General features: G+C 43.0%; 4 protein-coding genes and 1 long non-coding RNA gene across 7 annotated transcripts; 2 read left to right on the forward strand and 3 right to left on the reverse strand.

Moving 5' to 3' along the window:
* The first annotated feature begins 49,074 nt into the window (after window positions 1–49,074).
* Window positions 49,075–51,128, forward strand: mrps17 (mitochondrial ribosomal protein S17). Of its 2 annotated transcripts, none has more exons than XM_035748404.2 (3): window positions 49,075–49,196; window positions 49,883–50,026; window positions 50,450–51,128. In XM_035748404.2, exons 2-3 carry the CDS (start codon window positions 49,904–49,906, stop codon window positions 50,777–50,779), a joined length of 453 nt encoding a protein of 150 aa, XP_035604297.1. In that variant the 5' UTR covers window positions 49,075–49,196; window positions 49,883–49,903; the 3' UTR covers window positions 50,780–51,128. The 2 variants fall into 2 exon arrangements, with proteins under 2 accessions (XP_035604297.1, XP_035604298.1); XM_035748405.1 differs by having other exon boundaries at window positions 49,112–49,196; window positions 49,919–50,026.
* A 27,099-nt stretch (window positions 51,129–78,227) lies between these two features.
* LOC118366063 (protein NipSnap homolog 2-like) lies at window positions 78,228–90,311 on the forward strand. Its single transcript, XM_035748407.2, has 10 exons — window positions 78,228–78,396; window positions 85,956–86,095; window positions 86,287–86,332; window positions 86,490–86,584; window positions 86,908–86,978; window positions 87,203–87,343; window positions 87,415–87,446; window positions 88,032–88,126; window positions 89,625–89,708; window positions 89,836–90,311. Exons 1-10 carry the CDS (start codon window positions 78,305–78,307, stop codon window positions 89,898–89,900), a joined length of 861 nt encoding a protein of 286 aa, XP_035604300.1. The 5' UTR covers window positions 78,228–78,304; the 3' UTR covers window positions 89,901–90,311.
* Window positions 90,312–105,162: 14,851 nt separating this feature from the next.
* LOC118366064 (cilia- and flagella-associated protein 54) lies at window positions 105,163–177,656 on the reverse strand. Of its 2 annotated transcripts, XM_052491704.1 has the most exons (33): window positions 177,452–177,656; window positions 173,429–173,622; window positions 172,826–172,961; window positions 172,463–172,586; window positions 168,557–168,712; window positions 156,965–157,171; window positions 155,726–155,813; window positions 155,415–155,591; window positions 153,486–153,552; window positions 153,116–153,301; window positions 152,828–152,914; window positions 152,617–152,736; window positions 152,472–152,525; window positions 140,242–140,386; window positions 138,548–138,744; window positions 138,039–138,196; window positions 137,807–137,936; window positions 137,239–137,404; window positions 134,197–134,357; window positions 122,053–122,199; window positions 121,652–121,778; window positions 121,355–121,531; window positions 121,125–121,233; window positions 120,892–121,018; window positions 120,674–120,775; window positions 120,483–120,609; window positions 120,071–120,223; window positions 119,793–119,962; window positions 119,551–119,676; window positions 119,244–119,350; window positions 118,771–118,933; window positions 106,294–106,377; window positions 105,163–105,744 (listed from the first exon to the last, which is right to left on the reverse strand). In XM_052491704.1, exons 1-33 carry the CDS (start codon window positions 177,554–177,556, stop codon window positions 105,625–105,627), a joined length of 4,497 nt encoding a protein of 1,498 aa, XP_052347664.1. In that variant the 5' UTR covers window positions 177,557–177,656; the 3' UTR covers window positions 105,163–105,624. The 2 variants fall into 2 exon arrangements, with proteins under 2 accessions (XP_052347664.1, XP_052347665.1); XM_052491705.1 differs by lacking the exon at window positions 168,557–168,712.
* Window positions 171,279–172,453, reverse strand: LOC127914584 (uncharacterized). The gene is made up of 2 exons (XR_008088927.1): window positions 171,859–172,453; window positions 171,279–171,782 (listed from the first exon to the last, which is right to left on the reverse strand). It is a non-coding gene; the product is annotated as an uncharacterized LOC127914584 (long non-coding RNA).
* A 176-nt stretch (window positions 177,657–177,832) lies between the features above and the next one.
* On the reverse strand, window positions 177,833–241,952 carry LOC118366065 (cilia- and flagella-associated protein 54). Its single transcript, XM_052491605.1, has 33 exons — window positions 241,729–241,952; window positions 241,251–241,356; window positions 240,862–241,005; window positions 240,529–240,697; window positions 240,204–240,262; window positions 239,862–240,119; window positions 237,471–237,572; window positions 234,947–235,139; window positions 233,336–233,434; window positions 225,592–225,707; window positions 225,203–225,320; window positions 225,001–225,089; window positions 224,763–224,900; window positions 222,126–222,276; window positions 218,953–219,152; window positions 204,561–204,726; window positions 204,200–204,295; window positions 203,857–203,978; window positions 203,346–203,537; window positions 202,878–202,970; window positions 201,299–201,484; window positions 200,927–201,051; window positions 200,623–200,770; window positions 200,206–200,361; window positions 199,832–199,954; window positions 197,184–197,313; window positions 184,867–184,962; window positions 183,969–184,095; window positions 179,775–179,874; window positions 179,576–179,670; window positions 178,871–179,071; window positions 178,336–178,508; window positions 177,833–178,122 (listed from the first exon to the last, which is right to left on the reverse strand). The coding sequence occupies exons 1-33, from the start codon at window positions 241,875–241,877 to the stop codon at window positions 177,833–177,835; spliced, it is 4,710 nt and encodes a 1,569-aa protein (XP_052347565.1). The 5' UTR covers window positions 241,878–241,952.
* Window positions 241,953–252,843: the final 10,891 nt, after the last annotated feature.

Raw genomic sequence — 252,843 nt, forward strand, 5'->3', positions numbered from 1 at the left:
CTCTGGTCTCATGAAACAAAAATAGAACTGTTTGGCCATAATGACCATCGTTATGTTTGGAGGAAAAAGGGGGAGGCTTGCAAGCCGACGAACACTATCCCAAATGTGAAGCACGGGGGTGGCAGCATCATGTTGTTGGGTGCTTTGCTGCAGGAGGGACTGGTGCATGAGGCAGGAAAATGATGTGGATATATTGAAGCAACATCTCAAGACATCAGTCAGGAAGTTAAAGATTGGTCCAAATGGATCTTCCAAATGGACAATGACCCCAAGCATACTTCCAAAGTTAATGCAAAATGGCTTAAGGACAACAAAGGCAAGGTATTGAAGTGGCCATCACAAAGCCCTTTCCTCAATCCTATAGAAAATTTGTGGGCAGAACTAAAAAAGCGTGTGAGTGCAAGGAAGACTACAAATCTGACCCAGTTACACCAGCTCTGTCGGGAAATTCACCCAACTTATTGTGGGAAGCTTGTGGAAGACTAACCAAAATGTTTGACCCAAGTTAAACAAGTTAAAGGAAATTCTACTGTCGTGTCTATGGCATCATTACACTGAAGATTGTGATTTTAGCAAATCAATTCCCTGTAATTATTATAACGTGATTAAACTAATCATGTAAATGTAATTAACTAGGAAGTCAAGGAAAATCTTCAGATTACAAAATTATTTTCGAAAAATACCCTAAATGATGTTTATGGGACATCTAATATAACTTTTTCAGATATTTTAATATCTGATCAATTAGTCTTCTTATTAATGAATTATTCTTTACCTCACGTTATTCTCATTCCAAACGTCGTAAATGGTTGGTTATCTGCACGAACCCAGTCTTCACTATGAATCATCCATACATCAATCAATCTCAATCATTTCTTTATTAACAAACAAAATAGTCACAGAAATGCACAAACAAACAAACAAAGTAGATATGGTTACAAGGAAATGATAGGGAATGAGCCCTAGTGGGCTAAATGGTTGGTTACCGGTATGAATCATCCATACATCAATCAATCTCAATCATTTCTTTATTAACAAACAAAATAGTCACAGAAATGCACAAACAAACAAACAAAGTAGATATGGACAAAGGGACTGAGCGGATTGGGCAAAGGGACTGAGAAAGACAGAAGACACTACACAGTTGATGATTATAACAATTGAAATGCTAATCCTTTGCACATGAACGCACACTCATTCAGGAATAATTGCAATAAATATATGTATTTGCGTTCAGTGTGTCGTCGTGATCGCTGTTGGAATCATCCTTCTTTCTGTTGGAAGTTCATCCACTCGTCTTTCGTGGTTAGAAAGGATTCTTCAGAGTCACATTCCGAAATGTTCTTACAGAATAGATGTTTCAGTGGTTGTCAGCCTTCGCATTCAATGGTACACAATTCCTAGCTGCAGACTAGTAATTACAATCGAAGATTTGCTCTTATTCTGTCGGTATTGATAGTCTCAACAACCATTACAACCTTAGGGTTTATGGTGTCTACTCAAACCTTAGCCCTCTCGGTAATCGAGGTAAGCTTGGTCTCCTGGGAAATTCCCAAGGTGGGGGTAATATCCAGAACGGTAGGAAAGGGCTGTCCCATGACACCAGACCAATGTCGGTGCTCATGGGGCGGGCCTATGACTTAGTTAACCTCTCTGGGATTAGTGGGACGCTAGCGTCGACCTCAATAACAGCCAGTGAAATTGCAGGGCGCCAAATTCAAACAACAGAAATCTCATAATTAGAATTCCTCAAACATCCAAGTATTATACATCATTTTAAAGATAAACTTCTTGTTAATCCAACCACAATGTCCGATTTCAAACATTTACGGCGAAAGCACACCATGCGATTATGTTAGGACAGCACCTAGCCACAAAAACATACAGACATTTTCCAGCCAAGGAGAGGGCTCACAAAAGTCAGAAATAGTGATTAAATTAATCACTAACCTTTGATGATCTTCCTCTGGTGGTACTCCCAGGACTTCATGTTACACAATAAATGTTTGTTTTGTTCAATAAAGTCCCTCTTTATGTCCAAAACCCCCAGTTTAAATTGCCTCGTTATGTTCAATAATGCATTGTCTCAAATAACATCTGGTGAAATTGCATAGAGCCAAATCAAAATACAGAAATATTCATCATAAACATTGTTGAAAGATACAGGTGTTATACATAGGCTTAAATATATACTTCTCGTTAATCCAGCCGCTGTGTCAGATTTCAAAAAGGTTTTAAGGCGAAAGTAAACCATGCTATTATCTGAGGATAGCACTCCATCAAACAAACACATAACATTCATATTTCAATCCGCCAGGCACGACACTAAATGCAGAAATAACAATATAATTCATGTCTTAACTTTGAAAATCTTCTTTTCTTGGCACTCCAATATGTCTATAAACATGACAAATGGTCCTTTTGTTCGATTAATTCTGTCGTTATATATCTCGAAAATGTCCATTTATTTGGCGTGTTTGATCCAGATAAACACTGGTTCCAACACGCGCAACATGACTACAAAATATCTAATAAGTTACCTGTAATCTTTGTCCAAACATTTCAAACAACCTTTCTAATACAACTTTAGGTATTTTTTAAGGTAAATAATCGATCAAATTTAAGAATGCGTTGAAAACTGCGTTCAATAGCGGATAAAAACAAATTGGAGCGAGCCCCAACCACAACAGGACACTTCACTCAACCCTCATTCTGAACTGCCCTACTTCTTAATTTCTCAAAGGAAAAACATCAACCAATTTCTAAAGAATGTTGACATCCAGTGGAAGCAATAGAAACTGCAAGCAAGTGCCTTATAAATGTAGATCCCCACAGAATAACATTGCAAAAAAGAATTTCCTGGTTGGTTTGTCCTTGTGGTTTCGCCTGTCAAATACGTTCTGTTATACTCACAGACATCATTCAAACAGTTTTAGAAACTTCAGAGTGTTTCCTAACCAAATCTACTAATAACATGCTTATCCCAGCTTCTGGGCCTGAGTAGCAGGCAGTTTATTTTTGTAACGCTTTTCATCCGAAAGTGAAAATACCGCCCCCTAGTCTAGAGAGGTTTTAAACTCCAAAAGGAATTGGAGTTGCCTTCATTAAACAGTTTATTTACATTACATAATTTCACAAATTGTTTAATCTTTCATTCATTTTATACAACAATTGGATGCAAGCCTCACAACTGAGACCCTTGTATAAACAGAGTTATGGTACTGTGGCTGTATTGTCTCTCATGAGTTTCACAAACATTAAATGAAATGGACCGGTCATTGTAGGATTCTTCCCCGACCGTGTACACATTCTCCAAAACATGGACATTGTTCAGTTCTCAAGTTCTGTGATGGAGAAGAGTTTTGTTTGTTCTCCTGTGAAACCTTCTACCTCTATTCTGCCTGGCCATGAGGAGAGAGACTCCTCTAGGAATTTATGACCTGCGAAAACAGAGCCTGGGTGTAGGGGGAAGAGAGAGATGGTGAGAGATGGTGAGAGATGGTGAGAGAGAGAGAGAGAGAGAGAGAGAGAGAGAGAGAGAGAGAGAGAGAGAGAGAGAGAGAGAGAGAGAGAGAGAGAGAGAGAGAGAGAGAGAGAGAGAGAGAGAGAGAGAGAGATGGGGATGGTGCTTGCTATACCCAAAGAGAGCCACGTCATGACACTACCAAATACTAATTGAGTGTATGTAAACTTCTGACCCACTGGGAATGTGATGAAGGAAATCAAAGCTGACATTAATCAATATCTCTACTATTATTCTGACATTTCACTTTCTTAACATAAAGTGGTGATCCTAACTGACCTAAGACAGAGAATTCTTACTAGGATTAAATGTTAGGAATTGTGAAAAACGGAGTTTACCTGGTATTAAAAAATATTTTGGAGGAGTTTGTATCATTTGATTTACACAACATCTTTGAATATGTTATTTCTTGTTTGTTTCATAATAAAAAATATTTAAGACAAAAAAACTGAATTTGAGTGTGCATAACTATTTACCCCTCCTAAGTCAATAATTTATAGAGCCACTTTATAATACTTTATAGAGCCACAATTACAGCTGCATGTCTCTTTGGGCATGTCTCTATAACCTTGACATATCTAGCCACTGGGATTTCTGCCCATTCTTCAAGGCAAAACTGCTTCAGGTCGGATGAGTTCAGCTGGTGTACAGCAATCTTTAAAACTTCTTCGGGATCAGTGTCCCTTCCACAGGACGGTTGAGCTAACGTAGGTTAATGCGATTAGCATGAGGGTATAAGTAACAAGAACATTTCCTAAGACATAGACATATCTGATATTGGCAGAAAGCTTAAATTCTTGTTAATCTAACTGCACTGTCCAATTTACAGTAGCTATTACAGTGAAATAATAACATGCTATTGTTTAAGGATAGTGCACAATTTTGAACATTAATTTAGTTTAGTTAATAAACAAACTAGTTATTAAGTGATTAATAAACAACATCAGGCACATTTGGGCAGCCTTGATTCAACAATTTGAACAGAAATGCAATGGTTCATTGGATCAGTCAAACACTTTACACATACACTGACAGCCATCTAGTGGCCAAACTCTACATTTCACCTGGACTGGAATAATACATTATGGCCTTTCTCTTGCATTTCAAAGAAAACAAAATAACGGTTGGTTCATTCTTTGTATGATCATTTACCAGATCTATTGTGTTATATTCTCCTACATTCCATTCACATTTCCACAAACGTCAAAGTGTTTCCTTTCAAATGGTACCAAGAATATGCATATCCTTGCTTCAGAGCCTGAGCTACAGGCAGTTAGATTTGGGTATGTCATTATAGGCGAAAATTGAAAAAAGGGAGGATCCTTAAGAGGTTTTGAAGTCATACAACAGGTTCTCAATTGGATTGAGGTCTGGGCTTTGACTAAGCCATTCCACAACATTTGTTGTGGAATGGTGTTGCTTTACCAGTATGCGTAGGGTCATTGTCCTGCTGGAAGGTGAACATCCGTCCCAGTCTCAAATCTCTGGAAGACTAAAGCAGGTTTCCCTCAAGAATTTCCCGGTATTTAGCTCCATCCATCATTCCTTCAATTCTGACCAGTTTCCCAGTCCTGCCGATGAAAAACATCGGCATGGTGTTCTCAGGGGGATGAGAGGTGTTGGGTTTGCGCCAGACATAGTGTTTTCCTTGATGGACAAAAAGTTACATTTTAGTCTCATCTGACCAGAGCACCTGCTTCCATATGTTTGGGGAGTCTCCCACATGCCTTTTGGTGAACACCAAATGTGTTTGCTTATTTTTTTCTCTGGCAACTCTTCCGTAAAGACCAGTTCTGTGGAGTGTACGGCTTAAAGTGGTCCTATGGACAAATACTCCCATCTCCACTGTGGAGCTTTGCAGCTACTTCAGGGTTATCTTTGATCGCTTTGTTGCCTCTCTGATTAATGCCCTGCTTGCCTAGTCTGTGAGCTTTGGTGGGTGGCCTTATCTTGGCAGGTTTGTTGAGGTGCCATATTCTTTCCATTTTTTAAATAATGGATTTCATGGTGCTCTGTGGGATGTTCAAGAAATTACCAAGAAACTGAAGATCTCGTACAACGCTGTGTTTACACCCTTCACAGAACAGTGCAAACTCTCCCTAACCAGAATAGAAAGGGGAGTGGGAGGCCCCGGTGCACAACTGAGCAAGAGGACAAGTACATTAGAGTGTCTAGTTTGAGAAAGAGACGCCTCACAAGTCATCAACTGGCATTTTCATTAAATAGTACCCTTAAAACAAACACTAGTCTCAACGTCAACAGTGAAGAGGCGACTCTGGAATGTTGGCCGCGTGTTCTGGTAATATTGCTAGCAAGAAACGGCAATTGGGTTGAACGTGAGATGTCTTTAGTAAACCCCCGTTCCCGAATTGAAGGGGACCTTTTTGTGCTTGAAGTGAATGTTTTTTTACAAGAACGGCTAGCTTGGCATTAGTTATGCTAGAAAACAGAGAAAAGCCGTTCTCCTTTGTTTACAGAAGAAATCCCGCGCTTTGCGTGACAGAAGTTCCGACCTTTGCTGGAATCCCGTGTGATTTCAGCTTTCAGGGGTAAGTGACCCCTTGTGGTGAAGAATCGGCAGCAATTTCTTGTGATTTTTTAAAATCTTCCATTGTGATGGAAAAACATTTTCTCACATCTGTAACAACTGGTTACACTTCATAATATACAACCAACCTCAACTGATTGGATATTGTTGTCTCATTCAATTTAACTTTGGGACTGGGGGCAGTATTGAATAGCTTGGATAAAAAGGTGCCCGTAGTAAACTGCCTGCTACTCAGGCCTAAAAACTAGAATATGCATATAATTAGTAGATTTGGATAGAAAACACTGAAGTTTCTGAAACTGTTTGAATTATGTCTGTGAGTATAACAGAACTCATATGGCAGGCAAAAACCTGAGAAAAAATCCAACCAGAAAGTGGAAAATCTGAGGTTTGTAGTTTTTCAAGTCATTGCCTATCGAATATACAGTATCTATTATTATATCTATGGGATCATATTGCACTTCCTAAGGCTTCCACTAGATGTCAACAGTCTTTAGAACCTTGTTTGAGGCTTCTACTATGAGGTGGGAGAGAAAGAGAGCTCTTTCAATCAGGTGTCTGGCATGAGCTGATCACGTGAACACCCGTGAGAGCGACCTGCGTTCCACGAAGACAAAGGAATTCTCCGGTTGGAACATTATTGAAGATTTCTGTTAAAAACATCCTAAAGATTGATTCTATACATCGTTTGACATGTTTCTACAGATTGTTTCTACAGATTTTGACTTTTCGTCTGGACCTAGTGATCGTGCCTCATGAATTTGGATTACTGGGCTGAATGCGCAAACAAAAAGGAGGTATTTGGACATAAATGATGGACTTTATCGAACAAAACAAACATTTATTGTGGAACTGGGATTCCTGGGAGTGCATTCTGATGAAGATCATTAAGGGTAGGTGAATATTTATAATGCTATTTCTGACTTCTGTTGACTCCACAACATGGCGGATATCTGTAACAGTAATTAAAGAGCAGCAGTAAAATAATAATAGCGAGACTATATACACGGGGGTATCGGTACCCCCTGGAGAGCGTGACTCCGGTTGCAACCAAGCTCGTAACCGGAGCTTGGTACACAAAAGAGTGAAGATGACAGAAGGTTTCAGACTTCACCTCTCTCAGGTATCCCTACGTCTCTTCCACTTGGCCATTCGGCCCAGAGAAGAATAGTGCATCCTCGCCAACATAGCCAAAGCTCGGCTTCTCCTCTTTGCCTTTCGGCCCATACTTCCTCACAGAATGAGGCAAACCCTTAGGTTTGTGTTGTGGTCTATATTCAGAACCACATTCCTGTAAACCTAAGAGACGATCTAATGTTAAATACTGTTGAAGTAATGTGGCTACAGGTTCATCTGCCTCACCTAAAGCCCATTCTTGTGGGAAGCTGCAATAGACCACCAAATGCTAGCAGTCAGTATCTGGATAATATGTGTGAAATGCTTGACAATGTATGTGATATCAACAGAGAAGTTTATTTTCTGGGTGATTTAAATATTGACTTGCTATCATCAAGCTGTCCACTCAAGAAAAAACTTCAAACTGTAACCAGTGCCTGCAACCTGGTTCATGTTGACAGTCAGCCTACCAGGGTAGTTACAGCATAGGAATTAAATCATTAAATCATCAATATCTGTTGTCACATCTTCACTAATGCTGCAGAAATTGACTTTAAAGCAGTATCCAGATCCATAGGATGTAGTAATCACAATATAGTAGCCATATCTAGGAAAATCAAAGTTCCAAAGGCTGGGCCTATTATAGTGTATAAGAGGTCATACAAGAAGTTTTGTAGTGATTCATATGTTGATGATATAAAGAACGTTTGCTGGTCTGTGGTGTGTAATGAGGACCAACCAGAAGCTGCACTTGACACATTTATGAAACTACTTATTCCAGTTACTAATAAGCATACACCCATTAAGAAAATTACTGTAAAAACTGTGAAATCCTCTTGGATTGATGAGGAATTGAAAAATTGTATGGTGGAGATGGATGAGGCAAAAGGTATGGCAAATAAATGTGGCAGCACAACTGATTGGCAAACATAATACAAAATAAGAAATCAAGTGACTAAACTAAATGAAAATAAACTATATTATGAAACAAAGATCAAATACACTGCTCAAAAAAATAAAGGGAACACTAAAATAACACATCCTAGATCTGAATGAATGAAATATTCTTATTAACTACTTTTTACTTTACATAGTTGAATGTGCTGACAACAAAATCACACAAATATTATCAATGGAAATCAAATTTATCAACCCATGGAGGTCTGGATTTAGAGTCACACTCAAATTAAAGTGGAAAACCACACTACAGGCTGATCCAACTTTGATGTAATGTCCTTAAAACAAGTCAAAATGAGGCTCAGTAGTGTGTGTGGCCTCCACGTGCCTGTATGACCTCCCTACAACGCCTGGGCATGCTCCTGATGAGGTGGCGGGTGGTCTCCTGAGGGATCTCCTCCCAGACCTGGACTAAAGCATCCGCCAACTCCTGGACAGTCTGTGGTGCAACGTGGCGTTGGTGGATGGAGCGAGACATGATGTCCCAGATGTGCTCAATTGGATTCAGGTCTGGGGAACGGGCGGGCCAGTCCATAGCATCAATGCCTTCCTCTTGCAAGAACTGCTGACACACTCCACCCACATGAGGTCTAGCATTGTCTTGCATTAGGAGGAACCCAGGGTCAACCGCACCAGCATTTGGTCTCACAAGGGGTCTGAGGATCTCATCTCGGTACCTAATGGCAGTCAGGCTACCTCTGGCGAGCACATGGAGGGCTGTGCGGCCCCCCAAAGAAATGCCACCTCACACCATGACTGACCCACCGCCAAACCGGTCATGCTGGAGGATGTTGCAGGCAGCAGAACGTTCTCCACGGCGTCTCCAGATTGTCACGTCTGTCACATGTGCTCAGTGTAAAGCTGATTTCAAATGTGAAGAGCACAGGGCGCCAGTGGCACCAATCTTGGTGTTCTCTGGCAAATGCCAAATGTCCTGCACGGTGTTGGGCTGTAAGCACAACCCCCACCTGTGGACGTCGGGCCCTCATACCACCCTCGTGGAGTCTGTTTCTGACCATTTGAGCAGACACATGCACATTTGTGGCCTGCTGGAGGTCATTTTGCAGGGCTCTGGCAGTGGTCCTCCTGCTCCTCCTTGCTCAGAGGCGGGGGTAGCGGTCCTGCTGCTGAGTTGTTGCCCTCCTACGGCCTCCTCCACGTCTCCTGATGTACTGGCCTGTCTCCTGGTAGCGCCTCCATGTTCTGGACACTACGCTGACAGACACAGCAAATCCTCTTGTCACAACTCGCATTGATGTGCCATCCTGGATGAGCTGCACTACCTGAGCCACTTGTGTGGGTTGTAGACTCCGTATCATGCTACCACTAGAGTGAAAGCACCACCAGCATTCAAAAGTGACCAAAACATCAGCCAGGAAGCATAGGAACTGAGAAGTGGTCTGTCGTCACCACATGCAGAACCACTCCTTTATTGGGGGTGTCTTGCTAATTGCCTATAATTTCCACCTGTTGTCTATTCCATTTGCACAACAGCATGTGAAATGTATTGTCAATCAGTGTTGCTTCCTAAGTGGACAGTTTGATTTCATAGATGTGTGATTGACTTGGAGTTACATTGTGTTGTTTAAATAAGTGTTCCCTTTATTTTTTTGAGCAGTGTATTTAAAGATGATGGTAAAAAGCTTTGGGGCACCTTAAATTATATTTTGGGGGAAAAAAGTAAACACAGCTCCATCATTCATTGAATCAGATGGCTAGTTCACCAGAAAGCCCAGTGATTTCTGGGGGTCAAACTACCTGCCCTCCAGGACACCTACACCACCCGATGTCACAGGAAGGCCATAAAGATCACCAAGGACAACAACCACCCGAGCCACTGCCTGTTCACCCCGCTATCATCCAGAAGGCGAGGTCAGTACAGGTGCATAAAAGCAGGGACCGAGAGACTGAAAAACAGCTTCTATGTCAAGGCCATCAGAATGTTCAACAGCCACCACTAACATTGAGTGGCTGCTGCCAACATACTGACTCAACTCCAGCCACTTTAATAATGGAAATTCATGTAAAAAATCATGTATCACTAGCCACTTTAAACAATGCCACTTAATATAATATAATGTTTACAAACCCTACATTACTCATCTCATATGTATATGTACAGTATATACTGTACTCGATACCATCTACTGCATTTTGCCTATGCCGTTGTGTACCATCACTCATTCATATATCTTTATGTACATATTCTTTATCCCCTTACACTTGTGTGTATAAGGTAGTAGTTGTGGAATTGTTAGGTTAGATTACTCGTTGGTTATTACTGCATTGTCAGAACTAGAAGCACAAGCATTTTGCTACACTCCCATTAACATCTGTTAACCATGTGTATGTGACAAATAACATTTGATTTGATATTTCCAACTCCTTCAATTACTTTTTCATTGGCAAGATAAGCAAACTTAGGGATGACGTGCCAGCAACAAACGCTGACACTATACATCCAAGTATGTCGGACCAAATAATGAAAGATGTTGCATTTTACTTTTGAATTCCGTAAAGTCAGTGTGGAAAAGGTGAAAAAAAAAATGTTTCTTTCGACAATGACAAGCCACCGGGGTCTGACAATCTGGATGGAGAATTACTGAGGATAATAGCAGATGACATTGCCACTCCTATTTGCCACGTCTTCAATTTAAGGCTACTAGAAAGTTTGTGCCCTCAGGCCTGGAGGGAAGCTAAAGTCATTCCGCTACCCAAGAATAGTAAAGCCCCCTTTCCTGGCTCAAATAGCCGACCAATCAGCCTATTACCAACCCTTAGTAAACTTCTGGAAAAAAATGTGTTTGACCAGATACAATGCCATTTCACAGTAAACAAATTAACAGACTTTCAGCACGCTTATAGGGAAGGACACTCAACAAGCACAGCACTTACACAAATGATTGATGAGAGAAATGACTGATAAAATGATTGTGGGGGCTGTCTTGTTAGACTTCAGTGCCGCTTTTGACATCATCGATCATAGTCTGCTGCTGGAAAAACGTATGTGTTATGGCTTTACACCCCCTGCTATAATGTGGATAAAGAGTTACTTGTCTAACAGAACACAGAGGGTGTTTTTTAATGGCATCCTCTCAAACATAATCCAGGTAGAATCAGGAATTCCCCAGGGTAGCCATTTAGGCCCCTTGCTTTTTTCAATTTTTACTAACAACATGCCACTGACTTTGACTAAAGCCAGAGTGTCTATGTATGTGGATGACTCAACACTATACACGTCAGCTACTACAGCAACTGCAATGACTGAAACACTTAACAAAGAGCTGCAGTTAGTTTCAGAGTGGGTGGCAAATAATACATTTGCCCTAAATATTTTTAAAACTAAAATAATTTTATCTGGGACAAAACATTCACTAAACCCTAAACCTCAACTAAATATTGTCATAAATAATGTGGAAATTGATCAAGTTGAGATGAGTAAACTGCTTGTTGTAATTTTAGATTGTAAACTGTCGTGGTCAAAACATATTGATGCAGTAGTAGCTGAGATGGGGAGAAGTTTGTCCATAATAAAGTGATGCTCTGCCTTCTTAACAACACTATCAACAAGGCAGGCCCTACAGGCCCTAGTTTTGTTGCACCTGGACTACTGTTCAGTCGTGTGGTCACATGCCACAAAAAATAGGTAGGGGCCTGAGGGGCCTGAGGGCACACAGTGTGTTGTGAAATCTGTGAATGTAATGTTTTTTAAATTGTATAAACTGCCTTAATTTTGCTGGACACCAGGAAGAGCAGCTCCGGCCTTGGCAGCAGCTAATGGGGATCCATAATAAATGCAAAAAAAAATACTAAACCCTCCACCTGCACTTGGCGTGGAACGCCTTGACAAAATTGTCAAGAACTTCTGCAACTTTGACCCCGTTCCAAGGGAAGCCAAACGACACAGAGACGTTCTTACCAGACATAAAGGTCGCCTTGGATGGCTACCCGGATGCTAGGGATACCAACATGCTTTATCTGTTGAAGCGAACATTGAATAGACACACGTGACAAGGTTCGTCCGTCTACAATAGCAACACGTGCAAAACGACTTCACAAAACTGGCCACGGCTTTGAAAATAGAATTCAGTGTTTCTGCGACTCACAAACATGACAGCTCGCTGGCTAACACTGCCATCAGGGATACGATCGGTGAGAGATGACGCATAAGAACGGTATCTACCACAAAACTACGATACCAATAACCACCACGGTGGTCGCCAGTGAAACGAATACCGCAAAAATCAACCCGATTGCTACGTTCCTGCTCCCAACCCACACAAAAGGTCAGGGCTCAAGGGTAACAAGGGTGACTGTCAAGTCCTGACCTTAGTTCCTTTGTTTTGTCTTTTGTTTTAGTATGGTCAGGGCGTGAGTTGGGTGGGTAGTCTATGCTAGTTTTCTATGATTTTCTATTTCTGTGTTTGGCCTGGTATGGTTCTCAATCAGAGGCAGCCGTCAATCGTTGTCCCTGATTGAGAACCATATTTAGGTAGCCTGTTGTCCATTGTGTTTTGTGGGTGGTTATTTTCCGTGTTTGTGTTTGTGCCACACGGGACTGTTTTGTTTGTTTCATTGTTATTGTTACGTTGTTATTTTGTAGTGTTCAGTTTTTTTCATGTTAAAATGTACACATACCAAGCTGCAAATTGGTTCGACCTCTCTTACTCTTCATCAGAGGAGGACGAATGCTGTTACAGAACCACCCACCAAGAAAGGACCAAGCAGCGTGGTAACGCACAGCTGCAGCAGCGGCCGGAATCGCAAGACTCCTGGAAATGGGAGGAGATTCTGGATGGCAAGGGACCCTGGGCACAGGCTGGAGAATATCGCCGCCCCAAGGCTGAGCTGGAGGCAGCGAAAGCCAAGAGGCGGTGGTATGAGGATGCAGCGCGGCGGCGCGGCTGGAAGCCCGAGAGGCAGACCCAAGAATTTATTGAGGGGGGCACACGAGGAGTAAGGCTAAGTCAGGTAGGAGACCTGAGCCAACTCCCTGTGCTTACCGGAGAGCGAGAGGGACCGTTATGCCGTGAGGCACACGGTGTCCCCGGTGCGTGTGCATAGCCCGGTGTGGTACATTGCAGTGCTTCGTATCGGCCGGACATGAGTGGGCATCGAGCGAGGTGCCATGAAGCCGGCTCAGCGCGTCTGGTCTCCAGTGCGTCTACACGGGCCGGTGTACATGGCACCAGCCCTACACATGGTGTCCCCGGTTCGCCAGCACAGCCCAGTGCGGGCTATTCCACCTCGCCGCACTGGCCTGGCTACGGGGAGCATTCAGCCAGGTAGGGTTGGGCAGGCTTGGTGCTCGAGACCTCCAGTGCGCCTCCACGGTCCGGTCTATCCGGTGCCACCTCCACGCACCAGCCCTCTGGTGGCAGCCCCCCGCACCAGGCTGTCTCTCTCTCTCCTTCCTACAGGTGCTCCCGCCTGTCCAGCGCTGCCAGAACCTTCCTCCTCTCCAGCGCTGCCAGTGTCTCCCGTCTGTCCTGAGCTGCCAGAGTCTCCCGTCTGTCCTGAGCTGCCAGAGTCTCCCGTCTGTCCTGAGCTGCCAGAGTCTCCCGCCTGTCCTGAGCTGCCAGTCTCCCGTCTGTCCTGAGCTGCCAGAGTCTCCCGTCTTTCCTGAGCTGCCAGAGTCTCCCGTCTGTCCTGAGCTGCCAGAGTCTCCCGTCTGTCCTGAGCTGCCAGAGCCGCCAGTCTGTCCAGCGCTGCCAGTCTGTCCTGAGCCGCCAGAGCCGTCTGTCAGCCAGGAGCCGCCAGAGCCGTCTGTCAGCCAGGAGCCGCCAGAGCCGTCAGTCAGCCAGGAGCTGCCAGAGTCAGTCGCCTGTCACGCCGGCGATGCCAGAATCTCCCTTCACTCCGGAGCTGCCGGAGTCTCCCGCCTGTCCGGCGCTGCCGGGGTCTCCCGCCTGTCTGGCACTGCCGGAGTCGTCCTTCACTCCGGCGCTGCCGGAATCTCCTGCCCATTCGGGACCCGTGGCTCAGGTCCCCAGTCCGAGGTCGGCAGCGAGGGTCGCCGCTCTTAAGAGGCCACGGAGGCGGTTAAGGAGGCGGAGAAAGACTATGATGGAGTGGGGTCCACGTCCCGTGCCATAGCCGCCACCGTGGACAGACACCCACCCAGACCCTCCCCTATTAGGTTCTGGTTTTGCGGCCAGAGTCCGCACCTTTGGGGGTGCTGTCATGTTCTGACCTTAGTTCCTTTGTTTTATTATGGTCAGGGCGTGAGTTGGGTGGGTAGTCTGTTAGTTTTTCTATGATTTTCTATTTCTGTGTTTGGCCTGGTATGGTTCTCAATCAGAGTCAGCTGTCAATCGTTGTCCCTGATTGAGAACCATATTTAGGTAGCCTGTTTTGTGGGTGGTTATTTTCCGTGTTCGTGTTTGTGCCACACGGGACTGTTTCGTTTGTTTCACGTTGTTATTTTGTATTTTGTAGTGTTCACTTTTGTCATATTAAAATGTACACATACGACGCTGCAAATTGGTCCGACCTCTCTTACTCTTCATCAGAGGAGGACGAATGCTGTTACAGTGACAAAGGGTTCAATGACGACCGAAGCACTCCACTTTGTGGGGAATATGATTATAAAATGCAACTCTGAAAGTCGCTACCCGGAAACAGACCTAAAGGACTGAGCTAATTTATTCAGGCTCGACAATATCACTCCTCTCTCAAACGTTGTTTAATGATCTCAAAGGGCCTGTGGACCCACCTAAATGTTGGTAAACGCTGAAAGATCTGACACTAAACTTCAAGGTTTCACTCAGTCTACCTCGCCTCTCACAATCTGACTCATGCTGAAACTACACTTCCAGAACGTATTGCTTGTTCACCCTGTGTATGTTTACCAGCCTCGACACTGAACACCTGCTACTCGGAGCAGACTTGATGGATTGTTTGGTCCCACTGATGGATTGTTAAAACAACAAATTGGGGTCATAAGTCAAACCCTACCACCCCTCCCCCGATTGGAGTAAACTAATAAACAATAACACTATGCTTCTATGTACTATACACATTTTACAGACAATCTATTTTACAATAGTTATATTGTGTTTGTTTTTAGTCCTTCCTCTATTTCTGATGTCCATTCGGTTTGATTTCTATTTGTAACTGTGCTATTTCACAAAATTTCCGAACCTATAAACATTTTACAGACACGTATGTTTTACATTGGTTATCAGTCCCACACTTTAACTCCTCCCATTGATCTCTTAACACCATCCATTTTGTATTTCTATTTGCCACATATTTTTCAACCGTGCTGTGATGCTTCATAAAAGTACTGAACCTTTCTATTCTCATAGCTTCTACAGATTGTCAATTAAAGATACACATTTTTGCTAAAATAATGATTATATTATTAATTGATTGACTATGACTTTTCAGAATACCCAGTATTGCTATTTGCATAGTTCTAAGTAAATGTTGCAATTCTGCAGCCATTCCTGGACCTGTGACCAAAAACGAGCTGTGACCAAAAGCTACTGCACTGTCAGCCCTTTCACTTGCATCACAGAACACGTGTAGTTTCAGGGTGTGGTTATTCTGTGGCCGCATGTCTGTTCTGTACCACCTTGAGAAGGTGATGCATTCTGGAGCAAGAGACACTCTAGTACAAATCAGAGATCGATACTGGATCTTGAGTGCTAGGCAGCTAGTCAAGAGCACAGTGGCAAGATGTATAGTGTGCAAGAGATTCAAGGCAAGGGCCGGACAGCAGGTCACTGCGCCTTTACCAAAAGACAGAATAACAGAATCCCCACCATTCGAATTTTGCAGGACCGCTCTGTGTGAAAGAAAATGGTTCTGTGAAGAAGTCCTACATTGCACTGTTCACTTGTTCTGTAACCAGAGCAGTGCATTTGGAACTGGTCTCAGATCAGTCAACAGACATTCCTGTTAGCTCTAAAAAGATTAATCTCAAGGAGAGGATTATGCAAGGTAATCTACTCAGACAATGCAAAAACGTTCAAGAGAGCTGATCAGGACTTGAAAGAGCTGTGAAACGCAATCGAAGAGCCCCAACTCTTGGCGTTCTTCTCAGAAAGGGGCATCACCTGGAGGTTCATCGCAGAGCGACCAGCCTGGTGGGTCAGGTCAGTAAAAACATTCCTGCGAAAGGTTCTTGGGAGAGCTTCACTTAATTTTGAAGAGATGTGCACAGTCCTGACAGAGGTTGAAGCTATCCTAAATTCTAGGCCGCTGACCTTCGTGCACAATGAGGTGGATGAACCACAACCCCTGACCCCAGCACACTTCCTGGTGGGTAAAATACTAACCTCTTTGCCTCCAAAGCAATTTCCAGCTGACACTCAGCACCCAATGTTAAACAAGGGGAAACTTGTGACCAGTTTCTGGAACAGTTGGCGAAGAGACTACTTGCTGAATCTAAAGTCAGCACACCGCTGTGACACACCACAGCCCACCCCACTGAAGGTGGGTGATGTTGTACTCATTGGAGAAGATAACACACCCAGACAAACCTGGAAACTAGGAAAGATTGAGGAACTGTTTCCAGGCCGAGATGGCCGAGTTAGATCATGTTCAGTTCGTACTGCTTCAGAGACTTTGTTGAGGAGACCTATTCAGTTGATATACTGCCTAGAGATCTCGATGAACAGTTGTTCATCGGGGGGGGGTGTTGTAACTTTAATGTGCTACAGAGTTAATGTTTAAGTTAATTAATTGAGCTGTATCTGAAGATATTTCTTTACCGTTATTTACATATGTAATTGTATTGGTTTGTATTGAATACACTTTTTGACTGCAAGTTCCAGAATGCCTTGCGACAGGAATGAGAGAGATAACGTGGCAGTTATGTGCAGGTGCAAGGTGATTAAGCTGACTTTCCGCTAGCATCTTACCTGCATTGCTCTGTAGAATCTAAAGTTGTTAAATGTAACGTGAACAAGTATTTTTACTAAAAGAAGCTTTCATATCAAACCCGACGTCCCGAGTCATTACTTTGAAGTTAGTTAAAATTTGGTGCAGAAACCCGACAGTACCAAAATAAATGATCTAATGACTTTACATCCTCGCAGCAAAATCTGCAGAGCTGGGAAGATTGTATCCCCATAAACATTCTATTGGTTGCAAGAATTTTGTATAATAATTTAAATTTAAAAGTTTTAAAAGTTTTGAATCCAGCGTTGTTTTTTTATATCAATTCATTAACCATGTGACATGGATCAGTACATCAAAAATCTCTGTCAATTTTTTGGTCCTTAATTAAATGAAATTGGTATTTGTTTTTATTTATCCCAATTTTCTTGAACCATTTACTTACTTTTTCCCCCTTCTACTACATGCCTCTTCCTTTTTTGTGGTAACGCTGCAGTTGGTTAATTGGTTGTAATTTTGGGAAGAGCAGACATTTCCATATGTCTGTGTTAGCTGCATGTGTGACTCCACCAGTTCTATTTATGATATAATTTACAAAAATTATACTTTTTTTTTAAATACGTTTTTTTTTTAATCAATTAGTATATTTGAGTTAAACCACAATATTGGTTGTATTAATTGTCTTTTCAGGTGGATTAAACGGAAATTGCAACCAACTTTCTAAGGCTTGTTTAAAAAATAACGACATTTTGGAGATGCTTTCATTTTCAAATAACCGAAAGTGAGTGGTTGTAATCTGAATAAAGGGTAAAAGGCCATTCTTGAACATGGGGTGAGACATTTTTACGAGAGAACCATTTCGGATTAAAGTATAACTTTTGTATGACTGATGCCTATATAAATAAGCCCTTTTAATTTTGTCTGGCTTGCCATTCCAAATAAAATATAATCTTTTTTTGTTCATATAATTTAAAAAGCAGGTCACTAGGTGTCAGCCAAACCATAAACAAATAGGTAAACTGTGATATGACTAAAGACTTAATCAGGGTGATTTTTCCACAAATTGACAGGTATTTCCTTTCCATGGTAGCAAGATCTTATTTATTTTTGTTAACTTTCTATAAAAATGTATTGGAGTGTGTAATGAAAAAGGAAAGGGTGTAGATTTACACGCAGAGCGTGGCAGATGTTCATTCAGCCTTTATAGAAGGTCAAACACAGGTAGACAGTCAAAAACAAACAATACCTCACAACCATACAAACTGAAAGAACTTAACTAAATTAGGAGCTGATGAGACCAGGTGAGAAATGAACACAGGTGGAATCAATGAACAAAAATGAAAGACAGGGCTACGTTCCAGAAAACAAAGAAAAAGAACACAAGGTTGACTAAGAAATGAAAAGCCGAATCTTAGATTGAAATAATTTCTTTCTTTCAGGATTTGTATACCGAGTATGTCCACATCCCCATCAGACCATTTAATTGGTAAACTACACGATAATGTAAAAGTTGCATTTTTTTGTGATCCAATACATAATATAGTACACTTATCAATTTGGTTTTCATCCTGAGAGGTTAGCAAAAGTATCTAGATCTTCTATGAGGCTGTAAAAGAAAACATTAATCATCAGCGAACAATGACACCTTTGTTTTTACACCACGGATTTCTAATCCCTTAATATTATTGTTGGATCTAATTTTAACAGCTAACATTTCGATGGCAATAATAAATAGATATGCCGATGGTGGACAACCTTGTTTTACTCCTCTTGACAGTTTTAAACTTTCTGAGATGAAGCCATTATTTACTATTTTACACCTAGGGTTACTATATGTCACGATCGTCGTATGGAATTGACCAATGTACAGCGTGGTGAGTGTTCATTTATTTTTATTTTGATTGTCGCCAACAAGAAATAACAAAACGAACGTGATGCTTACTAGGGCTATACAGGCCACTAACAAAGCCACAACTACCAAAAGGAAAAAAGGCTGCCTAAGTATGATTCCCAATCAGATACAATGATAGACAGCTGTTCCTGATTGAGAACCATACCTGGTCAACACATAGAAACAAACAACATAGAATGCTCTCCCCAAATCACACCCTGACCTAACCAAATAGAGAAATAAAACGGCTCTCTAAGGTCAGGGCGTGACACTACACATAACTTTAACCCATTTTATCAGAGATTCTCCAAAATGGAAATATTCCAGGCATTTATATATAAACTCCAGTCGTACTTTATCAAAAGCATTTTCAAAATCAGCTATGAAAATCACGCCTGGTTTCCCCAATATTTCCAGGACATGTCTTATATTATCTCCAATGTTTCGCCCATGTAAAAAACCTGCCTGATAAGGATGAATCATATCCGATGATACCTTTTTAATTCTATGCGCCAAGCATTTAGCTAGAAATTTTGCATCACAACACGGAAGTGTAAGAGGCTTCCATTTTTTAAAATGGACTGGGTCTTTATATTCAACTTGGATCCTGTTTCAGTAATAATGAAATCAGACCTTCTTGTTGCGTGTCCTATAATCTACTGTTTATATAGGAGTGGTTAAAACATGCCAATAATGGTCCTCTGAGTATATAAATAAAGTTTGGTATACTTCCACTGGTATGCCATCCAGCCCTGGAGTTTTCCCAGCCGTAAAGGCTTTAATTGCATCAAGAAGTTCCTCCCCTGTAATTTGGCCTTCACATGAGTCTTTCTGTTCAGATGTTGATTTTACATTCTTAAAAGGAAAAATATATATCCAATTGGCTTTGGTTAGCGGAGATGGTGAAGACTGAAATAAAAACATATTCTTAAAGTACTTTACTTCCTCTTTCAAAATATCATCCGGTGAATCATGCGTGACTCCATAATTTGTAAGAAGTTTCAATAAAAATGATTTTGGTAGCATTTTTATGTTGAAGATTGAAAGATAATTTGGTGCATTTATCCCAATATTCCATCCAGTTCGCTTTATTTTTATAATATATTACACTGGATTTTTATTGAATAAGTTCCTCCATTTCTTTTTGTTTTTCCTCTAACTTTTTCAGTGCCTCGATGGTACAGTTTTTTATTGCTATCTAACTGTACTATTCGTACTTCAATTTCCTTTGTTAATATGGACTCTTTTGACCGAAATCGCTTTTGTTTTAGATGTGAGTACTGAATTGCATGGCCTCTAATGGCACATTTAAAGGTGTCCCATACAATAAGGGGATCTGCTGTACCTATGTTATGTCAGGAAAAGTCTGTTATAAATGATTCTGTCCTAGTTATAATAAAGTTATCATCCAGTAGGATTTGATTAAATTGCCAATGTCCTCGCCCACGTGGAAATTCTGTAAGAGTAATATATATGCCAATTATGGGATGATCCGACCGCATTCTGTCCCCTATTAACACTTTTTAACTTTTGCTGACAGAAAGAGATGACGAGCTTGATTAAGCCTCCGCCATGTATATCTCACTAGGTCAGGGAATTTAAGCCTCCATATATCCACTAATTCCAATATATCCATGACATTCATTATTTCCTTAAGTGCCTGAGGGTGATAGTTTGTAGTGGGATTTCCTTTACAATCCATAGAGGTATTTAAAACCGTATTAAAATCCCGCACCATAATAATAGAGTCTTGTGTTGCTTGTAGAATTGATCAATTCTTATATTTTCAAAGAAGCTTGGATCTTCATTATTTGGACCTTATAGGTTAATAATCTATATCTGTTTATTGTCCAATAACATATTTAAAATAATCCATCTACCTTGATGATCTGTTTGAACAATTGGCACACAGAATTACTGTTAATGAATATCATCTCCCCTTCTGAATTTCTTTGCCCATGGGAGAAATATATTTCGCCCCCCCAGTCCTTTTTCCACAAAACTTAATCTAAAATTGTTGAATGAGTTTCCTGTAAACAACAGATATTATATTCCTTATCGTTTAGCCAGTTAAATACTGATCATATTTTCTTATTATCTGCTAAGCCATTACAATTATAACTGGCTATACTTATTTTACCACTTACCATAATGAGACAAGTTTAACTTCTATTTATCAAAATATAAACTCAGCAAAAAAAGAAACGTCCCTTTTACAGGACCCTGTCTGTCAAAGGTCATTCGTAAAAATCCAAATAACTTCACATATCTTCATTGTAAAGGGTTTAAACACTGTTTCCCATGCTTGTTCAATGAACCATAAACAATTAATGAAGATGCACCTGTAGTCGTTAAATTAAGACCCGAACAGCTTACAGACAGTAGGCAATTAAGGTCACAGTTATGAAAACTTAGGACACTAAAGAGGCCTTTCTACTGACTCTGAAAAACACCAAAAGAAAGATGCCCAGGGTTCCTGCTAATCTGTGTGAATGTGCCTTAGGCATGCTCCTTCCAGTTCTCTGCTGCCAATGACTGGAACGAACTACAAAAATCTCTGAAATTGGAAACACTTATCTCCCTCACTAGCTTTAAGCACCAGATGTCATAGCAGCTCACAGATCACAGATTAATTTAGCCCAAACAACTACCTCTTTTCCAACTGTATTTAATTAATTAATTAATTTTCCTCCTTTGCACCCCATTATTTCTATCTCTACTTTGCACATTCTTCCATTGCAAATCTACCATTCCAGTGTTTTACTTGCTATATTGTATTTACTTTGCCACCATGGCCTTTTTTGCCTTTACCTCCCTTCTCATCTCATTTGCTCACATTGTATATAGACTTGTTTATACTGTATTATTGACTGTATGTTTGTTTTACTCCATGTGTAACTCTGTATTGTTGTATCTGTCGAACTGCTTTGCTTTATCTTGGCCAGGTCGCAATTGTAAATGAGAACTTGTTCTCAACTTGCTTACCTGGTTAAATAAAGGTGAAATAAATCAAAATAAAAGTGAAGTGTACCTATGATAAAAACAATTACAGACCTCTACGTGCTTTGTAAGTAGGGAAAACCTGCAAAATTGGCAGTGTATCAAATAATTGTTCTCCCCACTGTATATAGAATAGTCCAATTAGATGACTACGGTGTGGTAACTATGTATATCTTTTTGTTTCTTTAATTTTAAATTTTTATTTTCATTTTCTTTGACACTTAGGAAGTTATACTGCAACAAACAAGTTCCCCTTTCGACCACCAGTTAGTGTCACAGAAATGTCAGAGGCGATCTAAAGAACACTAACGTCATTTTGTTTGTTATTTTGTGATTTCATTAAAAATGTTATAAAGGAAATACTGTAACTTGGAAAGTATACACACTACGTGTATGAAGTTTCCATTTGATGCGTTCTGCATGAAATATGAAAAATTCTTAAATTGTTTTTGTAAAGAGAGTGCTGCAGCTCAACTTTAAACTCGGAATATCAACACGAGGTAGAGACGATAAACTTACCTCCCAGACAATCATTGGTATGGCTGATTAGCTGTCCTAAGTAAAGTATCTAGAAAAGTCAATAAATGTGGGACCATCGTATTGCGCTACTCTCATCACCCCACTGGGAACTATCGACACAGATGGGTAGCCTATCTTCAAAGAAGCATCTTCCAGAGTGAATGGAAGGAGAATCAACTCTGTAGTTCTGTTCAGGACTACATGACAAGTCACCGGATATCGGACAACTTCAGAGGAGAACAACAGTAGAAGAAGACTTGTAGGAACCCTTTTGGACAACCAGAGCCTTACAAGCGTGCTGCGAAAAGGCCCAACCTCTTCCAAGGCAGCCCAGTTCTGAGGGATATACACAGTGAACCAAGGCATTTCGCATCAATACATTCATGATTTCTTACTCCAAGCGAGCGGCAGTTCATGTGCAAAGTATAGGAGTACTATAAGCGTCATGGTTCCACCTGTCGCCAGAGGGCGGCAGAGACCGTCATCGAGGCATTAACTACACTCAGGTGTGTCCAATTTACTCATAATGATTTCCCTGTTAAAAGAGATTTGTTTTTTTTGTTGTTGTCCTTTGCAGAAGCTAATTGTTTACCGTGTGCGACCTAGTGTTTGTTGTTTTTTCAAATGTACTGTGATCCTGCGGCTACAGTTTCTCAGTAAAGTATTATGTTTATCCTTAACCACTGATTCCTCACCTGGTCTCTTCTCTTTACCTGGGTCCAACCTCACCACGTCACAATAAGTGAGAGTAGTTTCAAAATGAACCAACACTAAGATTCTCTCTCTCGCTCTCTCCATGTCTTTTGTAACGAGCAGTCCGCTATGGAACTGTTAACGTATTAAATGTGCATGTTTATCCTGTGTTACCATTTAATTAGCTAGTAAATAAAGAATTACATTAATTTGTGTAGTACTGAATCATAAGTAAACCTCAGGTTTTTGCAGACGCAAATGATGATATTTAAATGTTTTAAATTTTACCTGGCAAGTCAGTTAAGAACTAATTCTTATTTTCAATGACAGCCTAGGAACAGTGGGTTAACTGCCTGTTGAGGGTCAGAACGACAGATTTGTACCTTGTCAGCTCGAGGGTTTGAACTTGCAACCTTCCGGCTACTAGTCCAACGCTCTAACCACTAGGCTTCCCTGCCGCCCCTTATGATACAAGGTTATGATTAATAATTTGACTGTTTATTGCTGTGATAGGTAAAGACTTAATTTGGGAACCGATCTCATGGTACCCCAAATCATAATGAGTTAATTGTTCCATGATTAATTTAATCGGGTAATAATTAAACATAGTCATGTTATTACTTAGTAGATAAATAACAGTCTTCAGATTGATGTTAAAGTCAAGTCCCAACATTGTAATTACATGACAATGGATCAAGAGCTATTGCTGCTACAGCTACATTATCCTATTTGACTGTTTATGCTTTCATATCTGCTGTTACATTTATTTTGGACTTTTTTTCTTCTTCATTATCCACCCTAACTCATCCAAATCTGCTAGCTTAACTGTAAAGGTCTGAAAATAACATTTTGGAAATACCATATTCTCACAAGTCGATGTAATACTATTATCTACAACTCTATTTTCTTTCAACAAAGAACATCAAATCTTAGAATCAACTAAAAGAGCCACAATTTGGCATTAAAACATTTAATTACAACAAAATCATAAATTCTGTGATCAATTTGAAATTTAACTAAATTAATTAATAATGATCAATAGAATTCAGTTGATACTCGGATTCTATGGGATGACACCAAAGGTTTTATAAAAAATATTACAACTGCATTTTCATCTGGGTTGAATAAATCACAATTAAAGAAGATGTTTCCGACCAGGTAGCTATTACTCTTTACAAGGTCAAGATAGAACTTAATTTATTGATAAGACGTAGAGCTGATATAGCAACTATTGAATCTGAATCAGGGGAAATACTATCAGATCCCAAATGAATCAATCAAAGTTTCTCCTGCTTTTATAAAGAACTGTACACCTCCAATTTTAAATCTACCTCAAGCCAGACTAAGTAATTTCTACAATAATTAAGAACTCCTCTTATCTCAAGAGAAGAAGCCACCCACTGGGGGTCCAAATCAAATAAAATTGTATTAGTCACATGCGCTGAAAACAACAGGTGTAGACTTTACAGTGAAATGCTCCCTTACGAGCCCCTAACCAACAATGCAGTTTAAAAAAATACAGATAAGAATAAGAGATAAAAGTAACAAGTAATTAAAGAGCAGCAGTGAAATAACAACAGCAAGACTATAATACAGGGAGGTACCGGTACAGATTGTCCTCTTTTTCCTGTAGTCCACAATCATCTTCTTTGTCTTGATCACGCTGAGGGAGAGGTTGTTGTCCTGGCACCACACGGCCAGGTCTCCGACCTCCTCCCTATAGGCTGTCTCGTCATAGTCGTTGATCAGGCATACCTCTGTTGTGTTATCGGCAAATTTAATGATGGTGTTGGAGTTGTGCCTGGCCGTGCAGTCATGAGTGAACAGGGATTACAGTAGGGGACTGAGCACGCAATTTGATTGTCTGTGTTTGTTTGCTGTCCTCAGATAATAGCATGGTTTGCTTTCGCCGTGAAGCCTTTTTGAAATCTGACATGGTGGCTGGATTGACCAAAAGTAAAGCTTTAATTTGGTGTATTGCACTTGTGATTGTATGAAAGTTAAATATTTCTAATAATTTAATTTGAATTTGGTGCTCTGCCATTTCACCGGATGTTGTCAAATCGATCCCGTTAACGGGATTTGATCCCTAAGAAGTTTAAATGTCCCATTGGTAGTTTAATCATCTGCGTAACTTATCGATTTTATTGTCCAATAATTGCACATTGCTAGCAGTATGGAAGGAAGTGGGGGTTTATTCGATCGCCTGTTCCCGAGGAAGCAGTGTATCCTTTGCGTCGGGCTCAACAGAGTCCTGAAAGGAAAAAGAGGATTCTGATTGTCCGTGGTGAGTAATCGCAGTCCTGATGTCTAGAAGTCTCTCTCAATGAACTCAAAATGGCATCCTGTTTGCACTAAAGTAAAACTGCACTGTTGCAAAGACATGTATTTTACATCTTGAATACAAAAGCGTTGTGTTTGGGGCAAATCCAACACATCACTGAGTACCACTCTTCATATTTTCAAGCCTGGTGGTGGCTGCATCATGTTATGGGTATGCTTGTCATCGGCACAAGGCCAAATATGCAATTATTATAATAATTATTATAATTATTATAATTTAATTTAAATCGGCTTGAAAATCTATGGCAACACTTGAAAATGTCTGTTTAGCAATGATCAACAATCATCTTGACAGAGCTTGAAGAATTTTGTACAATCCAGGTGTTCAACGCTCTTAAAGACTGTGAACCCTTACAGCTGTAATCGCTGCCAAAGGTGATTCTAACGTGTATTGACTCAGAGGTGTGAATACTTATGCAGGTAGCCTCGTGGTTAGAGTGTTGGGACAGTATCCGAAAGGTAGCTAGATTGAATCCCTTAGCTAACAAGGTAAAAAATCTGTTTTTCTGCACCTGAACAAAACAGTTAACCCACTTCTTCCTAGGCCGTCATTGTAAATAAGAATGTGTTCTTTAACTGACTTGCCTAGTTAATTAAAAATATGTTTAAATAATGAGATATTTCTGTATTTCATTTTCAATACATTTGCAAACATCTCTAAAAACATGTTTTCACTTTTTCATTTTGGGGTATTGTGTGTAGATGGTTGAAAGCAACATAAATGTAATACATTTTGAATTCTGTAACATAACAAAATGTGAAATAAGTCAAGGGGTGTGAATACTTTCTGATGGGATTAAGGCACTGTGTCTCTGGTCTGTCTGGGAATATATGGGGATTAGCTACAATGTAATTAATATGATTCAAATGAATCAGATGATATTTCACTATTTCTAGACAACGGACCTCAATCGCTCCAAACGCATTGAAGATCATAGACAAATTCTCAAGTTATAAAATTAATCTAAACAAATCAGCCCTACTAATGGAATCCCAATCATTTCCCATTTTAAATACCTAAGAGTTTATATATTTGATTCCTTTATATAAAACCATAAGCAGACATTTTTACTGAACGCTCAAATCAATTCGATCGGACCTCATTAGATGGAATAATACCACAGTTGCTTTAACAGGCAGAATAACTATTGTCAAATTGAATATATTGCCATGGCTGAATTTCCGTAGTTCAATGCTTTCATTGTGCTGTTTTAAAATGTATATGGCAAGGTAAACGGTCCCAGATTAAATTAACACATTTACAAAGAGGCAAATATGTAGGAGGACTATCCGTACCAAACTTTAAATTGTATTTCCAGGCACTAGCCTATTACCCCATCCTTAATTGGTTTAGAAATTATTATTATGTCCCCTGGCTGAGTATAGAGAGAAATATGGTGTCTCCTACTACCTTGGAAAAGGTAGTATTCACTGATATATCCCTTAAACTTTGGCAACTACGTTTTGGTCCTATTATTGCTTACACAATTTCTATTTGGTGCAAAATTGAAAAACATTGTAAATGGGAATCCATACTTTAATATTTCACAATAATGCCTGGAGGGCGGCCTTTTGAATCCCCCTAATGGTCCAAATGTGTCATCTGTATGCTAGCCAATATCATGGACATTATTTGGTTTGAGGTACTTTTCTGCATGGCAATCTTTCTGTCTACACCAAACCCACCTCTGGTTGTTTCCAAAAAGCTCTATTTTGGTCTCATCTGACCATAGAACTCGGTCCCATTGAATGTTCCAGTAGTGTTTGGCAAACTGTAGGCGCTTGAGTTTGTTGTTTGATGACAGCAAAGGATTTTTTATGGCAACCCTCCCAAACAACTTGTGGTTATGTAGGTTGCGTCTGATCGTAGTTTTGGAGACTTTCTGACCCCAATACCCAACTAACATCTGCAATCCTCCAGCTGTGATCCTTGGAGATTTTTTTAGCCACTCGTACCTTCCTCCTCACTGTCCGTGGGGTCAATATAGACACACGTCCTCTTCCACGTTTCAAATAATAATAATTTTATTTTTCTATAATTTCACTTCAATTAAAAGGTTCGATTTTTGTGAATGTTTTGAATGAAAAACCAAGAGGATAAACAGCAAAGAAATGTTTTTCACTGCCATTTTGCTCATATTTAGCATGGGTACCAATATTAGTGGATAGCACTTTCAGCTCCACCATAGTCTAGACCTTCACTGATCACTGGCCACACCAAGTTTTCCCTCAACTGAGGATTCAGGCCCCATCAAGCAGAGCTTCAGAAATACCAGAGTGAACACTTTGTCAGAGATTATTGGTGTGGTAAAGGGCAGCACTGTGACAGGGATCAACATCCCACAGCTGGTCGGACTGGAGGATGATACTGTTCTGGTGGAAAGCTATGGCTGGCAACTACACCTGACTCCGAACTTCAGGCCGCTGCCAGAGATCAAGCAGACCAGCACTTCAGGTGAATATAATTTTCACTGCATTGTATGAGGTTATTCATATTATCTAAACTTGGGAGGTGAATTTATGTTATGGAAGATTGTAACACCTTCTCAATTCTTTTGTCTATTTTTCTGTTTTACAGCTTCAATGCTCTGGAGCCTGGTGTTGTTGTCACCAAGGAGCGTTTGGACTCAGACGGGACCAGGTTTCAGCTGCTGCGCAAAGCTGACATCCTTGCTCCCATAGACGGTCTGCATGTACAAGCACAACCTGGACTGGAAATAACTAGACAAAGGTATCTTTTTGAGAAGATCTGGGAGTTTTGTGATGAAGAGGGCATGGAAATCACATGTCCAGCACCTAAGTCAAGGGAAAGGACAGAAACAAGCTCTCCAAATATAGATTCCCATGTTCAGGCGTGGTACGGACGGACCAGTTAATCAGTGGTGGCGAGTTCCCAGTCACCAGCAATATCTGCAGTGCTTCTATGCACATTCACATGACTCTCTCCTAAGACACACACACACCATACATTTCTGCTACAATTTTTTTTTATCCTCCTGCTCAGCCACTATACCCCTGATTGTATGCATGTAACTGCCTTGTCTATCAACAGTATGACTAACATCGTTATTGATATTGTTCTTGTATATACTGTATTATTATTTTTCTACTAGCATTGACATTTTTGTTCTTGTTTTTTTATATTGACACTCTGTTTTTGATATTGCTACTATGCAAGTACCCATTTCACTGTACTGTTTACACCTTCTGTACCCTGTGCATGTGACAAATAAACATAGATTTCATTGTATATAGTGTGTGTTTACCAGAGACGGTAATGTGAAGAACAACATGACCTGCACCACAGTCAGATTAGGATATAGGCCAAGGACTAGATAAAGTGTATTTTTCCTAATTGTAGCCTACTATTTTCACCACTTTTAGTCTTAAAATGTTTGGTTGTTTACTACACTACCTTACTCACTCTGTTTAGCACATGGCCTCACATGTGAATCCTTAAAGAGATGGGTGGGGCTAAGGCTTAAGTGGGTGTGAACGATTCTGAATGGGTGTTGACTCGGAAGAGCTCTCCAGTAGGTGAACCAAAACATTTTCTCATAAGTGGGGTTACAAGTTTATCAATTTTCTAAGCAGAATTACTTTCCGATTGTTCCTCAAATGCAGTGTATGATATACCATTTTTTTTAGTTCTGAATCTCTACTTTTATCCAATGTAAAAAACACAGTTACATAAGACTCTTGAAATATCAAGTGTAATGTATTACAAAAATATAGCGAACCAGATGGAATATGGGGAAATTGCACCAAATAATTTTTTAATATTCAACGTACCAAAAATAATTAAACAAACCTTGTTACAAATGACGGTGTCACCCATGATTCACCAAACTACATTTTGAAAGAGGAAGTAAAGTACTTTTAAGCATACATTATTTTCAGTGTCCTCCATCCACTAACCGAAGCTAATTGTATGGATTTTTTCGATTAATAATGTAAAATTAACAGCTGTACAGAAAGTCTCATGAGAAGGGCAAATTAAATAGGAGGAACTTCTTGACGCAATTAAAGCCTTTGTCCGGGAAAACTCCAGCGGGAGTAGACGTGACAATAAGACAAGTATTGGAAACAATAGAACACTATGAACAATCTGGGAAACCAGGCCTTTGATAAAGTACGACTGGAGTTTATATACAGTATAAATGCCTATTTTGGAGAATCTCTTATAGAATTGGTTGAAGTTATGTTTTGTAATCTTATGTGTAAAATAGTAAACAATGGCTACTTCTTCGAAGGTTTTACACTGTAAAGAGGAGTAAAACAAGGTTGTCCACTATCGGCATATCTATTTATTATTGCCATCGAAATGTCATCTATTAAAATCAGATCCAACAATAATATCAAGGGGTTAGAAATACAGAGCTTAAAAACAAAGGTGTCATTGTACGCTGATGATTCATGTTTTACTTTAAATCCACAATTTGGATCCCTCCATAGCCTCATAGAGGATATAGATACTTTTTTTAACCTCCTGGATTAAAACCAATTTATGATGTACTATATTACGTATTGATAAAAAAATACAACTTTTACATTATCGTGTAGTTTACCAAATAAATGGTCTGACAGAGATGTGGACATACTTGGTATACAAATCCCGAAAGAAAGAAATGATTTTACATGTTCAAGAATGGCGTTTCTTTTTTCAGATTACAACCCCTCACTTTTGTTAATTTGAAAAGAAAATAATCTCCAAAATATAGTTATTTAAAAAAAAGTAATACAAAGTTGGTTGCATTTTCAGTTTAATCCACCAGAAAGGACAAAACAAATCATTCAACAAATACTGTGGTAATACTCAAATTTTCCAATTGACAAAAAAACATTATTTTTCACTAAAATATGTATAATCTTTGTAAATAATATCCTTTATAGGACTGGTAGAGTTATGTCACAAATGCAGCTAACAAAGGTATGTGGAAATGTGTGCTCTTATCCAAAATTACAGCAAACTAATTACAGTTTAACCGCAAAAATGGAAGAGGCAAGTGGAATGAGCTAACTGAGCTAAACTACTACGCCCAAATGGGTCCACAGATGATGCAATCTCAACCACACTGCATACTGCCCTAACCCATCTGGACAAGAGGAATACCTATGTGAGAATGCTGTTCATCGACTACAGCTCAGCATTTAACACCATAGTACCCTCCAAACTCGTCATCAAGCTCGAGACCCTGGGTCTCGACCCCGCCCTGTGCAATTATGTACTGGACTTCCTGACAGGCCACCCCAGGTGGTGAGGGTAGGTAACAACATCTCCACCCCGCTGATCCTCAACACAAGGGTGCGTTCTGAGCCCTCTCCTGTACTCCCTGTTCACCCACGACTGCGTGGCCCTGCACGCCTCCAACACAATCATCAAGTTTGCAGACGACACTACAGTGGTAGGCTTGATTAGCAACAACGACGAGACGGCCTACAGGGGGGAGGTGAGGGCCCTCGGAGTGTGATGTCAGGAAAATAACCTCACACTCAACGTCAACAAAACTAAGGAGATGATTGTGAACTTCAGGAAACAGCAGAGGGAACACCCCCCTATCCACATCGATGGGACAGTAGTGGAGAGGGCAGTAAGTTTTTAGTTCCTCTGCGTACACATCACAGACAAACTGAATTGGTCCACCCACACAAACAGCATCGTGAAGAAGGCGTAGCAGCACCTCTTCAACCTCAGGAGGCTGAAGAAATTTGGCTTGCCACCAAAAGCACTCACAAACTTCTACAGATGCACAATCGAGAGCATCCTGTCGGGCTGTATCACCGCCTGGTACGGCAACTGCTCCGCCCACAACCGTAAGGCTCTCCAGAGGGTAGTGAGGTCTGCACAACGCATCACCGGGGGCAAACTACCTGCCCTCCAGGACACCTACACCACCCGATGTCACAGGAAGGCCATAAAGATCATCAAGGACAACAACCACCCGAGCCACTGCCTGTTCACCCCACCATCATCCAGAAGGCAAGGTCAGTACAGGTGCATCAAAGCTGGGACAGAGAGACTGAAAAACAGCTTCTATCTCAAGGCCATCAGACTGTTAAACAGCCACCACTAAAATTGAGTGGCTGCTGCCAACACACTGACTCAACTCCAGCCACTTTAAAAATGGGAATTGATGGGAATTGATGTAAAATGTATCACTAGCCACTTTAAACAATGCTACTTAATATAATGTTTACATACCCCACATTATTCATCTCATATGTATACATACATACTGTACTCTATATCATCTACTGCATCTTTATGTAATACATGTATCACTAGCCACTTTACTATGCCACTTTGTTTACATACTCATCTCATATGTATATACTGTACTCGATACCATCTACTGCATCTTGCCTATGCCGCTCTGTACCATTACTCATTCATATATCTTTATGTACATATTCTTTATCCCTTTACACTTGTGTGTATAAGGTAGTAGTTTTGGAATTGTTAGTTAGATTACTCGTTGGTTATTACTGCATTGTCGGAACTAGAAGCACAAGCATTTCGCTACACTCGCATTAACATCTGCTAACCATGTGTATGTGACAAATAAATGTGATTTTTTAAATTTGATTTGATTTACTAGACAAATAGTAATTAAAAGCACCACAAATGTAAATTTTTGCTTCAGCTGGCCACTTGTTTGAAATGATAGTCTCTGAAAATTAATCTCATTCTACTAGAGTACTCTAGCCACCTTAGAACAGATTGTAGTGAATGAGGAAGTCATATTTTATTTTTATTTGGACTATTTCATGTCTACGATGTTGTAAGTGCTTTTCTAGAAATTGATGTTAAAAAAATCCATAGGGGCTGATTCACTTAATCCGTTCTTACTGCAGCTCTCTGCCCCACTTATTGCAGAACCGTTGACCTATATCTTTCATTTGACAATTGTTTTTGGTGTTATCCCTAAAATCTGGATAGCGGCACATGTCCTCCCCCTACATAAAGGTAGAGATCCTTCTGACTTATACAACTACTGTTCATCTACAAATTATTTTGCCTTTACAACGTTTTTGAAACCCTGGCAAATTATCAGCTAAGAACCTTTCTGACTTATTATTATACCAATCTGGTTTTAGACAGTGTAAATTGCTTAGATCATAAAAGGCATTGTGCTGCCTTATTTATAGAACTTTCCAAGGCCTTTGACACTGTTAAAGATCACACTCTCATTCAAAGGTTGACTGAAATAGGTCTGGATCAGGCTTCTTGCAAGTGGTATGAGAATTATCTGTCAGACAAGACACAATGTGTGATTTCTGATGGTGTTAAGTCTAGGTTAGTGGATATTACGAAAAGGTGTGTCACAGGGGTCAGGATTTTTGCCTGTTCTCTTTATTCATATAAATAATATTGGTCTGTTTAAAACGTATCGTATTAATCTGTATGCAGATGATACTGTTATGTATGCCATTGTCTAAACTGTAGACCAGGCGTTGTTAGAGCTGCGATCTGACTTTGTTGCCTTACAAAATGCCCTGGTTGGGTTAAAACTTAATGTGGGCAAGATTAAATATACAGTGCATTCAGAAAGTATTCAGACCCTTTGACTTTTTCCACATTTTGTTACGTTAGAGCCTTACTCTAAAATGTACTAAATCGTTTTTTCCACTCATCAATTTACACACAGTACCCCATAATGACAAAGCAAAAACAGGTTTTAAAAATATTTGCAAATGTATTAAAAATGAAAAACTGAAATATCAGATTTACACAAGTATTCAGACCCTTTACTCACTACTTTGTTGAAGCACCTTTGGCAGCGATTACAGACACGAGTCTTCTTGGGTATGACGCTAAAAGCTTGGCACCCCTGTATTTGTGGAGTTTCTCCCATTCTTCTCTGCACATCCTCTCAAGCTCTGTCAGGTAGAACCTGACAGCTGTACAGGTGTGGAACCTTTTGAGGATCTGAGGACCCATCAGGGTCCTTTAGGTGCTTTTTGAAAAATTCCAAGCGGGCTGTCATGTTCCTTTTACTGAAGAGTGGCTTCCATCTGGCCACTATACCACAAAGGCCTGATTGGTGGAGTGCTGTTGTCCCTTTGGAAGTTCTCCCATCTCCACAGAGGTACTCTGGAGCTCTGTCAGAGTGACCATTGGGTTCTTGGTCACCTCCCTGACCAAGGCCCTTCTCCAAATCATGTCCAATCAATTGAATTTACCACAAGTGGACTCCAATGAACTTGTAGAAACATCTCAAGATTACTAATGGAAACAGGATGCACCTGAGCTCAATTTTGAGTTTCATAGCAAAGGGTCTGAGTACTTATGTAAGTAAATAAGTTATTTCTGTTTTGTTTTTTTTATAAATTTGCAAGCATTTCTAAAAACCTGTTTTCGCTTTGTCATTGTGGGGTTAGGACGAGTTTGATAAAATATATATATTTAATCCATTTTATAATATGTATTTTATAATACTGAATGCACTGTAACTGTGTCCCAACATGGGTAAATGTCGTTTCCAAAATCTATTTACTGTCATCTACTTCACAGCCATCCTCGTCGAGATCACACGTGACCATATTGTTTTATTTATGATGTAGTCTATTGTTTTGTTATGATGTGTTCTTTTGTTCTTGTTTGGACACCAGGAAGAGTAGCGGCTACCTTGGCAGCAGCTAATGGGATCCTAATAAAATACAAAAATACTAATACAATGTATTTTCATTTTATATAGTTTTTATCTTGAAATATAATTTTATTCCTGAAGAACACCAGATATGAGCACCAACCACTCCCCATAAAACATGTATTTTTCAACAAAACCCACTGTAGCCCTCATAGCTGTCAGGGATGATGAGTTTAGAGAGGGATGTAGGTACAGGAGCTGTCGCATTGTTCCTTTAGTGACTCTGTACCAACTTCTTGATGTTCTTCAGAGAGGGCATTTCTTCCCAAATCGACACAGGCAAGCCGTGTGTACTACGATACAAAAGTTGGTTGGTTTCTTCCTGGGTCTCCAGCCTTCTCCTTCAGGCCATTCATCACCTTTTGGATCCGAATCCGAGCCATTTGTGGGATATAGTTGTGTTCTCCAGATAACCTAAGTTATGCTGTAACAGCAGTCCACCCCACCCCTGCGGCCAAGGTCCGCAACTCCAGCGCAAAGTCATGCGCGCTCCTCATCTCCTGTCGCAGGTGAAACAGCCGTTCACCCGCAACTCGGCCCTACGGTGGGTGGTCGAACACGGCCCGGAACCGGCGGGTGAACTCGGGGTAGTGATCCCTCGCCGAGTCTGGGCCATTCCACACTACGTTGCCCCACTCCAGGGCTCGACCCGTCAGACCGGAGACGAGGGCGCTCACGCTCTCCTCCCCCGAGGGAGTCGGACGAACGGTAGCCAGGTACAACTCCAACTGTAGCAGGAACCCCTGGCACCCAGCCGCCGTTCCATCGTACTTGCTGGGGAGCGCCAGACGCAGGGCACCGGATCCGGACGCCGGAGGAGGGGTAGGTGGTGCTGGTAGAAGAGGAGCTGGAGGTGAGGTAGGGAGGCCACTCCTCTCCCATCAGTCCATCCTCTCCATCATCTGGTCCGACCCAATCCGGTGGAGAATGGCCGTATGATGTGAAGGGTTCGCTCCTCCATCGATGGGAGAGGAGGTGTGGCTGCTCCTGTTGACTCCATTCAAAAAGGTGCGGGATTCTGTCAGAGTTTACTAGGAGTAGTGGGTTGGAGTTTATTCTCCGGCACAAAAAGGTCACGCCAAAATACAGGGCGCATAAAACAGACCAGCCCAAACACAGGACCAAACAGTCCGGAGAAAACGAACACAAAAACACATCCACAACCGACAGAGTAACAATCCCGCACAAACCTAGGCGGACCTAACAGGCTTAAATAGACATAAATCAAGAAACGAAACAGGGACCAGGTGCAACCAATAAGACAAAATGAAAAGGAAAGGGATTGGTGGCGGCTAGTAGACCGGCAACGATGACCCCCGAGGGCCGCCCGAACAGGCAGGGGAGCCACCTATCGGTGGGAGTCGTGACACAGTAGCCTAACAGATGGACTGCAAACCCTTAAATCATATCCTATTGTTACTTTCTGTCTCTAAAAGCACAATGTTTACTGTTCTATAATCATGTGACAGTCTTTTTTTATTGAAACTAATCAAAAGCCTACACCCAACTACCTCGTTCCCATATTGTTATTTATTTTGCTCCTTTTGCACCCCAGTATCTCTACGTGCACATCCTCTGCACATCTAATCACTCCAGTGTTAATTGCTCAATTGTAATTATTTCGCCATTATGGCCTATTTATTGCCTTACATCCCTAATCTTACTACATTTGCTGACACTTTATATAAATTGTTCTATTGTGTTATTGACTGTACGTTTGTTTATCCCATATGTAACTCTGTGTTGTTTGTGTTGCACTGCTTTGCTTTATCTTGGCCAGGTAGCAGTTGTAAATGAGAATTTGTTCTCAACTGGCCTAGGTGAAATAAATAAAATAAAATAAAAAATAATATTCTGCCCATATGAACACATGTATTTTAGGCCATAGCCTAAAGAACAGCTATACATGATTTAATAAAAAGTAGCAAACAGACACAACGTTGAACAGAAATAGACATCTCACTTCACAGTTTCCCGCCCAAATACAGGGAAACTTGACATATTTTGATGTATTCTGCAAACCATGTTCGTCAAGTGCGCAGGGAGGTCTGTACATAGTGTAATAGCTAGGGTAAACATTGTCATTTAGGATAGCTCGATTTATTAATTTCACAACATGCTCTTTTCCACAGCAACGTATTCACTGAGTGCAGTCAGTCATTTTATGATAAGGTTAAAAGCTTATAGTGACAGATTAGCGAAACAGAGGCAGCGTCTAGCGGTTAGCGGGCCTGAGGAAGAGAAGAATGAGGCTGGTGGGACAGGAAGTGTCTCGGCCGTGCCTATGCAGTACTAGTCAGCTAACATACATGACTTGTAACGTGTTTGTTTTCACAATGCATTGATTTACTGAGGGGTTAACGAATGCGCTCCCCAGGGGCTAACAGACCCTGTTTAAGCACAGCCAGTGATGATTAGAGCAGTGTGTGTGTGTGTGTGTGTGTGTGTGTGTGTGTGTGTGTGTGTGTGTGTGTGTGTGTGTGTGTGTGTGTGTGTGTGTGTGTGTGTGTGTGTGTGTGTGTGTCAGAGAGATGGCTGTGTGTGTGAGAGATGGCTATCTAACCGACCCACCCTACATTAAGACCAGGGACCTGTCTGTCTCATGTTTCTCCTTCCCTCCAGTCAGTGTTGATGTGGAGGTGGTGCTGGTTTAACAGCTCAGCCCTGCAGACGCTGGGCCACCATGGCACATGGCTAAACAGATGAGCAGTGAGAGAGATCACAGCAGGGCTGCGGTCAATTCTAATAGAAGTAAACTTACATAACAATTCAAAATGTTTAATAAACTGCATCTATTTGCAATAAACTGAGTAGTAGAAGCTATTTCTTTCAAAAGTAAAAAAAAAAAAAGTTAAATGTAAAAAATAAAAATAAATCTAATTGACCCCAGCCCTGGTTCAAAGGGTCAAACAACTGGCTAATCTAACATTTGAATGAGTTTAAATTAATTATTGTTATTGTCACGTTCTGTCCATCGTTCGTATGTGTTTTCCTTGTTTTAGTGTTGGTCAGGACGTGAGCTGGGTGGGCATTCTATGTTGTGTGTCTGGTTTGTCTATTTCTATGTTTGGCCTGATATGGTTCTCAATCAGAGGCAGGTGTTAGTCATTGTCTCTGATTGGGAACCACATTTAGGTAGCCTGTTTTGTGTTGGGTTTTGTGGGTGATTGTTCCTGTCTCTGTGTTTGCACCAGATAGGACTGTTTAGGTTTTCACTTTTCTTGTTTTGTATAGTCTGTTCATGTATAGTCGTCTTTATTAAAAACATGAGTAACCACCACGCTTCATTTTGGTCCGCCTCTCTTTCACCAGAAGAAAACCCTTACAGTTATTCACTGCACATACAGTGTGTGTGGATGCCTGAGGTCCATTGCATACCATTAGTGATTCTGTATTTTAATCTCTTATAGTATGCAAAATAAATTCTGTTGAAGTGCTTGACTTTTGACTCAGCCTTCGTGCATGACTTAGCAGAAAGAAAATATCATAACTATTTACTCATAACTGTATAATTGTAACCTTGTTCCACAGTCTCACTTGCTCGCTGTGACCTCATCTGAAGAACTCTCACATAGCGTCTCATTGGCCGGAGGTGAGTTTGTTCAACAACCACCATGTCCCATTAGTCAACGATGACATCGGCACAAACATGAGATCCTGGCTTTTCCTTGGCCTTCAAGCATCACTTCCTTCATATGGGGCATTTCAAAGTACTATTGGAGTGTGTACTTACTCCAAAACTTCAAATGCTGTTGCTACAGCTAATACTAATAATGAATGGTGTCTGTTTAAACCTTTATTTATCTGTGAATGTGTCACTGTGTCCTGTTTGTGTCCGTAGTGTACACAGGTGCTGTTTGACACAGGCTGGGGTCTGTGTTGTCTGTCTGGCTCATACTTATGACATTACCTGTTGGAGAGAAGGCTGTAAATCATCTAATAATTACCACAATAATGTTCCACTCGTATAGGTCATATACATACTGTAAGTAGAATCACAAAACACACACACACGGAATCCCAGAGCTCCATGGGATGTCATGTCAGTGATGCATGCAGGTTTACGTTCCCCTCCATGTGTCCTTCCCATGCAGTCCTTCTTTATTCATCCCTCCTTCTATCCCTGACCCCCTTTCCTTTTCTCTGACTCCCATTTCTGTGTTTGTTTGGTCTGAGAAGTACAGACCTGTCCTGTTCATGATGATTACGCAGACACAGCCATATAGACAAAAAAAACATTTAAAATACCTTTTTTAGGATATATGTCAAATATAAAACTTGGCCAAATAATGTATGTTAAAAAAAAAGTAAATAATACTTTATAAATACATTCAAACAAACATATATAAAGGATTTTTTAAAGTGTGTATATATATCACAGGAGGTTGGTGGCACCTTAATTGGGGAGGATGGGCTCGTGGTAATGGCTGGAGCAGAAGAGATGGAATGGCATTAAATACATCAAACAAATGGTTTGATGCCATTCCATTCCGCTGTTCCAGCCATCATTATGAGCTGTCCTCCCCTCAGCAGCCTCCACTGATATAAATGTATGTCAAACGTACATCACAATATACACTCAACGGCCAGTTTATTAGCTACACCCATCTAGTATCGGGTCGAATCCCCCTTTGCCTCCAGAACAGCCTGAATTCATCAGGGATTGTAAAAGATGTTAAACTTTCCACAGGGATGTTGGTCAATGCTGACTGGATGGCATCAGGCAGATGCTGCAGTTTGGATGCCGGTCGGTACATTCATGCTGGGAACAGCCCATTCCATCTCATCCCAAAACGATCTAATGGATAGAGGTCTGGGGACTGAGCAGGCCACTCAAGTAAAATTAAATCACTGTCATGTTCCAGGCAATGTTTTTCCACTCCTCAATTGTCCAGTGTTGGTGATCGCGTGCCCAATGAAGCTTCTTCTTCTTGTTTTTAACCGATAGGAGTTGAACCCGGGGTGGTCGTCTGATGCAATAGCCCATCCCTGACAATGATCGGTGAGTTGTACGTTCCGCAATGCCATTAACACCACTGTTGTACTGCGCCATTATTCGTCTGTTTGTGGCCCGCCTGTTAGGACTGCTGTTTTTACAGCTGTTTGAAACTGGTGGACCAAAACTAAAGTTCTTTCGGTTATACTTTTGTTTTGTTCCACCAGTTTCAAACAGCTGTAAAAACGGCAGTCCTTCGGTTTTGGTCCACCAGTTTCAAACAGCTGTAAAAACGGCAGTCCTAACAGGCGGGCCACAAACGGACAAATAATGGCGGCGTTATAATGCCACATACAAAAGTAGGTGGATACCCCTTCAAATGAGTGGATTCTGCTATTTCAGCCACAACCGTTGCTGACAGGTATATCAAATCGAGCACACAGCTTCACCATCTGGCAGTCTGACAGACGAATCTCGGTTTGGTGAGCTACCTGATTGATGGTTTGGTGGAGGAGGAATAATGGTCTGAGGCAGTTTTTCATTGTTCAGGCTAGGCCCCTTAGCTCCAGTGAAGGGAAATATTAATGCTACAACATACAATGACATCCTATACGACTCTAGCCTTTCCAGAAGAGTGGATGTTGTTATAGCAGCAAAGGGGGGACCAAGTCCATATTAATGCCCATGATATTGGAATGAAATGTTCGATGAGCAGGTGTCCACATACTTTTGGTCATGTAGTGTTTATTTCACATCAATTTAAATGGTTCAATGATTCCCTATACTACAATGAACGGAACTTGTAAAGTGTTGGTCTCATGTTTCATGAGCTGAAAAACAATTACTCACAGAAAGCTTATTTTTCTCAAATGATGTGCTGAAATGTGTTTACATACCTGTTAGTGAGCATTTCTCCTCTGTCAAGATAATCCATCCACCTGACAAGTGTGATATATCAAGAAGCTGATTAAACAGCATAATCATTACACAGGTGCATCTTGTGCTAAGGACAATAAAGGTCCATTTAAAATGTGCAGCTTTGTCACACAACACAATGCCACAGATGCCTCAAGTTTTGAGGGAGCGTGCAATTGGCATGCTGACTGCAGGAATGTCCACCAGAATGTCCATTTCTCTACCATAAGCCGCCTCCAAGGTCTTTTTAGAGTATTTGGCAGCATGTCCAACCGGCCTCAGTGGCTGAAGCTACTAACCTGGAAGCTGAGCTCTCTCACTCCTGCCGGTCTTTTGGGAGGGAGGGTGGACAATGAGCCTGTTGTAGCGGATGTAAGCAATGTACCCATGCTCTCTGGCAGTTTTCATGGCCGGGATAAGTTCTTCCCATCTCTGGCGCACAGCTTCCGAGTAGTTAAGGAAGATGTTGGTTCGTCTCAAGTTCTTGGCTCTCTCCAGAGCAGCCATCTTGTCCTTAAACTTGAGGAACTTGACTACTATCAGTAGTCTGTCACCTTGGCTGGTTACAGGTTTTCTAGACCTGTGGGGGCACGCTCCACCCATCTTCCTACGATCCATCTGCAGCTTTTCAGTGATCATTTTCCCTCCTTTCTCCTCTGACTCGGCCCAGTTCTCATGTGAAGACTCTGGTATGCCACCGACAACAATGTTATTCCTCCTGGATTGTCCCTATAGATAAGTCTGTTTTCCCAGTCATTGTTAATAATGATTCACAGACAGTGAAGTCACGTGGACTTACAGTTTGTGGTCATATTGCTGCAAGTCTCTTTGAGGACATCCACCTAACCTTGAGAGAACTGAAAACTGTTCTTAAGGTGCTGGACCACTCTGGTCAGTACTCTCTGGTCAGATTTTGTTAGTTGAGTCTTGTATTTGTATTTATTAAGGATCCACATTAGCTGCTGCCAAGGCAACAGTTACTTTTCCTGGGGTCCAGCAACATTAAGGCAGGTATAAACACAATTTAAAATAGTACATGACATTATATTTCATAACACTTTACCCAATACATTTAGTGTCTTCCCCAGGCCAATACTCCACTATCACACATGTGACCGACCGGCTCGATTCCATCCACCTGACAGGTGTGGCATATCAAGAAGCTGATTAAACAGCATGATAATTACACAGGTGCACCTTGTGCTTGGAACAAAAGGCCACTCTAAAATGTGCATTTTCGTCACACAACACAATGCCACAGGTGTGTCAAGTTTTGAGGCAGTGTGCAATCGGCATGCAGACTGCTGGAATGTCCACCAGAGCTGTTGCCAGACAATTAATTAGAATTGTTTTGTTTGGCGTCTTTTTCTAATAAAAAGAGATCGTACGCTCACAACGCTGCGCCTTGGTCCTCTTCTTTCAACGGCCGTGACAAAGCGACATGCCGACGACATGCCAAGCAGTCAAATCCACTTGGTATTGACCCCACAACTAGTGTCTTGTTCAATAAGGGCAGGCTTCCAGGACACAGATTAAGCCTTTAAAATTGCCATAGTAGAAATCACCCACAATAACCCATGTGTAGACAACAATATGTATTCAATTGTAGTCACATTTAATAGACAATCAACAAAATGAATTTATTTTGTGACAACAATATTACAGACAAAACTAATTGTAGGCTTTAACATGGGCTGCAACATTACAGTAACAACTAGATAAATACATGAGCTATATTGTTGCAAGTAGGATATTTCATTTATTTATGTTATCAATTTGGATCACGTAGGCCTATGTAATTAGATTGTAAGGATAAAGATGTATTTAATATCTAAATAGTCATCCACCCAAAACAGTAATAATAATAATATATAATAACCAATAACCAATGATAGGATAAGAGCGTCTGCTAAATGACTTAAATGTAAATGTAGGTAGAAACATCAACCATTTATCAGCATTTAGTGTCACACCCTGATCTGTTTCACCTGTCCTTGTCTCCACTCCCCTCCAGGTGTCATCCATCTTCCTCATTATCCCCTGTGTATTCATATCTGTGTTCTCTGTTTGTCTGTTGCCAGTTCGTCTTGTTTGTCAAGTCAACCAGCATTTTTGTATCAGCTCCTGCTTTTCCCCAGCCTCTCTTTTTTCGTCCTCCTGGTTTTGACACTTGCCTGTCCTGACCTTGAGCCCACCTTCTGACCACTCTGCCTGAGACTGCCTGCTGTCCTGTACCTTTGCCCCTGTTGCTGTAATAAACATTGTTACTTCCACACGGTCTGCATCTCGATCTTACCTTTATCCTGAAAGTAGTGCCTTCTGCTTCCAAAAAAAACAGAACGTTGTCTCCCACAATTCTTTGGTTCCAACTTCATGTTGCAGTTGGTGAGAAGCAACTGCAGAAATGTCCAGTCAAGTGCAGTTGAAAGTTCATGACCTTTGATCACGTGGTTGTTGTAAAGGTCATGCAGTCGACATGTAGTCGCAAGTCTGACAATTGTTATACCCATAATGCAATAAAAACATGAGCTGGCGCACACCCAGAGAAAATGGTTTTATGTAGAGGTGCTGACTAATGACAAATAAACTATAAGCTATGAAAATAGAGTCGCACTCTCCATATATAACTCCCAGTAATTGATTGGATAAATTACCCAATCAACCCAATCAATTACTGGGAGTTTATATATGGAGTGTGCGACTCTGTTATTTTTCTATACCAAAAATGCAACATGCCAAAAGTGATCTGCTGGAATGCGCCTAATGTTACTAAGAAAAGACTATAAGTTAATTACCTGCCTGACCATACCGAGGGCCGAAATGATGATAGTCTGGAGAAGGAAAGGCTAATCATTGTGGAGGAAATTAAAAAGAGAAGGAGAGATTCAACATTCATCAGTCAGAAGATGCACCTGACCTTTTCTCAGTGAAGGAAAGAGATTGTCAACATGGCTCCAATGGTATCTGAGGTCCAGGACCGATGGCCCGTCCTATTTTGTCCAGATGAGGTAAATTGAGTAGATTTTTTTATTCTTTGATAGTTGCTGCAGACTGAGCATGTGTTTTTCATAGCTTGGCCGTAGGCTTAACTGTACTTTCATTGTCAAGATAGACTAGACATGTTCACAATCTGGTGGTACTACTTTAACCGTGTGTGTTTTTCTCTGTCTAATGTTGTACTTTCAATGCCTATCAAGTAGCAGGCAGTATGAGCTTTCAGCAAAGGCCTTTGATCTGTTTCCTTTTTGTTGCCATCAACAGATCCTTGATGTGTTTCATTTAAATGTGAGGGTGACGTATGTTAGCTCAAGGGAGCGCCACAAAATGTTTAATCTTTCAGCTATTTAACACGTTTTAGCACTATCGGCATTTAAAGATGCACTATGCAGAAATCACTCCACTATTTCCTGGTTGGTAAAATTAGAACAGTATGCCTAATTTCAGTTTGTGACAAAACATCACTGTATCATCTAAACTGCTGTGAAATATATATATTTTCCATAACCGAAAATATTGTATTTTCAGTTGTTTGATCCTGGTGTACAAACCCGAAAGAAAAAGCTATACTTAAGCATGGGAAGCATAGAAATAGGACACATAGAACATATCTACCGCTTCTTAGACTTGCGTTCAATGCGAATGGCAGATCTATAACTCACATTTCTATGTGCATTATGTTGGGTAGCCCAGATATTTACAAATTGCTTTAAGGTATCATAAATGCCACAAAGTACTCACAAATATGTAAAGTAAATCCTATTGTTTTCTTGTATGTATTGTTTTTCAGAACTCCAACACTGTGGCACACCGGAAAACAACAGTCCTGGAAGGTCTACCCTTGTTTGTTTGCGAAAATCCAGCAAGGCTACTGAAGACGTGTGTTAATGAAAGCACCTCTGCAGATTTGAAAAAGAACTACCATACAAAGTACAATTCATTCGTGGGGAGGTATAGATTTGAACCCTAAACCCAAACCCTAACCCTAACCCTCCAGCAAGGTTACTGAAGACGTGCGTGGAGTATGTTTAATGAAAGCACCTCTTCAGATTTGAAACAGAACTTCAATTTAAAGTACAATTCATTAGTTGGGATGTATAGATTTTTGACTCATCATGTATGTTTCACACCCATTGTCTTTGTTTAACAAGGACACCACTCCAGACCTCCTCATCACGGTTGACAACTCCATGGTGTCCCCCTCCCAGAGTGCAAAGAACCTTGGCATGACCCTGGACAACACCCTATCGTTCTCTGCAAACATCAAAGTAGTGACTCACTCCTTCAGGTTCATGCTCTACAACACCCGTAGAGTACGACCCTACCTCATACAGGAAGCGGCACAGGTCCTAATTCAGGCGCTTGTCATCTCTCGTCTGGATTTATGCAACTCGCTGTTGGCTGGGCTCCCTGTTTGTGCCATGAATCTCCTGCAACTCACCCAGAGCCTAGATAGACCCTTTTTGTTTCCTAGGAGTGTACCTCAGATATCTAGTCAGATATACAGTATAGTCTGTAAAGAGTTGTCTCTCACACTCTGCTATCATAGAAACCATGAGGAAGATAGTTTCTGGTATCTCATATAGTATTTTATGTTTGAATGTAACTATGTATTTTTTACTATTCGTATTTATTAGCATCCACAACTCGCTGCTGCCGAGGCAGCGGCAACTCTTCCTGGGGTCTAAACAGGAAACAACACAACAAATAACATACATAATATACACAAACATACATATGACAACATTTACATTACAATTTAGCCATTCAAAGCGACCCACAGCTACGACCCACAGCTAGTGCATTCATCTTAAGATAGCCAGGCGAGACTACAGAATATCAAAGTCATATCCCAAACACAAACCACATACACGATACAGTGCAATCGGAAAGTATTCAGACCAATTGACTTTTTCCACATTTTGTTACGTACTGTCTTATTCTAAAATTGATTAAATACATTTTTTTCCCTCTTCAATCTACACAAAATACCTCATAACGACAAAGCAAAAACAGGCTTTTAGACATTTTCGCAGATATATTAACAATAAAAAAACATAGATACCTCATTTACATAAGTATTCAAACCCTTTGCTTATGAGACTCGATATTGAGCTCAGGTGCATCCTGCTTCCATTGATCATCCTTGAGATATTCCTCAAACTTCTTTGGAGTCCATCTGAGGAAGTGGGGGAGAAGGGCCTTGGTCGGGAGGTGACCAAGAACCTGATGGTTACTGACAGAGCTCCAGAGTTCCTCTGTAGAGATACGAGAACCTTCCAGAAGGACAACTATCTCTGCAGCACTTCACCAATCAGACCTTTATGGTAGAGTGACCAGACGGAAGCCACTCCTCAGTAAAAGGCACATGACAGCCCGCTTGCAGTTTGAGACCTAAAGGACTCTCAGAACATGATTAACAAGATTCTCTGGTCTGATGAAACCCATATGTAATTATTTGGCCTGAATGCCAAGTGTAACGTCTGGAGGAAAACTGGCACCATCCCTATGGTGAAGCATGGTGGTGGCAGCATCATGCTGTGGGGATGTTTTTCAATGGCAGGGAATGGAGGACTAGTCAGGATCGAGGGAAAGATGAACAGAGCAAAGTACAGAGAGAGCATTGATGAAAACCTTCTCCAGAGCGCTCAGGGCCTCAGACTGGAGCGAAGGTTCACCTTCCAACAGGACAATGAGCCTAAGCACACAGCCAAGACAACGTAGAAGTGGCTTTGGGAAAAGTCTCTGAATGTCCTTGAGTGGCCCAGCCAGAGCCCGGACTTGAACCCTCTGGAGAGACCTAAAAAGAGTTGTGCAGCAACACTCCCCATCCAACCTGACAGAGCTTGAGCGGATCTGCAGAGAGGAATGGGAGAAACTCCACAAACACAGGTGTGCCAAGCTTTTTAACGTCATACTCAAGAAGACTAGAAGCTGTAAACACTGCCAAAAGTGCTTCAGCAAAGTACTGAGTAAAGGGTCTGAATACTTACGTAAATGTAATATTTCAGTTTAGTTTTTTTATCAAATTTTTAAAAAAAAACTGTTTTTGCTTAGTGATTATGGGTTATTGTGCATAGATTGATGAGAATAAAAAATATTTAATCCATTTGGCTGTCCGACGGACAAATCTGGATTTGGCATATACCAGGAGAACGCTCCCTGCCCCAATGCATAGAGCCCACTGTAAAGTTTGGTGGAGGAGGAATAATGGTCTGGAGCTGTTTTTCATGGTTCAGGCTAGGGCCCTTAGTTCAAGTGAAGGGAAATCTTATTGCTACAGCATACAAGGACATTCTAGACAATTCTGTGCTTCCAACTTAGTGGCAACAGTTTGGGGAGGGCCCTTTCCTGTTTCAGCATGACAATGCCCATGTGCACAAAGTGAGATCCATACAGAAATGGTTTGTGGAAAAACTTGACTGGCCTGCACAGAGCCCTTACCTGAACCCCATAGAACACCTTTGGGATGAATTTGAACGCCGACTGCGAGCCAAGCCTTATTGCCCAACATCAGTACTCGACTTCACTAATGCATTTAGGGCTGTTTGGCAGAAAGTAGCAACGTTCCAACTTCTAGTGGAAAGCCTTCCCAGAAGAGTGGAGGCTGTTTTGGCAGCAAAGGGGGACCAACTCCATGTTATTGCCCATGAGACGTTCGAGCAGGTGTCCAGGTGTCCACATACTTTTAGTCATGTAGTGTACATAATACAATACATACTGTACATAATTAAATGCAAAATACTGAAGATGCAAAATGCTGAATACAAAATGCATTCAAATGTCTGTGTGTCTCTTCACAGTCCCTGTCATGCCATAAGGTGTTCTTTTATGTGGTTTTTAATCTGGTTTTATTGATAGCTTGAGTTACCTGGGTGGCAGAATGTTCCATTTAGTCATGACTTTATTTAATACTTTGTTTCGCAGCCTCTGTTCTGGAACTGGGGACTGTGAAGATACCTCTGGTTGCATGGCTTGTGTGACTAGACATCCAGTTATTATGTCACAGCCCATGAGGGTCTTTCATGACACCACATGATACAGAGCTGACTAACCATGCCAGTAATCTTGTGAAAACATACACGTGCATGTACTTTTAAGGATGTTTTTATCCCATATGCAAATATAAAACGTTATAACAGCATGTTATAAGCATGTCAAGTTTGAGTTGATATCCTCAAGTTACATTCATACATCGATACCTCATTCACAACACTTAGAATATGTATAACACAAAGATGATCTAAATTACATCTAGTCATTTGACCTCCCTGGCTACAGTAAATGTACACTATGTGATGCTAATATATTAGTGAGCGTTATGAGTGGTCCTGTTCTACAGGGTAGTCTATGTTCTGTTGGCTGTTATCTGTAAGTCAGTGCAGAGGCAGCGGTAGACCTGGGCTAGATATCCACAGTGTTTCCCTTAAATGGGAAACTAACACGAGGAGAACCAGACCTATTGTGTTCTCTCCTCAGCATGTGCCTGATTAAGACCAGATTGGCCTGTGGTTGGTTGGTTCTGACACGCATCCAGTTCCCACTCAGGGACGGAGCGAACTGTTTACTCTCTGCTATGCATACATTTGCTATGATTTCTGACTTCACTTTCTTTTTTCTCTCTTCTCCAGTGGAAAACAAAGAGGGATGTGTTCCAATGCCAAACGATTGGTCTGATTAGAAGCTGCAGGCTGGGGGGTTATTGCTGTGTTAAAATGACCAGACATGCAGATAAGAAAACTTAAAAGTGAAGAGCCTGACAAAATCAATTTGTTCTGTTCTAATCTGACTAAGTTAAGACATTATGAAAAAAAACAAGAGTTATGTTTTTTAACAGATCGAGTGGTAACACTGGAGGGTGGCTGACAAAGTACATTTTCCTAGCTTCTATTCCACTATTGAACTAGGCTATACCAGCTCTCAAGAACCCAAGGGGGGTATATCCAGCCCTTGAATTCTTAAACTGAAGGTATGGACCATATCTGGATCAATGAACTACTATCCAGACACTCTGTTTTAACATTTATGAACTGTATTAATCCTCGCCAGTGATAAGGTTTTGGAAATCTTTGGAACTTGAATTGAATTCATTTTTTTGGGTAACAGACATATACAACAAACTGTACAATGTGGACCCAGAGGATATCCCTTGAAAGTATTCATTAAAACGCTTGTTTCCGAAGTGGTCCTCGATGGTAAAAATGTTCACATAAGCGAGAAAGAATCTTTCAAATACAAAAGATACACTTACTGTGTACGCTGTTTAGCAAGGTTGAACCCAGCTGTTTTCACACACTGCTTCAACTACAACACATCCTTTCACCTCGCCGCTAGCTTTTCCATTGGACCATTCCATTCCAAATTTCCGGTTGGATTGTATGTGGTTCTGGAAATATAGCCGGGTACACCTTTACTAAACTGCGTACAGTATGTGTATCTGTTGTCAATTATATCTCGCTGGTATGAAAGTTAAGTTCCAAATGTTTCCAAAAAAACGAGGAATATTCACATTAAGATGGAGCATTTGGACAGCATCCGACAGCTTTGGAGTGTTAGTGCATTTTCCTCACATGGCAAAATGTGACGTGGAATATCTCCACTGTCATGGAATGGAATTAGAGTCATGAGAAGGGTTAGGCTATATTGAACTCTTGGACCTAAACATCTCTTGTCTGTCACAAATGTTGAATAGAATTACATTTTCACTTACTCTACCAATTGTCCATGGGGTTGGTTCTCATATAGGGTGGAATTTGAGACTACGAGTCCCCCAGACTACAAGTCCCCCACGAGAGTTATTGCTTGTTTGTGCACATTTGGCACAAGTCCAGGACTTTTATTTTGACAGGAGGAAAGCTGAGAAGAAGTGGGTCTACAACAGACCCACGTTTGGAAAGTCTGTTTAATAATATGTTCCTTTGGATATTTTGTCTCAAATTCCACCTATAGAAAAACCAACCCCACAGACAATTGGTAGAGTAAGTTCAAATATGTGGATAAACAATAAGAAAGTACGAAATGTGATTGATTGATGTAAAAATATTACTGTGTATATCACTAAGTATTTACTGTGGAAAGGAATGCCCATGCGATTTGAGGAAGGTAATCAACCAAGAACCAAACGGCAATGTATTGTTGTTCCTTTTTATACTCCGTAGTTACGTCATCATTATTCCGTGGGTACGTCATCAAAACAAGCCAGAATCGGTCGGATCGCGTTGACACAATTCTGACCTTCACTTGAACAGTTACCCAATAAAGTAAGTCGATTTGCCTATTTATATCTTGACATTAAAATATCATTACTGTTAAGTTCAATGTTGAGGTTGCTGTTTTGCTTGTGTGCTTTTTTTAAATTCATGCCAGTGCGAAGTCAGATGATCAAGAAATGCTAACGTTAACTGGCAAGCTAACGTTAGTTTGCCGTCCGTCCAATCTATCTGGTGGTGTCATATCACAGTTTGTATATAACTAGGCAAGTCAGTTAAGAAGAAATTATTATTTACAATGACGGCTTAACCCGGCGACGCTGGTCCAATTGTGCGCCGCCCTATGGGACTCCCAATAACGGTTGTGATACAGCCTGGAAGCAGGGTCTGTAGTGACGCCTCTAGCACTGAGATGCAGTTCCTTGGACCACTTCGCCACCCAGCAGCCAAAGTCTGTGGTCAAATACTTTAAATAGTAGTCCTTAGTGTAGCTAAGTGGTCCTTCTGTAGCTCAGTTGGTAGAGCATGGCGCTTGTAACGCCAGGGTAGTGGGTTCGATTCCCGGGACCACCCATACGTAGAATGTATGCACACATGACTGTAAGTCGCTTTGGATAAAAGCGTCTGCTAAATGGCATATTATTATATTATATAAATAGGTACAAGGCTTATCAGTTAAACAACCCTCGTGCAACTTTGTCATCCTATTTAGCCTGTCTGTGTGTAATGTGTTCTAGGAATTTGTAAGCTTTAGCAGGATGTCTGTAAAACAGGCTTCAGTCCATGCTAAATGGATCATCGGCAGAGTGATCGGGACCAAGATGCAGAAGACAGCAAAAGTTAGAGTCACCAGACTGGTTCTGGACCCGTACCTGCTCAAGGTAAACACAGACTGGGTCAGCCCAGTGTCACAGGTGGGATCTCCCACGGGAGAAAAAACGTCTTGACCATTAGACCGAGAGGGACACTGATTTTGAAGTTGCTGGCAGGGCTACCTCATCACTAGACAATGAGCCTGACTCATGCCCACTACATTAGTACTCTAGGCCAGTCCAGCACATTCACTTAATAGGTGCATATCTATGGAGGCAACCTCTCCTCGTCTGCTTTTCGTCATCTGCACTGATGTAAAAAAAAAAAAAAAACTAGACAGATACCGGCAAATTTGTATAGAAAATTCTCTATTGCTTTGGTTATTTCTCACTCAATGTTATAGCTTATTTTTTATTCAGGGTACTGTAACATCTACCATCCCTAGTTGTCCAACAACTGTACCAGTCCTCACTCTCACCTCTCTCTTACAGTACTACAACAAGAGAAAGACCTACTTCGCCCACGATGCCTTGCAGCAGTGCACTGTGGGAGATATAGTCCTTCTGAAGGCCCTTGCTGAGCGCAGGTCGAGACATGTGAAACATGAACTGGCGGAGATCGTCTACAAGGTGGGCAACGTGGTGGACCCCCTGACAGGGAAGAGGGTGGCGGGGAGCGAGTTTCTAGAGTGCCTCACTGACCCCCCACACAGTCTGGAGCAGGAGTGTCCGACGCTAACAGAGAAATTACAGGAACTCAACATCTCTGCTGCTACCTCTTCAGGTGCAACCTTGGTCTCGTCATCCACAACCACACCTTGACTTTGCATCATTATTTGATTGGGGTGATTTGTATTTTGTATATCTATGTTGGGGTTTTTTTCTAACTCAAAGTGCTTGATGTTGTATGGGGGTGTAACTAATCACCAATTCCACCTGCTGTTATTTGATGTTTTTGTTTGTCATTGATTATGTTGTCTTGGTTTATATGCAATTCTGCAATCAAGTCTAAAATGTTTCCATCTTTAAATTCAAGGTGAATTCAATAGATTTCAGGTGTTGCATAGTTCAGCTGTTTTGAATTCAGGTTGTGTAAATCTATCAACCACATCCAATGCCATGCAATTATATTTTATCATCAAATAAAAAGACCCCAATGGGAAAACAGTCATTTCCCCCTGCATTTGTTCCCCCACATAAGCCTACATGAAGTTGTTGATACAAACTTTTGCTTCATTCATTTGGATTTATGTTGATCAGAGGCATGCATTTAATTCTCATTTTGATAAAAGATCATTCAGATGACTTCACGTTGACACATGCAATAATTTTTGGTCATAGCATCCTGTGGTCACTTTTTCAGATTTGTCGGTATTGGTGAATGTGGCTTTACCGCCATCTAGTGGAAACAGTTGATATTATATTTTGTATGACCTGGAACGTTATAGCAGAGTTTCTATACCCAGATACGAAACTTCCGCGAACGCTTGCGACCAAACTGACCGTGGTTTGGAGTTCGAGAAGTCAATGAGAAAAGTAACATTCTTCCAAGAGTCGAGGCAATATCTTAAGCAGTTGAAGTTATTCCTCCAACCTCGTGAAACAAACCGTTTTCATTTGCGTCGAAAACAACTCTATGTCGGAGTCCCGTTGACGGACTGCACATGCGCAGTTATGCGTAAAACGACGCGATTAGGTGCTTCTACGCATGAGTTTAGCTGGCCGACGTCGCCTACAAGCAGTGGCGACGCATCATTCAGAGCCCCACCTGTTTTGAGCCCCACATTTTTAGCAAAAAAAGAAATACATATTTTTGGGAGGGGTTTCCTGTTTTCCATTTTATTTTGGCAATTAACATGTGTCACATCTCAGATTACACTATCAAAATAAAGTCGCACACTCCATGTATAATCTCCCAGCAATTTAATGGGTATTTACCAATGTTTCGGCATCACTGTGCCTTCATATAGAAACATAATGGAATATTTTACATCATATTAGCGTCAACATACATTGTTTCATTCAATTTCACATAATTTCATATTTCATTTTTGTTACATGTAATCTTTTGGTTCAACCTTAATATATAATGAGCATCAACAGGGGGAACATATTACCTAAAACGCTGTAAAAATATTTTTTACATTTATAAGACTTGTTCATAAAGGAAAATGTGTTCATAAGAAGGGCCTGAGATCAAAGTCAATATTCAGACCACTAGGGGTCAATGTTTTTAGGCAGGATATCCATTAAGCCTCTCTTTGTAGTAGTAGGATCTCAATGTTACCTCTCCTTGGTAGAGCAACAAGCTCAATGTCTGTATATTTGAGGGAGGAGATGGGATGGTTAGCTTCAACAAAGTGAGCTGCTACTAGATAGTCAATGTTCTTACACCTGATTGAGCTGCGATGTTCAGCTATGTGTTGTTTTAATTGTCTTTTCGTTTGTTCTATGTCGGCTTTTCCACATGACAGGTGATGAGATAGATTACTCTCTTGGTCTTTTATGAGATGATACCCCTCACAGGGATCTTTCGACCTGTATGTGGGTGTCTGAAGAAAGACATTTTTATGGTGCTATTGCACTGTGCGCATGAGCCACATTTGTAGTTCCCATTTGGGATAGGTGTCAAGAGTGTCTGTCTGAGTGGGCTCAGGGGGCAGGTCAGATCTCACCAAACTATCTCCAATATTGTGACCACACTTATAGACCACCAGTGGGGTTTCCCTGAAGAGGTGTGCAATTTTTTTGTTGTCTGCAGAATATGCCAGTGCTTTTTCAGAATTGCTTTCATTTTCTCCGAACCCTTGGTGTACTTAGTACAAAAGACGGTTGCCCTGTTTTTCTTCTTTGGTTAATTTTTAGTAATTCCGCTCTTGGTTTTTAGTTTGACGTTAGTCAGCACCTCCACACAAGCTATTTTTCTGGATGTGTGCCAGCTCATGTTTTTTTATCTGTTGTTTTTTTACATATCAGATTACAAACAATATTTTTAAAAACCATATGATTCAGTTAATAAAGCTGCATACAAACATGGTCTCTTTTTTTGGTTTCTAGAATAAGGAAGCTCCAAAATGCAGGTGTTTCAGCCTAGCTCAGTGCTTTCTGTGGTGGGGCAAGCTAGCAGAAAATACGGAGCGTTGCGCCGTGATTGGCTCAGTGTTCTGTCACTCATGGGGACACTATGTCACGTCCAAGTCTAAGGGTAGAGCTAGACAATTCAAGCCCTAGAGTTACATTACCTGCCATAGAGTTACATTAGAAGTGCCCATCCAAGATGGCTCAAGGTGATTGGCCACAGATAAAATGACATCAAATCACGTATCTACAGTAGCATTATATCTACATACTTTCAAAATCTTAGCTAGCAGTCATCATCATGAGTCAAGTCGACAATCTACTGGCAAATCCTTTTTAATCCCTGTCATATGAAGAGAAATAATGAAGAGAAATTATAAACAAAACTTATCGGTGCTCATTGGCCATTGGACATAAACATTACATAACAAGTTGGAAATCGCAAATTCAACAATGAGTGGTTTGGAAGGAATCAGTGGCTAACTGCAAGCATTGCAAAGCAATCATTAGCCTGCTATTCAGTGGAGTGGCTGTGTGTTACCACGTCTAAGATTAAGGGTCCCTTTTCCTAGTTTAAAATGATAAACATTCAACATTGTCAAGACTAAGCATCTCTTTTCCTAGTTTAAAATTATAACCATTCAACATTGTCAATGAAGCATGATTTGTGCCACGCTCCAAAAAAGTGTTAACTCTGAACTTCAAAATCGGACTTTAGTGAGTTAAAGACAACTGGGAACTCAGGAAAAATGAGCTACGACTGAGAAAATTCGTTTTGAACTGTCATCCAACTTGGAATTGTAAATTCAGAACTCAGACCTCTTTCTAGAGCTACGACCTGAAGATCACTAACGTCATCATGATTCAACCTTTTTTCTTCGAGTTCCCAGTTGTCTTGAAAGCACCATACATCCAGAGAATGACAGACTTTGATGATAAGGTTTGATGACAAAATTTGCCCACGAAGGACCGCCGCGCCATCTTCCTGTTCAAGTGAGCACAGCACAACAAAGTAAGTCCAAAAATGTCTTGCATGCTGCTGCATAAATTAAATGCCAGGAAGATATGTATACTGTAGCTAAAACAATAATACTGAGTGTATGTTGTGTAGTAAGCTGTTAGTAACCCATGTGCCTCACCCTAATAATTTGGTCTATTTTCACCTCTTAATTTCGCCTACTTTTCTGACTTTGTGGTGCACATGTAGCCTATAACCTGTTTTTGACAAATGTAATCATTGAATATTGTAAGAGCTTTCATTGTCTGCTTACGGTGCCTTGCAAAAGTATTCATCTCCCTTGGCATTTTTCCTATTTTGTTTTGTTTTGGTTTCCTATGAACTTACAGTTCATATAAAGAAATCATTCAATTGAAATAAATGCATTAGGCCCAGTCCATGGATTTCACATGACTGGGAATACAATTATGCATCTGTTGGTCACAGATACCTTTAGAAAAAGTTAGGGACATGGATCAGAGAAAACCAGTCAGTATCTGGTGTGACCTCAATTTGCCTCATGCAGCGTGATACATCTTGGCATAGAGTTGATCAGGCTGTTGATCGTGGCCTGTGGAATGTTGTCCCACTCCTCTTCAATGCATAGCCACCGGAAGTAGCAGTGCTGAGGGTGCTGCAGCATCCCCTGAAAAATCAGAATTAGAAATATCTGAATAAAAAAATACAAATGTGTGTCAACATTTTTTTCTCTCACAAAAGTAATGCACTGGGCCTTTAATAGTCCTTTATTAGTGGACCGATATATCCATCTGCAGCGGCAGAAAAAAATATTTCTACAGCACCTCCACCTCCAAACTACTTTCCGCGGCTATGCTTCAATGACTGTGCAAAGTCGCTGGATATTGGCGGGAACTGGAACATGCTTTCGTACATGCCGATCCAGAGCATCCCAAAAATGCTCAGTGTGTGACATATCTAGTGGCTATGCAGGCCATGGAAGACCTAGGACATTTTCAGCTTCCAGGAATTGTATACAGATCCCTGCTACATGGGGCTCTGCATTATCATTCTGAAACATGAGGTGATGGCGGTGGATGAATGGCACGACAACGGGCTAAAAATACAATTGTGTTCGTTGTCCATAGCTTATGCCTGCCCATACCATAACCCCACTGCCACCATGGGTTACTCTGTTCACAATGTTGACATCAGAAAACCACTCGCCCACACAATGCCATACCACATGGTCTGCGGTTGTACGGCCGGTTGGACATGTTAGGGAAGCTGTCGATCAAATCAAATAAAAAATTTAATTGTATTAGTCACATGCGCCAAATACCACAAGTGCAGACCTTACAGTAAAATGCTTACTTATAAAGCCCTTAACCAACAATGCAGTTTTGAGAAAAATAAGTGTTAAGAAATAACAAATAATTAAAGAGCAACAATAAAATAACAGTAGCGAGGCTACATACAGGGGGTACCGGTACAGAGTCAATGTGCGGGGGAACAGGTTAGCCGAGGTAATTGAGGTAATACGTTCATGTAGGTAAAGGTAAAGTGAGTATGCACAGATAATAAACAGAGAGTAGCAGTAGCGTAAAAATGGGGGTGGGTGGGGTGAGTCAATGCAAATAGTCCAGGTAGACATTTAATTAGCTTATGGCTTGGGGGTAGAAGCTACGGTAGCATAGAGAACAGTCTCTGACTAGGGTGGGTGGAGTCTTTGGCAATTTTTAGGGCCTCTGACACCGCCTGGTATAGAAGTTCTGGATGGAAGGAAGCTTGGTCCCAGTAATGTAATGGGCTATATGCCCTACCCTCTGTAGTGCCTTGCGGTCGGAGGCTGGGCAGTTGCCATACCAGGCGGTGATGCAACCATTCAGGATGCTCTCGATGGTGCAGCTGTATAACTTTTTGAGAATCTGAGGACCCATACCTCTCCTGAGGGGGAATAGCTGTTGTCGTGCCCTCTTTGGACCATGATAGTTCGTTGGTGATGTGTACACCAAGGAACTTGAAGCTCTCAAACCGCCCCCGTGTTGAGGATCAGCGTGGCAGATGTGTTGTTACCTACCCTTACTACCTGGGGGCGGATCGTCTGGAAGTCCAGGATCCAGTTGCAGAGGGAGTTGTTTAGTCTCAGGGTTCTTAGCTTAATGATGAGCACAATGGTGTTTAATGCTGAGCTGTAGTCCATGAATAGCATTCTCACGTAGGTGTTCCTTTTGTCCAGGTGGGAAAAGGCAGTGTGGAGTGCAATAGAGATTGTGTCATCTGTGGATCTGTTGGGGCAGTATGCAAATTGGAGTGGTATATGGTTTCTGGGATAATGGTGTTGATGTGAGCCATGACCAGCCTTTCAAAGCACTTCATGGCTACAGACGTGAGAGCTACAGGTCGGTAGTCATTTCAAATCAAATCATATTTTATTAGTCATATGCGCCGAATACAACAGGTGTAGAACTTACAGTGAAATGCTTACTTATGAGCCCCTAACCAACAATGCAGTGCAAATAAGAATAAGAAATTAAAGTAACAAGTAATTAAAGATCAGCAGTAAAATAAACAATAGCAAGACTATACACGGGATATCGGTACAGAGTCAATGTGCGGGGGCACCGGTGAGTCAAGGTAATTGAGGTAAATATGTACATGTAGGTAGAGTTATTAAAGTCACTATGCATAGACGATAACAACAGAGAGTAGCAGCAATGTAAAAGGGGGGGCGCAATGTAAATAGTCTGGGTAGCCCTTCAACTAGATGTTCAGGAGTCTTATGGCTTGGGGTAGAAGCTGTTTAGAAGCCTCTTGGACCTAGAGTTGTTGCTCTGGTACTGCTTGCAGTGCGGTAGCAGAGAGAACAGTCTATGACTAGGGTGACTGGAGTCGTTGACAATTTGTAGGGTCTTCCTCTGACATCGCCTGGTATAGAGATCCTGGATGGCAGGAAGCTTTGCCCCAGTGATGTACTGGGCTGTACGCACTACCCTCTGTAGTGCCTTGCGGTCAGAGGCCGAACAGTTGCTATACCAGGCAGTGATGCAACCAGGAGGCTCTCGATGGTGCAGCTGTAGAACCTTTTGAGGATCTGAGGACTCCTGGGGGGGTAGGTTTTGTCTTGCCCTCTCCACAACAGGCAGGTTACTTTGGTTTTCTTATGCACAGGGACTATGGTGGTCTGTTTGAAACATGTTGGTACTACAGACTCGGTCAGGGACAGGTTGAAAATGTCAGTGAAGACCCTTGCCACTTGGTCAGTGTATGCTCGGACAACACGTCCTGGTAATCCGTCTGGCCCTGTGGCCTTGTGAATGTTGACCTGTTTAAAGGTCTTACTCACATTGGCTGTGGAGAGCGTGATCACACAGTTGTCCAGAACAGCTGGTGCGCTCATGCATGCTTCACTGTTGCTTGCCTCAAAGCGAGCAAAGAAGGCAAGAGAGCCGGTGTAGTACGATTCAATCTTAGTCCTGTATTTACGCTTTGCCTGTTTGATGGCTCGTCAGAGGGCATAGCGGGATTTCTTAGAAGCATCTGGGTTAGAGTCCCGTTCCTTGAAAGCGGCAGCTCTACCACTTAGCTCAGTGCGGATGTTGCGTGTAATCCATGGCTTCTGGTTGGGATATGCATGTACGGTTACTGTGGGGACGACGTCATCTATGCACTTTTTGATGAAGCTGATGTGATGTTGTCGTCAATGCAATCGGAAGAATCCGGGAACATATTCCAGTCTATGCTAGCAAAACAGTCCTGTAGCTTAGCATCTGCATCATCTGACCACTTCCGTATTGAGCGAGTCACGGGTACTTCCTGCTTTAGTTTTTGCTTTTAAGCAAAAATCAGGAGGATAGAGTTATGGTCAGATTTGACAAATGGAGGGCGAGTGAGAGATTTGTACGCGTCTCTGTGTGTGGAGTAAAGGCGGTCTAGAGTTTTTTCCCTCTTGTTGCACATGTAACATGCTGGTAGAAATGAGTGAAAACGGATGAAAGTTTTCCTGCATTAAAGTCACCGTCCACTAGGAGCTCCGCCTTTGGATGAGCATTTTCTTGTTTGCTTATGGCTTTAAACAGCTCGTTGAGTGCGGTCTTAGTGCCAGCATAGGATTGTGGTGGTAAATAGACAGCCATGAAAAATATAGATGTTAATAGTGTGGTCTACAGCTTATCAAGAGATTTGTATTTGTATTTATTATGGATCCCCATTAGCTGCTACCAAGGCAGCAGCTTCTCTTCCTGGGTTCCTGCTAAATTAAGGCAGTTATACCATTTTAAAAACATTACAATACATTCATTACAGAATTCACAACACACTAAGTGTGCCCCCAGGCCCATACTCCACTACCACATATCTACAAAGCAAAATCCATGTGTACATGTGTGTATAGTGCATATGTATGCATGTGTCTGTGCCTATGTTTGTGTTCACAGTCCCCGCTGTTCCATAAGGTGTATTTTTACCTGCTTTTTAAATCTGATTCTACTGCTTACATCAGTTACCTGATGTGGAATAGAGTTCTGTGAAGTACTGTGCGCCTCCCATAGTCTGTTCTGGACTTGGGGACTGTGAAGAGACCTCTGGTGGCATGTCTTGTGGGGTATGCATGGGTGCCAGTATTTTAAACAGACAGCTCAGGACCTCTTACAAAAACAAGTTATGAGGAAGTCAATCTCTCTTCCACTTTGAGCCATGAGTGATTGACATGCATGTCATTCATGTTAGCTCGCCGTGTACTTTTAAGGGCCAGCAGTGCTGCCCTGTTCTGAGTCAATTGCAATTTTCCCAAGTCCCTCTGTGTGGCACCTGTCCACACGACTGAACAGTAGTCCAGGTGTGACAAAACCATGGCCTGTTGGTCCTGCCTTGTTGATAGGGCTGTTAAGAAGGCAGAGCAGCGCTTTATTATGGACAGACTTATCCCCATTTTAGCTACTGTTGTATCAATATGTTTTGACTATGACAGTTTACAATCCAGGGTTACTCCAAGCAGTTTAGTCACCTCAACTTGCTCAATTCCCACAATATTGATTACAAGATGTGGCTGAGGTTTGTCCTAAATACAATGGTTTTAGTTTTGGAAATATTTAGGACTAACCTATTCCTTGCTACCCATTCCAAAACTAACTGTAGCTCTTTGTTAAGTGTTTCAGTCATTTCAGTTGCTGTAGTAGCTGACGTGTATAGTGTTGAGTCATCCGCATACATAGACACTCTGGCCTTACTGAAAGTCAGTGGCATGTTGTTGGAAAGATTGAAAAAAGTAAGGGGCCTAAACAGCCACCCTGGGGAATTCCTGCCTCTACCTGGATTATCTTTGAGCGGCTTCCATTAAAGAACACCCTCTGTGTTGTGTTAGACAAGTAACTCTTTATCCACAATATAGCAGGGGGTGTAAAGCCATAACACATACGTTTTTTTCCAGCAGGGGGTGTAAAGCCATAACACATACGTTTTTTTCCAGCAGCAGACATAAGGGCACAGGGAGAGATCCAGATGCAGACACGGGAGTCAGATGGTTCAAGTCTCTGATAATTATTAGTATCCAAGCGGCAGGCAAAATAATGGTCAAGGACAGGCAAAAAAAAAAAGACAGTGCTTTTTCAGAATTGCTTTCATTTTCTCCGAACCCTTGGTGTACTTAGTACAAAAGACGGTTGCCCTGTTTTTCTTCTTTGGTTAATTTTTAGTAATTCCGCTCTTGGTTTTTAGTTTGACGTTAGTCAGCACCTCCACACAAGCTATTTTTCTGGATGTGTGCCAGCTCATGTTTTTTTATCTGTTTTTTCTTTACATATCAGATTACAAACAATATTTTTAAAAACCATATGATTCAGTTAATAAAGCTGCATACAAACATGGTCTCTTTTTGGTTTCTAGAATAAGGCAGCTCCAAAATGCAGGTGTTTCAGCCTAGCTCAGTGCTTTCTGTGGTGGGGCAAGCCAGCAGAAAATACGGAGCGTTGCGCCGTGATTGGCTCAGTGTTCTGTCACTCATGGGGACACTATGTCACGTCCAAGTCTAAGGGTAGAGCTAGACAATTCAAGCCCTAGAGTTACATTACCCGCCATAGAGTTACATTCGAAGTGCCCATCCAAGAAGGCTCAAGGTGATTGGCCACAGATAAAATGACATCAAATCACGTATCTACAGTAGCATTATATCTACATACTTTCAAAATCTTAGCTAGCAGTCATCATCATGGGTCAAGTCGACAATCTACTAGCAAATCCTTTTTAATCCCTGTCATATGAAGAGAAATTATAAACAAAACTTATCGGTGCTCATTGGCCATAAACATTACATAACAAGTTGGAAATCGCAAATTCAACAATGAGTGGTTTGGAAGGAATCAGTGGCTAACTGCAAGCATTGCAAAGCAATCATTAGCCTGCTATTCAGTGGAGTGGCTGTGTGGTACCACGTGTAAGGGATTTCCTCCTCTTCTTCCGAAGAGGAGAGGCGAAAAGGATCAGAGGACCAATATGCGGCGTGGTAAGTGTCCATGGTTCTTTTAATACGTAAAGGTACACATGAACAACTGACTACAAAAACAATAAATGTGTAAAACCAAAAACAGTCCTATTTGGTACAGAGACAGGAATAATCACCCACAAATACACAGTGAACCCAGGCTACCTAAATATGATTCTCAATCAGAGACAACTAATGACACCTGCCTCTGATTGAGAACCATACTAGGCCGAAACATAGAAATACCCCAAAACATAGAAAAACAAACATAGACTGCCCACCCAACTCACGCCCTGACCATACTAAAATAAATACAAAACAAAGGAAATAAAGGTCAGAATGTGACACCACGTCTAAGATTAAGGGTCCCTTTTCCTAGTTTAAAATGATAAACATTCAACATTGTCAAGACTAAGCATCTCTTTTCCTAGTTTAAAATTATAACCATTCAACTTTGTCAATGAAGCATGATTTGTGCCACGCTCAAAAAAGTGTTAACTCTGAACTTCAAAATCTGACTTTAGTGAGTTCAAGACAACTGGGAACTCAGGAAAAATGAGCTACGACTGAGAAAATTCGTTTTGAACTGTCATCCAACTTGGAATTGTAAATTCAGAACTCAGACCTCTTTCTAGAGCTACGACCTGAAGATCACTAACGTATGCAAATTGGAGTGGTATATGGTTTTTGGGATAATGGTGTTGATGTGAGCCATGACCAGCCTTTCAAAGCACTTCATGGCTACAGACGTGAGAGCTACAGGTCGGTAGTCATTTTAAATCAAATCATATTTTATTAGTCATATGCGCCGAATACAACAGGTGTAGAACTTACAGTGAAATGCTTACTTACGAGCCCCTAACCAACAATGCAGTGCAAATAAGAATAAGAAATTAAAGTAACAAGTAATTAAAGATCAGCAGTAAAATAAACAATAGCAAGACTATACACAGGGGGATATCGGTACAGAGTCAATGTGCGGGGGCACCGGTGAGTCAAGGTAATTGAGGTCATATATACATGTAGGTAGAGTTATTAAAGTGACTATGCATAGACAATAACAACAGAGAGTAGCAGCAGTGTAAAAGGGGGGGGGGCGCAATGTAAATAGTCTGGGTAGCCTTTCGACAAGATGTTCAGGAGTCTTATGGCTTGGGGTAGAAGCTGTTTAGAAGCCTCTTGGACCTAGAGTTGTTGCTCTGGTACCGCTTGCAGTGCGGTAGCAGAGAGAACAGTCTATGACTAGGGTGACTGGAGTCATTGACAATTTGTAGGGTCTTCCTCTGACATCGCCTGGTATAGAGATCCTGGATGGCAGGAAGCTTTGCCCCAGTGATGTACTGGGCTGTACGCACTACCCTCTGTAGTGCCTTGCGGTCAGAGGCCGAACAGTTGCTATACCAGGCAGTGATGCAACCAGGAGGCTCTCGATGGTGCAGCTGTAGAACCTTTTGAGGATCTGAGGACTCCTGGGGGGGGATAGGTTTTGTCTTGCCCTCTCCACAACAGGCAGGTTACCTTGGTTTTCTTAGGCACAGGGACTATGGTGGTCTGTTTGAAACATGTTGGTATTACAGACTCGGTCAGGGACAGGTTGAAAATGTCAGTGAAGACCCTTGCCACTTGGTCAGTGTATGCTCGGACAACACGTCCTGGTAATCCGTCTGGCCCTGTGGCCTTGTGAATGTTGACCTGTTTAAAGGTCTTACTCACATTGGCTGTGGAGAGTGTGATCACACAGTTGTCCAGAACAACTGGTGCGCTCATGCATGCTTCACTGTGTAAAGCAGGGGTGTAAAGCCATAACACATACGTTTTTTCCAGCAGCAGACATAAGGGCACAGGGAGAGATCCAGATGCAGACACAGGAGTCAGATGGTTCAAGTCTCTGATATTTATTAGTATCCAAGCGGCAGGCAAAATAATGGTCACGGACAGGCAAAAAGGTCAGAGTCCAGGAGGTACAGAGAGGCAGGCAAGCTCGAGGTCATGGCAGGCAGAATGGTCAGATAGGCGGGTTCAGAGTCAGGACAGGCAAGGGTCAAAACCGGGAGGAGTAGAAAAAGAGAGATATGAAAAAGCAGGAAAACCATGCTGTTTGACTTGACAAGACGAACTGGCACAGAGAGACAGGAAACACAGGGATAAATACACAGAGGAAAATAAGTGATACCTGGAGGGGGTGGAGACAATCACAAGGACAGGTGAAACAGATCAGGGTGTTACAAGACTATGATCAACAGAGGTGTGACTTGGACTCAATCCACAAATATGATGACTTGCATCTCGACTTTGACTTTAACACCAATGACTCGTAACTTGACTTGGACTTGAGCCTTTTGACTCAACCTGAGTTGATACCCTAGCCAAGCCCAAATATGAAAAATTATGCTATTAAAAAAAGTGTGCAGCGCATCAACTATTCATTTAACGGATTACATTTTGAATTGGACAGCAGCCAATCAAATTGTGCCAGCTGACAAAAAGTTGTGCATGGCAGTGCAGAGGAACGTCGGTGAATTCCGATGGAGCCCTTGGAAAGATGATACCCAAAATTGTGATTTTTGGATATAAAGACGACGCTGTATCAACAAAAAACGGATTGCAACTTGCAAAACATGCGGGAAGAAAATGACAACGGAGGGCATCTATTTCCAACTTTGTTCGACATTTGAAGCTTCACAAAGAACGGTAAGTTGTGGCTAATATAGCCGACAGCCATATAGTTTATAATTTTACTAGTGTAGCATGTAGGCTAACGTAACGTTAAATCAATGAGCCTCCACACAGTCAGTCAGTCAGTACAGGAACGTGATCATTGCACCCAAGATTGAGCTACATCTGGCTGTTCCTAAAACCATTGACATACTTTAGCCTACTGTAACCACACAGAGAGTGTGTGTGTGTGTGTGTTAAGGTTGGGCGATTGTGTACAAGCCTACATCAGCGATTGCGCCCCATAGCGATCCTCGATAGTCGATGACTATTGGGGGGGGGGGGTCTTTCTCATGGCTACACATGTATTTCCATGGAAATATAACGTTTATTTGGAAAGTAATACATATATATATCTTTTTAAAAGCATTCATGATTTGCGTAAATGTAATATATGAACTATTACTCTTGTTAAAAATATGAAATGGTATTACATTTGGTGAAGAGCACATTAGGGACTTGAAACTCAAGGTTTAGAACTTGAGACTTGACTTGAACCTTGACGGTCTTGACTTGAGACTTGACTCGGACTTGCCTGTCTTGACTTGGGACTTGACTGCTAAGACTTGAGACTTACTTGTGACTTGCAAAACAATGACTTGGTCCCACCTCTGATGATCGATCATCTCAAAAGCTGCACTGAAGTCTAACAAGATAGCCCCCACAATCATCAGTCATTTGTGTACAGTGGCTTGCGAAAGTGTTCACCCCCTTGGCATTTTTTCTATTTTGTCACCTTACAACTTGGAATTAAAATATATTTTTTTTGGGGGGGTTGTATCATTTGATTTACACAACATGTCTACCACTTTGAAGATGAAAAATATTTTTTCTTGTGAAACAAACAAGAAAGACAAAAAAAAACAGAAAACTTGAGTGTGCAAAACTATTCAAAAGTCAATATTTTTTAGAGCCACCTTTTGCAGCAATTACAGCTGCAAGTCTCTTGGGGTCTCTATAAGCTTGGCACATCTAGCCACTGGGATTTTTACCCATTCTTCAAGGCAAAACTGCTCCAGCTCCTTCAAGTTAGATGGGTTCTGCTGGTGTACAGAAATATTTGTCATACCACAGATTCTCAATTGGATTGAGGTCTGGGCTTTGACTAGGCCATTCCAATACTTTTAAATGTTTCCCTTGAAACCACTCAAGTGTTGCTTTAGCAGTATGCTTAGGGTCATTGTTCTGCTGGAAGGTGAACCTCCGTCCCAGTCTCAAATCTCTGGAAGACAAACAGATTTCTCTCAAGAATTTCCCTGTATTTAGTGCCATCCATCATTCCTTTAACTTCTTGACGCACCCATCCCGTTAGCGGGATCATTTTCATCAACACTCGCTGAATTGCAGCGCGCCAAATTCAAATTAAATCACAAGTGCAATATAGCAAAACACAGCTTAGCTTGTTGTTAATGCACCTGGCGTGTCAGATTTCAATACAGCTTTTCGGCGAAAGCATAACAAGCGTTTATGTAAGAACATCTCTCTCAGTAGACACAATATTACAAACACCTAGCAGCCAAGTAGATTGGTCACGAAAGTCAGAAAAGCAATCGATTAAATCGCTTACCTTTGATGATCTTCGGATTTTTGCACTCACGAGACTCCCAGTTACACAATAAATGTTCCTTTTGTTCCATAAAGATTATTTTTATTTCCAAAATACCTACATTTGTTTGGCGCGTTATGTTCAGAAATCTACGGGCTCGAGCGGTCACGACATCGCAGACGAAAATTCCAAATAGTATCCGTAATGTCCACAGAAACATGTCAAACATTTTTTATAATCAATCCTCAGGTTGTTTTTAAAATATATAATTGATAATATATCAACCGGGACTGTCTCTTTTTCAATCGGAGAGGGAAAGACAATGGCTGCCCCACTCTGTTGCACAAGCAAAACTCTGCGAACACCCAGCTATCCACTGACACGATGTTATCTTTCTCACTAATCTTTCGAAATAAAAGCCTGAAACTATGTCTAAAGACTGTTGACACCTTGAGGAAGCCATAGGAAAAGGAATCTGGTTGATATCCCTTTAAATGGAGGCAAGGCATCCAATGGAACAGAGAGCTTTCAGGAAAAACAGCACTTCCTGGTTCTGTTATACTCACAGACAATATTTTGACAGTTTAGGAAACTTTAGGGTGTTTCTATCCTAATCTGACAATTATATGCATATTCTAGTTTCTGGGCCTGAGAAATAGGCAGTTTCAAATGGGTACGTTTTTTTGTTGTTGCCAAAAATGAAAATCCTGCCCCCTACACTCAAGAAGTTAATTCTGACCAGTTTCCCAGTCCCTGACGATGAAAAACATCCCCACAGCATGATGCTGCCACCCCGCTTCACTTTGGGGATGTTGTTCTCGGGGTGATGAGAGGTGTTGGGTTTGCACATCGGGCTTTCCTTGATGGCCCAAAAGTTCAATTTTAGTCTCATTTAACCAGTACCTTCTTCCATATGTTTGGGGAGTCTCCCACATGCCTTTTGGTGAACACCAAACGTGTTTGCTTATTTTTTTCTTTAAGCAATAGCTTTTTTTCAGTCCACTCTTCCGTAAAGCCCAGTTCTATGGAGTGTATGGCTTAAAATGGTCCCTTGGACAGATACTCCAATCTCTTTTGTGGAGCTTTGCAGCTCCTTCAGGGTTATCTTTAGTCTCTTTGTTGCCTCTCTGATTAATGCCCTCCTTGTCTTGCAGGCTTGTTGTGGTGCCATATTCTTTCCATTTTTTAATAATGGATTTCATGGTGCTCCGTGGGATGTTCAAAGTGTATGATATTTTTTTAGAACTCAACCCTGATCGGTACTTCTCCACAACTTTGTCCCTGACCTGTTTGGAGAGCTCCTTGGTCTTCATGGTGCCGCTTGCTTAGTGGTGTTGCAGACTCTGGGGCCTTTCAGAACAGGTGTATATATACTGAGATCATGGGACACTTAGATTACACACAAGTGGGCTTTATTTAACTAATTATGTGACTTCTGAAGGTAATTGGTTGCACCAGATCTTATTTAGGGGCTTCATTGCAAAAGGGGTGAATACATATGCACGAACCAATTTTCATTTTTTATTTTTTTGAGTAATTTTTTTCATTTCACTTCCAATTTGGAATATTTTGTGTATGTCTATTACATGAAATCCAAATAAAAATCTGTTTAAATTACAGGTTGTAATGCAACAAAATAGGAAAAACACCAAGGGGATGAATACTGCATTGTCGGAACTAGAAGCACAAGCATTTCGCTACACTCGCATTAACATCTGCTAACCATGTGTATGTGACAAATAACATTTTATTTGATTTGATTTACTTTTGCAAGGCACTGTAAGTGCCATGCTTGTGGAGTGTCCTTCCCTATAATGAATGTCTGGTGTCAATTTGGCTACTGTGGAATAGTAAACTTCTGGAAAAAAATTGTACAATGCTAAGGGTTAATAACAGGCTGATTGGTCAGCTATTTGAGCCAGTAAAAGGGGCTTTACTATTCTTGGGAATGACTTTAGCTTCCCTCCAGGTCTGAGGGCACACACCTTCTAGAAGGCAAATAGGAGTGGCAATATCGTCCGCTATTAACCTCAGTAATTTTCCATCCAAATTGTCAGACCCCGGTGGCTTGTCATTGTTGATGGACAACAATACTTTCTTCCCCTCTTCCACACTGACTTTACATAATTCAAAAGTACAATTCTTGTCTGTCTGTCATGCCCTGATCTGTTTCACCTGTGTTGTGATTGTCTCCACCCCCTCCAGGTGCGCTTATTTTGCCTGGTGTATTTCACCCTGTGTTTTCTTTCTCTCTGTGCCAGTTCGTCTTGTATGTTGTCAAGTCAACCAGTTGGATTTTCTGTAATCCTGCTTCTCTTCTCTTTTGCCAGTCCTCCACAACCATCCCACAATAAGTTGGGTGAATTTTGTCTCATTCCTCCTGACAGAGCTGGTGTAACTGAGTCAGGATCGTAGGCCTTCTTGCTCGCACAAGCTTTTTCAGTTCTGCCCAGGTCAGGGCTTTGTGATGGCCACTCTAATACCTTGACTTTGTTGCCCTTAAGCCATTTTGCCACAACTCTGGCAGTATGCTTGGGGTAATTGTCCATTTGGAAGACCCATTTGCGACCAAGCTTTAACTTCCTTACTGATATCTTGAGATGTTGCTTCAATATATCCACATAATTTTCCTACCTCATGATGCCATCTATTTTGTGAAGTGCACCAGGCCCTACTGCAGCAAAGCACCCCCACAACATGATGCTGCCACCCCCGTGCTTCACGGTTGGGCTTGGCCAATAAACTGAAACGGTCCATTGCTAGGTCCTTTGCGGTTGAAGACTTCAACCGGAACCTGGCTGAACTGGGAAACAGCAGACCGTGGATTGAGAACCCAAAGCTGAGGGGTTGGTTCTCTCACAAATGGCTGCCACTGTCACGGGAAACTTCGTGCGTGAGGGAAGAATCAGGCGCAGAGAGCATATAGTTCCACAGGAAGACGTGCACTTTAATATCGCACTGAGAATAATGCCCAACAACACAGGGCGCGGAAAATGTGGACGAACCCAACACACAGGGTACCAGGTCCAGAGCACGAACACCAAAAAACATACACACGTAATATATAAGTAATCCCGCACGAAACAAGGGCGGGTAAACGTACTTTAAATAAGGAAGCCCATCAAGCACACAAATAGACACAGGTGAAACTAATAAGACAAAACAAACAGACAACGAAAAAGGGATCAGTGGCGGATAGTAGGCCGGTGACGACGACCGCCGAGCACCGCCCGAACAGGCAGGGGAGCCAACTTCGGAGGAAGTCGTGACAGCCACAAGCTCAGGTTTCACATTGATTTTAAGTATAACTTTTTAGTGTAACAGGCTGATAAATTATTGATTGTTAAAACCTGTCTAGGACACAGGTTCCGCTAACGGAACCTAATGCAACCGCTGTGCACTAAGAAGTAAATATATTTCTCCGCCATGTTGGAGTCAACAGAAATACAAAATTACATCATAAATATTCCCTTACCTTTGATGATCTTTCATCAGAATGCAGTGCAAGGAATCCTAGTTCCGCAATAAATAGTTGATTGGTTCCATAATGTCCATTACTAGTGTCCAATTAGCTACTTTTGCTCACAAGTTTAGTTCACATGTCCAAAAGCTGGCGCTGGTCCAGGCGAACTCGGACGAAAACTTTAAAAAGTTATAGTCCAGGTCGAATAAACTGGTCAAACTAAGTAGAGAATCAGATGGGTAGAGATGTAGAGATGGGTGCATGTGTTTCATGATGAGGTGATGAAGGTCACCATTTACACACATAATGGGGTTGAGCTGCAGAATTAAGCTCTCAAGTATGGTCATCTGGAAGGCTACAAAGTGATCTGTTGACAGTCTTGGTGACCAACAGCCATTCGAAAGTCAGTACAATTGTTTATTCTTGTATTTGTTTTATTTTGTTTCAGTGTATTTAGTCTATTCTCATGAATATGCTCAGTGCTTTAAAATGTGGATTTGAATGATGTAATTAGTCACTTCAATTTAATCTTTGCACCAAGATTCACCGAGCTGAATGTGAAGTGCTCGTCAACTTACAAAAAATACAATCAATCCACCAAACCGTTCCTGCGAGACTGATCCCGCAGGATGGGATAGCATGTCACCAACTAAATTAAGAAGGCCAGCACAATCAGGGCAGAGGAAGACACCAAAGTTGGTGAAGGGGTGTTCATAGTGAGGAGCCAGACTGACCCTATAGGCTGGTACTCTGGGAACTTTGGGAATGATTGTACGATTCCCTCTTGCACATGCAGAGTGGGGGAGATACACACGCTCCCTTGTAAGCCCTTCTGTGCTGTTTTTAGTTTAGTTGAAAGGTGGGGTTGGGATCAGCTCGGGAACGTCAACAAGGACAATCCCCTGCTGAATCTCCATTATGCCACTTTCAGCCAACAACCCAACTCCACATCTGAGCAGGATGGTGATTTTGATGAAGAAGATTTCCGTCCATACGGAGGTCCACCTGGAAGAGGACCTTTAAGATGTTGCACGACCAATGTGCAGGCTATCTTAAAGAGATCACAGACCTCACTTACCTCCAAGATGAAGAGATCATGACTGACCTGTGTCACACCCTGATCTGGTCCACTTGTCCTTGTGATTGTCTCCATCCCCTCCAGGTGTCGCTTATTATCCCCGGTGTATATATCCCTGTGTTTCCTGTCTCTCTGTGCCAGTTTGTCTTGTTTGCCAAGTCAACCAGCGTTTTTCCTTGTTCCTATTTTTCCCAGTCTCTGTTTGTTTCTAGTCCTCCTGGTTTCGACCCTTGCCTGTCCTGACTCCAAACCTGCCTGCCTGTCTGTTCTGACTACCAGCCTGCCTATCCCCTTGTACTGTTTTGGACTCGGATCTGGTTTCTGGACCCTGCCTGGCCTGACCTCGAGACTGCCTACTGTCTGGTACTGTTTGGACTCTGACCTGGTTTATGAACTCTCGACTGTCCCCGACCTGCCTTTGCCTACTCCCTTTGTTATAACAAATATAAGAGCTCTACCATCTGCCTCCTGTGTCTGCATTTGGGTCTCGCCTTGTGGCCCTATAATAAGAGTGATCATTGTTTATGAGGAGGGACTGATGTATATTGAGTAATTGATTTGAGAATGTTTTAGTATGTTTATAACTGTAGAAGTGCATTAGGAGTAGTAACTAGTGTGTTATGGGTTAGATGGAATGATATATGTGAAAATGTATCTGTAGCAGGGGGAGGTCCACACACAGTACTCCTTACAGTACCTCTGATTCCAAGATGGCGTAGCAGTCAGACGTCTTTGTCTTTGTCCTGTCGTGTCCCTTGTATATATATTTTTATATATTTTCCTTCGCATATCTTTTAAAAATATTTTCCTAAACCTCAACTTCTAAATACTCTCCTGCAACCCGCCTCACCAAATGTGGCGTGGATGTGTTTTTTTCTAAAGTATTTCTATTTACTTTAGCTCTGGAATCCCTCAACTGAAGCTAGCCAACTAACTAGCTACCAGCTATCAGTCAGCAAACCACTGCTAGCAATCATCAGCTAACCTTTAGCTTGGAAAGCTCTTGCCAGTTCGTACAACGTGACTCAAACCAGAGCATAATGGACCTATTTTTCTCTCCATGTCCCCGGATTCCTACCGCAAACTCTGAACCTTTTCAACTGGATCTTCGCAACTAGCTAACCGCAATCCCGGGTGACTACTCCTGGCTAGCATTTCCATCTCGGAGCAAGCACAAATTAGCCTCCCACCGAAGCCCACTCCTGGGCTACAATATCCGGACCCCTTCTACTGCCAGTTCGGGGCACGGAACCCCGCCGATCCTCTAAGACTGGAATACCGACATAATCTGCCCGAGGATTCGAACAGGCCCCTCAAGCGCGACATCCACTGAAGTCCCATTCTGCTAACCGTGGCCTGCTAGCTATCTAGAGCTACTTGGAACCCTACTTATCCACGACTGGTCTATTGACGTCACCGCACGAGGAGGCAAAAACAGACTTTTCTCCATCGCGACATCCCCCAAAGGCCCTTCTGCTAACTTGCTAGCCCCGGTCTGCTAACTGCTAGCTTGCTAGCCCCAGTTTGCTAACTGCTAGCTTGCTAGCCCCAGTATTCAAACTGCTTGCTTGCTAACTCCAGTCTGCTAACTGCTAGCTTGCTAGCCCCGGTCTGCTAACTGCTAGCTTGTTAGCCCAGCCTACTAACTGCTAGCTTGTTAGCCCCGGCCTGCTAACTGTCTGAATCACCATGTCCCCAGTCAGCCCAACCACTCACTGGACCCATATGATCACTTGGCTACACATGCCTTTCTCTAATATCAATATGCCTCGTCCATTACTCTCCTGGTTAGTGATTTCACTGTGATTTCATAGCCCTGCTTAATATGCCTTAACCAACCATGTTGTTCCACCTCCTACATATGCGATGACATCATCTGGTTTAAATGTCTCTTGAGACTATATCTCTCTCATCATTAGTCAATGCCTAGGTTTACCTCCAATGTACTCACATCATACCATACCTTTGTCTGTACATTATACCTTGAAGCTATTTTATCACCCCCAGAAACCTCCTTTTACTCTCTGTTCCAGACGTTCTAGACGTCCAATTCTCATAGCTTTTAGCCGTACCCTTATCCTACTCCTCTGTTCCTCTGGTGATGTAGAGGTGAATCCAGGTCCTGCAGTGCCTAGCTCCACTCCCGCTCCCCAGGTGCTCTCATTTGTTGACTTCTGTAACCGTAAAAGTCTTGGATTCATGCATGTTAACATTGGAAGCCTACTCCCTAAGTTTGTTTTACTCACTGCTTTAGTACACTCTGCCAACCCGGATGTCTTAGCCATGTCTGAATCCTGGATTAGGAAAACTACCAAAAACCCTGAAATCTCCATTCCTAACTATAACATTTTCCGCCAAGATAGAACTACCAAAGGGGGCGGTGTTGCAATCTACTGCAAAGATAGCCTGCAGAGTTCAGTCTTACTATCCAGGTCTGTACCCAAACAATTCAAGCTTCTACTTCTAAAAATTCACCTTTCCAGAAACAAGTCTCTCACTGTTGCCGCTTGCTATAGACCACCCTCTGCCCCCAGCTGTGCCCTCGACACCATATGTGAATCGATTGCCCCCGTATATCTTCTGAGCTTGTGCTACTAGGTGACCTAAACTGGGACATGCTTAACACCCCGGCCATCCTACAATCTAAGCTTGATACCCTCAATCTCACACAAATTATCAATGAACCTACCATGTACAACCCCAAACCTGTAAACATGGGCACCCTCATAGATATCATCCTTACTAACTCGCCCTCCAAATCGCCCTCCAAATCCTTGGTTCACTCCAGACCTGTCTGCCCTTGACCAGCACAAAAACATCCTGTGGTGTAATGCATTAGCATCGAATAGCCCCTGCGATATGCAACTTTTCAGGCAAGTTAGGAACAAATATACACAGGCAGTTAGGAAAGCTAAGGCTAGTTCTTTCAAACAGAAATTTGCATCCTGTAATACAAACTCAAATAATCGTGTCTGGGACACTGTAAAGTCCATGGAGAATAAGAGCACCTACTCCCAGCTGCCCACTGCTCTGAGGCTAGGAAACACTGTTACCACCGATAAATCCACTATAATTGAGAATTTCAATAACCATTTCTCTACGACTGGCCATGCTTTCCACCTGGCTACCCCTACCCCGATCAACAGCCCTCCACTTCTCCTTCACCCAAATCCAGATAGCTGGTGTTCTGAAAGAGCTGCAAAATCTGGTCCCTACAAATCAGTCGGGCTAGACAATCTGGACCCTCTCTTTCTAAAATTATCTGCCGAAATTACTAGCTTGTTCAACCTCTCTTTCGTATCGTATGAGATTCCCATAGATTGGAAAGCTGCTGCAGTCATCCCCCTCTTCAAAGGGGGAGACACTCTAGACCCAAACTACTACAGACCTATATCTATTCTACCCCGTCTTTCTAAGGTCTTCGAAAGCCAAGTTAACAAACAGAACATTTCGAATCCCACCGTACCTTCTCCGCTATGCAATCTGGCTTCAGAGCTGGTCATGGATGCACCTCAGCTACGCTCAAGGTCCTAAATGATATCATAACCTACATCGATAAGAGAGAGACATTACTGTGTAGCCGTATTCATCAACCTGGCTAAGGCTTTCGACTCTGTCAATCACAACATTCTTATTGGCACACTCAACAGCCTTGGTTTCTCAAATGATTGCCTCGCCAGGTTCACTAACTACTTTTCTGATAGAGTTCAGTGTGCCAAATCGGAGGGCCTGTTGTCCGGACCTCTGGCAGTCTCTATGAGGGTGCCACAGGGTTCAATTCTCAGGGTCACTCTCTTCTCTGTATACATCAATGATGTCGCTCTTGCTGCTGGTGATTCTCTGATCCACCTCTAAGCAGACGACACCATTCTGTATACTTCTGGCCCCTCTTTGGACACTGTGTTAACTATCCTCCAGACGAGCTTCAATGCCATACAACTTTCCTTCCGTAGCCAACGCTCTTAAATGCAAGTAAAACTAAATGCATGCTCTTCAACCGGTCGCTGCCTGCACCTGCCCGCCCATCCAACATCACTACTCTGGACCGTTCTGACTTAGAATATGTGTACAACTACAAATACCTAGGTGTCTGGTTAGACTGTAAACTCTCCTTCCAGACTCTCCAATCCAAAGTTAAATCTAGAATTGGCTTCCTATTTCACAACAAAGCATCCTTCACTCATGCTGCCAAACATACCCTTGTAAAATTGACCATCCTACCGATGCTCGACGATGTAATTTACAAAATAGCCTCCAATACCCTACTCAATAAATTGGAGGCAGTCTATCTGTAACAATCGTCGTTGGAATGAGAACAAAGCGCAGCGTGGAAATGGTTCATACTTAATGTTCACAAAAAAACACTCAAACAAAATGACAAAACGGAGAAAACGAAAGCGAACAGTTCTGTCAGAGAAACAACCTAAAAAGAAAACAATCACCCACACCAGACCAACTAAAACAAAGACATAACAAAGGAACTAAGGCCAGAACGTGACACTATTACAATGCCATCCGTTTTGTCACCAAAGCCCCGTATACTACCCACCACTGCGATCTGTACGCTCTCGTTGGCTGGCCCTCGCTTCATACTCGTCGCCAAACCCACTGGCTCCAGGTCATCTACAAGACCCTGCTAGGTAAAGTCCCCCCTTATCTCAGCTCGCTGGTCACCATAGCAGCACCCACCTGTAGCACGCGCTCCAGCAGGTATATCTCTCTGGTCATCCCCAAAATCAATTCTTCCTTTGGTCGCCTCTCCTTCCAGTTCTCTGCTGCCAATGACTGGAACGAACTACAAAAATCTCTGAAACTGGAAATACTTATCTCCCTCACTAGCTTTAAGCACCAGCTGTCAGAGCAGCTCACAGATCACTGCGCCTGTACATAGCCCATCTATAATTTAGCCCAAACAACTACCTCTCCTCCTACTGTATTTGTGTATTTTCCTCCTTTGCATCCCATTATTTCATTATCTATACTTTCCACTTTCTTCCACTGCAAATCTACATTTCCAGTGTTTTACTTGCTATATTGTATTTACTTCGCCACCATGGCCTTTTTTTTGCCTTTACCTCCCTTATCTCACCTCATTTGCTCACGTTGTACTGTATATAGACTTATTTTTCTACTGTATTATTGACTGTATGTTTGTTTTACTCCATGTGTAACTCTGTGTTGTTGTATGTGTCGAAATGCTTTGCTTTATCTTGGCCAGGTCGCAATTGTAAATGAGAAGTTGTTCTCAACTTTGCCTACCTGGTAAAATAAAGGTGAAATAAAATAAAACATAAAAAATACCCTGAATACTCCGACAGGTTTAACACTTATGTTAAAATGGTTGTTGGAGAAGTGTCATTGAGGGAGGGCCACATGTTTAGGTGTCATATTGAGAATGATGTTATAATGATTTATGAGGTGGAGTTGATTGTTTTTATTGTATTCTACATAACTGAGAAAACCTCGGGCAAGGTAAAGCAATGCATGCACATGCTTATACAGTATGTTAAAAAACAATTGGCTAGAGGATGGATCTTTCACTTCTTTCTAGCTATATGTGAAAGCAGATGTTTGGTCCTGATTCCACAGTATGGTTGAGGAAGCGGAGAGACGGTTGATAAGTAGAAAGGGAGGCAGATTGCCTCCATAGCAATACATACAGAAGGTGCTTCTCCTTCTCACTTGTACTGGATCAAATTTAAGGGTTGTGACTTAGTAAGTCCCAAAGGGGGGAATATATGGGTGCTTTCTGTTAAGAGAATGTGTTTCTTGTTAAAAGGCTGAACAGCTCTAAAGGGAGGCACTATGTGGCACTATGTGTAATCCTGGGATGTATTTATTGGTATAATTCTATAACGGCCTATAGTTATCTGTACTTAATCCTACAATGGCCAGTCGTAATACTATAGTCCGATAATGGCATGTCACAATCTTATAATTGCCTAGAGTAATGAAACTGTATAAAAGCAGTTGGTCTATGGGCCAGCTTGGCTTGTTACTTTGTAATAAAGTCTATTCACAATTTCCAGTATCTGCGAAATATGATTGAGCGAATATTTACACGACATTACCTGTGGTTGGAAACCACTGTTGCAGCTAATAAACCTGGGTTGTTTATAAACAACCAAGTCTTGTTTTTCTACATCAACAGTATCCTCTCTTGAAATCGGGGTCCTTGAGTTTTCCAGCCATAGCCTGCCTACGCTATATGCCAGTGATCGAAATCAACACAGGTCGGCTGCAATTGTTTTCATACATCATCGGATTGGTCGTTGCCTGAGAACTGTAAACCAGCATAGGTGTCATCACACTCTCTCATCTGATTGGTCGAGTAGGCGGGCCTTATGGCTTTGTGGCTGTGGTAATTCGTGACTAATTAACAACCTTAGCATTACGAAACTTCTATTCGATCAAATAAGCCACCTGTAGAAAATAAACCATTACATTTTTGTTAACCTAATTCGACACTCATTGACCTCCATACAAAAACAAATCTATGAAAAACCCAACCTGCTGGAGAAGATTTTGGCCCCAGTTATCCCCGCTGAGGTATAATAATGGCACTTTCACATGCTAGTCAGAATTAGGAAACTCGGAAATGTCCGACTTGCTGATTCGTTGAACACGGCACGTGTATACCACTTAGTAACTTGAACATTTCAGAGTTTCCTAGTTCCGACTACCACATGAATGCAGCATAAGAACGGGTTGTCCCTCTCGCTTCACCTCTCCCTCTTCTTGGGTGGATATGAGAGGGGATGTGGATAGTATTAATAACTGGGTGAGAACATTGTTAGTGGGGGCAGCTACTGAGGCTATACCTAAGACTTCAGGGAGGAGAAGGAGGAAAGCAGTCCCATGTTGGACGCAGGAATGTGGGGAAATGGCGAGGATTAGGAACAGGGCATTTAAAGTACTGACTGAAAAGGATGCATGACTTCCAACATCTGAAGAGGAGGGGCAGAGGGGTAGAGAGAGGACAAGAGAGGAGCATCCTGGAGTGCTGGATAGGAGGAAGATGTCAATTATGTGCTGAATTCACCATTTACCATGACAGAGGTAAAAAGGGTAAAGATGCAGTGTGCTATGTTATGTTGGCCCATCTAGGTAATAAGGCACTGGATAAGGTTTTGGTGTTGTGCAACAGCGTGTGGGAGGAGGAGAAACTACCTGGCAGTTGAAAGGAGGCAGTAGTGGTACCAATCCAGAAGCCAGGGAAGGACCCAACGAGGCCAACAAGCTATTGGCCAATAGCTTTAACATCACATGCATGTAAGATTATGGAACGTATGATTACAGAGAGGCTAACTTACTTCCTGGCGAGCAGGGGGATAGTATCGCCACATCAGAGTGGAGTCAGGAAGGGAAAGGGAACAATGGACCCAGTGCTCTGCTTAGAAGCAGAGGTCGGGAAGGCTCAGGTGAACAAGGAGACTGTTGTAGCTGTATTTTTTGATGTGGAGAAGGCATATGATATGATGTGGAAGCAGGGATTGTTAATCAAACTTGATATTGTGGAGGTAGGAGGAAGAACGTACAACTGGATAAAGGATTTCCTGTTTGGAAGGCCTATCTAGGTGAGGGTGGGAAAGTCACTAACAGGCAGGTGCCTGGTGGATAATGGTATACCACAGGGGAGTTTGATTAGTCCTATGTTGTTCTCAATCGGGATTAATGATGTGGACTCTTAGGTAGAGCCGGATATTGGGAGGTCATTATTTGCAGATGGGGCCTTATGGACGAGGGGAAGAAATGTGCCATACATAGTCAGGAAGGTACAGTAAGCAATTGACGAGGTAGACCGGTGGGCATTAATGTGGGGTTTCAGGTTCTCTGTAGAGATAACTCAGACAGTGTTCTTTACCAGGAGGAAGGTGGGAGACAAGGTTTGCTTGAGGTTATATGGGAGAAACTATGAGATGGCGGGGGCCATCAGGTTCCTTGGGGTATACTTTGACACTGGACTGACCTGGGCAGAACACATCAAGAGAGCAGTGGGATGTAAGAAGTGTAAGAAGGTGCTAAATGTGATATGCTGTCTGACGGGGAAGGAGTGGGGGGCTGGGCGTGCCTCACTGAGGACCATGTATGTTGCATTGATCCAATCTGTAATAGACTATGGCAGTATAGTTTATGATTCGTCAGCCCGGACCTCATTGGAAAGGCTAGATGTCATACAGGGGCAAGGACTCAGAATATGTAGTGGGGCGTTTCGGACCTCCCCAGTGGCTGCACTACAGGTGGAGATGGGGGATATGCCATTGCAGATTAGGAGACATCATCTGGCAACACATTTTTGGGTCAACCTACAGGGACATGGGGTGTCTCATTTACAGGCATGCTGGAAACATGAGCGAAGACACAACACGAGCTTTGGGTGGGTGGGTGGGTAATACCAACGGTAGCTATTCCTGTAAATCCACCATGGCTACTCCTGCCTCCAATTGTTGGTCCAGAAGTTTTTGAGAGACTAGAGAAAGATAGGGTGTTGATCCATTTTGATTAGTTCAAGAGATGTCTGGATTACTGTGCATCAGGATTTTGTGGTCATTTTTTAAATCCTTTATTTAACTAGGCAAGTCAGTCAAGAACAAATTCTTATTTACAATGACGGCCTAGGAACAGTGAGTTAACTGCCTTGTTCAGGGGCAGAACGACAGATTTTTACCTTGTCAGCTCTGGGATCCGATCATAGCAACCTTTCGGTTATTGGCCCAACACACTAACCACTAGGCTACCTGCCACCCCATTTACATTATTTACAATTAGTTGAAAGAGTATATTGAGTAGAACGTTATTAGATATAGTCTCAAATATTGTGTTGTATTTTTTAAGAGCAACAGGGCTGGCAGGTAGGATTTAGTTTCTCCCTGTCGCTGGACCAAACTCCAGTACAGTAGGTGACGGTAAAGCACCATATAACGTTGGATGCCACCGCCGATAAACACCACCGAAGAAGAACAATAAGAACAAGAAGAACAACTCCTCCTCCTCCTCTCTGGCTATAGCAAGTATTCAATCAAGCCAGGGAAAGATGGCGAACCGAGTCCTTCAGAAGGTGGGCAACGGTCTAAAACAGACGAGAAACGTAGTCCAGATGAACGGACAAGTCATACTTACAATCAGGTTAGTTGGATATTTGTATGAGAAAGTAAGTTTGAAAGTAAATATGCATTTGATCGTTAACAACTCTTTACACTTCCCACTAAGCCAGTGCTAGCTATCTAACTTTAACGGAAACTGTTTACATTTTAAGAAGCAAACGGAACGAAACAAAACAGGGAGGGACCTACCTTAATTTACCCAATAGAAACTCTCGTTTTCGTTGCAAAACATTTTCCGTTTGGAGGAAGCAGTTTCTGTTGCAAAATGTTTTGCAACAGAATTGGCGTAATGAATACACCTGAATGACCCTGGAATGCGAAGGAAAGCCAGCTAACTAAAAGCCTAAGCTAGGAGCTTAACACTTAAAGGTTATTCATGACTTGGTTGGACATTTCTACTAAACTGTTGCAACGTATCGACACTTTTAAATGTGTTTTGCGCAGTTTATATATAATACTTGTCCTATCGTTGCAAATCAGTGCACATGACAACTATTTGCAGAACATTTGCCGGTGGAATTGCACTGCAGGTTAGTTGGCTGCGTAATAGTACATTTGTAGGATACAAGGGAAGTTCAATTAACATCTCTTTCAAGGTCATAGACAGTGTTGGGGAATGTTAATTTTAAAAGCAACTCATTAGTTTACGTTACTGGCATTGAAAGTAACGTTAGTCGTCATTACTTTAGCGTTTCCAAAACCAGAAAACCCTCATGCCTTGCGTGTGAAGGTCTTTTTATGCCAAGTAGAGGGCGCACACTACCTTAGAATGACTTGTGTGGACTCGAGTCACATGACTTACACTCACACGTTTGATGACTTGAGGCTCCGGTCCAAACACTTCAGACGCACCTTATCCCCTCAACCCTCAAATTAAGTGGACACTTCTGATGACCTCTCATGACATCTGAGGATTATACATAACAAGCAAAATAGTAATAGTCACATGCATACATGCAAACTCCTAAACCTAAACAAACAAATCATATTAATTAATAATACACGTTTTAATTGCCTTTTTGTTTTTAATTTTAGTGGTGCCATATTGTTTATTTATAAAGTGAAAAAGTTAGACCCTTTGTGAATGTGAAATGTACCTAATAATAGCAGTTGAATTAAATATACTGATCTCTATCTATCTCAGAATTTCTGAAAAATAATTATATCAAACTACTAAATAGTACAACTGGTCCTATTTTTATTTATTTTTTGTAACAAAATTCTCTGTCAATCCAAAAAAATTGTACTATAAATACAGGCAAAAAACAAATGCAAAATTGTCTCCTCCATTCCACAGAAATCGCATTTATAGTCAATATTCAGCTTGAATCTTTCCAAAACATTTTATTCTCAAACCAGTTACAGAAAAGAGACTTATTTTTAAGTCATATCTTTGTTGTTCCATAGAATGTATCTGTGAGGGGAAACATTGTTTATACGCTAACATCCAAGCTAAAATTGCCTGCTTATGGAATTTGACCATTCAGATTTATATATCTAGTGAAACATCTGGCTCCTTGTTCGATCTGTGATATTGTCTGCTGTACTTCCTCTTTGAAGTTGTCAGACAGTCAGCTCTGTGGATATGAGCTAACGTTACTGTAGTGGCTTTAAACAATGTCCCAACGCTAACTAGGCCACTTCTATAGATGCCATAACAGTATGTTCCAATGCGTTTTCCATCTATCCAAGAAAAGGCAAACCACTTTTGGTGATTTCTGGTATATCTTTTAAAAAATCTATCGCAGCATATTTTTGCCCTCATTTAGCAGATTTAAGTAGAAACCCATTGGAAATTAATGTTAAGTTCAATTTTATATTCCCAAAATTGTTATTGCTGCTTCCTGTTGACAAGACCTTTTTGATAAATAGCTGAATGTCAAAACAGTTTTGTATCCAAACCAATATGCAGAAACAGTTTGCGATTATTGAAAACATACTATCTACACATACAGTGGGGTAAAAAAGTATTTAGTCAGCCACCAATTGTGCAAGTTCTCCCACTTAAAAAGATGAGGCCTGTAATTTTCATCATAGGTACACTTCAACTATGACAGACAATGATAAAACAAAATCCAGAAAATCACATTGTAGGATTTTTAATGAATTTATTTGCAAATATGGTGGAAAATAAGTATTTGGTCACCTCCAAACAAGCAAGATTTCTGGCTCTCACAGACCTGTAACTTCTTCTTTAAGAGGCTCCTCTGTCCTCCACTCGTTACCTGTATTAATGGCACCTGTTTGAACTTGTTATCAGTATAAAAGACACCTGTCCACAACCTCAAACAGTCACACTCCAAACTCCACTATGGCCAAGACCAAAGAGCTGTCAAAGGACACCAGAAAGAAAATTGTACACCTGCACCAGGCTGGGAAGACTGAATCTGCAATAGGTAAGCAGCTTGGATTGAAGAAATCAACTTTGGGAGCAATTATTAGGAAATGGAAGACATACAAAACCAGTGATAATCTCCCTCCATCTGGGGCTCCATGCAAGATCTCACCCCGTGGGGTCAAAATGATCACAAGAACGGTGAGCAAAAATCCCAGGACCACACGGGCGGACCTAGTGAATGACCTGCAGAGAGCTGGGACCAAAGTAACAAAGCCTACCATCAGCAAGGGCATTGAAGATGAAACGTGGCTGGGTCTTTCAGCATGACAATGAAGGAGTGGCTTCGTAAGAAGCATTTCAAGGTCCTGGAGTGGCCTAGCCAGTCTCCAAATCTCAACCCCATAGACAATCTTTGGAGGGAGTTGGAAGTCCGTGTTGCCCAGCAACAGCCCCAAAACATCACTGCCCTAGAGGAGATCTTCATGGAGGAATGGGACAAAATACCAGCAACAGTGTGTGAAAACCTTGTGAAGACTTACAGAAAACGTTTGACCTATGTCATTGCCAACAAAGGGTATATATTCGTCGCCAGACCCACTGGCTCCAGGTCATCTATAAGTCTTTGGTAGGTAAAGCCGCGCCTTATCTCAGCTCACTGGTCACCATAACAACACCCACCCGTAGCACGCGCTCCAGCAGGTATATCTCACTGGTCATCCCCAAAGCCAACACCGCCTTTCCTTCCAGTTCTCTGCTGCCAATGACTGGAACTAATTGCAAAAATTGCTGAAGTTTGATACTTATTTCTCCCTCACTAACTTTAAACACCAGCAATCTGAGCAGCTTACCGATCGCTGCAGCTGTACACAGCTCATCTGTAAATAGATTGGATGGGCTATATACCTCATCCCCATATTGTTTTTATTTACTTTTTTGCACACCAGTATTTCTACTTGCACATCATCATCTGCACTTCTATCACTCCAGTGTTAATTTGCTAAATTGTAATTACTTTTCTACTATGGCCTATTTAAAATGGAGTATTGCCTTACTCCATTTGCACACACTGTATATAGATTTTTTAAAATGTTATTATTGACTGTACACTTGTTTATTCCATGTGTAACTCTGTTGTTTTTGTCGCACTGCTTTGCTTTATCTTGGCCAGGTCTCAGTTGTAAATTAGAACTTGTTCTCAACTGGCCTACCTGGTAAAATACAAGTAAAATAAAATATTTGATTAATCCCTCAGGAGCCAGATTGTTTCACAGTTCATGGTGTGCAACATTCTGGCCCCTGTTTGTCAGACTGATGGATAATCAGACAGGATAGAGGACACAGAAATACGTTCATAGATGACCAGCAGGGTTAGATTTGAACCGTAAAGGCTATATATGATACACACACTGCACGACCCATGTTCAGATGACTTAGCTGGTTGTCTTTTGTAGGGGAGGTGGGGATTTAGATACTGTTAGCTGACTAGGGGTGATTAGGGGAGGGAGGGAGATTTCAGTCACTAAGCTTCTCGTGACAGTCTTAACATAAGTTGGAGAACTATTAATTATTTTCTGATTGTGGTTTTCTATTAATAATCAGGTAGCAGCTTAACAGTGCAACACGGATGCAGATAGCTCTTTAATGTAATGTCAACAAACTCCTTGGCTTTCCGTGTGTCTTTTTTTTGTTGTTGCTTTTTGTCATAATCATTTTAAATACTCCAGTAATTGTTTTATATAGTCAACAAGTTACCTGGCCATAGAGGATCTTTTCGCAGAAAGCAAACCTCAATCGTTTCGGTGCCAATGCTGAAAGCTCCTCAAACTTTCTGGTTGAAAGCCTCCCCTCTTACCCAGGCCTGCATCCCACCTGTCTGGTATAGGTATCCCTGCCACTTACCTCCTACTCCCCTGAGTTTCGCTCACCTCCAGCACACATTTCACGCACACACCGTGGTCTCTGATCCTAATTTTACCTTTAGCCTGTGGACATCTGGACTTTTACACAGGAATTTGTATTAATTGGCTTTATTGGTATTTTATTGTAGATTATTTATTGTAGCTTAGGCCCATCTGTTATTAGTGCAACCTCCATAGACCTAATATTTTAGTGGAGTCTTAAACGGAGTTTCTTTTTTTCTCACATTGATAGGCTACAAATTAATATGTTGCTATTGTCTATCTTTGACTTTTAAAATGAGGATCATGCATTTTCATCCTGGGAGAGACCATATGCTTTCCCTCTATTGAACTGGAGAACTATTGCGCTTACATGTCTGGACTGTTTTGGTACTTAACCATGTCTCTGGACTGTACGCACCTTTTGAAATATGTTGTGTTAAAGACGGGTTCCTTTTGGACTATAGTCCTAGTGCTGTCTGTGAATCCAAATGCAGTAAAATCCTATCTAGATTTTCCATTATTTTGCTGCTTTTACTGTCAGGAAATATGCAATCCAACCCAGGTCCTGACATTTCTAACCCCCCAAAGATAGAAGGGTCGGAAGTTTCTGCAAATAAATGTAAAGTCTTCTTCCAAAACTAGATTTAAAAAAAAAAATGTAAACAGCCGACCCAGATGTATTTATGCATACTGAAATCTACCTAAAAAAAAATCTAGCAACCGCAAAAACTCATGCTGGTAAACTCAGTCTTTTAATCTTTTTTTTTTGTGATGCCGGTTCCCTTCCAATTAGTTACCTTAATTCATCAATCAAGTACAAGGGTGGATCGAAAACCTGCAGACACTCGGCCCTCCATGGAATAAGTTTGACATGTGATCTAGACCCCTGCCTACTACTATTTTTAGCTGCAGATACCATTGCTCTACCTTCTTTAACATGCACCTTCAACCTCACCCTAGAATGTAATGAAATCTCCAAGTTGTGGAAGGCAGCAAATGTCCTACCTATTTTGAAAGGTGATCCCACTCTCTAGTGAATAACTATAGGCCCATATCTCATTTCTGTTTTGGCAAATTTATTGGAGTCCCTAGTCAAGCAGCTTAAAGCCTACCTACAGGAAAACAATATGTTGTGTGGCATGCAATCAGGTTTCAGGCCAAGCCACAAGCACTGTTACAGCAACTTTTAAGGTTTTGGATGACATTTACTATGCCCTGGATAAGAAGTGGCATTGTGTATCTGTGTTCATAGATATGTCAAAGGCGTTTCACACTGGACCATACTAAAGTTTGTTGGGATTACTGTTCACGTTCTGGAGTGGTTGTGAACTACATGTCAAATAGAACCCAGTGTGTGAAGGCAGATGGTTTTAAGTCTGACACCATAGAGCTGCACCCAGGTGTGCCTCAGGATCAATTGGAGCTTTATATCTATATCAACAACATTGGGAGACAGAGTCCGCTGATGTACATTTTTATGCGGATGACACTTCTCTTAAGTGGCAGCAGTTTGACTTTTGAAAAAGCTCAAACAGCGTTTAACATCCATTCAACAGTCTTTTTATGATTTTAAAGCTCGTTCTGAATTCCTCAAACAAAATGCGTAGTCCAAGGCTAAACATTCTGATAGCCATGTCATTGCTACTGGCTCAAATAGCCCACCAATCAGCCTGTTACCAACCCTTTGGAAACTTTTTAAATAAATTGTTTGATCCGATACAATGCTATTTTACAGTAAACAAATTGACAATGCTTTCAACACACTTATAGGGAAGGACATTTCAACAAGCACATGACTTACACAAATGACTGATGATTGGCTGGGAGAAATTGGTGATAAAAAGATTGGGGGGGCTGTTAGACATCAGTGCGGCTTTTGACCTTATCGATCGTAGTCTGTTGCTGAAAAAACGTGTGTTATGGCTATATTGTGGATAAAGACTTACCTCTGTAACAGAACAGAGGGTGTTCTTTGATGTAAGCCTCCAACAAAATCCAGGTAGAATCAGGAATTCCCCAGGGCAGCTGTCTAGGCCCCTTTTTTTCAATCTTTACTAATGACATGACACTGGCTTTGAGTAAAGATGACAACACTATACACATCAGCTACCACAGCGACTGAAATGACTGCAACACTTAACAAAGAGCTGCAGTTAGTTTCAAAATGTGTGGCAAGGAATAAGTTAGTCCTAAATATTTCAAAAACTAAAAACATTGTATTTGCAACAGCATTTACTAAACCTCAACTAAATCTTGTAATGAATAATGTTGTAATTGAGGCAGTTGAGGTCAAAACATTGATACAACAGTAGCCAGAGAAGTCTGTCCATAATAAAGTGCTGCTCTGCCTTAACAGCACTATCAACAAGGCAGGTCCTGCAGGCCCTAGTTTTGACACAAAAAATAACTCTGCAATTGCAAAAATTGCAATTGGCTCATAACAGGGCAGCACAGCTGGCCCTTGGATGTACACAGCTAATGTTAATGATATGCATGTCAATCTCTCCTGGCTCAAAGTGGAGGAGACATTGACTTCATCACTACTTGTATTTGTGAGAGGTATTGCCATGTTGAATGCACTGAGCTGTCTGACTACTGGCACACAGCTCAGATAACCATGTATACGCCACAAGACATGCCACCAGATGTCTCTTCAGTCCCCAAGTCCAGAACAGACGATGGCAGGCGCACAGTACTACATAGAGCCATGACTACATGGAACTCTATTCCACATCAAGTAACTCATGCCAGCAGTAAAATTAGAATAGATGCATAGACACATGGTAACATTCACACTATACACACATTTACACATGGGTTTTATGTTATAGGCCTGAGGGCCCCTATTTGTTGTGAATGTATTGTAATGTTTAAAAAAAAGTGTATAACTACCTTAATTTAGCTGGAACCGAGGAAGAGTAGCTGCTTCCAAGGCAGCAACTAATTGGGATCCATAATACGCATACCTTGGAAGGAAATTCCATAGAGCAAGTCAAAACTTACAAATGTTTGGGAATGAGAAGCTGAGCTTCACTAATCATGTTGAGAACCTGGTAAAGAAACTCAAATTGAGAATAGGTTTCTTACCAGCCAAATTCTTTATTACGAACCAAAACTGTGACACATTACTGTGATCTCTAGTGCTTTTGGCTGGTCTTCGTTGACTCTACTTATGATTAAGTGTGTGTGTGTGTGTGTGTGTGTGTGTGTATTGGGAAAACTGCTGCCATCTTGGTGGGGCGTTTTCTTGAAAAATAATATCTCAAGGAGACCATCCTGGATAAGTAAAGGTTAAATAAAAATAAACGATTATGTCCTAATGCTGTCTCACGTCTTGTCAAGGAGTCTATCAGCGTCCACCAATAAGAACCGTGAGGACAGCTGGTTCAAGTCTCTGTTTGTCAGGAAGGTCGACCCCAGAAAGGATGCCCACTCTCAACTACTGGCTAAGAAGGAAGACACCAACCTCTACAAAATACAGTGTAGGTTATTTCTCACACACACACACACACACACACACACACTCTCAAGGGTTTGGTTGTGACACCTGTGAGTCTACACTACAATTGCCTCATTGTGTTTTTTTTAAACATAGATTTAAAGGTTTCAGACTTTTTCCCCAGGCCACGACCGCACTCTGTTACATGCTGGATTACCTCTTTCTCTTTTACAGTTCACAATGTCAAGCCCGAGTGCCTTGACGCTTACAACAAGGCAAGGTAAGGTACACCTACCTCCGATCAAACTCTCGAACAGCAGCATTGTTAGACAATGGAGAGTCTAAATGCTTTTGAGGATGTCTGTAAAAAGATTAGTACAGCGTCACCAAGATGCTGAATGATTATTTAATTTTTGTTTTGTTATGCGTGTCCTCAGTGAGGAGGTTCTGCCCTCCATCAACGCTGACTCTCACTACCCCTGTGAGCTGATTGGCACCTGGAACACATGGTATGGAGAGCAGGACCAGGCTGGTAAGGACACACTCGTACACATGCTCGCACACGCACACACTCTCACCTGGTAGCCTAGTGGTTAGAGCGTTGGGCCAGTAACCGAAAGGTTGCTGGATCGAATCCCTGAGCTGACAAGGTAAAAATCAGTCGTTCTGTCCCTGAGCAAGGCAGTTAACCCACTGTTCCCCGGGCACCTAAGACGTGGATGTCGATTATGGCAGCCCCCCGCACCTCTCTGATTCAGAGGGGTTGGGTTAAATGCAGAAGACACATTTCAGCTGAAGGCATTCAGTTGTACAATTGACTCTGTATCCCCTTTCCCTCCCCTCTCTGTGTTGCAGTTCACCTGTGGCGATATCGGGGAGGCTACCCAGCCCTGACGGAGGTCATGACCAAACTCCGTCAGAATAAGGTTGGTAGAAAAGTTGGCTCACAAACGTCGCTATATAGGGTTTCTATAATGAAAAGTAAGAAATTCCTGCACAGTACTTACAATACTGTAGTCTACTTATTACTTTGAATTTCATCTTTTGAATCATGTTAGGTATGCATTACAAAAAACCTGCATATGCCTCCTACCAAATTTGGGAGTGCATTTCCTTTTCAGTTCTTGAACCATTACTTGTGGTTTTGTAGGTGTTCATGGAGTACAGGAATGAGCGGGGGAAGATGTTGCTGTCTCGTCGTAACCAGCTGCTCCTGGAGTTCAGCTTCTGGAACGAGCCCACCCCCCGCCCAGGACCAAACATCTATGAGCTCCGCTCATACCAACTCAGGGTTAGACTGACTTTCTCTCTCTGTCTCTCTTTATCTCTCTCACTCCGTCTAATCCTCCTCTCTTCTTTCAGCCTGGAACTATGATTGAGTGGGGAAACTACTGGTAAGGCAGTTTTTCTTATTTTTCTGTAGGATTAGCATAAATATCCTTTTTAATTTGACACTTTTTAGACACCGACGTCACTATGATCCTTCTATCATGTAGTTGATACACCTGTACGGTACCTCTGATCTGTACTTCTGTTTCACGACGTCTTGAGCATGACTAAAAATGGACGAGGGATTGTTATGTGAAATACGATTATTCGATATCGCGACTATAAGTAGAATATGGCTGCTGTAATTTGTCAATACAAACCACTGTTTGACAGAATTGAAATGACAGAACAACAATGTCAAATCCTTATACCTGGGTGGACTGAACAGCGATGCAGGAAATTGGATGATTGGAACATTGCATTGATTAATACATGAAATCGATAACTCAATGGTGAAATCGTTTTATTTATAGTTTTTAAAAATCTGTCTGAAGCAAGATGGTGTGTTCAGCAGAAGGTATCCGTATTCCCTCTGTGCTCTGTTGTAGTTATTTAATAAAGCACAGGATGAACGACTGCAGTCATAAGGCTGCTTGATTGGCTGCTGTGTGTCATGTGACATCAGCGTGTGTTTTCCGTGTGTACGGCAGGGCTCGGGCCATAGAGTTCCGGCAGCAGAACAGTGAGGCTGTGGGAGGGTTCTTCTCGCAGATCGGCAGCCTCTACATGGTACATCACCTCTGGGGTAAGACGGGACAACCACAAGGATCAAATCAAATTTTATTGGTCACATAAAATAAACGTTCAAAGTTCTTGAAATGTTCCATATTGACTGACCATGTGTTAAAGTAATGATTGACTGTCGTTTCGCTTTGCTTATTTGAGCTGTTCTTGCCATAACATGGACTTTGGTCTTTTACCAAATAGGGCTATCTTCTGAAATCAAATGTTATTGGTCACATAAACCTGTTTAACAGATGTTATTGCGGGTGTAGCGAAATGCTTGTGCTTCTAGTTCCGACAGTGCAGTAACATCTAACAATTACACAACATATACCAAATACACACATCTAAGTAAAGGAATGGAATATATAAATATTTGTACGAGCAATGTCAGAGCAGCATAGACTAAGATACAGTAGAATAGTCTAGAATGCAGTATATACAGAGTAATGCAAGTTATGTTAACATTATTAAAGTGACTAGTGTTCCATTTATTAAAGTGGCCAATTATTTCAAGACTGTGTATAAAGACTTGTATAAAGAAGCCTCTATATAGCCCCTCTGTGCTAGAGATGGCTATTTAACAGTCTGATGGCCTTGACTAATTAATTTCCAGGCAGACTACTGATTTTTATTTACTTAATCCCCCCCACCCCCACCCCAGTGGGCTCATTCCACCCACACTGCCAATCAGACAGGTACAGAATTGACTGCCAAATGCCACATCGATAGCTAAAATGCCGGGAAACTGTAGATTCAACCCTGCCTTTTGTGCGTATGGAACATTTCTGAGATCTTTTATTTCAGCTAATTAAACATGGGTCCAACACTTTACATGTTGCGCTTTATATTTTTGTTCAGTATAGTTTACCCACTTTTTTTGCGTCAGACTTTGACATTGCAAGCATGGGTGAATCGGCCCAGAAGAGCCACATGAAGGGGGAAAGATGCAATGCTGCATCTGGCGCTAGTTTTACATTGACTTTTTTTCTGCAACAAACTCCAGAGCATTTTTTGCCAATCGCCTCATTCACTTAGCGCCCGCGATAGCGGCAGCCTGCTCCTGCAGTCCTGGGAGCCGTTCATGTGCCGTTTTCCTCACATAAAAGAAACTTAACTCTTTGACTTGCCACTGTCAGTACGAACCCTGATTTTGAGCAGTGTTTCTTAATCCTGCCTTAGCTTTTTTTTGCCATACCTTATTCAAATAATCAGTTCATCATCAATACTTTAAGTGGAATCAGGTGTGTAGTACTAGGGCAAAATCTATAATGTCCACCCCTTTGGGTCCCCAGGACCAGAATTAACTAACACTGGGTGACATGGAAATGTACCTGGGATACATTTTGTACCAACTCAATTATTATAGTTTAACTCTGGTGTCTCGTTTTGAATTTGCTGTATTTTGTTGAGTTGTACATACACTGTACCTACTCAACAAAATAATGAATCAACTATACAGCATGGACATTTTTCAGTGACTTTGATATGAATGCTTTCTGTGTATTGTCTGTTTCTAGCCTACAAAGACCTCCAGTCGAGAGAAGACACCAGGAACGCAGCTTGGCAACATGAAGGCTGGGATGAGGTTGTCTATTACACAGGTCAGTTGGCTCTTTTTCTGTGTATCTCACTCGCTCTCTGTCCATCCTTCGAGCGACATTCTATATGAAGCGCTGAAAGTGTAGTAATATGTTTTAAGTGACCCTCTTCATTCCTCTCCTCTGTCAGTTCCGCTGATCCAGCACATGGAGTCCAGAATAATGATCCCCATGAAGACCTCCCCTCTGAAGTAACCCCTGCCAGCACCCAGGGGAGATCCCGACTACCAAGCCCACCACCACACTGATATGTAGACAACGTAACTGGCCAACAACGTGCTCTCACTCTACTTCCAGGAGTTTCAGCAATGACATCAACATGCTTGACACTTCTGCTTTCACTTATATCTTTTTGTTGTCTTTCCTGTGTCGGCATCAAATGTCTTATTTCGGTCAAAATGACATGCGTACAGAATGTAGATAGTAGGGCTCTAACCAGACTTGGAGATGTTATCATTAATTGTAAATGACTAGTTGGACTGTGCCTCTCCCATACTGCTAGACAGGGGGACAGGATAGGAACGGTTTCTCGATGTATTACATGTGAAATCAAGTGCTTTATTAAGAGTCGTGTACATATTGAATTAAACTTCTGATGAAGGATGAGTCTGTCTCGCAAGCTCTTTGCTACGCATATCTTCATTAGAATGGGAGAAGAATAAAGCTGTGGGTCTTGGTAAATAACTTAGCAAAACAGACCTTAAACCGGAGCAGTCCTGTAGGATTTCGCGCCAACCATAATCTAGCGCACCTGATTTGAATAATTAGCTGGTTGCTAAGAAGCAGGAAAACCGCATCTATAATGTCCCCATAATCTAAAATAGACATGTGGCATGGACAATATCCTTACCATTAATGGAAGTCAGACATGCTTTGTTTCTTAAGAAATATAGATTTTACTTCAAAAACCAGCTCGGTGACATGTTTTTTTAAATGACAGCTTGTCATCAAGACGGATGCCAAGATATTTGTAGGAAGTGTCGTGTCTCTGACTTCTTTAATGTGATGACAAGCTATTTTATCAAATTGATTACCTAACGTTTGATTACGTGATTGAATTAAACCATGCAACAGTTAACTTGTCAATAACCCGGGGCACCACGGAAGCATTAGTTTATATAGAGATGCTATCTCCTGGATCCACTCTTAAAGATCTGAAGATATTTTATATCAATAGCAGTCGATCATTAATTATTCTTTACCTTCTATCAGTCTCATCTGAACGTCGTAAAATTATTGCTTATCTGCACGGACACATTGTTCTCAATAGTTTTTTTTATACACAAATTGGCTCACTTATTTATTTACTAATTAAACAATACATAACATTGAGCTGGTGGTGTGATGCTCTGGTTTGCCCAGTTGAAGTCGCCTTTGTAGACTCTTCTGGGTTGTCGTCGAGTGAGATGTTGTGGTGTTCTGTGTCGGTCAATGTTCTTACTAGATTTGCTACCTTTCCAGCTGCAGTCCGTAAACTTTTTCTTGAGTGATCAATAGTTCAGAGTTCATACCATTTCATGCATGGTGCAAGCTCTCATGTTTTCTGGCCTGTAGAGTTGAAATTAGACTTGGCCCTTTTTTAAAAGTGAGGACAAGTCCTCATGGTATTTGGAACTGAGGTGACTTTTTGTCACGGAGGCTATTATTTAAATGAAAAAGGGGTTGGTTCATAATTTCCAACCAATGTCTATTCACTTGGGTGTGGCTACTGACTTAGTTCAACCGTACAATTCTCTCATTTTAAAGGTTAACATCACATTGCATCATTTTGCAAATAGTTTCATCTTTACTCATTAATTTTTATACAAAAATTACATACAAATGCATTTAAATCTGGGTTATGGGACCTAGAAGTAAGCATGCGTTTTGTTTTGTTTGCGTATAGCACTAACTTTAGATAAATCAATCAAATGTATTTATAAAGCCCTTCTTACATCAGCTTATGTCACAAAGTGCTGTACAGAAACCCAGCCTAAAACCCCAAACAGCAAGCAATGCAGGTGTAGAAGCACGGTGGCTTGGTAAAACTCCCTAGAAAGGCCAGAACCTAGGAAGAAACCTAGAGAGGAACCAGGCTATGAGGGGTGGCCAGTCCTCTTCTGGCTGTGCCGGGTGGAGATTATAACAGAACATGGCCAAGATGTTCATAAATGACCAGCAGGGTCAAATAATAATAATCACAGTAGTTGTCGAGGGTGCAACAGGAGTAAATGTCAGTTGGCTTTTTATAGCCGATCATTCAGAGTATCTCTACCACTCCTGCTGTATCTAGAGAGTTGAAAATAAAAGATCTGGGACAGGTAGCACGTCCAGTGAACAGCTCACGGTTCCATAGCCGCAGGCAGGCAGAACAGTTGAAACTGGAGCAGCAGCACGGCCAGGTGGACTGGGGACAGCAAGGAGTCTGATCAGGCCAGGTAGTCCTGAGGCATGGTCCAATGATGTGAAAAGGCCAACCAACGAAGCAACGGAAAATATCACAATCTACATACAATTAATTTATCTTTTTTTTTACAGCATTAAACGTTATTTATTTAGATTGTAAATATTGGTGGTGTATCAAACCTTGGGGCACCCCTTTATTTAACTCAGATTTGACACCATCTACCTTGATGGCCTGAGTTCTGTCATTGAAATAATTATGAAACCGTCGGCAATAATCTGTACCCAACCCTATCGAGGACAGCTTATTCAACAGAATAACAGTGTACAGTACAGTATCAAAAGCTTTTGACAAGTCTACAAACATGTCAGCACAATTATTTCTAAGGCATTTGCAATATTATTTACAACAAGCATGGTAGCCATAGTGGTGCTATGATTAGGTCGTAATCTGGATTGATTAACATTAAGAATACCATTTACAGAGAGAAAATAACGTAGCTGTTTGGGTCAAATTGTCAGCCCCTTATGACTTCTTGGTGTCAATAGCTAATAAGGCAGCAATAACCTCTGTTTCTGTGAATTGCCGATAAGACAAACCCCGACTACCATCTCCCATGTGGCGTGAGGTTGACTGATCATCCATCGAGGCAACTGGAGGCTTTAATTGGGAAGAACAGTTGACTGACTGGCCAAGACCAGTATGACCCCCATTTCTTTCATATAGAATGCAGCGGAGATAAAATGATGATGAATTAAAAGCATCACATCTGAACTTTTCCAGTAATAATACAGGACTCTAAAACTACTTGCTTTAGGCAGGGAAGTAGATGAATTACCCCACTTCAGTGAATTTTCCAGAATTTAGTGGGATCACTAACAGAGCCTGTCATAGTGCTAGGGAGTAGTTTGATTAAGACTGTTTAACCGAGGCAGTGCACGCACTTCTCAATTGCCTAAATAGCTGCCAATCAGTTAACATGTCTAGCCTTGGCCCTGGCTTGATTTCTTATCTAGAGGTCTGAGAGTACAGGAGAGTACCATGGGTTATTTCAGTTTTTGACTCTGAGTCACTTGAAAGGGGCATGTTTATCAGCCAGAGGTAAAAATGGATGAGAAGAAATGTGCCAAAACAGCGTCTGGAATGCAAAGCCAGAAGACAAAAACTCACGAAGGAACGTCTTGGGTGAGATTTTTTCAAGAATTTATCTTCACAATTATACAATGGTCAGAGTTCTTCAATAGTGTATCCCTTATGCAAGCTGTAGGGCAGTGGTCTTTTTTTATTCTATCATCTCTGAAAATGGTCGAGTCTGTAATTGTTTTTATCCATAATCAAATGATTCAGCCATGTCTCTGAGATAACTGGGGGTCATTCCAACGTGTGTAGTACATGGGGATGTGTGAAACTTACTCCTCAGCCTGAAGTATCCCAACTTGCACCAGCAAATAGCTAGCTTGTTCGCATGGTGCAGACTGGTAAGACTCTTCAGGTGGGCGGTCACGTGTGCTAGCAAGGCAGAGGTCCAGAGTTCGTGCTAGGTATTGGCCGAATTGGGATGATGTCAAACTCGCTAAGTGTGACGTCCTTTACACACATACGATCCAATAACATTGAGGAATCCAAGAATATGTTTAGTTATTATCCTTTTAATAATTCAAAATCAGTAGGATGTCAATCATGGAACTGTATGACAATGTTCAAGTCATCATGAACTGTTCTCCAGGTTTAATCTTCTACGTGGAGTTTGGAGTGTGACTGTTTGAGGTTGTGGACAGGTGTCTTTTATACTGATAACAATGATTCATTGGATTAATGTTCTACCCCTGTTGTACACTTTTTTCCACCTTCCAAGATTTAATGAATTGAACTAGAATATGACGACCATTGAAATAAGAATGAATAGATCAGGCTTGGAACTTGTAAACCTTGCAATTTGACTGGTAAACTCATAGGTACACTTGCAATGGTGGACCTGGTATTGTGATGCAGGGTAAAGAAATGCCCTGTGCATGTACATTTACTGAGCGCCACATAGTAACCTCTGGAGTGGGGGGCAGATCAGAATTGACTGGGGGAGGGATGTTAAACATGTTTTTTTGGCGTTGGGGCGGGTTGTGTGTTTTTTTTATTGGGCACAGGGGAGGGTTCTCTGGTTTACATTTGCTCTTTTGCAGGTTTTACTATATAATATCTTCCATCCTTGCCAAATTTCCTCATCTGCTTGCATGTGCCTCCCCTATATCAAGGTGTTTTGGTACTTCCTTTATGTACTACGTTTCCTCATGTGCTAACTTTTACGATACCACAGGTCAGTATAGTCTATCAGTCCAATGGTCTATCCTGCCCTCTACAGTGGTATGTGGATTGTTTCTCCAGATCTGCAATAGGCTAACTAGCAATCATACCACACATAAAAACAGTCAAAGCTGCATACATTTTTAATATGAATCGACAAGAAAGAATAGTAAAAGCTGATAGGCAGCGGAGAGGCCAGGTGCATCATTGCGCATGAAAGAACAGTGATGACATGAGACACACAGCTCAAATCTCACCTAATGGATCAATCAAAAGGCCTGTGATTTGCCGTTTCATTCAATCTGGTTGAGATGTGGATCTACTCTCGACAGCTTATGAGGTCTAGAAAGGCACAGCAGCAGAACAGTCTGGCTGTATTTTTTTACAACTGATACTAAATGCGTTGTCTGTTGCAGATCATCATTCTGCCAAGTCGTCCTATTGTAATGTGGTCACATATGCCCCCCTGCAGGCCTAGTTATTGAGGAAAGCTGTACTCTGCATTCTGGTTGTGTTTATGCCACATACTCTGCATTCTTTACAATTCAAGCGGCTATTCCTCGTGCACCTAGAACCTAATGCTTCAATTTAGCCTAAATACCTTTTATATGTGGCATAAACACAACCAGTCGCAATCTTTCAATCTGATTAGGCTACTTCAAAAATGTATTACATTTTTCCCCCCTCATCAATTACACACAATACCCCATAACGACAAAACAAAAACTGTTTAAAAAAACATTTGAGCTAATTTATTAAAGTATTCAGCCCCTTTACTCAGTACTTTATTGAAGCACCTTTGGCAGCGATTACAGCAACAATTCTTCTTGGGTATGACGCTACAAGCTTGGCTCACCTGTATTTGGGGAGTTTCTCCCATTCTCTGTAGATCATCTCAAGCTCTGTCAGTTTGGACGGGGAGCTTTGATGCACAGCTATTTTCAGGTCTCTCCAGAAATGTCCAGTCGGTCTCAAGTCTGGGCTTTGTCTTGGATACTCAAGGACATTCAGAGACTTGTCCCGAAGCCACTCCTGCATAGTCTTGGCTGTGTGCTTAGGGTCGTTGTTCTGTTGGAAGGTGAACCTTCACCCCAGTCTGAGGTCCTGAGTGCTCTGGAGCAGGTTTTCATCAAGGATGTCTCTGTACTTCGCTCCGTTCATCTTTCCCTTTATTCTGACTAGTCTCACAGTCCCTGCCGCTGGAAAACATCCCACAGCATGATGCTGCCACCACCATGCTTCACCGTCGGGATGGTGACAGGTTTCCTTGGCATTCAGGCCAAATAGTTCAATCTTGGTTTCATCAGACCAGAGAATCTTGTTTCTCATGGTCTGTGAGTCTTTAGGTGCCTTTTGGCAAACTCCAAGCAGGCTTTCATATGCCTTTTACTGAGGAGTGGCATCCGTCTGGCCACTCTACCATAAAGGTGTGATTGGTGGAGTGTTGCAGAGATGGTTGTCCTTCTGGAAGGTTCTCCCATCTCCACAGAGAAACTCTAGAGCTCTGTCAGTGACCATCAGGCCCTTCTCCCCTATTCCTCAGTTTGGCCGGACGGACAGCTCTAGGAAGAGTCTTGATGGTTCCAAACATCTTCCATTTAAGAATAACGGAGGCCACTGTGTTATTGGGGACCTTCAATATTGCATAAATGTTTTGGTACCCTTCCCCAGATCTGTGCCTCGACATAATCCTGTCTCGGAGCTCTACGGACAATTCCTTTGACCTCATGGTGCTCTGACATGCACTGTCAACTGTGGGAGCTTACATAGACAGGTGTGTGCCTTTCCAAATCATGTCCAATCAATTGTATTTACCATAGTGAACTCCAAGTTGTAGAAACATTTCAAGGATGATCAATGGAAACAGGATGCACTGCAGCTTAATTTCAAGTCTCATAGCAAAGAGGCTGAATACTTACAGTAACAATCAAAAGTTGACACAACTACTCGTTCAAACTATAAATTGACTTGATTATTTATTTACTAACAAGCTAAATTTCTACATTGTAGAATAATAGTGAAGACATCAAAACTATGAAATAACACATGGAATCATGTAGTAACACAAAAAGGTTTAAACACATCTGTCATGATGTTGTTATCGTTAATGTGATGACGTGCTATTTATTGAATAATAAACTATGTTTATAATTATGTGATTACGTTAATCATGTAACCATTAACCCAGTAACCTGAGGCACCACAGGAAAATGAATGAGTTACCAATTCCAGTATCACCTCAAAGAATATCAGAATATTGTCACATTCTGTCCTTAGTTCCTTTGTTATGTCTTTGTTTTAGTATGGTCAGGGCGTGAGTTGGGTGGGTTGTCTATGTTCGTTTTTCTATAATTTGGGATTTCTGTGTTCGGCCTAGTATGGTTCTCAATCAGAGGCAGCTGTCAATCGTTGTCCCTGATTGAGAATAATTCTTAGGTAGCCTGGTTTCACTTTTGAGTTATGGGTGTTTGTCTTCCATGTCAGTGTTTGTTACCACACGGGACTGTTTCGTATATTCAAGTTTATTGTTTTGTTCCAGTGTTCTGTTGTGTTTGATTAAACATTATGGACACTTACCACGCTGCGCATTGGTCCTCCGATCCTTCTCGCTACTCCTCCTCAGAAGAGGAGGACGAGATCCATTACAAATATATCGATTTCATAGCAGTAATTCGTAAATCTGCAGGTCTCACTAAACCCAGGTCTCAGTAAATCATTCCGTACTACACAAAATGACTTGATTATTTATTTACTAACAAGATAAATGATAACATAAGATACACATACAGAAAACAGTCTAAGTTATTGGTTAGAACTTAATACAATGACAACAGGTCCCTAGCGGACCAACACAATGACATGTGTTACACAAGATGGAGATTTAAAGAAAGAGAGAGAAAAGCACACTTGGATACATTTGTAAACTTTGCTTAGTTTAGCCCTAACACCTTGCCCCGAACGGCCGCTCTTATAGGTCAGAATTATAATGCATATATGTACGCGTTGGGCCATCTCTTCATGGACCGAGTTCAGCTTAGTGGGATAGGTTTTTGCTGACACCCTGTTCTTGATGGCCACGTCTCCTTCGTTACTGGGTGTAAGTCTCTGATTGTCCACACGATTTCACAATGTCCTATATAATGGTTGTCTGTTTCCTTGAACTCATTCTGTGAGAGTGGTCTTCTTAGGAGACTAATCAGCCATGTCAACGCTCCCAGCTTGGGTAGGAGGGCTGTGTAGACAATCAATGACTTGAAGAGAATAGCCAGTTGGTCCTTCTTGAATTCACCTTTTTAGATACAGTACTCAATCGTAGCATTGATTGTTAAGAGGTTCTTTTGTTCTCTTCCTCGTGTTGCGTTTCAGGGTCACAACTAATCGCAGATCTCGGCTGCAGCGCGCAGTCAACTTAGTCTGGTATGAAAATGATTAACTCACATGTTTTATACCCCAGGGTAAAAAGGGGTGTTCCCGTCTTTATAACACGCTCGCTGGGTTCCCTGGGGCATAGATAGTTACTCTTCAAGTTAATGTTTTCATTAGAAGGTTGTCTTTTAACTTTTAATGACTTCACAAAATCGACATTCATTTTTATATTCCATCTATCATTGTTACCACCATTTTGGCTGATGAAATATAATGTCCCAAAGTCCATTTATTGCATGTTACAGACCACTCTTAGCCTCTCTGCGGGAGGGAGAGATATCTCTGTAGAACCGTGATCCACTGGAACCTGAGCCAGTCACGACACATCAAACTATATTTTAGATTTTTCAAAGTACCCACCCTTTGCCTTGACAGCTTTGCACACTCTTAGCATTCTCTCTACAAGCTTCACCTGGAATGCTTTTCCAACAGTCTTGGAGTTCCCACATATGCTGAGCACTTGTTGGCTGCTTTTCCTTCACTCTGCGGTCCAACTCATCCCAAACCATTTCAATTGGGTTGAGGTCGGGTGATTGTGGAAGACAGGTCATCTAATGCAGCACTCCATCACTCTCTTTCTTGCTAATATAGCCCTTACACAGACTGGAGGTGTGTTGGGTCATTGTCCTGTTGAAAAACAAATTATAGTCCCACTAAGCGCAAACCAGATGGGATGGCGTATTGCTGCAGAATCACCGTTCACCTACTCTGCGTCTCACAAAGACATGGCGGTTGGAACCAAAAATCTCAAATTTGGACTCATCAGACCAAAGGTCTAATGTCTATTGCTCGTGTTTCTTGGCCCAAGCAAGTCTCTTCTTATTAATGGTGTCCTTAAGTAGTGGTTTCTTTGCAGCAATTCGACCATGAAGGCCTGATTCACACAGTCTCCTCCGAACAGTTGATGTTGAGATGTGTCTGTTACAGCATTTATTTGGATTGCAATTTCTGAGGCTGGTAACTTTAATGAACTTATCCTGTGCAGCAGTGGTAAGTCTGGGTCTTCCTTTCTTGTGGCTTGATGGTTTTTGCGACTGCACTTGAAGAAACTTTCAAAGTTCTTGAAATGTTCCATATTGACTGACCTTCTTGTCTTAAAGTAATGATGGACTGTCGTTTCTCTTTGCTTATTTGAGCTGTTCTTGCCATAATATGGACTTGGTCTTTTACCAAATAGGGCTATCTTCTGTATACCACCCCTACTGTGTCACAACACAACTGATTGGCTCAAAGACATTAAGGGAAAAAATTCCATAACTTAACAAGGCACACCTGTTAATTAAAATGCATTCCTCATGAAGCTGGTTGAGAGAATGCCAAGAGTGTGCAAAGCTGTCATCAAGGCAAAAGGTGGCTACTTTGAAGAATCTAAAATCTATTTTGATTTGTGGTTACTATATGATTCAATATGTGCTATTTCATAGTTTTAATGTCTTCACTATTATCCTACAATGTAGAAAATAGCAAAACATTTATTTTTATTTTTAAAACCTACCAAAAACCCACTACCGAAATTCCACTACTTTGGAACCTATCTGCTCCTGCACCATGCTAATGACCTCAGAGAACGAGACACCACCACTCAACACACCCTGTGTAACTCTGAAGTCAAATCTCATATATCCAAATACTTCTCTGCAGCTGCCACCAACACATCTATTTTCTGTGATTTACACTCCATTTCTGCCGTACAGTTTATAACCATTGCTATGAATGCTAAGAATCCAATCTTACTGAAGCATATATCACTCGTTAGCCTATCCCTCTGTGCTGGCACAGATCTACTACTCACAGGGATCCCCTCCAGATCTCTCACCTTTGACCCATACATCTCGACATTCTTCAATGCCTCAGCATACAACACCTTCTGCCTCTGGCCACCTCAACCGGACTCTCTCACACCGGACACCTCCGATCCCCAGCAACATGAGCACCCCCTACAGTTGAAACACAATTCTATCCACCGAAACTACACAATCCTCTGTCCCATGCCCTCTGGCACACTTCCCACATCTTGGCATCTCCCTCCTCCACACTGCTGTAACATGACCATTAAGTTGCACCTGAAACAGAGCAGTGGATTCGGTACAAAAGCTCTAACAGGATACCTGATATATCCTAACATGACTGTCGGGTAAAAACTCTTGACTGACAGTGACTCCTCTGTTTCACCACGCTCATCACCGGGTCTGAGTCACACCAAAAAGCAGGCGTCACAAATACCAGGAATCTTCAACTTCAATTGTTCCACCTCCACACGTATTGCTACCCCAGATATCATTCCTTTCATTGATGCCCTATTCCTGAGTGTGAAGCAAGAAACAGATCTTGACACAAGTTGGAGCACCCGCTCCCTCTGGACAGAAGAAACACAAACAAGTCCACTACAGGTTACCTTCACTGATTCCACTGAACCTAACTCCTTCCCCACCCATCCTGAAACCACAAATGGATCCACCAAAAGGCAAGGATCTACTTTCTCCTAAAAGTTCTCATACTGGACCAGATTCTTTAAAAAAAATAAAAAAAAATAAAAAAGGCCATGCATCAATGCCAGACTAAGGCTCCGAGCTCTTCGCCACACCTTCCACCTAACTTCTCACCCTCATTCGCTTTCATTTCACCTCCAGAACTTGGTCTGGCGCATGGCTCACTGTTTGCCCTTGACATCAATCTCTTCAACACCCCATCGCCATCTCCACCCTCTGCTTTCCTCATTCTAGTCAACTTCTTCTTCAACCACCATTCTTCCACAGGAACCCACCTTTCTGTGTCTCTGTCCCAATAGTCCTCTTCTGTCGCCATCTGAGAATGTTCAGATCTCTTGCAATTATGTCAGCCAATAAACTCATCCACATTACGCAACGTCACGTAATGCCGGACATTTTACACATCAATGTTAGCGTCTTATAATCGTAGCGAACTCATTTAAATATGTAACACCTTAAAACTGTCATCACATGTGCACATCATACAGCTTTGTTTAGAAAACCGTTAGCTCAAGCAGAGTGTTACGAATCCCTTTTGGCCCGACAGACTAGTGGAGATGGTAACGAGACCCGTAACATAACTCATGTAAATTATAACAGTGAAAAAGTAAAAGTGAGAACGAAATAATCACAGATAACTAAATTACCGTCAAACACATGGTTTATTAGAAAACACACGGTAATGGGGGGAGGAGCAGGAAAAGGGGCTGAGCTGGACCCAAGGAAAGAAATAGTAAGTATTCAAAAACACCCCTAAGCTAGACTAGCCTATTTCAACAACAGCTAACTAACCAAAAATACAGTGGGTGGTCCGCCCTGTTCTAACTAGTGTTTTTAACAAAGTTTACCTACGGGTAGTGTATGCCCATGGGCGACTTGTCTTGGTTCCCCCTTTTCCCACGAGCAAACAAACACCATAACCAAAAACAATACTCACAGGTGAGGACAAAGTGATATGGAGGTGCTCAAACAAAAGAGAGCTCAATACATAAAGAACAATAGAGAGACATAGTAGGAGAGGGTGAACCAGCGCGATCTACAGACATATGGCATTTACAGAGACATTGAGCTCTAGAGCAAACAACTGACAGGGTTTTTAAACCAAGGGAAAGGAACTGTAATTGGGTAGGAAACAGGAGGAGGTGTGTCTTCTGATTGATGCTGTGAAGCCTGTAAAGACAGGCCAAAGGGGAGATATGCTGTGAAGCCTGTAAAGACAGGCCAAAGGGGGGATATGCTGTGAAGCCTGTAAAGACAGGCCAAAGGGGGGATATGCTGTGAAGCCTGTAAAGACAGGCCAAAGGGGGGATATGCTGTGAAGCCTGTAAAGACAGGCCAAAGGGGGGATATGCTGTGAAGCCTGTAAAGACAGGCCAAAGGGGGGATATGCTGTGAAGCCTGTAAAGACAGGCCAAAGGGGGATATGCTGTGAAGCCTGTAAAGACAGGCCAAAGGGGGATATGCTGTGAAGCCTGTAAAGACAGGCCAAAGGGGGGATATGCTGTGAAGCCTGTAAAGACAGGCCAAAGGGGGGATATGCTGTGAAGCCTGTAAAGACAGGCCAAAGGGGGGATATGCTGTGAAGCCTGTAAAGACAGGCCAAAGGGGGGATATGCTGTGAAGCCTGTAAAGACAGGCCAAAGGGGGGATATGCTGTGAAGCCTGTAAAGACAGGCCAAAGGGGGGATATGCTGTGAAGCCTGTAAAGACAGGCCAAAGGGGGGATATGCTGTGAAGCCTGTAAAGACAGGCCAAAGGGGGGATATGCTGTGAAGCCTGTAAAGACAGGCCAAAGGGGGGATATGCTGTGAAGCCTGTAAAGACAGGCCAAAGGGGGGATATGCTGTGAAGCCTGTAAAGACAGGCCAAAGGGGGGATATGCTGTGAAGCCTGTAAAGACAGGCCAAATGGGGGATATGCTGTGAAGCCTGTGAAGACAGACCCAACATACTGTAAGGCATAGTTATTCATTTAAAATAGAATTTCAGGCACATACATTCCAAATACTAACATTGAAAAACAAATGCAATACCAAATATTGCATATTCAGACTCAGTACTCGTCAGTGAAGAGCACTTTTTGACAGTCTTGTCTGGTCCAGAGACGGTGGATTTGTGCACATAGGCGACGTTGTTGCCGGTGATGTCTGGTGAGGACCTGCCTTACAACAGGCCTACAAGCCCTCAGTCCAGCCTCTCTCAACCTATTGCAGACAATCTGAGCACTGATGGAGGGATTGTGCGTTCCTGGTGTCTGCCACTGCGAGGACGATCAGCTGTCCGTCTTGTCTCCCTGTTGCGCTGTCTTAGGCGTCTCACAGTACGGACATTGCAATTTATTGCCCTGGCCACATCTGCAGTCCTCATGCCTCCTTGCAGCATGCCTATGGCACGTTCACGCAGATGAGCAGGAACCCTGGGCATCTTTCTTGTACTGTTTATCAGGGTCAGTAGAAAGGCCTCTTTAGTGTTCTACATTTTCAGAACTGTGACCTTAATTGCCTACCGTCTGTAAGCTGTTAGTGTCTTAATGACCGTTATACAGGTGCATGTTCATTAATTGTTTATGGTTCATTGAACAAGCATGGGAAACTGTGTATAAACCCTTCACAATAAAGATCTGTGAAGTATTTTGGGTTTTTACAAATTATCTTTGAAAGACAGGGTCCTCAAAAAGGGACGTTTCTTTTTTTGCTGAGTTTATGATATCACATTTTGTAAATTATTATAATTTACAAAAAAATGCATTTGGACGGGAGATGAGTGTTCAGAATTTACAAGTCTATGGGGTCCTGCAAACTGGAGGGTGGTGGGGTGCCTATATTGGGCATATGGCTCCAATATACAGTGGGGAGAACAAGTATTTGATAACCTGAAAAATCTGCAGTGTTTCCTACTTACAAAGCATGTAGAGGTCTGTAATTTTTATCATAGGTACACTTCAACTATGAGAGACGGAATCTAAAACAAAAATCCAGAAAATCATATTGTATGATTTTTAAGTAATTCATTTGCATTTTATTGCATGACATAAGTATTTGATCACCCACCAACCAGTAAGAATTCCGGCTCTCACAGACCTGTTAGTTTTACTTTAAGAATCCCTCCTGTTCTCCACTCATTACCTGTATTAACTGCACCTGTTTGAACTCGTTACCTGTATAAAAGACACCTGTCCACACACTCAATCAAACAGACTCCAACCTCTCCACAATAGCCAAGACCAGAGAGCTGTGTAAGGACATCAGGGGTAAAATTGTAGACCTGCACAAGGCTGGGATGGGCTACAGGACAATAGGCAAGCAGCTTGGTGAGAAGGCAACAACTGTTGGCGCAATTATTAGAAAACGGAAGAAGTTAAAGATGACGGTCAATCACCCTCGGTCTGGGGCTCCATGCAAGATCTCACCTCGTGGGGCATCAATGATCATGAGGAAGGTGAGGGATCAGCCCAGAACTACATGGCAGGACCTGGTAAATGACCTGAAGAGAGCTGGGACCACAGGCTCAAAGAAAACCATTAGTAACACACTACTCCGTCATGGATTAAAATCATGCAGCGCACGCAATATCCCCCTGCTCAAGCCAGCGCATGTCCAGGCCTGTCTGAAGTTTGCCAATGACCATCTGGATGATCCAGAGGAGGAATTGGAGAAGACAAAAATAGAGCTTTTTGGTCTAAACTCCACTCGCCATGTTTGGAGGAAGAAGAAGGATGAGTACAACCCCAAGAACACCATCCCAACCGTGAAGCATGGAGGTGGAAACATCATTCTTTGGGGATGCTTTTCTGCAAAGGGGACAGGACGATTGCACCATATGGAGGGGAGGATGGATGGGGACATGTATCGAGAGATCTTGGCCAACAACCTCCTTCCCGCAGTAAGAGCATTGAAGATGGGTTGTGTCTGGGTCTTCTAGCATGACACCGACCCGAAACTCACAGCCAGGGCAACTAAGGAGTGGCTCCGTAAGAAGCATCTCAAGGTCCTGGAGTGGCCTAGCCAGTCTCCAGACCTGAACCCAATAGAAAATCTTTGGAGGGAGCTGAAAGTCCGTATTGCCCAGCGAAAGCCCTGAAACCTGAAGGATCTGGAGAAGGTCTGTATGGAGGAGTGGGCCAAAATCCCTGCTGCAGTGTGTACAAAGCTGGTCAAGAACTACAGGAAACGTATGATCTCTGTAATTGCAAACAAAGGTTTCTGTACCAAATATTAAGTTCTGCTTTTCTGATGTATCAAATACTTATGGCATGCAATAAAATGCAAATTAATTACTTAAATCATACAATGTGATTTTCTGGATTTTTGTTTCAGATTCCGTTTCTCACAGTTGAAGTGTACCTATGATAACAATTACAGACCTCTACATACTTTGTAAGTAGGGAAACCTGCACCATCGGCAGTGTATCAAATACTTCTCCCCACTGTACATATACTTTTGTTACTGTCAAATGATGTTTTGCCATGATTTTAACCTTTTATTTATCATGAGTGTTGATCAATATCTTGGCTATGAAAAATTTCAAAGAAATGTCTGAAATGCAATTGTGTATTGCTGCTGTTTGTCTGATATCCAACAGTTCATGATCAGCTCTGTTGACCATGAGCATTTTGCAGAGAAAATGGGGTGAGGTATACTATTTAGGCTCGGAATGACATGTGGCCCATTGTTTCCCTTGTTACCTGGCAACGATCACTAGGGTGCTTCCAACAACTGTCAGTCAAGGCGAGCTCATGAATATAAGCTCCCCGCCCACTCAACCTGTTCATTCAGGCTTCCTGATAGTTAGAGATGAAAGAAAAGGTGCCGTTTCTTCAATACTGAGCATCTTAATAGTGTAAAAAATATTATGGATCATGTTTTGGTTATTCAAAGGCAATTTTTATTTGGGACCTTTAATCAGAGGAGTTCTAGCAGGGATAATCAACTATATTGAGCAACAAGCTTGCGGGGCTAAATAAAACCATCTGCGAGCCAAATTCAGCCCGCCAGTTGGGGAAACCAGAGTCATAGGAAACTTTACCACTGCTGTTCTAAGAGGTCCAATTTGTATTTTATGACAACACATGAGCCTTTTCATATACATTTGATTTGTGAGCTTAGTCATATACATTAATAAAGAATAAGAAATGAAAAGCGCTTGAATTTAGTTTTTGCAAAAATACTCTATCTATGCTCATTTATTTCAGAGTGAAAGAATCTGGTGAAGTCACTTTGCTAGGTAGGTGCAATATGCTATCTTCGGTCTTGGCCATTTGATTCCTGTCATTGGGTTTGTCTTTTTCTATGGTGCTGTGCCGGTCCATAGACTGGATAGGGTATCAGACGAGCAGGGAGATGAGCCATGTTATCAGTGTGTTTCCCTCCACAATGGCTCCACTGGTTGGGTTGAAGCAGCGCTCCAGATCACACAGGCTATGTAGGCTGGCCTCAAACGGAACCTGGCACGCAGAGGGAGGGAATCATTTCTCAAGTAATATCTGCATGTCTAACAACCTTAACAGGGTAAATGGGTAACAAAAATGCCATGGAAGAGGCATAAGATCAAATGTTTCACACATTCAAGCCATAGTAAAACATCAACAGTACAGTATATCTTAGGTTTGTGTAAGTGTAATGGACATGTTTAGTGTCCTCTGTAAATGTGTGACTACATGTAGCGTGTTGTTTCCTGATTATTGTGTTAGGATGTTCTGGGACTGTTCTCAGGGAGGGGACTGATAGGACAGAAACAAAGGAACACATTGTTACTTTGGCCCAACACCTAGAAACTACGTGTGTAAGGTCATCAGCCTATTGCACCCTGAGAGCAGAGACACCTAGTTTGTACTTTGATTATGAAGCTTGTTGTAACCTCTCTGGCCTTGAAAATAAAGATCTGTTCATTTAACTTTGAGTCCTTAGTGGTAATTTCCACTAAACAAGTTAACCCTTTACCGGTATGTGAACTTTGGGGGGTGTTGAATCAGTGTGTGGTGTGTTTAGCCTACCTCAGTGAGAACAGCTGCCTCTGAACCAGGCTGCAGTAAGTCCTTTATAGCAGCACAGCAGCACCTGGTCTGCTCCTGTAGCATCTGAAACAACCAACCGACAAAACATGTACTCATTTATAGGTAGATTCACTTACATGCACGTTTGACCAGTGCTTAATTTGTAAATGGGGAGGTGACGGAACAAAAGTGAGTGCTAGAGGGGGGTGACCTGGGGAGTACTGAGGTAACGGAATGCATGAAACCCCGCCCCCCCCCACCTTTATAATAAAGCATTGCATGCATATCATCACATTTGCGTAGTGGTATAGAGCAGAAGAGTAGAGGCATTTACAGAAGTTGCACACATGAGGAACATTTTTAGTAGCCTAGGGTCTAGGAAAATGTTGGCCTTCTATAAACACATTTAATGCAATTCTACATCATTTTAGATGACTGGAGACAGAATATTTTTTAATACCACACTAATGATGGAAATGGCTTGGCTACTTTGACACTGACCAAAACGACCTCGTCTTGAATCGATCAATAGCCTAGGCCTAGGTGTGTGGAAACAGAGCAGAGCGGACGAGAGATCATAGAAAGTGAATCTCATTCTAGTTATATGAGAGATACTGGCGCGCTTCTCACACAGCCACGCGTTGGTCTCAAACATAGATTACAATGTTGCGCAAACTGTAAATCTGGCCCGGTCCAATCCAAATCAACTCTTAGAATATTAGGCCTGGTCTACTTTATCACATCACATTGTTTTTGTGGGGGCAGGAGAATTAACAAAGAGGCAACTTGAATGATCTTTATTCGCTTTTATTTAAATGTTTACATAGCAAAAAGTTACAATTATTTTTCATGCCACGAGAAGTACCGGACAGTCCAAAACAGAGAGGTGCCTGATCCTGTTGCGTCAGTATCCGGCTCAAATTAAACACTGCTGTTGACAATTCAAGTCCATTTGAGACCTTTTTACTATTCTTTTCAGAAAGTGTATCCAGAAGAGTGTGTGGTCGGAAAATCCCTGTCCCCATAGCATTAACGTGCAGTGGCATAAAGTAACTAAGTAAAAATAGTTTGAAGAAGGGGAGAGTGGGGTATGTCGAGCCATTTTTTACATTCAGCATCACTAGATCAAGGGAAATATAGTATTCTTTCTTTCTACATACAATACCAGTCAAAGGTTTGGACACACCTACTCGTTCCAGGGTTTTTCATAGTGAAGACATATAGGTTATATCTGAGATTCTTCAAAGTAGCCACCCTTTGCTTTGATGACAGCTTTGCACACTTTGGCATTCTCTCAACCAGCTTCATGAGGTAGTCACCTGGAATACATTTCAATAAATAGGTGTGCCTTGTTAAAAGTTCATTTGTGGAATTTCTTTCCTTCTTAATGCGTTTGAGGCAATCAGTTGTGTTGAGACACTATAGGGGTGTATACAGAAGATAGCCCTATTTTGGGCAACAAGTGCTCAGCATATGTGGGAACTCCTTCAAGACTGTTGGAAAATAATTCCAGGTGAAGCTGGTGGAGAGAATGCCAAGAGTGTGCAAAGCTGTCATCATGGCAAAGGGTGGCTACTTTGAAGAATCTAAAAAATAAAACATATTTAGATTTGATAAACACCTTTTTTGGTTACTATATGTTTCCATATGTGTTGTTTCATAGTTTTGATGTCTTCACTATTATTCTACGCTGTAGAAAATACAAAAAATAAAGAAAAACCCTGAAATGAGTAGGTGTGTCCAAACTTCTGACTGGTACAGTATGTTAATAAAAACATATTTTTTAATGAATTTATTCATACTATTTTCTCCTTCCACGAGATATACTGTCAAGGCCGTTGCTGGAAGAAGACCAAGGTGCAGCGTGGTGAGCGTACATTTTCTTTTTTATTTCAAAATGTCGCCAACAAAACAACAAACGAAAAAACATCCGTGAAGCTTACAGGGCATTAGTGCCACAAACAAAGTTAACTACCCACAACGAAAGGAGGGAAAAAGGGCTACCTAAGTATGGTTCCTAATCAGAGACAACGATAGACAGCTGTCCCGGATTGAGAACCATACCCTGCCAAAACATAGAAACACAAAATCATAGAAAACAAAACATAGAATGCCCACCCCAAATCACCCCCTGACCCAACCAAACCAGGGCGTGACATACACAAATCGAAGGTTGCTATCCAAGCCAGCTGGTCGTTCGTTTTATCGGTTCGGCTACCAGAAAAGCGACCCAGTCGTCAAGTCTTTTTGTTCTGTATCTATGGATGTGACCCAATCGTTCATTCTAAATGTTCTATTGCCATACTGGCTGGCAACGTTCTTATCCCTTGCTTGCTAGTTAGCCAACTACGGATAATTTACAGTCATGTCAAACAGTGCAGCCAAAATAACAACAAAGTTGCAGCATTTGCATTTGTTTAAGCTGTTTCGAGTGACATTTATTTGGATACATCTATAACAATGAGCTAATGATACACGATTTTACCTGGCATAGAAAATGTGCTCTCTTGTCAGGACATTGTTGTTCAGAGGAGCTAGCCAACAACACAGCTAACACAATCACTTCAAACTGAAAAAGGAAAGACTGCAAACTAGCTGCATTTAGCTTTGACCTATTTTCTGTGGACATTTCTTTATATATCCATGAAAATGATGCCAATTCCTCCCTGTCTTGCCAGACTCCCGACCCCTGCACGTTCATTACTACAGGACAACTGGAGATCGAATTTCAATATTGAAACAGACAGCGAGGTTTATACAAATCTCCTCTTTTGAAAACTCAGGTGTTCCAAAATGGCATAGCAGTTCAGACGTCTTTTGTCCTCGTCTTGTCGTGTCCTGTATATATATATATTTACAACTTTCTTCACATACCTTTTTATATATAAAGTTTTTATTTTCCATTTCCATCTTCAAAACACTCTCCTGCAACCCGCCTCACCAATTTATATTTATAAAAAATAAAGTATTATTTACCTCAAATCTGAAATCCTCCACAGAAGCTAATCCAGAAGCTAGCCAGAAGCTAGCCTGAAGCTAATCAGAAGCTAGTTAGCTTCTTTACTGGCTAATCGTTAGTATTCAGCTAACCACGGTTTAGCTCGAAAATCTATCGCCAGTTTTGTACGGCGCGGCTCAGACCGGAACATACCGGACCTATTTTTCTCTCCATGTCCCTGGATTTCAACCGCTAACTCTGGACATTTATACCTGGATCTCGCAGCTAGCTAGCTGCTATCCGGCTTTGGTCGATTCCGGAGCAAACATCAATTATTCCGGAGCTAGCCAGCTGAAGAGTTCCATCAATCACTCCTGGGCTACAATCACCTGTCCGGACCCGTTTTACTGCCAACGCGGAGCCCCACCGGGCCTTCACAACTGGACTACCGATGTTATCTTCCCGGGGAGTTATCCGGCTGGCTTCTCCGTCGCGACGTTACCTGAACGCCCATCTGCGGTCCGCTAATCGTTAGCTGTCTTTTCAGATAGCAGCTGATTAGACCTATCGGACCATTTATTTTTTTCTTAACATTTTTTCTTGGGCCTCTATAACTATATCTATTGTTTGTTTTTTGTGTGTGAATTGTATTCATCCCCTCTACCACACGGAACCCCACTAATCCTACCGACGGAAACGCACGAGGTGGCTAATCAAAGACCTCCATCCTATGCTAGCTTGCTACCGATGGTCTGGCTAGCTGTCTAAATCGCCGTGACCCCAACCAACCTCACTACTCACTGGACCCTTTTGATCACTTGACTAAGCATGCCTCTCCTTAATGTCAATATGCCTTGTCCATTGCTGTTCTGGTTAGTGTTTATTGGCTTATTTCACTGTAGAGCCTCGAGTCCTGCTCACTATACCTTATCCAACCTATTAGTTCCACCACCCACACATGCAATGACATCTCCTGGTTTCAATGATGTTTCGAGAGACAATATCTCTCTCATCATCACTCAATACCTAAGTTTACCTCCACTGTATTCACATCCTACCATACCTTTGTCTGTACATTATACCTTGAAGCTATTTTATCGCCCCCAGAAACCTCTTTTTACTCTCTGTTCCAGACGTTCGAGACGACCAATTCTTATTGCTTTTAGCCGTACCCTTATCCTACTCGTCCTCTGGCGATGTAGAGGTGAATCCAGGCCCTGCAGTGCCTAGCTCCACTCCTTTTCCCCAGGCGCTCTCTTTTGATGACTTCCGTAACCGTAATAGTCTTGGTTTCATGCATGTTAACATTAGAAGCCTCCTCCCTAAGTTTGTTCTATTCACTGCTTTACCACACTCTGCCAACCCGAATGTTCTAGCTGTGTCTGAATCCTGGCTTAGGGGAAGACCACCAAAATTTCGGACATTTTCATCCCAAACTACAACATTTTCAGACAAGATAGAACTGCCAAAGGGGGCGGTGTTGCAATCTACTGCAAAGATAGCCTGTAGAGTTCTGTCCTACTATCCAGGTCTGTACCCAAACAATTTGAACTTCTACTTTTAAAAATCCACCTCTCTAAAAACAAGTCTCTCACCGTTGCCGCCTGCTATAGACCACCCTCTGCCCCCAGCTGTGCTCTGGACACCATATGTGAACTGATTGCCCCCCATCTATCTTCAGAGCTGGTGCTGCTAGGCGACATAAACTGGAACATGCTTAACACCCCAGCCATCCTATAATCTAAACTTGATGCCCTCAATCTCACACAAATTATCAATGAACCTACCAGGTACCTCCCCAAAGCCTTAAACACGGGCACTCTCATAGATATCATCCTAACCAACTTACCCTCTAAATACATTTACATTACATTTACATTTAAGTCATTTAGCAGACGCTCTTATCCAGAGCGACTTACAAATTGGTGCATTCACCTTATGACATCCAGTGGAACAGCCACTTTACAATAGTGCATCTAAATCTTTTAAGGGGGTGAGAAGGATTACTTTATCCTATCCTAGGTATTCCTTAAAGAGGTGGGGTTTCAGGTGTCTCCGGAAGGTGGTGATTGACTCCGCTGTCCTGGCGTCGTGAGGGAGTGTGTTCCACCATTGGGGAGCCAGAGCAGCGAACAGTTTTGACTGGGCTGAGCGGGAACTGTACTTCCTCAGTGATAGGGAGGCGAGCAGGCCAGAGGTGGATGAACGCAGTGCCCTTGTTTGGGTGTAGGGCCTGATCAGAGCCTGGAGGTACTGAGGTGCCATTCCCCTCACAGCTCCGTAGGCAAGCACCATGGTCTTGTAGCGGATGCGAGCTTCAACTGGAAGCCAGTGGAGAGAGCGGAGGAGCGGGGTGACGTGAGATACACCTCTGCTGTCTTCAACCAAGATCTCAGCAATCACTGCCTCATTGCCTGCATCCGTAATGGATCAGCGGTCAAACGACCTCCACTCATCACTGTCAAACGCTCCCTGAAACACTTCAGCGAGCAGGCCTTTCTAATCGACCTGGCCGGGGTATCCTGGAAGGATATTGATCTCATCCCGTCAGTAGAGGATGCCTGGTTATTTAAAAAAAATGCTTTCCTAACCATCTTAAATAAGCATGCCCCATTCAAGAAATTTAGAACCAGGAACAGATATAGCCCTTGATTCTCCCCAGACCTGACTGCCCTTAACCAACACAAAAACATCCTATGGCGTTCTGCATTAGCATCGAACAGCCCCCGTGATATGCAGCTGTTCAGGGAAGCTAGAAACCATTATACACAGGCAGTTAGAAAAGCCAAGGCTAGCTTTTTCAAGCAGAAATTTGCTTCCTGCAACACTAACTCAAAAAAGTTCTGGAACACTAAAGTCTATGGAGAATAAGAACACCTCCTCCCAGCTGCCCACTGCACTGAAGATGGGAAACACTGTCACCACTGATAAATCCACCATAATTGAGAATATCAATAAGCATTTTCTACGGCTGGCCATGCTTTCCACCTGGCTACTCCTACCCCGGTCAACAGCACTGCACCCCCACAGCAACTCGCCCAAGCCTTCCCCATTTCTCCTTCTCCCAAATCCAGTCAGCTGATGTTCTGAAATAGCTGCAAAATCTGGACCCCTACAAATCAGCCGGGCTAGACAATCTAGACCCTTTCTTTCTAAAATTATCTGCTGAAATTGTTGCCACCCCTATTACTAGCCTGTTCAACCTCTCTTTCGTGTCGTCTAAGATTCCCAAAGATTGGAAAGCAGCTGCGGTCATCCACCTCTTCAAAGGGGGGGACACTCTTGACCCAAACTGCTACAGACCTATATCTATCCTACCCTGCCTTTCTAAGGTCTTCGAAAGCCAAGTCAACAAACAGATTACCGACCATTTCGAATCTCACCATACCTTCTCTGCTATGCAATCTGGTTTCAGAGCTGGTCATGGGTGCACCTCAGCCACGCACAAGGTCCTAAACGATATCTTAACCACCATCGATAAGAAACATTACTGTGCAGCCGTATCACAAGGCAGGCAATACGCTTGACCTCATCTTTACTAGATGCTGTTCTTCCACTAACCTCATTGCAACTCCCCTCCAAGTCTCCGACCACTACCTTGTATCCTTTTCCCTCTCGCTCTCATCCAACACTTCCCACACTGCCCCTACTCGGATGGTATCGCGCCGTCCCAACCTTCGCTCTCTCTCCCCCGCTACTCTCTCCTCTTCCATCCTATCTTCTCTTCCCTCTGCTCAAACTTTCTCCAACCTATCTCCTGATTCTGCCTCCTCAACCCTCCTCTCCTCCCTTACTGCATCCTTTGACTCCCTATGTCCCCTATCCTCCAGGCCGGCTCGGTCCTCCCCTCCCGCTCCGTGGCTCGGACTCATTGCGAGCTCACAGAACAGGGCTCCGGGCAGCCGGCGGAAATGATTGCCTCCCTGGACCTGGCATCCTTTCACTCCCTCCTCTCTACATTTTCCTCCTCTGTCTCTGCTGCTAAAGCCACTTTCTACCATTCTAAGTTCCAAGCATCTGCCTCTAACCCTAGGAAGCTCTTTGCCACCTTCTCCTCCCTCCTGAATCCTCCCCCCTCCCTCCTCCCTCTCTGCAGATGACTTCGTCAACCATTTTGAAAAGAAGGTCGATGACATCCGATCCTCGTTTGCTAAGTCAAACGACACCGGGTTCTGCTCACACTGCCCTACCCTATGCTCTGACCTCTTTCTCCCCTCTCTCTCCAGATGAAATCTCGCGTCTTGTGACGGCCAGCCCAACAACCTGCCCGCTTGACCCTATCCCCTCCTCTCTTCTCCAGACCATTTCCGGAGACCTTCTCCCTTACCTCACCTCGCTCATCAACTCATCCCTGACCGCTGGCTACGTCCCTCCCGTCTTCGAGAGTTGCACCCCTTCTGAAAAAACCTACACTCGATCCCTCCGATGTCAACAACTACAGACCAGTATCCCTTCTCTCTTTTCTCTCCAAAACTCTTGAGCGTGCCGTCCTTGGCCAGCTCTACCGCTATCTCTCTCAGAATGACCTTCTTGATCCAAATCAGTCAGGTTTCAAGACTAGTCATTCAACTGAGACTGCTCTTCTCTGTATCACGGAGGCGCTCCGCACTGCTAAAGCTAACTCTCTCTCCTCTGCTCTCATCCTTCTAGACCTATCGGCTGCCTTGATACTGTGAACCATCAGATCCTCCTCTCCACCCTCTCCGAGTTGGGCATCTCCGGCGCGGCCCACGCTGGATTGCGTCCTACCTGACAGGTCGCTCCTACCAGGTGGCGTGGCAGAATCTGTCTCCTCACCACGCGCTCTCACCACTGGTGTCCCCCAGGGCTCTGTTCTAGGCCCTCTCTTATTCTCGCTATACACCAAGTCACTTGGCTCTGTCATAACCTCACATGGTCTCTCCTATCATTGCTATGCAGACGACACACAATTAATCTTCTCCTTTCCCCCTTCTGATGACCAGGTGGCGAATCGCATCTCTGCATGTCTGGCAGACATATCAGTGTGGATGACGGATCACCACCTCAAGCTGAACCTCAGCAAGACGGAGCTCCTCTTCCTCCCGGGGAAGGACTGCCCGTTCCATGATCTCGCCATCACGGTTGACAACTCCATTGTGTCCTCCTCCCAAAGCGCTAAGAACCTTGGCGTGATCCTGGACAACAACGTTCTCAACTAACAAGGCGGTGTCCCGTTCCTGTAGGTTCATGCTACGACCCTGCCTCACACAGGAAGCGGCGCAGGTCCTAATCCAGGCACTTGTCATCTCCGTCTTGATTACTGCAACTCGCTGTTGGCTGGGCTCCCTGCCTGTGCCATTAAACCCCTACAACTCATCCAGAACGCCGCAGCCCGTCTGGTGTTCAACCTTCCCAAGTTCTCTCACGTCACCCCGCTCCTCCGCTCTCTCCACTGGCTTCCAGTTGAAGCTCGCATCCGCTACAAGACCATGGTGCTCGCCACGGAGCTGTGAGGGGAACGGCACCTCAGTACCTCCAGGCTCTGATCAGGCCCTACACCCAAACAAGGGCACTGCGTTCATCCACCTCTGGCCTGCTCGCCTCCCTACCACTGAGGAAGTACAGTTCCCGCTCAGCCCAGTCAAAAGCTGCTCTGGCCCCCAATGGTGGAACAAACTCCCTCACGACGCCAGGACAGCGGAGTCAATCACCACCTTCGGAGACACCTGAAACCCTACCTCTTCAAGGAATACCTAGGATAGGGTAAGTAAGGGTAGGTAATCCTTCTCCCCCAACAAGATTTAGATGCAAGTGGCTGTTCCACTGGTTGTCATAAGGTGTATGCACCAATTTGTAAGTCGCTCTGGATAAGAGCGTCTGCTAAATGACTTAAATGTAAATGTAAATGTATTCATTGATCTGGCCAAGGCTTTCGACTCTGAGGATTTGGTGATTGACATTGGCAGACTCAACAGCCTTGGTTTCTCAAATGATTGCCTCGTCTGGTTCACCAACTACTTCTCTGATAGAGTTCAGTGTGTCAAATCGGAGGGTCTGCTGTCCGGACCAATGGCAGTCTCTATGGGGGTGCCACAGGGTTCAATTCTTGGACCGACTCTCTTCTCTGTATACATCAATGATGTCGCTCTTGCTGCTGGTGAGTCTCTGATCCACCTCTACGCAGACGACACCATTCTGTATACTTCTGGTCCCTCTTTGGACACTATTAACAACCCTCCAGGCAAGCTTCAATGCTGTACAACTCTCCTTCCGTGGCCTCCAATTGCTCTTAAATACAAGTAAAACTAAATGCATGCTCTTCAACCGATCGCTGCATGCACCTGCCCGCCTGTCCAACATCACCACACTGGACGGCTCTGACTTGGAATACGTGGACAACTACAAATACCTAGGTGTCTGGTTAGACTGTAAACTCTCCTTCCAGACCCACATCAAACATCTCCAATCCAAAGTTAAATCTAGAATTGGCTTCCTATTTCGCAACAAAACATCCTTCACTCATGCTGCCAGACATACCCTTGTAAAATTGACCATCCTACCAATCCTCGACTTCGGCGAGGTCATTTACAAAATAGCCAACAAATTGGATGCAGTCTATTCACAGTGCAATCCGTTTTGTCACCAAAGCCCCATATTCTACCCACCATTGCGACCTGTACGCTCTCGTTGGCTGGCCCTCGCTTCATGCTCGTCGCCAAACCCACTGGCTCCATGTCATCTACAAGACCCTGCTAGGTAAAGTCCCCCCTTATCTCAGCTCACTGGTCACCATAGCAGCACCCACCTGTAGCACGCGCTCCAGCAGGTATATCTCTCTGGTCACCCCCAAAACCAATTCTTTCTTTGGCCGCCTCTCCTTCCAGTTCTCAGCTGCCAATGACTGGAACGAACTTCAAAAATCTCTGAAACTGGAAACACTTATCTCCCTCACTAGCTTTAAGCAACAACTGTCAGAGCAGCTCACAGATTACTGCACCTGTACATAGCCCACCTATAATTTATCCCAAACTACCTCCTTCTCTACTGTATTTATTTATTTTGCTCCTTTGCTACTTTGCACATTCTTCCACTGCAAATCTACCATTCCAGTGTTTTACTTGCTATATTGTATTTACTTTGCCACCATGGCCTTTTTTTGCCTTTACCTCCCTTATCTCACCTCATTTGCTCACATCGTATATAAACTTGTTTATACTGTATTATTGACTGTATGTTTGTTTTATTCCTCTGCTACCCTGTCACAGCCTCTCTTTATCAAGCTCAGACTCCATGTCATCAGACCTTGTGGTCCTCTGCTACTCTATCATAGCCTCTCTTTCGCACAGGTACATCTACTTTTTATTTTTTGTCAATGTACAGAGAGATCCTTGATGAAAACCTGCTCCAGAGCGCTCAGGACCTCAGTCTGGGGCAAAGTTTCACCTTCCAACAGGACAACAACCCTAAGCACACAGCCAAGACAATGCAGGAGTGGCTTGAGGTCAAGTATTTGAATGTTGCCCAGCCAGAGCCCAGACTTGAACTGGATCGAAAATCTCTGAAGAGACCTGAAAATAGCTGTGCAGCAATGCTCTCCATCCAACCTGACAGAGCTAGATAGAATGCAGAGAAAAATGGGAGAAACTCACCAAATACAGGTGTGCCAAGCTTGTAGCATCATACCCAAGAAGAGTAGAGGCTGTAATCGCTGCCAAAGGTGCTTCAACAAAGCACTGAGTAAGGGTCTGAATACTTATGTAAATGAGATATTTCAGATTTTTTAATATTTCTAAAAACCTGTTTTTGCTTTGTCATTATGGGGTATTGTGTGTAGATTGATGACGAAATAAAACAATTTAATCAATTATAGGGTAAGGCTGTAACATAACAAAATGTGGGCAAAGTCAAAGGGTCTGAATACTTTCCGAAATGCACTGTAATATTTACTTTTGACTTTTTACTCAAGTATGACAATTGAGAACTTTTTTGACCATTCAAAACCATTACTTTCACTCAAGTAGTAATTTACTAGGTGACTAACTTTTACTTGAGTTATTTTCTACACTGAACAAAAATATAAACTCAACATGTAAATTGTTGGTCCCATGTTTCATGAGCTGAAATAAAAGATCCCTGAAATGTTCCATACACACTAAAAAAAGCTTTCAGTATTTCTCTCAAATGTGCACACGTGTTTACATTCCTGTTAGTGAGCATTTTTCCTTTGCCAAGATAATCCATCCACCTGACAGGTGTGATATATCAAGAAGCTGATTAAACAGCATGATCATTACACAGAGATGCACCGTGTGCTGGGGACAATAAAAGGACACTTTAAAATGTGCAGTTTTGTCACGCAACACAATGCCAAAAATGTCTCATGTTTTGAGGGAGCGTGCAATTGGCATGCTGACTGCAGGAATGTCCACCAGAGCTGTTGGCAGAGAATTGAAAGTTCATTTCTCTACCGCCTCCAATGTTGTTTTATATAATTTGGCAGTACATCCAACCGGCCTCACAACCACAGACCACTTGTAACCACACCAGCCCAGGACCTCCACATCCGGTCGTCTTAGACCAGCCACCCAGACAGCTGATGAAACTGTGGGTTTGCACAACTGAAACATTTCTGCACAAACTGCCAGAAACTGTCTCACGAAAGCTCATCTACGTGCTCGTCGTCCTCACCAGGGTCTTGACCTGACTGCAGTTCGGTGTCGTAGCCGGCTTCAGTGGGCACTGGCACACTGGAGAAGTGTGCTCTTCGTGGATGAATCTCGGTTTCAACTGTACTGGGCAGATGATCGTGTGATCAATGTTGATTAGAGTGCCCCATGGTGGGGGGGGGGGTTATAGTATGGGCAGGCATAAGCTACGGGCAATGAACACCATTGCATTTATCAACGGCAATTTGAATGCACAGAGATACATACTGTACCGTGACGAGATCCTGAGGACCATTGTCGTGCCATTCATCACCTCATGTTTCAGCATGATAATGTATGTCACAAGGACAAGGATCTGTACACACACAAGGATCTGTACACACACATGTCACATGTCGCAAGGATCTGTACACAATTCCTGGAAGCTGAAAATGTCTTCAGTTCTTCCCTGGCCTGCATACTCATCATACATCTAAACTATTGAGCATGTTTGGGATATTCTGTATCGATTTGTACGACAGCATGTTCCAGTTCCCGCCAATATCCAGCAAGTTTGCACAGCCATTGAAGAGGAGTATGATAACATTCCACAGACCACAATCAACAGCCTGATCAACTCTATGTGAAGGAGATGTGTCGTGCTGCATGACGCAAATGGTGGTAACATCACATACTGACTGGTTTTCTGATCCAAGCCCCTGAATCTTCTTTAAGGTTGCATACAGATTGCATATCTGTATTCCCAGTCGTGTGAAATCCAGAGATTAGGGCGTAATGAATTTATTGCAGTTGCATCTCTTTTTGTTCAGGGTAGTAAGATATCTGACATTTGAGTGTTTTTTTCCATCACTGTTAACATGTGTGAATGTGGACTATAAGGCCTGTCAGAGCCGTTACCAGTAGCACACAGACCTGTATGTGAGGGCTGGAGGTAGCAGCCTTGTCTGGGATCTTGGTGCGGCGTTGTCTCTCCATCTTGGGGCTGGGGGAGGAGGGGGCGCTACTGTCAGCAGGCGGAGAGGAGACGTTACCCCCAACACAGGCTGAGGCCAGCTGAGCATGGACTGCACACAGTCTAGAGGAGAACACATAGGGTGGTGCTGGTGGTCACAGAGGTTACATTACATTTAGTTACCAACATTCATTTCATTTAGTTAAATACGGTTGGTGAATTCAACTAAAGTAGATAAGACAAAAGGGTTTAGGGAGAGATTCTGGAAGAGATACAGTAAGAAATATTACAGAGGGAATGGATACAGATGTGGCCAGGTCCATATCGACTTCCGGCTTCTAAACGAACCATATTAGCCACTCGTTAGACGCTACAATATGGTCCATCTCGCCCCTAGCACCTAGGCTGCCGTACATGGAAAGCAGCTACCTACTTCGCCATGCTGACGAGTTTCTGTCCACACTGCAGCTCTATGACAGTGCAGGCTGTGGCCCTCATGGCCGAGAGTGGCACTTTGTTCAGCCCAAACAGCAGCATGACCTGACGAACACAGAGACGAAAGGAGAAACACTGTCAAAGTCAACCCTGTAAGGCAGTGGTTACCGACCTGTTTGACATGACAATAAGTGACAAGGAGTTGGTAAGATAGCACAAAACAGATCTGAGACCAGGCTAGCTCCTTCTATGATTGATGAGTGTGTGTGGTTGGATGAAGAGTGTGTGTGTGTTGTGTATTGTACCGTATCCGTGTCTTCTTGGGTGTGGCTGAGAGCAGGACGGTGCCACTGGATACACAGCTGCTTCCTGTCAGCAAAGGACCAGGGGTACATCTGAGCTCCCATAGTGCCTCTCACTGTAGGACACATCTTTAACACAAACAAAATCAACATACACTTGAATAAACATCCCAATACAAGCCATGGTACAGTATATGCATGCATCTCTTCAGGATTCAGCCCATAGTGCCTATTAGTGTGTGTACCTGTATAATCTGTGGCTGCATGATGATTTCAGTGGGGGGTTCAGGGGCGCAGCAGGACTCTCTGTAGCCCACCATGTGGGAACAGAAGAAGGTCTGGAGCTGAACCAACCTCAGCGCCAGACTACTGTCTTCTGACTGGGACACCAGGCCCTCCACACACTGGGGCACCACTGGAACACACACCCACGTAGGCAAGCATGCACACATACACACATGCAGATGAACATCTCTGAACGTCAGGTAACAAAATTATTTACTGTGACACCGGGGTAGTGTACCTTGGCGCATGGCGATGTGCTGCAGGTTGAACAGGTGTTTGTAGTAGCGGGACAGGTGGACCCATGTGAGCTGGGAGCGTTTCCTGCTGCTCAGCCCTGGATCAAGCTCTGGAGACGAGCTGGAGACAGTCCTCACCATCACATCTATCCCTCCTGGTAGAGTCACACAACACACAGACAGAAATATGGTAACCAGCACTGTTACGATTTCCATAAAGAAAATACATGATATCTCCTTTCCTCATAAAGAGGAGAGAACATTACAGAACCGCTAACAATGTAGATCACAATCTAACACGAACATGGGCACGAATCACACTACTGTAGCGACTTTTATAATAGCTGTTATTGTAAGACCATATGTAGCCCTGGCTAAAGGAAAGAATGGTTGCAGTGAGGGATGTTTGTTTACCACAGGGGTTGAGCAGGTCGTTGGAGGCAAAGTCAGGCAGGAGCTTGAGGGAGATGAGAGGCAGGTGTCCTCCTTTAGCTCCGGTACTACCACACAGCTGGCTACATGTGGACATGGCTTCAGACGCCTGAGGAACAAACACAACATTATAAGTGTGTGTGTGCGTGTGTGTGTGTGTTCAGTCTATTTACCTTAGTAGCAGCTCGGACAGAGACCCAGTAGAGCAATAAGTAGGCCTCCCCTGGAGTCAGGCCTCTGTTCAGAGTTGTCCTGACACGCTTCCAACCTGGAGGCTGAAACAAGACAAATACACGCCATGATGCAGGCGTACACACACACACAGTCCTCTCCAAAGAAAAATACTGCCCCGCGGAACCACAATTGAATGTCTCATGACACAGACAGGTACCTTCAGTATGGCATTTTTAGGTGGTGAAGGTGGGACGGGGTTCTGCTGGTCCTGAGTTGCTGGGATGCTCTGCTCCCACTGGTGCAAGTACACTAACGCCATCTCCAGATAACACTTACGGATCAGCCTGACACACACACACACACGCTTTAGTCAAACAAGCACACTGGTGTTTGAGGAGGTCCGTACACTACTCTCAAAGATGATCGTTCACACTAATGTAGGCGACTTACTGTAGATTGTGACTCTGGGACAGAGAGATATTGATGCTCTCCAGTAGTGTCAGCGCAACTGTCTGAGGCTGGAAGTCACCGAGAGACATCAGACAGCGCTCCACCATCCCTGGACACAAACACACACCAAAAATAATCAAACCAACAAGGTCACTCTGACATTCAATGAGTAGATGCACACATACATATTTAATCTCATGATTGAATAAGGTTGGAAATAAATGTTTTACCCTTGCAGTAGAGGATATCAGCCTCCAGCTGTCTGTCTCTGGTAGCGCATGCCTGGGAAACGAGCAGGGCTGACTGCAGCACCTCCTGAGCACACACCCAGGGATGGCTGGAGGGGCTGGGGGTAGACAGGCTGGAGGAAGGGGCGCTGGTCATGGCCTGTACAGCCAAGCAGTGACCTGTTCAGAACAGATAGAGAGACTGATTAAGTGGTTGTTCATAAGATAGGTAATAGACGTGGACCTATGTGCATTACTGGGTGGAGACTTTTGAGAACTATGGTACAGTATGAATCATACCCAGGCGCATGGTGGCCTTGGCCAGTAGTGGGAGATGTGGGAGGTAGATGTTAGAGAGACCAGGGGCTGGAGGGAGGATTACTCTGCCTCTCTCCCCCAATGACACACTCTCCCCCAACACACACAGCTGAGAAGAGACAATGCACACACATTAAGACAAATCAGTGTTCCGACTGTAATACAGGCAGTAAGGTAAGTTAATCGGGAGACAATGTAAAGGAATAATGAACAAGAGTGGTGGAGAGGAGAGAGGACTTATTTGTAATTTTTCTGAGTTAACCATACTTTGAATCTAGCCTGTTGTGGTACGGAAAAAAAGAGACGGGAGAGGTAAGAAAATAAGACTGTGGTTGGAGTCATGAGAGGAGAAAGAGATGTTGGAGGGACTATGTCTGACAGACCTGTTGCTGTAGTAGTTTCTGTGTGAGCAGGTGTAGGGCCTGGCTGCCTGTCCCTCTCAGATCACTGAGCAGTAGAGTGGCCTGGGCCAACGTTACACTGGAGCCAGGAGGCAGACAGGAGTGACCCGACAGAAGACTCACTGCCTCCTATAGTACACAACACATTCATAAGTCTACTTGTATGTGTAGATTAGCGTATACACTAGTAAAGAACGTGTGTATAAATATCTACTGTAAGTGATTGAGTGGTCGGTATGGAATTATAGAACGATTATTACACAGACTAACCAATATAATACAGACTTGATCAATTGTAATGTAGTGTTGCACGGTATACCAAAGCTTCTGATACTACAACATGAAAAACGGTTCAGTACTAACATTTTTGTTAATTAATTTCGGTACTTCTATCGTGTCTCTCGTCGTATAGTGATTGAGAGGATCACGTCTGTCTAGTAATTGGTCTGAATTTTCTCAAGCTTACTACTGAATGTTCGTAGTGGTAGGCTAGGTTTCCTATAGTAGACAATGGTAAGTCAGCTGACAAGAGTGCGAGACACTTTTGAAAAGCAAGGAGTGCGAGAGAAGGCAGGGAGAGTTATCGGACCTCTGCCAACAAAACGAGTAACGAACAGCAAAATCAGACAACCCCATAGTAGAATAGTTTAACTATGTACCTAGTCGTTGTGCGTTCCATGCGAGAAATAAAAATTCCTATCGAGGCGCAATCAAGTTGCGAGTGCAACAGGGAGAGAGCCATGCAATTCTGATAAGAAAATGTTGTGCTTTGACTGCAGTTTTGATGGCTTTTGTTAAAAAGTCAGGGAATCGCAGCTTTCCATTGCTATCTCATGTATTTCTCAACTCCAGAAAATGAGCCTGAACTGTATCAGCATAGTTTGTCGCATTAGCGACCCGCAATTCGACATGACTGCATAGGGGAGACAGGGGCTAAATGTAACACAGGTCAATTGTAACAGGTAGGCCTACTTTATATTCACTGTTGCAAGTTTTTGGGGACATTAAAGTCATCAATACATTAACTAGTAACGAGATACTTTTTGAGTTTGGTATCTAGAACTTATGTTGAATAATAAACTACATTTATCAATCTGACTCCATTACCATGTGAATAGATGCTTAAATCATGCATATATATCCATAGCTATAGCCAGCTTGCGAGTCTCTGCATTGCTATGGAATAATTAAATTATATTTGATTCTCAAATATTAAGAGGCTTATGGTACTTATGAGCTGTTAATAGTTAGGCCAGTAACCGAAAGTTTGCTGGATCGAATCCCCGAGCTGACAAGGTAAAAAAGAAATCTGTCGTTCTTCCCTGCAGGGAGCCACCATTGGGAGACATCAGGAGTTGCTAAATGGCCTTTTGGAAGGGCTCATTTCCTTGACGGAACGCCACGATAATGGGTTATTAATTGAGAAAATCAGGGAGTTAGCTCAGACTGTCTGCCACATCTGAAAAACCCCAATAACTCATTTTTACCCTATCTGTGGTGAGTTTGTACAGTCTATCTCGACTCCCCGTGAACCCCGCTTACCTCCTCCAGAAAGATATTTGGGGAATCCTGATATTCAGGGAATCCTGGTACCTGCTGGGGTTTTCTTTCTCAGTGCTCGCTTATTTTTGAGCTACAGCCTTCTTAGTTTTCTTCAGACCGTTCGAAGATGGTGTATATAATTGGGCTAATGTCGGGAAGGGCGCTCTCCTGGGCTACGGCAGTTTGGGAACAACAATCTGCCATTTGCGGTCATATGGAGGAATTCATGGCAGAGGTGAGAAAAGTTTCTGAGTCTCCGGTATCCGGGAGAACGGCGGCCAGCAAACTGCTTGACTTACGTCAAAACTCCCGTAGTGTGGCAGACTACGCGGTGGACTTTCGCACGTTGGCCGCCGAGAAAGTCTGGAATCCGTAGTCACTTTTCGATACTTTTCTGCACGGATTATCTGAGGAGGTAAAGGATGAGCTAGCTGCTCGGGAACTGCCTGTGGACCTCGACTCTCTTATCGCCTTAACCATTAAAATTGATGGACCCCTTCACCTCCTATGGAATCTGGAAGATTCTGAAGGCAGCTCTTCGTGGAGTCGTTGAAATCACCCGAGCATCTACGACAGGTTGGATACTCCTGAGCCTATGCAGTTGGGAAGAACTTGGCTATCAGTTTGGGAGCGCTCACATAGGATGAATAATAACTGTTGTCTGTACTGTGGAGGGGCAGGACATTTTATTGCTACCTGCCCTATTAGGAAACCCTTGTCTCTAGTGGGTACCAGTACTATGGTAAGTCAGACTGGGAGTTCCCTAATTCCCATCACCTGCACACCCCTTTTTGCTCTTGTGCTGTGGGGAGACCAATCTAAGGCTCCCCGAGTTCTCATTGACCCTGGGGCTGATGAATGTCTTATGGATGCCACAATAACTTCGGAGCTTGGTATTCTTGGAAGTCACCCATAGTACTGTGCCCGTTCAATTATGGGTTTCTGATAACCACAGGGAGACAATAAAATTCCTCCTCATCGCATCTCCCAATGTTCTGGTTGTGTTGGGATTTTCCTGGCTCCAAAAGCATAAACTTGTGATTGACTGGACCACAAGCTCCATCCTGGGTTGGAGTCCATTCTGCCATTCCCACTTCCTTCAAGCAGCACAGCCTTCCCTAGTCGTCTTCCTCAGGAGGTTAGCAAGACTGTGGATGTCTCTCTTATGCCCACGGAATACCATGACCTCCTGGAAGTGTTGAGCAAGACACGTGTTACTTCCCTTCCCCCGCACCGTCCTTATGATTGTGCCATTGAACTTCTCCCAGGCACTGCCACACCTCGGGGTGGGTTGCACTCTCTCTCCCGACCAGAGACCATTGCTATGGAGGAGTACATAGAGGAGTCTCTGGCCACTGGGGCCGCCCGTCCGTTTGCATCTCCTGCTAGAGCAGGGTTTTTCTTTGTGGAGAAGAAGGACGAGACCCTGTGCCCGTGCATTGACTACCGAGGACTTAACGATATCACTGTCAAAAATCATTACACCCTACCTCTCCTCTCCTCGGCGTTTGAACCTCTCCAGGGAGCTACCATGTTTTCCAAGTTGGACCTTCGGAATGCCAACCACCTGGTTCGGATACGTGAGGGGGATGAGTGTAGTCGGCGCGATGCTTTGCCACATCGGGTGCATAATCCTCATATACACGGAATGGGATGCCCTTTATGTGACAGGTTGCCCCTCATTCGAGCTTCACGCAGGATAAGATCCTTGGTCTTGAAACTGTGACAACAGATGATTACTGGGCGAGGACGTTGGCCCGGTCCAGGCACTGGGACAAGGGAGCGATGTGCGCGGTCCAGCTGGGGATCCGAATCCAAAATATCTGATCCCATTGCATCCTTCAATAGCTTGGCGAAGAAGTCGGTGGGGCGAGAGCCCGCCTCTACCCCCTCTGCCAGACCAACAACGCGAAGGTTATTACGTCTGGATCGGCCCTCCAGGTCCACCACTTTCACAGAAAGCCTCTGCACAGTATCCTGCAATGACGTGCATAGCTTCTCTAACTCGTCGATCCTACCAGCATTGAATTCAGAAGCTTTCTCAAGGTCCACAATACTCTGGCCATGCGAAGCGACCGTTCGAATGATGCTCTCGATTTTGGTGTCCAGTTCAGCAATAGTGGCCTTAAGATCCTCAGCTATAGCAACACGTAGCTCCCCCAAAGCCCGGGTAAGTTCTGTAAGTGTCACGTTGTTGCATGTGCCTCCCGCCATGTCTGTCTCGTTGTTTAGTGGGGAGTAGGCCTCCGTTGTGGATTTATTGTCCTTTGGTCGCTTATTACTCGCCATTTTCATATAAAAAGTTACAATCTTGTATTAGAAAGAAACGTTTGTTGTAAAAAGTGCCATAAAGTAGGTTAAATTAGATTATTTAGCAAAGACGTTGCAGGAGCCTCTCACGCACAGCCGTTCACTCCAACATGCTAGCTCCGCCCTCAACTTTACAATTTTTTTACGAGTGTATACGCTAATCTACTGTCCAGGGTCTAAAAACCATTTTCCCTACCTCTTGCCTTGCTGCCACTGTGGATTGGGGTATTGAGAACCTGGTTCGCGAGGCGGAACGCTCCCAGCCTGGACCTGAAGGGGGCCCGGCTAACCGGCTGTTTGTTCTGAACCCAGTCCGGTCCCGGGTCCTGGAATGTGCTCATTCCTCCAGGCTGTCCTGTCATCCAGGGTTCCGACGTACACTAGCCTTCCTTCGACAACGATTTTGGTGGCCCACAATGGTCCCTGACGTCTCTGCCTTTGTCACCACATGCACTGTATGTGCTCAAAACAAGACGGCAAGCTCCTTCTGGCCTCCTACAGCCACTACCGGTTCCTCATCGTCCCTGGTCTCATATATTTCTGGACTTTGTCACTTGGCTCCCTCCGTCTGATGGCAACACTGTCATTCTAACGGTAGTCGACTGGTTCTCCAATGCCACCCATTTCATCCCTCTCCCCAAACTACATTCTGTCAAGGAGATGGCCCAGCGTATGGTACAGCATGTCTTCCGGATCCATGGACTCCCGGTAGACATGGTCTCCTATCGGGATTCTCGTCTCAGTTCTGGAAGGCATTCTGCACCCTTATTGGGTCGTCGGCCAGCCTGTCATCCAGATTTCATCCCCAAACTAACGGTCAGTCGGAGCGAGCCAACCAAGACCTGGAGACCACCTTAAGGTGCCTGGTCTCAACCAACCCCACTTCGTGGAGCCGTCAACTGGTTCTGCCACGGGACTCTCCCCTTTTGAGTGCTCCATGGGGTGTCAGCCTCCACTCTTCCCTGAACAAGAGCAGGAGGTCAGCGTACCCTCGGCCCAGATGTTTGTCCGCCGCTGTCGACGTACCTGGAGAAGAGCCAGGGCAGCTATTCTCAAGACCAACTCCAGATATCGTCGACAAGCGGACCGTCGCCGGACCCCAGCTCCCCGCTACCGCATTGGGTATGGCTTTCCACTTGGGATCTGCCCCTTCGGGTAGAGTCCCGCAAGCTGTCTCCCCAGTTCAGTGGTCCTTTTCCCATCTCTAGAGTTCTGAGTTCCACTGCTGTCCGTCTTGTGTCACCCCGTATCCTCCGTATTCACCCTACCTTCACCCTACCTGTGTAATTATTACATTGGTACCCCAGGTAATCTTAGGTTCCATTACATACAGTCGGGATGAACTACTGAATATAAGAGCAACGTCAACTCACCATCATTACGACCAGGAATACGACTTTCCTGAAGCAGATCCTGTGTTCTGCCTTCCACCCAGGACAATGGATCGGATCCCAGCTGGCGACCCAAAACAACGACGCCGTAAAAGGGGCAAAGAGAGCCGTCTTCCGGTCAGGCTTCGGGGTCGGGCACATCGCGCACCGCTCCCTTAGCATACTACTCGCCAATGTCCAGTCTCTTGACAACAAGGTTGATGAAATCCGAGCAAGGGTATCATTCCAGAGAGACATCAGAGACTGTAACGTTTTTTGCTTCACGGAAACATGGCTCACTCAAGAGACTCTATCGGAGTCGGTGCAGCCAGCTGGTTTCTTCACGCATCGCGCCGACAGAAACAAGCATCTTTCTGGCAAGAAGAGGGGCGGGGAGATATGCCTTATGATTAACGAGACGTGGTGTGATCATAACAACATACAGGAACTCAAGTCCTTATGTTCACCTGACTTAGAATTCCTCACAATCAAATGTCGACCCAAGCAGACACATCAATGGCCCTGAACAAACTTTATTTGACTCTATGTAAACTGGAAACCACATATCCTGAGGCTGCATTCATTGTAGCTGGGGATTTTAACAAGGCTAATCTGAAAACAAGACTCCCTAAATTCTATCAGCATATCGATTGCGCAACCAGGGCTGGTAAAACCCTGGATCATTGTTATTCTAACTTCTGCGACGCATATAAGGCCCTTCCCCGCCCTCCTTTCGGAAAAACTGACCACGACTCCATTTTGTTGCTTCCAGCCTACAGACAGAGACACACAGAGACACACGCACACACACACACACAATTACAGTACCATGTTCTAAGATAGAGAGTCAACGTTAATGAGTTGTGCCGAGAGCAGGGGGTTCACGAGAGGAATGACAGACATATACTACTACATGATCACATACAACCGTAACAGAGTTAATTAAGAATGTACCTTTCAGCTTCAATGGGAACCAATCCTTCAAAACTAACCTGCTCCACAAGCTAGCTTGAAATGTTGAGGATAGAGCCATCCAATTGGTACCTTTTGGGTAGCTCAAACTGTTGGTATGTTGTCAAGGAGGATGGTGTTGTGACGTTAGTACCATTAATGCAATGACGATTATTGTATCAAATAATTACATACCACATCAAATTATTGCGTGATTAAATTACTCATGTAACAATAAACTCATTAGCAATCTTAGGGCACCACGGAAAAAGTTTGTTGAATTAGTTACCGTTTCCCAAATTAATTCTACAGATATAAATATATCGTTATCATTTTAGTCATCCATTTTTAATCATTATTACGTCATCAGTGTCATTCTGAACGTCATTGACTTCCATCCATTAATTATCATTATTACCTCATCAGCCTCATTCTGAACGTTGTTGACTTCCATCCATTAATTATCAATATCACCTCATCAGTCTCATTCTGAACGTTGTTGACTTCCATCCATTAATTATAATTTACCTCATCAATCTCATTCTGAACGTTGTTGACTTCCATCCATTAATTATCAATATCGCCTCATCAGTCTCATTCTGAACATCATTGACTTCCATCCATTCATTATAATTTACCTCATCAGTCTCATTCTGAACGTTGTTGACTTCCATCCATTAATTATCATTATTACCTCATCAATCTAATTTTGAACATCATTGACTTCCATTCATTATCATTATTACCTCATCGTAGTATCCTATAAATCTGCACAAATTCTAGTCTCCATGATGAATCAGCAATACACAAATTTGATTATTTATTTATTTACTAACTAAATAATCACACAGAAATACATAAACACACACACAGTACAGTCGTGGCCAAAAGTTTTGAGAATGACACAATGTCACGCCCTGACCTTAGAGATCCTTTTTATGTCTCTATTTTGGTTTGGTCAGGGCGTGAGTTGGGGTGGGCATTCTATGTTTTGTGTTTCTATGATTTTCTATTTCTATGTTTTGGCCAGGGATGGTTCTCAATCAGGGACAGCTGTCTATCGTTGTCTCTGATTGGGAACCATGCTTAGGTACCCTTTTTCCCACCTGTGTTTGTGGGAAGTTGACTGTTGTTTAGGGCACATAGCCGTTGAGCTTCTTGGTTTGTTTTTGTGGTGTTTATTGTTTTGTTCGACGTCATTTTGATATAATAAAGAAAATGTACGCACAACACGCTGCACATTGGTCCTCATCTTTCAACAGCTGTGAAACACAAATATTAATTTTCACAAAGTTTGCTGCTTCAGTGTCTTTAGATATTTTTGTCAGATGTTACTATGGATAACTGAAGTATAATTACAAGCATTTCATAAGTGTCAAAGGCTTTTATTGAAAATTACATGATGTTGAGGCAAAGAGTCAATATTTGCAGTGTTGAGCCTTCTTTTTCAAGACCTCTGCAATCTGCCCTGGCATGCTGTCAATTAACTTCTGGGCCACATCCTGACTGATGACAGCCCATTCTTGCATAATCAATTCTTGGAGTTTGTCAGAATTTGTGGGGTTTTGTTTGTCCACCCGCCTCTTGAGGATTGACCACAAGTTCTCAATGGGATTAAGGTCTGGGGAGATTCCTGGCCATAGACCCAAAATATCAATGTTTTGTTCCCCCGAGCCACTTAGTTATCACTTTTGCATTATGGCAAGGTGCTCCATCATGCTGGAAAAGGCATTGTTCATCACCAAACTGTTCCTGGATGGTTGGGAGAAGTTGCTCTCGGAGGATGTGTTGGTACCATTCTTTATTCATGGCTGTGTTCTTCGGCAAAATTGTGAGTGAGCCCACTCCCTTGGCTGAGAAGCAACCCCACACATGAATGGTCTCATGATGCTTTACTGTTGGCATGACACAGGACTGATGGTAGCGCGCACCTTGTCTTCTCCGGGACAAGCTTTTTTCCGGATGCCCCAAACAATCGGAAAGGGGATATATCAGAGAAAAGGACTTCACCCCAGTCCTCAGCAGTCCAATCCCTGTACCTTTTGCAGAATATCAGTCTGTCCCTGATGTTTTTCCTGTAGAGAAGTGGCTTCTTTGCTGCCCTTCTTGACAGCAGGCCATCCTCCAAAATTCTTCACCTCACTGTGCGTGCACTCACACTTGCCTGCTGCTATTCCTGAGCAAGCTCTTTACTGGTGGTGCCCCGATCCCGCAGCTGAATCAACTTTAGGAGACGGTCCTGGTGCTTGCTGGACTTTCTTGGATGCCCTGAAGCCTTCTTCACAACAATGCAATAATACGTCTCTATTGGACTAACCCGATATGACGGCTTGTTAGACAATGATTCGTCCCTATTGGACTAACCCGATATGACGGCTTGTTAGACAATGATTCGTCCCTATTGGGCTAACCCGATATGATGGCTTGTTAGACAATGATACGTCCCTATTGGACTAACCCGATATGATGGCTTGTTAGACAATGATACGTCCCTATTGGACTAACCCGATATGATGGCTTGTTAGACAATGATGCATCCCTATTGGACTAACCCGATATGATGGCTTGTTAGACAATGATGCATCCCTATTGGACTAACCCGATATGATGGCTTGTTAGACAATGATACGTCCCTATTGGACTAACCCGATATGAAAGCTTGTTAGACAATGATACGTCCCTATTGGACTAACCCGATATGAAAGCTTGTTAAACAATGATACGTCCCTATTGGACTAACCCGATATGATGGCTTGTTAGACAATGATACGTCCCTATTGGACTAACCCGATATGACGGCTTGTTAGATAATGATACGTCCCTATTGGACTAACCCGATATGAAAGCTTGTTAAACAATGATACGTCCCTATTGCACTAACCTGATATGACGACTTGTTAGACAATGATACGTCCCTATTGGACTAACCCGATATGACGGCTTGTTAGATAATGATACGTCCCTATTGGACTAACCCGATATGACGACTTGTTAGACAATGATACGTCCCTATTGGACTAACCCGATATGAAACTTGTTAAACAATGATACGTCCCTATTGGACTAACCCGATATGAAAGCTTGTTAAACAATGATACGTCCCTATTGGACTAACCCGATATGAAAGCTTGTTAGATAATGATACGTCCCTATTGGACTAACCCGATATGACGGCTTGTTAGATAATGATACGTCCCTATTGGACTAACCCGATATGACGGCTTGTTAGATAATGATACGTCCCTATTGGACTAACCCGATATGACGACTTGTTAGACAATAATACGTCTCTATTGGACTAACCCGATATGACGGCTTGTTAGACAATAATACGTCTCTATTGGACTAACCCGATATGACGACTTGTTAGACAATGATACGTCCCTATTGGACTAACCCGATATGAAGGCTTGTTAGACAATGATACGTCCCTATTGGACTAACCCGATATGACGACTTGTTAGACAATGATACGTCCCTATTGGACTAACCCGATATGAAAGCTTGTTAAACAATGATACGTCCATATTGGACAAACCCGATATGAAAGCTTGTTAAACAATGATACGTCCCTATTGGACTAACCAGATATGAAAGCTTGTTAAACAATGATACGTCCCTATTGGACTAACCCGATATGAAAGCTTGTTAAACAATGATACGTCCCTATTGGACTAACCCGATATGACGGCTTGTTAGATAATGATACGTCCCTATTGGACTAACCCGATATGACGACTTGTTAGCCTGTTAGTCCTATTGGACTAACCCGATATGATGGCTTGTTCATTTTTGGATAAAATGACGTGCCCTTTTAAGCGCAATATTTTATTCACGAAAAGATGCTCGACTATGCTTGGACATTGATAGTTTTGGAAAGAAGACACTCTGACGTTTCCAGAACTGCAAAGATTTTCACTGTGAGTGCCATAGAACTAAAATCTGACAGGCAAAACCAAGATGTTTGAGTGACCAGGAAATCAACAGGCTTGTTGGAGGCAATGATTTTCCATGATCTCCTTATATGGCTGTTGAATGCGTCCCTATTGGACTAACCCGGACACTTGTTAACAATGATTTCCCAGGTGTCTGCAGCTTGTTAAACGATACGTCCCTATTAGGCATATCATTGGAAGATTGACCAAAGAGCCTATTACAATTACCTTGTTAGATAAGTGTCCCTATTGGTGTCTGCGTATGACGGCTTGTTAGATAATGTCAGGTACCATTGTATTTTTCCATATGAAATCTTGTTAAACAATGATACGTCCCTTGCACTAACCTGATATGGAAGGCATGTTAGACAATGAAGAGATATATTGGACAAAACACCTTGAGGATTGATTAGATAATGAACGTTTTCCATTGGTTTAACCCGATATATGGAGTTAATTCGGAAAAAGTTATACGACGTATTGGTGACTGAAAGCTTGTTAAACAATGTTACGTTATTGGACAAACCAGATAGTAACTTGTTAAACATCGTCCTGAAACGGACTAACCGTTGTGTCCTACACAAGAAAGCTTTTAAGGAAAAACTGGACATCTGATATGTAACTTGTTAGATAAGTCTCCCCATTGAAACATCTGAGTTCTTCAAAGGTAAATTATTTTATTTGATCCCGATTGCTGGCTTTTAGATAATGATACGTCCCTATTGGACTAACCCTAAATGCTACTTGTTAGCTATACGTCACTATTACACAAATTATTGATTTTCTCTGGTTCTAAAGCATATCTATTGAAAACCTGAGATGACAGGACTTGTTAAGAAAAGGATAAGCTATTGGGCTAAGGCATATTTATTTAAACATTTCATTTGCAATTTTCAGAAATCGCTAATGTTCTATTGGTAATGAGCTTGAGGCTGTAGACAACGATCCCTCATTGGACTAACCCGGCCTAAGAGGTTTTAATAATACGTCCCTATTGGACTAACCCGATATGATGGCTTGTTAGACAATAATACGTCTCTATTGGACTAACCCGATATGACGGCTTGTTAGACAATGATACGTCTCTATTGGACTAACCCGATATGATGGCTTGTTAGACAATAATACGTCTCTATTGGACTAACCCGATATGACGACTTGTTAGACAATAATACGTCTCTATTGGACTAACCCGATATGATGACTTGTTAGACAATAATACGTCTCTATTGGACTAACCCGATATGACGGCTTGTTAGACAATAATACGTCTCTATTGGACTAACCCGATATGACGGCTTGTTAGACAATGATACGTCCCTATTGGACTAACCCGATATGACGGCTTGTTAGACAATAATACGTCCCTATTGGACTAACCCGATATGACGGCTTGTTAGACAATGATACGTCCCTATTGGACTAACCCGATATGACGACTTGTTAGACAATGATACGTCCCTATTGGACTAACCCGATATGAAAGCTTGTTAAACAATGATACGTCCCTATTGGACTAACCCGATATGAAAGCTTGTTAAACAATGATACGTCCCTATTGGACTAACCCGATATGACGGCTTGTTAGATAATGATACGTCCCTATTGGACTAACCCGATATGACGGCTTGTTAGATAATGATACGTCCCTATTGGACTAACCCGATATGACGGCTTGTTAGATAATGATACGTCTCTATTGGACTAACCCGATATGACGGCTTGTTAGACAATAAAAGGGGGGGAGAAAGAGCGGGAGATGAAGAGACAAAGGAATTCAACTATCGTACATTCAGTTGAACAATACGCTCATTGTAAATATGGATATTTCTACAAAATAAATTACCCTCTTTTTTTGTTGTGCTATCGAGTATCATTTTGGCATTGAGTATTGTGAGACTAAACCTGGTATTACCTAGTCCAATTCTGGTATCGTGACAGCGCTATTGTAATGTGAGAGTGTGTTTTTGTATCTGACCTGTATCAGTAAGGTACTCACGTGTGTGTGTGTTAGCTACCTGTAGCAGTGAGGTGCTGTTCTCGCGGGGCAGTCCTCTGTGTGTGTCCAATCTAGCCCCTTGGAGGAGAAACAGGGCTCTGGTGTCTGGGTCTCCCCACACCTCAGCCTCCTGTAGACCCTCCTTCAACAGCGTGGTGGCCTCCACACTGCTGTCCATACCTACGCACACACACACACACAGGATAGTGTAAGATACGCACATACCTAAATGTAACCTGTCCCGCCCTTTTTAAGATACATATAAGCATTCGGAAAGTTCAGACCCCAGACTTTTCCCACATTTTGTTACATCATTTCCCCCCCTCATCAACCTTTACACAATACCCCATAATAACAAAGCAAAAACTGGTTTGTAGAAATGTTTGCAAATGTATAAAAATACAAAACTGAATGTATTCAGACCCTTTACTCAGTACTTTGTTGAAGCACCTTTGGCAGCGATTACAGCCTGGAGTCTTCTTGGGTATGACGCTACAAGCTTGGCACACCTGTATTTGGGGAGTTTCTCCCTTTCTCCGCTGTTGATCCTCTCAAGCTCTGTCAGGTTGGATGAGGAGTGTCGCTACACCACCATGCTTCACTGTAGGGATGGTGCCAAGTTTCCTCCAGAAGTGACGCTTGCCATTCAGGCCAAAGAGTTCACACTTGGTTTCATCAGACCAGAGAAAATTGTTCGTCATGGTCTGTCTGAGTCCTTTAGGGACCTTTTGGCAAACACCAAGTGGGTTGTCATGTGCCTTTTACTGAGGAGTGGCTTCCATCTGGTCACTCTACCATAAAGGCCTGATTGGTGAAGTGCTGCAGCGTTGGTTGACCTTCTGGAAGGTTCTCCACAGAGGAACATGGCTTCTTGGTCACCTATCTGACCAAGGCCCTTCTCCCCAATTGCTCAGTTTGGCCCGGCGGCCAGCTCTACAAAGAGTCTTGGTGGTTCCAAACTTCTTCCATTTAAGAATGATGGAGGCCACTGTGTTCTTGTGGACCTTCAATGCTGCATAAATGTTTTGGTAACCTTCCCCAGATCTGTGCCTCGACACAATCCTGTCTCTGAGCTCTACGGACAATTCCTTTGACCTCATGGCTTGGTTTTTGCGCTGCACTGTCAACTGTGGGACCTTATATAGACAGGTGTGTGCCTTTCCAAATCATGTCCAATCAATTAAATTTATCAAGTTGTAGAAACATCTCAAGGATGATCAATGGATACAGGATGCACCTGAGCTCAATTTCTAGACTCATAGCAAATGGTCTGAATACTTACGTAAATATTTTTTAAATATTTTTAATGTAAACATTCGTTTTTGCTTTGTCATTATGGGGTATTGTGTAAAGGTTAATGAGGGGGAAACATTATGTAATCCATTTTAGAAAAAAAGCTCTAATGTAACAAAATGTGGAAAAGGTGAAGGGGTCTGAATACTTTCCGAATGCATTGTATTTAGGGGGAAATGTACCATACACATACAGAGCAACAATAGAATAAAATAAAGAGTTGGAGTGTAAGTCGATATGAGGTGCAGGGCTTGATATTCACTTTTTTAGCCACTTGTCCTTTGGACAAGTAGGACTGATTTTTTACTTGCCTGAAAGCTCAAGTCAATTGTCCCGCCCAAAAAAATGGTCTAACACCATGGGCCAAAAAGGTGTTGTATGATGCAAAAAACCACTTCACAAAATAGCATTCATTATTATCACTGGTATTGACAATGGAAGGCTGCTGGTCCCTGGTACCATGTAATATATCTCCTGCTGTTGTGGCCCTGAGAAAGACACTCCCCACAAAGTAAAATACTGCAGTAATAGGTTACTGTATCAAACACGTGTGGTCGTCAACTCTCCATCTGAAGAGCTACTGGGTGTCAAGGCTTTTAACCTGACACACCAGTCAGTTTATCAAGGTGCTGTTGAGCAGCTCATTTTTTACAATGTGGTGTGTTTGAGCAGGACTGGAGCAAAAGCCTGCACACCCAGTAGCTCTCCTGGAGGATGGTTGGCCACCCTGCAACATTACAATTACAACCAAATACTTTTGTTTTTATAAAATAATTCCCTCATTCAATGAATCAGGGATTAAATGGCCACAGTGGGCGAGGTAGCTAACTAAGATATTGATCTATTTGTAAGGCTAAAATATTCAGTGTTCAGGGGAGATGATGACAGCATAGGAGTTCGGCTATTTCTCAATTAGGCTATTCTAAAAATATTATTTTAACTTTGTTAGAATTACATGGCCAGTATTGAATAGAGGAGAATCCTAGACAATTTTGAGCACTTGAGAGACGGTTTTAAAACCGGAGTATGCAGCATTGGCTTCATCAACTGTGCAACCATATCAACTGTGTGTTGGCCATTTGCGGTTGTACTTCAACACCTGTATCAACTGTGTGTTGGCCATTTGCGGTTGTACTTCAACACCTGTATCAACTGTGGGTTGGCTATTTGCGGTTGTACACGTGTGCCGGTGGAAAGTAATCAGACATGACAATGACATTAATACATGCTACACGCTAAATAGTTAACCTGCCAAACTACACAATATGTTTTGAATTGGCTAGGCTATATCATTATTTTACCTACTGCACAATGTCTCTCGCTCTCTCTCTCCTCTGACAACACCCACTGGCACACACGCAGGTGATGTACACCATGACTTTTCCAGGATTGTCATTGCTGACCACAAATGTGCTATAACTGGACAAATAACTCAATAACTAGCAATGAATATCAACAAATGTGCACAAGCAGCTAAGCTGGCTTTGATCTCAAAACTAAACTCACGACTGCATGATTGAAAGACCGCTTGTGCCTGTCAATGCATGCCCACAATAATTAACACATCGCATCCGGAGGACACATTGATCCAATTCTGATCGGTGTATCCTAATTATTTGATATTGCGATTTTTGTGTGATTTTTTTCACTTGTCCATTCGGACAACTTAAATCTATAATCCGCTTGTTCGCCTTTTTTAAAATATATATTTTTTAACTTGCCCTGTGTAAGAGGACAAGCGTTAATATCAACACATACACACAAGTACCTGGGTAGATGGCAGTGCCAGGGATGTGTGCGACCAGACTGCGTACCACAGCCAGTCTACAGCGGAGCCACAGAGCCCGTTCCATCCTCTCTCTGGCCTCTACTACCTGGGGACAGTCACCTGGCTGTGGACTGGGGGCATGGTGCTCAGCCTCCCTCATACCGCCCTGGGGAGGGTACACACACACACACACACACACACACACACACACACACACACACACACACACACACACACACACACACACACACACACACACACACACACACACACACACACACACACACACACACACACACACACACACACACACACACACACACACACACACACACACACACACACACACACACACACACAGCTACCTCTAGGTCTTGGCTGGGTCTGATTGGCAGGGGGAATATGAGGAACCAAATTTCCCAAATGGTTCCTTTTTGAGTCATGACATAAACCAAAATAAAAATGACTTTATTTTTGTTAGTCAAAAGACAATTCTGAAAACTCTAGCTATGCAAAAAGCATTTTGTGGTACAGTTAAGAGAGGTAATTACAAGGTGATTGTAGGTACCTGTTCACTCTTAGGTCTGGACTGTCTTCTGAGGGAGGAGGAGAGGGGTCTGTGGACAGGGGAGGGGCTTCCCCTCAGAGTGATGGGAGAGTTCTGGAGCAGACTCATAGCAGACACTGCCATGTCAGCACTGCAAATAATAAACAGACTTTTGATAGATGGGTAGATGGATGTAGGAATGTATGGATGAATACAAACACATTTATACACAGGATACAGTCCTTTACCTCACCTGTAAGCGGTTTTGCCTTGCTGCAGGTAGAGGTTAGACAGTAGCAGGTAGGTGTCTATAGCCAGCTCCAGTTCCTCAGGGTCAGAGTGGAGCTGAGAGGAAAGACAGAGCTGCTGCTGGGGGCTCAGGAGACGACACACCTCTCTTAGCAGTAATGCCTACAGGAGAGGAGAGGTTAAGAAAATGCCAGTTACACTTTAGCATTTTAACAGGTGCTCTTTTCCACAGTGATTTCAGGCTGAATCAATCAGATATGCCATTCTTAAGAGTAAACATTTAAACATGACTTTAAAAAACATGACTAGTGCATGTTTTGGTGGATGTCACCTAATGTAGAGTGCAAAATGTTCTAAAACTATGAAAAGGAAAAATCCAAGAAGGCAGAGATGCAAATATATACTTAAATTAATTCATCTTCGGAAGAATACAAAAAAGGTGAAAGTGCTAAACAAATGTCACCGAATGACTTTCTATTTCACCTAATGTACACTCTACAGAGAGACACACACCTTGAATTTGCTGAGGGTGAGCTTGTCTTTCTGGGGGTCAATGTGCAGTCCTTTGGGCTCCCTGGTCTTCCTGGTAGGGGAGCCACTGTGTGATTTGTCACTGTCACTATCCCTCTCTCCGGGGGGAGAGTTAGGGATACCTGGGGTACTGGATGTCCTCCTCACAACACTGCAACGCACCGCCCCATCTGAGATATCTGGAGAATATCAACAAACACTATTATACAGTCCTACTGTGCATCACCCTGCCATAGCTGTTCAGAACTGTTCGTCAAAAGTCTCGAATCTCCTTCATGTCCCTGAATAGCAGTGGGATGTGAACAAGATAGACACAAACAAACATTAGGGGGGAAATGTCCACAAGTTCATTCAAATGAAAATATACTGATGAAAGAGTTAAGTGGAATGATTTTCTGAACTCTTGATTTATCAGTATTGTATTGTGTCATTTATTTGTATATACACTGAACAAAAATATAAACTCAACATGTAAAGTGTTGGTAACATGTTTCATGAGCTGAACTAAAAGGTCCCCGAAATCTTCCACCCAAACAAAAAGCTAATTTCTCAGGTTTGTGCACAAATTTGTTTAATCCCTGTTAGTGAGCAGTTCTCCTTTGCTAAAATAATCCATCCACCTGACAGGTGTGGCAGATCAAGAAGCTGATTAAACAGCATGATCATTACACAGGTGCACCTTGTGCTGGGGACAATAAAAGGCCACACTAAAATGTGCACACAACAATGCAACAGATGTCTCAAGTTTTGAGGTAGTGTGCAATTGGCATGCTGACTGCAGGAATGGCCACCAGAGCTGTTGCCAGAGAATTTAATGATAATTTCTCTAACATGTTTTAGAGAATTTGGCTGTTCGTCTAACCGGCCTCACAACCGCAGACCACGTGTAACCACGCCAGCCCAGGACCCCCTCATCCGGCTTCTTCACCTGCGGGATCATCTGAGACCAGCCACCTGGACAGCTGATGAAACTGTGGGTTTGCAAAACTGAAGAATTTCTGCAGAAACTGTCAGAAACTGTCTCAGCTATGTGCTCATCGTCCTCACCAGAGTCTTGACCTGACTGCAGTTTGGCTTCATAGCCGGCTTAAATGGGCAAATGCTCACTTTTGATGGCCACTGGCACACTGGAGAAGTGTGCTCTCCACAGATTAATCTCAGTTTCAACTGTATCGGGCAGATAACGTGTATGGCGTTGTGTGGGCGAGCGGTTTGCTGATGTTAACTTTGTGAAAAGAGTGCCCTATGGTGGCGGTGGGGTTATGGTATAAGCAGGCATAAACTACGGACAACGAACACAATTGTATTTTATTGATGGCAATTTGAATGCACAGAGATACCGTGATGAGATCCTGATGCCCATGGTCGTGCCATTCATCTGCCGCCCTCACTTCATGTTTCAGCATGAAATCCAAAGAGTAGGGCCTAATTAAATTATTTAAATTGTCCGATTTCCTTCTACGAACTGTAACTCAGTAAAATCTTAGAAATGGTTGCAATTATATTTCTGTTCACTGTATATAGATAGGTAAAGTGTAATTGTTGTTTATTGATGTGTTCATGCAGGGCTAATCTTCAAGAGACTGTGGCCTTAGCATACTTCACTCCCTGCTTAAACGAAGGTTAAAAAAAGAAATCTGGAGGAAAAAACATCTGTTAGAGTACTATATTGTTACCTTGAGGTTCAGGCAGGGAGTGTATGGTGGAGCTGAGGGCCAGTATGAGCTGTACTCTGGCCAGGGTGAGACGCCTGCTCAGTCTGGAGCCATACAGAACACTGGCCTCTGTGCCCAGACGACGGTTCACTAAGTCCTCCAGGGCCTGAACATAGGATACAGATAAACAATTGTGAGAGCAAAATTGCAAGATTATGTTATAATGCTGTAATTGCATCAAATGGTTGTTTTATGCAACAGAACAAGGGGTTGTTAGAACGCTCATCTGTGTGTGTTCTACTAAGGATGGGCCTCTGGAAGATTTACCATGTCTTTGGGTGATACCACATTCCAGAGCATGAGTTAATGTTTCTGTTCTATATGGTACCAGTGAGACATGACTCCAGGGCCAGACCCTGGTCTGTACAATGAAAGATAACTGTTTTTACAGCAGATACTGCCTGCTGTGAATTATAAGTATCTTTCATACAAATCTTAACCTTGTGACCCATTCTATATATCTGTTGTGTGTCATGTAGACTGAAGGAGGATGGACTTTACTATACAATTCTGTGGCTCAAACCAGCTGGTTGAGTTCTCAGTGATCACCTCCAGGGGTGATATAAAATGCTGTGACTCAAACCAGCTGGTTGAGTTCTCAGTGATCACCTCCAGCGGTGATTACCGACCAGCTCCATTACTGCAGTAAACCAGCTGGTTGAGTTCTCAGTGATCACCTCCAGCGGTGATTACCGACCAGCTCCATTACTGCAGTAAACCAGCTGGTTGAGTTCTCAGTGATCACCTCCAGCGGTGATTACCGACCAGCTCCATTACTGCAGTAATTACATAATAAAGTTTGATGGTTTTGAAGAAATCTAAGAGTCTCTCCTTTTGATTACAATAATTCCACCACACAATCAAACATACACTAGTCAGATACACACACACACACCATCATCAGATACATACACTACAATAAGATACTCACTAAAATCAGATACATACACTACCATCAGGGGTTAAATTTGGCCGGGTCCCGCCGGGGCGGCTCCTATGATCCAAATGAGAGCCATGCGGAGCAGAGACCTGGTACCTTTGATTTTGCGAATTTTGAATTATCTAATGAAAGATTGTTTTCCACATTTACTTTTCCTCAGCCAACAATATGAGAAAGTAACAGCAACCCCATAGTAGAATAGTTTATCTATTCAATTGGCCAGCTTGTCGAATTCTGTGCGAGAAAATAATATCCCGCACAGGGAAAGAAACATGCATGCCCAGTCATTGTACAGCATTCTTAATGCAATCGTGGTGAAACACACCTTTTGAAATCCGTTTTGATGGCCACTGTCAAAAGAGGAGGATCACAGGGCTTTCAATTGTTAAATCTCAAAATGTGTGAACTGCATCATTTTAGAACCAGAGTGTTTAGCAGCGGCATGGTTTATTTGCGTCAGCGCTGACCATTGGCGAGACTGGGGCTAAATATGCCATGGGTCAGGTGTAACAGGTAGGCCTTCATTACATTCACAGTCCACAATCCTTGGCTGTGCAATATGCATTTGAAATAAATTTGTAAACATGGCTCAGACATTGTATCGGCCTATCCTGTAATGTTTTCTTACAAAGAGAAAAAGATGTGGACTTGTGTGACTCTCATAAAGAGGGCGGGTCTGTAACACGGTACTTCTCATCTCCCACTCCGGGGTAATGTGATGGGCTGTCACTAAGTAGCTCTCTGTAGCCCTGGAGGTCCATCCATCTGTAGTGAGCGCAACACAGGTTGCATTGGCTAATTCATTGACAACTTCAGATTTAGCTTGCTTATATAGGCCGAGTACTACCTGTTTGCTGTAATGGGTGGGAGAACCAAACTATTTCTGTATGGAGATTTGCTTTGTGCACAGAGACATTGTCATGCTGAAACAGGAAAGGGCCTTCCTCAAACTTTCGCCACAAAGTTGGAAGTACAGAATCGTCTAGAATGTCATTGTAGGCAGCAGTGTTAAGATTTCCCTGCAACTAAGGGGCCTAGCCCGAACCATTAAAAACAGCACCATTATTCCTCCTCCACCAAACTTTACAGTTGGCATTATGCATTTGCTAATGTAGCGCTCTCCTGTTATCTGCCAAACCGAGATTAGTCCGTCGGACGATTCATCACTCCAAAGAATGCATTTCCACTGCTCCAGAGTCCAATGGCGATGAGCTTTACACCACTGTAGCTGACACTAGGCATTGTGCATGGTGACCTTAGGCTTGTGTGCTGCTCAGCCATGGAAACCCATTTTATGAAGCTCCCAATGAACAGTTATTGTGCTGACGTTGCTTCCAGAGGCAGTTTGGAATCGGTAGTGAGTGTTGCAACCGAGTACAGACAACTTTTACCCGATATGCACTTCAGCACTCGGTGGTCCTATTATGAGAGCTTTTGTGGCTTAACACTTCGCGGCTGAGTCGTTGTTGCTCATACACGTTTCCACTTCACAATAACAGCACTTACAGATGACGGGGGCAGCTCTAGCAGGGCAGAAATTTTACAAACTGACCTGTTGGAAAGGTGGCATCCTATGAAGGTGCCACGTTGAAAGTCAGAGCTCTTCAGATAGGCCATTCTACTGCCAATGTTTGTCTATGGCGATTACATTGCTGTGTACTTGATTGTATACACCTGTCAGCAATGGGTGTGGCTGAAATAGCCAAATCCACTAATTTGAAGGGGTGTACACATACTTTTGTATATATAGCGTATTTTATAGATACAAATAACTACATGTCAGTGGTGTAAAGTACTTAAGTAAAAAATACTTTAAAGTACCACTTAAGTATTTTTTTTTAGGGGGGGCGGGTATCTGTACTATACTTTACTATTTATATTTTTGGCAAAAAGAAAATAATGTACTTTTTACCCCATACATTTTCCCTGACACCCAAAAGTACATTTTGAAATTGTCCAATTCACACACTGGTCATCCCTACTTGCATCTGATCTGGCAGACTCACTAAACACAAATGCTTGGTTTGTATATTATGTCTAATTAAATATATATATATATATTTGTGCCGTCTGGTTTGCTTAATATAAAGAATTTGAAATTATTTATACTTTAACCTTTGATACTTTAGTACATTTGAGCAATTCCATTTACTTTTGATACTTAAGTATTTTTTAAAATACTTTTACTCTAGTAGTATTTTACTGGGTGACTAACTTTTACTTAAGTAATTTTCTAATTTTCTAAGTAAAGGTATCTTTACTTTTACTCAAGTATGACAATTTAGTTATTTTTCCACCACTGCTACATTTTAGATGAGACAACCATGGCGAATTGGCAAAAAGGAGATAAGAGGAAAAGATCGATCTTATTGGGGGACTGAACCCAAAGAAGTCGAAGCCAATTTTAAGTAAAGATGATCATTCTGGACTACCGTCAATCACGTATCCCGACATTTCTAATTAACTTGTTAATATTATATCCGCCTATTCTTCACAAGAACTGAAGGCCTACAAGTCACTGGATTCCTACAACTATTTTAACTGTGGATGGGATAGCGACATCAATCACTTTGACCCACCAACACCAGCATCAGACCATGTTGGATTTAAGTCATTTAGCAGACGCTCTTGTCCAGAGCGACTTACAAATTGGTGCATTCACCTTATGACATCCAGTGGAACAGCCACTTTACAATAGTGCATTTAAATCTTTTAAGGGGGTGAGAAGGATTACTTTATCCTATCCTAGGTATTCCTTAAAGAGGTGGGGTTTCAGGTGTCTCCGGAAGGTGGTGATTGACTCCGCTGTCCTGGCGTCGTGAGGGTGTTTGTTCCACCATTGGGGGGCCAGAGCAGCGAACAGTTTTGACTGGGCTGAGCGGGAACTGTACTTCCTCAGTGGTAGGGAGGCGAGCAGGCCAGAGGTGGATGAACGCAGTGCCCTTGTTTGGGTGTAGGGCCTGATCAGAGCCTGGAGGTACTGAGGTGCCGTTCCCCTCACAGCTCCGTAGGCAAGCACCATGGTCTTGTAGCGGATGCGAGCTTCAACTGGAAGCCAGTGGAGAGAGCGGAGGAGCGGGGTGATGTGAGAGAACTTGGGAAGGTTGAACACCAGACGGGCTGCGGCGTTCTGGATGAGTTGTAGGGGTTTAATGGCACAGGCAGGGAGCCCAGCCAACAGCGAGTTGCAGTAATCCAGACGGGAGATGACAAGTGCCTGGATTAGGACCTGCGCCGCTTCCTGTGTGAGGCAGGGTCGTACTCTGCGGATGTTGTAGAGCATGAACCTACAGGAACGGGCCACCGCCTTGATGTTAGTTGAGAACGACAGGGTGTTGTCCAGGATCACGCCAAGGTTCTTAGCGCTCTGGGAGGAGGACACAATGGAGTTGTCAACCGTGATGGCGAGATCATGGAACGGGCAGTCCTTCCCGGGAGGAAGAGCAGCTCCGTCTTGCCGAGGTTCAGCTTGAGGTGGTGATCCGTCATCCACACTGATATGTCTGCCAGACATGCAGAGATGCGATTCGCCACCTGGTCATCAGAAGGGGGAAAGGAGAAGATTAATTGTGTGTCGTCTGCATAGCAATGATAGGAGAGACCATGTGAGGTTATGACAGAGCCAAGTGACTTGGTGTATAGTGAGAATAGGAGAGGGCCTAGAACAGAGCCCTGGGGGACACCAGTGGTGAGAGCGCGTGGTGAGGAGACAGATTCTCGCCACGCCACCTGGTAGGAGCGACCTGTCAGGTAGGACGCAATCCAAGCGTGGGCCGCGCCGGAGATGCCCAACTCGGAGAGGGTGGAGAGGAGGATCTGATGGTTCACAGTATCGAAGGCAGCCGATAGGTCTAGAAGGATGAGAGCAGAGGAGAGAGAGTTAGCTTTAGCGGTGCGGAGCGCCTCCGTGATACAGAGAAGAGCAGTCTCAGTTGAATGACTAGTCTTGAAACCTGACTGATTTGGATCAAGAAGGTCATTCTGAGAGAGATAGCGGGAGAGCTGGCCAAGGACGGCACGTTCAAGAGTTTTGGAGAGAAAAGAAAGAAGGGATACTGGTCTGTAGTTGTTGACATCGGAGGGATCGAGTGTAGGTTTTTTCAGAAGGGTGCAACTCTCGCTCTCTTGAAGACGGAAGGGACGTAGCCAGCGGTCAGGGATTAGTTGATGAGCGAGGTGAGGTAAGGGAGAAGGTCTCCGGAAATGGTCTGGAGAAGAGAGGAGGGGATAGGGTCAAGCGGGCAGGTTGTTGGGTGGCCGGCCGTCACAAGACGCGAGATTTCATCTGGAGAGAGGGGAGAAAGAGGTCAGAGCACAGGGTAGGGCAGTGTGGGCAGAACCAGCGGTGTCGTTTGACTTAGCAAACGAGGATCGGATGTCGTCGACCTTCTTTTCAAAATGGTTGACGAAGTCATCTGCAGAGAGGGAGGAGGGGGGGGGGGAAGGAGGATTCAGGAGGGAGGAGAAGGTGGCAAAGAGCTTCCTAGGGTTAGAGGCAGATGCTTGGAATTTAGAGTGGTAGAAAGTGGCTTTAGTAGCAGAGACAGAGGAGGAAAATGTAGAGAGGAGGGAGTGAAAGGATGCCAGGTCCACAGGGAGGCGAGTTTTCCTCCATTTCCGCTCGGCTGCCCGGAGCCCTGTTCTGTAAGTAACGTTAGCCAGCAAACATGACTGGACGAGTAGTCTGCAGATAGATAGCTACAGTAGTATTCACTTGGATAGTTATTCTTGAAGCTCTATCTAAATTTAGACGGTATTTCATTGTGCCAAATGAAAAACAGCTTTGAAATAAAGCATGTTATGTCCAGGTACTGAGCTATATGATAATCATAATGTGGTGGCTAGGGGGGCTTGTTGTTTGTTCTTGTTGCTGTTTTAGCTAGCTAGCCACTTGACATTTTTCTTTAGGAAGCACACACATACAGTCGTGGCCAAAAGTTTTGAGAATAACACAAATATTAATTTTCACAAAGTCTGATGCCTCAGTTTGTATGATGGCAATTTGCATATACTCCAGAATGTTATGAAGAGTGATCAGATGAATTGCAATTGATTGCAAACTCCTTCTTTGGCATGCAAATGAACTAAATACACAAAAAATATTTCCACTGCATTTCAGCCCTGCCACAAAAGGACAGCTGACATTATATCAGTGATTCTCTCATTAACACAGGTGTGAGTGTTGACGAGGACAAGGCTGGAGATCACTCTGTCATGCTGATTGAGTTCGAATAACAGACTGGAAGCTTCAAAAGGAGGGTGGTGCTTGGAATCATTGTTCTTCCTCTGTCAACCATGGTTAACTGCAAGGAAACATGTGCCATCATCATTGCTTTTTTGCGCAAAAAGGGCTTCACAGGCAAGGATATTGCTGCCAGTAAGATTGCACCTAAATCAACCATTTATCGGTCCTTGTTTTGTTTTATGTCCATTGTTTATCAAATGTTCACTCCCTCTACTTGCTTCCCAGCGTCTGTCCTTACAGTTATGTTAGCCACGTAATATTTGATCATCCTTGGCTTTCAAGAGAGCTGATAAGACTAGCAAGCTAACGTAGCTAGCACCGAAAAAGCTAGCTCAGTTAGCCCGATGCCAGCTCATCTATAAATGTTTCCTACCAACTATATGGTTAGATTACCTGTTACAAAGTGCTCTGAGCACACTTTACTACGTATATCATCGGTAGCTTGAAAATATTTTCTGTTGATTCTAGCTAGCCACAAACACTACGCTCACTCAGTTCCCCTATTTCTTTTCCCTCATGTTTTCGCACAGTTGGGATGCTATAAAAACAAATTCCTGTCTTTAAAATACTTGTATTACTACACCTGTGTATGTCACATGATATCATGTTGTTGCTAGTATGGGTGTTAAGAGAATGTGTTTCTTGTTAAAAGGCTAAATAGCACTAAAGAGAGTAAGCAAAGGCACTATGTATAATCCTGGGATTAAGTGTATTTATTGGTATGATTCTATAATGGCTGTACTTAATCTGTACTTAATCCTATACTGGCCCGTAGTAATATTATAGTCCGATAAAGGCATGTAGCAATCTTATAATTGCCTATAGTAATCTGTACTTATTATTTTCTGAAATGTAGTAATATTATAGTCCGATAATGGCATGAAGCAATCTTATAATTGCCTATAGTAATCTGTACTTATTATTTTCTGGAAATAATGTATAGGCTCGCCACCAATATAATTGATCCAAGGAACTAGAGGGGAGGGGAAACCCCGCCTAGAGGAAAGAACTTAGATTTGGAAACAATGGTGGAGTAAAGCCAAGGTGATATGGTTATTAGTATAAAGTGGAGGGACTATGAAACTTGAATAAGCATGAAACTGTATAAAAGGAGTGGACTGAGACTGAGTCCGGCAGTTGGTCTATGGGCCAGCTCGGCTTGTTACCTTGTAATAAAGTCTATTTGAATTCACAAGTTCCGGTATCTGAGAAATATGATTGAGTGAATATTTCCACGACACTAGCTAGTACTAATCTACCGATTTGTCGATCTTATGGTAGGGCGTGTGGGCGCATACACGCTGTCTGGCAGTACTGCTAGCTAGCTAGATGTACTGTGATTGCCAACAATATGGCGATCACAGTACAGTACATATAGTACATATAGCATGTACAGTGGGGCAAAAAAGTATTTAGTCAGCCACCAATTGTGCAAGTTCTCCCACTTAAATAGATGAGAGAGGCCTGTAATTTTCATCATAGATAGACTTATATACACTCCTATATCCATCCTGCCCTGCCTATCTAAGGTCTTCGAAAGCCAAGTCAACAAACAGGTCACTGACCATCTCGAATCCCACCGTACCTTCTCCGCAGTGCAAGCTGGTTTCCGAGCCGGTCACGGGTGCACCTCAGCCACACTCAAGGTACTAAACGATATCATAACCGCCATCGATAAAAGACAGTACTGTGCAGCCGTCTTCATCGACCTTGCCAAGGCTTTTTCGACTCTGTCAATCACTATATTCTTATCGGCAGACTCAGTAGCCTCGGTTTTTCGGATGACTGCCTTGCCTGGTTCACCAATTACTTTGCAGACAGAGTTCAGTGTGTCAAATCGGAGGGCATGCTGTCCGGTCCTCTGGCAGTCTCTATGGGGGTGCCACAGGGTTCAATTCTCGGGCCGACTCTTTTCTCTGTATATATCAATGATGTTGCTCTTGCTGCGGGCGATTCCCTGATCCACCGCTACGCAGACGACACCATTCTATATACTTTCGGCCCGTCATTGGACACTGTGCTATCTAACCTCCAAACAAGCTTCAATGCCATACAACACTCCTTCCGTGGCCTCCAACTGCTCTGAAACGCTAGTAAAACCAAATGCATGCTTTTCAACCGATCGCTGACTGCCCCCGCATGCCCGACTAGCATCACCACCCTGGATGGTCCGACCTTGAATATGTGGACATCTATAAGTACCTAGGTGTCTGGCTAGACTGCAAACTCTCCTTCCAGACTCATATCAAACATCTCCAATCGAAAATCAAATCAAGAGTCAGCTTTCTATTCCGCAACAAAGCCTCCTTCACTCACGCCGCCAAGCTTACCCTAGTAAAACTGACTATCCTACCGATCCTCGACTTCTGCGATGTCATCTACAAAATGGCTTCCAACACTCTACTCAGCAAACTGGATGCAGTCTATCACAGTGCCATCCGTTTTGTCACTAAAGCACCTTATACCACCCACCACTGCGACTTGTATGCTCTAGTCGGCTGGCCCTCGCTACATATTCGTCGCCAGACCCACTGGCTCCAGGTCATCTACAAGTCCATGCTAGGTAAAGCTCCGCCTTATCTCAGTTCACTGGTCACGATGGCAACACCTCATTTGGCCGCCTTTCGTTCCAGTACTCTGCTGCCTGTGACTGGAACGAACTGCAAAAATCGCTGAAGCTGGAGACTTTTATCTCCCTCACCAACTTCAAACATCAGCTATCTGAGCAGCGAACCGATCGCTGCAGCTGTACATAGTCTATTGGTAAATAACCCACCCATTTTCACCTACCTCAACCCCATACTGTTTTTATTTATTTACTTTTCTGCTCTTTTGCACACCAATATCTCTACCTGTACATGACCATCTGATCATTTATCACTCCAGTGTTAATCTGTAAAATTGTAATTATTTGCCTACCTCCTCATGCCTTCTGCACACATTGTATATAGACTCCCCCTTTTTTTCTACTGTGTTATTGACTTGTTAATTGTTTACTCCATGTGTAACTCTGTGTTGTCTGCTCACACTGCTATGCTTTATCTTGGCCAGGTCGCAGTTGCAAATGAGAACTTGTTCTCAACTAGCCTACCAGGTTAAATAAAGGTGAAAAAAAAAAAACTTCAACTATGACAGACGGAATGAGAAGAAAAAAAATCCAGAAAATCACATTGTAGGAATTTTAATGAATGTATTTGCAAATTATGGTGGAAAATAAGTATTTGGTCACCTACGAACAAGCAAGATTTCTGGCTCTCACAGACCTGTAACTTCTTCTTTAAAGAGGCTCCTCTGTCCTCCACTCGTTACCTGTATTAATGGCACCTGTTTGAACTTGTTATCAGTATAAAAGACACCTGTCCACAAACTCAAACAGTCACACTCCAAACTCCACTATGGCCAAGACCAAAGAGCTGTCAAAGGACACCAGAAACAAAATTGTAGACCTGCACCAGGCTGGGAAGACTGAATCTGCAATAGGTAAGCAGCTTGGTTTGAGGAAATCAACTGTGGGAGCAATTATCAGGAAATGGAAGGCATACAAGACCACTGATAATCTCCCTCGATCTGGGGCTCCACGCAAGATCTCACCCCGTGGGTTCAAAATGATCACAAGAACGGTGAGCAAAAATCCCAGAACCACACGGGGGGACCTAGTGAATGACCTGCAGAGAGCTGGGACCAAAGTAACAAAGCCTACCATCAGTAACACACTACGCCGCCAGGGACTCAAATCCTGCAGTGCCAGACGTGTCCCCCTGCTTAAACCAGTACATGTCCAGGCCCGTCTGAAGTTTGCTAGAGAGCATTTGGATGAGCCAGAAGAAGATTGGGAGAATGTCATATGGTCAGATGAAACCAAAATATAACTTTTTGGCAAAAACTCAACTCGTCGTGTTTGGAGGACAAAGAATGCTGAGTTGCATCCAATGAACACCACACCTACTGTGAAGCATGGGGTTGGAAACATCATGCTTTGGGGCTGTTTTTCTGCAAAGGGACCACGACGACTGATCCGTGTGAAGGAAAGAATGAATGGGGCCATGTATCGTGAGATTTTGAGTGAAAACCTCCTTCCATCAGCAAGGGCATTGAAGATAAAACGTGGCTGGGTCTTTCAGCATGACAATGATCCCAAACACACCGCCCGGGCAATGAAGGAGTGGCTTCGTAAGAAGCATTTCAAGGTCCTGGAGTGGCCTAGCCAGTCTCCAGATCTCAACCCCATAGAACATCTTTGGAGGGAGTTGAAAGTCTGTGTTGCCCAGCAACAGCCCCAAAACATCACTGCTCTAGAGGAGATCTGCATGGAGGAAGGGCCAAAATATCAGCAACAGTGTGTGAAAACCTTGTGAAGACTTACAGAAAACGTTTGACCTCTGTCATTGCCAACAAAGGGTATATAACAAAGTATTGAGATAAACTTTTGATATTGACTAAATACTTATTTTCCACCATAATTTGCAAATAAATTAATTAAAAATCCTACAATGTGATTTTCTGGATTTTATTTCCTCATTTTGTCTGTCATAGTTGAAGTGTACCTATGATGACAATTACAGGCCTCTCTCATCTTTTTAAGTGGGAGAACTTGCACAATTGGTGGCTGACTAAATACTTTTTTGCCCCATTGCATTAGTCCCAGGCCTAGACTACTCATGAATCCATGGCAAAAATGCCCTGGATGCAATCAAGAAACACTGTAAAGCGTCACAGAAGTCCCCAGATCGTCTTTTGCCAAGCCATCCACTCCAGCTCCTGATCTGACGAAAGCTAGCTCACAAAACGACTGGAGCCTCTATCCAACACAGGCATCCAGTAAATCCAACAGACCACCCTTTTTAACTATACTTTTTTGTAAAGTAAGTAAAAGTGTGTCTGTTCAAAATAAATGTTATCTTCAAATATAAAAAATAAAGTTTAAACTCGACACCAACAATAAAAAAATTGTCCCACACTTGACAGTGCATTTCAGAGCAAAACCAAGCCATGAGGTCGATGGAATTGTTCGACCCGAATCACCCGTGCAGACTCCCATACCCCCACAAACCCCAAGTCCCTGGATTGGCCCAAAATGTAAAAAGCCTTATGATTGGCTAATCTAGCCAGGTCACCAAGCTTACATGCACAGTTCACATGCACAAGAGAGAAAAATAAATAATTAACATTACAGAATTCAACCAACTGTAAATTCGCAAATAAAATAAAAACCCAAGTGTTTGCCATGCAAAAACAACAGACTCAACATCAAACTGAATTGAACCATAGTCCTTCTAATACATGTGTGAACCTATAACAGTCTAAACCCTGTCTAACTGGGGGACTCCTACTAAGCAATATTGAACTGTTTTAAAAGGTCCTACCAAGGATCATTTAGTTACTTGATTTAGAATTTTAAGACTCCTTGAAGTATAAAAAAATATATACAAAATGTATTTGATTTAAAAAAAATAAGTGCCTTACTGCTAACATATTCACACACAGAAGTTATCAGATTTGCTGTACCGCCTTCAGACGAGTCCCAAGACGCTTGTGGGGGTCGACAAGCCAAACGGAAAACACCATCGTGAGAGACTCATCGTCCAATAAGGGTCATTGTTTGTAGGCCAAACCATTCGGAAGCTACAGACAAATATGTGAGAAGACAGATTTTTGGGATGCCTCATGGTCTGACAAACACCGCTCTAACTCTGTCACCTTTCAGCCCAGATGCGGATGTGCGACATTGGCGGATATCTCTAGCTTAAACTGATATATTTTTATGGGGATTTGTTATATTATGCTAATTAGATTTCCACAGGGGGCACGGACATCGACTCTAGGGGTTTTTAACAGGATATTACTACATACACTACACACTACCATCAGATATACTCACTACCATTAGATACACTACGGTCACACACAGTACAGGACACAGATACAGTCACACACGCTGTTACAGCCATACAATGAAAACTGTTACAAAACATAATTTTAAAAAAGTGTTATTACAACCATATATACCTGTATGTTTGCAGAGTCCATGAGAGACTTGTTGGTGAAGAACTTTCTGATTGTCTGCAGATCAATAAAATCAATCATATACAAACTCTGTTCAAAGAATATGCTGTATTAACTGTGTGAGAATGTGTGTGTGTGTCAGTAGTACCGCATGTTTCTCTATGCCGCTGTAACATCCGTGGGGCAGTGGGATCTCCTCTCCCTGAGTCATCTGGGATGTCTCCTTCATGGCCTGACAGTACTGACCCAGCTCTGTCAGCACCTTCACCTGCACACAGTAGAAATACACATATCCTAATGGGCCCACGCACACATACACTGTAAGTGGAATCACATGTAACTGAGATATTCATACCAACCTTCAGTATCCTTCCTTTAATGGTGAGGTGTGGGTCTCGGCACACAGTCCCCACAAAATGCAGGTAGAGAGCAAGCATAGGCAGGGCCTGTAACAGCAGAACACAGAGGCACTGAAACCAATAGTTAACTTTCTTGAGACGCCTACTAAACTCCCTGGTCAGATGCTTGGTCAATTCAAAATGAAAAAGAAGTACACATTGCCAATAATGCTTCATTGGACATTGACCAAAAAGTAGTGCACTAAATAGGAAATATGGCGCCATGTCAGATGCAGTCTGCGTATGTACTGTGAGATGGTGTCCTGAGGTGTAGAGCCAGTGGCAGAGGAAGGCCAGGCTGGACACAGTGGTTCCCAGGTGTCCTCGGTCAGGTTCAGAGAACAGGTCCAGACCAGGAACCAGCTCCTCTCCTACAGTATAGGATGAGTACTGCAGGTCACTCTGAGGGTGGGGCAGGGAGGCCCGCAGGAGACACTGGTGGAAGAGACACACACAGGACATGATTAACTACACAGGTGGTCACCCTGGTCCAGGAGACACCCAGGGTGAGCAGGCGTTTGTTCCAAGCACTAATCTAATTCAACTAATCATGGTATTAAGTTTATTAGATGAACAAGATGTGCTAGTACAAACACAACATGTCAAACACAGACAATACCTTGAAAAGCTGGGCAGATAGGAGGCAGCATTTTGTGCGCTGACTGATATTGGAGGTCAAGGCATACCTGTTGGCAAAAACACAATGAGGTCAGTGGCATCACTACAATACATTTGTGAAAGTGACTGTATTGATCAACAGATTATTTATTGTTTCAGTGAACATACAGTGCATTCGGAAAGTATTCAGACTTGACTTTTTCCACATTTTGTTAAGTTACAGCCTCATTCTAAAATGGATTAGATCTACACACAATACCACATTATGACAAAGATAAAACAGTTAAACAAGTATTCAGACCCTTTACTCAGTGCTTTGCTGAAGCACATTTGGCAGCGATTACAGCCTCGAGTCTTCTTGGGTATGACGCTAGAAGCTTGGTACTAGAGGTCGACCGATTATGATTTTTCAATGCAGATAACGATTATTGGAGGACCAAAAAAGGCAGATACCGATTAATCGGCCGATTTATATGTTTATTTATTTACTTATTTATTTGTAATAATGACAATTACAAAAATAATGAATGAACACTTTTATTTTAACTTAATATAATACATCAATAAAATCAATTTAGCCTCAAATAAATAATGAAACATGTTCAGTTTGGTTTAAATAATGTAAAAACAAAGTGTTGGAGAAGTAAGTAAAAGTGCGGTCTTTGTTATGGTCTTCACACAGTTCGCAACGAGCCAGGCGGCCCAAACTGCTGCACATACCCTGCCTCTGCTTGCACAGAATGCAAGAGAAGTGACACAATTTACCTAGTTAAAAGAAATTCATGTTAGCAGGCAATATTAACTAAATATGCAGGTTTAAAAATATATACTTGTGTATTGATTTTAAGAAAGGCATTGATGTTTATGGTTAGGTACACATTGGTGCAACGACAGTGCTTTTTTCGCGAATGCACTTGTTAAATCACCCGTTTGGCGAAGTAGGCTATGATTCAATGATAAATTAACAGACACCACATCTTATATGCAAAGCAGGACAAGCTAGATAAACTAGTAATATCATCAACCATGTGTAGGTAACTAGTGATTATGTTAAGATTGATTGTTTTTTATAAGATAAGTTTAATGCAAGCTAGCAACTTACCTTGGCTTCTTGCTGCACTCGCGTAACAGATAGTCTGCCTGCCACACAGTCTCCTCGTGGAGTGCAATGTAATCGGCCACAATCGGTTTCCAAAATGTGGAAAAAGTCAAGTGGTCTGAATACTTTCCGAATGCACTGTATACTGTATGCTTGTGTTAGCTACCAGAGAATCTATTTATGCTGCAGTAGTTTGTGTCGGGGGCTAGGGTCAGTCAGTTATATCTGGAGTATTTCTCCTGTCTTATCCCGTGTCCTGTGTGAATTTAAGTATGCTCTAATTCTTTCTTTCTTTCTCTCGGAGGACCTGAGCCCTAGGACCAAGCCTCAGGATGACATGATGGCATGATGACTCCTTGCTGTCCCCAGTCCACCTGGCCGTGCTGCTGCTCCTGTTTCAACTGTTCTGCCTGCGGCTATGGAACCCTGACCTGTTCACCGGACGTGCTACCTGTCCCAGACCTGCAGTTTTCAACTCTCTAGAGACAGCAGGAGCGGTAGAGGTGCTGACGTTGCACCCTCGACAACGACTGTGATTATTATTATTTGACCCGGCTGTTCATCTATGAACGTTTGGACATCTTGGCCATTATAATCTACATCCGGCACAGCCAGAAGAGGACTCGCCACCCCTCACAGCCTGGTTCCTCTCTAGGTTTCTTCCTAGGTTATGGCCTTTCGAGTGCTTCTTCACCTGCATTTCTTGCTGTTTGGGGTTTTAGGCTGGGTTTCTATACAGCACTTTGTAACATCAGCTGTAAGAAGGGCTTTATAAATACATTTGATTTGATTTGAGCTACTAAAGTTGGTACAAATTTTACTCAGACTCACTGTGCGATCTTAGCGGTCAGTAAAGCTCCCTGCAGACAGCCCCAGACTCCAGCCTGCTTCAGGGTGGGTTGGTGTTGGAGGGAACTTGTACCCCACGACACCCCGTCCCATGAGTCTAGCACCCCAGAGCTCTGCAGGGCACAGTCCACTCCCTTGCTCCAGTAGGAATGAGCTGCCCTTGGTTTACAAGCAGAATCACACAGAATCAGAAAAAACTTTGGTATTCAACAATTTTGTGTATAATCATGTAGACATACAAATTAAACACAATACAAATAGTACTGTACATTATGAGTACAGTCATATCTTACCTTCTGTTTCCATTATAATAGTGCAGGTTTCCCAGGTCATGTAGCGCCTGTACCCTGAGAGAGTCATGGTTGTTGGCCTGAAGGTACTCTAGATTGAAGTAAGATAAAAAGTCCAGTGTCCCTCATCTTTCATTAAAAAACACACCCAGAAACAAATATTCAGTACAATCAGAAGGATCAATCACAACCATTTCTTTGCAGATACAAGTTGAATATCAGTTACTGGTATTGTGAGGCTAACAGGTAGACTAGTGAACAGCAAAGGATTGGTGAAGAGCAACAGTGTAACAGTCTGATTGTGACTATAGCTTTAAAAAAACAATGTTAGTGGCGTAGCGGTCTAAGGCACTGCATCGCAGTGCTGAGGCGCCACTACAGCCTGGGTTCCATCCCGGCCGTGACCAGAAGCCTCATAGTGCGCCGCACAATAGGGTCATCCGGGTTAGGGGGGTTGGCCGGGGGGCTTCCTTTGCTCATCGCACTCTAGCAACTCGTGGCGGGTCGGGCGCCTGCAAGCTGACTTCGGTCGGAAATTGAACAGTGTTTTCGCCGACACATTTGTACGGCTGACTTTTGGGTTAAGCGAGCAGTGTGTTAGGAAGCAGCGCGGAGTGGTGGGTCATGTTTCGGAGGACGCATGTCTCGACCTTCGAGCCCATTGGGGAGTTGCGGCGATGAGACAAGTTCGTAAACTACCAATTGGATATCATGAAAATGTGTGTAAAAAAAAAAACGTTGGCCTCCCGGGTGGCGCAGTGGTCAAGGGCGCTGTACTGCAGCGCCAGCTGCGCCACCAGAGACTCTGGGTTCGCGCCCAGGCTCTGTCGTAACCGGCTGCGACCGGGAGGTCCTAGCGTCGTCCGGGTTAAGGAGGGCTTGGCCGGTAGGGATATCCTTGTCTCATCATACACCAGCGACTCCGGTGGCGGGCCGGGCGCAGTGCGCGCTAACCAAGGTTGCCAGGTGCACGGTGTTTCCGCCGACACATTGGTACAGCTGGCTTCCGGGTTGGAATGCGCGCTGTGTTAAGAAGCAGTGCGGCTTGGTTGGGTTGTGTATTGGAGGACGCATGACTTTCAACCTTCATCTCTCCCGAGCCCGTACGGGAGTTGTAGCGATGAGACAAGAAAGTAGCTACTAACAATTGGATACCATGAAATTGGGGAGAAAAAGGTGTATATTTTTTAAAAATGAAATGAAAATTAAAAATAAAAGTGTTATATGGGTCATGTCTCTTACGTATGGAGTTGCTATAGGAGTTGATGACGGTGTGTATCTGGTTGGGGGGCAGAGGGCAGCCGTAGATAGAACTCAGGGTCCTGTAGTCCTCAGTGGCCAGGTCTGGAGGGCCGATGGCCGGGGCAGTGCACACCGTCACGTTAAAGTCCACCCTGCCATGACCCTGAGCCTTGCTACTGTTCTCCTTACAGAATGGAACCTCAAACACTGACAAAGAGACACAGATGTCAGTTTCATAGACATAGTTCCAAGCATGCAATGAAATCAGTTAAGACAAAGATTACATTTCCACAAAAATAGTGTAGCATTCACAACTGTATATTGTCTTCATTAGGCTTCGCTAAGATGAGAACATTTGATATAATTTATGCTAATGTAAATAGACTGAGTGTACAAAACATTACGAACACCTTCCTAATACTGAGTTGCATGCCCTTTAGCCCTCAGAACAGCCTCAATTAGTTGGGGCATGGACTCTACAAAGAATCAAAAGCGTTCCACAGGGATGCTGGCCCAAGTTGACTCCAATGCTTCAAATTGGCTGGATGTCCATTGGGTGGTGGACCATTTTTGAAAAAACACAGGAATCTTTTGAGCAACATTGCAGTTCTTCACACAAACCGGTGCGCCTGGCACCTACTACCATACTCCGTTCAAAGGCTCTTAAATATTTTGTCTTGCCCAGTCACCCTCTGAATGGCACACATACAGTGCATTCGGGAAGAATTCAGACCCCTTAACTTTTTCCACATTTTGTTTTGTTACAGCCTTATTCTAAAATGGATTAAATCGTTTTTTACCCTCATCAATCTACACACAGTACCCCATAATGACAAAGCAAAAACAGGTTTTTAGATTTTTTTGCAAATGTATTAAAAATAAACTGAAATATCACATTTCCATAAGTATTCAGACCCTTTACTCAGTACTTTGTTGAAGCACCTTAGGCAGCAATTACAGCATCAAGTCTTCTTGGGTATGACACTACAAAGCTTGGCACACCTGTATTTGGGGAGTTTCTCCCATTCTTCTCTGCAGATCCTCTCAAGCTCTGCCAGGTTGGATGGGGAGCGTTGCTGCACAGCTATTTTCAGGTCTCTCCAGAGATGTTCGATCAGGTTCAAGTCCGGGCTCTGGCAGGGCCACTCAAGGACATTCCCAAAGCCACCCCTGCATTGTCTTGGCTGTGTGCTTAGGGTCATTGTCCTGTTGGAAGGTGAACCTTCACCCCAGTCAGAGGTCCTGAGCGCTCTGGAGCAGGTTTTAATCAAGAATCTCTCTGTACTTTGCTCCATTAATCTTTTCCTCGATCCTGACTGGTCTCCCAGTCCCTGCCGCTGAAAACATCCCCACAACTTGATGCTGCCACCACCATGCTTCACCGTAGGGATGGTGCCAGGTTTCCTCCAGACGTGATGCTTGGCATTCAGTCGAACCAATCTTGGTTTCATCAGACCAGAGAATCTGTTTTCTCATGGTCTGAGAGTCTTTAGATGCCCTTTGGCAAACTCCAAGCGGGCTTTCATGTGCCTTTTACTGAGGAGTGGCATCCGTCCGGCCACTCTACCATAAAGGCCTGATTGGTGGAGTGCTGCAGAGATGGTTGTCCTTCTGGAAGGTTCTCCCATCCCCACAGAGGAACTCTTGGTCAGTTCTCCCTGACCATGCCCTTCTCCCCAGATTGCTCAGTTTGGCCGGGTGGCCAGCTGTTAGGAAGAGTCTTGGTGGTTCCAAACTTGTTCCATTTAAGAATGATGAAGGCCACTTTGTTCTTGAGGATCTCAACACAATCCTGTCTCGGAGCTCTATAGACAATTCCTTCGACCTTGAGGCTTGGTTTTTGCTCTTACATGCACTGTCAACCGTGGGACCTTATATAGACAGGTGTATGCCTTTCCAAATCATGTCCAATCAATTAAATTTACCACAAGTGGAGTCCAATCAAGTTGTAGAAACATCTCAAGGATGATCAATGGAAACAGGATGCACCTGAGCTGTCTTAATACTTTCCGAATGCACTGTACACAATCCATGTCTTAATTGCGACTCGTTTCAGGAAACTAGGCTTATGTCGTGCGTCACTTTTTCACAGGAGAGGCATTGTAACATATACATTTTTTTTTAGCAGGAATGCCTTCTGGAACATGTGAACGTTCATGTACCTTAATAACAAACTGCTATGCCATCTGTAAATACAAATAAAATGGTTAAGTCACAAGCCTAGGTGGTTTAGCCATGGAAAAAGCTATATGAACCTTCCTGCTAGCCATGATTGGCTGAGATAATGTTTGGGCTGGACATGCAGAGTGATGAGTTTGGATTGGTCTGCCATGTAGCACGCTTCCTTCTATAACATAAGACTCAGTATGTGTAGGTCAAAAATAGATATATAAGGAAATCGATGGAAGTAGAATATGATAGCTAAAGAGATGGAGAAAATTCAGGCGTTAGATTGCAAATGCGGAGAGAGTGGAAAAGAGAACACAGAAGGCTGTTGTATTTAACACCTGTCTCCAGATTACATCTTCAAACTAAGGGCAAACATGGCATCTGTGACAGAGAGGGAGAAGCGTTCATCCATGTATCAAATCAAATTTATTTATAAAGCCCTTCTTACATCAGCTGATTTCTCAAAGTGCTGTACAGAGATATACACACTGCTCAAAAAAATAAAGGGAACACTTAAACAACACAATGTAACTCCAAGCCAATCACACTTCTGTGAAGTACCGAGATAGGTACCGAGATGAGATCCTCAGACCCCTTGTGAGACCATATGCTGGTGCGGTTGGCCCTGGGTTCCTCTTAATGCAAGACAATGCTAGACCTCATGTGGCTGGAGTGTGTCAGCAGTTCCTGCAAGAGGAAGGCATTGATGCTATGGACTTTCCCCAGACCTGAATCCAATTGAGCACATCTGGGACATCATGTCTCTCTCCATCCACCAACGCCATGTTGCACCACAGACTGTCCAGGAGTTGGCGGATGCTTTAGTCCAGGTCTGGGAGGAAATCCCTCAGGAGACCATCCGCCACCTCATCAGGAGCATGCCCAGGCGTTGTAGGGAGGTCATACAGGCATGTGGAGGCCACACACACTACTGAGCCTCATTTTGACTTGTTTTAAGGACATTACATCAAAGTTGGATCAGCCTGTAGTGTGGTTTTCCACTTTAATTTTGAGTGTGACTCCAAATCCAGACCTCCATGGGTTGATACATTTGATTTCCATTGATAATTTGTGTGATTTTGTTTTCAGCACATTCAACTATATAAAGAAAAAAGTATTTAATAAAAATATTTCATTCATTCAGATCTAGGATGTGTTATTTTAGTGTTCCCTTTATTTTTTTGAGCAGTGTATATAGTATACGGGCAAGAGAGTCTAGCTAGCTACATTGAATCAAATTCATTGCAAGTTAACGTTACGTGTATGATCTGTGTAGTAAAATTATTCATATCTCAAATCCATTTGCATTGCTAGATATAGTCTAATGTTAGCTAGCTAGCTAACAATGAATCCAGTTAGATTCATGCAGGGTAGTAACGTTAGGAGTTGGGATTATGTTTCATTGTTTAGCTAGCTAGCGACATGTCTAAATAAAAGACTCCACATTCCAAGGCCCTGCTTTTATTTCGTCACATTCACAACCGTAAATCTTGAACCAAGATGGCATAGCAGTTCAGACGTTTTTTGTCCTCGTCTTGTCGTGTCCTGTATATATATATATATTTACAACTTTTTTCACATACATTTCATTTTTATTTTCCATCAACTCATCTTCAAAACACTCTCCTGCAACCGCCTCACCAATTTATATTTATAAAAAAGTATTATTTACCTCAAATCTGTAATCCTCCAAGAAGCTAGCCAGAAACTCCAAGAAGCTAGCCAGAAACTAGCCAGAAGCTAGCCAGGAGCTAGCCAGAAGCTAGCCCAGAAGCTAATCCAGAAGCTAATCAGAAGCTAGTTCAGAAGCTAGTTAGCTTCTTTACTGGCAAATCGTTAGTATTCAGCTAACCACGGTTTGTGGTCATCAGCTATCCTTTAGCTCGAAAATCTATCGCCAGTTTTGTACGGCGCAGCGCGGCTCGGAACGGAACATACCGGACCAATTTTTCTCTCCATGTCCCTGGATTTCAACTGCTCTCTGGACATTCATACCTGGATCTCACAGCTAGCTAGCTGCTATCCGTGTGACTATCGGCTTTCGTCGATTCCGGAGCAAACATACATTATTCCGGAGCTAGCCAGCTCCGTCAATCACTCCTGAGTTCCATCAATCACTCCTGGGCTGCAGTCACCTATCCGGACCCGTTTTACTGCCTACGCGGAGCCCCACCGGGCCGTCACAACTGGACTGCCGACGTTATCTACCCGAAGGAGATCCGGCTGGCTCCTCCGTCGCGACGTTACATGAATGCTCATCTGCGGCCTGCTAACCGTTAGCTGTCTTACCGGCTGCTATCTGAATAGACAATCGGACAATTTATTTATTTGTATTATTATTATGTTTATTCTTGGGCCTCTATAACTATATCTATTGTTTTTATTTTTGTTGTTGTTGTGTGATTTGGATTAATCCCCTCTACCACACGGAACCCCACTAATCTACTGACGGAACGCAAGAGGTGGCTAACAACAGACCTTCATCCTATGCTAGCTTGCTACCGATGGCCTGGCTAGCTGTCTAAATCGCCGTGACCCCCAACCAACCTCTCCACTCACTGGACCCTTTTGATCACTCGACTAAGCATGCCTCTCATTAATGTCAATATGTCTTGTCCATTGCTGTTCTGGTTAGTGTTTATTGGCTTATTTCACTGTAGAGCCTCTAGTCCTGCTCACAAAACCTTATCCAACCTATTAGTTCCACCACCCACACATGCAATGACATCTCCTGGTTTCAATGATGTTTCTATAGACAATATCTCTCTCGTCATCACTCAATACCTAGGTTTACCTCCACTGTATTCACATCCTACCATACCTTTGTCTGTACATTATACCTTGATGCTATTTTATCGCCCCCAGAAACCTCCTTTTACTCTCTGTTCCAGACGTTCTAGACGACCAATTCTTATTGCTTTTAGCCGCACCCTTATTCTACTCCTCCTATGTTCCTCTGGCGATGTAGAGGTGAATCCAGGCCCTGCAGTGCCTAGCTCCACTCCTATTCCCCAGGCGCTCTCTTTTGATGACTTCTGTAACCGTAATAGCCTTGGTTTCATGCATGTTAACATTAGAAGCCTCCTCCCTAAGTTTGTTCTATTCACTGCTTTACCACACTCTGCCAACCCGGATGTTCTAGCTGTGTCTGAATCCTGGCTTAGGAAGACCACTAAAAATTCAGACATTTTAATTCCAAACGACAACATTTTCAGACAAGATAGAACTGCCAAAGGGGGCGGTGTTGCAATCTACTGCAAAGATAGCCTGCAGAGGTCTGTCCTACTATCCAGGTCTGTACCCAAACAATTTGAACTTCTACTTTTAAAAATCCACCTCTCTAAAAACAAGTCTCTCACCGTTGCCGCCTGCTATAGACCACCCTCTGCCCCCAGCTGTGCTCTGGATACCAAATGTGAACTGATTGCCCCCCATCTATCTTCAGAGCTCGTGCTGCTAGGCGACCTAAACTGGAACATGCTTAACACCCCAGCCATCCTACAATCTTGATGCCCTCAATCTCACACAAATTATCAATGAACCTACCAGGTAACTCCCCAAAGCCTTAAACACGGGCACCCTCATAGATATCATCCTAACCAACTTACCCTCTAAATACACCTCTGCTGTCTTCAACCAAGATCTCAGCGATCACTGCCTCATTGCCTGCATCCGTAATGGGTCAGCGGTCAAACGACCTCCACTCATCACTGTAAAACGCTCCCTGAAACACTTCAGCGAGCAGGCCTTTCTAATCGATCTGGCCGGGGTATCCTGGAAGGATATTGATCTCATCCCGTCAGTAGAGGATGCCTGGATATTTTTTTAAAAATGCCTTCCTAACCATCTTAAATAAACATTCCCCATTCAAGAAATAGCCCAGACCGACAGATATAGCCCTTGGTTCTCCCCAGACCTGACTGCCCTTAACCAACACATAAACATCCTATGGCGTTCTGCATTAGCATCGAACAGCCCCCGTGATATGCAGCTGTTCAGGGAAGCTAGAAACCATTATACACAGGCAGTTAGAAAAGCCAAGGCTAGCTTTTTCAAGCAGAAATTTGCTTCTTGCAATACTAACTCAAAAAAGTTCTGGGACACTGTAAAGTCCATGGAGAATAAGAACACCTCCTCCCAGCTGCCCACTGCACTGAAGATAGGAAACACTGTCACCACTGATAAATCCACCATAATTGAGAATTTCAATAAGCATTTTTCTACGGCTGGCCATGCTTTCCACCTGGCTACTCCTACCCCGGTCAACAGCACTGCACCCCCAACAGCAACTCGCCCAAGCCTTCCCCATTTTTCCTTCTCCCAAATCCATTCAGCTGATGTTCTGAAAGAGCTGCAAAATCTGGACCCCTACAAATCAGCCGGGCTAGACAATCTGGACCCTTTCTTTCTAAAATTATCTGCCGAAATTGTTGCCACCCCTATTACTAGCCTGTTCAACCTCTCTTTCGTGTCGTCTGAGATTCCCAAAGATTGGAAAGCAGCTGTGGTCATCCCCCTCTTCAAAGGGGGGGACACTCTTGACCAAAACTGCAACAGACCTATATCTATCCTACCATGCCTTTCTAAGGTCTTCGAAAGCCAAGTCAACAAACAGATTACCGACCATTTCGAATCTCACCATACCTTCTCTGCTATGCAATCTGGTTTCAGAGCTGGTCATGGGTGCACCTCAGCCACGCTCAAGGTCCTAAACGATATCTTAACCGTCATCGATAAGAAACATTACTGTGCAGCCGTATTCATTGATCTGGCCAAGGCTTTCGACTCTGTCAATCACCACATCCTCATCGGCAGACTCGACAGCCTTGGTTTCTCAAGTGATTGCCTCGCCTGGTTCACCAACTACTTATCTGATAGAGTTCAGTGTGTCAAATCGGAGGGTCTGCTGTCCGGACCTCTGGCAGTCTCTATGGGGGTGCCACAGGGTTCAATTCTTGGAGCGACTCTCTTCTCTGTATACATCAATGAGGTCGCTCTTGCTGCTGGTGAGTCTCTGATCCACCTCTACGCAGACGACACCATTCTGTATACTTCCGGCCCTTCTTTGGACACTGTGGACACAACCCTCCAGGCAAGCTTCAATGCCATACGACTCTCCTTCCGTGGCCTCCAATTGCTATTAAATACAAGTAAAACTAAATGCATGCTCTTCAACCGATCGCTACCTGCACCTACCCGCCTGTCCAACATCACTACTCTGGACGGCTCTGACTTAGAATACGTGGACAACTACAAATACTTAGGTGTCTGGTTAGACTGTAAACTCTCCTTCCAGACCCATATCAAACATCTCCAATCCAAAGTTAAATCTAGAATTGGCTTCCTATTTCGCAACAAAGCATCCTTCACTCATGCTGCCAAACATACCCTTGTAAAACTGACCATCCTACCAATCCTCGACTTTGGCGATGTCATTTACAAAATAGCCTCCAATACCCTACTCAACAAATTGGATGCAGTCTATCACAGTGCAATCCGTTTTGTCACCAAAGCCCCATATACTACCCACCGTTGCGACCTGTACGCTCTCGTTGGCTGGCCCTCGCTTCATACTCGTCGCCAAACCCACTGGCTCCATGTCATCTACAAGACCCTGCTAGGTAAAGTCCCCCCTTATCTCAGCTCGCTGGTCACCATAGCATCTCCCACCTGTAGCACACGCTCCAGCAGGTATATCTCTCTAGTCACCCCCAAAACCAATTCTTTCTTTGGCCGCCTCTCCTTCCAGTTCTCTGCTGCCAATGACTGGAACGAATGACAAAAATCTCTGAAACTGGAAACACTTATCTCCCTCACTAGCTTTAAGCACCAACTGTCAGAGCAGCTCACAGATTACTGCACCTGTACATAGCCCACCTATAATTTCGCCCAAACAACTACCTCTTTCCCAACTGTATTTAATTAATTTATTTATTTTGCTCCTTTGCACCCCATTATTTTTATTTCTACTTTGCACATTCTTCCATTGCAAAACTACCATTCCAGTGTTTTACTTGCTATATTGTATTTACTTTGCCACCATGGCCTTTTTTGCCTTTACCTCCCTTCTCACCTCATTTGCTCACATTGTATATAGACTTGTTTATACTGTATTGACTGTATGTTTGTTTTACTCCATGTGTAACTCTGTGTCGTTGTATCTGTCGAACTGCTTTGCTTTATCTTGGCCAGGTCGCAATTGTAAATGAGAACTTGTTCTCAACTTGCCTACCTGGTTAAATAAAGGTGAAATAAAATAAAATAAAATAAAAAAGTGATTTTCTGTAATTAGCTCGTCATTAACTTGTAAATAGTACTTGTTGTGAGTTTTTATTAAAGTGACTAGTGTTCCATTATTAAAGTGGCCAGTGATTTCAAGTATATGTATATAGGGCAGCAGCCTTTAATGTGCTAATGTGTATACAGACATGTCGATATACATATTATAGTCTTGAAATCTTGGGATGTTTAGTACACTCACTACCATACTGACTGTTTAGCACAAGGCCTCACATGTGAATCCTTAAAGAGAAGGGTGGGCTAAGGCTTAAGAGGGTGTAAACAATGCTGAATGGGTTTAGACAAAGAGCTCTCCAGCAGGTGTACCAAAAAATTCAAGGTCCATTTTCTCAAAAGTGAGTTTACAAGTTTATCAACTTTCAAAGCAGAATTACTTTCCCATTGTTCCTCAAATGTAGTGGACAGTTGTGGCAAAAGTTTTGAGAATGACACAAATATTAATTTTCACAAAGTCTGCTGCCTCAGTTTGTATGATGGCAATTTGCATATACTCCAGAATGTTATGAAGAGTGATCAGATGAATTGCAATTAATTGCAAAGTCCCTCTTTGCCATGCAAATGAACTAAATACAAAAAAAATAAACATTTCCACTGCATTTCAGCCCTGCCATAAAAGGACCAGCTGACATCATGTCAGTGAGTCTCTCATTAACACAGGTGTGAATGTTGATGAGGACAAGGCTGGAGATCACTCTGTCATGCTGATTGAGTTCGAATAATAGACTGGAAGCTTCAATAGGAGGGTGGTGCTTGGAATCATTGTTCTTCCTCTGTCAATCATGGTTACCTGCAAGGAAAAAATGTGCTGTCATCATTGCTATGCACAAAAAGGGCTTCACAGGCAAGGATATTGGTGCCAGTAAGATTGCACCTAAATCAACCATTTATCAGATCATCAAGAACTTCAAGGAGAGCGGTTCAATTGTCGTGAAGGCGGCTTCAGGGCGCCCAAGAAAGTCCAGCAAGCGCCAGGACCGTCTCCTAAAGTTGATTCAGCTGCGGGATCGGGGCACCACCAGTAAAGAGCTTGCTCAGGAATAGCACTTACAGTGAGGCAAAGACTTTTGGAGGATGGCCAAAGACTTTTGGAGGAGTGGGCTCACTCACAATTTTGCCTAAAAACACAGCCATGAATAAAGAATGGTACCAACACATCCTCCGAGAGCAACTTCTCCCAAGCATCCAGGAACAGTTTGGTGACGAACAATGCCTTTTCCAGCATGATGGAGCACCTCATCAATATTTTGGGTCCATGGCCAGGAAACTCCCCAGACCCTAATCCCATTGAGAACTTGTGGTCAATCCTCAAGAGGCGGGTGGACAAACACAAAGCCACAAATTCTGACAAACTCAAAGCATTGATTATGCAAGATTGGGATGCAATCAGTCAGAATGTGGCCCAGAAGTTAATTGACAGCATGCCAGGGCAGATTACAGAGGTCTTGAAAAAGAAGGGTCAACACTGCAAATATTGACTCTTTGAATCAACTTCGTGTAATTGTCAATAAAAGCCTTTGACACTTATGAAATGCTTGTAATTATATTTCAGTATTCCATAGTAACATCTGACAAAAATATCTAAAGACACTGAAGCAGAAAACTTTGTGGAAATTAATATTTGTGTCATTCTCAAAACTTTTGGCCACGACTGTATGATATACCATTTTCTAGCTCAGAGTCTTTACTTTTATCCAATGTAAAAAACACAATTTCAAATGTTGCTACATAAGATCGAATCGAGACGGTCGGTTACAATTGTCTCAAGGCTTAAAAATCCTGCTTTAACTTGTCTCCTCCCCTTCATCTACACTGATCGAAGTGGATTTAACAAGTGACATCAATTAGGAAACATAGCTTTCACCTGGATTCACCTGGTCAGTCTATGTCATGGAAAAAGCAGGTGTCCTTAATGTTTTGAGTCTACTCAGTGTAGATATAGTTGATAAATGTTTTTAAGAATTTGAAGTTAGGATAGCCTGAATGTTCACAAGTTAGCCTTGTAGCTTAATTGGCCAAGGAGCAGGACCATTTTGAATAGCTACCTCTGTATTTCTATGGTTCTCATTCAAACCTATGTTAATTCATGGAAATGTAATATGGTTATAGTTGAAGAAGTATACACAGTAGGGGTCTTCACGGGTCCACACGAACCCGAGAGAGGCACGTGTTTTTCACGAGTGGGGCGTGTAGCTTTTTGTTTTTGTCGGCCAATCACAAGCCACCAAAGTGGCACTAGTCTCTGGCTCTGTGTCTGTTGTGGCAATCAACTTAGGAGATCAATGGAAGATGCAATTAAAATCACGGAATTAAAAGTTAAATGAGAATGATATGTTTCAACAACCAAGGGCCAAGAGGTAGGCTGTTCCTTAATACATTGATTTGAGCTGATGATGTTATTGTGAAGGACGGGGGAAAGCGCAGCCTATGTAGATTTGATAAGCCAACCCAGCTACCTAGCTAGCTTAACTGTCTTCTCTTCTCGGGTTGATATAGTCAAAACAGGTACTATATAATCAGATTGGATGATAAAAACATAGCTTTGGCAGCTAAAAGTTATTAACTAATGCGAGTCGGCTTGGCTGCTGCTGTCTCTCTCTTTCTCCTCCTCCCGCCACTCAGCAACATACAGGGGTTATCTCGTCCCTTCTCCTTTGTGACCCGGAAACCTAGATAAGTGGTTGAGTGGTCGAGGAGTGTGTCAATTAGCTAGTAGGCAAATGGAAGAGTGTCCTCCCCTCCTCGATAGCCACCTCTCATCGAGGATATTCATGTGTATCCTATTTTTTAAATCTGCAACACCCCTTTTGAATCAGATTTTGTTTTGATAAAGGAAAAAAATATGCACACGTTTAAAAACAATACGCTATTTATCTATAAAATGTCTAGCATTTCTAACTTCTAATTTGTTTTGATCCTGTAAACTTAATTTGCCTAATGACGCGCAAGTGGAGAAGGACCGTTTCATTTCAAGCGCATTTCCATCCACGTTCACTCGCTGACTCTCCTCGATTAATTTGACCTTTTTTAAAAGGAGACGAGAAAGACGCAGGAGATGAGCAAATGTACTTGATTAAAGGCCAGAGTCACAAACACACAGCAAAGAGATAGAAAGGATGTACTCACAGGGCTGTGTGTGTGCCAGCAGCAGTAGTAGCAGTGTGCGGCTGTGTTGGAAGTTCTTCAGAGTGTGATGGCCCTTCTCCAGGGCCTCCCTGAAACAACACAGTGTATCCTCCACATCCAGAGGAACACACACCAAACACATGGCCCGGCGCACCTCTACAACAGACCAAAACACACACACACACACACACACACACACACACACACACACACACACACACACACACACACACACACACACACACACACACACACACACACACACACACACACACACACACACACACACACGGCTATATGACTATGGCGACACATCAATATACCCACAGACCAGAATGACTGATGATTTATTTTAGAAAGGAATGGTTGAATGCATGGCTCGACATTAACGCTTGTTAAGAATATAGAAAAACAAATCACAAAAAAATCACTCTGAAAATAATTGAGAGGCAAACATTGGAATAATATTCTATTTATTCTATCTATTTTTCATGTACATACTGTTACAAAAAGTAAAAAACTTTTACAAGGTGTAGGTGATTTACAAACATATTCCCAAACCAATGCTGACATTCAGAAAATTTGCAAACATTAATGAGACTTTTATGAAGAAATAAATTATCAGTTGGAGAGTGAAGGCCTCATTGCTTTTTTAAAATAGTTTAATGTAGTATCAATTTTGAATTGGAGAACTGTCCCAGAGTCTGTTTTGTAAAACTGTAATATGCCATTTGAACTTTTATGTTCCAGGGAAACAGGACGCGAGTTCCTTAATCTTGAGTGCTCTGAAAGTATTGAATTATTCTATAAACACACAAAAAGTACTTGTTTTGTAATTGTAATGTTGCAATATTTTATAGGCTTAAAGAAGAGCTTTAAAGGGGCAGTGTTGTATTTTGAGACAGGCTAATTACCCTGGCTGATTGGGCTGCACAACGAGTCGATAAGCCAGCGACCAGTGCACCAGTGTTGTATCGACATGCCTGCCAACTTGAAGCGCTTCCTACTGGGTATCACGGTCATGTAGCTAATGTGGCCATTTTTTGCTCTCATGGGATTTTATTTTAAGTAGGATAACTGTCTACACAAGAAATAACTAATATTAATAACCTATTTTAGATGTCACTTTGATACATACATACGGTCTTCCTCAATGGGTAGGGCGTGAATTGCAAGAACATTCAGAGACCCAGTGCCCTCGCCTCCATTGTCAAGCACTATTGTGGGCTTAAGGTTGTCAGTAGCTACCTTTTCCAATATCAGGCTTGACAGTCACAGTAAACCACGCATACAACATATCAACAGTACACCCATCATCAATACTTTTAATAAAAAATAAACAATCGTCAGTTTTAGAAGTGAAAATCTACAATTATTATTTGTGTAAAACCAACAGTGAAATATGTCATTCACTCAAAGTCCAAACTCTTCTGGTACGGTAGTTGCACTACTTTTACTGCTCAATCAAACAGTCTAACCTACAGCAGAGTGCTTTTGACAAACCCACTACTTTCCTTTCGACAAACCCACTACTTTTTTTTGAAAATCTCAGGATGATCAACAGAAACAGGATGTACCGTAGCTCAATTTCAGGTCTCATAGCAAAGGGTCTGAATATGAATGTAAATAAAATATTTCTATTTTTAATAGTGTTTTAACCTGTTTTCGCTTTGTCAATATGGGGTATTGTGTTAGATTGCTGGCCCACTATTTTATGTTTTTAAATTCATTTTAGAATAAGGCTGTAATTTAATTAACAAAATGTGGAAAAAGTCAAGGGGTCTGAATACTTTCAAAGGCAATGTAACAAACCCATGCTAGACGGTAGTTGCAAGTTAGATCTCACCTCTTTCTTAATTTCTAATGGGTATTATCCTGTTACATACTTTCCTTTTGAGAAAACCCACTACTTTCCTTTGACAAACCCACTAGTTTCAAGTTAGCTATTTGCACTTTTGACAGGCGACTACCTTTGGAACATTCCCACCTAGCCTACAGCCATTTGCGCATTGTTGAGCTTATAATATGAAGAAATAAAACTTGATCATGTTGGATCCGTTGCATCAGCCTCATTGCTTTTTTAAAATAGTTTAATGTGCAGTATGAATTTTGGATCTGGCGACCCAGAACTGTCCCAGAGTCTGTTTTGAACTGTAATTATATTTGTTATCGTCCCAGGGACAACAGGACGCCCTTAATCTTGAGCTCTGGATTGAATTATTCTATAAACACACAAAAAGTACTTGTTTTGTAATTGTAATGTTGCAATATTTTATAGGCTTAAAGAAGAGCTTTAAAGGGGCAGTGTTGTAAACAGGCACCCTGGCTGATTGGGCTCACTTTAAGCCAGCGACCACAGGCCCACTACTTTGTTTTGACAACCTGCACCTCGACAAACTTGAAGCGCTTCCTACTGGGTATCACGGTCATGTAGCTAATGTGGCCATTTTTTGCTCTCATGGGATTTTATTTTAAGTAGGATAACTGTCTACACAAGAAATAACTAATATTAATAACCCTTTAGATGTCACTTTGATACATACATACGGTCTACTCCTCAATGGGTAGGGCGTGAATTGCAACAACACCGAGACCCAGTGCCCTTCGCCTCCACTTGACAAGCACTATTGTCCGGCAACGGTGTGGGAAGTAGCTACCTTGTATCCAATATCAGGGTGACAGTCACAGTAAACACACGCATACAACGTATCAACAGTACACCCATCATCAATACTTTTAATAAAAAATAAACAATCGTCAGTTTTAGAAGTGAAAATCTACAATTATTATTTGTGTAAAACCAACAGTGAAATATGACGCAAATTCATTCACTCAAAGTCCAAACTCTTGCGGTACGGTAGTTGCACTACTTTGATTGCACTGCTCAATCAAACAGTCTAACCTACAGCAGAGCGCTTTTGACAAACCCACTACTTTCCTTTCGACAAACCCACTACTTTTCTTTTGACAAACCCACTACTTTCCTTTTGAGAAACCCACTACTTTCCTTTTGAGAAACCCACCACTTTCCTTTCGACACGCCCACTACTTTCCTTTCGACAAACCCACTACTTTCCTTTCGACAAACCCACTACTTTCCTTTCGACAAACCCACTACTTTCCTTTCGACAAACCCACTACTTTCCTTTCGACAAACCCACTACTTTCCTTTCGACAAACCCACTACTTTCCTTTCGACAAACCCACTACTTTCCTTTCGACAAACCTCCTTTCGACAAACCCACTACTTTCCTTTCGACAAACCCACTACTTTCCTTTCGACAAACCTCCTTTCGACACACCCACTACTTTCCTTTCGACAAACCCACTACTTTCCTTTCGACACGCCCACTACTTTCCTTTCGACAAACCTCCTTTCGACAAACCCACTACTTTCCTTTCGACACACCCACTACTTTCCTTTCGACAAACCCACTACTTTCCTTTCGACACGCCCACTACTTTCCTTTCGACAAACCCACTACTTTCCATTCGACACGCCCACTACTTTCCATTCGACACATCCACTTGCCCATACTATGTCGCCATATTGGGATACAGCTACCCACTTCTCCTTGAATATGCATCAGAAACCAATAGGCAGAGTGTAGCCTACTAATGCATTTTATTTTGTAAAGTGGTTCCTTGCATTATACAATGATGTAGAAATGGTGTTAAATACCATTTACATTTTTGGAGGGACAAGTGACTTAAACTTTGACAAGTAAACAAAAATAGTCCTACTTGTCCAAAGGACAAGAGATAAAAAAGTTAATGTCAAGCCCTGGAATAAATAGCATAATAAGGTTGGCCTATATCAATAGTGCTAGGCTTATTGACTTATAGCAATAAAATATGATTAATTGATTGACTGATTGATTTCCAGCTGCTACTGGATTCCCGTACCAGAGAGTTCGAGGAGCTCAGCGTTTGGGTTGGTGGGAGTGTTGCACCCTCGTCTGGGGGCAGGCACAGCAGGGGGAGTCCAGCAATTCAGCAGCTGTCTCCCTACATAGTTCTTACAGGTGATCTGACACGCAGGGGGAGAGACTGTTCAACACACACACTGTACACACACAAACAGCAAGCATCCTAACACACAGCAGTAGTCTCAATTCTGTCTCTACAGTATTCATTATAAACCATACCCCATAGAAGCAGAGTTATCCTCTAGTCCCCACTAAGCCTTAGGAATGGATTAGTGACATTGAGTTCAAGTATGACACCCTGTTCAGTGGGTGGTAAAAGTTTGTGTCTATTCCCTCTAACCTTCTCTCCAGTGACGTTCTGTGTTTTGATGAAGTGTGGCTGAGGGACCGGAGGTCCTCCGAAGTAGCTGATCCTCTCTAGCAGTCTCCTCTGAGCATGGACCAGGATAGGAGTGATCATGTGGGTGTAGCGCTCTCTGGGATGCACAACATACAGGACAGAGACAGTACTGGCAGGCAGGCACGCACACCTCCCTGTGACAGGATGGAAACTACCTACTATGTGTGTGAGTTGAAGAGCAGGGTCGACTGTGCGTGTGTATGGAGAGCAAGAGAGAGAGCAAGAGAGAGAGAGATAATGTGTGTGTGTATGTGTGTGTGTGTGTGTGTGTGTGTGTGTGTGTGTGTGTGTGTGTGTGTGTTTGGAGAGCAAGAACGAGTGTGGGAGAGAGAGCAAGAGAGAGAAAGGTAGTGTGTCTGTGTGAGTGTGTGGAGAGCAAGAGAGAGAGCGAGAAAGAGAGAGCAAGAGATAGTGAGAGAGCAAGAGAAAGAGAGCAAGAGAGAGAGAGAGCGAGAGAGAGCGAGAGAGAGCGAGCGAGAAAGAGAGTGTGAGAAAGAGACCGAGAGCAAAAGAGAGAGAGAGTGTGTGTGTGTGGGATTTTACCGTGTGTGTGAGTTGAAGAGCAGGGCAAGGTGAGCCAGAGTCTCCCAGCGAGCCTCGAGGTAGAGCAGCTCAAGGGTGTGAAGGGTGAGGCTCCTGATCCATCTCAGGTCCACCAGGGTACCGTCATCCAGAGGGGCGGAGAAGTGCATGCTGGCCTCCATCTCCTCATCCTCCAATTCAAACACCTGCCAGAGCTAAGGATGGATAGAGGGAAACAGACACACAAAAGTACAATTATTCACATGGTATAATAGTGGTGTCAATTATTTCATTATATTTTCGACTCAAGTTAAAGATTTTTGTACAAAACATGAAGTTTGTTTCAATGTTGTACATACAGTGGGGCCCAAAATTATTGACACCCTTGATGAGACAAAATGACAGAATAAAATAAATAATTCAAATACTGAGCTATATTTTACGGGGGAAAAATGGGGACATTATATTATTTCACACAATAAAATTGCTCAAAGAAAGACATTTTGTTTAAAAAGTCATCTTTTTTTTCTCTCAAAGAGGTAGAGGTCAAAATTATTGATGCCTCTGTTTTCAATCATTTTGACCCCTATGTTTTTGAAAAATAGATATTTACTGAACAAAAAATATAAATGCAACATGTAAAGTGTTGGTCCAATGTTTCATGAGCTGATATAAGTTTTCCCAGACATTTTCCATATGGACAAAAAGCTCATTTCTGCCAAGGAAGCAGCAACTCTTCCTGGGGTCCGGCAAAATTAATGCAGTTATACAGAATTCACAACACACTAAGTGTGTGCCCTCAGGCCCCTACTCCACTACCACATATCTACAACACAAAATCCATGTGTACGTGTGTGTATAGTGGGTATGTTATCATGTATGTGTATGTACACTACCTTTCAAAAGTTTGGGGTCACTTAGAAATGTCCTTGTTTTTGACCACACGACTGTCTAAAGGCCAGTTTTATTGCTTCTTTAATCAGGACCACAGCTTTCAGCTTTCAGTTGTGCTAACATAATTGCAAAAGGGTTTTCTAATGATCATTTAGCCGTATAAAATTATAAACTTGGATTAGCTAACACAACGTGCCATTGGAACACAGGAGTGATGGTTGCTGATAATGGGCCTCTGTACGCCTATGTAGATATTCCATTGTAAATTAGCAGTTTCCAGCTACAATATTAATTTACAACATTAGCAATGTATATTACTGTGAAATAGCATTGTATCAGGCCAAACATAATTTTTTCTTAAAGCTAACAAAGGGTTGGTAACAGGCTGATTGGTCGTCTATTTGAGCCAGTAAAGGGGGCTTTACTATTCTTAGGTAGGGGAATGACTTTTGCTTCCCTCCAGGCCTGAGGGCACACACTTTCTTTCAAGTAGGCTTACATTGAAGATATGGAAAATAGGAGTGACAACGTCGTCTGCTATTATCCTCAGGAAATTATCCATACAAGTTGTCAGACCCTGGTGGCTTGTCATTGTTGATAGACAATAATTTGTTCACCTCCTCCACACGTGGAATTCAAAATTACAATTCTTGTCAATAATAGTTTGGTCAGATATACTTGGATGTATCGTGTTAGCGTTTGCTGCTGTCATGTCATGCCTAAATTTGTTAATCTTGCCAATGAAAAAAGTATTAAAGTAGTTGGCAATATCAGTCGGTTTTGTAACGAGTGAGCCATCTGATTCAATGAATTATGGAGCTGAAAATTTAATTAAAGCTTTTTACTCTCATTCTTTATGTCATTTATGTGTGTTTCATAGTATAGTTTCTTCTTCTTTTTATTCATTTGAGTCACATGATTTCTCAATATGCAGTACGTTTGCCAATTGGTTGTATAGCCAGACTTACTTGCCATACCTTTTGCCTCATCCCTCTCAACCATACAATTTTTCAATTCCTCATCAATCCATGGGGATTTAACAGTTTGTACAGTAATGTTCTTAATGGGTGTATGCTTATTAGTAACTGGGATAAGCAATTTCATAAATGTGTCAAGTGAAGCGTCTGGTTGGTCCTCATTACGCACCACAGACCAACAAATATTCTTTACATCAACATAGGAATCACTACTAAACTTATTGCATGACCTCTTATACACTATATTAGGCTCAGTCTTTGAAACTTTGGTTTTCCTAGATATGGCAACTATATTGTGATCACTACATCCGATGGATCTGGATACTGCTTTCAAGCACACATTTAGTAAAGATATGATCAATAAATGTTGATTTCATTCCTGTGCTGTTTGTAACTGCCCTGGTAGGTTGAATGACAACCTGAACCAGGTTGCAGGCACTGGTTACAGTTTGAAGTTTTTTCTTCAGTGGGCAGCTTGATGAAAGCCAGTCAATATTTAAATCACCCAGAAAATATACCTCTCTGTTGATATCACATACATTATCAAGCATTTCACACATATTATCCAGATACTGATTTACCACTTGTTGGTCTATAGCAGCTTCCCACCAGAATAGGCTTTAGTTGAGGCAGATGAACCTGTAGCCACATTACTTCAACAGTATTAACATGAGATCCTCTCTAATCTTAACAGGAATGTGGTCCTTAATGTAGACTGCAACACCTCCACCATTGGCATTTCTGTCTTTTCAGTAAATGTTATAACCATGTATTGCTACCACTGTATCATCAAAGGTATTATCTAAGAGAGTTTCAGAGATAGACAGAATATGAATGTCATCTGTTACTAGCAAGTTATTAATTTCATGAACCTTGTTTCTTAAGCTAGATATGTTAACATGCGCTATTTTGAGCAGTTTTCTGGGATGCTTGCTTGTTTTCATTGCTTTACTGGGAAGCTTAGCAGCAGTAGATATTCCCCTGTTATTTATGTTGGTGCAGGGTGAGCTGCACACAGAGGACTTCCTACTAGGGCACACTGCCTCAGTGATAACAGCCTAAATCTGGTTCATAGACACATAATTGCTGCATAAAATAGTTGTAGGATCAGCAGAGGCATTCAGGGCAGTTAGCGGGACATAAATTGGGTTACGTACATTGTTTCTACCAACGCCCCTGGTATAATGTACATTTGCTAAAGCATTATGATAACTCAGCGGCCCAATGGTAGGGATTAACTGAGCTGGACATCATGGGTCATTGATAAGTCATTGTCTCAAAGCAGCCTTATAATGCTGTGAAAGGATCCAGGAACCCAAATGATTTGGGTGGATCCCATCCTCATGTTTTGTTTCCAAAATTGTCAACAAAAGTTATCGCCATTGAGCTGCAACAATCACGAAGCCATATCAAGAAGCTGATTAAACAGCATGATCATTACACAGGTGCATCTTGTGCTGGGGAAAATAAAAGGCCACTCTAAAATGTGTAGTTTTGTCACACAACACAATGCCTGCCACAGATGTCTCAAGCTTTGAGGGAGGGTGCAATTGGCATGCTGACTGCAGGAATTTCCACCAGAGCTGTTGTCAGAAAATGTTACGTTATTGTCTCTACCATAAGTCGCATCCAAGGACGTTTTAAAGAATTTGGCAGTACATTTAACTGTTAAAGGATTTAACTGTAACTCAGTCAAATCCTTTAAATTGTTGCATGTGCAATTATATTTTTGTTCAGTATATATTACCTGTTAAACAAAAGTTATATCTCTGAGCAATAGCATTAGTATAAAATAATATAATGTCCCTTTTTTTGCATACAATAAACACTGAGTATACCAAACATTAGGAACACCTTCCTAATAATGACTGTCATCAATAAGCCTGGATTCACCAGCTCAGTCTATGTCATGGAACCTGCAGGTGTTCCAAATATGTTTTGTACTCAGTGTAGCTCAGCATTTGAATTATTTATTATATACAGTCATTTTTGCTTTTATTTATCAAGGGTGTCAATAATTTCGGACCCCACTGTATATTAGTTTATACATTACTCTGATGTTGCTTTAGCAATATCAAGTGTTTGGTGAAGTTGTGTAGACAAATTAGTATGTTTATGAGTTGAACAATAATCGAGCTCAAAAGCAAGTAAGAGTAAAGTGATAAAGTGAGACCTGCATCGTCTCCATCATGTTCATGACGAGGTCTGTAGCCAGCTCAAACAAAGGGGTGAGGACAGTGTTGAGCTGGTCCAATGTTAAAGGGATGGGGGGCTCCATGGATGTACCCCTGTCTACTAGTAGAGTGATGGTACAGCCCTGGTCCCATAGTGTCCGACACACACACTGCAACGTTGTCCAGTGGCCCCCACGATGGGCAAGTACCTGTTTACACACACAAACCCTTCAAAAATACCATACATAAACATACCAATATACAGATCATTGCCAAACACATTACACTCTCAACATAAATACAGATATTGTTTGTACTGACGTTACGGTTTACATTTTGGAGTGTGTGTGGGCACATGTATGCATACATACAGTGCATGATTATTTCATTTTTGTTGCCTGGTTGTATGTGTGTGTGTGTTCGTGTGTATATGCATCCGTGTCTGTTTGTGTGTGTATATCAGGTACCATGGCTCTGCGGAGGTGCAGGGCAGCCTTGTTGAGTGACTCCAGCAGCTGAGTGGAAGTGCGTCTGGTCGGGGAGGTGGTCATCACTGAGGGCTCACTATAGTCCGAGTCCACAGCCGGCTGGGTACGGGGAGAGTCCTGCTCACTGTCCTGCTCACTGCTCTCTGTCGTGCTGAAGTCCTCTCCACTGGTGGTGGTGGCAGCTGAAGGGTGGAGAGAGAAAGAGTGAAAGATAGGAAGAATGTTCTTGTCCTCTGATGTGTGACTCCTCTGGTGATGGGTCAAAAAAAGAGACATAGGGAGAGGGAGAGAGAGTGAAAGAGAGAGATATAGACAGCAAAAGAGAAAAAAAGAGAGACAGGGAGAGGGAGAGAGTGTTGATGACAGTTAGCTGGTTTAGTTAGTTATTTCCTTACCCTGTCCGCTCTCCTTGGCCTTGTGGAGGATGGCTCTGAGACAGGGCTGGGGCGTGGCTTTGGGGGGCGGGGGGATCAGGTCAGGGACTCCGATGTGCTGATGCATGTTCCTCCACCTCACCAGAGTACCAGAGTGGGCCAGGGAGAACAACGACGGAGGCAGCTGGCTGTAGCTACAAGAACAAAAATGTCATCATGGTCTATTGTCTTTGTTGTAAAATGTCAAATGTACACAAAAATATTGTAAATATATGTACAATTAATAAAACACAGAAATGTAGCTAACTCCTATGCTTGCTTAAAAGTGAGCTGGCACCAGATACGTTATAGGGCTAGCTCAGCTCAATTTTAGCTACACTCTTAGCGAATCGTGCTGGAAAGGACAGTGACTGTGAAAACATCTGAGCCAGCACAGTACAATCTGGAGGGAATGATAGCGTGACAAGGGTACAGTATGTATATGTGGAAAACAGTGATCTGTATGTGTGTGTGTATATGTGTATGTATGCATGTGTGTGTTTGTGTCTATATTTACCTGTGTTGTTGGGCCCCAAGGCCCTGGTGGTTCTCCAGGCTCCTTCTCAGTAGTCCCAGGTGAGCCCTGGCGATGCTAAGGTTGAGGTGACACCTCCACAACCACTCCTCAGAACACACCTGTCTCAGACGCCTCCGACGCTGGTGACGGCGCACCAGGGGGGCTAGCTGGTTCAGCATGGTGTCCACCGCCTTACACTCCCTGACACACAGATGTGAGCGGAGCATACATGCAGGTAAGGACACACATGTACACTTGCATAAACAACACTCATGCAATTGGGGTAAACGCTGAACAGCACAGAGAGACAGTTGCTGTAAAAGTACTGTACCTGTCACGTTCTGACCTTAGTTCCTTTGTTTTGTCTTTGTTTTAGTATGGTCAGGGCGTGAGTTGGGGTGGGCAGTCTATGTTCTTTTTTCTATAATTTGGGATTTCTGTGTTTGGCCTGGTATGGTTCTCAATCAGAGGCAGCTGTCAATCGTTGTCCCTGATTGAGAACCATACTTAGGTAGCCTGGTTTCACCTTTGAGTGGTGGGTGATTATTTTCTGTTCTGTGTTTTGCTTCACTGTTCAGGACTGTTTGTTTTTGTCGTTTTATTGTTTTTGTTCAAGTGTTCAGTATTCTTATTAAATACAATATGGGCACCTCCCATGCTGCGCATTGGTCTGACATTTCCTGAGACAAGCATTACAGTACCCACCTCTCTGTGTTCTGTGCTTTCAGAGCAGTCAGTTGTTTCTTCTGGAGAAGCTCTTTCCTCTTCTTGTCACTCCAGAATGTACTAGCTTTATTCTTCTAAAGGAGACAACAAACGGCTATCAGATTTATTTAATTATTCTTCTGCAATAGCTTCATGGGAGGGACAGAAAAGAAAAGGGAAGGATTTTAGCTGAGCTCACCTTGTACTCCATGATGGAGGAGGAGTACTTCTTCAGTTCTTTCCCTGAGGTTGATCTGTCCCCTGGGCCCTTCTTAGGCCCTATCAGTCCCTCATCCCTCCTGTCACACACACACACACACACCACATCACATACAGTTGGGTTCTGAGTCTGACCCCGCAAGTGTTTGTCCTGGTCTGTCACTTGGTATATATAAATCAGAGCCCTAAAACAACAACAACATACTGTACATCATTCTTTAAACTCTTAAATGTAACTAAAGATAATCAAAAATGTAATCTACATAATCCCCAAAAGTAATTATTTTTCATGAGGGCCATAAAGTGGGGACTGTGAAGAGACACACACAAGCGACAGCACACGCACTCTAAACACACCTACACTGTAATATTGTTGTATGGTGGTACTATACATTTTGTATTGTAGATATTTAGTGGTGTAATAATGTTATATGATGTACTGTTTTATCTGTTGTTTTACAGTACCAGTCAAAAGTTGGACACACCTACTCATTCAACGGTTTTTCTTAATTTTCTTACTATTTTCTACATTGTAGAATAATAGTGAAGACATAACACATATGGACTCATGTAGTAACCAAAAAAGTGTTAAACAAATCAAAATATGTTTTATATTTGAGATTCTCCAAAGTAGCCACCCTTTGCCTTGATGACAGCTTTGCACACTCTTGACATGACAAGGTAGGGGTGGTATACAGAAGATAGCCCTATTTGGTAAAATACCAAGTCTATATTATGACAAGAACAGCTCAAATAAGCGACAGTCCACCATTACTTTAAGACATGAAGGTTAGTCAATCCGGAAAATTTGAAGAACTTTGAAAGTTTCTTCAAGTGCAGTCAAAAAAATCTAACAAGTCTGTAGAAAATAGTAAAAATAAAGAAAATCCCTGCAATGAGTAGGTGTCTCAAAAACTTTTGACTGGAACTGAATATGTAATGTAAATGCCTTGTGTTTGGACACCAGGAAGAGAAGCTGCTGCCTTTCCCGCAGCTAATGGGGATCCTTAATAAATATAAATACATAATAACTAGTAATGCTGCAAACTCCAAGAAAGGTTCAAATCTCACCTTTCTGGTAGAAATAGTTATACATTGCTGAGGTGTAGTCACTTTTGAGCTCAAGTACACAGCAGAAATATAATGAAAATATGAAATGTTTAATATGATGTATTTCATATTCAACAAAACTGTATGGTTTGAAATTACTTATATTTGATACACTGCCGATTTTGCAGGTTTTCCTACTTACAAATCATGTAGAGGTCTGTAATTTTTATCATAGGTACACTTCAACTGTGAGACATGGAATCTAAAAAATCCAGAAAATCACATTGTATGATTTTTAAGTAATTTATTTGCATTTTATTGCATGACATAAGTATTTGATCACCTACCAACCAGTAAGAATTCCGGCTCTCACAGACCTGTTAGTTTTTCTTTAAGAAGCCCTCCTGTTCCCCACTCACCTGTATTACCTGCACCTGTTTGAACACGTTACCTGTATTAAAGATACCTGTTCACACACTCAATCAAACAGACTCCAACCTCTCCACAATGGCCAAGACCAGGGTGACAGGTAGGGTGGGGGTGATATGGTCCTTGACTAGTTTCTCAAAGCACTTCATGATGACGGAAGTGAGTGCTACGGGGCGGTAGTCATTTATCTCAGTTACCTTAGCTTTCTTGGGAACAGGAACAATGGTAGCCATCTTGAAGCATGTGGGAACAGCAGACTGGGATAAGGATTGATTGAATATGTCCGTAAACACACCAGCCAGCTGGTCTGCGCATGCGCTGAGGACGCGGCTGGGGATGCTGTCTGGGCCTGCAACCTTGCAGGGGTTAGCACATTTAAATGTTTTACTCATGTTGGCTGCAGTGAAGGAGAGCCCGCAAGTTTTGGTAGGGGTGCCGTGTCAGTGGCACTGTATTGTCCTCAAAGCGAGCAAAGAAGTTGTTTAGTTTGTCTGGAAGCGAGACATCAAGGTCCATAGACCCTGCCACATACCTCTCGTGTCATTGCCGTTGAATTGCAGCTCTACTTTGTCTCTATACTGGCGCTTAGCTTGTTTGATTACCTTGCGGAGGGAATAGCTACACTGTTTGTATTCGGTCATGTTTCCGGTCACCTTGCCCTGATTAAAAGCAGTGGTTCGCGCTTTCAGTTTTGCGCAACTGCTGCCATCAATCCACGGTTTCTGGTTGGGGAATGTTTTAATAGACGCTGTGGGTACAACATCACCGATGCACTTGCTAATAAACTCGCTAATAAACTCGTATTCATCAATGTAGTGGTTCGACACTATGCGGAACATATCCCAGTCCACGTGATCAAAGCAATCTTGAAGCGTGGAATCCGATTGGTCGGACCAGCATTGAACAGACCTGAGCACGAGTGCTTCCGTTTTTAGTTTCTGTCTATAGGCTGCGAGCAACAAAATGGAGCCATGGTCAACATTTCCGAAAGGAGGGCGGGGAGGGCTTTATATGCGTCGCGGAAGTTAGAATAACAATGATCTAGGATTTTACCAGCCCAGGTCGCGCAATCGATATGCTGATCAAATTTAGGGAGCCTTGTTTTCAGAATAGCCTTGTTAAAATCCCCAGCTACAATAAATGCAACCTCAGGATATGTGGTTTCCAGTTTACATAGAGTCCAATGAAGTTCTTTCAGGGCCGTCGAGGTGTCTGCTTGGGGGGGATACACACGGCTGTGATTATGATCGAAGAGGATTCTCTTGGTAGATAATGCGGTTGGCATTTGATTGTGAGGAATTCTAAGTCAGGTGAACAAAAGGACTTGAGTTCCTGTATGTTGTTATGATCACACCACGTCTCGTTAATCAAAAGGCACATACACCCCGCCCTTCTTCTTACCAGAGAGATGGTTGTTTCTGTCGGCGCGTTGCGTGAAGAAACCAGGTTGCTGTACCAACTCCGATAGCGTGTCTCGAGTGAGCCATGTTTCCGTAAAACAAAGAGCGTTACAATCTCTCTGGAAGGCAACCCTTGTTGTCAAGAGACTGGATATTGGCGAGTAGTATGCTCGAGAGCGGTGCGCGATGTGCCCGTCTACGGAGCCTGACCAGAAGACTGCCCCTTCTGCGGCGCGGTTGTTTTGGGTCGCCGGCTGGGATCCGATCCATTGTCCTGGGTGGTGGGCCAAACAGAGGATCCGCTTCGGGAAAGTCGTATTTGTGACGCTCAATGCAATACAAGTCCTGCCTCTCAAATCTCCTCTTTGGTTTTTAGCATATACCCACGTGCCATCTCCTCACTGGTTTTAGGAGGACATATCCACGTGGGTGATTGAAAGATGAACTGACGTCCACACTCCAGTCAGTAACGCACCGTAAAGCTGGTAGCCAACCTCCATATAAAGCCCAAAGAAGTAAAAAAGAATGCTGTGGAAGGAGGAGAGATGACGAGAAAGGAATTTGGTTTACCGTTTTATCTGTGTCTTAATTGTCGCAGTAGAGGACTTGTGCATTTCAGGTAAAATAACAACCAAATGTTTATATCCCAGGACCAGCTAGCTAAATAAATGCTTAATGCTTTTCGACCTGTCCCCAAATTAATATAATTGGTTCAGTTTGTTATGATATTTCAACCTGCGTGTCCTGATCGTGTCTGGTGTGGGGGTACAAAATCAACACGGGCATTATGGAGCACGCAGGGGTGCGAGCGGTTTGGTCAGCTTGTCAGTGTTAGGGAAAATATATCTAAACTAGGAAGTCGCCTTTCATCTCATGTTAATACTGTCTGTCTATGGCAAACAGAAAGTGTTTTTTTGTTTAAAATATATTAATTATTTTAGATTACTGGCTATTAATTTATCTCTGAATGTGTTACAATGACGAAACCACTCTCTCCTGCTGGGTTAGTTGTTAGTTAGAGTTCAGTCAGGAGTTGATGGACGGTCGGTAGAGCAAATGAAATGATAGGAGGGACAGCCCAGCTTCAAGTGGTGTCAGATTTCACATCCTGCTACACACAGGCAGAAGAGACATACTCCTGTGTCTGTGTGAATCCTACCGTGTCCACAGATCGATTTATAAGCAAAAATGTCTGTCAGAACCACGCAAGTCCACTAAACTGGTCCACAGAGGTCCACGCAGGTCCACTAACTAAAATGTGATAATAGTACTTAGAGGGCGGTTCTATACAGTACCTGCTAAGCCAGCCAAATATGTCGTGTCCCCACTGCAGGACCAGCTCTAGATGGTCTGCCTGCATGGTCCTCTGGAGCAGCAGCACAGCAAACTCCATGAAGCACGCCTTGCGCTTGAACTTCATCACTGAAACACAGGCCAAATACTCATTGATCATACAGTACAGACAGACACATACACAAAGTGCCTTCAGAAAGTATTCATACCCCTTGACTTATTCAATATTTTGTTGTGTTACAGCCTACATATATTTTTTCTCAAAAGGTGAAAACATGTTTTTAGAAATCTTTACACATTTATTGAAAATAAAATATAGAAATATCAAATTTACATAAGTATTCATATCCCTGAGTCAATACATGTTAGGATCACCTTTGACAGCGATTACAGCTGTATTTCTGGGTAAGTCTCTAAGAGCTTTGCACACCTTGGATTGTACAATATTTGCACTATTACTGAAAAAAATGTCATCTTTGTCAAATTGCTTGTTGACCATTGCTAGACAGATCATTTTTAAGTCTTGCCATAGATTTTCAAGCCGATTTGACTCAAAACTGTAACTAGGCCACTCAGGAACATTCAAGTAGGTCTTGGTAAGCAATTCCAGTATATATTTGCCCTTGTGTTTTAGGTTATTGTCCTGCTGAAAGGTGAATTTGTCTCCCAGTGTCTGTTGGAAAGCAGACTGAACCAGCTTTTCCTCTAGGATTTGCTTGTGCTTAGCTCTATTCCATTTCTTTTTATCCTAAAACACTCCCTTGTCCTTGCTGATGACAAGCATATAAAATGAAGAAAACGTCAAGGGCTGTGAATACTTTCTGAAGGCACTAAACACCTAGGGAAGACAGGTACAGTAAACACAGAGGGAAGACAGAGATAGGGTTAATAAATACGTACAATCTTTGAAAGCAGCCTTCAGAGGGCTGTTGGTGACGATGGGGTACAGCAGAATGGGGTCCTCCTGTCCAGTCAGTTCATGAGCATGGGCCACCGCTAAGAATAATGTAGAAGAGAAGAGAATATAATAGAATCAATCCATATTCAATGATACATATACAGTGGGGCAAAAAAGTATTTAGTCAGCCACCAATTGTGCAAGTTCTCCCACTTAAAAAGATGAGAGAGGCCTGTAATTTTCATCATAGGTACACTTCAACTATGACAGACAAAATGAGAAAAAAAATCCATTGTAGGATATTTAATTTATTTATTTGCAAATTATGGTGGAAAATAAGTATTTGGTCACCTACAAATAAGCAAGATTTCTGGCTCTCACAGACCTGTAACTTCTTCTTTAAGAGGCTCCTCTGTCCTCCACTCGTTACCTGTATTAATGGCACCTGTTTGAACTTGTTATCAGTATAAAAGACACCTGTCCACAACCTCAAACAATCCCACTCCAAACTCCAATATGGCCAAGATCAAAGAGCTGTCAAAGGACACCAGAAACAAAATTGTAGACCTCCACCAGGCTGGGAAGACTGAATCTGCAATAGGTAAGCAGCTTGGTTTGAAGAAATCAACTGTGGGAACAATTATTAGGAAATGGAAGACATACAAGACCACTGATAATCTCCCTCGATCTGGGGCTCCACACAAGATCTCACCCCGTGGGGTCAAAATGTTCACAAGAACGGTGAGCAAAAATCCCAGAATCACACGGGGGGACCTAGTGAATGACCTGCAGAGAGCTGGGACCAAAGTAACAAAGCCTACCATCAGTAACACACTACGCCGCCAGGGACTCAAATCCTGCAGTGCCAGACGTGTCTCCCTGCTTAAGCCAGTACATGTCCAGGCCCGTCTGAAGTTTGCTAGAGAGCATTTGGATGATCCAGAAGAAGATTGGGAGAATGTCATATGGTCAGATGAAACCAAAATATAACTTTTTGGTAAAAACTCAACTCGTCGTGTTTGGAGGACAAAGTATGCTGAGTTGCATCCAAAGAACACCATACCTACTGTGAAGCATGGGGGTGGAAACATCATGCTTTGGGGCTGTTTTTATGCAAAAGGACCAGGACGACTGATCCGTGTAAAGGAAAGAATGAATGGGGCCATGTATCGTGAGATTTTGAGTGAAAACCTCCTTCCATCAGCAAGGGCATTGAAGATGAAACGTGGCTGGGTCTTTCAGCATGACAATGATCCCAAACACACCGCCAAACCTGGCTTCATCATTTTAAGGTCCTGGGAGTGGAGCCAGTCTCCAGATCTCACCCCATAGAAAATCTTTGGTGGAGGTGAAAGTCCGTGTTGCCGGGCAACAGCCCCAAAACATCACTGCTCTATAATAGAAAATGGGCCAAAATCAGCAACAGTTGACCTTCTGAAGTAATTTGTTTCTGTCATTGCCAACAAATGTATATAACAAAGTATTGAGAAACTTTTGTTATTGACCAAATACTTATTTTCCACCATAATTTGCAAATAAATCATAAAAATGCCTACAATGGATTTTTTTTCTCATTTTGTCTGTCATAGTTGAAGTTACCTATGATGAAAATTACAGGCCTCTCTCATCTTTTTAAGTGGGAGGAATTCTTGGTGGCTGACTAAATGGTTTTTTTGCCCCCTGTATAATAGAATATTCAATCAACAACAGTTGATAGTAATTGGTTTTAATGTCTACAATGTTACAAACAGGACACACACAGGACAGTACAGCAAAGGCCTTAGCCGTATCTTTTACCCCTGCTCCAGGCAAAAAAAAGCTGTCATCTGCAGAAGGTTCCAGTCCTCTTGTTCCATGGCACTGCCCTCCAGAGCCTTCATCTGTTCATTCTGCTCCTCCTCCCTGGATTTGCCTTCTTCATCCTATCCATACCAGTAGATGTAACGCGAGATGCAAATAGTCACACATAGCACAGGTTTGATTAGCTATTTTGGAGTCTCAAAAAAATGTGTCTGGGGTAGCTCCCATTAAGTAATGCATTTTAGCCTATCCATTCCAGTAGATGTAACGCGAGATGCAAATAGTCTCCAGTGCGCTCCAGTGCGGTAGCAGAGAGAACAGTCCATGACTAGGGTGACTGGAGTCTTTGACCATTTTTAGGGCCTTCTTCTGACACCGCCTGGTAAAGAAGTCCTGGATGGCAGGAAGCTTGGCCCCAGTGATGTACTGGGCCGTACACACTACCCTCTGAAGTGCTTTGCGGTCGGAGGCAGAGCAGTTGCCATACCAGGCAGTGATGCAACCAGTCAGGATGCTCGTGCCCTCTTCACGACGGCCGTAGTGTGTTTGGACCATGTTTAGTTCAGTTTAGTTTATTTTTTATTTTTACAGGGACAGTGCACATTAATCAACGTTTCAGTAAAAGTGCCGGTTTTAGCCAGCCGGCTAATTTTCAACCGCAGTCCCTGGGCAGGTTATTAAAAACAATTACAATATAGACAATAGCAACATAGAACAAGCAAGACGTAGCATACAGACAGAGCAACATAGAACAAAAAGCAGCAAGACAAAATTCATAAAAGCAACAAAGTGTTTCCACACCTCACAAGCTACAGACAACAGACAACATGGAAAGCGGCAACACACAGCTAGGGACCATGTTCACAAATCTGATTGACCTTTAGCCATGTCTTCAAGCATTTTGTGAAAGTGTGATATTGTGGTGCAGTTATGTGTGTCTGATGGCAGTGTATTCCAGACATGGGAAGCTCTCACAGATAATGCAGATTTACTAAAGGTGCTTTTCCTTAGGGGAACTATACAGTCACCTCTCATGGCAGACCTTGTGGATCTGCTGCCATATGTCTGGGTTTTCTGTTTAACAACAATATTGAGTGGAGGGGGAGCCAGGCCATTAAGGATCTTGAATACAAGACATGCGTCGGTGTATTGCACAAGATTTTCCCAACTCAAGAGCTCATGCTTTCTAAGGATGTGACAATGATGATGGCTATTGGGCTTCCTATCAAGCACTTTGAGAGCCTGTTTGTAGACAGACTGAATAGGTTTTAATGTTGTACAGCAAGCTTGGGCCCAACTAGTCAAGCAGTATGTTAATTGGGGGAATATCATAGATTTGAAGTGCAGTTTTGCTACCTCTGTAGTCAAACAATTTCGTATAAATCGGAAAATAGCTAGGTTGAATTTAGTTATTTGAATTACCTTTTTCACATGCTTTTTAAAAGAGAGGTTGGAATCAAGTATGATGCCAAGGTACTTAAAATCGGATACCACCTGGAGCTTCTCCCCTGACACATAGACATCTGGCTCAGTAGCATCTGTTGCCCTCTTTGTGAAGAACAGGCAAACAGTTTTTTTCACATTGAGATGCAAACACGAGTCACTGAGCCACTTTGTAACCTGGACCATTACAGTAGTGAGTTCTTGTGCAGCTTGTTGTTTGCTCTTTGCATGCACATATATCACTGTATCATCTGCATACATTTGAACTTCAGACCCAGTACAGACAGAAGGCAGATCATTAATGTACAGGCTGAACAGGAGGGGCCCCAGTATTGACCCTTGGGGCACGCCCACATCATAGCTACGAGTGGGCGACAGCTCATTGCTCACTCTGACACACTGAGTTCTGCCTTCAAGGTATGATTTCATCCATCTCAAGGCATCAGGGGAAAAGTTGAACTTGGACAATTTTGTGATGAGAATCTCATGGTTAACAGTATCAAAAGCCTTCCTTAGGTCCAGAAACACAGCCCCAACAGCACCCCCTTTGTCCATCTTGGACTTCACATTTTCCAGAAGAAAGCAGTTGGCCGTTTCTGTGGAGTGTTTCGCTCTGAAGCCAAACTGCATGGAGTGTAATGTGAAGGGGCTGTTGTTGAGGTGGGCAATCAGTTGTTCTGCTACACACTTTTCAACAACCTTTGACACCACAGGTAGTATACTAATGGGTCTGTAGTTACTCACGTCAGCAGGATCACCTGATTTAAAGATGGCCGTTATTATGGCCGACTTCTATACCCTTGGAAACACACCGAGACCAATAGATGTGTTGGTGACCTTAGTAATGGGGCCAATGAGTGACTCTTTGTAGTTTTTAAGAAAGGTAGAGTCCATCCCAAACACATCTTTGGCTTTAGAGTTCTTTAGTGAGCTAATCACCTTGTTCACCTTTGACTTAGAAACCTCCCTTATGATGAAGACAGGTTGAGTGTTATTCACTAGCACTGAGCCCAAAAAACCAGTGGAGGGGTTCTGTGTCAGTACCCTGACAGAGTCAATAAAGTAGGAATTGAAGGCTATTGCTATTTCGACTGCATCCTGTGTTAGATTGTTATTCACCATGATTTCTAGTCTTTTTGCAGTGTTACTATGGTCTTTCCCTGTTAACTTTTTTAGATTCTCCCATATCAATTTAGAATTTCCCTTTGCTTCACCAATTATGTTAATAAAAAAATTTGCCTTGGCCTGTCTGATTTCTTTCATCACCTTATTTCTCAACATGGTAAACCTACGTCTGTCATGCTCTAATTTAGATTTTAGGGCTATTTTTAGAGCATAATCTCGTTCTTTCATCAATTTCCAGATTTCTCCATTTAGCCAAGGAAGAGTGCTCTTTTGGCCAGGTTTGGATTTGATTTTCTTTAGGAAGCCATTTATTGTAGTCTGTTCGTTTGTTGGTGATGTGGACACCAAGGAACTTGAAGCTCTCAACCTGCTCCACTGCAGTCCCGTCGATGAGAATGGGGGCATGCTAGGTCCTCCTTTTCCTGTAGTCCACAATCATCTCCTTTTTCTTGTTTACATTGAGGGAGAGGTTGTTGTCCTGGCACCACACGGCCAGGTCTCTGACCTCCTCCCTATAGGCTGTCTCTTCGTTGTTGGTGATCAGGCCTACCACTGTTTTGTCTTCAGCAAACTTGATAATGGTGTTGGAGTAGTGCCTGGCCATGCAGTCATGAGTGAACAGGGAGTACAGGAGGGGAATGAGCAAGTACCCCTGAGGGGCCCCCGTGTTGAGGATCAGCGTGGCGGATGTGTTGTTACCTACCCTTACCACCTGGGTCAGCCCGTCAGGAAGTCCAGGATCCATTTGCAGAGGGAGGTGTTTAGTCCCAAGCTTAGTGATGAGCTTTGAGGGCACTGTGATGTTGAACGCTGAGCTGTAGTCAATGGGAAAGGGCAGTGTTGAGTGCAAGAGACCGCATCATCTGTGGATCTGTTGGGGCGGTATGCAAATTGGGTCTAGGGTTTCTGGGATAACGGTGTTGGTGTGAGCCATGACCAGCCTTTCTGTAGTCTGTAGTCATTTAGGCAGGTTACCTTAGTGTTCTTGGGAACAGGGTCTATGGTGGTCTGCTTGAAACATGTTGGTATTACAGACTCCATTAGGGACAGGTTGAAAATGTCAGTGAAGACACTTGCTAGGAGTACACGTCCTAGTAATCCATCTGGCCCTGCGGCCTTGTGAATGTTGACCTGTTTAAAGATCTTACCCACATCGGCTACGGAGAGCGTGATCACACAATCGTCTGGAACAGCTGATGCTCTCATGCTTGCTTTAAGTGTTAATTGCCTCGAAGCGAGCATAGAATAATTTAGCTTGTCTGGTAGGCTCATGTCACTGGGAAGCTCACGGCTGTGCTTCCCTTTGCAGTCTGTAATAGTTTGCAAGCCCTGCCACATCCGACGAGCATCGGAGACAGTGTAGTACGATTCAATCTTAGTCCTGTATTGACACTTTGCCTGTTTTATGGTTCGTCGGAAGGCATAGCAGGATTTCTTATAAGCTTCCGGGTTAGAGTCCCGCTCCTCGAAAGTGGCTCTACCCATTAGCTCAGTGCGGATGTTGCCTGTAATCCATGGCTTCTGGTTGTATGTACGTACAGTCACTGTGGGGACGATGTCATCGATGCACTTATTGATGAAGCCAGTGACTAATGTGGTGTACTCCTCAATGCCATCGGAAGAATCCCGGAACATATTCCAGTCTGTGCTAGCAAAACAGTCCTGTAGGACTCTGCTTCATCTGACCACTTTCTTATTGACCGAGTCACTGTTGCTTCCTGTTTGAGTTTTTGCTTGTAAGCAAGAATCAGGAGGATAGCATTATGGTCAAATTTGACAAATGGAGGGCAAGGGAGAGCTTTGTACGTGTCTCTGTGTGTGGAATAAAGGTGGTCTAGAGTTTTTTTCCCCCTCTGGTTGCACATTTAACATACTGGTAGAAATTAGATAAAACTGATTTGAGTTTCCCTGCATTAAGGTCACTAGGAGCGCCACCTCTGGATGAACGTTTTCCTGCTTGCTTATGGCCGTATACAGCTCATTGAGTGTGGTCTTAGTGCGAGCATCGGTTTGTGGTGGTATATAAACACCTACGAAAAATACAGATGAAAACCATCTTGGTAAATAGTGTGGTCTACAGCTTATCATGAGATACTCTACCTCAGGCGAGAAAAACCTTGAGACTTTCTTAGATTTCATGCACCAGCTGTTGTTTACAAATATACATAGACCGCCACCCCTTGTCTTACCAGAGGCTGCTGTTCTATCCTGCCGAATAAGCTTAAAACCCGACAGCTGTACGTTATTCATGTCTTCGTTCAGCTACGACTCAATGAAATATAAGATATTACAGTTTTTAATGTCCCATTGGTAGGAAATACGTGATCATAGTTTGTCTATTTTATTATCGATTGATTTTACGTTGGCTAATAGGACCGATGGTAAAGGTAGATTACCCTCTCGGCGACAGATCCTTCCTTACAAGGCACCCGGACCTTTGTCCTCGATACCTCTGTCTCTTTCTCCTGTGAATGAAGGGGAAGAGGGCCTTGTCGGGCGTCTGAAGTAAATCCTTCCCGTCCGACTCGATGAAGAAAAATAATTCCTCCAGTACGGGGTGGGTAATCGCTGTCCTGATATGTAGAAGCTCTTTTCGATCATAAGACATGGTGGCAGAAACATTATGTACAAAGTAACTTACAAATAACGCAAAAAAACATACAGTGGTTGCTCAACTAAAAGTTTGAATTATGCTGCGGGATTTAGAGGTAATTTGTGGTTTAGTACGGTACTCTGCGTCATTACTTCTTTGCTCCAAACCAGCGCAAGGGGGAGTTAGAGCACTGATTATGCTTTTGGGTCCCAAGGTGCTACTGTGTCTCTAACTGACAATGAATGGGTGACATAAACCAATGATAATTGTGTATGACTTCAAAATTGAATTGCAATTAACTGAATGATGAGGATGAAGAAGGTGATTGAATTTAGAACAATAGTGTTAGAATTGCTATTCCTCTGTCCTGCACATGCACACCCGGTAAGATACACTTATTTAATTTGTTACTACTCGTCAGTATTACTTACTAATAAAACTTAGAATAAAAACTAAGGTTTTTATTCTAAGAGAAAAGTAGACCACAATTAGGATGTGGAAATGTTAGGATTATTTTGCTATTACTGTAGTACTGTAGCCTACTCCCGACCGGTCACATTGTACAGCGCCCGAGCGGCGCAAAGTTCTAAGACACTGCATTACTGCGTTTCTACAGGTGCTGGTTCAATACCTGTGCCGGCCGTACACACTAAATTGCCCTTTTCTCAAAAGTGATTTTTCAAGTGTATCAGCTTCCAAAGCAGAATTACTTTCCGATTGTTCCTCAAGAATGCAGTGTATGATATACCATGATGTAGCTCTGAGTCTCTACTTTTTACCAATGTTAAAAACCCAATTTCAAATGTTGCTACATAAATCCAGGTGGTGAGTCACAATTTCTTCAATGATCAGTAAATTAAAATGCTGCTGGTTAAATGTCCGGAAACCCTGACACACACACAAAGCAAAGAGCAAAATCCTCAATGTGACATACAGTACCAGTCAAAGGTTTGGACCCACATACTCATTCCAGGCTTTTTCTTTATTTTTTACTAAATTCTGCATTGCAAAATAATAGTGAAGACATCAACTATGAAATAACACATATGGAATCATGTAGTAACCAAAGAAGTGCTAAATAAATCCAAACAAATTTTATATTTGAGATCCTTTAAAGTAGCCAACCTTCGCCTTGATGACAGCTTTGCAAACGCTTGGCAATATCTCAACCAGCTTCATTATATATTCACCTGGAATGCATTTCGATGAACAGGTGTGCCTTGTTAAAAGTTCCTTTGTGGAATTTCTTTCCTTCTGAATGCGTTTGAGCCATTCAGAACTCGCTTGGGCCAAGAAACACGAGCAATGGACATTAGACCGGTGGAAATCTGTCCTTTGGTCTGATGAGTCCAAATGAGAGATTTTTGCTTCCAACCGTCTTTGTGAGACGCAGAGTATGTGAAAGGATGATCTCGGCATGTGTGGTTCCCACCGTGAAGCATGGAGGAGCTGTGATGGTATAAGGGTGCTTTGCTGGTAACACTGTCAACAATTTATTTAGAATTTTAAGGCACACTTAACCAGCATGGCTACTACAACATTCTGCAGCGATACGCCATCCCATCTGGTTTGCGCTTAGTTAGACTATCATTTTTTTTTCAACAGGACAATGACCCAACACACCTCCAGGCTGTGTAAGGGCTATTTGACCAAGAAGGAGAGTGATAGAGTGCTGCATCAGATGACCTGGCCTCCACAATTGTCACGCCCTGGTCGAAGTATTTTGTGTTTTTCTTTATGTATTTGGTCAGGCCAGGGTGTGACATGGGTTTTTGTATGTGGTGTGTGGCTTAGTGGGATTGTAGCTTAGTGGGGTGTTCTAGGAGAGTCTATGGCTGTCTGAAGTGGTTCTCAATCAGAGGCAGGTGTTTATCGTTGTCTCTGATTGGGAGCCATATTTAGGCAGCCATATTCTTTGGTTGTATTGTGGGTGATTGTCCTGAGTGTCTTGATGTCCTTAGTCTGTGTTAGTTTGCACCAGTTAAGGCTGTTTCGGTTTTCACTACGTTTATTGTTTTGTAGAGTTTGTGTTTTGGATTCGTGTTACGTTGTGTAAATAAACATGGATCACAATATACGCGCTGCAGTTTGGTCCGACTCTCCTTCACCATTAGAAAACCGTGACAGAATCACCCACCGTAAACGGACCAAACAGCGTGTCAACAGGCAGGAGCAGCCCAAAGAGGAGCTGCTTATTAAGGATTTCTGGACATGGGAGGAAATCCTTGACGGGAGAGGACCCTGGGCTAAACCAGGGGAGTGTAGCCACCCAAAGGTGCTGCAGGAGAAGAGGAAACAGGAGCAGCCCAAAGAGGAGTACAGTATGGACTATACTTCTTGGGAGGAGATAGACAGGTGGGCGGTCGACCCAGGGAGAGTGCCGGAGCCCGCCTGGGATTCGATGGAGCAGTGCGCGGAAGGTTACAGGAGAATGAGGTTGGCGAAGCAAGCACGACGGCGCGGACGGAAGCCCGGGAATCAGCCCCAAAAATGTATTGGGGGGGGGCTTACAGGGAGTATGGCAACGCCAGGTAGGAGACCTGCGCAAACTCCCTGTGTTTACCGGGGGGCTAGAGAGACCGGGCAGGCACCGTGTTATGCAGTGGTGCGCACGGTGTCCCCAGTGCGGGTGCATAGCCCGGTGCGGTATATTCCAGCTTCGCGTATCGGCCGGGCTAGATTGAGCGTCGAGCCAAATGCCATGAAGCCGGCTCTACGCATCTGGTCCCCAGTGCGTCTCCTTGGGCCGGCTTACATGGCACCAGCCTTGCGCTCTGTGTCTCCGGTTCGCCTATATAGCCCAGTACGGGCTATTCCACCTCGCCGCACTGGCAGGGCGACCGAGAGTATTCAACCAGGCAAGGTTGGGCAGGCTCGGTGCTCAAGAGCTCCAGTGCGCCTGCACGGTCCGGTCTATACAGTACCACCTCCACACCCCAGCCCTCCGGTAGCAGCTCCCCGCACCAGGCTTCCTGTGCGTGTCCTCGGCCCAGTACCACCAGTGCCAGCACCACGCATCAGGCCTACAGTGCGCCTCGCCTCTCCTGCGCTGTCGGAGCCTTTCTCCTCTCCTGCGCTGCCGGAGTCTCCCGCCTGTCCGGCGCCGCTGCCGGAGTCTCCCGCCTGTCCGGCGCCAGAGCCCCTCAGCCCAGAGGCGCCAGAGCCCGTCAGCCAGGATCCGCCAGAAGTGCCCGTCGGCCAGGATCTGCCCGTCGGCCAGGATCTGCCAGTCGGCCAGGATCCGCCAGTCGGCCAGGATCCGCCAGTCGGCCAGGATCCGCCAGTCAGCCAGGATCTGCCAGATCTGCTAGTCAGCCAGGATCCGCCAGAAGTGCCCGTCGGCCAGGATCCGCCAGTCGGCCAGGATCCGCCAGTCGGCCAGGATCCGCCAGTCGGCCAGGATCCGCCAGTCGGCCAGGATCCGCCAGTCGGCCAGGATCCGCCAGTCGGCCAGGATCTGCCAGATCTGCTAGTCAGCCAGGATCCGCCAGAAGTGCCTGTCGGCCAGGATCTGCCAGTCGGCCAGGATCCGCCAGTCGGCCAGGATCCGCCAGTCGGCCAGGATCCGCCAGTCGGCCAGGATCCGCCAGTCAGCCAGGATCCGCCAGTCAGCCAGGATCCGCCAGTCAGCCAGGATCCACCAGTCAGCCAGGATCCGCCAGTCAGCCAGGATCTGCTGGAACCACCAGCAAGCCAGGATCTGGTAGATCCATCAACCTGCCTGAGCTTCCTCTCACTCCCGAGCTTTCTCTCACTCCCGAGCTTTCTCTCACTCCCGAGCTTTCTCTCACTCCCGAGCTTCCCCTCAGTCCCGATCTGCTCCTCAGTCCAGTGGGGTTCTGGGTGATGACTACTAGGCCATGGTCGGCGGCGAGGGTGGTCTATCCAGGGACGCGAGGAGAGGGGATTAAGACAATTGTGAAGTGGGGTCCACGTCCCCCGCCGGAGCCGCCACCATGGACAGACACCCACCCGGACCCTCCCTATTGATTTGAGGTGCGTTCGGGAGTCCGCACCTTAGGGGTGTTTATCGTTGTCTCTGATTGGGAGCCATATTTAGGCAGCCATATTCTTTGGTTGTATTGTGGGTGATTGTCCTGAGTGTCTTGATGTCCTTAGTCTGTGTTAGTTTGCACCAGTTATGGCTGTTTCGGTTTTCACTACGTTTATTGTTTTGTAGAGTTTGTGTTTTGGATTCGTGTTACATTGTGTAAATAAACATGGATCACAATATACGCGCTGCAGTTTGGTCCGACTCTCCTTCACCATTAGAAAACCGTGACAACAATCACCCAACCTCTACCCAATTGAGGTGTTTTGGGATGAGTTGGACCGCAGAGTGAAGGAAAAGCAGCCAACAAGTGCTCAGCATATGTGGAAACTCCTTCAAGACTGTTAGAAAAGCATTCCAGGTGAAGCTGGTTGAGAGAATACCAAGAATGTGCAAAGCTGTCATCAAGGCAAAAGGTGGGTACTTTGAAGAATCTCAAATATGAAATATATTTTGATTTGTTAAAGACTTTTTTGGTTACTACATGATTCCATATGTGTTATTTCATAGTTGATGTAGTAAAAATAAAGAAAAACCCTTGAATGAGTAGGTGTCCAAACTTTTGACTGGTACTGAACAACGTGAGGCTATTTGATGAGTTTCCAAGTATAGTTTTTTTTCTGTAGTGATTCTTTGAATCCTCTGCTTCATTTAGACAACATGGTAATTAACAGACAAAACACACTATTGATGTGTGTAACAGGGGCTTAAGTGTGGGACGTTACCATAGTAATGGGGTCACTCAAGCCTAGTAACGTCTGTGTGAGATTTTGAATCTGACAACTGACTAGGAGTAGACCATGTCTCTTTGCAAGCAGTTGAAGCCAACTCCAACTAACATTGAAAAACAACCAAGCTCGTGAACAAAACAATGTAAATAGCCAAGAAACACGAGGACAAAGTCTCACTTTGTAGGCTTTCGAGTAAATTATACCAACTTTTATGCAGCTCACCAGCCAGTCATTGATGCTGTGTGAGGTGGGATATAGGATACTTATTTCTATGAAACAAAACTGCAGAAAAACATTGAAAACAGCTACTTAATTTTATAAATTGCAACTCGCAAGTGCTCATACTTGACTTCTGACTCTATTTTTATTAGCAAATGCGAATGGAATGCTCACAATGTAAAGCCCTGCAAATTGACCACCCGCCAACGTGGCGGGTGGAATAGACATTCTTACCCACCAATACCAAAATCTACCGGCATTTGGCGGGTGTTAATTTAATGCCCTGTTTGGGCTGTAAATGGAGGTGTGCTTTGATGAGTAATTGATTAAAAGGCAGTATAGGTTACAGTGCAGTACATACCCCGTCTGGCTCCACTGGAAGGGGCTTACTGGGTCCCTGCACGGTCTCCAGGATATCACGGAGGACTTTCTTTCCCTGTTCAATCACTGTTGCTGCCAAACGGTGCTTCTCCAGGGTGCGAAGGGCCTATGGGTTAGTAGAAGACTGGTCTTAATAGATCTAGATGTATGGAACTCGCACACACACAATGAGTTAAAACCTTTTCCAGCTCTCCCTCTTTGGTTGGTATATAGCTCAAAGGCCCAAAACGGAACACACAGCCGTATCCTTACAAACACTTTGGGTGGCTGCGCAAAATCTTCTTCAGCTCTTCTTCTTTTTCACACACATACACACACTAGGGTTTAATAGCGGGATCCGAGTTACCGAGATCCGGGTTACCATATGTATTTCAATTAACAGGCTTGCCTTCTTAAAAGTTAATTTGTGGATTAACTTTTTGTGGTGTCACGCCCTGGTCTTAGTATTTTGTGTTTTCTTTATTATTTTGGTCAGGCCAGGGTGTGACATGGGTTATATTATGTGGTGTCTTTTGTCTTGGGGTTTGTAGGTATTGGGATTGTGGTATAGCGGGGTTATCTAGAAAGGTCTATGGTTGCCTGAAGTGGTTCTCAATCAGAGGCAGGTGTTTATCGTTGTCTCTGATTGGGAACCATATTTAGGCAGCCATATTTTTTTTGAGTGTTTTGTGGGTGATTGCTCCTGTCTTTGTGTTTGTTGCACCAGAGAGGACTGTTTCGGTTTTTCACGTTTATTGTTTTGTATTATGTTCATGTTTGAGTTTTTTTCTTTATTAAAGAACATGAACACCATGGTCCGATCCTTGCTACACCTCTTCAGAGGAGGAGGAAGAAGAGAACCGTTACATCTGGGTAATTCATTCCTTCTTAACACATTTAAGCCAATCAGTTGTGTTGTGACAAGGTGTGGGGGTGGGGGGTGTATAAAGAAGAGAGCCCTATTTGGTAAAAGACCAAGTCCATATTATGGCAAGAACAGCTCAAAAATGCAAAGAGAAACGACAGTCCATCATTGCTTTAAGACATGAAGGTCAGTCAATCTGGGAAAATTCAGGAACATTGAAAGTTTCTTCAAGTGCAGTCACAAAAACTATCAAGCGCTATGATGAAACTGGTTCTCATGAGGGCCATAGGCATGGAATATCCAGAATTCCCTGCAGAGGATACATTCATTAAGAGTTGCCAGCCTCAGAAATTGCAGCCCAAATAAATGCTTCACAGACACATCTCAACATCAACTGTTCAGAGGAGTCTGTGTGAATCAGGCCTTCATGGTTGAATTTCTGCCAAAAAAACACTACTAAAGGACACCAATAAGAAGAGACTTGCTTGGGCCAAGAAACAGGAGCAATGAACATTAGACCGGTGAAAATTTGTCCTTTTGTTAGGAGTCCAAATTAGACATTTTTGGTTCCAACCGAACAGATTATCTCATGTGTATGTGTATTTCCCACGGTAAAGCATGGAGGAGGAAGTGTTATTGTGTGGGGGTGCTTTGCTGGTGACACTGCCTGTGATTCATTTAGAATTCAAGGCACACTTAACCAGCATGGCTACCACAACATTCTGCAGTGATACGCCATCCCGTCTGGTTTGTGCTTAGTTGGACTATCATTTCTTTTTGAACAGGACAATGACCCAACACACCTCCAGGCTCCAGGAGTGATGGAGTGCTGCATCAGATGATCTCTCTTCCACAATCCCCCGACCTCAACCAAACTGAAATGGTTTGGAATGAGTCAGACCGCAGAGTGAAGGAAAAGCAGCCAACAAGTACTCAGCATATGTGGAAACTCCTTCAAGACTGTTCTAAAAGCCTTCCTCATGAAGCTGGTTGAGAGAATGCCAAGAGTGTGCAAAGCTGTCATCATGGCAAAGGGTGGCTACTTTGAAGAATCTAAAAAAATCTAAAAATATGTTCATATTTGTTTAACACTTTTTTGGTTGCTACATTATTCCATATGTGTTATTTCATAGCTTTGATGTCTTCACTATTATTCTGTAATGTAGAAAAAATAAAACATGTAGAAAAACCCTTGAATGAGTAGGTGTGTCCAAACCTTTGACTGGTACTGTATTTATTTTAGACTGCTGGACTAAACAAATCTTGGTCGACCAACAGCCTATCAACCAAACAATCTACCAGTCAACTAAATGGGGTCAGCCCTAAAACAGCCACAACCTTCCCAAATTCCCCCGGGAGCCAGGTACAAGCGGAGAGAAAAGGGCCAACAAGTGACATCTTTAAGTGGAAGGTAGATTAAAACAAATGTAATTTTCACTAGACCGCATAATATTTTACCAGTTTGCCAACAGTGCTTCATAGGCCTACATTAATAGGCTACACCAACAAAATAATATGGTGACTTTGAGAGAACTTTGAGTTTATTAAATTGCAACAAATACAACAAGAACTTTAGATTAATGTGTTAATTTCTCCATTTAGAGTGGTATAATCATTTCAGTTTCAGTTTTATTCACTGGTAATATATGCTTTTAAATAGCACCTTCGGTTTGAACGGGAATACCGGTATGCCCGGTAATTTCTTGGCTTTTCTCGGGAAGGAAAATTTGTAGATTCTCTGGAAAATATGATACTCCGACACACACAAACACATGATTACCTTGGCAACATAATATGTTATACAGGCTATCATGTGCAGGAGAGACTCTGAGGTGGTGGCTGAGCGTTTTTGTTTGACAACTCCTGAGATCTCTGTCAGCACCGCCAGGCACTTCATCAGCACCTGGAAGAGACATACATACTGTTTACACCCACATTTACAAGATCAGCACAGCAATGTGATAATCATAATAGTAAAGCAATCATTTACAAACAATAAGCAACATTTTTCCAAAAACAATTAAAAAGCATGCTAAATGGAGAATCTACATCGAAGGTGCTTAGACATACACCAATAGGCTTAATCTGGGTCCAGGAAACAGTCATTCAGAGCCAAGAGTCAATCAGGAGCTCAGTAGGTTTATTGTACCTTACCTGTACAACAGTCTCTGCTGGGATTTGGTGAAACATGAGCGGGGCCAGCAGGCCATAACACCCCACCACAGCCTGCAGGGCAGCGCTGCTGTCATTCAGCCAGAGAGCCAGGTCTATGGCCACCAGCATCCGCTCACACTCTGCCAACCTGGCCTCCTGAAGGGGTTAAAAGTAAACACAGCTGCCATCATATCACCCTCTCTAACATCTCTCACTGTCATGCTTGGTTCTCTCTCAGAGTCACATATATTACATTCTGAAAAATCCAAATTCCACATGTGACTCCTACGCAGGAACTTTCCCTTTTTCTTATGACGCACCAAGTAAAATAAACAAATGTCCTTACCCAGAGCCCAGTTTACAGCCATGACCATAACGGAGCCATCCATTTAGGAAACAGTGCCTTAGTGTACTTACCTGTCCCCAAATGAGTGGTCCCCCGTCACTGAGGGTGTCACAGAACAGCGCACCCTCCTGGATGTGGATCTCAGTCTGCATCAGGATGGAGGAGAGGAAGAGGTGGAGGAGGAGAGGAGAGGAGCGCTGCAGAGTCTCCAAACGTAGCCTGCAGAGGAGGAGGGAGAGAGGGGGGGGGTGAGAAAACGAGAGGTAAATCGGGTGAAAGAGGGGATAGATTAACAAGAGCCATGACAGAAAGGAATGTGAGGGAATAAGTATCTCAAACAAACACATATCCTCAGTCAGAGTGTGTTGTCCTCACTTGGTCTGAGCTAGCCCCTCTAAAGTGGCCCCTGGCTCTTGAAGACCTTTAGGCTGGTTGAAGTGGCTCCACAGTTCACTGCAGGCTCTCTTGGCTAGAGCGTGTTGCCCTGTCTGGTACGCTGCCTGCATGGGACACAACACAGACAGGGAGAGAGGGTCCTACAGTCACCAGATTATACATAGAGGAACCCACACACACTAAATAAATCGGTGACCTTATATATGGCCGAATCCTAACGTGAGATGCGTGTGTATCTATAACCCAAACTTTCTAACTAGTCTTTGATTGACAAACACAGCTACAGGATTTGAATATCATGTTACATGATAAGTCTTTGAGGTGTGAGTGTTAGGATTCCTTTCTCAGTACCTGTGCCAGGTGTGCCCAGGTGGTGAGCAGTGGCAGAGGCAAGGAGGCTAGCAGAGGCCTGGTTGTCTCTCCAATGGCATTGCCCACCAGTTTACCCCCGGCGTTGTAGGCTGCTACAGCAAACACATACTTCTGGTTCGGCTCCAAGCAGTCAACTCGTAGCAGTCGCTCCCCTGATGCAGGAACCTGGGCAGAAACACAGGGACAGAGAGTTTATGAAAAATCTAGCCATTGAAATTGAATAAAAATCTATTCAATCTATTTCTATGAATCTAGCTAGGCCAACCATGAGTACAGATGTCTTGGGAATAATTAGTGGTGGCCAATTTTCCCTCTAAGCTGCACATGGGCGCGCAGCTCCCCTTGGACTGCTGCACAGAAGAAATATCAGCCTACGCAGAGAAGCACCAGAATGAACATCACTCAACTTTCTAAAGTTTTCCCTTTAGTTAACACTATCAACGTTTCCCGTTACTGTGGGAATTGTGCTCGAACCAACGCAATATTAGCCACTTTCAAAGTAATATATCGAAGTAAAATGAACTATGCAAGATTTAGTATTCTAAACTCACCGTGCGAGAGATTTTCATGTAGGCAGAGCACATTGGAGTAGGATTCTATTTGGAGTAGGATTCTATTGCATTGACAGGCACGACTCAGGCCTTAATCTACACAGACCGGTGGGCCATAATATGCAAATAGTCATTGCCATATATGGATCTGCCATTCACTTTGAACTGGACTGTGTTTACAGCATGAGCAGTCGTGAGTAGAAGTGATTGTTTTGAGATCAAAGTGAGAGCTGCATGTAGCCACCTGTGCACATTTGTTCATATTCTTTGCTAGTTAGTGAGTTATTAGCCCAGTTATAGCTCATTTCTAGCCAACAATGGGGGAGTGGTTGCTTCCTATAAGACATCTTTGAAAAGCAAGTCAGGTGAAGAGTTTTTTTTATGTCTTAAAGGGGAAGTGTTGTATTTTGAGACGGCTATGTAGCCAATAGGCAGATTGCAGCATAATTTGTCTGACTTTCTGTAATAATAGGAATAATAATTCATTACATTTTGTAAGGTGGTTTCTTTCATCAAACAACAAAACATTTTCAGTCACCTCTTTGTCTGAAGGACAAGTGGATAAACAGGTTAATGTCAAGTCCTGCATGTTTTTGTTTTTTTCAAAAGTCTCATGTAATGTAGGCCTACATTGAACACTACACATGTGCTGCTACTGTAGCATTGTTTCTGATGGTAGGCCACTCTGGTAGGCCAACATTATGATCAAATAGCCACAGTAGGCTACTTGGCCACTTTTAAAAACACCCTTTAAAGCGGGTACAGCCTCAGTGTTCACAGTAAACATGCGGCAAGAATTTTTACAACGTTCAAGTTTGCACTCAGCAGACCTGAAATTTGGCCAGTGCTGAAAACAAATTGAGGAAACATTGGTGGGGCTGCATTGAAAAGCAACAGAACTGTAATACATACCCATGGCCATATAACATGTGTACCTGAAGAGGGCAGCAGACAAGGTGAGAACTTGCTGTGGTAGGTGCAAGTAGACATTATGTAGAGTAACTTACCTCGTCTCCAGTGCCCACCAGGTTGCTGTCTCCTAGTCTGACTTTCAGGTTGATTCCCTCAGCCTCACGTCCATAGATATGGTACCAGCACACCTGCACCACACAGTGGAGAGACAACATGCTACTGTCTATATAATATGATACTATCCTTATAATATATAATACTATCCTTACAGTAAAACACTATCATATGAATCCCTAAATAGCACCCACAAAGACATACAGTATGTCATTCTTCCCAGATACAGTATGAGTAAAATAGCACCCACAAAGACATACAGTATGTAATTCCTCCCAGATACAGTATGAGAGTAGCATGAGAACATTACTGCCCCTACTTCAGACTGTACTTAGAGTGACAGTTGCTCTGGATATGATCCCAATCATAATGATCACCATCCTCATACTGTAAGCTACACACTGACTGATCCAGACAGGAGTGTCTGCTTAGTGTAGACATCCTATCACCTGTTCCTCCAGGGCATAGGGTGCAGGGGTGAAGGTCATGGAGTGGTAGGTACGGGACAGGAGGATAGGGGAAGGAGGAGGTCTAGTGTTTCGCTCCTCCTCTCCTCCTCTCTCCTTCCTCTCTGACGGACCAGAGGAGCTGAACAGCTTCCTCTCCTCCACCTCTGCCTTCTCTATCAAGACAACAGCCTCCTGTGACCAACACAGGGAGGATACAAGGAATGGGTGAAAACCTCAATGGTGGGCAAACCTCAAGTATGGCAAGCAGAACTAGCTATTTATTGTGTATACCAACTAAAGGCATTAGTCATTCTCTTGTAATGTACATATCAACGTGACGGACAAGCGAAGCATTTTTATAGAATGGCATTTGTGATATAATGTGTCTCCAATCATAATGTGTCATATCGACAGTAAGACTAGCTGTTGCCATTGGCATCGGCTAATGGGGATCCTAATAAATCAAATCAAAATCAACATGATATTCAATTGACATTTTCAGTGTCTTTACCTCTAGCAGTCTCTTGGTGGCGCTGCTGTTCTGATCCTTCCTGTGGGACAGCAGAGCCTTCTGGACCAGGAACAGAGCTATGGAGATCGTATTCTTTCTGATCCGCTCCAGAAGCACCGACTCTGTAAACAGAGGTTTTAGGGACCACACAATCATTATCACAATAATTGGCAATAGCTTCTGTTTATAACTAATGCATTACCTAAATACTGATTCATGAAGTAATCAAACTTAAGCACAATATCAGCTTGAAATACACAATTGCTTGTGTCAAAGCTGAGAACCTGATGCAGCCATGTAAAGTATGGAGTGCAGGGCCATGGTTAAGGGCTCTCAGTCTCACCTCCTCTGGCTCTGTTAGCCATGGTCTCAGGTATGTCCACACCACCAGGGGGCCTCATAGATCTCCTACTGTCACCAGCATGCTGCTGCAGCTCAGCTAAGGGAAGGGACACAACACAGCACAGCATACAGAGTGGATGGGTCGAGGGGAAGTGAGGATGGCAGATTTGAGATGATGAGCACGACAATAACTCTTAAGAAGAGGGGGACACAGGTTTGGTTTTGTGTATGTTTCAATGAGGATGAAATAGAGGATGTCTTGGAAAAGCAGGAAATCCTGAATAATCTGGTGGGAAAAAAAATCACAGAAAAGCATTCTGGGATGGTGGAGGACTATCTGTCTGGAGGCCTTGCTGACATACCTGGGCAGGTGTTGAGCAGCTTGAGGGAGACTCTGTGTTGGACAGACAGCAGTTCCAGATGCAGGTCCATGGGGACCAGAGAGAGAGAGAGAGACAGGGAGGGACTCTTCACCCTCTCTCCCTCTCCTCCTTCTGCAGGGGAATGCATGGCCGGCCCAGCAAACTTCTGTAAATAGAGAATGATGTGTGGTGACAGACCTGGGCCAAAATAGCTGTCATCTCGGAGGTGGTTGTGTAGAGTCTTGCACAATGCAAAGCACCTAGTGAAAAGCACTAGTCTAGCAATGCAATAATACAATATCATCCTTACTATCAGTTAGTAGTCTACCCACAGTGGTGAAGACGTGCTTGAGTGATTACATTTATAACATATATTTTACCAAGACAAATATGATTATTCATGTTCTAATTGTTCAGGGTTTTTTCTCTAACATTTCATTAACAGTATATCAAAAAAGTTGGATTTCGTAACCCAATACATCCGATAATAAGCACCAAGTTCTGTTGACAGAGCGGTGGGTGCATCTTGCTCGCCTCAACTTTTGAGGATTTTACATGTTGTGGTGGTCGTCTTCATAGCTGTTTCCGATGGTTTCAAAAAGGTAAATTAGCATGACACAAGCTGAATTAAACATAAAAGGCTTTGAAAAAAAAAAGCTTGGGGTAAGCTCAGTGCTCATTTGACATTTTACATTGATAAGCTTGTTTTTGTGAGAAATCTTTGAAAAATAACAGGAATTTCAGATGAATAAGAAGCGCATACACTGAGTATACCACATATTAGGAAAATATTCCTAATATAAATCAAATCAAATCAACTTTTATTTGTTACTAACACATGGTTAGCAGATGTTAATGCGAGTGTAGCGAAATGCTTGTGCTTCTAGTTCCGACAATGCAGTAATAACCAACAAGTAATCTAACTAACAATTCCAAAACTACTGTCTTTTATACACAGTGTAAGGGGATAAAGAATATGTACATAAAGATATATGAATGAGTGATGGTACAGAGCAGCATAGGCAAGATACAGTAGATGGTATCGAGTACAGTATATACATATGAGATGAGTATGTAAACAAAGTGGCATAGTTAGTGGCTAGTGATACATGTATTACATAAGGATGCAGTCGATGATATAGAGTACAGTATATACGTATGCATATGAGATGAATAATGTAGGGTATGTAACATTATATTAGGTAGCATTGTTTAAAGTGGCTAGTGATATATTTTACATTTCCCATCAATTCCCATTATTAAAGTGGCTGGAGTTGAGTCAGTGTCAGTGTGTTGGCAGCAGCCACTCAATGTTAGTGGTGGCTGTTTAACAGTCTGATGGCCTTGAGATAGAAGCTGTTTTTCAGTCTCTCGGTCCCAGCTTTGATGCATCTGTACTGACCTCGCCTTCTGGATGATAGCGGGGTGAACAGGCAGTGGCTCGGGTGGTTGTTGTCCTTGATGATCTTTATGGCCTTCCTGTGACATCGGGTGGTGTACGTGTCCTGGAGGGCAGGTAGTTTGCCCCCGGTGATGCGTTGTGCAGACCTCACTACCCTCTGTAGAGCCTTACGGTTGTGGGCGGAGCAGTTGCCGTACCAGGCGGTGATACAGCCCGCCAGGATGCTCTCGATTGTGCATCTGTAGAAGTTTGTGAGTGCTTTTGGTGACAAGCCGAATTTCTTCAGCCTCCTGAGGTTGAAGAGGCGCTGCTGCGCCTTCTTCACGATGCTGTCTGTGTGAGTGGACCAATTCAGTTTGTCTGTGATGTGGATGCCGAGGAACTTAAAACTTACTACCCTCTCCACTACTGTTCCATCGATGTGGATAGGGGGGTGTTCCCTCTGCTGTTTCCTGAAGTCCACAATCATCTCCTTAGTTTTGTTGACGTTGAGTGTGAGGTTATTTTCCTGACACCACACTCCGAGGGCCCTCACCTCCTCCCTGTAGGCCGTCTCGTCGTTGTTGGTAATCAAGCCTACCACTGTTGTGTCGTCCGCAAACTTGATGATTGAGTTGGAGGCGTGTGTGGCCACGCAGTCGTGGGTGAACAGGGAGTACAGGAGAGGGCTCAGAACGCACCCTTGTGGGGCCCCAGTGTTGAGGATCAGTGGGGTGGAGATGTTGTTGCCTACCCTCACCACCTGGGGGCGGCCCGTCAGGAAGTCCAGTACCCAGTTGCACAGGGCGGGGTCGAGACCCAGGGTCTCGAGCTTGATGACGAGCTTGGAGGGTACTATGGTGTTGAATGCCGAGCTGTAGTCGATGAACAGCATTCTCACATAGGTATTCCTCTTGTCCAGATGGGTTAGGGCAGTGTGCAGTGTGGTTGAGATTGCATCGTCTGTGGACCTATTTGGGCGGTAAGCAAATTGAAGTGGGTCTAGGGTGTCAGGTAGGGTGGAGGTGATATGGTCCTTGACTAGTCTCTCAAAGCACTTCATGATGACGGAAGTGAGTGCTACGGGGCGGTAGTCGTTTAGCTCAGTTACCTTAGCTTTCTTGGGAACAGGAACAATGGTGGCCCTCTTGAAGCATGTGGGAACAGCAGACTGGTATAGGGATTGATTGAATATGTCCGTAAACACACCGGCCAGCTGGTCTGCGCATGCTCTGAGGGCGCAGCTGGGGATGCCGTCTGGGCCTGCAGCCTTGCGAGGGTTAACACGTTTAAATGTTTTACTCACCTCGGCTGCAGTGAAGGAGAGTCTGCATGTTTTCGTTGCAGGCTGTGTCAGTGGCACTGTATTGTCCTCAAAGCGGGCAAAAAAGTCATTTAGTCTGCCTGGGAGCAAGACATCCTGATCCGTGACTGGGCTGGTTTTCTTCTTGTAGTCCGTGATTGACTGTAGACCCTGCCACATACCTCTTGTGTCTGAGCCGTTGAATTGAGATTCTACTTTGTCTCTATACTGACGCTTAGCTTGTTTGATAGCCTTGTGGAGGGAATAGCTGCACTGTTTGTATTCGGTCATGTTACCAGTCACCTTGCCCTGATTAAAAGCAGTGGTTTGCGCTTTCAGTTTCACGCGAATGTTTTAATCGTTGCAATGGGAACGACATCGTCAACGCACGTTCTCATGAACTCGCACACCGAATCAGCGTATTCATCAATGTTGTTATCTGACGCAATACGAAACATATCCCAGTCCATGTGATGGAAGCCGTCTTGGAGTGTGGAATCAGCTTGGTCGGACCAGCGTTGGACAGACCTCAGCGTGGGAGCTACTTGTTTTAGTTTCTGTCTGTAGGCAGGGATCAACAAAATGGAGTCGTGGTCAGCTTTTCCGAAAGGAGGGCGGGGCAGGGCCTTATATGCGGCGCGGAAGTTAGAGTAACAATGATCCAAGGTTTTTCCAGCCCTGGTTGCGCAATCGATATGCTGATACAATTTAGGGAGTCTTGTTTTCAGATTAGCCTTGTTAAAATCCCCAGCTACAATGAATGCAGCCTCAGGATGTGTGGATTCCAGTTTGCAAAGAGTCAAATAAAGATCGTTCAGAGCCATCGATGTGTCTGCTTGGGGGGGAATATATACGGCTGTGATTATAATCGAAGAGAATTCTCTTGGTAGATAATGCGGTCGACATTTGATTGTGAGGAATTCTAAATCAGGTGAACAGAAGGATTTGAGTTCCTGTATGTTTCTTTGATCACACCACGTCTCGTTAGCCATAAGGCATACGCCCCCGCCCCTCTTCTTACCAGAAAGATGTTTGTTTCTGTCGGTGCGATGCGTGGAGAAACCCGCTGGCTGCACCGCCTCCGATAGCGTCTCTCCAGTGAGCCAAGTTTCCGTGAAGCAAAGAACGTTACAGTCTCTGATGTCCCTCTGGAATGCTACCCTTGCTCGGATTTCATCAACCTTGTTGTCAAGAGACTGGACATTGGCGAGAAGAATGCTAGGGAGTGGTGCACGATGTGCCCGTCTCCGGAGTCTGACCAGAAGACCGCCTCGTTTCCCTCTTTTACGGAGTTGTTTTTTGGGGGGGTCGCCGACTGGGATCCATTCCGTTGTCCTGGTTGAAAGGCAGAACACAGGATCCGCGTCGCGAAAATCATATGCTTGGTCGTACTGATGGTGAGTTGACGCTGATCTTATATTCAGTAGTTCTTCTCGACTGTATGTAATGAAACCTAAGATGACCTGGGGTACTAATGTAAGAAATAACATGTAAAAAAAACTAAAAACTGCATAGTTTCCTAGGAACGCGAAGCGAGGCGGCCATCTCTGTCGGCGCCGGAAAGAGTTGCGACCTCCCATTTCCCTGTACTGCCCTCAGAACAGCCTCAATTCGTCGGGGAATGGACTCTACAAGGAGTCGAAAGCATTCCACAGAGATGCTGGCTCAAGTCGACTCCAATGCTTCCCATAGTTTTGTCAAGTTGGCTGGATGTGCTTTGGGTGGTGGACTATTCTTAATGCACACAGGAGACTGTTAAGCGTGAAAAAACCCAACAGCGTTGCAGTTCTTGACACAAACCAGTGCGCCTGGCACCTACTACCATACCCCGTTCAAAGGGCACTTACTGTAAATCTTTTGTCTTGCCCATTCACCCTCTGAATGGCATATACAATCCATGTCACAATGGTCGATGCTTAAAAATCCTTCTTTAACCTGTCTCCTACCCTTCATCTATACTGATTGAAGTGGATTTAACAAGTGAGATCAATAATGGATCATAGCTTTCACCTGGTGAGTCTTTGTCATGGAAAGAGCAGGTGTCTTTAATGTTTGGTTTTACTAAAATGTTTACTAAAATGTGAAAATACTACAGTTCATGTCTGAAAATCGATATCTATCTTACTTCTATATTGTTTTATGTCCTGCGGACTCGAGAAGAAAGATGACGAGTTCAATGGGAAAGTGAGCCTGTCAGGGAGCCTTCATTCTCGCACACAACCCAGCCTAGCTGACGTCAAAGCTGTTCCATCTTCCTTATTTTTGACCACTTTTTTTCTCTGGCCTCCATTGATTTAGTCACCCTAATTTTGGCCATCCTACAAGGGTAAAACAACAAAAAAAAAACTTTTAAACAGATTATGATAGAGACATGAGATTGGGACCATTGGTTTTCTTAGAGGATTATCTACACAATTAACATATTATTTTACCCATTGGTCAAAAAAATTGCTTTTGATTGGACACCCTACAGGTAGGTAGGAATATGGTATTTTTAGTGCTTCACACTTCAAGGTTCTTCAAGGGTTCTTGTTAAGGGTGATGGGTCTATGTAGAACCCTAATGACTCAAAGAACCCTTTAAGCGCTTAAATTGTTCTTTGCAGTTCAGAAAATGGTTCTTTACTCTTTTAGTGATTAACATGTGGTGGCTCATTAGAATATTTTGGGGCGTGTTTTTGTATGTACAACCATGAGTGAGACGGTCATTCCAGTTTATCTGTTCTGTTGTGTTATGCCACAACATGCTAACTATGCACGCAGACAGTTATGGGGTCTGATTACAGACTAAAAGAAGAGAATTATTCCAATTAAGAAATGTTATTTAAATCCTTTATTGTTCAGTCACCATTTTCACTATTAAAGTAGGTTAAATGAAATACAGTGGCTTGCGAAAGTATTCACCCCCCTTGGCATTTTTCCTATTTGTTGCCTTATAACCTGGAATTAAAATAGATTTTGGGGGGGTTGTATCATGTCATTTACACAACATGCCTACCACTTTGAATGTGCTAAATATTTTTTTATTTTGAAACAAACAAGAAATAAGACAAAAAAAACAGAAAAGGTTAGCGTAAATAACTATTCACACCCCCAAAAGTCAAAACTTTGTAGGGCCACCTTTTGCAGCAATTACAGCTGCACGTCTCTTGGGGAATGTCTCTATAAGCTTGGCACATCTAACCACTGGGATTTTTGCCCATTCTTCAAGGCAAAACTGCTGTTTGGATGAGTTGGATGGGTTCCGCTGGTGTACAGCAATCAATAAGTCATACCACAGATTTTCAATTGGATTCAGGTCTGGACTTTGACTAGGCCATTCCAAGACATTTAAAAGTTTCCCCTTGCACCACCCAGGTGTTGCTTTAGCAGTATGCTTAGGGTCATTGTCCTGCTGGAAGGTGAACCTTCGTCCCCGTCTCAAATCTCTGGAAGACTGAAACAGGTTTCCCTCAAGAATTTCCGTGTATTTAGCGCCATCCATCATTCCTTCAATTCTGACCAGTTTCCCAGTCCCTGCCGATGAAAAACATCCCCACAGCATGATGTTGCCACCACCATGCTTCATTGTGATGAGAGGTGTTGGGTTTGCAACAGACATAGGGTTTTCCTTGATCGCCAAAAAACTCTATTTTAGTCTCATCTGACCAGGGTAACTTCTTCCATAGGTTTGGGGAGTCTCCCACATGCCTTTTGGCGAACACCAAAAGTGTTTGCTTATTTTTTTCTGGCCACTCTTCCGTAAAGCCCAGCTCTGTGGAGTGTACGGCTTAAAGTGGTACTATGGACAGATACTGCAATCTTCGCTGTGGAGCTTTGCAGCTCCTTAAGGGTTATCTTTGGTATCTTTGTTTCCTCTCTGATTAATGCCCTCCTTGCCTGGTCTGTGAGTTTTGGTGGGCGGCCCTCTCTTGGCACATTTGTTGTAGTGCCATATTCTTTCCATTTTGTAATAATGGATTTAATGGAGCTACGTGGGTTGTTCAAAGTTTCTGATATTTATTTATAAACCAACCCTGATCGGTACTTCTCCACAACATTGTCCCTGACCTGTTTGGAGAGCTCCTTGGTCTTCATGGTGCCGCTTGCTTGGTGGTGCCCCTTGCTTAGAGGTGTTGCAGACTCTGGGGCCTTTCAAAACAGGTGTATACTGAGATCATGTGACACTTAGATTGCACACAGGTGGACTTTATTTAACAAATTATGTGACTTCTGAAGGTAATTGGTCACACCATATCTTATTTAGGGGCTTCATAAAAAAGGAGGTGAATACATATGTACACATCACTTTTATTATTTTCTTTTTTAGAATTGATTGAAATAAGTTTGTTTTTTCATTTCACTTCAGCAATTTAGACTATTTTGTTACTTGGACTATTAAGTCCAAATAAAAATATATTTAAATTACAGGTTGAAATGCAACAAAATAGGAAAAATGCCAAGGGGGATGAATACTTTTGCAAGGCACTGTATAGAGGAACATACTTTAACATTTGGACACAAAACAATATGGCTAACCATATGAAGAAAACAAAATGAAGAAACCTGTACGGTTCTTCAAAGGGTTTCTTTGTAAAAACTTTGAGAATGGCTCTTTATTAGAACCTTACGAAATGGTTCATCATAGCACCATAAAGATTCCATATACTGTAGAACCTTTTGAGCAGGGTTCTTTATACAACCTTTAAAAAAGGATTATATAGGTTGTAATAATCTGATATTCGGTATTTCACCTGAGTGTCTATTCGATTAAAATGTGGTAAAAATATATACACAGTTCCAGTCAAAAGGTTGACACACCTACTCATTCAAGGGTTTTTCTTTATTTTTACTATTTTCTACATTGTATAATAATAGTGAATATATCAAATCTTTGAAATAACACATATGGAATCATTTAGCAACCAAAAAAGTGTTCCTCTTGGCATTCTCTGAACCACCTTCTCTCAACCACCTGGAATGCATTTCAATTAACAAGTGTGCCTTGTTAAAACTTCATTTGAATTTCTGTCCGCCTTAATGCGTTTGAGCCAATTAGTTGTGTTGTGACAAGGTAGGAGAGGTATACAGAAGATAGTCCTATTTGGTAAAAGACCAAGTCCGTATTATGGCAAGAACAGCTCATATAAGTAAAGAGAAACGACAGTCCATCATTTCTTTAAGACATGAAGGTCAGTCAATACGGAAAATGTAAAGAACTTTGAAAATGTATTCGAGTGCAGTCGCAAAAACCATCAAGAACTATGATGAGACTGGCTCTCATGAGGACCGCCACAGCAAAGGAAGACTCAGAGTTAACTCTGCTGCAAAGGAAAAAGTTCATTAGCGTCTTTGTGAGACGCAGAGGTGAACAGATGGTCTCCGCATGTGTGGTTACCACCGTGAAGCATGGAGGAGTTGGTGTGGGGGTGCTTTGCTGGTGACACTGTCTGTGATTTTAGAATTGATTTCGAATGCTTAACCAGCATGCCTACTACAACATTCTGCAACGATACGCCATTCCATCTGGTTTGCGCTTCGTGGGACTATCATTTGTTTTTCAACTGGACAATGACCTAACACACCTCCAGGCTGTGTAAGGGCTATTTGACCAAGAAGGAGAGTGATGGAGTGCTGCATCAGATGAGCTGGCCTCCACTATCTCCCGACCTCAACCCGATTGAGAGGGTTTGGGATGAGTTGGATTGGAGAGTGAAGGAAAAGCAGCCAACAAGTACTCAGCATATGTGACCCAATTCAGTAAGCTAGGAGTATGTCGCAAGTCACAACTTTACAGGAGAGCCGTTTGAACGTGAAAAATGTTTTTATCAAGGCAAAGGATGGCTATTTGAAGAATCGAAAATCGAAAATATATTTTGATTTGTTTAACACTTTTTTTGGTTACTATATGATTCCATGTGTTATTTAACATATATTTCATATTTTTTTGCAAATGCATTATATATTTAAGTATCAGATTTACATAACTATTCAGACCTTTTACTGAGCACTTTGTTGAAGCACCTTTGGCAGCGATTACAGACGAGTGTTCTTGGGTATGACGCTACAAGCTTGGCAGACAAGTATTTAAGAAGTTTCTCCCATTCCTCTCTGCAGATCCTCTCAAGCTCTGTAAGGTTGGATGGGGAGCGTCGCTGCACAGCTATTTTCAGGTCTCTCCAGAGATGTTAGAGGTTTTGCAATGATTCCTATATTGAAGATGTGAAAAATATTTGTTGGTCTGATGTAGAATATCCTGAAGCTGCACTTGAAATGTTAATGAAATTGCTTCTTCCGGTTACTGACAGGCATGCACCCATAAAGAAACGGACTGTTAAAACAACCAAATCCCCATGGATAGATGATGAATTGAAAACCTGTATGGCTGAGAGGGATGAGGGTAAGGGAAAGGAAAATACACTTGATATACACAAAAGTATGTGAACACCCCCTTCAAATTAGTGGATTTAGCTATTTCAGCCACACCTGTTGCTGACAGGTGTATAAAATCAAGTGAACAGTCATGCAATCTCCATAGGAAACCATTGGCAGTAGAATGGCCTTACTGAAGAGCTCAGTGACTTTCAACATGGCACTGTCATTTTTTAAATGTTATTTAACTAAGCAAGTCAGTTAAGAACAAATTCTTATTTACAATGACAGCCTACACCGGCCAAACCCAGACGACGCGGGGCCAATTGTGCGCCGCCCTATGGAACTCCCAATCACGGCCGGTTGTGATACAGCCTGGATACAAACCACCTATAGCACTGAGATGCAGTGCCTTAGACCACTGCGCCACTCTGGGATAGGATGCCACCTTTCCGACAAGTTATTTCGTCAAATTTCTGTCCCGCTAAAGCTTCCCTGGTCAACTGTAAGTGCTGTTATTGTGAAGTGGAAACGTCTAGGAGCAACAATGGCTCAGCTACGAAATGGTAGGCTGAAGCGCATAAAAATCCTCTGACCTAGGTTACAAAACAAACTGCTTTTGGAAGAAACGTCAGCATAAGAACTGTTCATCGGGAGCTAAATTACAGTGGCAAGAAAAAGTATGTGAACCCTTTGGAAATACCTGGATTTCTGCATAAATTGGTCGTAAAATTTGATCTGATCTTCATCTAGGTCACAAACAAACAAAAAAAGTATGTGAACCCTTGGAGTTAATAACGGGTCGATCCTCCATTGGCATCAATAACCTCAACCAAACATCTTCTGTAGTTGCGGATCAGACCTGCACGATTGTCAGGAGGAATTTTAGACCATACCTCTTTACAAAACTGTTCAGCAATATTTGTGAGATGTCTGGTGTGAACTGCTCTCGAGGTCATGCCACAGCATCTCAAATCAGGTTGAGGTCAGGACTCTGACTGGGCCACTCCAGATGGCGTATTTTCTTCTGTTGAAGCCATTCTGTTGTAGACTTACTTCTGTGTTTTGGGTCGTTGTCCTGTTGCATCACCTAAGTTCTGTTGAGCTTCAATTGGCGGACAGATAGCCTTACATTCTCCTGCAAAATGTCTTGATAAACTTGGGAATTCATTTTTCCGTGATAGCAAGCTGTCCAGCCCCTGAGGCAGCAAAGCAGTCCCAAAACATGATGCTCCCTTCAACATACTTTAGACGTGCAGCAATGTTTTTTTGGGACAGCAGTGGCTTCTTCTGTGGTGTCTGAGATCTCTTTTGTTCAATGCATGGTTCACATCAGGCAATGCTTCTTATGAATAGCAAACTCAAATGTTGTGTTTTTTACTGGGCAAGGCAGCTCCAATCTCGTTTCATTGATTGGACTCCAGGTTAGCTGACTCCTGACTCCATTTAGTCATTAGCCTAGGGGTTCACATACTTTTTCCAACCTACACTGAATTTTTTAATTATGTATTCAATATAGACAAGAAAAATACAATAATTTGTGTGTTATTAGTTTAAGCACACTATGTTTGTCTATTGGTGTGACTTAGATGAAGATCAGATCATATTTGATGACCAATTTATGCAGAAATCTCGATAATTTCAAAGGGTTCACATACTTTTTCTTGCCACTGAAAATAGGTTTCCACGGCCGAGCAGATGCACACAAACATACGATCACCATGCACAATGCCAAGCGTCGGCTGGAGTGGTGTAAAGCTCATCGCCATTGGACTCTGGAGCAGTGGAAACACATTCTCTGGAGTGATGAATCATGCTTCATCATCTGGCAGTCCGACAGACAAATCTGGGTTTGGCAGATGCCAGGAGAATGCTACCTGCTTGAATGCATAGTGCCAACTGTACATTTGGGTGGAGAAGGAACCTTTTGGATGAATTGGAGCGCCGACTGCGAGCCAGGCCAAATCGCCCAACATCAGTGCTCGACCTCACTAATGCACTTGTGGCTGAATGGAAGCAAGTCCCCACAGCAATGATCCAACATCTAGTGGAAAGCCTTCCCAGAAGAGTAGAGGCTGTTATAGTAGCAAAGGGGGGACCAACTCCATATTAATGCCCATGATTTTGGAATGAGAGGTTCGACAGGTGTCCACATACTTTTGGTCATGTAGTGTATGATATATACAAGTGGATGTCACAGATCCAACACTATTAGTATACACTCTAGTTGGTTGAGTGATAACCCGAGTCATGTTACAAGCATTAGTAACAGTAAGAAGCTTCCTCTTGAGAGGAAAACTAGATAATAACCAGTCAGTGTTCAGGTCACCAAGAAAATATATTTATCTGTTAGCATCACAGACCTTATCTAACATCACACACATATTCTCCAGATATTCGACAGTTTGCACTTGGTGACCTATAGCAGCACCCTAAAAGAAGAGGCTTCAGAGGAGGCAGGTGAACAGCACTTCTATCCTCTCAGAGTTTTACAGGAATATGGTTCAGAATATATACAGCAACACTGTATAGCTCGGCTGCAGCAGGGTTCTCTATTCTTTGTGCAACTTCTGCAAAGCTGTCTTGCTGGACTGTTGGTCTATTCTGATTGGGGTGCTGTCCTGTTAGCATGGTGGGGTGCAGTCTGCCCTAGAAGGTTGGGGCCCGATCACAGGCTGGGATCATGGCTGGAAATTTCCACTGTCCCCTCTTTGAAAGTGCTGTATCTCCCTCATTTTTCAGAGTAGAAGCCTGAAACAATGCCTAAAGACTGGCCACATGTAGAAGAAGCCATAGAGATCGTGAACTGGGTCCTAAGTCTTTGTATGGTGGATAGGCTTTCAATGGAAGAACAGCCTTTCAAAATAATAGTACTTCCTGTGTCAGGACCCGGTTACGAACCCGGGTCTCCGGAGTGAGAAACAGTCACTTAACCAACTGAGCGACGAATAGTCAGCAGAACCCAGAAGATGAGGCAGACACAGCAGTACTTGAGACGGTGTATTTAATGAAGTAAAACGTAAAGTTCTTCAGGAAAACATGTAACTCCACAACCTCAAAAGGAATTCCACAAGAACAAAGGTAATCCTCCAAGACAAAAAGGTAAATCCACAAGGTGGAAGGTAAAGCACAAAAAAGCCTCAAAAGATACTCAAAAAACAAACAAACAAGAACAAAAAACAGAATTCCACAAGAGAGTCCACCGGGAACAACAAGAGTTCACAGAGTACTAGGGCTGGGTGCTAACATACAAACACAGAGCACAGAACTGAGGAAAACAAAGGGTTTAAATATAATCAGGGGAAACGAGGCACAGGTGCAAATAATAATGGGGATCAAGGGAAAACAAAAGGTCAAAAGGCACAATGGGGGCATCTAGTGACCAAAAACCGGAACAACCCTGGCCAAATCCTGACATCCTGGAAGGATTTTCCTCAGGTTTTCGCCTGCCATGTCAGTTCTGTTATACTCACAGACATTATTTTAACAGTTTTGGAAACTTTAGAGTGTTTTCTATCCAAATCTACTAATTATATGCATATCCTAGCTTCTGGGCCTGAGTAGCAGGCAGTTTAGTTTGGACACCCTTTTCATCCAAAATTCTGAATGCTGCCCCCTACCCTAGTGAAGTTAACTGCCTTCGTCAGTGGCAGAACAACATACTTTTACCTTGAAAGCTTGGGGATTCAACCCAGCAACCTTTCGGTTACTGGCCCAACGCTCTAACCACTAGGCTACCTGCCGCCCCAGGTTGTTAATTTACAGGGTTGCTACTGTGTGTAAAATGGTTAGACTCAACCAGACCAGAAAATGGTAAGACCCTCAAACTCTCGAGTTAAGAAGATAAAGACTACATCGGAACATTCAGTCTGCAGCTGTTTAAGTATACCTTTGAAGGATCCAGTCTAACGAAGATGAGAGGGGAAGAACATTTCCCTATCAAAAGACCATTGGTACGTCTGATGTATCCATTCTAAAAGACACTTCCATAACAAAGGAATACCTACTACAACTACTAAGGACATGGTCCAGAGACTTGCACAACTAGAGACTTTCTGTCAAACTATTCGTCACAGACTGATCGGGCGATTTCAACAGAGCGAGACGACAAAGACATACAAGTGTAAATATGTACTTTGCATTTCTAAATCCGAATGAGCGGTTGTCAGGGTGCTAAATATCCACACTTACGATGAGAGTACTTTAAACTTTGTCTCTCCTTCCCCACTCTTTCTTTCCCCACCCCTTTTCATTGTGTACCCAGCCGTCATATCGGGTTTGTCCACTAGGGACTTTTCATTACATTGTTAGTAATCAACGTATAATCTATCCTGTGTGTGTGTTTATGTCACTCTTTGTGATTATTCTAAATAATTATGACAATTTGTGTAAACTGATTCATCATGGAGACTTGGGTTCATGCAGATTTATAGGATATTACGACATTCAGAATGAAACTGAAATAGGAGCAAATTATTGATAGATAGATGATGGATTGTATATTGAGATATTCTGATATTTTTTTGTTAATTCCGGAAACGGTAACTCGTTAAATAAACATTTCCCGTGGTGCCCTAGATTAATACTTAAGTAATTGTTATGATTAATTTAATTGCGTAATAATTGAATGTTGTATGTAATTATTCGATGAATAGCCGCCACCGCATTAATGGTAGCAACGTCACGACACGCCATAAACATGTATACTCCTGGAGTAACTTGTTGTCGGTTTGGCAGGAGGCCTTGGCCAATGGGAGGTCAAGGGTGAAGAGCTGAGGGGACAATAAAAGGCTACTCTAAAATATGAAGTTTTGGCACACAATGCCACAGATGTCTCAATTAGCATGTTGACTGCAAGAATGTCCACTACAGCTGTTGTCAGTGAATTGAATGTCAATTTCTCCACCATAAGCCACCCCCCATAACCAAAATTGTTTCAGTAAGAGGAGGGCAATGATCGGTGTCATTTTGGTTTACCGTCCCAGCTCTAGTTAGTGTTCTTATCTATCAGATTGTATAATCTACCTTGCTCTCTCCTCTATCTCCTCTGGCAACAGCCCGACTCAGAGGCGCACATGTGGATAGCTCTCTTGAAAATTTGCCTTGCATATTATTTGATGATCAATTGTTTGTCTTTTGTTGCCGTGGTGGCAACAATTAAGCAGCGGCACGGTATAACGGTAAAACACTGTAGTCATCTCGACGCAATTTGTAAGATCTTTGAAAATTGAACATTTTAAGACGTATTAAGGCCTTTAAATCAGATGAATGAATTTAAGACTTTTTAAGACTGTAAGTATGTACTTTATTTGCTGTGCAGGAGAGGAGATATCATTAGGTGTTAAGGTGAGGTCTTACCTGCATGAAGACCATGTCGGAGATGGCTGATCCATCACAGGGCAGTAGTCTGGTCCAGCCTCTGATCACTCCCTCCAGACCTCTCTCTACCACGTTCCACACGGACTGCAGCTGCTCCACTGTCGACTTCTTGAACATTGAAAAAGTCTCTGTGTTTTTCTCTGTGGGTGTCGACTCCAAGCTGTCGTCTTCGCTTGAGGCTGTGGGACAACATGGGAAAAATACATCACTGCAGATCCATGGACCTAGGTACACTGACATTGGAGAAGAGTCAGGGAAAATCTGGAATGAGACCATCATTTCAATATAGTGCAAGGGTGATCATACAGTTCAGAAAATCTTCGGACCCCTTGACCTTTTCCACCTTTTGTTATGTTACAGCCTCATTCTAAAATTGATTGTTTTTTCCCCCTCATCAATCTACACACAATACCTCATAATTAGTGAGGAATGGGGGCCGAGGTCAGATCAGGTCACTGATAAGGTTGGACAGCTGTGGATTAGTGAGGAATGTGGGCCGAGGCCAGGTCACTGATAAAGTTGGACAGCTGTGGATTAGTGAGGAATGTGGACCGAGGTCAGGTCAGGTCACTGATAAGGGTGGACAGCTGTGGATTAGTGAGGAATGTGGGCCGAGGTCAGGTCACTGATAAGGTTGGACAGCTGTGGATTAGTGAGGAATGGGGGCCGAGGTCAGGTCAGGTCACATGAAGGGGGAAGGAACAGTTTATTACACACATCACTTAAATTCCTGCCTAGCAACAAAGATGTAGTTTTTAGAGAAAATACAAATATATGTACTCATGTAAACATGTCTTCGTAGCTGTTTGACCCATTGGGAGAATAAACTTAGTTTATTCACCCAAGTGTATAGGGTTGAGTGTAGGGGACAGTATTTTGATGTTTGGATGAAAAACGTACCCAAATGAAACTGCCTATTTCTCAGGCCCAGATGCTAAAATACATATTGTCAGATTAGGATAGAAAACACTCTAACGTGTCCAAAACTGTCAAAATATGGTCTGTGAGTATAACAGAACTGATATTGCGGGCAAAAACCTGAGGAAAATCCAACCAGTAAGTGCCTCTTATTTTGAAAAGTCCCTATTCCATTGCATGCCTTCCCTCCATTTGAAGGGATATCAACCAGATTCCTTTCCCTATGACTTCCACACGGTGTGAACAGTCTTTAGGCATAGTTTCAGCATTTTATTCTGAAAAATGAGCGAGAACGATTACGTTGCGTCAGTGGATGGCGGTGTGTCCCCAGAGTTTTGCATGCGCGAGCAGCTTGGAGCAGACATTTTCTCTCTCTCTCCTATTGAAAAATCTACGGTCCGGTTGAAATATGATCGATTATTTATTGTAAAAACAACCTGAGGATTGATTAGAAAAAACGTTTGACATCTTTCAAAGAAACTTTACGGATACTATTTGGAATTTTCGTCTGCCCCGTCGTGACCTGCACGAGCCTGTGGATTACTAAACAAAATGTGCCAACCAAATGGAGGTTTTTGTATATAAAAATAATCTTTATCGAACAAAAGGAACATTTATTGTGTAACTGGGAGTAAGCGATTCATTTTATTGCTTTTCTGACTTTCGTGACCAATCTACTTTGCTGCTAGCTGTTTCTAATGTTTTGTCTGCTGAGAGAGATGTCCTCACATAAACCCTTGGTTTGCTTTCACTGTAAAGCTTTTTTTAAATCTGACACGCCAGGGGGATTATCAACAAGCTAAACTGTGTTTTGCTATATTGCAATTGTGATTTCATGAAAATTAAATATTTGTAGTAATTTAATTTGAATTTGGCGCTCTGCAATTCAGCAGATGTTGACGAAAATGATCCCGCTAACAGGATGGGTGTGTCAAGAAATTAAACTTTTCCTAGTCGTCCGTTAGTTTTTTGCTTTGTTTATTTAGAACCTAAAAGGTTCAAGTCCGGGCTCTGGCTAGGCCATTAAAGGACATTCAGAGACTTGCCCCGAAGCCACTCCTTCGTTGTCTTGGCTTGTGCTTGGAGTCGTTGTCCTGTTGGAAGGTGAACCTAAGCCCAGGCCTGAGGTCCTGAGCACTCTGGAGCAGGTTTTCATCAAGGATCTCTCTGTACTTCGCTCTATTAATCTTTGCCTCGATCCTGACTCGTCTCCCAGTCCCTACCGCTGAAAAACATATCCACACAGCATGATGCTGTCACCACAATGCACCACCGTAGGGATGGTGCCAGGTTTCCTCCAGACGTGACGCTTGGCATTCAGGCCAAATAGTTCAATCTTGGTTTCATCAGACCAGAGAATCTTGTTTCTCATGGTCTGAGTCTTTAGGGGCTTTTTGGCAAACTCCAAGCAGGCTGTCATGTACCTTCCAAATCATTTCCAATCAATTGAATTTACCACAGGTGGATTCCAATCAAGTTGTCGAAACATGGCCTCCCGGGTGGCGCAGTGGTTAAGGGCGCTGTACTGCAGTGCCAGCTGTGCCATCAGAGTCCCGGGGTTTGCGCCCAGGCTCTGTCGTAACCGGCTGCGACCGGGAGGTCCGTGGGGCGACGCACAATTGGCCTAGCGTCGTCCAGGTTAGGGAGGGCTTGGTTGGTAGGGATGTCCTTGTCTCATCGCGCACCAGCGACTCCTGTGGCGCGCCGGGCGCAGTGAGCGCTAACCAAGGTTACCAGGTGCACGGTGTACCCTCCGACACATTGGTGCGGCTGGCTTCCAGGTTGGATTCGCGCTGTGTTAAGAAGCAGTACGGCTGGTTGGGTTGTGTATCGGAGGACGCATGACTTTCAACCTTCGTCTCTCCCAAGCCCGTACGGAGTTGTAGTGATGAGACAAGATAGTAGCTACTACAACAATTGGATACCACGAAATTGGGGAGAAAAAAAAAAAAGGAAAACAAAAGTTGTCGAAACATTTCAAGGATGATCAATGGACTCAAAGTCTCAGAGGAAAGGGTCTGAATACTTATGTAAATAAGGTATTTCTGTTTTTAATTTTTTATAAATTTGCTGAAATTGATAACCTGTTTTCGCTTTGTCGTTATGGGGTATTGTGTATACATTGCTGAGGGTGTTTTTTTATTTCATCAATTTTAGAATAAGGCTGTAACATAACAAAATGTGGAAAAAGTCAAGGGTTCTGAAATAAGTGTGGTAGTGGTGGTAGTAACTACCTGTCTTCCTGCCTGAATGGACAGTGGAGTCAGCAGTGCTCTCCAGCACCATGGCCAGCCTGATGGTCATCTCAGCTAACACCATGGGATCTGAGTCAGCCAGCTCACACACATGAGCCACCTCACTGAGCACAGACAGGGTCCACACCCACTACACAGAGAGAGAGAGAGAGTAACACATTAAATAAGTAGCTATCATGTACAGTACATATTTGCAGAGACTGATTTGTGTAGAGCAGTGGTTCCCAAACTTTTTTATAGTCCCGTACCACTTCAAACATTCAAACTCCAGCGGTGTACCCCCTCTATCACCAGGGTCAGTCAGCGCACTCTCAACTCTCTTTTGCCATCATTGTAAGGCTGCCAAACACACAGTATATGATCTATTTATTAAACATTAGAATGACTGTGAATTTGTCACAACCCGGCTCCTGGGAAGTGAAAAAGACCTCTTATAGGGCCAGGGCACAAATAATAATATAATAATAATCAATAATTTGCTCTTTATTTAACCATCTTACATATAAAACTATATTTGTTCATCGAAAATGGTGAATAACTCACCACAGGTTAATGAGAAGGGTGTGCTGGAAAGGGATGCAGGTAACTCTGCAATGTTGGGTTGTATTGGAGAGAGTCTCAGTCTTAAATCATTTTTCACACAGTCTGTGCCTATATTTAGTTTTCGTGCTAGTGAGGGCTGAGAATCCACTCTCACATAGGTACGTGGTTGCAAAGGGCATCAGTGTCTTAACAGCACGATTTGTCTGGGCAAGAAACTCTGAGCGCAGCCCTGTCCAGAAATCTGGCAATGGCTTCTGATTAAATTCAATTTTCACAGAACCGCTTGTTGCAATTTCGATGAGGTTCTCTTGTTCAGATATCGGTAAGTGGACTGGTGGCAGGGCATGAAAGGGATAACGAATCCAGTTGTTTGTGTCATCCATTTCTGGAAAGTACCTGCGTAATTCCACACCCAGCTCACTCAGGTGTTTCGCTATATCACATTTGACATTGTTCGTAAGCTTGAGTTCATTTGCACACAAAAAATCATAATGACGGAAAGACCTGTGTGAAGTCCTTGTTAATGTAGACAGAGAAGAGCTCCAACTTCTTAATAATTTTGTCCCGCACATTGAATATAGTTGCAGAGTCCCTGCAATCCTAGATTCAGAACATCACCCAGATAGACCAGTCGTGTGACAAACTCAAGAGCCTCTCGGTGGATTCTGCAGTGTACCCAAGTGGCGTCGGGAGCAACTGCTTGAACGCGATGGTCAGTCCAAAGTCTCCCTGTTGGCTTTTGCTCCATCAAAACAGATACCAATAATCTTGACCACTAAAGTCCATTTGAAGCACAAAGCTGTCAGTACTTTATAAATATCCTCTCCTGTTGTCCTGGTTTCCAGTGGTTTACAGAAGAGGATGTCTTCTTTAATTGACCCCCAAAATACGGACATATAAGAGTTGCCAGGCCCGCCACGTCTGTTGACACATCCAGCTGTAACACATAGATTTCACTGGCTTGTATGCGAAGCAATAAATGTTTCAAAACATCTTCTGCCATCTCACTGATGCGTCGCGAAACAGTGTTGTTTGATGAAGACATTGTATAGTTTTTTTTGCCTTTTCCCCCTGCATTGTACCAGCCATATCCGCAGCAGCAGGAAGAATGAAGTCCTCCACAATAGTATGGGGCTTGCCTGTCCTAGCCACTCGGTAGCTCACCATATAAGATGCTTCTAACCCCTTCTTATTAATGGTATCTGTTGCTTTTATACATGTCTTACTACTCTAAAGTCATCTTAATTCTCGCTCAAAAAACACCTGTGGCTTATTTTTCAAATTGGCATGTTTTGTTTCTAAATGTCTGAGCAAGAGTGACAGTTTCATCGAGTTGTGAAATAGTACTTTTACACATATAAAACACTGTGGCTGAAGAAAGGCACTACTCCCAATATAAGTGAAGCCCAAATCAATGTAGTTCTCATCATATTGGCGCCTCTTTGATGGTCCAACGTCTGTCTGTTGTTCGGTGCTTTCCCGGGTAAGGGGGCAGTAGCTCTTCGGCTGCATCAGATTTACAACTGTCAGTGCTAGCATTGGATGTGATCGTGGAAGCAGAACAACTTGTGTCGTCAACAGGTGCAAGTGTAGTACTGCTGGTAGTATCAGTACTACTAGAGCTGGTATGTGTCTCTATGGACACGGGTCTAACTTTTTATTTTTTTTATTTTATATAATTCGTATATTTTAGAGCAAACAGAATGAGCAGCAGCTACATTTGGCTACATATGGACCGTTAGTGGAATTCCCGTGAGAGAGTAACAGTTAATGTGATTGGATGTTAATTATTTGACTAGGCTACCTGTATTTGACTTTGTGCTGTTATTTCGCTCAACGCTAGATGGTTTAATTGTATTTTTGGCAGTGAAACAGGGCTACTCAGGTGAGAAAAAAACCTCCTCCAAATGTATATCCCTGTTGGAAAATATAAATGTATTGTTTGAAAAAATATATATATATATATATATATTTTTTTTTTTAAATGTGAATCACTTTTTTGTTTGGCGTACCCCAGACGGGTATGTACAAGCAATGCCAAGTTTAGGAAAACCTGGTGTAGAGCTACTGTACCTTGTCCAGGTTCTCCATCTTGCCCAGGAAGTGTATAGGGTCCCAGTGTCGAACCTGGACTCTCTGGAAAATGATCTTACATTTAGACCAGAGGTACAGCACTATGTCCATCACCAGGTCTCTGTCAGGTTGCACGTCCTATACAACGATGAAAGATACACACAGGTATTCAGGAAGCAGTCACTGATTAAATATGGAATAGATAGATACTATTGGATTCTACAAAGCACTGTCTAACCTGAGCTGAACCACAGACACAGCTGTATAAGGCCTGCACCAGACCAACGAACTCCTCACTCATAACCACTCCCAGATGCCTGTCCTTCTCTGTGGAGACACCACAACACACAACATCTTAAATCACTGTCCAGCACTCTTTTGTTATATGCCATTTCAAAAGTTCTACAGCTAGTTGACAGAAGTATCGACAGCTACAGTACCAGACACAGTGTCGTCCTTGGTGTTGAGTCTGATCTTCTGTGTAGACATGAGGCGCTCCATGGAGTCCAGCAACCTCAGCTCCAGCTCTGACTTCCTAAAAGACCTCCCCTCCATTCTCTGTCCGCACACGCACAAGTCGTACATTATAACTGTGCATTATAACTGGAATCTAGTCATTCTCACTCCACAAGCATTACAGTAGTTGCTACAGTAGGACCATTTTTATCTGGACACAATGATTCTTCTGACCCAAATGTTTTAACCCAGTATATGTTGATCTCATAGATCTAGATCCAGAAGACGTATGGCTTAGTTAGTCAACTGTGTATGTAACTGATACGACATAATTGTATGAAGCCAGTCCCAGTAGAGGTGTGTTGTGACTTACAGGCAGTACGGTGTGCTGCAGTGTGTCAGAGAGGATACAGAACATGTCCCACTGCTCATATCGAAACAGCAGCTTGACAAACTTCACCGCTGCATCCAAAGACACCTTGTTCTCCCCTGGGGGTACAAAGCAAAACAGGATAGTCCTCTCGTCACTTTTTTTCCAGGAAGTTCTGGTATCCATTAGGATAGTCAGTAAAAAAACATACATCCAGTATTAAATCGTTTTTTCATATGTATTCAAATCAACCCACTAATACCATCACCAAATGTCATTATTGACAACATTCACATATTTTAGATATCTTGCTAGAAGAAACATTTAGGTGGAAATTGCCTTCAATTCCTAGTAGTTTTTAAGTTCACCGCATTGTGACTGCTATAGTAGCGTGGCTACCCCCTCCCTCCCTCCCCCGGCCCCTGGGAACAAACACACACTGGTCAACGCGGGTTAGCAGTTGCAGAACAATAGTGTAGGAGGCTGCTGCCACTATTTATCTAAATAATGTGCACCTCTATAGCACTGGCAAGCAGTGTTTTGCTAAGAAAACTGGCTTGTGTAAAATATACTTTGCGTGCTTGCTCGGCTGGCTGAAAGACGTTTTATTGATGGTCCCTAATGAAGTTAACATAGTGATAGGCCTATATTTTTTAGATACACTATATACAGTGGGGCAAAAAAGTATTTAGTCAGCCACCAATTGTGCAAGTTCTCCCACTTAAAAAGATGAGAGAGGCCTGTCATTTTCATCATAGGTACACTTCAACTATGACAGACAAAATGAAAAGGAAAAAAATCTAGACAATCACATTGTGGGATTTTTTTATGAATTTATTTGCAAATTATGGTGGAAAATAAGTATTTGGTCACCTACAAACAAGCAGGATTTCTGGCTCTCACAGACCTGTAACTTCTTCTTTAAGAGGCTCCTCTGTCCTCCACTCGTTACCTATATTAATGGCACCTATTTGAACTTGTTATCAGAATAAAAGACACCTGTCCACAACCTCAAACAGTCACACTCCAAACTCCACTTTGGTCAAGACCAAAGAGCTGTCAAAGGACACCAGAAACAAAATTGTAGACCTGCACCAGGCTGGGAAGACTGAATCTGCAATAGGTAAGCAGCTTGGTTTGAAGAAATCAACTGTGGGAGCAATTATTAGGAAATGGAAGACATACAAGACCACTGATAATCTACCTCGATCTGGGGCTCCACGCAAGATCTCACCCTGTGGGATCAAAATGATCACAAAATGCAAAAATCCCAGAACCACACGGGGGACCTAGTGAATGACCTGCAGAGAGCTGGGACCAAAGTAACAAAGCCTACCATCAGTAACACACTACGCCGCCAGGGACTCAAATCCTGCAGTGCCAGACGTGTCCTCCTGCTTAAACCAGTACATGTCCAGGCCCATCTGAAGTTTGCTAGAGAGCATTTGGATGATCCAGAAGAAGATTGGGAGAATGTCATATGGTCAGATGAAACCAAAATAGAACTTTTTGGTAAAAACTCAACTCGTCGTGTTTGGAAGAAAAAGAATGCTGAGTTGCATCCAAAGAACACAATACCTACTGTGAAGCATGGGGGTGGAAACATCATGCTTTGGGGCTGTTTTTCTGCAAAGGGACCAGGACGACTGATCCGTGTAAAGGAAAGAATGAATGGGGCCATGTATCGTGAGATTTTGAGTGAAAACCTCCTTCCATCAGCAAGGGTATTGAATATGAAACGTGGCTGGGTCTTTCAGCATGACAATGATCCCAAACACACCGCCCGGGCAACGAAGGAGTGGCTTCGTAAGAAGCATTTCAAGGTCCTGGAGTGGCCTAGCCAGTCTCCAGATCTCAACCCCATAGAAAATCTTTGGAGCGAGTTGAAAGTCCGTGTTGCACAGCAACAGCCCCAAAACATCACTGCTCTAGAGGAGATCTGTATGGAGGAATGGGCCAAAATACCAGCAACAGTGTGTGAAAGCCTTGTGAAGACTTACAGAAAACATATTTTCCACTATAATTTGCAAATAAATTCATTAAAAATCCTACAATGTGATTTTCTGGAATTTATTTTCTCATTTTGTCTGTAATAGTTGAAGTGTACCTATGATAAATTACAGGCCTCTCTCAAATTTTTAAGTGGGAGAATTTGCACAATTGGTGGCTGACTAAATACTTTTTTGCCCCACTGTATACACTAAAGTACCCCTTCAAATTTGTGGATTTGGCTATTTCAGCCACACCTGTTGCTGAGAGGTTGCTGACAAATTCAGGCACACAGCCATGCAATCTCCATAGACAAACATTGGCAGTAGAATGGCCTGTACTGAAGAGCTCAGTTACTTTTAACATGGCACTGTCATAGATTGCCACCTTTTCAACAAGTCAGTTTATCAAACTTCTGCCCTGCTAGAACTTCCCCGGTCAACTGAAAGTGCTGATATTGTGAAGTGGAAACCTCTAGGAGCAACAACGGCTCAGCCGCAAAGTGGTAGGCCACACAAGCTCACAGAACGGGACCACCGGGTGCTGAAACACATAAAAAATTGTCTGTCCTCGGTTGCAACACTCACTATTGAGTTTAAAACTGCCTCTGGAAGCAGCGTCAGTAGTTAGTAGTTTTTGTGGCGAGTAGTTGTGGTCAGCAGTTAGTGTTCAGCAGTTCTTGTGGTGAGCAGTTGTGTGGTTGTGGTCAGTAGTTGTGGTTAGAAGTTGTCAGTAGTTGTGGTTGTGGTCAGTAGTTGTGGTTGGTAGTTTTTGTTGTCAGTAGTTGTGGTCAGTAGTTGTATGGTTGTTTTGCAGGTTCTTTGGGACCTACAGTATGGATGTGGTGAGTGGCTGTGGTCCGTAGTTGTGGTCAGTAGTTGTATGGTTGTTTTGCAGGTTCTTTGGGACCTACAGTATGGATGTGGTGAGTGGCTGTGGTCCGTAGTTGTGGTCAGTAGTTGTATGGTTGTTTTGCAGGTTCTTTGGGACCTACAGTATGGATGTGGTGAGTGTGGTTGTGGTCAGTAGTTGTTGTCAGTAGTTGTATGGTTGTTTTTCAGGTTCTTTGGGACCTACAGTATGGATGTAGTGAGTGGTTGTGGTCAGTAGTTGTATGGTTGTTTTACAGGTTCTTTGGGACCTACGGTATGGATGTGGTGAGTGGTTGTGATCCGTAGTTGTGGTCAGGAGTTGTGTGGTTGTGGTCATTGATTATGGTCAGTAGTTGTGTGGTTGTGGTCAGTAGTTGTGGTGCATCCTCTTTGTGGCACCTGACCACATGACTGGAGAGTAGTCCAGCTGCGACAAAACTAGTGCCTGTAGGACCTGCCTTGTTGATAGTGGTGTTAAGAAGGCAGAGCATCGGATTATGACGGACAGACTTACATTTACATTTTACATTTAAGTCATTTAGCAGACGCTCTTATCCAGAGCGACTTACAAATTGGTGCATTCACCTTATGACATCCAGTGGAACAGCCACTTTACAATAGTGCATCTAAATCTTTTAGGGGGGGGGGGTGAGAAGGATTACTTATCCTATCCTAGGTATTCCTTAAAGAGGTGGGGTTTCAGGTGTCTCCGGAAGGTGGTGATTGACTCCGCTGTCCTGGCGTCGTGAGGGAGTTTGTTCCACCATTGGGGGGCCAGAGCAGCGAACAGTTTTGACTGGGCTGAGCGGGAACTGTACTTCCTCAGTGGTAGGGAGGCGAGCAGGCCAGAGGTGGATGAACGCAGTGCCCTTGTTTGGGTGTAGGGCCTGATCAGAGCCTGGAGGTACTGAGGTGCCGTTCACAGCTTTGGGCACCATGGTCTTGTAGCGGATGCAAGCTTCAACTGGAAGCCAGTGGAGAGAGCGGAGGAGGTGAGAACTTGGGAAGGTTGAACACCAGACGGGCTGGTTCTGGATGAGTTGTAGGGTTTAATGGCACGGGCAGGGAGCCCAGCCAACAGCGAGTTGCAGTAATCCAGACGGGAGATGACAAGTGCCTGGATTAGGTTTCCTGTGTGAGGCAGGGTCGTACTCTGCGGATGTTGTAGAGCATGACCTACAGGAACGGGCCACCGCCTTGATGTTAGTTGAGAACGACAGGGTGTTGTCCAGGATCACGCCATGGTTCTTAGCGCTCTGGGAGGAGGACACAATGGAGTTGTCAACCGTGAGAGATCATGGAACGGGCAGTCCTTCCCCGGGAGGAAGAGAGCTCCGTCTTGCCGAGGTTCAGTAGGTGGTGATCCGTCATCCACACTGATATGTCTGCCAGACATGCAGAGTTGCCACCTGGTCAGAAGGGGGAAAGGAGAAGATTAATTGTGTGTCGTCTGCATAGCAATGATAGGAGAGACCATGTGAGGTTATGACAAAGCCAAGTGACTTGGTGTATAGCGAGAATAGGAGAGGGCCTAGAACAGAGCCCTGGGGGACACCAGTGGTGAGAGCGCGTGGTGAGGAGACAGATTCTCGCCACGCCACCTGGTTCAGGTAGGACGCAATCAGCGTGGGCCGCGCCGGAGATGCCCAACTCGGAGAGGGTGGAGAGGAGGATCTGATGGTTCACAGTATCGAAGGCAGCCGATAGGTCTAGAAGGATGAGAGCAGAGGAGAGAGAGTTAGCTTTAGCAGTGCGGAGCGCCTCCGTGATACAGAGAAGAGCAGTCTCAGTTGAATGACTAGTCTTGAAACCTGACTGATTTGGATCAAGAAGGTCATTGGGAGAGCTGGCCAAGGACGGCACGTTCAAGAGTTTTGGAGAGAAAAGAAAGAAGGGATACTGGTCTGTAGTTGTTGACATCGGAGGGATCGAGTGTAGGTTTTTGCTCGCTCTCTTGAAGACGGAAGGGACGTAGCCAGCGGTCAGGGATGAGTTGATGAGCGAGGTGAGGTAAGGGAGAAGGTCTCCGGAAATGGTCTGGAGAAGAGAGGAGGGGATAGGGTCAAGCGGGCAGGTTGTTGGGCGGCCGGCCGTCACAAGACGCGAGATTTCAGGAGAGAGGGGAGAAGGAGGTCAGAGCACAGGGTAGGGCAGTGTGAGCAGAACCAGCGGTGCCGTTTGACTTAGCAAACGAGGATCGGATGTCGTCGACCTTCTTTTCAAAATGGTTGACGAAGTCATCTGCAGAGAGGGAGGAGGGGGGAGGAGGATTCAGGAGGGAGGAGAAGGTGGCAAAGAGCTTCCTAGGGTTAGAGGCAGATGCTTGGAATTGAGAGTGGTAGAAAATGGCTTTAGCAGCAGAGACAGAGGAGGAAAATGTAGAGAGGAGGGAGTGAAAGGATGCCAGGTCCGCAGGGAGGGAGTTTTCCTCCATTTCCGCTCGGCTGCCCGGAGCCCTGTTCTGTGAGCTCATCGAGCCACGGGGCGGGAGGGGAGGACCGAGCCGGCCTGGAGATAGGGGACATAGAGAGTCAAAGGATGCAGAAAGGGAGGAGAGGAGGGTTGAGGAGGCAGAATCAGGAGATAGGTTGGAGAAGGTTTGAGCAGAGGGAAGAGATGATAGGATGGAAGAGGAGAGAGTAGCGGGGGGAGAGAGAGCGAAGGTTGGGACGGCGCGATACCATCCGAGTAGGGGCAGTGTGGGAGGTGTTGGATGAGAGCGAGAGGGAAAAGGATACAAGGTAGTGGTCGGAGACTTGGGGGAGTTGCAATGAGGTTAGTGGAAGAACAGCATCTAGTAAAGATGAGGTCGAGCGTATTGCCTGCCTTGTGAGTAGGGGGAAGGTGAGAGGGTGAGGTCAAAAGAGGAGAGGAGTGGAAAGAAGGAGGCAGAGAGGAATGAGTCAAAGGTAGACGTGGGGAGGTTAAAGTCGCTCAGCACTGTGAGAGGTGAGCCGTCCTCAGGAAAGGAGCTTATCAAGGCATCAAGCTCATTGATGAACTCTCCGAGGGAACCTGGAGGGCGATAAATGATAAGGATGTTAAGCTTGAAAGGGCTGGTAACTGTGACAGCATGGAATTCAAAGGAGGCGATAGACAGATGGGTAAGGGGAGAAAGAGAGAATGACCACTTGGGAGAGATGAGGATCCCGGTGCCACCACCCCGCTGACCAGGAGCTCTCGGCTTCTCATCTTAGCTACTGTTGCATCAACATGTTTTGACCATGACCCAGGGTTACTCCAAGCAGTTTAGTCACCTCAACTATATTTCTAAGATTTAGTTGAGGTTTAGTGAACAATGTGTTGCTTTTAGTTTGTAAAATATTAGGGACCAACTTATTTCTTGCCACCCATTCGGAAACTGACTGCAGCACTTTCTTAAGTGTTGCAGTAATTTCACTCGCTGTAGTAGCTGTGTTGAGTCATCTGCATACATAGACACACTGGCTTTACTCAAAGTTGTTCTGTGGCTGTGGTCAGTAGTTGTGTGGTTGTGGTCAGTAGTTGTGATCAGTAGTTGTGTGGATGTGGTCAGCAGTTGTGTAGTTGTGGTCAGTTGTTGTGGTAAATTGTGTGGTTGTGATCGGTAGTTTTGATCAGTAGTTGTATGGTTGTGGTCAGTAGTTGAGGTAAGTAGTTGTTGGGTCAGTAGTTGTGTGGATGTGGTCAGTAGTTGTGTGTTTGTGGTAAGTAATTGAGGTCAGTAGTTGTGTGGTTGTGGTCAGTACTTGCGATCCGTAGTTGTGGTCAGTAGTTGTGTGGTCAGTAGATCTGGTCAGTAGTTGTGTGCTTGTGGTCAGTAGTTGTGTGGTTGTGGTCAGTCGTAGGCATATTTTGGTCACTGTAGACCTCCATGTTAAAATTATAATATTCAACTGATTATATTTCAAAAAGTATGAGTATCAAAAATGTAAATGTAACCAACTCAAGTTAAACCTCTCTGCACGATATAAAGTTAAAATGGTATATTTTGCATAAAAGCTGAAGGAGTAGCGGTGGGAATAATAACAATAATAAGCAATTGAAGTATGACAAATAGTGGTGTGTTGTTTCGCAATCACACTAATCACAAGTTCAATAGCTCAATATAGTTCAATTGTTTTTAAATTGGCCTGTTTCGGCCTCCCGAGTTGTGCAGGGGTCTAAGGCACTGCATCACAGTGTTAGCTGTGCCACTAGAGATCCTGGTTCGAGTCCAGGCTCTGACACAGTCGACAGAGACCCACGGGGCGGCGCACAATTGGCCCAGCATCGTGCAGATTAGGGGAGGGTTTGGCCAGCCGTAATGTCCTTGTCCCAAAGTGCTCTAGCGACTTCTGTGGCGGGCCAGGCGAACACATGCTGACACGGTTGCCAGGTGTACAGTGTTTCCTCCGACACATGCGGCTGGCTTCCGGGTTAAGCGGCATTGTGTCAAGAAGCAGCGTGGATTAGCTGGGTCCTGTTTCAGAGGACGCATGCCTCTCCCGAGTCCGTACAGGAGTTGCAGCGATGGGACAAGACTGTAACTACCAATTGGATATGATGAAATTGGAGAGAGAAAGGGTAAAAAAAATAATTTTGAAAATAAACTTAAAATATTGGTCTGTTTCCCTGTTGCATACTTGAGAATACCACAGAGTTGGATAATAATTTGGTGAACTTGATCAATGTAATTTGTTTATTGATGGGCTACTTGGGGTTTCGCTACCTGTTCAGACACAAACATGCTTGATGGGCATACTTCAAATGACTAGGCGATAGCTTGAAGGGGTGGACTGATCATGTTGTTTTATACCAACAGACAGTGTAACATTAGGAAAAGTGGCCAATTTTGGTTTTAGGGTAAACTTCACCTTCAGCACCATACTAGCTAATATGGAAAGACAGTACTCCAAAGTTCTCACCAGCAGCCGCCATGTCCATCAGAGTAAAGTTGGCTGTCACTGCATTTAAACAGGTGGGGATACTGTCATCCCTGGCTCGCTCAGTGGACCCTCCAATTCCTAAACATACAATGAAGGGAAACAGCATCAATCTCAATCAGTCCAATCAATGGTAGTATTTTCCAACAGCCACTGTGAGACTACTGAAGTGTAGTCTAATGAAGCTAGCCTATGAGTGTGTGGGCTAAAGGATCTATCTTGCAAAATAGATTCTAAATCTCAACGATACTAACTGGGATAATGGTTATATACAGTGCATTCAGAAAGTATTAAGACCCCTTAACTTTTTACAATTGTATTATGTTACAGCCTTATTCCACTCAATCTACACACAATAACCCATAATGACAAAGCAAAAACAGTTTTTTAGATATGTTTGCAGATGTATTAAAAATGGACGGGGAGCATCGCTGCACAGCTATTTTCAGGTCTTTCCAGAGATGTTTCATTGGGTTAAAGTTATGCGTTCTGGCTGGGCCACTCAAGGACATTGAGAGACTTGTCACGAAGCCACTCCTTCGTTGTCATGGCTGTGGAAGGCGAACCTTTGCCCCAGTCTGAGGACCTGAATGCTCTGGAGCAGGTTTTCATCAAGGATCTCTCTGTACTTCGCTCCGTTCATCCTTTGCCTCGATCCTGACTCGTCTCCCAGTCCCTGCCGCTGATAAACATCCCAACAGCATGATGCTGCCACCACCATGCTTCACCGTAGGGATGGTGCCAGGTTTCCTCCAGATGTGATGCTTGGAATTCAGGCCAAAAATGTCAATCTTGGTTTCATCAGACCAGAGAATCTTGTTTCTCATGGTCTCAGAGTCTTTAGGTGCCTTTTGGCAAACTACAAGTGGGCTGTCATGTGCCTTTTCTGAGGAGTGGCATCCGTCTGACCACTCTACCATAAAGGCCTGACTGGTGGAGTGCTGCAGAGATGGTTGTCCTTCTGGAAGGTTCTCCCATCTCCAAGAGGAACTTTGGAGCTCTGTCAGAGTGAACATCGGGTTCTTGACCAAGGCCCTTTTCCTGCGATTCCTCAGTTTGGTGGTTCCAGACTTCTTCCATTTAAGAATGATGGAGGCCACTGTGTTCCTGAGGTCCTTCAATGCTGCAAAACATGTTTGGTACCCTTCCCCAGATCTATGCCTCAACACAATCCTGTCTTGGAGCTCTATGGACAATTCCTTCGACCTCACGGCTTGGTTTTTGCTCTGACATGCACTGTCAACTGTCAGACCTTATATAGATAGACATGTGTGTGCCTTTCCAAATAATTTCCAATCAATTGAATTTACCACAAGTAGACTCCAATCAAGTTGTAGAAACATCTCAAGGATGATCAATGGAAACAGGATGCACCTGAGCTTAATTTCAAGTCTCATAGCAAAAGGTCTGAATACTTATGTAAATAAGTTATTTATGTTTTTTATTTTTAATAAATTTGCAAAAATGTCAAAAAGACTTATCACTTATTTTTTTATTGAATCCATTTTGGAATAAGGCTGTAACATAACTAAATGTGGAAAACATCAAGAGGTCTAGAATAGTTGCCGAATGTAATGTAAGTACAATACTAACCAGACAGTATACTGATGCCTGCAGACATGAGTTCCAGGGAGACCTCCTGTATCTCTGGCTCCTCGGGCATGCCTGTCTGAAGTGGGCGACGGGAGGTGTCCCACAGCGCTTCCACTATTGCCAGGAACTGGGCAGCGTTCCCCTCAAACAGCTCCATCAACACTCGCTCTGTAGGGGTTCGAGGCCACGGCATCTAGAGAGGAGCGAGGGAAGGGGGAGATCGGGGGAGATAGAGAGAGAAAAAGAGAGAGAACGAGAACGCGAGAGAGAGTGAGAGAGCGAAATATTAGGACTATAGTTATCAAAATCCAGAAAATAGCTGTTAACTTCTATAACCACCTAAAAGGAAGCAATGCCCACACATTCCACCACAAACACAAACAGGCCCAATCAACACAATTAGACCCAACTAAAGCAAAGAAAGCAAAGAGATAACTATTTGACACACTGGAAAGAATCAACCAAAAAACGGAGCAAATTGGAATGTTATCTGGCCATAAATAGTAAGAGTAAATAGTGAAAAAAAAAAGTTTTTTAATCATTTTTAGATAACATTACACCAAATAATTTATTAAAACACACTGTTTTCCATTGAAGGTCGACAGTAGCCTCAACATCACTCTGTAGGGTAGAACCATGGTGTAGCTAGAGGACAGCTTCTGTCCTTCTTCGGGACATTGACTTCAATACAAAGCCTAGGAGGTTCTTGGTCCTCATCCCCTTCCATAGACCTACACAGTAATTATGACAACTTCCAGAGGACGTCCTCCAACCTATCAGAGCTCTTGCAGTATAAACTGACATGTTGTCCTGAAAAAATCTTCATCAAAATGCAATTTTTGGCAGAAATGCCTTCTGGAAGATGTGACCTTTCATGTGACTTAATAACAAAATGTTATGCCATCTGTAAATACAAATACAATTGTTAAATTATGAGCCTAGTTGGTTTAGCCACAGAAAAATACATGAACATTCCTGCTAGGCATGATTAGCTGAGATAATGGATGGGCTGGACATGCTGAGAGATGAGTTCGGATGGGTCTGCCATGTAGCACGCTTCTGTCTATAGCGTGAGCTTCTCAGTATGTGTAGATAATCCTGTCTAAATCGGCTTTTTTTTTTAAAGATTTAACGTTAACCATGAAGAACTGCAAAAGTGTTGCTACTGCTCTCAACAACATTGCTGCCCTGAATTTACCAGGTTCTATCGACAAAGATCAGTGGGAAAAAGTTGGGATGGACTACTTTCTGCACACCGTCATTGTAAACCGTAGTGGCTTGACACAACAGGTCAAACAAGCTGTAGCTAGCTACAAACAAAACGGAAAAGACACAGGACGTCTTACTTAGTTCACAGATCACTGAACCTGTACATAGCCCATCTGTAAATAGCCCATCCAACTACCTCATCCCCATACTGTATTTATTTATTTATCTTGCTCCTTTGCACCCCAGTATCTCTACTTGCACATTCATCCTCTGCACATCAATCACTCGAGTGTTTAATTGGTATATTGTAATTACTTCGCCACCATGGCCTATTTATTGCCTTACCTCCCTTATCTTACCTCATTTGCACACACTGTATATAGACTTTTTTATACTTTATTATTGACTGTATGTTTTGTTTACTCCATGTGTAACTCTGTGTTGTTGTATGTGTTGAACTGCTTTGCTTTATTCTTGGTCAGGTCGCAGTTGTAAATGAGAAGTTGTTCTCAACTAGACTACCTGGTTAAAAAAAGGTGAAATAAAAAATAAATAAATAAAATAGTTAAAGTGGTTCCAGTCTGCCGTGAAGCGTCCCATCTATGTAAGAGTCTAGACAAAGAATGCTATCTGGCCCTAAACAGAGAGTACACAGTGGCAGAATACCTGACCACCGTGACTGACCCAAAATGAATTAATGCACAGACTCAGTGATCATATCCTTGCTATTGAGAAAGGCTGCCGAAGGCAGACCTGGCTCTCAAGAGAAGACATGCTATGTGCACACTGCCCCCAAAATTATGTGGAAACTGAGCTGCACTTCCTGACCTCCTGCCAAATGTATGACCATATTAGAGACACATATTTCCCTCAGATTACACAGATCCACAAAGAATTTGAAAACAAATCCAATTTTGATCATCTCCCATATCTATTGGGTGAAATACCAGTGCGCAATCACAGCAGCAAGATTTGTGACCTGTTGCCACAAGAAACCAGTGAAGAACAAACTATATTTATGTTTATTTATTTTCGCTGTTGTACTTGAACTATTTGCACATCAGCACAACCCTGTATATAGACACTAGTTTGTAAGTGTAATGTTTACTGTTCATTTTTTATTGTTTATTTCACTTTTGTTTATTAACTATTTCACTTGCTTTGGCAATGTAACATACGTTTCCCATGCCAATAAAGCCCACTGAAATTGAACTAAGAGAGAGAAATACATGAGTAAGAATTGGAGTACTAGGCTGTTTTCACAATACCCGGATAAAGCAGGATTTTGAAGGATTGATACAATAGCAGTGCTTACGCTCTGAATCTCCTTGAGGTTACTCTTCTGCTTGTGTCTGAAGAGGCCTTTAGGTTTCCTCCTGGGTTCATACACCGACCGTTTAAACACCATGGTAGCTAGCTGTAGGTGAGTAGAATAAAATACCATTCATGTGGTTATAGTCCAGTGCATTTGGAAAGTATTCAGACCCCTTGACTTATTCTAAAACAGACTGCGCAGGCTCATATTTCCTCTGTGAGGCAGTCTGCGTGGCAGTTTAGAGGGAACATTGCCAAAGTCCGAAACGAACAAAACGTCACAAAATGTCGTCATAATATATGAACAAACTCTTCTTAGACCGTATTCGGCAAGGAAGCATGCGGACACCTTAACACCCAACAGTCTCTGCTTCAGTTCACACGGGTGCAGAGACAACAGATAGGTTCTTATTGCTATGTCAGTACATGCCGATACTTACCAGTTTCAGAGTATACAGTGCATTCTGAAAGTATTCAGACCCCTTGACATTTTCCCTATTTTGTTAAGTTACAACCCTATTGTAAAATGGATTAAAATATTTTTCTCCCTCATCAATCTACACACAATACTCCATAATGACAAATCGAAAAAAGGTTTATAGAAATGATTGCAAATGTATTACAAATAAAAAACAGAAAGACCTTTGCAAATGTATTATGCCCTGAGATGTTTCTACAACTTGATTGACTCCAAATCAACTAACATCCGTGGCCCATCCTTAGGTTCATAACAACATCCGACAAAAACAGAAAGACCTTATTTATATAATTATTCACACCTCAACTTTGCTATGAGACTCAAGACCAAATTGAGCACCTCATGTACCTCCAGGTGCATCCTGTTTCCATTGACCTTTATCCTGTTCAACTGAGATGTTTCTCACGGACAACTTGATTGGACTCCATCCTTCTTGTGGTAAATCCTTTCCAATTGATTGGACATGATTTGATGAAAGGCACACACATGTCTATCTATATAAGGTCTGACAGTTGACAGTGCATGTCAGAGCAAAACCAAGCCATGAGGTTAAAGGATTTGTCCATAGAGCTCCAAGACAGAATTGTGTCGAGGCACAGCTCTGGGGAAGGGCACCAAAACACTTCTGCAGCATTGAAGGTCCCCAAGAACACAGTGGCCTCCATCATTCTTAAATGGAAGAAGTTTAGAACCACCAAGACTCTTCCTAGAGCTGGCCGCCCAGCCAAACTGAGCAATCGGGGAGAAGGGTTGGGGAGGTGAGCAAGAACCAGATGGTCACTCTGACAGAGCTCCAGAGTTCAGCACTTCACCAATCAAGCCTTTATGGTAGAGTGGCCAGACGGAAGCCACTCCTCAGAAAAAGGCGCATGACAGCCCGCTTGAGTTTGCCAAAAAAGGAACCTAGGACTCTCAGACCATGAAAAAGAAGATTATCTGGTCTGATGAAACCAAGATTGAACTCTTTGGCCTGAATGCCAAGTGTCACGTTTGGAGGACACCTGGCAGGCCCAATCCCTACGCTGAAGCATGGTGGTGGCAGCTTCATGCTTCAGGGATGTTTTTCAAGTGGAAGGGACTGGGAGACTAGTCAGGATTGAGAAAAAGATGAACGAGAGAGATCCTACAGAGAGATCATTGATGAAAACCTGCTCCAGAGCGCTCAGGACCTCAGACTGGGGCTTAGGTTCACTTTCCAACAGGGCAACGACCCTAAGCACACAGCAATGACAGCACCGGAGTGGCTTTGGGACAAGTCTCTGAATGTCCTTGAGTGGCCCAACCCGATCTAACATCTCTGGAGACCTGAAAATAACTGTGCAGCGACACTCCCCATCCAGACTGACAGAGCTTGAGAGGATCTGCAGAGAATGGGAGAAACTCCCCAAAAACAGGTGTGCCAAGCTTGTAGCATCATACCCAAGAAGACTCGAGGCTGTAATCACTGCCAAATGTCCTTCAATAAAGTACTGAGTAAAGGGTCTGAATCCTTATGTAAATGTGATATTTAAGTTTTTTATTTGTAACACATTTGCAAAAATGTCTAAAAACGTGCTTTTGTTTTATCATTATGGGGGGTATTGTATAAGGCTGAAACTTAAAAAAATGTGAAAAGTCATGGGGTCTGAATACTTTCCGAATGCACTGTATATTATAGTAATTAATGCCTGGGTACCAGTCATTTTATTTAATCCTGTTTATCTGGTCTTCATGGCATAGTTTATGTGTGCTGTTGCTATTAAGGCCATGAGGTAAAATCTCCCCATTAGTTACAATAGGTCAAGATGAACTCCCCCAAATTTATTTTTACATTTGTCACATCCCTACTAAAGACAGTGCATCATGCCTTTTGGACCTGTATGTAGGTAGACACTACACAAAACTTGCAATGTTTTGAATCAACCTGTCCCACACCTTAATGGTGGCCACTTTGTATGCTCTCTGAGTCTCAGTGGTGGCAGGTAGACCACTCATCTCTTCCAGCTTGCCCAGCTCACTGACTTTACCCAGGGCTCGTCGTGCAAACACCTCTGCCTGAACATTGGCTTGGCTGTCATAGTAACACTGGCACACAGCACAGTACAGAGTTGCCCTCCAGGCCAGGAACCTGGCAGTCATCAGGGGGATGGAGGTCTCCAGACAGATACAGGCCCACAGAAGGAACTCCATAGCCTGGAGGGGAGGAAGGGACAACATACGCATTTACCAAACTTTCACATGCACCATGGAAATAAATGTAATTGTTAGATTGTGTACCTGTGCAGCGCGGCTCATGGACATCAGGTATCTACAGATGTTGTAGATATAGAGTGAACCTGAAGAGAGAGAAAGATAGAGAGTGATAGAAAGACACAGAGACAGACAGAGAACACTGAACCACAACTGACAACTTCAGACATTGATTCAACCAACATACTGCTTATACCACTGTAATGCATGGCGCTTGTAACGCCAGGGTAGTGGGTTCGATTCCCGGGACCACCCACGTAGAATGTATGCACACATGACTGTAAGTGCTTTGGATAAAAGCGTCTGCTAAATGGCATTTATTATTATTATTATTATTACTGTATTACTGTACCATTGTAAAGAAGCCAGCAGAGATGTTCGTGGGGAAGCACGGCCTGCATCATGATCCTGACAAACCCCAGGATGCTGAGGAGTCTCTGGACCCCCTTCTGGGTGGGCTGGCTCCCTCTTTCCCTCTCCAGCTGGAAGGCACATAGGCAGCAGCCCTGCAGAGCCCGGAACTAACAGACACACAGGCCACAGGGACACAGGTAAGACACACAAAGAGGTGGAGGATAGAGACCGTCACAAAAATGACAACATAAACGGCAACACAGATCCACAGACACAACATACACACACACGAGAACACAGATAAGCACACACACACAAATACTGTCCTCACCGTCAGCTTGGCTTGGTCTGTGTCGAACCCCTTGGGGAAGAAGGAGGTCTTGAAGTGGTCAACATCCCTAATGTCCTCTATGGTCACAGTGCTGAACTGCTGCAGGTAGCGACAGTAGCCCTGCCATAGACCCAGCCTGTATAACTGGAGAGAAAAAAACTGCGCTTGAACTAACAAAGAAGATAGTAATACAATAGATTGGGTGTGGCGGGGAATCCTTGAGGTCAAATCAAATATATGTAGCTCTGTGTGTGTGTGTGAGTGTGAGTGTGAGTGAGTGAGTGAGTGAGTGAGTGAGTGAGTGAGTGAGTGAGTGAGTGAGTGAGTGAGTGAGTGAGTGAGTGAGTAGTGAGAGAGAGAGAGAGAGAGAGAAGGGAATACAAACAAACCTTGATGCCAAAAAGAAAATCTGCCATTTGCAGCATGTGTTCTTCATAGTAGTTGGTTGGTAGTAGAGGTTTGTACTTGTTCCATATTTCAAACAGAGTTTTGGCACTACATACATTGGAGAGAAAAAATCCAATCAAATGTATTTCTAAATCCCGTTTTACATCCGCAGATGTCACAAAATGCTATACAGAAACCCAGCCTAAAACCCCAAACAGCAAGCAATGTAGAAGCACGGTGGCTAGGAAAAACTCCCTAGAAAGGAAAAAATCAAGGAAGAAACCTAGAGAGGAACCAGGTTATGAGGGGTGGCCAGCCCTCTTCTGGCTGGAGAAATTCACACATCAGGCTGCTAGCTTGCACGTAAACTGAAGTTACTGCTAGCTAGCTAGCTAACGTTAGGCCTAGTTTTCAAACAAGAATAAGATAGCCGTTAGCTAACGTGACACTTGATTGGGATACAGACAGGAAATGTCTCACCCTCTTGCGTAGGAGTTGTGGTCGTAGGTTGGCAAAGTACTAATTCGTTTCATAAATGACATAAACGTTCTTATGTCTCCATCAAACGCTGATATTACTGGGTTTCTTTTACACATGTCCCCGTAAAATGAAGCTGGCAGTGGTTCCATTTCGGTCGACAAAAGCGGCTTCACTGACTCAAACCCAACAACAAACTTCACCGTACCAAAGTGAGAGCGGTTGTCATGGTAGCGACCCTCGTTGTCGGTGGTTTGGCGCCATCTGCTGGACAACACACACCGACCCTCCCGTCCCACGGCCTTATCAAAGATGGGACACTTCACGACACTTTGAATCGAAGTGATTTTTATAGCAGGTTACTGCATTTTCGCTGACCCTAACCCGTTTCCTACCCTTAACCTGCTACATTAATTACCCCAACCTACGAAAAAATCACATCGGTATCGAAGTGGTGTGAAAAGAGTGTTTCTCAATCAATGGTGGCTGGTGAAGGGGAGAGACTATGGACACAGTTTGCGCTTAAAACGACTACCAAACACGTAAAACTCACTCTTACCTTAATCCTAACCCTGACCCTAGCACTTAACCTAATTGTAATACATTCTTAAATGAACTATCGGTTTGGGCATCAGGCATGTCCTTGTAGCCTTTTCTGGTCCGAAGCAGAAAAACGTGAAGTTGATCGATCCCGGTTGAGGGAGTTGTTTTTTTAATAACTGGTCGCAGGATTTGAGAGAAGGGTGCAATCGCGTGATTGTTGGTAGTCTTAACAAAGAAACTTCGAAACAAAATTATTCACCTCACACACATGATTAAGGGACTGAAAAAAAGAAGACATGTACCATGTCCAGCAGCAGTGTGTGGGTAAAATCACTGGGGATAATTGCTTTGTTTGCTCTACCCTTACAAAAAAAGATTGCCGTTTTGAAACTGCAGTAAAAGTGCAGTAACTGCACTCGACTGTGGTATTTTGGACGCAGATTTGCGGAACTGTAGTTATACTACACTCTAACTGCGATATTTTTTTCGTGAGGGTATTCCCTGTTTATACATATGCCTTGCTCCCATGATATACAGTGCATTTGGAAAGTATTTAGACCCCTTGACTTTTGCCACATTTTGTTATGTTACAGATTTCTTTTTTAAAAATCTCCCTCGTTATGCTACACACAATACCCCATTATGACAAAGCGAAAACAGGTTTTTAGATTTTTAAAAAAATATTACAAAATAAAAAACAGAAATATCACATTTACATAAAAGTATTCAGACCCTTCACTATGAGAATCGAAATTGAGCTCAGGTGCATCCTGTTTCCATGGACGCCTTAACCCCCAACACAGTCTCTGCTTCAGTTCACACGGGTGCAGAGACAACAGATCAAAAGGACTCTGCACCACCTCAACACAGCTAACCACTGGGCCCAACCATGTGTTAGTTAGTGTACTTGTAACGGTTAGAGTTCAGTTGATGTATTTTTAATCTGGACATGTCATAGGTTCTTATTGCTATGTCAGTACATGCCGATACATACCAGTTTCAGAGTATACAGTGCATTTGGAAAGTATTCAGATCCCTTGACTTTTTTCAATATTTTATTAAGTTATAGCCCTATTCTAAAATGGATGAAAATATTATTTCCTCATCAATCCACACACAACACCGTAATGACAAAGCAAAAACAGTTTTTTAGACATTTTTGCTGATTTATTACAAATAAAAAGCAGAAATACCTTATTACCATTAGGCCTTCTACATCTAGCTACAGTACCAGTCAAACGTTTAGACACACTTACTCATTCAAGGGTTTCTTTATTTTTACTATTTTCTAGATTGTAGAAAAATAGTGAAGACATCAAAACTATTACATCTACTTTGAAACAAAAGTATTCGCCTCACACGCATGGTTATGGGCTTAAAAAAAGACACCTGTGCCATGTCCAGTAGCAGTGCGTGGTTAAAATATATATATAACAATTCACTGGGGATAATTGCATTGAAACTGCACTCGACTGTGGTATTTTGGACACAGTAATTGCTGAACTGCAATTATACTACACTCTGACTGCAATGTTTATTTTGTCAGGCTCGACAATGGAGATCGGGAGAACATTTAATAAATAATGGACATGAAACAGGACAGGAACAGTGTCTGGAGTGGACAAAGTAACAACATCAATGCTGACACAGGGAACAAACAGACAGATAAAGGGGAAGCAATCAAATAATGATAGAGTTCAGGTGGGTCCAATGAGGCGCAGGTGTGCGTAATGATATATTTAAAAATATATATTCTGGACATTGTTCTACACGACCTCCACCAGCTGAAGCTAAGAAGTAACATTAACATGATGCCTTCTAATTGCAGTCGCTGTACTCATAATATACAGGAGAACGACCAAATTATGGCGAGGATAGAAGTGCTGCAAGCCCAGCTTCAGACGCAATCGTTAGGCAAGGGTAATTTCAGTGTAGAGAAGGATGAAACACAGTCTGTGCCACCAGTAAGTACAGATAGTAGTATAAATCCCCTCGCACGGTCCCCGCAGCCGGACAACTTTCTCATGGCTTCTGGAGGGAAATGCTGAAGGAATGCTCATCTGGTGTCGCTCATTCAGACGACAGAAACTTTCAACCGATTCGAATCATCCAACGATCATACACTGTTTACCAGGGGGCAGGGCTACTGACGTTAAGGCTAATCTGAAGATGATGCTGGCTAAGGCTAAAACTGGCGAGTGTAGAGAGTATAGGGATACTGTTATCCACGTCGGCACCAACGATGTTAGAATGAAACAGTAGGAGGTCACCAAGCTCAACATAGCTTCAGCGTGTAAATCAGCTAGAAAGATGTGTCGGCATCGAGTAATGGTCTCTGGCCCAGAGTCTCACAACTCAATCGATGGTTGAAAACTGTTTTCTGCCCCTCCCAAAATATGTGCTACCTTGTCCCCGACCTGCTGTTTTCGTCTCTCTCTCGCTCTATGGCACCTGCTGTCTCTAACTCTGAATAATCAACTATGAAAAGCCAACTGACATTTACTCATCAGGTGCTGACCTGTTGCAACCTCAACAACCATTGTGATTATTATTATTTGACCATGCAGGTAATTTATGAATGTTTGAACATCTTGGCCATGTTCTGTTATAATCTCCACCCGGCACAGCCAGAAGAGGTCTGGCCACCCCTCAGAGCCTGGTTCCTCTCTAGGTTTCTTCCTAGGTTCTGGCCTTTCTAGGGAGTTTTTCCTAGCCACCGTGCTTCTACATCTGCATTGCTTGATGTTTGGGGTTTTAAGCTGTGTTTCTGTATAACACTTTGTGACATCGCAATCACATGGAATCAAATGTAGTAACCAAAAAAGTATTAAACAAATCAAAATATATTTAAAATTATTCAAAGTAGCCACTTTTTGCCCTAATTACAGCTTTGAACACTCTTGGCATCCTCTGAACCAACTTCATGAGGAATGCCTTTCCAACGATCATGAAGGAGTTCCCACTTATGCTGAGCACTTGTTGGCTGCTTTTCCTTCAGTTTGAGGTCCAACTCATCCCAAACCATCTGAATTGGGTTGAGGTCGGGTGATTGTGGAGGCCAGGTCATCTGATGCAGCACTCCATCACTCTCCTTCTTGGTCAAATAGCCCTTACACAGCCTGGAGGTGTGCTGGGTCATTGTCCTGTTGAATAACAAATTATAGTCCCACAAAGCACAAACCAGATGGGATGGCAGAGGAAAGCCCATAAAATTGTCAGAGACTCCAGCCACCAAAGTCAGACTGTTTTCTCTGCTACCACACGGCAAGCAGTAACGGAGCGCCAAGTCTAGGTCCGAAAGGCATCCTCAACAGCTTCTATCCCCAAGCCATTAGACTGCTGAACAATTCATAAAAATTGCCACCGGACAATTTACCTCATTATTCTTGTGTTACTTTTTATTACTACTTTTTATTTTAACTTGGTGAATTGGTTCTTCTTCTTGAACTGCACTGTTGGTAAAGGGTTTGTAAGTAAGCATTTCACAGTAAAGTCTACACTTGTTGTATTCGGAGCATGTGGCAGATAAAGTTTGATTTGATGGCGTATCACTGCAAAATGCTGTGAAGCATTTATTTGGGTTGCAATCTGAGGTGCAGTTAACTCTAATGAACTTATCCTCTGCAGCAAAGGTAACTCTGGGTCTTCCTTTCCTGTGGTGGTCCTCATGAGAGCCAGTTTCATCATAGCGCTTGATGGTTTTTGCGACTCCACTCGAAGAAACGTTCAAAGTTCTTGAAATCTTCCAGATTGACTGACCTTCATGCCTTAAAGTAATGATGGATTGTCATTTCCCTTTGCTTATTTTGAGCTGTTCTCTCCATAATATGGACTTGGTCTTTTACCAGATAGGGCTATCTATCTTCTGTATAGCACCCCTAACTTGTCATAACACAACTGATTGGCTCAAACGCATTAAGAAGGAAATAAAGTTCACAAATTAAGTTTTAACAAGGCACACCTGTTGATTGAAATGCATTCCATTTCATGAAGCTGGTTGAGAGAATGCCAAGAATTAGCAATGCTGTCATCAAGGCAAAGGGTGGCTTTACAAGAAAATAGTAAAAATAAAGAAACCCTTGAATGAGTAGGTGTGTCCAAACTTTTCACTGGTAGTGTGTATATATAACAAATAAATGGAGAGCTTCAGTGTTGGCTGTTAAAGACAAAAAGTATATACAGTGCCATCGGAAAGTATTCAGACCCCATGACTTTTTCCACATTTTGTTAAGTTACAGCCTTATTCTAAAATTGATTGAATAAAAATGTTCCTCTATAATCTACACACAATTCCCCTTAATGATAATGCAAACAGGTTTTTAGACATTTTTGCAAATGTATTAAAAATCACAAACATAAATATCTTATACAGTGGGGCAAAAAAAGTATTTAGTCAGCCACCAATTGTGCAAGTTCTCCCACTTAAAAAGATGAGAGAGGTAATTTTCATCATAGGTACACTTCAACACATCATAGGTACACTTATGTCAGACAAAATTAAGAAAAAAAATTCCAGAAAATCACATTGTGGGATTTTTTATGAATTTATTTGCAAATTATGGTGGAAAATAAGTATTTGTTCAATAACACAAGTTTATCTCAATACTTTGTTATTTAGCCTTTGTTTGCAATGACAGAGGTCAAACGTTTTCTGTTAGTTTTCACAAGGTTTTCACACACTGTTGGTGGTATTTTGGCCCATTCCTCCATGCCCCACTGTAACTCTCAGCTGTATTCACACCCTTTGCAATGAGACTCCAAATTGAGCTCAGGTGCATCCTGTTTCCATTGATCATCCTTGAAATGTTTCGACAACTTGATTGGAATCCATCTGTGGTAAATTCAATTAATTGGACTTGATTTGGAAAGGCACACACCTCTCTATATAAGGTCCCACTGTTGACAGCGCACGCCAGAGCAAAAACCAAGCTTTGAGATTGAAGGAATTGTCCGTAGAGCTCCATGACCGGATCGTGTCGAGGCACGTATTCGGAGGAAGGGTACCAAAAAATGTTTGCAGCATTGAAGGTCCACAAGAACCGTGGTTTCCATCATTCTTAAATGGAAGAAGTTTGAAACCACCAAGACTCTTAGAGCCGGCCACCCGGTCAAACTGAGCAATCGGTGGAGAAGGGCCTTGGTCAGGGAGGTGACCAAGAACCCGATGGTCACTCTGACAGCTCTAGAGTTCCTCTGTGGAGATGGGAGAACCTTCCTACAGTGAAGCATGGAGGTGGCAGCATTGTGCTGTGGGGATGTTTTGCAGTGGGAGGGACTGGGAGACTAGTCAGTATCAAGGCAAAGATGAGAGGAGCAAAGTGCAGAGAGATCCTTAATGAAAACCTGCTCCAGAGCACTCAGGACCTCTGACTGGGGTGAAGGTTCACCTTCCAACAGGACAATGACCCTAAGCACACAGCCAAGACAACGCAGGAGTGGCTTCGGGACAAGTCTCTGAATGTCCTTGAGTGGCCCAGCCAGAGCTCAGACTTGAACCTGATCAAAAATAGCTGTGCAGCAACGCTCCCCATCCAACCTTACAGAGCTTGAGAGGATCTGCAGAGAATGGGAGAAACTCTCCAAATACAGGTGTGCCAAGCTTGTAACATCATTTTATTATTTGTTATTTTACCCAGTAAATTGACTGAGAACACATTCTCATTTGCAGCAACAACCTGGGGAATAGTTACAGGGAGAGGGATGAATGAGCCAATTGTAAACTGGAGATTATTAGGTGATATTGATGGTTTGATGGCCAGATTGGGAATTTAGCCAGGACACCGGGGTTAACACCCCTACTCTTATGATAAGTGCCATTGGATCTTTAATGACCTCCGATTCAGGACACCCGTTTAACGTCCCATCCGAAAGACGGCTCCCTACACAGGGCAGTGTCCTGGGGAATTGGGATCTTTTTTTTTAGACCAGAGGGAAGAGTGCCTCCTACTGGCCCTCCAACACCACTTCCAGCAGCATCTGGTCTCCCATCCAGGAACTGACCAGGACCAACCCTGCTTAGCTTCAGAAGCAAGCCAGCAGTGGTATGCAGGGTGGTATGCTGCTGGTATCAGCATTGAGTCTTCCTGGGTATGATCTTATGTTTAACAGTGAGAATCGCAGAATGGTGAATTTACTAAATGACTGAGAATTTGACTGTTATATTAGGTTGCTTCTTGTGTAAATATTTTCTGTCTGGATTTTAATGATTTGTATGTCAGACCCTGCACCCACTGCACCCAGTGCCTCCAACCCCTTGGGCATCAACGCCTCTGGGCTGGGCAACGGTGTGTTTGGTAGCCCTGGCATGCAGAGTCTGATGCAGCAGATCTCTGAGAACCCCCAGCTGATGCAGAACATGCTGTCTGCGCCCTACATGCCAGCAGCATACCACCCTACATGCCAGCAACTGTATCAGTAAAGGGTCTGAATACTTATGTAACTGTGATATTTCAGTTTTTTGTTTTAATAAATGAGCAATTAACATTCTAAAAACCTGTTGTTGCTTTGTCATTATGGGGTATTGTGTGTAGATTGATGAATAAGGCTGTAACACGTAACACGTAACACGTAACAAAATGTGGAAAAGGTCAAGGGGTCTGAATACTTTCTGAAAGCACTGAGTGTACAAAACATTCGGAACACCTTCCCAATAATGAGTTGCACCCCATTTATAAATTCCAGCAATAGCATTGAAGTACTTCATTAAAGCTGACTAAGAATTTTAAGGGCTGCAAAATTAGCAGCAATACTCCTCTGTGGATTTGGATACTAGTGGAGTAACCGAGTAGACTGTACCACCCCCCCTTTTTTTTTATATGACACAAATGTACATAATTGTTTACAGTGCAGTATGTATTTCCAAACGGGGAATAAATAAATGTATTATTTAAGTTGATAGGCCACTATATAAGGGCTGCAGAATGAGCAGTGACACTCCTTGTGTTTGGGAACTAAAAGGTACTTCTGAGTAAAATGGACCACCCTTCACTGGGACACAATGTACAGATTATTTTGTCCATTACAATACTTATGTCCAATATAAAAAAAACTATTGGATTAAGGCTGATGGGTTTGTGAGAGGACTTGAATAAAGGAACCTCACATTCCATGAGAGTGAAAGGTTTATTAAACCAGTGTCAGTAAGGGTCTGATAACCTTGAGTTGTTTTTCTATGAACACTGATCCTCTCTTGACAAGACGTGGAATATCGCCGGGAGGCAAACACATGTGCAATGATCTGGCACTTCACTGCCAAAGAAATACTGGCATACTGTCGGACAAACATAATGCATTTCAAAGTGTCATTACAGTCAAGACTTCATAAACCTGTAGAGACTGTTCGGAACGTCATTTGTCACCTCTAGACATTGGAGATGTAAACTGTGTTTATTTTCAGCAAACTTAACGTGTAAACATTTGTATGAACATAAGATTAAACAACTGAGACATAAACTGAACAAGTTCCACGGACATGTGACTAACAGTTATGTAATAATGTGTCCTTGAACAAAGGGGAGGGGTCAAAATCAAAAGTAACAGTCAGTATCTGGTGTGTTCACCAGCTGCATTAAGTACTGCAGTGCATCTCCTCCTCGTGGACTGCACCAGATTTGCCCGTTCTTGATGTGAGATGTTACCCCAATCTTCCACCAAGGCACCTGCAAGTTCCTGGACATTTCTGGGGGGAATGGCCCTAGCCCTCACCCTACGATCCAACAGGTCCCAGACGTGCTCAATGGGATTGAGATCTGGGCTCTTCGCTGGCCATGGCAGAACACTGACATTCCTGTCTTGCAGGAAATCACGCACAGAATGAGCAGTATGGTTGTTGGCATTGTCATGCTGGAGGGTCATGTCAGGATGAACATGCAGGAAGGGCACCACATGAGGGAGGAGGATGTCTTCCCTGTAATGGACAGCATTGAAATTGCCTGCAATGACAACAAGCTCAGTCCGATGATGCTGTGACATACCGCCCCAGACCATGACGGACCCTCCACCTAAAACAATTATTCCCGCTCCAGAGTCCAGACCTCGGTGTAATGCTCATTCCTTCGACGATAAACGTGAATCCAACCATCACCCCAAGTGAGACAAAACCGCGACTCGTCAGTGAAGAGCACTTTTTACCAATCCTGTCTGGTCCAGCGACGGTGGGTTTGTGCCCATAGGTGACGTTGTTGCCTGTGATGTCTGGTGAGGACCTGTCTTACAACAGGCCTACAAGCCCTCAGTCCAGCCTTTCTCAGCCTATTGCGGACAGTCAGAACACTGATGGAGGGATTGTACATTCCTGGTGTAACTCGGAAAGTTGTTGTTGCCATCCTGTACCTGTCCCGCGGGTGTGATGTTCAGATAAACCGATCCTGTGCAGATGTTGTTACACGTAGTCTGCCACTGCGAGGATGATCAGCTGTCCGTGCTGTCTCCCTGTAACACTGTCTTAGGTGTCTCACAGTACGGACATTGCAATTTATTGCCCTGGCCCCATCTGCAGTCCTCATTGCAGCATGCCTAAGGCACCTTCACATAGATGAGCAGAAACCCTGGCTATCTTTCTTTTGGGGGTTTTCAGAGTCAGTAGAAAGGTCTCTTTAGTGTCCTAAGTTTTCATAACTATGACCTTAATTACATACTGTCTGTAAGCTGTTAGTGTCTTAACGACCGTTCCACAGGTGCATGTTCATTAATTGTTTGTGGTTCATTGAACAAGAATGGGAAACAGTGTTAAAACCCTTTACAATGAAAATCTGTGAAGTTATTTGAATTTTTACGAATTATCTTTGAAAGACAGGGTCCTGAAAAAGGGATGTTTTTTTTTTTTGTTGTTGCTGAGTTTATAATTGGATTGTCATTGGTGTATAGAGGAGGCAGAGTCGCAGATTTAGAACTACTGACATTATTTAAGCACCATAGATCAAAGCGGGACGAAACCCAAACGCTGTTGTGCTCCAAATGTATCTTCATTAACAAAAAGACACAGGGCGAACCCAAGGTGCAAAATATAATGTACTCGGGAAATAGTAGGAGAGATTCCTCTCAGGAAAACAAGTAACATTTACAATGACCTACAAATGGCAGAGGGAGTGTGTGTGTGTGTGTGTGTGTGTGTGTGTGTGTGTGTGTGTGTGTGTGTGTGTGTGTGTGTGTGTGTGTGTGTGTGTGTGTGTGTGTGTGTGTGTGTGTGTGTGTGTGTGTGTGTGTGTGTGTGTGTGTGTGTGTGTGTGTGTATATGAGAGTCAGTGAAGGGCGTTTGCCAGCAGTAAGTTCGGCAGGACAGAAGGGGGAGCCAAGGCGAAGGCTTGTGTGACGGATGGTCAATCCTTGAATCCATAGTTCTATGAATTTGAGAGTAATTACATTTCTCCAGCCCCAACACTCAGATTTTTACGACCCAGGGGTGGGGAGGCCACTATGTTTTCTCGTGCTGATTGCCGCTTTAAATACAAAATGTATTCTAAATTATCATCAGTCGGGGTTTCAGACCAAAGCACCAATGATGTTATTAAATTGTATGAATTTGAAGAAACATTGTGCGGCCATTTTTATTGTCTAAGGCTTTTGACACAGTGGGTCACTCATGACTTATTCTGATGCTTTCCTCAATTGGCAGAACCAGCCTGCGTGTAGCTGGTTTGAAAACTATTTAACGGACAAAATGCAGTGTGTATTTACTGATGTACAATAAGATTTTCTGGACATAACAAAGGGTGTCCCCAGTGATTGATTCTTGGTCCAGTGCTTTTTTTAAAAATACATAAACCAATATTGTTAATCTGTAAAAAAAAAAAAATTAAAAAGATGACAGTTGCGTATGCTACTGTCCCCACGGCTGACCAGTCTAGTTCAGAGCTCTAATCTGCCCTTATTGCCATGAGGAAAGCCTTTGATGAACTGAAATTGGTACTTACTGTAGGTAAAACCAAGCATATGTTATTTCCAAAACATGTACAAATGTATCTGATGATAAGTGCATACAGTTGAAGTCGGAAGTTTACATACACTTAGGTTGGATTCATTAAAACTTGTTTTTCAACCATAGTATAAAAACTAGGACATCGGTTTGGACATCTACTTTGTGCATGACACAAGTCATTTTTCTAACAACTATTTACAGACAGATTCTTTCACTTATAATTCACTATCACAACTCCAGTGGGTCAGACGTTGACATACACTAAATTGACTGTGCCTTTAAACTTTTTATTTTTATTTTACCTTTATTTAACCAGGCAAGTCAGTTAAGAACACATTCTTATTTTCAATGACGGCCTGGGAACAGTGGGTTAACTGCCTGTTCAGGGGCAGAACGACAGATTTGTACCTTGTCAACAACTTGGAAAATTCCCCAAAATTATGTCATGGCTTTAGAAGCTTCTGATAGGCTAATTGACATAATTTGAGTCAATTGGAGGTGTACCTGTGGATGTATTTCCAGGCCTACTTTCAAACTCAGTGCCTCTTTGCTTGACATCATGGGAAAATCAAATGAAATTAGCCAAGACCTCAGAAAAAGAATTGTAGACCTCCACAAGTTTGGATCATCCTTAGGAGCAATTTCCAAACGCCTGAAGG

The sequence above is a fragment of the Oncorhynchus keta genome, chromosome 33 (assembly GCF_023373465.1).
Source record: "Oncorhynchus keta strain PuntledgeMale-10-30-2019 chromosome 33, Oket_V2, whole genome shotgun sequence".
In the NCBI taxonomy this organism is placed as follows: Eukaryota; Metazoa; Chordata; class Actinopteri; order Salmoniformes; family Salmonidae; genus Oncorhynchus; species Oncorhynchus keta.

Excerpts from the sequence above, each read along its gene's own strand:
- LOC118366064 (XM_052491704.1), bottom strand. The coding sequence starts at position 177,556 with ATGGAGCCCCCCATCCCTTTAACATTGGACCAGCTCAACACTGTCCTC. Across the intron at positions 120,610-120,673 it reads CTGTCCGAGCTGCTACTAAG|GCGTCTGAAGCCATGTCCAC; the intron begins GTAAATAGACTG and ends TTTGTTCCTCAG. Across the intron at positions 120,224-120,482 it reads CGACCTGCTCAACCCCTGTG|GAGGGATAGATGTGATGGTG; the intron begins GTAAACAAACAT and ends TGACTCTACCAG.
- mrps17 (XM_035748404.2), top strand. The coding sequence starts at position 49,904 with ATGTCTGTAAAACAGGCTTCAGTCCATGCTAAATGGATCATCGGCAGA. Across the intron at positions 50,027-50,449 it reads TGGACCCGTACCTGCTCAAG|TACTACAACAAGAGAAAGAC; the intron begins GTAAACACAGAC and ends TCTCTCTTACAG.
- LOC118366065 (XM_052491605.1), bottom strand. The coding sequence starts at position 241,877 with ATGGAACCACTGCCAGCTTCATTTTACGGGGACATGTGTAAAAGAAAC. Across the intron at positions 225,708-233,335 it reads GATGGACATGGCGGCTGCTG|GGGAGAACAAGGTGTCTTTG; the intron begins GTGAGAACTTTG and ends TTGTACCCCCAG. Across the intron at positions 219,153-222,125 it reads CCATTCAGGCAGGAAGACAG|CCTCAAGCGAAGACGACAGC; the intron begins GTAGTTACTACC and ends GTTGTCCCACAG.
- LOC118366063 (XM_035748407.2), top strand. The coding sequence starts at position 78,305 with ATGGCGAACCGAGTCCTTCAGAAGGTGGGCAACGGTCTAAAACAGACG. Across the intron at positions 78,397-85,955 it reads CAAGTCATACTTACAATCAG|GAGTCTATCAGCGTCCACCA; the intron begins GTTAGTTGGATA and ends CGTCTTGTCAAG. Across the intron at positions 86,333-86,489 it reads GACGCTTACAACAAGGCAAG|TGAGGAGGTTCTGCCCTCCA; the intron begins GTAAGGTACACC and ends GCGTGTCCTCAG.